At 38.6% G+C, this 244,194-nt stretch overlaps 3 protein-coding genes and 1 pseudogene across 4 annotated transcripts; 3 read left to right on the top strand and 1 right to left on the bottom strand.

Moving 5' to 3' along the window:
• The first annotated feature begins 8,046 nt into the window (after positions 1-8,046).
• On the top strand, positions 8,047-91,937 carry AXDND1 (axonemal dynein light chain domain containing 1). Its single transcript, XM_067017430.1, has 26 exons — positions 8,047-8,127; positions 8,481-8,670; positions 10,138-10,310; positions 10,730-10,833; positions 13,422-13,542; positions 14,578-14,663; positions 16,791-16,847; positions 18,349-18,451; positions 19,709-19,830; positions 43,303-43,443; positions 44,140-44,244; positions 48,030-48,150; positions 51,730-51,831; positions 52,992-53,155; positions 55,109-55,184; positions 57,744-57,978; positions 59,220-59,421; positions 60,267-60,360; positions 66,064-66,263; positions 67,129-67,225; positions 75,614-75,724; positions 80,669-80,785; positions 82,297-82,401; positions 87,795-87,877; positions 88,744-88,967; positions 91,796-91,937. The coding sequence occupies exons 2-26, from the start codon at positions 8,592-8,594 to the stop codon at positions 91,864-91,866; spliced, it is 3,093 nt and encodes a 1,030-aa protein (XP_066873531.1). The 5' UTR covers positions 8,047-8,127; positions 8,481-8,591; the 3' UTR covers positions 91,867-91,937.
• Positions 91,938-96,976: 5,039 nt separating this feature from the next.
• Positions 96,977-116,300, bottom strand: NPHS2 (NPHS2 stomatin family member, podocin). Its single transcript, XM_059056543.2, has 8 exons — positions 115,993-116,300; positions 112,004-112,107; positions 108,236-108,308; positions 106,542-106,624; positions 103,521-103,724; positions 100,737-100,792; positions 99,078-99,156; positions 96,977-97,906 (listed from the first exon to the last, which is right to left on the bottom strand). The coding sequence occupies exons 1-8, from the start codon at positions 116,264-116,266 to the stop codon at positions 97,628-97,630; spliced, it is 1,152 nt and encodes a 383-aa protein (XP_058912526.1). The 5' UTR covers positions 116,267-116,300; the 3' UTR covers positions 96,977-97,627.
• Positions 116,301-124,877: 8,577 nt separating this feature from the next.
• Positions 124,878-230,554, top strand: TDRD5 (tudor domain containing 5). Of its 2 annotated transcripts, XM_067030865.1 has the most exons (18): positions 124,949-125,113; positions 125,798-126,043; positions 126,650-127,057; positions 128,976-129,169; positions 155,089-155,172; positions 161,078-161,134; positions 176,132-176,285; positions 178,669-178,877; positions 180,594-180,814; positions 182,857-183,069; positions 190,389-190,455; positions 201,871-202,071; positions 202,799-202,957; positions 205,650-205,814; positions 215,384-215,566; positions 216,569-216,712; positions 222,806-223,016; positions 229,764-230,554. In XM_067030865.1, exons 2-18 carry the CDS (start codon positions 125,812-125,814, stop codon positions 230,009-230,011), a joined length of 3,150 nt encoding a protein of 1,049 aa, XP_066886966.1. In that variant the 5' UTR covers positions 124,949-125,113; positions 125,798-125,811; the 3' UTR covers positions 230,012-230,554. The 2 variants fall into 2 exon arrangements, with proteins under 2 accessions (XP_066886973.1, XP_066886966.1); XM_067030872.1 differs by lacking the exon at positions 205,650-205,814 and having other exon boundaries at positions 124,878-125,113.
• Positions 158,595-159,453, top strand: LOC131752316 (uncharacterized protein C1orf131-like; annotated as a pseudogene).
• Positions 230,555-244,194: the final 13,640 nt, after the last annotated feature.

Genomic DNA, 244,194 nt, shown 5'->3' with positions numbered 1-244,194 from the left:
CTTTTACCCCTCTCGGTAGCCACAACATTTGGAAGCAAAAAGAGTAGTGGAAATGTTTTTTCCATTTTCAGTAGTTACAAGGTGAAAGTGGATGATATTTGCAGGTTATGAAAGTACAGTGTGTAAAATAAGTATATTTGCATATACAGATTATGTTGTAGCAGTAATTCATTTAGTATAGGCAATTTTTATGATAGTTTAAAAATTACACTTACCTGAAAAATTGAATCCTGAAGTCTTTATAGGAAACCTAACAGAACATTTTATGTTTTAGAAGTTGGTCGTGTGGGGTACATAGCATGAATTGTTTAAGTCTTTTATGCAAAAATATTTTTGTTTTGTGCGGTCATAAGTAATTTTGAGTAAAGTTCATTGTTTTCTTTGGAGGAAAATAACGAAGATAAACTAACATAGCTGTAGTAAGCAGGTCGCCTGGTGTATAGTAATTTATACATGTTAGTTTTGAAACCTTTAAAAAACAATTGTTAGGCTTAAGCCCAGCATGTAAAACAGATAAAATATAGCTGCTTCTGGTTGAGACAGGGATGCAGGGCTGGAGCCCTTGTTTGATTATATCCATTTCCTCTTACCTCAAATACCCAGTTTGAAAACCACTGCTGTGGTGAAAAAAGTCCATGCACAGACTTGTGATTAAGATAGCCCCATACTTATTAGCAGTGGCACCCAAAGTTGCTTAATTTATCAGAGCCACAGTTTTCCTCATCTGTAAAATGGGGATTAATAACTACCTCATTCGGTTGCTGCAAACCACTAGCCCAGGCAGAAATAGGGCCTCGTTATTTTCTTACTCTCCATAAATTCCAAACCTAAATCCTTACTATTATTTCATTGGAATCCTTAAAAAAAGACCTGGGATTGGGCAGGGGCGGTGTTTCAAATGCTGCACACTCCCAAGAATATATACTTTTAAATAGACTCTCAGGCTGATGGTGAATTGGCTTTGCACCTTGATAGATACAGGCTCTCACATAATAGAATTGGTAAGAATTTAACAGGATTGCTAAAAGCATTCTTGTTTCCAGCTCCCCCAAATTACTGATAATCTCAGATTTATCTGTTTAGCATTAGGGTAGGGTGGCAAGCTTCTGAAAAGAAATGCATTTCTGCTTTTACCTAAGTATTAAATCAAGTGTTTAGAACTAGTGTGCATACTTTATACTTAAGTTTTAGAAATTATAGAGAGGAAGGAAACTAATGAGGCCTTACTTCTGCCAGTGTAAGGATGCTTCTAGTCTTGGAAGGCAGAATAAGTTTCTTAATGGAAGATAGTTCAATGACTTGCTTGCTGATGCAAAATTTCATGTAACTTATGTAGTTTCTATAATAGTTATATATGTGTGTGCGTATATATTTACTATCAAAGAAAGACCTGTCTTGGACATTCTCTCACATATCTCTAGGCTTTATGATTATGGCTCAGAAATGGAGGGAACTGGGACGTAAATGTTTTGAGGAATAAAATGAATATTGTTAGTGAAGCTTCCGTAAGTATTTGATTAGTTTCTAACATCACTAAAGTCTCTATCAGGTCATAGAGTGTTGGAACCCAGTTTATAAAGGAGGTAGAATACAGCTACTCTGGTTGCAGTGGAAAGGAGTCCTTACTTGGTCCACCCGTGCGTGCTCTTTCCCCCCCTGAGTTTAATGTCCAGTGTGAAAATCGGTAGATACTGATAAAATTCATATGCTTTAGGTTAGTAGGAAAGCTGTACAATCTGTAAAATCCTTAATAAAGTTTCCTTTTTTTCTTGTGAAGTATAAAGACTTTTAAATAGCTAATTTAGATTTGAGAAAAATAAAGGCTTAATTTCAGAAGTTATGCAGTTTTTAAAAAAAATCTAAAACTGTCTCTGTACTCTTTTTCTTTTTTTTTTTTTTTTTTTTTTTTTTTGTGGTACGCAGGCCTCTCACTGTTGTGACCTCTCCCGTTGGGAGCACAGGCTCCGGACGCACAGGCTCAGCGGCCATGGCTCATGGGCCCAGCCGCTCCGTGGCATGTGGGATCTTCCCGGACCAGGGCACGAACCCGTGTCCCCTGCATTGGCAGGCGGATTCTCAACCACTGCGCCACCAGGGAAGTCCTGTACTCTTTTTCTAAATGCTTTCTTCCTTCTGCGTTATTACATTCACATTTCTGCTGTCAATATGCCCTTCCCAACAGAATGCTCGCCTTTATGCTAGCAGATACTTGACCATGCTTTGTGATGTTCTTTTAGTTTGTCTTAATGAGATGGTAGGTGTATTTCTCTTCTCTTAGGGATACAATTTGAATTCCCATGTGCAAACCTGCCACTTGGGTGGGAAGAGGGCTGAAGCCCTAGCCAAGGCTCTGCCATTGGGGCCAGTAAGGCAACTTCATTCCTGTGTTTGTACGTTTCCAGCATGTACATTAAACCCACAGTGTTTTAAGAGCTGCAGAAAAGTCCCGGGAATCTTAAGTTGTTATAAGGGTTATTCTGTAATTAACGATGTTTTTTCTAATTCGTTCTTGTTTGCTCTTTTCCTGAATTACTATTCCTCCTCCCCCACTCCCTATATCTTTGTCTAATCACTGGTATCATCACTTTGTTTAGCACACATTGTATTAGAGTTAACATTTTTTAAACTTTAAAAAGAATACATACAACAGGGCAAAATAATTGCATATGTGAAGAATGTGGTAAATAAATTTGGGAAAAAAATGTCTCGTTTTGAAAGTAACTCAAGTTTGATATTAACCCTATATTAACTATGTATTTCATGTTCATAAATGGTTTTCACCTTAATATCACACAGGTTTATATGCTGAACATAGCCAATAATTTTTTATGAGGTTTTTTGTTTGTTTGTTTTGTTTTTTTGCGGTACGTGGGCCCCTCTCTGCTGTGGCCTCTCCCGTTGCCGAGCACAGGCTCCGTATGCGCAGGCCCAGCGGCCATGGCTCACGGGCCCAGCCGCTCCGCGGCACGCGGGATCCTCCCGGACGGGGGCACAAACCCGTGTCCCCTGCATCGGCAGGCGGACTCTCAACCACTGCACCACCAGGGAAGCCCTAGCCAATAATTTTTCTTGGAGTATAGTTGATTTACAATGTTGTTAAAATTTTCTTTTTCAGGATAATGGAGGGAGCCATGTTACAGATTACAAAGAAATAATGGGGCCCAGTTGTGATTTTGTATTTGCATCAAGGAAAGCAGTGACACTGGTTCTTGAGCCTCCTCTCTTTCTGTGGTCATTATTTGTTGCTTGACTTCTTTTCCTGTCGGCCTTTTAAAACTTGTGAATGGGTATTTCTAAAAGTGTACTGCCCACCCCCCTCCCCAGTGGGTAGAAATGGATTTAGGTTTCTAATGAAAAGAGAAAATCTGTTGACTGGAAAGTGTGCCTTTTCAAACAAGACTTGGGGAAAATAATTTTAAAGCAAGATAGGTTGCTTCCCTTCCCTCCAAAGAATCTCCTTATAATAGGAAACTACTATGAGTAGGATTTGACATCACAACATTCTATACATAGAAGCCATAGTAACAGCCAAGAAAAAAGTACTGAGTTAGCCTCCATGGTCTGGCTCTACCACCTGCCTCTGCAGTGCCAGAGGAGTGGGAAGCGGGAAGTTCCTTCAGAAATTAGATGTGCCCCTGATTCTTGGACCAGGTGACTATTCTTTGCCACTAGGGGGTGAAGCCACAGTGTGGCAATTTTCCTTGATGAATTTACTAAATTTTAGGATCTTGTCCTTATAGGCTCAGCTTGTGTTTGGACCCAAGTTAACTGCATTCATGAATCTGACTTATAGAACTGGAACACCAGTTTGTAAATGTAGCATGAGAAATTGCACATGGGGTGGCATACTCACGTTGGCCATGGTCACTGAATTTACTCTCTTGCAGAAGCCCAGCTTACTGTACAATGAGACAGATGAATTTTTTTGCCTAGATGGCATCAACACCATGTGATACGCACTGAAGATAGGCTGTGAACCAGACAAAAAGCCTATTTCTTCCTCAAGGCACAGCTATGTTACCGAAATGCAACTGTGTGCCCGACGCACAGTGAGGCCAAACACCACCAAAACGCTGGAGTTTGGGACAGAGAAAGGTTTATTGCAGGGCCATGCAGGGAGATGGGTGGCTCGTGCCTTTAAAAAAAACCCCAAACTCCCTGAAATCTTTCAGCAAAGCCCTTTTATAGGAAAGGTGAGGGAGGGGCATGGTTGTTGCAAACTTCTTGGTGTCAGATCCTTTGTTCTTGAGGTCTGGTCATGGTCAGGTCACGATGTTCCTGTAACATCATGGGACAACAGGGACAGGTTTACAGGGACATAACAAATAAACGTTATTCTTTGTTCTGACAGGAAAGGGCAAGGTTCCAAGGCTCAACTTTCGCCCTCCGAGGTCCAGGCCTGGTTAAGAAAAGGGAGTGAGTCCCTGCGAGGTGCGGCGCGGGGAGGGTGGGTGGTTACCGTGCCCCGGAGCGTTCGTCCAGCACCCAGTCTGGGTCCTCCCGCCAGTACCCAGGCCTGGCTAAAGAGGCAGATCTCAGTTGGTGGCTCCCTCAGGGCCAGGTCCCCAGACACTGCCCAGCTGTCATCACTGAGGGAGCCAGGCGCCTAGGACCCAGCTGGTCCTCGGGCTCCTCAGGCTGCCCAAACAGTGGGGCCGGGTGCCCCAGGCTGTGTCCCATGCAGACGGCCACTGCCATTAGGTTGCAGAGGCAAGGATGGGAGAAAGGTTCACCGCCGCCTCAGGGCCTGGGCCCGGCCAGTGGGCGGTCCTGGTGAGGCCTCTGGAACCTGAGGCTGGGTGAGCTGGCAGCCCCAGGGAGAAGGCTGGGATCTGCCTCTTACTCTCCACCTGACGACCACCACTCTGCCAGCCCCTCTAAGGGTCACCCATTGACGCTGGCTCGCTTGGGGGAGGGGCCCACTGCGGCACCGACCAATGGCTGAAGGGGGCCCCCTGTGGCGCCGACCAGTAGCTGAGCAGGAACCTCTATCGCTGGTCTAACCGTCCCACATTAATAGTCTCTGTATTATAAGGTGAAATCCGAAGGAGGGTACTTGGGTGAATTGAATGACATAAAAACTAAGACAGACTGAAGCATCATTTCAGTTTTACAGATGCCATTGTTTTATGGAAGCAATACTCTTCCATACTACTCTTCCCCTGGGAGGTGTTTGCTGAGCAGTGTGCAGGTTTATTTCTCAGTGTTTCCTTTTAAACATTTGTGATTGATACCTTCATTTTTCTGTTATGTTAAATACAGATACTGGTCTACTTCCCACTCAGACTCCAGGGAGCTTTGCGTGCTGTATTTAAGCGCCCATGGATGTGTGTGTATCACCCTTGTTCACACTTAGGAAATGAGTTGGTAAAAAGATTGGTGCATAAGCACATGCTGTGTCTGTTTGGTCCTAGTTCAGGTTATGTTTGGTGATTTCACTGACTGGCCCTCTTCCGAGATATTGTTTTGTCCATCTGAAGCCCTGGAAGACCCTGCTGCTGAGTGGGTATAAAGCAGCCACAGAAGTCAGCCAACATCAAGAAGCACAGTTAGCCCTGTTTATAACTGTGTCACTTTTACTATGTCTTGAAATTTTCTATTTAGGAACATTATTATCTGCTTGCATTTTGCTATGGTATTTTCCATCAAAGACCTCAGTAAAACTTTATCTTAACAACATTTTAGCATTCATCATTGTGTATAATTCACAATGATGAGAGGAGTTTCCCAAGAGTAGCAGTTGTATTCTTCAATAGTTATGGTTTTATTGTAATGTTCTTATGTTATCTTTTCTCATACTTATATTTCATATACTTCTACACCTTTAACCCAGACCTTTGGTCAGGAACTGGTATGTGTAATCACCACACCATTGCACAGGATAGAAAATGAGAAGTAACATTTGATGTCTTTTTCTTCACACCATAGATCCAATCACTTCCCAAATCCTACAGACTTTACTTTCTATGTATCTCTTGAATCTGTTCACTTATCCCCATCTTATCAATGCCCTACTTTAGATTTTTTAAAACTTAAGAATGTGAAAGATTAATTACTTTGTTCTTCCAATACCTAAAAGCTTGATAAACCATGTATAAACTGATGCTGGAGTTTTGGGACCTCTGAAGTTCAGTATCCTGGTTATGGTTCCAAACTCTAATGTAGAGTCAGGACACCAGTGAGGAGGGAGGAAGACAAACTTTGGAGGAAAACTACCTTCCACCTGCTTGTGCATTGCTTCTGCCCCTCACCTGTTTTGATGGTTGCCAGTCCTTAAGGTGAAATATGTGTGTGCTATGTGTATTTTAATTCTTGGAAAATCTAGAAAAAACCTAGGATGATGGGAGATGGGGCTAAAGGCTAAAATGTTTAGATACCGAAGGTGTTTAGAAGAATTAAAAGGGACATAGAGACTGTACTGTTTTTGTTTTCAACACTTCGCTCATATTTCTATGAGCTATTATGAGTCTCCCAAAACCCAGAGACTTAAGCATATAAACACAGAAGCATTAGAACTGTCCAGCTGATTTTCAAACATCATGTATTGAAGGTGTTTGTGCCAGGCACTATGCTTGCTTGGTACTAAGGAATATGATCACTGAACAAGAGAAGTTTTCTTCCCTCCTGCAACTTATCTTTCAGACTAGAGGCATCTAGATGCTGGGAATCCACGAGCATTACTTGGCATTAAGGTTTCATCCTAATACAAAATGATCCTGAAACCAAGCAGCAGGACCCTGTGAAGCCTTGCGGGGGGGAAAGACACCGCCCCACACCCCTATCCCCTGCTTCTTGTTTGCAGAAAAGCTTCAGCCTCCTAGGCCTTCCCCAAGTTCCAAAGAGCAAATTCAGAGAAGTGAGAAAATGCAGAAAGAAAGGAAAACAGTCAAGTAAAATAACAGTTTAGCTATAAAGCAAAAGTCAAGGACCCTTGGTTCCTACCCAAGGGCTATAGATAATATTCTAAGCCATATCCTTGAGTTTTTTACATATACTAACTCCCCCACCAGATGGAAGAAGTTGACTGCATGCTAACAAAAGCACATAGAGCCCAGACCGTTTGGAACCATAAGGCTGATGATGTTGCCTCCCGAAATACCACCTGGTTACCTTCCCACCAACCAGAAATCAATCAGAAAAATGTCCACAAGCTGATCAGGCACCTGCGACTCTCTCCTTTAAAAACCCTTCCCTGAAAGCCACTGGGGAGTTGAGGTCTTTTGAGCCTATCCTCCTTGCTTAGCACCTTGCAATAAACTCTGTATTTTCCTTCATCACAACCAGGCTATGCTTTGGGCGAGCAGACCCAAGTTTGGTTGGCTAATTCTGGTGGTGTTAAGAGGCGGGTTCTCAGCTCCTCCGTTCTAATGTGTTTATCCCATTACTTCCTGAGAACAGGTTTTTAAGCAATAAGACCCAACGATTTGACTTGGGTTGGCTCTGCCTGAAGTGCAGTCTCTTTACCTGCCTCCAGCCAAAAAAAGTCTGGACCTAGGAAATGCCTTCCGCCTGCACGGAAAGGGAAGAGTAGGATGGGGAGGGGGGCGCGGGCGGTGTTTAAAAATCCAAGGAAGACTCGATGGAAATGCCAAGGACAGGAGCAGCTTCTGCAATAATTGCCTCAACTGATGGGAACACAGAGTTTTTGTTTACCCAATTTCCCCCTGAATGTGGCTTTTAGAAAAACAGAGGAAACAACAAAAAAGTGGGATAGAGTGACGCGAGAAACTTGCTCAAGTCCTACCCCGCCTTTGGTCACAAGCCTGAGAAGTCTTCCCGGGGCAGGGGAAGAGCGACCGCCTGCCGCGGAAGGGCCTGCATCCAGACACTTTCTGACTCCGTGAGAACGGCCCGATTAAACATTTTTATTCTTCATTGCTGTTGAATCTATGTTGAGATTTAAAACACACTGGATCCCCGAGAGACTGTTTCTTAGCCGACTCAGTCCTCCGCCGGCACCGCCGAAGGCAGCCGCCATTGAGGGTTGCTAAGGCCCGGGGTCCTGGGTTTCTATGACGACACGCAGGTGTTTGGGAAAAGGTGCGGCTACAAGAAGTCTGGCGGGAAGCACAGTTTACCCGTACGGGCTGCAAGTGTCGGTTTCCCATCGCTTCGGATGCAGAAACGGTGCGAACTCTGCCCGACCGCGAGTCGGTGGGGCTGCGTGCGCCAGGCGCTGCCTGTGGGGAGGCCGGGACCTCGAGCGAGGGGCGCCTTCAGGTGGTGCCGGTGGTCGGAGGGGTGGGCCGACCGTTTACTTCCCGACCTGGGCCCAGACTCTGATCCACTCACAGGCTTCTTAGTCGCATCAGAGGACTTTAGAGCCCGGAAGTCTCCCCAAAGAAAACGCATGCTAGATGAATTGTAAACTCCAATTTTAACATAAACAGTTAACGGGTCTCTCTCTCTCTCTCTCTCTCTCTCTCTCTCTCTCTCTCTCTCTCTCTTTCTCTTTCTTTCTTTCTCTCTCTTTCCTGCAGGTCAATGTGACAGCCCTGCCAAATCCCAGTAATGCCGCTGATTTGTTTCTAGGTTAGCTTCCTGGAGGGGTATTTCAAATTACTAGAGAGTGATAGGAGGCATTGCTTACTATGTCGCTCCCGAAAACGCCCTCAACGTCAACAACTGAGGGCAAAAATTTGAAAATCTCTGCATCCAAGGAAGAGACAGGTAAAGTTCTCCAAGGCATAAATAATCATGGCCATAGTCAGAAATCACAATACGTGCACTATTTTCCTTAATCTGAGATTTCAGGATACTTTAATTAGTTTCGTTTTAACAATACACTTGTTTCAATAAAATCAAAAGCCATTCCTTTTATAGTATTTTTCACTACTCTGCGTAAGGACTGTGTTTGTAATTTTTTTCAAATGCTAATGAGTTTTATATTGTTCTAAATTCAACCTATTTTAAATACCAATGGTTGTATGAAACAGTACTTTTTTGGGGTATTTGGTAAGGAACCAGTTTGTATCAGGTTTTAGTAATTATTCTGAATGAAAGTAATTATTTGTATAAGATTTTCATTCATTTATAGCTAAATGCAGATCTGTACTGGAATAAGAATCTGCTAGTGACTTCCCTGGCGGTCCAGTGGTTAAGACTCCGCGCTTCCATTTCAAGGGGCTCGGGTTCGATCCCTGGTCTGGGAACTAAGATCCTACATGCCCCAAAAAAAGAAAAGAAAAAAGAGTCTGCTAGACTCATTCCTACCCCTCATTATGTTAAAGCTTCCTCCAACTCACCTACATCTTGTTTTTAGGGGGGAGATTCTGCTAAAGTCCCACCTAACTTTTTTTTTTTCCTTATTTCCTTTGATATTCTGACTCCATCCCAAACTTTCAAGAGATAGACTTTTGGTAATGTAACTTCAGAGGTTTTGATGGTGATCAAAGCATGATACATCCTTACAGAAATTTACATAAACCATTCTACGTGAGGGGCATAGATTAGTTGAGAGTTCTTTAAGAAGATTGACAACCTAACCCTCCTTGCTGACTGCATAGGAGACCTTTTCCTATATTAGGCCTACTCCCCTACCTTTATAACTCCTCTGCCCTAGTCAGGCTGAGTAGAACACTCTTTATACTGAGTCTTACTCCGCTAATTTGCTCAGATTATTCTACTCTCTTCATTTCTAAGGATCCCAATTCTACATTTAAATCTAACTCAGATAGCTTTCACTCTATAAATATTCCAATTTAATTTTCACCTTTGAACTTATATATAAAAAATTACTAAATAATTTGACAGTTTTGAGGAGAGGAGATTTCTTTTGTCATTTTCACATCAAAGGAAAAATAGACATTCCCGTCATCTTCATGCTTATCTCGGTTAGTTGATCAAGTGAAGTGAGTTTAATTTTCAACTTCGAATTTGGAATAATGGAGGTTCATCTTTGTACCTGAGTTTTTGAGCTCATGTCTGATGTAAGTGTGACTAGGGCAGATAATATGAGTTTCTTTTTCTTGACTAGTTGATTTTCAGTGTTTTAAATATTGCCGCTATTCTTAGCAACCAGAAGCAATGTTTCTCTATGTTAGCAACATATATATGGTATTGGTGAGGTAGCCTGAGAATCTCTAATTAACTCTCAAAAAAACTACAGTAAACTTTTCTTTCCCATTATTTTCTTAGGACTTCCTAAACTAAGGGAGAAAAAAAGTCTGTTGGATCCATCAAAACCCCTTCCTACTTCCCTTCAGAATGAGTTAATCCCTCAGGAAGTTCTACTTTCTCTGACCTATACAGCCAATGCTGGTCCTTGTCCTGAAAACTTACTGCCTCCTAAGAAAATTAAAACCCCAAAGGTGTGTATATACATATATAGTACTTGGGAACATTTATCTTTTGGTATTCAGTTCATTAAGTATTTATTTAGCATATGTTATGTATTCCAGATTGTCTTAAGAATATTTTAAAATTAATTTCCTAGATTGAAAACTAAACTCTTTTGCATATTTTCAAGGAAACACTTGAGTATTTCCATTAACCTGTTTTTATGTGATTTACCTAAATGATCATTACTACTCTTAGTCTTGATATTTTTCTTTCACTATTGAATTGTCCTAGTTTCAGTCTTTCTCCTTGGTATTAAATAAGAATTCTGCTCTCTCTTTTTCCATAGAATATTCAAATGCCTTTAAGTAAATACTCAAAAGTGATTAAGAATAGATTTCACTTGACTAGAGCACCCTCTGCTGTGTATTCATGTTTTTCTTTTTCCCAGGGTACTCTTCCACGCCCTGTTGACCACGTCTGGCATAACCCTATTCGAAGAAATAAGTTCAAATATCTGATTGACCATCCCGTTTCCCTAACGGGAGCTGGAAGGTAAAGAAGGAAGATAGTTGGGTAGATGCAGATGAATAGAATATTATCTCATTTTGTATGATTTCCTTGGGAGCAGCAGAGTTGGAAAAATTGTAAAATCATAGAATCATTGATTTTAAATCAGAGAATAAAATCATAGAATCAAGATTTCAAAGCTTGAAGTAGCTTTTTTTAAAAAAATACATTTATTTATTTATTTTTGGCTGCATTGGGTCTCCGTTGCTGTGCACAGGCTTTCTCTAGTTATGGCAAGTGGGGGCAACTCTTCGTTGTGGTGCGCGGGCTTCTCATTGCCGTGGCTTCTCTTGTTGCGGGCTCTAGGCGCACGGGCTTCAGTAGCTGTGGCACATGGGCTCAGTAGTTGTGGCTTGTGGGCTCTAGAGCACAGGCTCAGTAGTTGTGGCGCACAGGCTTAGTTGCTCCACAGCATGTGGTATCTTCCCAGACCAGGGCTTGAACTGTTGTCCCCTGCTTTGGCAAGCAGATTCTTAACCACTGCCACCAGGGAAGCCTGTTTGAAGTATCTTTAATGAACCAGAATACAATCTGAAGAGGACATGAGTCTACCTTTTTGTGTATGATTATTATCAAGAGGATGGCAATAGGTGCTGGCTCTGTTGACTTTTCACTTGTTTTAAATTTGCTTTTGCATGCCTTCATGTACTTGTCCCCTTTCTCTCCTATTACTTGTAGTACCCTAGTAGAAGGGAAAATATCAGGCAGAATGCCTTTAGGGCCTCTTTTATTTGCACATCTGAGAAGAGCTAGGTAACATAGCTTCATGACCTGCAAAACATTGAAAAACAAGTGCTTAATCCCTGCTTTTCCTCAAAGCGAACCCTTAACCTTTACACTGTTTTAGATCAGATCAGCAAATTATATTTGTTGTTTTTATATCATTCCTAAAAATATCCAAAATGTCAACATTTTCCCTGTGAAGATTATAATCTGCTAATTTACTGTATATGGTTAATTTATCAATTTACTCCCTCCAAAAAAAAATTTACTCCCTCCATGCTTCTCAATGAAATATCACTTAATAGTAAGTTTACAGTTACTAATACTTGGGTAGGTTATTTAGTCTTTCTGAGTTCCATTTTCTCACTTGTAAAAAGGGAATAATAGACTTGCTCCATTTTGTGTACCTTCCAGGGATACAGAAAGCAGAAACGAGATAATGAATGCAAGAGTACTTGTAAAACTATACACTGCTATGTAAATATAAGGTGTTACTACTCAGCTATGTCTCAGTGCTAGAAAAAGTGGCAGAAATTTAGGCTATTCACTTCTGTGTCCTGGGTCTTTGGTGTCATAAGTATTGGTACTTTATTTTATGCCATCAGACCATGGCTATAATTATTATTATATAATAATTAGTAGTTATGAGATGTTTGAAGTACTTTGAAAAAATAATTAGCTATATCTGAATGCAGCAATAAACTGACATTAAAGTTTTAATGTCAAATGACATCTGAGTTGGAATATTTTTAAATGTGAAGATCTATAGTGTGATAGACAGGATAATGACCTCCCTGAAGTGTCCTCACTGCAGTCCTTGGAACCTGTGGATACATACCTTACATGGCAAAAGTTACCTTGATTTGGCATTGGCAAGAGACAAGAGGAGGGTTACTGTAAAATTAATAAGTGTTAGTGATAGATATTGAGGACAAAGGATGGGATGGAATCAATTATGGATGCTGAGATTTTTGATGAGGAGAGTGGTGGTGCTAACTGACAGTGAATATAGAAAGGTGAAAAGTGAGAATGAAGGAGAATTATTCAGTCATATCTAGAGATAACAAATATGATAAGGTGAGATTTGATAGCATTGCCAAGGGAGAAAGTATAGGGAGAGCACAGAGGGATGAGGACAGGACGTTCTGGAGCATTTCCATTTGGTAGGCAGGAGGTCACGGAGATGTTCAAGAAGGGGTAGGTAGGATGAAAGAACCAGGAGAGTCCAGTCATACAGAGGATAGAGGAGAGGAGAGTGTTTTTAAGAAGAGAGGTGATCAACCCTGGAAAATATTCCAGGAAAATAGTGGAAGATGAGAACTGATGACTTAGCTGTAGAAAGTCATCCTCAGCTTTCTGGAAAATGATTTCCTGACTGCAGGGAAATTTTAAGAAGTCTGATGTTTAGCAGAAAGTGAGAGATAGATCAAGGTAACTTGACAACAATGTATGGTCAAGGGAAGATTTTTAGAAGTGGAGAAGACTTGAGTTATAGACCAGGGGGAATGTTCCAAGAGAGAAGGAAATACACAGAAATTAGGATTGAGAATGAGGTCCCCAAGGATGTGGGCAAAGATGAAATGAAGGACTTAAGTGGAGGAAATAATCCTAGGGAAGAGAATACATCTTAACATGAGGCTGAAGGAAAGGCGAATGAGAAATTTGAGATGGAGAAGAGGAAGAGTGTAGGGGAAAACCCTAATGCCTCAGCCTTCTTAGTAAAATATGAGGTAAGGAGACCAGTTTTGTGTCCCTTTGTATCCACTAGAAGGATGTGTGTGGACTTTACCCACTCTTATCCAGTAGCGAGACAAAATTTATTTTGTAAATATATTTTTCTTATCTTTTAGGGATATTTCTTTTCTGTACAATGTTAAATATGTTAAAGGAGAGACTAGGGAGAGCGCAGTTTGTCCCCCACAAATGGACCGTTCATTACAGTCACGTGATGGTGTCCTTGTGCCTCATAAGGTAAATAAAGTATTTGACAAAGAATTTTCTCTCCCTCTCTCTACTTAAAAAAAAAAATTCCCCCAAATATAAAGCCATGTCATACTATAACAACCTGCATTGTTTATGTTTTCATAGCACTTTCTAATTATTTCTAGAAAAGGGCAGTTAGTGGGAGATGATCAAACATATCTTATTTTAAGCCATTTTCCAAACTACAGTTATTTACTTTAATCTAGATAATACAGTGTAGGAGACTAGATTTTTTTTAAAAAAGAAACCAACAGTTTAAAGTTGTAGAATTCTTGAAAGTAACACAACATTGTAAGTCAACTGTACTTCAATTTTAAAAAAAGGCAGGAAAAATAATTGTAGAATTCTTATTTTTGGCTTGTTGCTAAGGTAAATTTTAAATTCCTATTGAATTTTAAAGTCGATAGATTTTTTTGTAATTAATACTAAAACCACAATTGTTCTTTAATTTGTGGCTAATTTTTAATTTCATTTATTTATTTATTTTTAACATTTATTTATTAATTTTTGGTTACGTTGGGACTTCGTTGCTGTGCCTGGGCTTTCTCTAGTTACTGCGAGCGGGTGCCACTCTTTGTTGCGGTGCATGGGCTTCTTATTGAGGTAGCTTCTCTTGTTGTGGAGCACGGACTCTAGGTGCACGGGCTTCAGCAGTCATGGCACATGGGCTCAGTATTTGTGGCTTGTGGGCTCTAGAGCGCAGGCTCAGTAGTTGTGGTGCACGAGCTTAGCTGCTCCGTGGCATGTGGGATCTTCCCGGACCAGGGGTCGAACCCACGTCCCCTGCATTGGCAGGCGGATTCTTAACCACTGAGCCACAAGGGAAGCCCCTTGGCTAATTTTTTAATTTGTGCTCTGCTAAAAGTTTATTACTCCTTGCCATGACCCATATTACTAATATTGTTATTTCTCTAATCAAAATCTCTTAATAAATAGTATCCCTTTGGTATAGGAATTAGGATTTGTGAAACTCAGTTTTTTTCATCTGCTTGTTTTTATTCTTGTTCTTTCTTTCTTTTTAAGCCAAAGAAACTAACAGATACTTTGATTCCTGAAGAATTTCATATTGTGTCAAATACAGGAGTTTCAGGTTTGGAGTGTTATGATGAGTGAGTACTGTTGTATATACTGAATATCTGACAAGTTGAACTGTTTCCTACTTCCCAGACATAGAGGAACCTGAGCAGTTCACTCATGTTCCCAAGCAATATCTACACTGAAGTGAGTAAACATCTGGCTTACCATCCTAATACAATTTAAGAAAGGTATCAAAAACTAATGAAAAAAGTCTTACTTAAAAGAGTTTGAAGCAACAAGAATTTACTGTATAGCACAGGGAACTGTGCTATTACAAGATATTGAATATCTTGTAATAACCTATAATGGAAAAAAATCTGAAAAATATATATAACTGAATCATTTTGCTGTATACCTAAAACTAACATAATATTGTAGATCAATTATATTTCAATTTTAAAAAAGAGTTTGAGATTTTAGTTTAGATTAAATCACTCTCTGTCTTTTCCTACTGTTTAATTTTGAATTAAAAAAAAATAGATCTTTGTTCTGAATGCTTGCTGTGCCTCTTTGGGAATGGTTTTGAGCAATGACAAAGGAAAATAGCCCTCTAAGTTGGAATCTCATAATGCGCACTCTAGGGCTTAGCTCCAGACTTCAGACTAGTCATTTCAAGTTTTCTTTGATTCCTGCTAATGGGATTGAAAATGGGATCTTGCTTTTATTTTCTGAAACAACACTTGAATGTTTCATAGTTTTAAAAACTAGAACTTTGGATTAGGTTTTATAGTAAAATATCCAGAAGCTGTCACTCTTTTTACCTTATCCAATACATATGTTAAATGGCATTTCCTTATGATGGTGGGTTTCAGGACAATATTTTGCCAAAGGGAACTAAATGGAACTCATTTTTTGGGTAACTTTTAATTTTATATAATTTCAAAATTATAAAAAAGTTACAAAAATGGGACGGGGAACTCCTGTATACCCTCTATGCTGACTCACTGAGTGTTTACATTTTGCCTCATTTGCTTTAATGCAAACACACACACACTTAAACTATTCAAGAGTAGGTTGGAGGCCCTCATGACCCTTTGCCACCAAATACTTTAGTGTGTATTTCCTTGTAACCCACTACTTACAGATCTTTTTGATGACTTTTTTAGCTCCATCATTCTTGTATATGTTAGTTGCCATTTTACAATATAGACTCATAGATTTCTGTTTCTTTCAGTGAGTTATAATTCTTTGCTATTGTTGATGTTCAAATTTTTCCTGATTTTGCTAATGCCAGATCCTTTGAGTTGGCTCTTGTGTTCTTTAGGCATGTCCCCATCATTCTTTGAATGTTCTCTTATTTTCCGGCTCAGTAAGATTTTCAGGTTCATCTTGTATTTCCCAACTCCAGCTTTGGAGTGAGCTATGAGTCACTTCTCCATGGAGTACTGTTTTCCTTTTAGTGGAGAAGAGTTCTTAGAAACCAAGATCTGGATGCTAGGTGTACTTATTGCTCCTGGGGTATCATTGCTTTAGTCCCTCTCACATACTCATTTTTGAAACTTTTTTGAGTCTTTATATTCCCTGGATATTCTTCACTAATCAAAATTCTGAAAGTGGACCTTATTAACCAACTGTGTTCCAGGGAACAGAACCAAAGGAAGTGTTTTTTAACTAGGGGAAGAAAAAATATATATAAATAATAATGAATTTGAAGAATTACCATGAGATTCTCATTGTGATACCCATTTATCATGGGTATATATCATTATACGCATTTAGGTATAAGCAAGTACTTCCAGAGGACAGATATATATGCTGGGCATCAGGAAGATTGGCTTCTAGTTTCAGCTCTGCTTATTAATTTTATAACCTGTTTAGTCACTTAACTTTGTTGACTTCAGTGTTCTTAAAACATTCTTCCACCTTTGAAATGTCATTTTTCTTAATGAATCAAAGAAATTTTTGTATTGTGATACGTTGAAGAATGTGATTAAAGCTCTTTTACTTAAAATTTTTTAAAATATTGTAAGTATCATTATATCTGTGTCTGTAGAGTCTAAGGCTATTTAAGTATCCTCTTGTGTGTAAAACAATGGACCTTTCTGATTGTCTCCAAGCTTCTCAATTCTGTGAGGTCTTAAGTTTTTCATGTCTTGTTATGTGATAAATAGGCCAGACAGTTTTCTTACAATAATATTTACCTGTCTTATTTATTGCAGCAAATATACTACTCTCCTCACAGATAGTGAAAATAGACTATTGCTCTTCCCATCCATGTAAGTACAGCTTATTTTTGAGAGTGTTTCTAAGAAGGAATAACTATATACACATATTTTCCTTTTTATTGGTACTTTATTACACAAAAATATTAAAATTACCACAGAAAGCCAAGATAATAATTGCCTACAATTCTATCATTTAATCAGTGTTTTCATTTGTCCAACTGCATATTGATTTTTTACATATTTATAATAATATCAAATTGCTAAAACCACTTTTTTTTTACCATTTTAAATGGGTTTTTTTGGTTTGTTTTTAAATTTTATTTTATTGTGGTAAGAATACTTAACATGAGATCTACCCTCTTAATAAAATTTTAAGTGTGCAATACAATACTGTAACTATAGGCACAGTGTTTGTACAGCAGAACTGTAGAACCTTGGGTAAATGAAATATTATGCCCATTGATGAGCAACTTTCCATTTCCTTCTCCCCTCAGCCCCTGCAAACCACCATTCCACTTTCTGATGCTATGAGTTTGACTATTTTAGATACCCCATGTAAGTGGAATCACACAGTATTTGTTTTTCTGTGACTGGCTTATTTCACTTAGCATAATGTCCTCTAGGGACATTCATGTTGTTGCATATTATAGAATTTCCTTCTTTTTTTAAAGCTGAACAATATTCCAGTATGTGTGTATGTATGTGTGTGTGTGTGTGTGTGTGTGTATACGTATATATATATATATATATATATATATATATATATATATATATATATATATATACGTATACACACACACACACACACACACACACACTACATTTTCTTTATCCATTCATCGATGGACATTTAGGTTGTTTCCACATCTTGGCTATTGTGAATAGTGCTTCAGTGAACATGGGAGTGTTAATGTCTCTTCAAGATCCTTTTTTTTTTTTTTTCTTTTGGCCACACCATGCGGCATGCAGTATCATAGACCCCTGCAGGGATCAGATCCGTGCCCCCTGCAGTGGAAGCATGGATTCTTAACCCCTGGACTGCCGGGGAAGTCCCTCTCTTCGAGACCCTGATTTCAAGTGGGATTGCTGGATCATATATAAAATACTTTTATATTCTAAATTTAACCATTAGTGTTTCTCCATTTTGCTGTAGGCTTTTTTTCTTATCTATCCCTTGTCCCTTTTCTTTTATATTGTGAAGTAGCAGATCTTAGCAGCTTGGTGTTTATTACTCCACATTTTTCTGTGTTCTTACAATCTTACACAATAAGGGTATAGAGTTTTTTTGGGAGGTGGAACATTATTTTCTTTTATGAAAAAGAGGATCATACTATTTGCATTTTCATTGGTTTTTGTTTTGTTTTTGTATTTTGTTTTACTGTATTACTGATATCCCACTAGATTAGTATTGTACATATAGGTGTAACACTTTAAAATACCATTAATATTCCATAGTATGTACATTTTCTTTATACATATTATGTTCCTTTTGCCATCTGAGCATGGCCTACTGTAACACTAGTTATATATGTCTGCCATCTTAATCTTTTAGGAAACCTAATAAGAGAGTAGAAGTGGTCCAGCTGAATGATGTGATGGATACTATGCTAGAGAGGGCTGGTGTGGAAAATCAGGCATATACAGGGCCAACCAAGGTAATTACAAAGATCAATGTAAACCAGTGGTTAAGAGCATGCACTCTGGAGGTAGAATGCCTGGATTGGACTCCTGACCCTGCCATTTATTAGCTGATGACCTTGGGCCGGTCATTTAATGTATTCGTAGCTTGATTTCCTCATCTATAAATTACAGATAATAATATTATTTACCTCATTAGGGTTGTTGTAGAGATTAAATGACATAATGAATGTAGATTGCTTAGGACAGTGCTTGGCATGTGGTAAACATTGTATAATTAATTTTTAGTCATTATTATTGTATTTAATTGAATATAAGGCACCACTGATTATAAGACCCTTATTATTTTATGTACCACTAAAAACACTGCCAATTAAACCATGCTTTCTTCTCACTTATAATTTTTATTTTGCACCTAATGAAAGAGCTCTTTCAGTCTTACATAGATACAGATGTTTTTCTTTATGGGCTATTTCTCTTTTGTTTTATAAATTTTTATTTTTATAGAATTTGAAACTTATAGACAAGTTCAATATAAGGCACTCCTATGTAACCTTTACCCAGGTTTGGTAATTGTTTACACTGTGCGCTATTGGCTTTGTCATTCTCTTTCCCTCTCCATGTATCTCTATGTGTATGGTTTTTTTCTGAACCATTTTAGAGTAAGCTGGCAACCTCATGCCTCTTTATCACCAAACATTTTAGGGTATATTTCCTATAAATAAGGACAATCTCTTATATATCCATAATATAGTTATCAAAATCAGGAAATTTAGCATTGATATGATAGTATTAATCTAATATAGTTCATATTCAAGTTTCAAATTTTATTAATTGTCCCTGTAATGGCTTTTATAGCTATTTTCCCCTCCATTTCAGGATCCCAGGATCACACAGTGCTTTTAGTTGTCATGTTCCTTTAGACAGCTATAACCTGAAACTGTTCTTTGTTTTTCTTGACCTCAATATCTATAGAATGTTCCTTAATTTTGGTTTGTCTGATGTGTACTTATTCAATTCAGGTTTTGTATTTTTGGCAGGGTTAACAGTGGTGATATTGTGACTTTCTCAGTGCATCATATAAAGAGGTGCATGATTAGACATAGATTTGTTTTAATATATCATTTTTTATATATGTTTATAAAGGAAAATGTAAGTGAACAAATTAATCAAGAAGTTTCTAAAACTTATTCACATTGAGTGCTTACCTCCTAAGATGTTTTTTACTGGCAAGACTGTAATAAATACTGATTATCTTACTTATCTTTTGCCAGATGCACAAGCTACTTCATATATTGAAGAAGGAACAGACCATTTATAATATAGTATTTCATGAACTTATTCGACAAGTCAGTGTGGACTGTGCAGATAGAGGAGAACTACTATCCAAAATCAGGTTAGAGCTGTTATTGGAGTACCCCAGTTTCCTCCTGAATTTTATATTAGAATTGTATTTATATCTGCTTTTAAGAAAATCACAAAAGTAACTTCTCTACTCTATTGATAATAAGGGACCTAAGTGCATTTCTATTATATTTTCTATAGTAAAAATATATTAGTTGAGAACTTCCTTAAGGTGATTTCTGTTGGGATGTTTGACACCATATTCTTTTATGATTCGGAGTGAAGTGCTACGTGAGAAAGTAGAAAAAGTATAGATTCTGGAGACAAACCAGTCTGATTTTAAATCATCATCTAGGTGTGTGACCTTGGTAAAAGTCTACCCCTTAGTTTGCTTATTTGTAAATGAAGACAGTAACTATGTGAAAATTTTTGTTTTTTTAAATTAATTAATTAATTAATTAATTTTTTGCCACGTCGGGTCTTCATTGCTGCACGCGGGCTTTTTCTCTAGTTGTGGTGAGCGGGGCCTACTCTTCATTGTGATGCGCAGGCTTCTCACTGCGGTGGCTTCTCTTGTTGTGTAGCACGGGCTCTAAGCATGCGGGCTTCAGTAGTTGCGGCACGTGGGCTCTAGAGCGCAGGCTCAGTAGTTGTGGCGCACGGGCTTAGCTGCTCAGTGGCATGTGGGATCTTCCCGGACCAGGGGTTCAACCCGCGTCCCCTGCATTGGCAGGAGGATTCTTAACCACTGCGCCACCAGGGAAGTCCCACTATGTGAAAATTTTTCATTCTTGAATGATATTTACTGAGTTTCTACTCTGTGTCAGGCATTAAGATGCTTCATAGACTAATGCAAGCACAGAAGTAGGTGCTCAATACAAATGATTATTATAGATGATGATGATAACTATTATTACTATAATTCTTCTTCTTATGACTATGGCACTTTCCAAAGCAGAAAGGAATAGTAGAATTAGAATACTGGGTTCAAATTATACATCTGCAGCTTCCTTGCCATGAAACCATAGGCAAATTATTAGATTTCTCTGAATATCTGTTTCTCCTGAATGGGAATTAATAATATAAACTTGCCCTATTTGCCACTATCTGATTTGTGGAAACAGAGTCTGCCTATCTGACGGTGCTGAGAAACTAGGAGCAAAGCCATTAGTAGGAGACTGGTCAAGAATAGATACTAAGGAGTAAGTTGTTGGAACACCATCAAGAGCTGCAGAATGCCCAATTAGAATGAGGATAGGGACAACTAAAGGCTCAGCTGTCACTCTAAAAACAAAGCCAGGAGAGATAGATGAGGATTCATTGCAGAGGAAGTAGATAACTAACTATGTATCCAAACCTTCCTTTAATGAGGAATTGGTGTGAGTGGGACTCTTCCAGCTGATTTCAGGAGTTAGTTTCTAGGGGCCAAAATAGGGTGGGGCCCTATTCCAGGAAGTCTAGACAGAAAGAGATAGATAGGCAAGTCAAAGCCGAATTTCTTTAAGAAAAATTGAGCCAGACACTAGGGAGACAAAAATACTGACTCCAAAGTGCCAGAGTTAGAATCAGAATGGGGTTTCAAAGCTAAGGTTTTTGAATGGGGTAGAGTTGGAGTTTAAGAATACAGAGTACGTGGGGATAAGCAATGAGGTTTCAGGGTGGTTTCTGCAAACATTCTTGTGTTTGTGAAATGGTGAATCATTCAGTAGGTCCACTAGAATGATCTAGTGTCTGGCATTTTGTTGTGTTAGGAGCTCTTTGAAGGTCTAGGGCCTACCTTCAATGAGGAAGACTTCTGTTGTCCTGAGCCTGGTATCTTATAGAGTCCTCCCTGTTTCACAAGATTGTTGTGAGGATCCAGTAGATGTCCCCAGTAAATGGTAATACCACGCATGCCCTGGAAATACTCTATATCAGCCCCATTTGCTTGTCACTATAGTTTTCTGCTCTGTGTCTTTTTTTTTTCTTCTCTGGCTGCATTGGGTCTTTGTTGCTGTGCCCGGGCTTTCTCTAGTTGCAGAGAGCAAGGGCTACTCTTTGTTTTGGTACACAGGCTTCTCATTGTGGTAGCTTCTCTTGTTGCAGAGCACAGGCTCTAGGCATGCAGGCTTCAGTAGTTGTGGCTCTCACGCTCTACAATGCAGGCTCAGTAGTTGTGGCACATGGGCTTTGTTGCTCCATGACATGTGGGATCTTCCTGGACCAGGGATTGAACACATGTCCCCTGCATTGGCAGGCAGATTCTTATCCACTGCACCACTAGGGAAGTCCCTGCCCTGTGTCTTTCTGATAAGCTTGTGTGTGTCTCTGCTTTTCATGCAACTGTCTCTTAGGCCTGTTACTGTAGAAGGAGGGTTTTGTATGAAACAGAGATTCATAATAACCATTTTTTATAGAGGGAAGAATGACAGATTGGTTATAAGCTGAATAAGACTCAGATTACACAGAAATAGGACTACTGCAGTAATTATTTTTGGTTGACACTATAAATATCTTTGCATGTAGGCATCTGACATTTTTCAGTTATTGTTATTTTTATTTTTTCCAATATTTTATTAAGGGAATTTCCAAATACCCATATAAAAATTGAAAGAATTTTACTGTAAGCACACATATATCTAGATTCTGCCGTTAACATTATACTGTTCTCGCGTTATTGCTTGTCTGTCCATCTAGCCATGCTTCTATTTATCCACCAACTTGATGTACTTCAAAGTAAAATGCAGACATCAGTGTATTTCTCTCAAATACTTCAGCATGTCTATCATTAATCAGAGTTCATTATTTATTTGCCTTTTTTTTCCTTTTTAAGTAAAATTTACATATAATAAAATGAACAAATCTTGTCTGCATTTATTGACTTTTGACAGATACATACACTTAAATAACCCAAACCCTTATCAAGATATAGGGTATTACGGTCACCTCACAAAGTTCCTTAATGCTCTTTCCCTGGAAATGCCCACCCCTCCTTCTCCAGAAGTTCTGACTTATTTGAATCTTAGATTAGTTTTGCCTATTTAGGAACTTCATACAAATGGGATCATACAGTATATACTCTTTTATGTAAGGCTTCTTTCACATAGCATGTTTTTGCAATTCATCCACATTGTGCATATATGGGCAGTTTGTTCTTTTTTATTGCTGAGTGGTATTCCATTGTATGAATGGAACAAAAAGCAGTTTATCTGTTTTCCTATTGATGGGCACTGTTTCCAGTTTGGGGCTATTATGAATAAAGCTACTGTGAACATTCTTGTAAGAATCTTTCTGTGAACATGTGCTTTCATTTCTTGGGTAAATATGTAGGAATGGGATTGGTAGTTCATAAGTTTGTTTTTTTAATTTTTTTTCAAAAATTGTTTATTTTTACACAAATTTTAAAGATTACGTTCCATTTACACTTATTAAAAAATATTGGCTATATTCCCCATGTTGTACAAAACATCATAAAGTAAGTTTAAGTTTATCTATTTATTTATTTATTGTCCATGCCTCACGGCATGCGGGATCTTAATTCCCCATCCAGGGATCAGACCTGTGCCCCCTGCAGTGGAAGCACGGAGTCTACCACTGTACCGCCAGGGAAGTCCCAGTTTAAGTTTATTCTTATAAGAAATTATCAAGGGTTGGAGTCAAGATGGTAGTGTGGGAAGATGTGGAGTTAGCATCTCCCCACAACTAGGGTGCCTGCCACTGGTGGGGGGACTCTGACACCCAAGGAGATGGGAGAAACCCCAAAGTGAACCGGTAGGACATAGGGGGACTGAGGGGGGAGGAGAACTGGAGGCCAAACAGGATCGGTGACCCTGAGGCAGGGGAGATCAGGAGAGGCAGGTAGGAGGGGCCCTCCAGGAGGAGCGAGAGAGGAGTGGAGGGCATTTTCCCTGCCCATTCAGGCCTGGGGAGGCTGCTTAGCTCCCAGGCGGGTCCCCTGCCCTCCAAGGCTCCCCCCTCCGCCCCCACAAGCCGCATTGGTCCTGGAGGTACAGGAAGGAGGCCAGGGAGATCAGGAGAGGCAGGCAGGAGGGGCCCTCATAGACTGGAGGAGCAGGAGAGGAGAGGAGGGCGTTTGCCTCGCCCAGTCGAGCCCAGGAAGCCTGCTGGGCTCCCAGATGAGGTCCACTGCCCTCTGAGACCCGGGATGGGGGGCATACCTGGGACGCTTCTGTTCTGTGAGCCTAAGCCCCACCCCCACAGCCCCCAGGGCCTTTTTCAGCCCTGTGGGTCCTGAGCATTGGCCCCGCCCACCACCCAAACTTCACCGTTGCTTAGGCCCCGCCCTCCACAGCCAAGGCTTTCCCCACCCTTTTTTTTTTTTTTTTCCTTTTCCCTCCTCCCCTTTTTTACTATTGTGGTACTGATGTACCTTCTGGTTGTTGATTCACCTATATTTTAATTGTTATATTCTTTCTAGCATATCTGTTAGTTTCCTAGTCTAATTTTATTTTATTTTATTTTATTTATTTATTTATTTTTTTAAATTTTAATTTTGGCTGCGTTGGGTCTTCGTTTCTGTGCGAGGGCTTTCTCTAGTTGCGGCGAGCGGGGGCCACTCTTCATCACAGTGCGCGGGCCTCTCACTGTCACAGCCTCTCTTGTTGCGGAGCACAGGCTCCAGACGCGCAGGCTCAGTAGTTGTGGCTCACGGGCCCAGCTGCTCCGCGGCATGTGGGATCCTCCCAGACCAGGGCTCGAACCCGTGTCCCCTGCATCGGCATGCAGACTCTCAACCACTGCGCCACCAGGGAAGCCCTAATTTTATTTTATACTTTGTTATTGTTTGGTTTTTTTTGCTGCCCCATGCGGCTTGAGGGATCTTGGTTCATGAGCCAGAAGTTGGGCTGAAGCTCCTACGGTGGGAACTCCAAGTCCGAACCACTGGACTAACAGAGAACCTCAGACCCCAGGGAATATTCATTGGAGCGAGGTCTCATGGAGTTCCTCATCTCAGCACCAAGACACAGCTCTACCCAATAGCCTACAAACTCCAGTGTTGGAAGCCTCGGGCCAAACAACCAGTAAGACAGGAACACAATCCCACTCAAAAAAAAAAAAAAAAAAAATGAGATGGCAAAAAAATACGTCACAGATGAAGGAGCAAGGTAAAAACCTACAAGACCAAATAAATGAAGAGGAAATAGGCTATCTACCTGAAAAAGAATTCAGAGTAATGAAAGTAAAGATGATCCAGAATCTTGGAAATAGAATGGAGGCATGGATTGAGAAAATAAGGTATTTAACAAAGAACTAGAAGAACTAAAGAACAAAGAAAGATGAACAACACAATAACTGAAATGAAAAATACACTAGAAGAAATCAATAACAGAATAACTGAGGCAGAAGAACGAATAAGTGAGCTGGAAGACCAAATGATGGAACTAACTACTGAGGAGCAGAATAAAGAAAAAAGAATGAAAAGAATTGAAGACAATCTGAGAGACCACTGGGACAACACTAAACGCACCAACATTCAAATTATAGGGGTCCAGAAGAAGAGAAAAAGAAAGTATCTGAGAAAATATTTGAAAAGATTATAGTTGAAAACTGCCCTAATATGGGAAAGGAAATAGTCACCCAGGTCCAGGAAGCACAGAGAGTCCCATACAGGATAAACTCTAGGAAAAACACACCAAGACACATATTAATCAAAGTAACAAAAATTAAATTCAAAGAAAAAATATTAAAAGCAGCAAGGGAAAAACAAAAAATAACATACAATGGAATCCCCATAAGGTTATCAGCTGATTTTTCAGTGAAACTCTGCAGGCCAGAAGGGAGTGGCAGGATATACTTAAATTGATGAAAGAGAAAAACCTACAACCAAGTTTACTCTACCCAGCAAGGATCTCATTCAGATTTGATGGAGAAGTCAAAAGCTTTTCAGACAAGCAAAGGCTAAGAGAATTCAGCACCACTGAACCAGTTTTAAAACAAATGCTAAAGAAACTTCTTCTCTAGGCAGGAAACACAAGAGAAGAAAAAGACCCACACAAAAAAACCCAAAACAATTAAGAAAATTGTAATGGGAACATACATATCGATAATTACCTTGAATGTAAATGGATTAAATGCTCCATCCAAAAGACACAGACTGGCTGAATAGATACAAAAACCAGAGCCATATATATGCTGTCTACAAGAGACCCACTTCAGACCTAGGGACACATACAGACTGAAAGTGAAGGGATGGAAAAAGATATTCCATGCAAATGGAAATCATAAGAAAGCTGGAGTAGCAATACTCATATCAGGTAAAATAGACTTTAAAGACTGTTACAAGAGACAAGGAGGGACACTACATAATGATCAAAGGATAAATCCAAGAAGATATAACAATTATCAATGTTTATGCACCCAACATGGGAGCACCTCAATACATAAGGCAAATGCTAACAACCATGAAAGGAGAAATCGACAGTAACACAATAATAGTAGGGGACTTTAACACCCAACTTACACCAATGGACAGATCATCCAAGCAGAAAATAAATAAGGAAACACAAGCTTTAAATAACACAATAGTTCAGATAGATTTAATTGATATTTATAGAACATTCCACCCAAAAGTGGCAGAGTACACTTTCTTCTCAAGTGCACATGGAACATTCTCCAGGATAGATCACATCTTCAGACACAAATCACACCTTGGAAAATTTGAGAAAATTGAAATAGTATCAAGCATCTTTTCTGACCACAGCATTATGAGATTGGAAATCAATTACGGGAAAGAAACTGTAAAAAACACAAATACATGGAGGCTAAACAGTGAGCTACTAAATAACCAAGAGATCACTGAAGAAATCAAAGAAGAAATTTAAAAATACATAGAAACAAATGACAACGAAAATATAACAACCCAAAACCTATGGGATGCAGCAGAAGCAGTTCTAAGAGGGAAGAATCAATCTCACCTCAAGAAACAAGAAAAATCTCAAGTAATCAATCTAACCCTACCCTTAAAACAACTAGAGAGAGAAGAACAAAGAAAACCCAAAGTCAGTAGAAGGAAAGGAATCATAAAGATCAGAGCAGGGCTTCCCTGGTGGCACAGTGGTTGAGAGTCCACCTGCCGATGCAGGGGACACAGGTTTGTGCCCTGGTCTGGGAGGATCCCACATGCCGCAGAGCGTCTAGGCCTGTGAGCCATGGCCGCTGAGCCTGCGTATCCGGAGCCTGTGCTCCGCAACAGGAGAGGCCACAACAGTGAGAGGCCTGTGTACCGCCAAAAAAAAAAGAGCAGAAATAAATGAAATAGAAATGAAGAAAACAATAGTAAAGAGCAATAAAACTAAAAGCTGGTTATTTGAGAAGATAAACAAAATTGATAAACCCTTAGCCAGACTCATCAAGAAAAAAAGGAAGAGGACACAAATCAATAATATTAGAAATGAAAAAAGAGAAATCACAACTGACACTGCAGAAATAAAGGATTATAAGAGACCAAACAACTGTATGCCAATAAAATGGACAACCTGGAAGAAATGGACAAAGTCCTGGAAGGGTACAATTTTCCAAGACTGAACCAGGAAGAATTAGAAAATATAAACAGGCCTATCACAACTAATGAAACTGAAACCATAATTTAAAATCTTCCAACAAACAAAAGTCCAGGACCAGTTGGCTTCACAGGTGAATTCTATCAAACATTTAGAGAAAAGCTAACACTGATCCTTCTCAAACTTTTCCAAAAAATTGCAGAAGGAGAAACACTCCCAAATTTATTCTACGAAGCCACCATCACCCTGATACCAAAACCAGACAAAGATACCACAAAAAAAGAAAATTATAGACCAATATCACTGATGAACATAGATGCAAAAATCCTGAACAAAATACTAGCAAACAGAACCCAACAGCACATTAAAAGGATCATATACCATGATCAATTAAGATTTATCCCAGGGACGTAAGGATTCTTCAATATACGCAAATCAATCAATGTGATACACCACATTAACAAATTAAGGGATAAAAACCATATGATCCTCTCACTAGATGCAGAAAAAGCTTCTGACAAAATTCAACACCTGGACTTCCCTGGTGGCTCAGTGGTTAAGAATCCGCCTGCCAGTGCAGGGGACACGGGTTCGAGCCCTGGTCTGGGAAGATTCCACATGCCGCGGTGCAACTAAGTTCATGAGCCACAACTGCTGAGCCCGCGTGCCAAAAAAGAAAAAAAAAAAAAAATTCAACACCCATTTGTGATAAAAATTCTCCAGAAAATGGGCATAGAGGGAAACTACCTCAACATAATAAAGGCCATATATGAGAAACCCACAGCAAGCATCATACGCAATGGTGAAAAACTGAAAGCATCTCCACTAAGATCAAGAACAAGACAAGGATGACCACTCTCTCCACTCTCATTCAACTTAGTTTTGGAAGTCCTAGCCATAGCAATCAGAGAAGAAAAAGAAGTAAAAGAAATACAAATGGGAAAAGAAGAAGTAAAACTGTCACTCTTTGCTGATGACATGATACTATACGTAGAAAATCATAAAGATACCACCAGAAAACTACTAGAACTAATCAGTGAATTTGGTAAAGTTGCAGGATACAAAATTAATGCACGGAAATCTCTGGCTTTCCTATACACCAACGACAAAAAAATCAGAAAGAGAAATTAAGGAAACACTCCCATTTACCACTGCAATGAAAAGACTAAAGTACCTAGGAATAAACCTCCCTAACGTGGAGAAACACTTGTATTCAGAAAACTATAAAACTCCGATGAAAGAAATCGAAGATGACATAAACAGATGGAGAAATATACTATGTTCTTGGATTGGAAGAATCAATACTGTGAAAATGACTGTACTACCCAAAGCAATCTACAGATTCAGTGCAGTCCCTATCAAACTACCAATGGCATTCTTCACAGAATTAGAACAAAAATATCTTACAATTTGTATAGAAACACAAAAGACCCCGAACAGCCAAGGCAGTCTTGGGAAAGAAAAACGGAGTTGGAGGAATCAAGCTCCCCAATTTCAAACTATACCACAAAGCTACAGTAGACAAGACAGTGTGGTACTGGCACAAAAACAGAAATATAGATCAATGGTACAGGATAGAATGCCCAGAGATAAACCCACACATATATGGGCACCTAGTTTATGACAAAGGAGGCAAGAAATTACAATGGAGAAAAGACAGCCTCTTCAATAAGTGGTGCTGGGAAAACTGGACAGCTACATGTAAAAGAATGAAATTAGAACACTACCTAACACCATACACAAAAATAAACTCCAAATGGATTAAAGACTTAAATGTAAGATCAGACAATGTAAAACTCTTAGAGGAAAGCATAGGAAAAACACTCTTTGACATAAACCACAGCAAGATCTTTTTTGACCCACCTCTTAGAGTAATGGAAATAAAAACAAAAATAAACAAATGGCACTTAATTACACTTAAAAGTTTTGCACAGCAAAGGAAACCATAAGCAAGACAAAAAGATGACCCTCAGAATGGGAGAAAATATTTGCAAATGAAACAACAGACAAAGGATTAATCTCCAAAATATACAAACAGCTCATGGAGCTCAATATAAAAAAAACAAACAATTCAGTTAAAAAATGGATGGAAGATCTAAATAGAAATTTCACCAAGGAAGACATACAGATGGCCAAGAGGCACATGAAAAGATGCTCAGCATCACTAATTATTAGAGAAATGCAAATCAAAACTACAATGAGGTATCACCTTGCACCTGTCAGAATGACCATTATCAAAAAATCTAGAAACAATAAATGCTGGAAAGGGTGTGGTGAAAAGGGAACCCTCCTGTACTGTTGGTGGGAATGTGAATTGATACAACCACTATGGAAAACAGTATGGAGGTTCCTTAAAAAACTAAAAATAGAACTACCATATGACCCAGCAATCCCACTAGTGGGCATATACCCTGAGAAAACCATAATTCAAAAAGAGACATGTACCACAATGTTCATTGCATCACTATTCACAATAGCCAGGACATGGAACCAACCGAAATGTCTATCGACAGATGAATGGATAAAGAAGATGTGGCACATATATACAATGGAATATTACTCAGCCATTAAAAGAAATGAAATTGAGTTATTTGTAGTCAGGTGGATGGACCTAGAGTCTCTTGCATAGAGTGAAGTAAGTCAGAAAGTGAAAAACAAATACCGTACACTAACGCATATATATGGAGTCTAAAGAAAAAGTACTGATGAACCTAGTTGCAGGGCAGGAATAAAGAGGTAGACATAGAGAATGGACTTGAGGACATGGGGTGGGAGGGTGAAGCTGGGACGAAGTGAGAGTAGCATTGATATATATACACTACCAAATGTAAAATAGTTGACTGGTGGGAAGCAGCAGCACAGCACAGGGAGATCAGCTCCGTGCTTTGCGATGACCTAGAGGAGTGGGATAGGGAGGATAGGACGGAGGCTCAAGAGGGAGGGCATATGGGGACATGTTTATGCATATGGCTGATTCACTTTGTTGTGTAACAGAAACTAACACAGTATCGTGAAGCAGTTATACTCCAATAAAGATCTATTAGAAATATATGTATATGAAAAAAAAAGGGGGATAATCATACTTTTACCTAAAGTGTTTGTACCATTATATACTCCTGCTAACAGTGTGTGAGAGTTCTGGTTGCTCCATATTTTTGCCAACATTTAGTTATGTAGTTCTTTTTAATTTTGGACATTATGGTGGATGTATAATGCTTTTAACCTACATTTCCCTGACAACTCTTTTTTTTTTTTCTTTTAAGATTTATTTATTTTTGGCTGTGTCAGGTCTTAGTTGCAGCACATGGGATCTTTTTTGTTGAGGCATGTGGATCTTTTGTTGCGGTGCATGGACTCTTTGTTGTGATGCACGGGCTTCTCTCTAGTTGTGACATGCAGGTTTATTTTTTTTCTCTTCTTTAGTTGTGGTGTGCCGGCTCCAGGGCAGGTGGGCTCTGTAGTGGTGGCACGGGTTCCAGAACACATGGGCTCTGTAATCTGTGGCATGCAGGCTCTCTAGTTGAGGCATGTAAGCTCAGTAGTTGTGGCACACAGGCTTAGTTGCCCTGTGGCATATGGCCTCTTAGTTCCCTGACCAGGGATTGAACCCACGTTCCCTGCATAGCAAGGTGGATTCTTTACTACTGGACCATCAGGGAAGTCCCTCCCTGCCAACTCTTGATGTTGAACACTTTTTCATGAGCTTATTGACCATATATTCTTTTTGTGAAATGTCTGTGCAAATCTTTTGCCTAGTTTTATTTTATTTATTTATTTATTTATTTATTTTTTATTATTTTTTGTGGTACACAGGCCTCTCACTGTTGTGGCCTCTCCCGTCGCGGAGCACAGTCTCCGGATGTGCAGTCTCAGTGGCCATGGCTCACGGGCCCAGCCACTCCACGGCATGTGGGATCTTCCGGGACCGGGGCACGAACCTGCGTCCCCTGCATCGGCAGGCGACTCCCAACCACTGCGCCACCAGGGAAGCCCTTGCCTAGTTTTAAATCAGGTTGTTTGTCTTTTTATTATTGAGCTTTAGGAGTTCTTTATATATCTCAGAAACTAGTCTTTCGTTATATATATAATTTTATATTTACATATATTTTAATGTATTTTAAAACATACATACAGCTTACCCTTGAACAACGTGAGTTTAAACTGCATGGGCCTACTTAAGCATGGATTTTTTTTTTTCTAATAAATGCAGTACTACATGATCCATGGTTGGTGGATTTGAAACCATAGATACAGAGGGCTAACTATGGGACTTGAGCATCGTTGGATTTTGGAGTCCACAGTGGGTCCTGGAACCAATCCCCCACAGATACCAAGGGATGACTGTCCACAGATTTTCAACTGCAGAGGAGTGGGCGCCCCAACCCCTGCAGTGTTCAAGGATTGACTATACGTAATAGTTTCTCCCAGCTTGTTACTTACCTATTCATTTTTTAAAAAATGTGCTCACCTTACTTTCTTTTAAAAAATAAAAAGTTTAAAAAAAAAAAAAAAAGTTTTAGGACTTCCCTGGTGGTGCAGTGGTTAAGAATCCGCCTGCCAATGAAGGGGACACGGGTTCGAGCCCTGGTCCGGGAAGATCCCACATGCCATGGAGCAGCTAAGCCCATGTGCCACAACTACTGAAGCCTACATGCCTAGAGCCTGTGCTCCTCAACAAGAGACACCACCATAATGAGGAGCCCACACACTGCAACCAAGAGTAGCCCCTGCTCGCCGCAACTAGAGAAAGCCCACGTGCAGCAACAAAGACCCAATGCAGCCAAAAATAAATAAATAAAATAAATAAATTTATTTAAAAAATAGTTTTAGATCTACAGAAGAATTGAACATATAATATAGAGAGTGTCCATATACCCCTCCGTGCTCTGTATACAGTTTCTCTCATTATTAACATCTTGTGTTAATGTAGTATATTTGTTATAATTAATGAACCAATATATCGATATTATTGACTAAAGTTCATAGTTTACATTAAGGTTTATTCTTTTGTTATACAGTTCTATGGATTTTGACAAATGCATATTTTTCAACCATAGAAAGGAATGAAATACTGATACATGATTTACCATGGATGAACCATTATGCTAGATGAAAGAAGCTAGTCACAAAAGATCACATATTGTATGATTCAGTTTATATGAAATGTCCAGAAGAGGCAAATCTAGACAAAGTAGATTAGTAGTTGCTAGGAAATGAGAAAGAGGAATGGAGAGTGACTGCTAACGGGTACCATTAAGAGGTGTTTGAGGATGATGAAAATACTCCAGAATTAGATAGGTTGAGGGTTTCACAACTTTGTGAATATACTAAACACATTATCATACACTTTTAAAGGGTGAATTTTATAGCATGTAAATTATATCTCAATAAAAATTACGAAGTGTTCCTCAGTAGTCCTCTCATCATTGTGATTCCTCATTTACATTGCCCATATTACTTTGTGTATCAAATTTCACATAAGAAAAAATTTAAATACCTCCTTTATATAAGTGTAATCTACCTTCCTATAACTTCTACCTGCTAATCCTAATTTTGTACTCTGAAAATCCTCAAAAGAAGTCCATTCTTTCTTTCATCTTATGGCTCTTTAAATATCTGAAAACAGCCATTTTGTCTTTCCTCTTATGCATTCTTTTACTTACGCTAAACATCCCCAGTTCTTTCAAGTTGTCTTAGTGAAATATACTACACATGGAGAGCACAGTAATTTGTCCATGTTGATTTCAAAATATGTTATCAGTCAGTATCACAACATAACAGTATCATACAGAATAGTTTCATGGTCCTAAAAACCCTTGTGCATCACCTATTTATCCCTCCTCCCTTCCCATACCCCCTCACCCTGAACCCTCAGTAACCACTGATCTTTTTACTGTCCCTATCCTTTTTCTCTTTTCTAGAACATCATACAGTTGAGGTAATATGTTATTTGGTCTTTCCCGACTGGTTTCTTTACTCTCACTTGAATTTTAATCTGATGAAAACTTTCCTGACCATTATTTTGTGGAATTCATTAAATTCTGGGCACCATATCCTTGCTTTGGAACAATTTGACTATGATGTGTGTTGGTGTAGTTTTCTTCATGGTTTTTTTTTTTTTTTTTTTTTTTTTTTTGCGTTATGCGGGCCTCTCACTGCCACGGCCTCTCCCGTTGCGGAGCACAGGCTCCGGTCGCACAGGCCCAGCGGCCATGGCTCACGGGCTCAGTTGCTCCACGGCATGTGGGATCCTCCCGGACCAGGGCACGAACCCGTGTCTCCTGCATCGGCAGGCGGACTCCCAACCACTGCGCCACCAGGGAAGCCCTCTTCATGTTTCTTATGCTTGGTATTCATTGAGCCTTTTTTTTTTTAACATCTTTTTTTTTTTCTTTAAACATCTTTATTGGAGTATAACTGATTTACAATAGTGTGTTAGTTTCTCCTTTACATCAAAGTGAATCAGTTATACATATACATATGTTCCCATATCTCTTCCCTCTTGCGTCACCCTCTCTCCCACCCTCCCTATCCCACCCCTCTAGGTAGTCACAAAGCACAGAGGTGATCTCCCTGTGCTATGTGGCAGCTTCCCACTAGCTATCTAATTTACATTTGGTAGTGTATATATGTCCCATCCCCTCTCTCACTTTGTCACAACTTACCCTTCCCCCTCCCCATATCCTCAAGTCCATGCTCTAGTAGGTCTGTGTTTTATTCCCATCCTACCACTAATCTCTTCATGACATTTTTTTTTCTTAGAGTCCATATGTATGTGTTAGCATATGGTATTTGTTTTTCTCCTTCTGACTTACTTCACTCTGTATGACAGACTCCAGGTCTATCCACCTCATTACAAATAACTCAGTTTCATTTCTTTTTATGGCTGGGTAATATTCCATTGTATATATGTGCCACATCTTCTTTATCCATTCATCTGTTGATGGACACTTAGGTTGCTTCCATGTCCTGGCTATTGTAAATAGAGCTGCAAAGAACATTTTGGTACATGAGTCTTTCTGAATTATGGTTTTCTCAGGGTATATGCCCAGTAGTGGGATTGCTGGGTCGTATGGTAGTTCTATTTTAGTTTTGTAAGGAACCTCCATACTGTTCTCCATAGTGGCTGTATCAATTTACATTCCCACCAGCAGTGCAAGAGTGTTCCCTTTTCTCCACACCCTCTCCAGCATTTATTGTTTCTAGAGTTTTTGATGATGGCCAATCTGACCGGTGTGAGATGATATCTCATTGTAGTTTTGATTTGCATTTCTCTAATGATTAATGATGTTGAGCATTCTTTCATGTGTTTGTTGGCAATCTGTATATCTTCTTTGGGGAAATGTCTATTTAGTTCTTCTGCCCATTTTTGGATTGGCTTCTTTGTTTTTTTGTTATTGAGCTGCATGAGTTGCTTATAAATTTTGGATATTAATCCTTTGTCAGTTGCTTCATTTGCAAATATTTTCTCCCATTCTGAGGATTGTCTTTTGGTGTTGTTTATGGTATCCTTTGCTGTGCAAAAGCTTTTAAGTTTCATTGGGTCCCATTGGTTTATTTTTGTTTTTATTTCCATTTCTGTAGGAGGTGTGTCAAAAAGGATCTTGCTGTGATTTATGTCATAGAGTGTTCTGCCTATGTTTTCCTCTAAGAGTTTGATAGTGTCTGGCCTTACATTTAGGTCTTTAACCCATTTTGAGTTTATTTTTGTGTGTGGTGTAAGGGAGTGTTCTAATTTCATACTTTTACATGTTCCTGTCCAGTTTTCCCAGCACCACTTATTGAAGAGGCTGTCTTTTCTCCACTGTATATCCTTCCCTCCTTTATCAAAGATAAGGTGACCATATGTGTGGGGGTTTATCTCTGGGCTTTCTATGCTGTTCCATTGATCTATATTTCTGTTTTTTGCCAGTACCATACTGTCTTGATTACTGTAGTCTTGTAGTATAGTCTGAAGTCAGGGACCTGATTCCTCCAGCTCCACTTTTCGTTCTCAAGATTGCTTTGGCTATTCGGGGTCTTTTGTGTTTCCATACAAGTTGTGAAATTTTTTGTTCTAGTTCTGTAAAAAATGCCAGTGGTAATTTGATAGGGATTGCATTGAACCTGTAGATTGCTTTGGGTAGTAGTCATTTTCACAATGTTGATTCTTCCAATCCAAGAACATGGTATATTTCTCCACCTATTTGTATCATCTTTAATTTCTTTCATCAGTGTCTTATAGTTTTCTGCATACAAGTCTTTGGTCTCCTTAGGTAGGTTTATTCCTAGATATTTTCGTCTTTTTGTTGCAGTGGTAAATGGGAGTATTTTCTTAATTTTACTCGCAAATTTTTCATCATTAGTGTATAAGAATGCCAGAGATTTCTGTGCATTAATTTTGTATCCTGCAACTTTACCAAATTCATTGATTAGCTCTAGTAGTTTTCTGGTAGCATCCTTAGGATTCTCTATGTATAGTATCATGTCATCTGCAAACAGTGACAGCTTTACTTCTTCTTTTCCTATTTGGATTCCTTTTATTTCTTTTTTTTCTCTGATTGCTGTGGCTAGAACTTCCAAAACTATGTTGAATAAGAGTGGTGAGTGTGGGCAACCTTGTTTTGTTCCTGATCTTGGTGGAAATGGTTTCAGTTTTTCACCATTGAGAACGATGCTGGCTGTGGGTTTTTCATATATGGCCTTTATTATGTTGAGGAAAGTTCGCTCTATGCCTACTTTCTGCAGGGTTTTTATCATAAATGTGTGTTGAATTTTGTCAAAAGCTTTCTCTGCATCTATTGAGATGGTCATATGTTTTTTTTCCTTCAGTTTGTTGATATGGTGTATCACGTTGATTGATTTGCATATATTGAAGAATCCTTGCATTCCTGGAATAAACCCCACTTGATCATGGTGTATGATCCTTTAAATGTGCTGTTGGATTCTGTTTGCTAGTATTTTGTTGACGATTTTTGCATCTATGTTCATCAGTGATATTGGCCTGTAGTTTTCTTTCTTTGTGACGTCTTTGTCTGGTTTTGGTATCAGGGTTATGGTGGCCTCATAGAATGAGTTTGGGAGTGTTCCTCCCTCTGCTATGTTTTGGAAGACTTTGAGAAGTATAGGTGTTAGCTCTTCTCTAAATGTTTGATAGAATTCGCCTGTGAAGCCATCTGGTCCTGGGCTTTTGTTTGTTGGAAGATTTTGAATCACAGTTTCAATGTCAGTGCTTGTGATTGGTCTGTTCATATTTTCTCTTTCTTCCTGGTTCAGTCTCAGCAGCTTGTGCATTTCTAAGATTTTATCCATTTCTTCCACGTTGTCCATTTTATTGGCATACAGTTGCTTGTAGTAATCTCTAATTTTTCTATTTCTGCAGTGTCAGTTGTTGCATCTCCTTTTTCATTTCTAATTCTATTGATTTGAGTCTTCTCCCTTTTATTCTTGGTGAGTCTGGCTGATGGTTTATCAATTTTATTTATCTTCTCAAAGAACCAGCTTTTAGTTCTATTGATCTTTGCCATCATTTCCTTCATTTCTTTTTCATTTATTTCTGATCTGATCTTTATGATTTCTTTCCTTCTGCTAAATTTGGGGGTTTTTGTTCTTCTTTCTCTAATTGCTTTAGGTGCAAAGTTAGGTTGTTTATTTGAGATGTTTCCTGTTTCTTAAGGTACGATTGTATTGCTATAAACTTCCCTCTTAGAACTGCTTTTGCTGCATCCATAGGTTTTGGGTCGTCGTGTCTCCATTGTCATTTGTTTCTAAGTATTTTTTGATTTCCACTTTGATTTCTTCAATGATCACTTCGTTATTAAGTACTGTATTGTTTAGCCTCCATGTGTTTGTATTTTTTACAGATCTTTTCCTGTAATTGATATCTAGTCTCATAGCATTGTGGTCAGAAAAGATACTTGATACGATTTCAATTTTCTTAAATTTACCAAGGCTAGATTTGTGACCCAAGATATGATCTATCCTGGAGAATGTTCCATGAGCACTTGAGAAAAATGTGTATTCTGTTGTTTTTGGATGGAATGTCCTATAAATATCAATTAAGTCCATCTTGTGTAATGTATCATTTAAAGCTTGTGCTTCCGTATTTATTTTCATTGTGGATGATCTGTCCATTGGTGAAAGTGGAGTGTTAAAGTCCCCTACTGTGATTGTGTTACTGTCGATTTCCCCTTTTATGGCTGTTAGTATTTGCCTTATGTATTGAGGTGCTCCTATGTTGGGTGCATAAATATTTACAATTGTTATATCTTCTTCATGGATCAATCCCTTGATCATTATGTAGTGTCCTTCTTTGTCTCTTGTAATAGTTTTTATTTTAAAGTCTATTTTGTCTGATATGAGAATTGCTACTCCAGCTTTCTTCTGATTTCCATTTGTATGGAATATCTTTTTCCATCCCCTTACTTTCAGTCTGTATGTGTCCCTAGGTCTGAAGTGGGTCTCTTATAGACAGCATATATATGGGTCTTGTTTTTGTTTCCATTCAGCCAGTCTGTATCTTTTGGTGGGACCATTTAATCCATTTACATTTAAGGTAATTATCAATATGTATGTTCCTATTACCATTTACTTAATTGTTTCAGGTTGTTCTTGTAGGTCTTTTCCTTCTCTTGTGTTTCCTGGCTAGAGAAGTTCCTTTAGCATTTGTTGTAGAGCTGGTTTGGTGGTGCTGAACTCTCTCAGCTTTTGCTTGTCTGTAAAGGTTTTAAATTCTCCATCAAATCTGAATGAGATCCATGCTGGGTAGAGTAATCTTGGTTGTAGGTTTTTTTCCTTCATCACTTTAAATATGTCCTGCCACTCCCTTCTGGCTTGTAGAGTTTCTGCTGAAAGATCAGATGTTAACCTTATGGGGATTCCCTTGTGTGTTATTTGTTGTTTTTCCCTTGCTGCTTTTAATATGTTTTCTTTGTATTTAATTTTTGACAGATTGATTATCATGTGTCTTGGCGTGTTTATCCTTGGGTTTATCCTGTATGGGACTCTCTGTGCTTCCTGGACTTGATTGGCTATTTCCTTTCCTGTATTAGGGAAGTTTTCAACTATAATCTCTTCAAATATTTTCTCAGTCCCTTTCTTTTTCTCTTCTTCTTCTGGGACCCCTATAATTCGAATGTTGGTGCGTTTAATGTTGTCCCAGAGGTCTCTGAGACTGTCCTCAGTTCTTTTCACTCTTCTTTCTTTCTTCTGTTCTGCAGTAGTTATTTCCACTATTTTATCTTCCAGGTCACTTATCCATCCTTCTGCCTCAGTTATTCTGCTATTGATCCCATCAAGAGTATTTTTCATTTCATTTATTGTGTTGCTCATCGTTGCTTGCTTCCTCTTTATTTCTTCTAGGTCCTTGTTAACTGTTTCTTGCAATTTGTCTATTCTATTTCCAAGATTTTGAATCATCTTTACTATCATTATTCTGAATTCTTTTTCAGGTAGACTGCCTATTTCCTCTTCATTTGTTAGGTCTGGTGTGTTTTTATCTTGCTCCTTCATCTGCTGTGTGTTTTTCTGTCTTCTCATTTCACTTATCTTACTGTGTTTGGGGTCTCCTTTTTGCACGCTGCAGGTTCGTAGTTCCTGTTGTTTTTGGTGGCTGTCCCCAGTGGCTAAGGTTGGTTCAGTGGGTTGAGTAGGTTCCCTGGTTGGGGGGACTAGTGCCTCTGTTCTGGTGGATGAGGCTGGATCTTGTCTTTCTGGTGGGCAGGTCCACGTCTGGTGGTGTGTTTGGGGATTTTGGTAGCCTTATTATGATTTTAGGCAGCCTCTCTGCTAATGGATGGGGCTGTAGACCTGTCTTGCTCTTTGTTGGGGATAGGGTGTCCAGCACTGTTTGTTGCTGGTCCTTGAGTGAAGCTGGGTCTTGGTGTTGAGATGGAGATCTCTGGGAGATTTTTGCCGTTTAATATTGCGTGGAGCTGGGAGGTCTCTTGTGGACCAGTGTCCTGAGGTTGGTTCTTCCACCTCAGAGACACAGCCCTGATGCCTGGCTGGAGCGCCAAGAGCCTTTAATCCACATGGCTCAAAATAAAGGGGAGAAAAAATAGAAAGGAAAGAAAAGGAAGGAAGGAAGAAAGAGGGAGGGAGGGGGGGAGGGAAGGAAGGGAGGAAGGACGGAAGGAAGAAAGGAAGGAAGCAAGAGAGGAAGGAAGGAAGGAGGAGAGGAAGAAAGGGAGGAAGGAAGAGAGGAAGGAAGGGAAGAGAGGAAGGAAGGGAAGAAAGAAGGGAGGAAGGAGGGAAGAAAGGAAGAAAGAAAGGGAGAAGACAAAATAAAGTGGGATAAAGTATAGTTATTAAAATAAAAAATAATTATCAAGAAGAAAAATTTCTATTAAAAAAAAAGGGTCGATCTAACCCTAGGACAAATGGTGAAAGCAAAGCTATACAGACAAAATCTCACACAGCAGCACACACATACACACTCACAAAAAGAAAAAAGGGGAAAATAATAATATATCTTGCTCCCAAAGTCCACCTCCTTAACTTGGGATATTTTGCTGTCTATTCAGGTTTTCCACAGATGCAGGGCACTTCAAGTTGATTGTGGAGCTTTAATCCGCTGCTTCTGAGGCTACTGGGAGAGAACTCCCCCTCTCCTCTTTGTTCGCATATCTCTTGGGGTTCAGCTCATTGAGCTTTTTGGATCTGTGAATTTATATTTTTCAACAAATGTGGAAATTTTTTGGCTCATTTTTCTTCAAGTATTTTTTCTGCCCTCCCCCTCTTCAGGGGAGTCTATTTACACATATATTAGGCCACTAATAATGAAATTATCCCACAGGTCACTGATGTTTTGAAATCTTTAAATTATTTTTTTCTCTTTTTCTGTTCATTTTGGATAGCTTCTATTGCTGTATCTTCAAATTCACTAATCTTTTCTTCTGCAGTATATAATCTGCTTTTAATCCCACCCAGTGATATTTTCTTCTGAGACACTGTAGTTTTCATTTCTAGAAGCTCAATTAGGGTCTTTAAAAAAATACTATCCATGTCTCATTAACTTTTTAAACATATGGAATATAGTTATGATAACTTTTAATGTCCTTGTCTGTTAATTCTAACACTTATGCCATTTCTGGCTTAGTTTTGATTGATTTTTCACCTCATGGCTGTGTTTTCCTACTTCTTTGCATGCTTGGTAATTTTGATTGAATGGCAGACATTGTGAATTTTACCTTATTGGACGCTATGTATTTTTGTACTCTTAAAAATATTATTGAGCTTTATTCTGGGACACAACTGTTACTTGAAAACAGTTTGACCTTTTGGGACCTTTAGGCAGGACCAGAACAGTGCTCAATTTAGGGCTAATTATTCCTGAATACTGACACTAGACTTTTCTTTGTATTCTATCCACTGCCCCCTGAATCATGAATTTTTCCAGTTTAGCTAGGTGGAACAGGCATGATTTTGAGCCATGTGTGAGTGCCAGGCACTCTTACCTTTGATCCTTTCAGATGGTTCTTTCCCTGGTCTCAGGTAGTTTCTTCACATTTATGCCCTGCTCATTACTTAGCTGAATACTTGAGGGGGACCCTCTGTAGGTGGGTCTCTGCACAGAGGTCTCTCTGTGCAGCTCTTTTCTCCCTGGTAGCTTGTCCTCTGAACTCTAGCCACTTTCATCTCTCTAGACTCTTAGCTTTGTCTCCTTAAATTAGGGAGTCCAGTGGGGTCCTCATGGGTTCCATCTCCTTATTGCATGGCCTGAAAACTCTCTCAGGCCAGCAAGTTGGAGCAATCATAGTGCTTACCTTATTTATTTCTGGTGTCTCAGGAATCACTTTCTTTCATTGCTTGATACCCAGTGTCTCAAAAATTGTTTCACAAACTGTGTCTTTTTTTGTTGTTGTCATTGTTATTTTAGGAAGAAGCGTGTATTTGGTTCCTCTGGATTTCTTTTTTTATTTCTTGTACCTATATCTGTACCACAATCCTATGTATAAATTAATGTCCTTCATAAGTTTTGGAGAAATATCAGTGATGATCTCTTTGATGAATGTCTGTTCTCTATTCTTTCTGTTTTCTCTTTCTGGAACTCTGATTAGACTTATATTAGATCTTCTCATTCTATGCTCTTTGTCTATCTCTATTTCATAATTTCCACCTCCTTGTCTCTGTGCTGCGTTCTGGGTATTTTTTCCAGGGCACTAATACCCTCTTTAACTACATCTATTCTGCTGTAACTCATCTATTGAGTTTTACAGTTTGATAATTACATTTTCCCTGTGAGAGTTCTGTTGGTTTGTGTCCATAGCTGTCTCATCATATTTGATAAGTTTTTTGTTGCTTATTCATGTTTAAATTCCATCTTTTATTTCTCAGACATTTCATGCATAGTTTTGTATTCTAAATCTGATAATTCTAATATATGAAGACCATTGGTATCTAAATCTACTGTGTGTTGTTTCTTCTGCATCTCATTCATGATGGTTTATTTACATGAGTATTTTGCAGTCTTTGCTTGTGTGACTAATATTTGGCTAATCTTAATCATGAAATCCTCAGGGTATAAATCATGGTTGCTTCCTGAAGAGATGATTTGTATATTTTCTTTTCTGGAATCCTGGCTTCATACAATAGTCCTACTCCCAGGTTGCCCACTTTGAAGAAAGCCCAAGACTTAGTCTCTGGAACCCAGTGTTGGTATTTTTACTGGGCCACTTCTGACCTTGGGTTTTCCTAGTGAATACTGGTTACTACCTCCCCCTCCATTGTTAGATTACCGTATTTAGTTTCTTGTTGTTTTTTCATCCCTAGAGACTTCTGTTTCTTTCTGCGAGCCCAGTAATGCTTCAAGAAGTATGCTTTGGACTTGAGGATATGGGGAGGGGGAAGGGTAAGTTGTGACGAAGTGAGAGAGGGGCTGGGACATATACACACTACCAAATGTAAATTAGATAGCTAGTGGGAAGCTGCAGCATAGCACAGGGAGTTCACCTCTGTGCTTTGTGACCACCTAGAGGGGTGGGATAGGGAGGGTGGGAGGGAGGGTGACACAAGAGGGAAGAGTTATGGGAACATATGTATATGTATAACTGATTCACTTTGTTGTAAAGGAGAAACTAACACTATTGTAAAACAGTTATACTCAAATAAAGATGTTAAAAAAAAAAAAGAAGAAGTATGCTTTATCATGGATATAGTTGTGTTGTAATGGGAAGGCCCTTCAGAATATTTTGACCCTATTTTGCTATGAGGGAGTGTCCTAAAGAAGTTGTTTTAAAAATTGATACATCCCAATGTATGAGCTGCACATTGAGCTGATAAACTCCCTATCACTTTAAGTGTTTAAGCAAGGGCTGGATAATTCTTTTTGTCATTGGGTGAGAGATCAAGCTAAATGATTATTTCAACTCAAAGATATTAAAATTCTAGGGTCTCAGGCTTAGAATACAATACCTAGATCACTTTTAAAATAAATGAAGACTGCTCAGTTATGGTATTTATAATTTATCATCTGTGATCATTTCCAAATATTTTGTTTGGTTTTATTCAGAAGCAAGAGAAATTACTTCTTAGTACTTAAAGACTTCTTTGTCTTTGTTTATTTTTAAACACTTGGTGTCTTTTTACATTTTGGTCAGTTTGAGAAAGTGGTTTTATTCATGAATTCAACTATTTACAAAAAAAACTATTTAGAAAAATTCCACTATATTCAAGGCACTCTGTTAGATGTTGTAAATGTGTAAATACGTAAGACATAGTTTTTATCCTGATAGAGTTTATAATTTAGAAGAAGAAATTTAAAAGTCCTTATTTTGTTTTACATCTCAGACATTATGTTCCAAATAATTATGACTCTGATTAAAATTCTCCACTGTTCATTCACTTGGAATGCTCATTCATTCATGAGCATGGCAGGAATTCACAGCCTAGATCCTTTTCTTTTTCTGTCTTTTTCTCCCCACATATCTTTTGTGAGTATCTGTTCACTATTTCTTTCCCTAACATTACTTTCTCTCTCACATATTTTCTGGCTCATTTTTCCTTTTCTTCTGCATGATGTCTTGTTTTCCTTCTTTCTCATACAGGGAGCGGTATGTACAAATGCTTGACCAAATTGCCTGGCATATGACTGACTTCTACAAAGACATGGTAACTCAGCAAGTGATGGACCAGTGCATTTTAGAAGAACTGTACAATTTTAAGAATATTATTGAGGAACTGACCAGGTAAAAACTGTGCTTATCAAAGCCCTATCTCTAAAGAGAGTAAAAAATACTCAGGGAAAGTAGAATGATTAAAGGTGAGGACTCTCTGATTCTCTTTTTGTGTTTTGCAAGAGAACAGAAAGACCTGGATATAACTGTAGAGACATGGGTTACACAGGTTAACACAAAACTAGGGGTCTGTTGTATGTTTGATAGGGAAAAGACTCTTGTTCTTCCTTCCAAAATAGAGATGCTTATCTTAGTTTGGTTTACAGAGCAGTGCCGTGATTATGGATGTTAAGGTTCAAATCCCAAAGAGAATAAGCATTATATATAATAGCAATCACATTTAGTGATCAACCAACCTTGTGGCAAGATGATTAGTGGCAAGAATGAAGAGGATAGGATAGGCATGTCAGAGGGTAGGATAGAGCAGCCTTAAGGCCTTGCCTGCCAGCATCTGCCTTCACTCCATTCTAGAGAATCCTCCCCATCTTCTTTCTGCCTTTTCTAGCCAGTCTGATTCCATTGCCAAACCTGGTAAGAGTCCACCTGAATCAACACTAGATTTCTTGATTTGGTTTATAAGGTAGAAAAACTAGGAAGAGATGTACACATGATAACTGAGAAGATTCCTGAGTATAAATCTGATTTCCTAGGTAGAAACGTTTTCAAAATCTTCAACTATGAATACAAAACTTGCTTGCTTTATTTCAGGGAGCTGTGTTTGGTTCTGGCACATGATATGAAATTAACAAAAGAAGCAGAAAAGGCCCACAGAGCTTTGGCACAAGCTCTTTTAGACGCTGAAAAGAATGCCAGGTGAGTTACCAAATATTAGCCATTATGTCATACTTGCTTCACACCTTATTTCAAGGAATAAAATTTTTTTAGAAGCATTTGAAGATTTTTGAATTACAACAGTGCTTGAAGGAGTTAATATATGTTAAGTTTCATTGTATATATTAACTCTTCCACACACTGTTGTAATACACATTTTGTGTCTCCTTGTATGAGAATTTTCCAGGGGGGTAAACCTAGAAGTGGAATTACTGGGTCATAGGATATGCATAGACTTGTCTTGCTGGATGTTACCAGATACTCCACAAAGTGGTTGTACCAGTATATCCTCTAAACAGTGTATGAGATTTCCCTTTTGCTCATATCTTTTATCAGTCTGATAGATATGAAATGTACCTAGTTTTTGTTTGCATTTTCCTAGTTAGTAGTGTGAGTCTAGTTCTTTTTTAGATTTTAGTGACTCTACTATGGTCCCAATGTTTTTATTCTATTTCAGGGGTTAGCAGACTTTTTCTGTAAAGGGCCAGATGGGAGATATGGTTTCTGATGCAACTACTCAATCAACTCTTCCTTTGTAATGTGTGCCACTGTAGTACAAAAGCAGCCAAGGACAATACCAGAACATGATTGTGTTCCAATAAAACTTTATTTATTGACACTGAAATCTGAATTTATAATATTCCCATGTGTTACAGAATATTATTCTATTGTTTTTTAACCATTAAAAAAATATAAAAAGTAAATCAAATATATAAAAAATAAAAAAAGTAAAATTCTTAGCTCATGTGCTATATAAAAACAAGTGGTGGGCCAGGTTTGACCCACAGGCTGTAGTTTGCAAATCTCTATTCTATTTCATTTTCATATTCTATTTTGTTTTCTGTTAGAGTTCTGATTTCTAGGAAGCTCTTGGGTATGTGTCAAAAGATATATTTGATTGCATTTTAATTTTTTATTTAGTTGACTTAAAATATTATTATATTATCATAGAAGCAGTACATGTGCCTTATAAGAAAATTAGAAAACACAGACAAGCAAAAATAAATTTAAAAAATCACAATTTCGGGACTTCCCTGGTGGTCCAGTGGTTAAGACTTTGCTTTCACAATGCAGAGGACCTGAGTTCAATCCCTGGTGAGGGAACTAGATCCTGCATGCCTCAACTAAAGATCCCACATGTCTCAATGAAGATCCCACACACGACAATGAAGATCCCGTGTGCCACAACTGAGACCCGATGGAGCTAAAAATAAAATAAAAATAAAAAATAAATAAATTAGAATTTCTTTTGTGCTAATGTCAATTATCAGAACAAAACATCTTCTAAAATCAGAGAGAAGGGAAGAAAAGAGAGAAAAAAAAATCTCATTTTCTTTAAACATTGATGGTTCTGAAGTAGGATGGTTCATTTTGTGTGTGTGTGATTAGATATTGCAGGTAATATTTTTTTCTTATAATGACTAATTATTTTGTTGAAAATTTGGAAAATACAGAGACACATAAATAAGAAAATTAAAAATATTCACAATTCTCTTACAGTTAACTACTATTGATAATACAATATATTTTTCTTTTTTCTATATATTTTTTATAAAAATGATATGAACTGAATAGGTACCATTATCATTTGGGTTTTCTTGTTTTATGTTGTACACAAAAATTTTTCCTACGTACCAGAGTATTAAGAACATGACCTTTGGGGCTTCCCTGGTGGCGCAGTGGTTGGGAGTCCACCTGCCGATGCGGGAGATACGGGTGAGTGCCCTGGTCCGGGAAGATCCCACATGCGGCAGAGCGGCTAGGCCCGTGAGCCATGGCCACTGAGCCTGTGCATCTGGAGCCTGTTCTCCGCAACGGGGGAGGCCACAACAGTGAGAGACCTGTGTACCGCAAAAAAACAAAAACCAAAAAAAACCCATGACCTTTATTTTTTAAATAAATAAATAATTTATTTATTTTTGGCTGCGTTGGGTCTTCATTGCTGCACAAGGGCTTTCTCTGGTTGCGGTGAGCCAGGGCTACTCTTCGTTGAGATGTGCAGGGTTCTCATTGCAATGGCTTTTCTTGTTGCGGAGCATGGGCTCTAGGAGTGCGTGCTTCAGTAGTTGTGGCACTTGGGCTCTAGAGCGTAGGCTCAGTAGTTGTGGCTCATGGGCTTAGTTGCTCCGTGGCATGTGGGATCTTCCCGGACCAGGGCTCGAACCCATGTCCCCGGCATTGACAGGCAGATTCTTAACCACTACACCACCAGGGAAGTCCTAAGAACATGATCTTTAATTAGCTAGAGTATTTTCATCATAGAGCTGCATTATATATTTTATTTGGTCAGTCCCTTGTTGTTGGACATTAAGGTTGTTTCTGAATTTTTTCTTTGGCTGTTATAAGTAGGAGTCATTCACATATACACTACCAAATGTAAAATGGGTGGCTAGTGGGAAGCTGCTGCATAGCACGGGGAGATCAGCTTGATGCTTTGTGACAACCTAGAGGAGTGGGATAGGGAGGGTGGGAGGGAGGCTCAAGAGGGAGGGAATATGGGGATATATGTTTACATATAGCTGATTTACTTTGCTGTACAGCAGAAACTAACACAACATTGTAAAGCAATTATACTCCAATAAAGATATTTTAAAAAGATAAATAAAGGTCATTAATTCCCTTTTTAAAATTGAGGTCTTTTAGGTAGTAAAGTGCATAACTCTTAAGGTTATTGCTTGTTGAATTTTTATATGTATATTCATCTGTGTGCCACCTACAGTGATTAATTTTTTCTCAGTTTGAACAAGTGGACGCCTCCAAATAGAAGGAGGCTTTAGGAACTGATGTTGGCGGTTAATTGCTTTCAACAAAATTAGAAGAATTTTGTGTCACTGACCTTTTATTCTTACAGGAAAGTTAATATTCCTTAGGGGGAAGTGTTTCAAAAGGTTTGTGAAAGGCTACCAATCGCTTTACAACTTCTGTGTTTGTATTTACTCTCAGAAGGGATTTTAATTCTAAAAGAAGCTTCATTGTAAGTTAGAAGGAAAAGGTAGGGCTTCCCTGGTGGCGCAGTGGTTGAGAGTCCGCCTGCCGATGCAGGGGACACGGGTTCGTGCCCCGGTCCGGGAAGATCCCACATGCCGCGGAGTGGCTGGGCCCGTGAGCCATGGCCCCTGAGCCTGTGCGTGTGGAGCCTGTGCTCCGCAACGGGAGAGGCCACAACAGTGAGAGGCCCGCGTACCGCAAAAAAAGAAAAAAAAAAGAAGGAAAAGGTATATTCTGGTAAACAAGAAGAAGAAAGATTTAAGAAAAATGTACTTAATTATACTTAAGCTTTTGCTTGATTGGTAGAGAATTTCTTTAAATCTTATCTAATTCTATATAATTTTAAAAGGTAGCTCACAATTATTAGGCTCTGTGCCTTTGTATCTTCTTAATAAAGAATCCTAAATTCTGTGAGAAAAAAAAATGAAAAACAGCTATATTACTACTACTTGTATTCAGAATTTTTCATTAGATATAGTGTTGTTATACCACTGGAGTACCATGGTGTGAAAATTCTAGTGAATAAAGAAAAATATGATGAAAAATGTTTAGAGCAGGGAGTAATATATTGAACTTTTTACTTTAGTACCTTTGTAAGATTTATTCATGAAATGTGAGTATTTTTTCTTCTATTTCACTGTATATTAATGTTACTAATATATCCAGAAGTTATACCATAATTACCTTGTGATGAGTTTTAAAGGAACAAATTGCCTACTTTAGAACAGTTATTTTTTAAAATATGTATTTATATAGCTGTTTTTAAATTTTTCTTTTAGAATTGTAGAAGAATATCATGACTTATATACGTTACAAAGAGAAAGGATGGAGAGTGATATTAAACAGTTAATGGCAGAAAGAGATATCTGGAGCTCAGCCACATATGAATTGTCTGTAAAGGTTGGTTCATCTGAAATCGTAACTTATTTTTGGCTGGATAAAGTTTCATTTTACAGTTTTCAATAATCTAGACAAAATTTTAATTAATTTATTTTTTACTTTTTTGGGGGGCTGCATTGGGTCTTTGTTGCTGCATGTGGGCTTTCTCTAGTTGCAATGAGCAGGGGCTACTCTTTGTTGCAGTGTGCAGGCTTCTCATTGTGGTGGCTTCTCTTGTTGCAGAGCATGGGCTCTAGGTACATGGGCTTCAGTAGTTGCAGCACATTGGCTCAGTAGTTGCAGCATGCGGGCCCTAGAGTGCATGGGCTTCAGTAGTTGCAGTGCATGGGCTCTAGGGTGCACAGGCTTCAGTAGTTGTGCCCCGCGGGCTTTAGAGTGTAGGCTCAGTAGTTGTGGCGCATGGGCTTAATTGCTTTGCGGCATGTGGGAATCTTCCTGGACCAGGGCTTGAACCCATGTTCCCTCCATTGGCAGGTGGATTCTTGACCACTGTGCCACCAGGGAAGTCCCCAAAATTTTATTTTATTTTTAAATTTGTATTGAAGTACAGTTGATTTACAATGCTGTGTTTAATTTCTGCTGTATAGCAAAGTGACTCAGTTATATATGTGTGTGTGTGTGTGTGTGTGTGTGTGTGTGTGTGTGTGTGTGTGTGTGTGTGTGTATACATTGTTTTTCATATTTTCCATTGTGGTTTATCAGAGGATATTGAATATAGTTCCTGTGCTATACAGTAGGACCTTGTTGTTTATTTGTCCTATATATAATAGCTTGCATCTGCTAATCCCAAACTCCCAATCATTCCCTCCCCAACCCCCCTTACCCTTTGGCAACCACAAGGCTGTTCTCTATATCTGTGAGTATGTTTTTGTTTTGTAGATATGTTCATTTGTGTCATTTTAGATTCCACTTGTAAGTGATATCATGTGTTATTTGTCTTTGTTTCTGACTTACTTCACTTAGTATGATAATCTCTAGGTCCATCCATGTTACTGCAAATGGCATTATTTCATTCTTTTTAATGGCTGAGTAATATTTCATTGTGTGTGTGTGTATATATATATCTTTAAAAATTTTTTTTAATTTTTTATTTTTTAATTAATTTTTTATTGGCATATAGTTGATTTACAATGTTGTATTAGTTTCTGCTGTACAGCAAAGTGAATCAGTTATACATATACATATATCCACTCTTTTTTAGATTCTGTTCCCATATAGGTCATTACAGAGTACTGAATAGAGTTCCCTGTGCTATACAGTAGGTTCTTATTCATTATCTGTTTTATATATAGTAGTGTGTATATGTTAATCCCAATCCCCCAATTTATCCTTCCCACCCCCTCTTTCCCCCTTGGTAACCATGTTTGTTTTCTAAATCTTTGACTCTTTCTGTTTTATAAATAGGTTCATTTGTACTGTTTTTTTAGGTTCCACATGTAAGTGATGTCATATGATATTTGTCTTTCTCTGTCTGACTTACTTCACATGGTCTCTAGGTCCATCCATGTTGCTGCAAATGGCATTATTTTGTTCTTTTTAATGGCTGAGTGATATTCCATTGTGTATGTGTGTGTGTGTGTGTGTGTGTGTGTGTGTGTGTGTGTGTGTGTGTGTGTGTGTGTGTCTACCACATCTTCTTTATCCATTCATCTGCTGATGGACATTTAGGTTGTTTCCATGTAGACAAAATTTTTAAAAAATGAATATGTATATCTAATTGTTGAATAATGCAGCTATTCTATTATGGGCCTTGAAAAGGAAAAGTTACATTGTTTTCTTTTGTTTATTCTCTATTGGATAGCTGGCTATTGTCCAGTTAAGGGCTCTTTTTTCCACCAGAACCTATGAGTATAGCCAGAATTCTATTTCTTTTGTTTGCGAACATGTTAAAACTTTCTACTTTAATTATACACTAATAGACTAGGGAAAGTGGTTCTTATTTTTTTTACATAATGTAACTGTATTATGATCACTTGATAACTCGCTTTGGTTCTATTACCTTGGTACCCAAGAAGACAACTGACTTGAAATATGGCAGCCTGTGGACAATTATAGTGATGCTTTAGGAAAGTAGTAATGTCCCACAATACAGTGTTCTATTTTTCTAAAATGTTTGCTGGTTGGTTGCCTAATTTCACATCTGGAAATTATAATATTAACAATAAATTATGACCCTCAACAGATTCAAATTTTTATCCCATTTTCCTCTTTAATAGTAAGACCTCATCTACGACATGGATGTTCCATTTTGATGCAAAACTTTAAAAGGGACATTGACATGTCCAGAGAAAACAATTGTGAAAGTAAATATATAACATAAGAAACAAACCTGGAAAAGAAACAGACTCACAGATACAGAGAACAAACTAGTAGTTACCAGTGGGGAGAGGGAAAAGGGGAGGGGCAAGATAGGGTAGAGGACTGAGGTATGAACTACTATGTATAAAATAAATTAGCTACAAGGATACATTGTACAGCACAGGGAGTATAGCCAATATTTTATAATAACTATAAATGGAATATAACCTTTAAAAATTGTCACTATGTTGTATACCTGAAACTTATATGATATTGCACATCAACTATACCTCAGTTTAAAAGAAAAAAGAAACAAATCTGGGAGCTAGCATGTTCAGTAGGAGAAAAACAGATGACAAGTGAGTTCCCTCACTCTAGAAGTATTTAAGCAGTAGAGAACTAACTGACCAGTGGTAAGAGATTTCTGTAGAAGAATACCTTGAATTAATGGTGCTTTGTGTTGGATCATCCCTAATAGGAAATAACAGCTATAATGTCAGCTCCCTGAAAATAAGGACTTTGTTCACCAATATACACACAGGGTCTTGAACAGTCATTCACTGAATGACTATATAATTGATTCAGTATATCAGTAGTTCTCAAAGTATGGTCCAGGGACCCCCTTGAAGGTCCGTAAAACTCTTCATGAGGTGAAAACTAGTGTCATTGTAACACTGAGTTATCATCTGCCTTTTTCATTCCCATTCTGATATGATTTTTCTTGAAGCTACATGGTATGGGATATTGCAACAGATTGAATTCAAAAGCAAATGAAAATCCAGCTCTATTCTATTAAAGCAAACATTAAAGAGATTTGTAAAAATGTGAAACTGCGTGTTCTTTTCACTAATTCTTTTTGTTTTAGAAAATATAGTTATTTTTCAGAGAAACTATGTTAAATATATAATGAGCTTATTAATGTTTAAGTGAATTAACAAATACATATTTTAAATAATTTCAGTTTTCCAATGCAATAAATAACAATAGATATAATCCATATAAACAAAAGCTCTTCGGAGTTCTCAATAATTTTTAAGAGTATAAAGGGGTTTTGAGGTAAAATTGAGAACCTCTGCTATATACTATGTTCAATTTGGTTCCAGTTCAGTAGTTTTAGAAAACATGAATTTATGATTCAAGTTAGTTCATGATTTAAATAAGAAATTGTGATTGAATTAATGGTTCAGTGAAAAATTGGTGTGTGAAATTGGTTTGGGTTTAATAAATTACAATGGTTTGTTAATGTTTTAGGTTCCTAATTTTAGTACTTTCTAAAAATAGGTAATTGAAAGAAATAAAGTCATGTTGGCTAAAAGACTTTACCTCAATGAAAAAGGCTGGAATAAGTATACTAAACATTTCATCATACTGCTGTCAACTAAGGTAAAAAGCTCAATTCACTTAAGTCATGGGAAAAAGACTCCAACTGTTGAGGGTTGAGGCTACAAGAAGCCTTTGTTAATTTATAGATGTTTTAAATTTTTAATTAATTTATTTATTTATTTGTGGCTGTGTTGGGTCTTCGTTGCTGCACACAGGCTTCCTCTAGCTGCGGCCAGCAGGGGCTACTCTTCTTTGCCGTGCGTGGGCTTCTCACTGCTGTGGCTTCTCTTGTGGAGCATGGGCTCTGGAGCACAGGCTCAGTAGTTGTGGCTCACGGGCTTAGTTGCTCTGCGGCATGTGAGATCTTCCCCCCTGAACCCGTGTCCCCTGCATTGACAGGTGGATTCTTAACCACTGCGCTACCAGGGAAGTCCCTAATTTATAGATTAAATTTTAAATGTAGTTTTATATTTGTGCTTTATTGGTGGCAAAATGAAAAATCTAAGGAAAAGTGAATAAAGGCCCTTCTTTACATTTGTCTTCTATAATAATTAGAGCAATTTAAGCAATTTGTCTAAGTTAATAACACTGCAGATGTTACTTATAGAGTTATAGTGCTTAAACAAAAATGTAACTCTGTTCATTGAAATAATTGCATTATTGATGCATTCTGTGCAATATTATGGGACAATTCAGTGAGTACACTAGGTTGAAAAGGAAGGAAGTGGCATTTAGTATGTTTCTAGAGCCAAACCATTTACACTACTCATTTCATTTAATTCTTATAACAGTCCTGTGAGATATATATTAGGGTCTTTATTTTATAGATAAGAAAAGTTAATCTCAAGTTAAATAATATCCCCCAAGATTATACAGCCAGTCAATGGCTAGGATTTACATTTGGTTCTGTTTGGCTTTGAAATTCCTGTTCTTTCCAGTGTACTGCACTGCCTGCCAAATCCTATGAGGAAACTGGGCTCATGTTGCAAAGGAAAAAATCTTGTTCCTAATGCTTTTTTTATTGTGGAAAAATTCACTACCAAAGGGACTGTGTAATAATGTCACTGATATTTTGAAAGAGGAATATCTTTTCAATTTTTGGATCCATTTTCTACATATGACTCTAGTATTGCAATATTAATAATGGCCTGGTGTATGCCAATAAGTATTTGTTACATGAATAAATGAATAAATGGTTTAATTCCATGCATTTTATCTAGGACACTGAAGACCTTGCACTTTTGCAGAAGTTGACGGAGAAATGGAGAAACTTAGTGAATAAATTTAAACAGGAAGTGGAACAAAATGAAGAGTCTACAAGAGAAAAATTGCAAAGTGTTAAAGATGGCCTTGTCAAATGGCAGCAGTTCTTCAGAAATAATACGTGGGTCTCCAAGAATCTTGTTTTTCTGATTATATGACATCGTGTTTGATAACTCTGTCCAATTCTTCCTCTCTTTTTATCTTGTTTCTCTTTTACCTTGTAATTACTCTAACATAGATTTTGGTGAGGTAACCAGCTGCCCTTACATGGGCACAATCCTGCTAGGAGCTTGAATGGTCTTGCAGTTTCTAGTGCTAATCATCTCTGATCATCTTGATCCCTGTACCCAACTGCTGCTGCTTCCACTTAAGTCCAACTCTTTTTCTTTTCTTTACTCTCTCTCTTTTTTTTGCGGTACACGGGCCTCTCACTGTTGTGGCCTCTCCCATTGCGGAGCACAGGCTCTGGATGCGCAGGCTCAGCGGCCATGGCTCACGGGCCCAGCCGCTCCGCGGCATGTGGGATCTTCCTGGACCGGGGCACGAACCCGTGTCCCCTGCATCGACAGGCAGACTCTCAACCACTGCGCCACCAGGGAAGCCTTTACTCTCTTTTTATTGTTTGTTTTTGTTTTGTTTTTTGCGGTACGCGGACCTCTCACTGTTGTGGCCTTTCCCGTTGCGGAGCACAGGCTCCGGACGTGCAGGCCCAGCGGCCATGGCTCACGGGCCCAGCTGCTCTACGTCATGTGGGATCTTCCCGGACCGGGGCACGAACCCATTTCCCCTGCATCGGCAGGCGGACTCTCAACCACTGCGCCACCAGGGAAGCCCTACTCTCTTTTTAAAATGAAGTCAACTTATGTGATTACTCTTGGCAAACTTGAATATCTGGATCCATCTGCAAATTCTGTAGCATAGTGCATGTGCCAAGAAGTGGAATCAATGACTGGCAGTTATAAGGAGGTTGATTCTGATTGGATATCATATCTTGTAACAATTAGAGAAATTTGACAATGGAAGAAGCTGCCTTCCTTTGTTAATTAACAAAGTAGTTAATTGGAGGCTGGATGACTACATCATAGCCAAGCTTAGTGGGAATCCATACTTTGAATGCAGGCTGGACTCAGTGATTTCTAAAGATCTTTTTTGTTTTTTAAACTTTAAGATGCTTCGTCTGTTGAGGAAACACATTTAGGTACCATTTCCATTTCAAATAGAGAAGAGTGGTTTCAGTTTTTCATATCCTCTAAGACAGCTGTCCGCAACCTTTTTGGCACCAGGGACCGGTTTCGTGGAAGACAGTTTTTCCACGGACTGGTTGAGAGGGATGATTTCGGGATGATTCAAGAGCATTACATTTATTGTGCACTTTATTTCTATTATTATTACATCCGCTCCAGCTGAGATCATCAGGCATTAGATCCTGGAGACTGGGATCTAAACCCAACCTGCCTGGATCTAAACCTGCTCTAAGAGGTTTCCCAGTGAGTAGATTTGGAAGTTGTGGAAGCTGAAGCTGGTACATATCCAAGCTGGTTGCTGCTGCCATTGCCTGCTTCTACTGTGTGTTGACACTCAGCTGAGAGAGGAGCCCAGTGGTTCCCATCTCCCTTTCTCCTCAGGAACTTCTTTATCAAGAGCTTTATCCTTGTGAGGCTTCAAAAGATATTAAAGGAAACTCTTAACAGAACTTGGGGCTCCTGACCTAAATGTTGAGTTTTAACTGCTCTTTAGGCTTCCTTTCTATTTATATATTGTTTTGGCTGCTGTTTTCAGCAGGAATCATTCTTATAATGACCTAATTTTGGGTGCTGAGGACCCAGAGACCACATACTGTCATGGCCTCTGACCCTGTAACTTGCTTACTCAGGTCTGATTAGGGTCTGAATTTATATTTATATTTGTAAATTTAAAAATAAATGCGTATGAGGGAGAGGCTGAACCTGAAAGGCATTTGGGAAAATCATCAGGGAGAAACATATTATTAATTGTTATAAATGTGTGGATTCATGATTTTCTTTGTTTAGATCTTGTTATGAGACCATGCTCTTGCTCTTTTTCCTTCTTTCAGTGGAAAAGACATTTTATCCCCTAGTAAAGAAAATAGATTTGAATCAGTTGTTCCAGACTTCAAGCAGTGGCAAAAGGTAAGACTTTCTAATGAACAGCTTGGTAATCAAAATGCTGTTTGTAAACTTGTCACTTTTCACTTACAACTGAGTCACATCTCATCCTTTAAAAATGCCATACTAGTTTTTACGAAAGATAAGGAAAGCATCGAAACTACAGGGGCTTTTAAAAATACTCTCTAAGATTCTATTTTCAGTTCTATTTTAGATTTTCGAGTCAAAGTTAGGCTGCCAGAAAAAAATTGGGAAAAGATACTTGGGTGGCAGTTCGGGTAGTTCTGATTCTCTCATCTAATTGTCGGACGTAAGTAACATCTGTGCCTCTCACGTACCTGGCTTTTATCTTTCTTTTTTTAAAATAAATAAATTTATTTATTTATTTTATTTTTGGCTGCTTTGGGTCTTCGTTGCTGCATGCAGGCTTCCTCTAGTTGTAGTGAGCAGGGGTTACTCTTTCTTGCAGTGCATGGGCTTCTCATTGCAGTGGCTTCTCTTGTTGTGGAGCACAGGCTCTAGGCACAAGGGCTTAAGTAGTTGTGGCTCACGGGCTCTAGAGCACAGACTCTGGAGTTGTGGCACATGGGCTTAGTTGCTCCACGGCATGTGGGATCTTTCCGGACCAGGGATTGAACCCGTGACCCATGCATTGGCAGGCGGATTCCCTGCCACCAGGAAAGTCCCTACCTGGCTTTTTTCTTAAGGACAAATTGGACTTTTAAAATTAATAACATCTTTTTAAAGAATTATAGAATATACATAACATAAAATTTACCATTTTAATCATTTTTAAGTGTACAGCTCAGTGGCATTAAGTACATTCACATTGTTGTGCAACCATCACCACCATTCATGTCCAGAACTTTTTAATCTTCCTGAACTGAAACTGTACCCATTAAACAAACAATAACTCCCCATTTCCTCCTCCTCCAAGCCCCTGGAAACCACAATTCTACTTTCTGTCTTTATAAATTTGACTACTCTAGGCACCTCATATGAATGAAAACATATAGAATTAGTCCTTTTGTGACTGACTTGTTCCCTTCAGAATAATATCCATAAGTTTCATCCATGTTGCAGCGTATATCGGAATTTCTTTCCTTCTGAAGGTCTAATCATATTCCACTGTATGTATATATCACACTTTGTTTATTAATAAAATCTTTTTAAAAGGGTTCAAACTTTGAAAATAGGTTTCATTAATCAAATTACTATCATGTTATAGTAGTCTGACAAGGGAAAATATATGATATTGAAATCACCCAATGTGAACATCAAACTCATGACCTAATGAAATCTCATCCAGATCCCAGGAAACCATTTTCTTTTCTTTTAAAATGATTTGAGCAGAATACTCTAAGAATTGAAGATGTTTGTTGTCATATATACAAAATAGCTAGTTAGTGACTTTTTTTAACTGTTTATCTGTTTGACATTGCATAGATAAAATTGAAAAAACTCATGCTTCTTTTTTTAGTAGGAATAATAATAATTCTCATTCATTAACTTGTCAGGCTGAAGGTGCTTTCCACATGTTGCTTTACTTATTCTTCATAGCATCCACATGATACAGGTTTTATAATCCCCATCTCACAGATGTGGAAATTGAAGGTTAGAAATGTTAAGTAACTTGCCTTAGTTATCTGTAAATGGCAAATGGCTGAGTCACAATTTGAGTCCATGTCTCTCCAATTCCAAAATTCTTACCCTTAATTGCTCTGCTACAGTGCTTCCCTATACTGATTACTGATAAGTGTGGGTGATTTGTTTCCATTATCTGAGTCACAAATAATGGCAAGCTTTATATATAGGTTGCACTTTATTTTTTCCACAAATATTTATTGATATGTCAGATATAGCACTTGGACTTGGGATTAAACAGATAAATGGAAACCTATACATTCTATGAACTTTCCCAGTTTAGTGGGTATCATGTAAACAGAAATATTACATCCTTACCAAAGCAAATAGTAATTAAAAATGCTCAGCTCTCTGAGACTTAATTGCCTATCACTAATTTTTTTTACCTATATAGGATTTAAATTTATTTATTTTAGGCTGTGTTGGGTCTTTGTTGCTGCGCCCGGGCTTTCTCTAGTTGTGGCGAGCCGGGCTACTCTTCGTTGTGGTGCGTGGGCCTCTCATTGCGGTGGCCTCTCTTGCTGTGGAGCAAGGGCTCTAGGCACGCAAGCTTCAGTAGTTGGGGCACACGGGCTCAGTAGTTGTGGCTGACGGGCTTAGATGCTCCGTGGCATGTGGGATCTTCCCAGACCAGGGCTCGAACCCGTGTCCCCTGCATTGGCAGGCAGACTCTTAACCACTGCACCGACAGGGAAGCCCCCCTATATAGGATTTAATATAATTATTTTCATCCCTGGTAAACTATGGGTTATCTTACAGAGTATCAAAAATTGATTAAAATTCACTTTAACTTTGAAAATAAAATATATGTCATTTGAAGAAATGGTATGACAAATAATAATGATATGTAATTCCAAAATATTTAGGAGTCACCTGAGTAGACTTTGATGAAATCAGTGAATAATGTGCTAATTTCCTCATCCCCCTTTCACTCTCTAGATGTTGACTGAAGACAAAGACAAATATTCTGGGGATCTTCTAGTGTCAAAGTATGATTCTCTCAAGATTATTAAACATTTACAGGAAAGCTGGGCAGATATTGGGTTTGGGATATTTAGTCGCCATAAAAGTATGGAGGGAAAGATACCACCAGAGCACAAGCACATGGAGGAAATTGTGAAAAGTACAGGAAGACTCTACAAAGAATTTGAAATAAGAATAAATGGGAATAATGGTAAGGAAAAAAAGCAATGATAATGATAATTAGATGGCTTGACAATAGAAAGCATTTTAATAGTAATTATTTTCAATACAATTAATATTTTAAAAAATAATACATATAGTTTTAAAAATCAAGGAAAATAAAGCATGGAGCATCACTTTATTGAGATATAAGTCATATACAGTACAATTTATCTATTTAAAGTATACAATTTGATGATTTTTAGTATATTCACAGACATATGCAACCAGGTGGTAAATGATTTAAAATAAAAGAGGAAGTCAAAATGATGAATGAGAGTGAAATTAACAAATCATTTTGAATACTCCTAAAAGATTGAAGTTTACTGATGAAGGCAGTGAGAATATTTTCATCAAGGACAAGAAAAAGTTTGTTTTTAAATTATTTCTCTTTATATATCTCTGAGATGGGAGCATTTTCATTTCTTATTTTGCAAATGAGTTTAGACAAAAGTATAGAGAGGGTATTTTGCCATGATCTCACAGTGAATCAGTCAAAAATTAGAATCCAAACTTGATACTTATTCAGACCAAAACTATAAACTTCATGTAAACCTGAGCAATGACCTAAAAAATGACTCAAGAACTGTATCTATTCTAGTTTCTGTTATTAACTATCTTATAATCATGAAGAAGCTGTTTTTCATCATTGTCTTCTTAACAGGATAACTCAGTGAATTAATACCTTTAACAGAAACTGCAGTTCATGGTTTCTGGGTTTAATGCATTTCATTCTCAGCTGAGAAGAGAAGACAGTAAAACCTGTTATCAACGAAATAGTCCATCAGTCAGAAAAGCACTGTTTACATAGTTTTTATTCACTAAATATTTATTTAGGAACTACTCTTTGCAAGATTCTCTGCTAGGCAAGCTGTAGGATAATAAGAAAATGGAAAAAGATATGCCCCTGCCCATTAGAATTTCATAATTTATTATTATTTTGTTTGTTTGTTTGTTTGTTTTTTGTTTTTTGCAGTACACAGGCCTCTCAATGTTATGGCCTCTCCTGTTGCGGAGCACAGGCTCCGGACGCGCAGGCTCAGCGGCCATGGCTCACGGGCCCAGCCGCTCCGTGGCATGTGGGATCTTCCCGGACTGGGGCACGAACCTGTGTACCCTGCATTGGCAGGCGGATTCTCAACCACTGTGCCACCAGGGAAGCCCCCCATAATTTATTATTGATAGTAGACTTACAAATACTTCTAAAAGTTAATGCTTTTCTCACTTTTCCAGGTATCTCTAAAATTCTTCCAAGTTTGGTTAGTTCTCTTGAATTCTGTTCTTTCAAGTTGGAAAGCCTGCTGGAGTTTCCTGAACTGCTTCTTGAAGAATGGGAGGGACTTAATGAAAAAATTAATGAAATGAAATCTCAGCTGGATGCATTGTTAAACATTATTGGTACTGTTCCACAGTACGTAGATGAGGATTCTGGCTCGTAAGTTCCCATAGCTCTCTGCTGGGTAGAAGGGAATCCCCACTTCTCAACTGCATTTTCTCAGTACTTCGCCTCAGCAATGGGTATTTGGGGTCAGATAAAAAACTTTGACATCCTCTTCCTCCGAGTAAGAAAGCCATCTGACTGGGAGGTGGAGGGTGAGGGAGTCCTGGGTTCTTAACTACAGCAGTCTAGGGTGGAGTTTCTGCCTCACTGAGCTGAGAAGGGGAAGAGCAGGAGTAGTTTCGGTTCAAATACCATAGACTCTTGCCTTTCCTACTGAATCTTCATAAATTGTCTTGAATAAGTTTCTTCAAGACAATTTATAAGTTTCTTCAGTTGCTGTTTGTCCTTAGAACCATTTCCAGAAGCTTTCTCAATGGTTTTTGTTTTGTTTTAGTAATTTTCACTAATTTCACTGGAGAGTGGGTCACCTTTTCTCCTCCCACTGTCATGTTGGAAGTTGATCTCTTGAGAGGATTTTAAAACTCATTCTTCTCATTTTGTGGCCTCAGTGGTCTAGAAGTAAATGGAAAGGGAGTGAGTGTAAGTCTTTACAGTAGAGGTCTAACACTGAAAGTAAGGTCTACATTGTCCAGAGTGCATTACACCTAACCTACGTGAGGTTAGGAAGGCTCTCAGTGAGTACCCATTCTACCAGATAATTCAAGGATTTTTTCTTTTAATTCAAGCATTTGATATTCACCTTTCTCTGAGTTCTCAAACAGTTGTACACACTGAAGTTTACTAGGCCCAGCCAAATAAAACCCTTTCTTTTATCGGATAGTTACTTTCATACTCTTAAGTAAGTCACTTATCTTTATTTTACTTGCTTTTTCCTTCAGGGTACTCCAAGCACATATATTTAACATGATTCAACAATGGCTTTTGAAGATAGGCAATGAGGTTAACAATGGTAACATGGAACTTCAGTGCCAAGTATGTACTTGTAGGAATTTGTTAGATTATTTTTTGCCTTGGCTGGGAGTTTTCTTCAAGGAAAAACTAAGTCATGCCTATCCAATTGAAGCAGGAGGTTGGGAGGGCAAAATGGGAACTTATATAATATAATTACTGAAATGATTTTCAGTGGATTTTTAAATGTGGTATGTTCCTGCCTTTGGAATGAAGTTTCACAGATGATCAAAAGTTTTTGAGATCTAATTATTATCTTTACTCTTTACTCAGTATACCGAAAAAATTTTCCCTCAATAGCATTAATCATTTTAAGAATTTATGTTGGTGCCCTTGACTCGCTGAAGGGATGACGGAAACATGTTTCTAAGAAGAAAGACAAGATGCTACAATACTATTGGTCTACAGTTATTTGAACAAATTAGGGAATTGTCCTGCAGTTCTGAAGAACTAAACCTGTGGAATTCTTAACTAGCACAACATGAAATAATAATTTCCAAAGGATGTCTTAGTTTTTTACGTTAACTCCAACTTCCTAGTCTTAATTATAATCTAAATTTATACAGGAATCTCTTATTATAAGTAAACTTAATATGCAAATATTTGACCTTACAAAATTGATAAAATGAATTTAATTAATTTTAATATTGCTTAAATTGGGAATTTGAAAGGCAGAGATCAGCATGTTGTATGGGAATACTACTTATGAAGCATTATATCACAGTCTATGAGCACGTTGTGAACATAGAGACATCAAGAGTTGAGGAGCAAATATGTTAAGACTGGAAGTATGGATCCAGGGGATCCCCAGCCTTGGGAGAAATTTTTATGACTTAGAACACAACCAAAATTAAGAAGAAAAAGGGTAGGAGAGTGCCTGTCACATAGTGGAACTCAATAAATATTTCTCGAATGAAGTAACAAAGAACATTCCAGCATTGTTGATGTTTTATGGTGTTGCTATGTTAACCTCTTCTTCGGTAAGTTTACCAGTGGATACTCAGTTTACCACTGGGAATTATCCCTGGGGAATCATATTCTCAATTTTTAATATTGTGGAATTCAATTTTTATAATATAGGATTATTTAGAAAGTACCTTTATATACTTCTCTTTTTTTTTTTTTTTTTTTTGCGGTACTCGGGCCTCTCACAGTTGTGGCCTCTCCCATTGCAGAGCACAGGCTCCGGATGCGCGGGCTCAGCGGCCATGGCTCACAGGCCTAGCCGCTCCACGGCATGTGGGATCTTCCCGGACCGGGGCACGAACCCATGTCCCCTGCATCGGCAGGCAGACTCTCAACCACTGCACCACCAGGGAAGCCCTATACTTCTCATTTTTATATTTTATATACTTCTCTATTTTAACACTACAGCATTATAATATAGTTAAGCTGCCTAGAAAACTTGCAAGATTATACATTCCTTGAGGAACTGTGTGTATCCATATTAACTGGTGTAAGTATTTAAAAATGGAAAAATTTATCTTTTTTTAACCCACCATTCATCTTCCTTTCTGATCCATTTTCTTCCAGATTTTTTGGTTTTGTTTTGTTTTTTTCTTTATACCTTTACTCCATGTAATCTGTGCTGCTTGGCAGTCTAAAACAGTGATCTTCAAATATTTTTTTATCATGTATCTCTATCAGCAAAAAATCTTTTAACAAGTTATTTCTAACTTACTATTTCTAACTTACTTATTAGAATTTCTCTGTTAACCTTTTTGGTACATTATAAAATATAAACAAATAGTCAAAAGAATAATATTTTAAAATAATTTTTAGTAATGGTTTTTAAAAAACTGATGTGATTTAACAGGCTTCATAATTTTTTTACAATCACAGGTTAATACTTAGTGATAAAGCCATTTGAAGGTCTGCTCCTAAGTTCAGTTTACTTTGTTACTTGTTTTTTTTTTTTTTTTGGTATGCGGGCCTCTCACTGTTGTGGCCTCTCTCGTTGCGGAGCACAGGCTCCGGACGCGCAGGCTCAGCGGCCACAGCTCACGGGCCCAGCCGCTGCACGAACCCACGTCCCCTGCATCAGCAGGCGGACTCTCAAACACTGCGCCACCAGGGAAGCCCACGTTACTTGTTTGTAAGGACTGTCATTGCTGAAATAATAGCTCACAAAAGAACAGTGCAAATTGAAGAAGTGCATTATGAGCTGTATTTGTTAAATAATGCTCATTTTTCAATTCCATCAATCAGTTATGTAAAGACTAAAAAAAAAATTGATTAGTAAAATTTTCCATCTACCATAATGTCAATCAGTTGTTCTTATAAACATTAGGCAATGTAGCATTTCTTTTTCTAACAAAAGATCCTCAACCAATTGATACACTTTATTTGTAAGATTTTAAAAGAATTAGCAACATATTTCCAGATTTTCAAGTATATAAATTTCAGTTTTTTTAAGTGAGCTATATATATCATTTTCAGCAACAAAATCATACCAAGATGGAAATCCTTCCAATTCTCCATTTTCAAAATGACTGCTCCATAATGTAAATTTCTTTTACTCATTGTTAGATATCAGTTGTATTTTGAAGGAACAAATTAAGTGTGATTTTTTTTTTTTATATCAGCTAGGAGATGGCTGTGTTGCCACTTGCCATCCCTGAAAAGATTAGTAAATTTGAAACAAGCTGTTTTATAAAAAAAAACACTTCGTCTTAAAGTTTCTCTTAAGAATTTTAAATCAGAATCACAGTAAATCTCTGGTTTATTATAAAAATTATCATTTTCACTCTCCATCTAATTAAAGAGAATGATTACATATCTTAGTGAAAGTGTGTTTATTTTTATTCTAATTTTAAATTCACCTATGATCTATTGCATGACCTTGATTCTACCATTTAATCTCTCTAATATAACTATGAAATGAAGATAACACATATTTGTGTTTATTTCACAGGGGTGGTTTAAGGATTTATTAATATTTTTTGTAAGCAAAAATGAATTATTTCAATGACAGTATCATCCAGGCCATTGGTATATGAAAGAACCGTTTAGAGAATTAATTAATTCTCTAAGAAGAATTAATGTAATTGAGTAGCAGCAGGGGCTTAATGGGGAAAATATCTTTGGCTTGTGGAAAGAAGGTAGTAGTATTTTAAACTCTTTCTCAGGAAGAGTTGCCCTTTTCCTGACGTGTTAATTCAGGTGTAATAATACACTAATCAAGATTACTTTAGGGACTTTCCTGGTGGCACAGTGGTTAAGAATCCACCTGCCAGGGCTTCCCTGGTGGCGCAGTGGTTGAGAATCCGCCTGCCGATGCAGGAGACACGGGTTCGTGCCCTGGTCCGGGAAGATCCCACATGCCGTGGAGCAACTAAGCCCGTGAGCCATGGCCGCTAGGCCTGCGCGTCCGGAGCCTGTGCTCCGCAATGGGAGAGGCCACAACAGTGAGAGGCCCGCATACCGCAAAAAATAAAAAAAAATAAAAAAATAAATAAATAAAAAAAAGAATCCACCTGCCAATGCAGAGGACATGAATTCGATCCCTGGGCTGGGAAGATCCCACATGCCAAAGAGCAACTAAGCCCATGAGCCACAACTACTGAGCCCGCATGCCACAACTACTGAAACTTGCACACCTAGAGCCCGTGCTCTGCAACGAGAGAAGCCGCTGCAATGAGAAGCCTGCGCAACGTTGCGAAGAGTAGCCCCCGCTTTCTGCAACTGGAGAAAGCCCGTGAACAGCAATGAAGACCCAACACAGCCAAAACTAAATAAATAAAATAAAATAAATTAATTTTTTTTTTAAAAAAGATTGCTTTAGGTCGTTTATGGCCTTTTCTTTTGAGGCAGGAAGTTTGGGTTTTAGTACAAGGATAGACTACTAAGCTTCATTTTTATTCATTAATTTAACAAACATTTATTAAGCACTTACTCCCTGCTAAGTACTGTGTGTGGTATTGAGGGATAAAATGATGGTCCATGCCTTAAAAAGACTCAGACTAAATGAGGAGACAGATATGCAAACAATTATAACAGAGATATGTACAAAGTACTATAGCAACATAGGATAAGGAGCAAATTAATTCCAGTGAAAGTTAAAAAGTCTTCTCAAAGTAGATTATATTTAAGCCAAGAAAAACACTTAGAAACTCACCAGAGAAAGGGACTACATAGGGCATTGAAGAGAATGGTTGATGTTTGCATTTCATAAAGTTTTTTCCATCTTATTTCTGGGACCCAGCCTCAGCAAACGCCATTTGTGAAGGTTCCCAAACTTTCTCTCTTCTCAGTGCCTAAGGGTGCCCCAGTATTTTCACACTCCTAAGCCAAAAAAATTACCACACAGTCCAATTTATTATTACATAGAGAGGTTCAAACAGCTTACTAAATATTTATGTCCTAAATATTAGTATAACTTTTGGAAAAATATTATAATACGTCTTAAAATAGTTAAACAAGGAGACCATTGGACTGTAGCTTTAGTGCTTTTAGTAGCCTGTGTAAACAAACCAAAGCCAGAGTCGATGCACTTGAATCCAAGAAAACGAAACTCAAAAACAACTAATTCTAAAACAGTCAACTAGATCTTCTCGAATATGAAAAAATGAAACTCAAGAACAACTCTCATAACAGCCAGATAACTAAATTTTCGTAAATAAGGCAAACATTGAAGTTACAGCCAATTAAATAATTGCTTTGCTTTGCTTAGTGTCTTCTCTGTAGAAATCTCTGTCCTAGCTCCCACCTACAGAGTGCCTCTAACCATTTTTGGGGTTTGGCACTGCCTGATTGGAATTGTTGTTTGCCCAAAGATACTTTGTAAAATTTAATGTGTCTCAGTTTAACTTCATTGAAAGAAAAATCCCTTTTATTAATTAATTAATCTTTAATTGAGGTATATTGACTTAAAATATTAGTTTCAGGTGTACAACATAGTGATTCGATATTTTTATACATTATAAAATATTCACCATGATAAATTCAGTTACCATTTGTCACCATACAAAGTATTATAATATTATTGACTATATTCTCTATGCTACACATTACATCCCCGTGACTTATTTATTTCTTGACTGTAAGGTTTTTTTTTTTTTTTTTTGGAAGTTTTTACTTCTTAATCTTCCTCACCTATTTCACTCATTTCCCCACCTCTACTTAAAAAATCCTTTTATTTTATTCTCATTTAATCAAAATAACTTACTAATGGAATGTATACATTTTTGCATTGTAAAACCTCTCTAACCTTGAAATCAGATTGTACATTGCCATCCTCACTTCCTGTCCCACCTTGATTTTAACACAGTAATTGTTTTTAATCACACAACCACCAATAAAACCAGCTTTCAAAGATATGGTGTCATCAAAAGTGATATAGTGTATCTAAGGTTGAAACTGTGAATCATGTCAAATCCATGCTATGTCTGACAGGTGTCACATATCATTATTATCTCCTTCAGGAATTTAAAATCCCATGGCATCCTTGAGAGCTCACTGTGATGCCCTGGGATGCCTTGGTGCACACTGGTGGGAACTGTGGCCTTAACTGGTTAATATGCTTGAACAAGCTAAAGAAGAGGGTAGTTTAATGCAGTATAGTGAGCAAAAGAAAGTAAGGTTACAGTAGTTGAGTAGTGATGGTTTCATTAAGAGTAGTAGTGTTGAAAATTGGACACAGGTATGATCAGTTCTATTTTTATATGGTTTTTACTGTTCAATTTATTTTAAATGGGTCATTTGTATTATAATCATTTTTTTAAACAGATGGATAAATTGCATATACCCATGATTCAATGGATGGTAAATTTGCTGATTTTAATGGTACCTGACTTTCCTGATCCAGATACTCTCATAAAGTTGGAGGAGGAAAGTGCTGAAAAACGTGACCTAGGAATTGCCAAGTTGGAGCTAGATGCGATTGCCCTGGCAAAAATGTTGTCCCAATATTCCATCTATTTGAGCAGGTGAAACTATCTGGTTATTTTATTACTTCCCTTTTGAAGATTAAATGTGACATAAAACAGAGGAGAAACTAATGCAACATTGTAAATCAACTATACTCTAATAAAAATTAAGAAAAAAATAAAAGCAGAGGAAAGAAGGTCAGTTAAGTAGCAGCAATAAAAGATTGTTTTAAAACCTTGAAAGAAATGCTAGTTTGGTTTTTAAACTAGCTTCAACACTGCCATGTTGGAATATGAGATTTTGGTGTTTTCTTAATGGCTTGAGAATTCCTTTGAAAACAATGTTAGCAAAGGCAGGATGGGAAGTGTATATGTATGTGGGAGTGAGAATTAGTAAAAACAAAACAAAACAAATAATTTACTTGCATAAATAAGTTGCATCTTGCATTTTTGGACCTACTGTGGGGGAGTAGGTATAACTTGCATGTGTAATTCCATGCAAAGCTGCAGTTATACTTTTATATATTTCACTAAACACCAACCAAAACATCTCTTAAAAAAACAAAAAGTGAAAAAAAGCCTTATATCTGAAAAGCTAGAAGATTCCTGTCAAATAAAGAAGATGTCTATAAAAACTGTAATTCATTAACTAGGAAGCATACTGTCACTATGATTACTTCAAATATGGGAAGTATCTTTTACAGTCTAGCCAGTTCCCCCTTCATTTCCATTCAGTGTTACCAGTGGTCAAGAGTGAGGGGAGGGGAGGAAGAGGATAAGAGTGAGAAACTGAGCAAGAAACAAATTATTCTCTGGTCAGTCAATAGCTTAATTATTGTGGTAAACTTCCACTGTATCTGGACTTAGGAGAGGAACCAACAATAAAAAGGTCATGGTCTGTATGTGTGCTCTTTTTTTTTTCCAGTTGTTGCAAAGAGATGGTAACAGCTATGTCTCTGAGTAAAACAGGTCACTTAGAAAAGAATCCTACTAAGGAACTTAATGAACTGGATAAGATGAAGGTAATAACTCTGTATTCCCCTTACTTTTGTTTGTTTTAAGTAGACTTTTTAGGTTTAATTGATTTATAACAAACTGCACGTATTTAAATGTGCATTTTGATAATTTCTAAAATGTACATATACCTGTAAAATAATCACTATGATTAAAAAAGGTACATATCCAACAAACTCAAAGTTTCCTTGTACCCCTTTTTAATCTCCCCTTGCAGCCTCGTCCTGTCCCGAGGCAATGTCTGATCCACTTTCTAACACCAAAGATTAGTTTTCATTTTATAAATGGAATCATATGGAATGTACACTTTATTTGTCTGACTTCTTTGACTAAGCATAATTATTTTGAGATTCATACATATTGTTGCTTTTATCAAAAGTTCATGCTTTTTAGTGCTGAGCAGTATTTCATTCTACAGATATACACAGTTTATTTATCAACCATTCTCTGTTGATGAACGTTTGAATTGTTTCCATTTTTTTATTATTACAAGCAAAGCTTCAATGCTTGTCCTTGTACATATGCATTGCTTTCATTTGTCTTAAATAAGTATCTAGAAATGGAATGGCTAAGTCATATGGCATGTATTTTTAGCTTCTTAAGAAACTCAAATTGTCTTCCAAAGTGGTTAAACCATTTTACATTCCTGCCAGCAGTGTATGAGAGTTCCAGTTGCTTCACATACTCACCAACACTTGATATGGTCAGTGATTTCAATTTTAGACATTCCAATAAGTGGGTAGTGGTATGCCATTGTGGTTTTAATTTGCATTTCCTTCATGATCAATGATGTTAAACATCTTTTCATGGGCTTGTTTGTCATTACATCTCCTGTGGTGAAAGTTATATTTGAAAGTTGCTAAGAGGGTAGATCTTAAAAGTTCTCATCACAAGGAAAAAAACTAACTATGTGAGGTAATGGATGTTACCACAACAACTGAATTTTTTGTGGTAATCATTTTGCAATACGTACATATATCAAATCATTATGTTGTACATCTTAAACTTATGCAATGTTATACATCAATAATATTGCAATAAAAGTGGAAAAAATGCTAAAAAAAGAAACGCAATTGTTTTATAATTTGGGTAGTGGATAATTGAGATATTTAAACCATTACAAGTGAAATAAAAGTAACAAACTGTTTATGGAAAAAAAGGTGAAATGTCTGCTCAAATCTTCGGCCGTTTATTATTGCTTTGCTTGTTTTCTTATTGAATTTGAGAGTTCTTTATATATTCTTGTTACAAGTCCTTTATCAGATATGTGATTTAGAAATATTTTCTCTCAGTCTGTGACTTGCCTTTTCTTCTCTTAACGTCTTTCAAAGAGGGGAACTTCTTAACTCTGATGAAGTTCAATCTATCATTTTTTTTCTTTTATGGGTCTTGCTTCTGATGTTGTAGCTAAGAAAAATTTTGTATAGTAACATCATGAAGATTTTCTCCTAGAAGTATTACAGTTTTAGGTTTTGTATATTCAGATCTGTAACCCATTTTGAGTGACCCACTTTTTTTCTTATCGTGACAGGTATGGGTTGAAGTTCAGTTTTTGGCATTTGGATATCCAATTGTTTTAGCACCGTTTGTTGAAAAGACTATCCTTTCTCTATTAATATGTCTTTTCATCTTTGTTGAAAATCTATTGACCCTATACATGTGCATATTATTCTGGATGTTCTATTATGTTCTGTTGATCTTTGTGTCGACATTGTCATCATTATCAAACTGTCTTGATTACTGTAGTTTTAAAATAAGTTTTGAGATTAGGTAATGTAAATCCTCCAAATTTGTTCTTTTTCAAGTTTGACCAGGCTATTCTAGGTCCTTTCCTTTCCATATTTAAAGTTTTTAGAATTAGCTTATCAATTTTTCCAAAAAAGCCTATTGGGATTTTTATTATGATTACATTTTATCTATTGATCAATTTGTGGAGAATTGACATCTTAACAGTATTGAGTCTTTGGGTCTGCGAATATGGTATATTTCTTCATTTACTTAAGTCCTTCTTTATTTCTTTCAACAAAATTTTGTAGTTTCAATGTACAGATCTTACATATCTTTTGTAAGATTTGTCCCTATGTATTTCATATTTTGGTACTGTTACAAATTATATTCTTCTGTAATTTCAATTTCTGAATATTCTTTGCTAACACAGAATTATCATTGATTTTTAGAACATTTTAATTTTATTGGAGTATAGTTGATTTACAATGTTGTGTTAGTTTCAGGTGTACAGCAAAGTGATTCAGTTATACATATATATGTATTCATTCCTTTTTAGATTCTTTTTTCTTATAGGTTATCACAGCATATTGAGTAGAGTTCTCAGTGCTATATAGCATGTTCTTGTTGGTTATCTATCTGGTATAAAGTAGTTTGTGTATGTTCATCCCAATCTCCTGATTTATCCTTCCCCCCAAATTTCCCCTTTGGTAACCATAAGTTTGTTTTTGATATCTGTAAGACTGTTTCTGTTTTGTAAATAAGTTCATTTGTATCATTTTTTAGAAATCAGATTCCACATATGAGTGATATCATATGATGTTTGTCTTTCTGTCTGACTTACTTCACTTAGTATGATACTAGGTCCATCCATGTTCCTGCAAATGGCATTATTTTATGCTTTTTTATGGCCAAGTAATCTTCCATTGTACATATGTACCACATCTTCTTTATCCATTCCTGTGTCGATGAACATTTAGGTTGCTTCCATGTCTTGGCTATTGTAAATAGTGCTGCAATGAACGTTGTATCACTGACTTTTAAAATATATTTTTTCATATCTTGTGACCTTACTGAACTCACTTATTCCTGCTAAGAAGTTTTTTTTTTTCAGATTCCTTAGAATTTTCTGTGTGCATAATTATGTTATCTGCAGATAGGGACAGTTTTATTTCTTCCTTTTTAATCTACATGCCTTTAATTTCTTTTTCTTACCTTATTGTATTAACTAGACTCTCCAGTACCAGACTGAGTAAAAGTGATGAGAACATACATCCTTACCTTGTTATGTCTTAGGGCAAAAGTATTTATTCTGTCATCTTTAAGTATAATGGGTGGTATAGGCTTTTCATAGATGCCCTTTATCATATTAAAGAAGTTTTATTTTTATTCCATGTTTGCTGAAAAACTTTTTATAGTCAAGAATGAATGTTGGGTTTTATCAAATCCTTTTCCTGCATCTACTGAGATGTTCAATAAGTTGTCTTTTCTAGTCTTTTAATATGACCACTTACATTGATTGATTTTTGAATTAAATGTTAAACCAACCTTGCATTCCGGGTATAAACCCCACTTGATCATGATGTACTATCTTTTTATACATTACTAAATTCAGTTGGTTGAAGTTCTTTGTAGAATTTTTACATTGATTTTCATGAAGGATATTGATTATGTAGTTTTGTTTTGTTTTCGAATATCAGTGTTTGGTTTTGATATTAGGGTAATGTTGTCCTCTTAGAATGAGTTGGGAAGTGTTTTTTACTCATCTATTTTATAGAGCAGTTTGTTTAGAATTATATATTATTTCTTCCTTAAATGTTTGGTAGAATTCACCAGTGAAGCCATTTAGGTTTGTAGGAAAGTTTTAAATTACAAAGATAGAGCTATTCAGATATAAGGCTATCCAGTTTCTCTAATGGAGTTAAGGAAATTTCTTTATTAGATATAGGGCTATTATCTCTTCTTTTCTTATGTTTATTTTTTTCTTATTAGTCATCCATTTTATACACATCAGTGTATACATGTCAATCCCAATCTCCCAATTAATCACACCACAACCCCCACCCCCCGCCTCTTTCCCCGCTTGGTGTCCATACGTTTTTTTTCTCTACTTCTGTGTCTCAATTTCTGTTCTGCAAACAGGCTCATCTGTACCATTTTCTAGGTTCCACATATATGCATTAATATACAATATTTGTTTTTCTTTTTCTGACTTACTTCACTCTGTATGACAGTCTCTAGATGCATCCACGTGTCTACAAATGACCCAAGTTCATTCCTTATTATGGATGAGTAATATTCCATTGTATATATGTACCACAACTTCTTTATGCATTCTTCTGTTGATGGGCATTTAGGTTGCTTCCATGATGTGGCTATTGTAAATAGTGCTGCAGTGAACATTGGGGTGCATGTGTCTTTTTGAATTATGGTTTTTTCTGGGTATGTGCCCAGTAGTGGGATTGCTGGGTCATACAGTAATTCTATTTTTAGTTTTTTAAGGAACCTCCATACTGTTCTCCATAGTGGCTGTATCGATTTACATTCCCACCAACAGTGCAAGAGGGTTCCCTTTTCTCCACACCCTCTCCAGCATTTGTTGTTTGTAGATTTTCTGATGATGCCCATTCTAACTGGTGTGAGGTGATACCTCATTGTAGTTTTGATTTGCATTTCTCTAATAACTAGTGATGTTGAGCAGCTTTTCATGTGCTTCTCAGCCAGCTGTATGTCCTCTTTGGAGAAATGCCTATTTAGGTCTTCTGCCCATTTTTTGATTGGGTTGTTTCTTTTTTTAATATTGAGCTGCATGAGCTGTTTATATATTTTGGAGATTAAACCTTTGCTCGTTGATTCGTTTGCAAATATTTTTTCCCATTCTGAGGGTTGTCTTTTCATCTTCTTTATAGTTTCCTTTGCTTTGCAAAACCTTTTAAGTTTCATTAGGTCCCATTTGTTTATTTTTGTTTTTATTTCCATTTCTCTAGGAGATGGGTCAAAAAGGATCTTGCTGTGATTTATGTTGTAGAGTGTTCTGCCTATGTTTTCCTCTAAGAGTTTGATAGTGTCTGGCCTTACATTTAGGTCTTTAACCCATTTTGAGTTTATTTTTGTGTGTGGTGTTAGGGATTGTTCTAATTTCATTCTTTTACATGTTCCTGTCCAGTTTTCCCAGCACCACTTATTGAAGAGACTGTCTTTTCTCCATTGTATATCCTTGCCTCCTTTGTCATAGATTAGTTGACCATAGGTGCGTGGGCTTATCTCTGGGCTTTCTATCCTGTTCTATTGATCTATATTTCTTTTTTTGTGCAAGTACAATACTGTCTTGATTACTGTAGCTTTGTAGTATAGTCTGAACTCTGGGAGCATGACTCCTCCCGCTCCGTTTTTCTTTCTCAAGACTGCTTTGGCTATTTGGGGTCTTTGTGTCTCCATATAAATTTTAAGATTTTTTTGTTCTAGTTCTGTTAAAAATGCCATTGGTAATTTGATAGAGATTGCATTGAATCTGTAGATTGCTTTGGGTAGTATAGTCATTTTCACAATATGGATTTTTCCAATCAAAGTACGTGGTATCTCTCCATTTGTTGGTATCATCTTTAATTTCCTCTTTAATCTATCAAGACCCTGCCATCCACCTTGGGCTACAGTAACCTCCTTTATGTTGCCCAAGATACTACTGCCAGTTTCAGGATTTGGCCCTCCAGCAGGAGTATGACTTTGAAGAGTGGTGCTGGGAAGTTGCCTCTTGCAGTGTTCCAGCAGGTAAACTCAGGGATCTCAGCTTTCCTGCCCTTTTGGGGGGACCTGGAGATGATGGATTCTTTTTTTTTTTTTTTTTTTTTTTTGATGTGGACCATTTTTAGACAGTTTTTAAAAAATTTATTTGTTTGTTTATTTATTTATCTATCCATCTATCTTGGCTGCACTGGGTCTTAGTTGTGGCATACAGTATCTTTAGTTGCAACATGTGGGATCTTTTCTCAGTTGCAGCATGTGGACTTCTTAGTTGTGGCATGTGAACTCTTAGTTGCGGCATGCATGCAGGATCTAGTTCCCCAACCAGGGATCGGACCCAGGCCCCCTGCATTGGGAGCTTGGAGTCTTACCTGCAGGACCACCAGAGAAGTCCTGATGGATTCTTAATAACTACATTACCACCGTAGTCTCATCACTTATAAAAGACTACCCCTGTAGCCTTTTGTTCTCCTGTTTTTGATCCACTACAATAGGCTTAACATTTAGGACCATCCCTTCTTAAATCCTCCTTCACCCCAGACATGAATTTTAGTCTTTTTACTTCACACAGGAAGCATTTATTAACACAGCCCTGAATCAGACATTATCAGAATTAGAGTATTGATGGAATGAGATCCACGTGTATTGATTGGCAACCAAGCTATCCTCGTCTATAGCTGGTCAAAGGTGATGTTGAACGTTTTGAAGGAAAACTTGCTTACCTCTATGGAAAACCTGCTTGACTCTATAGATTACCATGAAACTTTTATCAAAAGATTCCCACTGATATTTTCCCTATCAGAAGACCTATGGTAGTATTTTCAATGTCTCAGAAGTTTATAAGAAAATGACTAGGATCTGCTTCATAGAATGCAAATACAGCTGAGAGTAGTTTAATTATTTCTTATGGATGGTGAGTTAACTCTGAAGAACTAAGATTTTTTAAATGTAATTACTATTTGCAAAATTAACAAATGCTTTTGTTCTAGGTACGATAAAGTTATCCTTCCAAATTTTGTAGTTGGAAGGATCTTTAGGAGCAGTGGTATGATGCAGGCTCATGCTGGCTCACAAGAGCTGACCTTGCAGACCTCTTCCCAACTCCACATTCAGTGATAACATACTGAATTAATGAATACCATTGAAATTACCATAGTGGGAGTATATACTATGGAAATCAACAAATGCTACAAATTAGGGAATCCCCCCACTACCAGTGAATGTTTTTACCAGCTCCCTAGTGCATAGGGGTCATCTAGAGTAAACCAACAACCTCATTTGTTTTTAATAGCTAAAGACTATTAAGAGTTTACTCAAGAAGTCACAACCAATTAGGTGAACTTAGGACTAGACCCTAATACTTTCATCTCCCTTGTTTGACCCTCTTTTCTGATATGCAGTAAGACATCAACCTAACCCTTTGAATGCAGAATTTAAACTTAACAGTGAGATTAACAGAGCTGTGGTAAACTTATTTTACCTATAGAGGCTTCCATTCCTTATCCATAACACGAGGGTTTGGATTTGATTTTTTAAATTTTTTGGCTCTGACATTTCACAATAATTCCACAATTAAAAATATGTCTAGGGTTTCCCTGGTGGTGCAGTGGTTGGGAGTCCACCTGCCAATGCAGGGGACACGGGTTCGGGCCCTGGCCTGGGAGGGTCCACATGCAGCAGAGCAACCAGGCCCATGAGCCATGGCTGCTGAGCCTGTGCTCTGGAGCCCATGAGCCACAAATTCTGAGCCCGCATGCCACAACTACTGAAGCCTGTGTGCTTAGAGCCCATGCTCCACAACAAGGGAGGCCGCTGCAATGAGAGGCCTGCGCACCGCAATGAGGAGTAGCCTCTACTCTCCGCAACTAGAGAAAGCCGACGCGCAGCAACAAAGACCCAAACACAGCCAAGAATAAATCAATAAAATAAATAAATTTTAAAAAATAAAATAAAAAATAAGTCTAATCATGGGAAAAATGTGAGACGTATTACTGCTTTTTATGGGTTATTTCAAGGACCTAAAGTGGGTGATTATTTCACCACATGGTACAGTTTTTTTGATGGTGTGAGTGAACAGATCACCTTCCCCAGAGGAAATAATGTTTCCTAGTTCCCTCTGCTTTTTCTCACTAATAAGGAATAATGCATCTTTTAAACATTGAAACCAGATCTTAGCTGTTAGAAGATCTTGGTAAAGTAAATGTAGTTTTTCTATTCTCTTTGCAAGGATGAGACTTGCTATGGTGAAATCCTGTATCTCAATAGATAAGGGGGGCGCACGTTTTCCAAAAAAGTGCTTCAGCTCTTTACTCATTCACTTTATTGGGGGCAGGGGAAATAATATTTTTGTAGTGGTTAAGAGCCCTGGCCACCTGGATTAGAATTGAAGCACAGTACATAAATGTAATATATGTGACCTTGAGTGAGATATTTAACTGCTCTATTCCTCAGTTTCCTCATCTTGAAAAATGAGGATAGTAATAGTCTCATAATGAGGATCAAATGAGTTGATAATGCACAATACTTAGAACAGAGTCTGGCATATAATTAGGTGCCATGTAAGTGTTTGCTGTTGTTATTGTTATACAATTATAGTTGACCCTGGTCAGTTGCATAACATTTATTGAGACAAACCATTAGGCCTTAGTAAATCCAACAATCTTTCTGCATCTAGTTTTATAGCACTTCACTACTTGTCCCATTTCAACCCAGATCCCAAACCCTGTCAATAAGAGATGATATGATTTAGGTCTATATTAATAGAAAATCACTTCTGCACAAATCTTTGAACTGAACTGATACAAAGTTAATTGAATGGAGTTATATTTAGAGGAATTGTTCTTAGCAGTTCCTCAGTAGGAGTGAGTGAATAAATGAGTTGGTGTAATCTGATTTTTTCTGCTTAGTGATTATCTTTTATCTCTTTTCAGAGAGAATGTTATGAGTGGATCACCACATGCTCTCACCTCCTTTCTGGTCTCAAAGGCAGGAAAATAAAGTTACTGACACGTGAAGAAAAATGGCACCTACTTGGAGAAGAGGTATTTGCCATGTGTTAGCAATGGTCATTCATGCTCTTTCTGTATTTCAATAGATAAGGGTACTGCGACTTTTTCCAGTCAATGTTTTGAATCCTCATTCATTTGCTCTGTCAGAAGAGAATTTTGGTTGTGACCAAGAGCATTGGCAACTCTTTTCCCTTCTAAAGGAGAGAATCATCACCCAAACATCTCTCCTCACTTTCTTGGAGGGTGATTTTGCCTCCTACTTTATGAGGAAAGGATGGCTTTCAGAGGGGAGTTACCTGCCACTTCCTGAGTCATAGCCTCAGACTTCTCTGCTTCTGCCTGCACCCTCCCTCCTCTCTTCCCAATGAAGTCTCAGTCTTCCCATCCAAGGTTATTTCTTCCTTTGAGTACTTAATCCCACGCACATTGTCTTCTTTCTTTTGAATCTTTAATTCCTTCCTCTCTATAAACATGGTCTCTCTCCCATCTGAAAAAATATGCCCCTTGATTTTGTCTCCTTTACTACTTCTTTCCCTCCTTCCTATCACAATCACTTTTCTTAAAACTCTAAAACTACTATAAAGTCCCTAATGACCTTATTGCCAGATCTAAGTGTCTCCAATCCCACATTTAACCTGACTTCTCTGTAGCATTTGATCCTGTTAACCATTCACTTTTTTGGTAATCTCTCCTTGCAAGACCAAAATTCCATCTTTCTCCTACTTCTTTATTTCTTTTCATACTCCTTTTAGTCTTTGACCTCTGCCTGCCTCTTAAATGTTGATATTCTGTCCTTGGCTTGTTTTCCCTTTTCATTCTACACTCTCCATATTACTATGTTAATCCTGTAGTTTTAACAACCTGTTTACTGAGGACCCCAAGTCAATGAATATCATGTACTTAATGGCAGTCACAAATCTTTATTTTTACTTCAGTCTCTTTGAGGAAGTTCACCTCCAGCAAAGTCTGAAGAAGCTCCCATTGCTATCAGAGACATAAACTATACAGGTATGATCTGATGGCATATATGTCAGTGCTCTTGGGTCTAAGAAGGAAGGTTCTATCTACACACTTGCAGCACTTTTATTTTACATTTATTTATTTATTTATTTATTTAAAAAAAATTTTTTTAAAAATTTTGGCCGCACTGCATGGCTTGTGAGAGTTCCCCGACGAGGGATTGAACCCGGGCCATACAGTGAAAGCTCCGTATCCTAACCACTAGACCACCAGGAACTCCCTTATTTTACATTTAAACACTGAAGAAACACCACCCTTGTAAATTATACACCTTTAACAAATTCTTATTTTTCTTTGCTGCCCACGTCTTGGCCAGAATTATTTTGAATTAACCACTGAATGATCTCAACAACATTATACATCTTAATTACAGTACAGTTTTAGAAACTTAGTGAAGTACCATAGACATGATCTTGGCTGCACATCAGATCTAGGAAAAAATTCAAGACCTATACAGAATCACAGAGACTTAAGAACAAAAAGGATTTTAAAGGTGGTTGAATTCAACCAACCATCTGATGCATCAATCTTAGTATAACACCTATGCTTGATCATTATGCCTATGTTTGAGTATCTCAAGTGATGGAGATCTACTTTCAGAGTTAGTCCCTTCGTTTTTGGTGAACAGTGACTATTAGAACATTATTCTTTTATTGAACTAAATGATACCTGTTTCCCTGTAGCTTTTTTTCTACCTACTGGTCCTCGTTCAGTCTTTTGGGTTGATATGAAAGGGCTGATTTATCTCCCACATTATAGTATTTCCATCTATTCTGTTACAGTATTTCTAATATTTGAAAATAGCTATATTCAACCTAAGTCTATTCCTGGGTTTTCTATTATTTTATATTAATTTGTCTATTCACAAGTCATCACCACAATCTTTTAATTATTAAGGCTTTATGATACATTTTTAGATCTGGTAGGGCCAGCCCTTCCTTGCTGATCTTTTTCAGGTGTTTTATGGCTATTCTCTCTTACTTATTCTTCTATATAATCTACCTCTAGAAAATATATGATTCTTAAAAACTGGGGTGATATTAAATTTATATTTTAACTTAGAACAGACATGTTTATGCTGTTGAGTTGTTCTATGAAGAATATGAGATATAGGATGTCTACTTTTATGCCTTTCAGTACTGTTTTATAGTTTGCTCATTTTGCACTATAAGGTAGGCCTGAGTATTTTATTTTATTTTTTGGTATTTTAAATGAGATCTTCTTTTCCATTATATCTTCTAGTTGGTAACTGTGTATATACTACTGATTCTTGTATTTTAATTTTATGTATGGTGACTCTACTAAATTATTTTATTGTTTCAGTAGTTTTTCAATAGATTCTTTTGGGTTCTCCAGATATTCAATCAAATCACCTACAAATAGAGATAGTTTTACCTCTTTCTTTCAATTATTATGCCTTTAATTGCTTTTTCTTGTCTAATTGCATTGAATAATTCTCCTCTTTCATTCTGCCTTAACCTTTAGAGTTTTCATGAGTGAGGATCTGTTGGAGGCAAACTCAATTGTTGTTTGTCTGAAAATATCTTTATTTGACCCTCACTCTTAATTTTTCTGGATATACAATTCTAGGATGATTTTTCTCTCAGCATATATTATGATTCTATTTCCACTGTTTTCTGGATTTTATTGTTACCAAATTGACAATTGAAAATCCAGCTGTCAGTTCTTTTGAAGTTAATCCATCTCTTCTCTCTGGCTACTTTTAAGATATTCTTTTTGTCTTTGGCATTTTGTAGTTTCACTCTGATACATGTGGGTGAAGATTTTCTTTTCAAAGTTTGCTTGGGATTCTCTTGGTTTTCTGACTCTTTGGCTGGGTATCTTTCATTAGATTTGGAAAATTTTCAGTCATCATCTCTTCAATTATTGTCTCTACTATATTTGCTCTCTCCTTTCTTTCTGGAACTTTGATTGGATATATATTGGAATCTGTCCCCCATGTCTTTTAACCTTCTTTCATATTTTCTATCTCCTTGTCTCTCTGCATTGCATCCTGAATGATTTCTTCTGACTTACTTTCCAATTTACTAATTTGCTCTTCAGCTGAGTTTAATCTGCTCTTAAAGCTCTGTTGAGTTTTAAATTTAATTGTTGAAGTTCTGTTTGGTTCTTTTTCAAGTCTGATTATTTTTGTAATCTTTCACAGTTTCGATCTCTTATTTCTTTAAAAGTGTAAATATAACTATGTAGTCTATCTGATAATTCTAACATATATCTGTATAAGAATATTAATTACAACATTATTTATAATTGCAAAATACCAGAAACAATATAAATATTGAACAATAGGGAATTGGTTTCATAAATTATGGTACATTCAAATAATAGGATTCTGTACAGATAAAATAGATGATTATGTAGTGAAATAAGAATCACCCATGATATGTTATTGAGAAAAGCAGATTAGGGAACATAACATATATTATTATTTCATTTGTATGAACATGTTTATATGTGTATAAAGCAGACTAGAAGAATATTCAGCAAAGTGATAGTTGTTACCTCTGAGGGTTCAGATTATTAATTTCTCTGTAGCTTTCAAATATTTTACATCAGTAGTGTGTTATCATAAAAAAAGGTATTTTCACTTTGGAAAAATATCCTAATATATTGTGAATATTTTTCTATACCATGTACATAATTTCTATAGCATAATTTTAAATTGCTATAAAATAACTTCTTGTATGGTTTATACCATAATTTTTAAGCGCATTTTCCTATCGTGGGCATTGAGTTTATATCTAGCTTTGTTTTATAAACATCGCTGCAATAAACTTCTGTAGGACAGTCTTCAGTCAATATTTGTGCAGACTCCATTGAGATATTCAACACTGTTTACTCCTTCTCTCTTCTCTTTTGGCTTTCCTGGTGGCCCTCTCACACTTCTGAGGCAACTTTTACCCTGCTTTGCAGGCTCCTCTTTCTTCCCTGACCCTTTATGTGACTAGGTTCCTGTCCTAAGGCCTCATCCTCTAGTCATTTCACAAGTTCTCCTTTGGCGATATAATTTATTTTTTTTGGCTTTAACTAAATGTAGATAACTGTTAAATCTTTACCTTTAGCCAAAATCCCTCCAATCTAAACTTCAGATCCACAAATTCAGCTACTTACTTATTTCTGCTTGGCAATCTTAGTGGTGCCTCAAACTCACACAGCCTTAACTGAATTCATCTATGTTCCCAAACCTGCTTATCCAACTTTGTTCACTATCTCTGTGAATGGCATTATCATCTATGCAGTGGCCTATGTAGTGGTATATAGTGTATATACCAGGTGACATTCAAGATGCTTCCTTTCCCTAACCATCCCATATCCATTCAATCAATTAATCACTCCACCTTCCCTTCCTTCCTCCTCTTTAAATCTACTCGCCTGTTGCTAGAGTGATTGTTTTAAAATGCAAAACAGGTCAGTTGATTTATAAGTACCTCACTGCCTTCAGGATAAAATCCAATCTCCCTGGCGTAATATTCTAGCCCTTCCTCTGTTATTGTGCCCCTGTCCATCTGCCTCTAAGTTTCTGTCCTCTTGAACTGCTTTTGTTCTCAGAGCCAATCATGTGCAAATAACATTCTCTGCCTGGAACTCCCTTGTGCCATCTTTTTTCTCCTCACTCATCCTTCAAGAAGAAACTCAGACATTATGTCCTCCAGGAAACCTTCCTGATTAAACCTCTCTTTCACCCCTGCCCAATACCAGGTCTGGATGAAGTGCTCCTACTCTGTGACTATATGTAGCCATAGCATTTTCTTGTCCACTGAATTGTAAGCTGCTTAAGGGCAGTGATTATTATTAACCTTTGTATCCTTATCACTAGCACAGTGCCCAGTTGCAAAATTAATGCTCATTAAATATTTTTGAATGAAAATATTGCTAGTATTCTGCTAAAATATTTATATCCACTAAGCTATAATATAATATTGTTTTGTCTCACAGGATACTGTAAAAGAATTAACTATGCCTGAAGCAGACAAGCTTCTTAAAGAAGATGAAGAAGAAAATATGGAGGATAAGAAACTTGAGGAGGAAAAGGAAGAAGAGAAAGCAGAAGAGGTAAGATTAGTATTTTTTTCCTTTTCCTTTATATTTTTAAAGAATGAATATATAATGAATATATATATATATATATATATATATATATATATATATACCATTGAAAATAGAAAGAGAGCATCTGGAGTGAACTCTTCAACTTCTTTCCTTTCCTTATATAGGTTTAATCATACCTGCAGACATACTTATCTCTTTATTTTCCAAGGATAGTGTGTTCCTCTTCCTTTCTAAATTCAGCCATTTCTCAGTAGCCTCATTCACCTATACTACTGTTAACTACACAATCTACCTCTCACCCTGATGCTGTTTCTTTATCCCTTCATTGCCATATTTTTCAAATAGTTGTTTAAACTCCTTGTCTCCACTTCTTCAGCTCCCATTCTGAGCTGCCTTTTCTCACTGCCCCCAGGCCATCCACACCTCTCTTCTCCTTATCCTGTCTCCAGCCCTGCTGCGGCATTACTAGTAAAAACAACCCTTCTTGGGGCATCTGTAATAATAATAGTAATGAAAATACAATGGTAACTACAGATGATTGTGTGCCTACCATGACCTATATGCTTTGCACATGTTAACTCTTATCTATACAACACAACCTCAAGGTAAATATTATTGCCCCCATTTTACAGATAAGAAAACTGAAGCTCAGAAAGGTTGACTGACTTACTGAAAATCATATAGCTATAAATGGCAGAACCAGCATTCAAACCTAGTTTAGTCTGGCATAAGAGCCCTCGCTAATTCCTGGGTGGGCTACTATTGTCTTTAGCTTTCAGAACTCATGATCACTCTCCATTTTGTCTTAACTTACTTCCCTGGGGTGTTTCTTCTGTGAATAGTTTACATGTTGGCATGACCCCAGGCTGTGACATAGATCCTCTACTCACTCTACATGCAGAACAACAGAACAAAAATATTATATAACACAGAAGCCTCTTTTCACTAGCATTTTCTGTTTTACTTCTGGTACAATGCTTGGCATATAAAAGGCAAAGTAAATGGAAAACATTATTTTTTGGCCACTAAATCTATCATACCTTTTAAATCCCCTCCTTCCCTTCTTCTGTGGCCTTAGTTCAGGCCCTTTTCTCTCTATTTTACAAACTCCTATTCAGCTTTCAAATATCATTTTCTCTGTAAAAAAATCCCTGAGTGTCTAGACAGAATACAGGGCCCTTTTCTGGGTGCACATAGCTCTCAGAACATACCTCTATGCTAAAAGTAATCATGTAGACCATAATTATTTTATTGCTTATCTCTCCCACTGTTCTGTGAGTGCCTGAGGTCTGGAAGAAATCCTCTTTGTTTTTCTCACAGTTATCTCCCCTTGTCCCCACTTCCCCATCCCCACTAATTTCTCCCACAGTGTTTCCTGTAAGTCTTCAAAAATGCTTGTTGAATGATTAAAGCAAATGGAAAACTAAAGCTTCAGACATGGTGCCAGGCAACTTGCCAGGCCACTGTGTCACACAGCAGCTCACTAACACGTCCGTGGTATTTCTGTGCCCTAGAAACCTTCAACATCTACAGAGAAGGAAAAACTCATTCGAGTCATTGGAGTAGATGAAAATGTCCATTCCCAACCTCTGTTTGGAACAGATGTATTGTCTTCTTGGGTATGTAGCTGAAACTCAACTAGGAAATTCAAAACTAGAGAAAAAAAGAACTAGGAAATTTAACATTTGTAAAAATGGTATGGATCTAACATAACTTTTAGCTTTTCCAAGAGAACTCCTAAGTAATATATTTTCCAGATATTTTTTTCTCCCAGCATCATCCTTGGAAAAACTCGTTTGTTCACCTTAGCTTTATAAAAACTTTTCATTCTCTTCTTTAAACCTCATTTTATTTTATTTAATTTAAAAAATTATTTATATATTTATTTATTTGGGGCTGTGTTGGGTCTTCATTTCTGCTCACAGACTTTCTCTAGTTGCGGTGAGCCAGGGCCTACTCCTCCTTGCGGTGCGTGGGCTTCTCATTGTGGTGGCTTCTCTTGTTGCAGAGCACGGGTTCTAGGTGCATGGGCTTCAGTAGTTGTGGCTCGTGGGCTCTAGAGCGCCAGCTCAGTAGCTGTGACGCTCGGGCTTAGTTGCTCCACGGCATGTGGGATCTTCTAGGACCAGGGCTCAAACCCATGTCCCCTGCATTGGCAGGTGGATTCTTAACCACTGTGTCATCGGGGAAGTCCTAAACCTCATTTTAAAATCAGCATTTCATCCCTTTCCTTAACTTAACAATGTCTTGGTCAATATTTGACCAAGTTTTAAATATATTCATTCAGCAAACTCTATTGATAACTGTGATGAGAAGATACCACAAGAATTATTGGGAAATTGGAAACCTTTAGACAGTAGCTATGGAAACTCAGTAGGAAAGCAGATTTAAAATTTCTTCACAAATGTTCTAAGACCAATCACACTTAAGTCAGCTCTAGATTGGTATCTCTCTGTACAGGATGCCATGACTTTAGGAGTCTCTAGGTGGGCTTCATCCCACTAATCCCCTGAAATGGTATGCACCATTTTGTATGTGTTTTCATACTGTGCATTTTCTTGGGGAAGGGGGTATGTGCCGGAAATCCATAGACATCATCAAATTTCTCAACCCCAAAGTTAAGAACCATTTCATTGCTAGGAGTCTGACACATCTGAATAGGCACTGGTACATGTAGAGGTGAGGAGCTGTGGTGAGGGTCCTGGTGGATGGCAGCTAGATCACTAAAGTGGCAGCATGGTCCAAAGTAGAGGCAGATTGCAGGGATGTATGTCCAGGGAGGTTGTAGGAAATAGGCTCCAACTCTGGGAGGAAGAACTGGGAGATACCATGTGGAGAGTCAGGCAGGAGCTGGCAAAATTGGAGTTAGAGTGGTACATGGGAGTGGGGGGAGGCTGCGATCACATTCTCCAAAAGTAATGCCTTTTCAACAAGTTTCTATAATTAACAAAATTATATGTTAATATGTCAGTCATTAAGACTGTGAGGCAAAGAGGTAAGGTTAAGCAATGCAAACGCAATGTCATGAGACATATTAAAAAAAAGGCAGGTAAAGCGTAGCACTTTACTATTTGAGAACCCCCAGGAGTCCCACCCAAAGCCCTCCTGCAGCAGATTTGCTCCCCTGAGGTGAAAACCCTGCTATGCTATCCTGGCAAGGCATCAGGGTCAGGTCCAGAGTGAGTCAGGAAGTCGACAGGAAAATAGGAACCTGTAGCCTGGGGCAAAACGGAGGGTGTGGGGCTTGTCTTTGGTGGTGTGGGGCTCCTGCTCCAGGATGCCAGAATTCCATCTGGGACAGTGTGGTGCTATGTGGCTAGCTCACCTGAGGACGATGTGGCCCAGAAAGTCTATCTCTAGGCTTTGAAAAGTTGTAAATGTTCTACTATAGATCACTGAAGACCAAACTGTCCAGGTTCTCATTGACCATAAGGCCTGGGGAGTAGACTAAGATGTCATCCAGATGTACTTGCAAGTTCCTGGAGGTAAAGAAGAATCACATTCATCCTATGGGATGGTGGCCGAACCACTGGACAGGTAGAAAGGGGTCACGAGGTACTCAAACAGAGGGGCCCTAACTGTGCTACGCAAGTGAAGACACAGTTGATCTTTGGAGACGTTGGTACCCAGAGAATGAAAAGTCCTTGACCTGGCTTGTGAGGTCATAGATTTGGGGCAGGAAGTAGAGCTGGGGGAAGTGCTATCTTGATTTGGACTGCACTGCAGGCTCCATGGGGCAGGAAGGCCCTTGGCTCTGTGCTCCTTCCATTCACAAAGACATTGGGGCTCCCTGAGGGCAGTTTAAAGTTTCACTGTAAAATTTTCTTTTGCTTTTGTTTGCTTGTTTGTTTTTCCTTTATTAAAAAAAATTTTTTTTAATTAATTTTTTGACAGACACTAAGCCTCTGGCCCTAAGAACATAAGCAACCATTTAGCAAAGGATACAGATCCAAGGCACCAGTCCTACTGGACAGTGGCACTCTCTCTTTCCAGTCTGAAAACAACTCCCAAGAGGCAGTATGTTTGATTGACACTGGGGAAGGAAAGAGAAAAGGAAGGAAGGGATAGGGAAGCAGAAACCTTGTGGTTTGCAGGTATAACTTGTCTTGCCTCTGGGAGCTGAGTTATAGAGCAGGAGAGCGCCAAGAGATAGCTGTGTCCTGGGTTTCCAGTGAGAAGTAGCTCCAGGCCACTGGGAGGCTAGGGACCTGAGCACGGAGAATTCCAGTTGCTCCTCGTATCTCCTCCTTCAAATGACTCCAGCACAGGATTTTCTGGGGGTTGAGATATGAGTGATAACAGGAGTAGTGGTGGTAAGTCACCACCAGCTTGGACAGGCTAATTGCTTGGCCTTCTAAACCAAGGCCTCATTCATATCGTTACCTGATGCCCTAGTGTCCACCATAACTAGGAGGAGAAGAGGTGAACTATCAATTATTCCAAACTCTCCTCAATTAGCTGGAAATTAGGACTTTGTGGGAATTCCTGAAGACCATACTCAAAGCAGGAACCATGTACAAAGCTTGGCCTGCTGTGCCTGTTTCAGGCAATACCCAATTTGGCACTTGCCTGATTCACTGGTGAATCAAGTGACCCCAGTAAGCAGCATTGACTCTGCCTCTGCTCATCCCGGGGAAAGGCTGCTCTGCCTTCAGGTGCAGCCCAGTTTAATCAGGTCTGAGATCCTGTTGCAGGGCACCCCTTGTGGCCCTCTCTGAACTGGACTCATTCCAAAGTTGTCCCTGGAGGAGAAGCAGCCTGAGCTCTAACATTGCAACTGAATGGGGGAGATATGGGATGACTAAATTCATCAGGCTCTCCCTGAGGCTACGCAAAGCACTCAGAGCTACAGTGGACCCTAAGCACTGCCGCCTGGCTGCATGAGTTTGGTTGCCTACAGCTCAGCTACTTTAACAAGCAAGATGTTAGAAACCATCTCTTTTAGGCCTATCTTCAAACCATAGGTCCTGGCTATCTATAAAGAGTTGTAAGTATGAGGAAAATGGGAGATTTTGCTGGATCACCTATGAACTCCTTTGGAAAGGAAAGTAGGGGCCAGACTTGGGGGATCAGCACTATTTTTTCACCAAGCTGAAGGAGGCCCTTAGAAGCATGTGTTTTCCTCCCACAATACCATGTACCCCAGGCATAGGTATTAAGAGCAGTAACTAACTTACCCATCTTATAACAGCAACAGGGAAGAGTCCTTGGAATTGGTGGTTCCAGAAAATATGTCCAAAGATGACAGGGGCACTGTGGCTGGCTAGGAGTTCAGTACTGAGTGTTAGATTCCAAGGAACTGGGTCTAGAGCCGGATCCTCCCTGCGATAGGCTCAAGCCAGAGGTATTAGTCCAATCTAAAGTCCATTAGTAGAGTCAAACCTCAGGAAGACCAAGCCAAAAAGGCCAAAGGCATAACTGGAGTCAGAGAGAGAGACTACCTCAAAGCTACAGCAGGTTGGCACGGACAAGAAAGGTCTAATGCGATTGCTTCCAAGAGCCATGCAGCCCACGTTTGTCTCTATTATACAGCAGATAAAAGCATAAAAGCCAGAGGAAGCTTCAAAATATGAGAAGAGGGCCCAAGGCAGTATCTGTGATAAGCCTTGAGGCGTCTGTGTCAGCACATGGGTGACGCAGGGAAGGTTGTCACCTGGCGTACATGGAGGAGGACATAATTCTAGAAGCCCAACGTCCAGCATTTTGGACCATGGGAATTTCCTGCTGAAGGGTTTGAACTGGACCACAAGCCATTAATCTGTACTTGCTGGTGTCAAAACACATTGTAACTAAATATCTATCTGTTGAATTAATAGAGAGTCGGAAGGCTCAAATGTATACAGTTAGCAGAGTACAGTCCTGGTTTACTTTGGTTTCCACCTACAGTTAAAACTGTTTCATGCAGCTATATAAATCATGTGTGGAACTGCATTTCCAGATGCCTCTGCTCTGAAAGCCTTTCTTTTGGATTCAAAAAACAAATAAATTAGTAGTATGCGCTGTATAGGCACAGCCACATCACAGGTTGCTAGTCCAGACTGAACAATGACAGCATTTGCTTCCCAAACAAACTGCCCAAAGGGGAAGCAAAACAGAAAGAGGAAAATATGTGACTGGGAAAATAAGAAGAGAGTAAAAGAGCTAGAGTAAAAGTGAAAATGTTTGATATAGTTTCTTTTTGCTGGTTTGCTTTTAGAAAAAGCGACCATAGTGCAATGGAATATGTGATTGAGGATGGAGAGGCCTAGATGAGGATTTTGCTTTAACCCGCTAGATCATTCTGTGATTATGGCAGGCTGCCTATCCTCTTAGGTCTCCCTTTCCATCTGTAAGGTGGGGTTTAACTTTTACTTGCCTCTGTTTGGGAAACATGAATAAATGAGATTTTTTAAAGTACACAGTTTTAGGAAAATGTCTCATAATATTCATTTAAAAATATGCTTATAGTTTTTGTCTTCTAAATTTTCTCTTTTATCTTCCTCTTATTTTGTTTTCTGGAATATAGAGTCAAAATAAGTAAAAGAGATTTTATTTTGTTTTTTTCATATTTTCTCTGCCTTGATATTTATGAGGTTCCCTAAGGAACTGAAAGATCTTATTGAATTTTGCAATTTGCAATTTGTTATGTGCTTAATGAAGTAAATTATTAATAAGATAAATATAGTTAATTTCCTTGATCTTTAACTTAATTAAAGAAACATGTTTACCCTTCTCTTTATTTTTTAAACCTTTTCTTCTTTCTCTGCTTCTTTTTGTTGATCTTGTTCTTCCTGCTTCTTCTTTACAACGCTAATCAAATTTATGTCCACCAGAGTGTGAATAATTTGCAAGCTGGTATGGTAATTGGCCACAGGAAATCCCTATTCTTCTTTGGTATTAAGAGTGTGCTTAATCATCTGCTATATAAACATGAATAGTAGAAAAAGAAGGCTTGGTCCAGAACATACTGAAGAAAGAGGCTATTTATCTTTGGGACTCTCAGTTCATTCATAGTACATACTTTCTTTGTCAGAGAGAATCAGCTAATGAAGGTACATTGGCCCCAAAGTATCTTGAAGCAATGGCTATAATTGAATACATGCAGGAGAAGTTAATGTAAGTATGAGACACCACAATGGTAAGAAGACAAAGATTGCTGACCAGGAGGTCTAGCTGAGAAATGCATGCTTCTTGGCTTATCTTTGGTTCTCCTGCCTCCTTTTTCCTTACAAGTGGGATGGGTATCTTCAAATCTTCTGCTAGAAGCAGTGAACTACACTGCTTCAGGAGGGACATCTGTCCTCAGCCACAGTGAAGATGGAGGAAGTCAAGTGTGTATGTGTATATCTGGGGTGGGAGTAGAGTGTTAGGAGGGATCCAACGCAGTATGTTTCTAAGAGATGAACTAGAGAAATAAATGGAACTGAGAGAAGCTATTGTGTGCAGGAAAGAAGGCTACATAACCCAAATAATAGGAATGACAAGAGAGTTAAATAGCTAAGAATGCTATGAGAAGAGAATATAGACATATAACATGTGCCCTAGTAATTAAGAAACACACTTCTAACTGGTTATCTTGATGGTAAGATCTGGTTTTAAAGGTGCTGGAAAAGAAGGGTCACTATTTTATTTGTTTGTTGGATCACGTCAATAAAGAGAAGCCAAGATTAACCACTGAAAAGGGGTTCCTTGGCTATTGATGGAGAATTCCAAATACCCAAAAGTCAGATTTCACTAAGAAATGATAAATATATTGTATTCTTAAATCACACCATGACTGCACTCTGACATTACCATCCAGAGTAGCTCCTAGGCCCCCAATTCTTGGCTAAATATTGATGCTGCTGCTTCCCTTATTTGTACTGTTCAGATATATTCTTCTAATCCCGCTGCCTTTTTTGGATAATGAGGTTCTAGACATGAAAGACACTTTTCCAAACCTTTCCATTTTATTGTGTTTCTCTGGATTTTGTCCACATCAGAGAGGTGGAAAGCAGAGCCAGACAAGCAGAGGAGAAGTTTGATGATGCAAATGAAAAACTTCATTATACCCTTATAAGAAATAAAGAACTGGAGGAAGAACTAGAGGAAATACTGATGAAGTATAAAGAGAAGGAATCTGAAGGAGAAGAAGAAGAAAATGAAGGAGAAAGAGAAGAAAAAGAAATCAGGCCAGTAGAAAGAGCCTCAAAATCGCCAAAGAAAGGTGAGGATTGCTTTCTCATTTTGCTTTATTTAGGTTGTATTTATGAGCAAAAATTTGATTGGGTCATGAATATTTTAGAAGACTATCCATATCTTTAGTGGTGATCTACTAGTTCGTACTTCTCCTAGGAATGCGCACACATATAATTATATAATTATCTTTTTCAGACAAGTCACAAAAAGGAAAAACAAATGACTAACAATGGTAACTAATAAACTAATGTGAGATACAATTTTTACTTATAAAACTGGCAAAGCTTTTTAAAAGCAAAGAATACAATGCTGGCCAGAGGGGGCAAAGTAATTAGTTTTACAAATAATACTTGTAGGTGGACAGACAGATATAGCTCTTTCAGAAAATAATTTGAGTGTATGCATGGATATGCCTTAAAAATACACATATACTTTGACTTAATAATTTCACTCTTGAGAATCTAGTCTAAGGAAATAATCCTAAATACAGAAACAAAAATTAATGCACAAAGATGTTCAGTGTATCATTGTATCTAAGAAGAAAAAATGAAAACAACCTACCTTTCCAATCATGGAAGAAAGATTAAATAAATTATGCTACATTAAAATACTTGAATATTATACAACCATTAAAATGGTATTTACAAAGAATTTGTAATGACATGAGAAATTCTTATGTTAAAATATCAGGGCTTCCCTGGTGGCACAGTGGTTGAGAATCCGCCTGCCAATGCAGGGGACACGGGTTCGTGCCCCAGTCCGGGAAGATCCCACATGCCGCAGAGCGGCTGGGCCCATGAGCCATGGCCGCTGACTCTGTGCGTCCGGAGCCTGTGCTTCGCAACGGGAGAGGCCACAACAATGAGAGGCCCGCGTATCAAAAAAAAAATCAAATGCAGGAAACAGAATATGACACAACATTTTAAAGCTAGAAAAAAGACAGAACAAAATATGCCCAAACATTGGTATATATTGTCTCTGGTTGATGGAGGTTTATGGGGAATTTTGTCTTTGGTTTTTAGTACGTAGTGGATTGTCTATGATGAAAATAATCTTCTTTATTCTATAGGAAAAGGAATTTAACTCTTCATTTTCTTATCTGTAATTAATCTATAATCTGCCCTCAAACAGTTCTTAATATTCCCAATATTGGAGGCTATTTTTTGATTTTTGCTTTCATCTTCAACCTGTGTTCCTAGGACAAGTCCTGGTGCCAAGGGTAGTACTGGGCAGATATCTACTTTCTGTTTTCTCTGTCACCCCTGTCTCTACCTATGCCCCCCTAGCAAAAGCAGTAAGTTAGCCAATCCCTCACAGTCTCTGGCCCAGCTATGGTATATCATATCAATGTTGGAGGAGGAGTGTGAGCCCATTTTCTCCCCTTCTGTTAACTCTGAACTGGTAAAATGTTAATCATTACAGGTGTGAAAATCCTTTAGCTTTAGGTCTGAATATATGTGAGGGAGTTTTCATGAATTAAAAAAATACTGTATCTTCTCCTATTGTGGTGTAATTTTATCCTGATAATCTGGAAACTAGACTTTTTCCAGATTACAGAAAAGTAAATACTGTATGCAAACCACACAAAAGGTCTATGTGTTAAACTGGAGCAGTTACCTCAACATGGAATGAGTGACTTTAGTTTTGTCCATTTCCATAAAAGTCTTGGGGATTAGTTTAAATCCAGAGTTAAAAGGTTTTAATAATTTTAGGTAGAGGATAACGATATACAGTTAGGCCCCAACCTGCAAGCAATAACCTACACAAGGTTAGGTTACTGCCACTCTTCCCCCTCCTCCACACCCTCATCAAAGTCATTGCCATGGGCTCAAAAGTAGAGGATGAGAGAAGGCTTGCAAAGCTTAGGGGAACTGGCTGCTAAGCAAGGCATTCCCCATACCATGCGGTGACCTGAACATTTCTCCGAAAAACCCACACGTTAGACATTTCTTAGAATTAGCAGGCAGCTCCTTTAAAAAATGCAGACACCTCTGGAGCAATCTGACATGCATATGGCGTATACTGGGTCATATTTATATTAGTTAGTGCAGGGAGATCACTTCTCTCCTGATAGTTATGCAGTGAAGGAATGGAAAATCATATGGCAAAGGTAGGAGCCTTGTGAATGCTGAGTAAAGAGAAGATTTGGATAGAGTAGGAAGACATTTATTTTTGTTCTATGTCATTTTTAAAAATTAGCAAATTACTGTGTTCTGAGTTATTAATGAAGAAAGGAATCAAGAGGGGAGTTTACAAAGAAGAATATGGCTTAGTCTCTGATCAAAGTGAGGCTTATGATTAGGAATGGGGACAAGACAGGGAGTGAACAAGGTGAAAGTCAAATGTGGGATGAAGGTGGCAGCAGCCAGTTGGAAGGATTCCATTTGAGAACCTGGGCATCATGGAGCAGCTACAGAGAGCAGGCTTGACAGCAGAAGTCCTCCTGCACCCATCCCGAGGGTGGGGCTTGTGTAGGGTCTGTGCATGGGAGACTGGAGGGAGGGACCAGGAGATAGAAAAGGGGTACAGTGATGGATTAGGAGGATTCTGGATACTAGCTCTATTTGAATTTTTTTTCCCACCAAGCTTGGGGTATGTACTGGAAGGAAGAAATATTCTTCTTTCTTTTCTCTCCTTGACCACATACTACTCTTTTCCAGGACCCACTAACTGACTACACTGAAACTTTGAGAAAATGCATTCTCAATCCCGATAACCAATGTAGAGTCAAGTTTTGGGCAAATAGTTTGTAGCTTGGGGCTTACTCATGCAGAACAGAATTTTTAAAATGCTTTGTAAAGTTAAAAGTTCTTAGTAAATATATTGTTACTACAATAATTGTTTTTGTCTTTTCAGAGGTACAGCACAAGGAGGGTTCTAAATCCAGAACTTGGACTAAAACCACTTACAGGATGAAATCCAAATAACAACCGTAGGACACTAGGCTTCACCATGGCTTCTGTCACTGTACCCACCCCAGATATCTCTGCACTTTTGAGCTGACATTGTGGCTTGATTGAAGGGACTCCCTTTGCAATATCTACCAGAAAAGCCATGACAGACAACTCAGGGACATCTTCTCTTTAAAAGTCAGTGATGGCTGTAAGGAATGGGTGTATTCGTTTATTTCCAAGATTAAAAATAGGCTGTGCAAAGGTTTTCTAGCCTCTTCTTCAATTGATTTCCCAGCAGAAGTCTATGAAAAGTGTCAGTTTCTGTCAAGAAAATAATGCTTTTTGAGGACTTTGAACTCTGCAGAGAAGAGTGGCAAATAAAAAGCATTATTTTTTCAATTTAAAGAGAGGATCCTGGGCTTCCCTGTTGGCGCAGTGGTTAGGAGTCCGCCTGCCCAGTGCCAGAGACACGGGTTCGAGGTCTGGTCCGGGAAGATCCCACATGCCATGGAGCAACTGGGCCTGTGCGCCACAACTACTGAGCCTATGCTCTAGAGCCAGCGAGGCACAACTACTGAGCCCGCGTTCTATAATTACTGAAGCCCGCGTGCCTAGAGCCCGTGCTCCGCAATGAAGAGAGTAGCCCCTGCTTGCCGCAACTAGAGAAAGCCCATGTGCAGCAATGAAGACCTAATGCAGCCAAAAATAAATAGATAAAGTAAATAAACTAAAAAAAAAAAAGAGAGAGAGAGAGGATCCTGATAATGCTCTTAGGTTTCTGCAGCGTTTTCAGATTTCTTATTTCAGGCATTCTTAAGATTTATCTGGTCTTCACAATAACCCTGCGAAGTAGGTGGAGGAGACACTGTTATCCCCGTTTCTCAGAATGAAATAGAGGCCCCAAATGGGTATAAGACTCCCCAGGGTCACAGAGCTGATTGGTGCCAGAGCCCCCAGCTTGCTGGACCTGTGTCTGGATTGTTTGACAGTGGCGATGGGCCACCAGGCCATTGCTCAGATGGCTTCCTTCACAGGGGCTAGTGTTGCTGAAGATTCACCCAGAATCTCCATTTTTAACTTTTATTGCCTCATTTATCTGCTCTGTTCGTGACCCTGGGTGCATCTAGGCTTAGAGATGGACTAAGCTGCAAAAATATGTTGCAAATGACAAATGGACTTCTGGGCAGTCGCTCAGCAGGGGTCCCTCCTACTTCACTGCTCCTGGCTCACTTGCATTTGCTTTATCTCTCCCTGGCTCCAAACACCTCCGAGATTTCTGCACCTGCTTTGGCTCTGCATATTTGGTGTTCCTTTGGATTTATCTCCTGGAATTGTAGGCCTTTGCCTGCTCCTTAAACCTCAGAAACCCTCTGACTCCAGAGTCCTCAGCCCTAGTTAAGCCCAACCACTGGTCAGGCCTGCCTTTGCCCACACATATCAAAGTGTTTGGAGGTGGGTCTCAAAAATGTTTGGGGTCAGTCTAAGCCTACTGGATGGCTTCTTAATTCTGGGGAAAGAAAACATGAAATTCTTCAGACAGTTGACAGGGCTCATGGCCCAACTGAAAGCCACAGCTTAGGTGACTGGCTCATGCTTCCAGTTACCACTTGCTGGGGCAGAGCCAGCCCTACCCTTTTCACTTTCCTGAAGAGATTCTTGAATGATTCTAGCAAATTTGGGGCTTTTTAGTGGGATTTCAGCCTACTTTCTAAAAAATTAATTTCCTACTTTATAGGAATGAGTCATAATTTCCATACAAATCAGCAGCCCCCATCCCTGAACATGAGAGTTTTGCCCCTCAGAATGTGTCCGCTTCATCGGGTGGAAGGCTGTCTTAAAGGTCAGGGTTATGCCTGGTGCCACTACGATTAGAATGAGATGTTTGGTACCATAGACCTAGTTGGGGTGGTTTGGTTGTGAGCCACAAAAAGCCATTCTTACAAACCACAAGCGAAAGGATAATTTATTGAAAGCATGTTGGGGAGCTCAGGAGATTGAAGGAAAGTCTTAAAGAACCAGGCTAGGAACAGATAGGATGAGGTAGTTTTAGATTTCAGAAGCAAGAATTGCTTCACCATCTCACCCAGTTGCTACCACCAAATGAATGCCAGTCATTTCTTCCATCCTTACATTATTCTTAAAGTCCCATGAGGGAGAAAGGCTACCTCATAGTCACAGACCACCCCATGGATGTACCAGGGATGGTGAGAAGATTTCAGGGATCTCTTTAGCTTCCTTAAAGGGAAGCAAGGACACCTTGCTCTGCTGTTCCACCAAGACAGAACACAGTATGGGAAAAGGAAATGACCAAAGAGAATCAGGATGCTGGTAGGAAGGCATAATGAATGTTAGGTGGTTAAAAAAAAAAAAAAGTACGCTACAGAGAAGGCCTCTGCACTGCTGCTCCCTGAAAGTTATCATGGGCAGCTCCACTTTCCCAAGTAGCTGATGTGTGGGAAGTTTTAGATAGTCCTTGAGTCCTGCCACACCTTCTCAAGATCACCCTGAGGTGGTCTCCTGAGCAGAGTGGAGAGAGGAGCTCTTGCTACAACTTCTCTGTCAGTGGGGCTGCCAGGTGAGGCTGTTGTGCTTGTGTTAAAGGAGACCAGCCACTCTGTGTTCCGATGTCCAGACAGCCGTGCTGACTGGAGGTTCCTCATCACACTCCACTGGGTCCCAGTCCCCAGTTTCAGTGGTGATGTGGTCCACGTCCCTGGGAAGTCGAGGTGGTAGTGTCTTAGGAAACCTAGAACTTGGAGCAAGTCCCCAATCCACCAGGCCTGGTTCTTCATCACACACCCAGACCAACTCCATGCATGTGGGCACTGTGTGATTCTCTCCCAAGAGTTCTGGTCCTATGCTATGGTCCTACTGACTTGTCTGTGGTCAGGTCACTTGTCAGGTGCTTTCTGGCACACATTGACTGGGCTTTCCTCTTGTTCTTGGCCTTTCCTAGCTGGAGATCAGTGACTCTGATATTGCCTGGGGAACCTACATTTTGCATTTCACTTTCAAAGACTGCTGAGAATTCTGCTTGTAGGCCCCAAATCTCTAGAGCACTATTTGCCCACTTCTGGAATTTCAAGTAAGTGGGCCACCTACCAGCAAGCATTTTCCTACAGGAAGCAGAGGAGCTGCTCTAAAATTAGGAGTCTAACTGCTATAGCCCTGTTGCCTAGGGCCTGCATACCTCCAAAACAGGAGTGCTTGCTATCTGTGCCTGAGGCTGAGGTCCTCTGTAGCCATATTGATGGGAAGCAGTGTCTAGAATTCATCAGGACTTCTGCCTCTGCCTCAGGAGAATGGAGTGTTCATTCCAGCCAGGTCTGCCACAGCCTCAAGACAATCTCCTATTCAGGACTGTTGAGCAAGTCCACCAGTCCCCCTGACCTCAAAGATGGGCTCTGCCACGTACAGCTTTTCAGAAAGCAGGACTTCTTAGATGGTGCATCTGAGAGCAAGACCAGTGAAGGCAGCCTTCCAGACGCTCCCTAGACAATCCCAGTACACAGCAATGTCATTTGACCTGGGCAGTGTTCCTGTTGTTCTGGAATGGCTGATGAAAGGACTCCTGCATGCCTTTCTGGATTGCAGTGGCTTTTGTTTGGAGGGCATCCTCTTGTACTTGCAGGGGTTGGGTTCCATGAGCCCCTGATCTGACAGAGGCATACTTCAGGCTATCTGTAGGCCAGCTGTGAGAAACGATTTTGAAAGTCTGAAGATAAGATTAACAGTTCCCATCATCTGTCTCACCGAGGCAAACTGCTTTTTGGCAGATAAGATATTTCCATCCCAGATGTCCAGCAGATCCTGAAGTTCACAAGGTACAGCTGGTAATCCATTCCCATTTTCCACTCTGACCACCCAAATAGTCAAACCCAGGTAAGAAAGAAGAGTGTATCTGATTTCTGGTCAGAACTATTGCTCATCAAGAGAAGAAACTCCTCTCTTTTGTCTAGATTTTGCTTTACTATCATGCTAAAGAGCTCTACACCTTTGAAACAAATGCTTGAAATATTGCAGGGAGGATTCTAATACAAGAGACCTCATATACAACTTCTTAAGCTGGTTCTGTCCAAGAACAAGCACCCTGGGGAGAGGAGCTCCTAGCCATTGGGGCTACCTTTGAAGCATGGGGACAACAACCTGTATACAAGACCAAGCTCCCATTTGGATGAGCCCAATTACTGTCATTTAGAGCTACTGGGCTAAAACCAGAAATATAGTAATAGTCATGATTTATTGAGCATTTATCTCATGTAAGCACTGTGCTAAGCACTTCACATGTATTATTGCATTTAGTCACAACAACTCTGTTAACTCTGTTAATGTTAAATTTCCAGCGAAAAACTGTATGTATCCTAGATTTGGATTATACTGTTCAGCTTGTCCTCTACCTATCATTTCAAGATCAGTAACCAGTTGGAATACAGCACCTGGGTCTCAAGAGAAGATTTCTGCTTCTGGGACCTCGTGGACAACACTATCAGCTCACCTCACTGGTCTCTGAAGAATTTGCCTTTGACTATTCATTATACCCTTTCACCTAGCACACAGTTTCATAGCAGCTTATCCCCATTATTCTCTTCCATTAAGTCCTCCTACCTTAACAGCTGGGAAGTACCTAAAGATACCATAGATTACTCAAGCAGATCTGGAAGGTGCCTCTGCAAGGTAATGAGCAATTTAAATGTTGACTAGAGACAGACATCAGAGGAGACCAACCAATGGGTGATACCACAGACACTCCTCAGATATATAGGCAAATCTGCCTTGCTATAAGGAATTATTAAGGGTCATAAAGGCCATTGTTGCATTACTACCCTGGCATTCCACTTATTGTGCTGTTCCTGCCTCTGGTTATGCCTGAACCAGCATGGCCCTACCTCCTCCTTCATTGCTCTTGCCCAACATTTGCCAACCTGAAATCAGGATCAATCCATGTGGGGGTGAGAAGTGACCAGCAGCCCTTGATGCCACCTTAACTCCAATAACCAGTACACTGGGATGGGTATGGGCCAACCCTGAAAATACATCAGCCCCATATTTATAGTGATGCTTCCTCAGATTTTAAGCCACATGTACCAGATAAATGTTTTTGTCCTTTTATTTCTCTATTTTAAAAAAGAGTCTCTATAAAAATAATTCCTTTTAAGTTCTTTAATTAGTGTAAATTTTATATCCAGCCCAAGTACATCTCTTTTTCTTTCATTCACTCAGAAACACAGTAGTGTCACTTGCGCATGGAGCAACTATCAAAGTTAGGTGCAAATAACCTGGGGTGGAGCACACAAGCTTGAGTGTGGTGGAGGAGGGGAATGATTAAGACATGCCTCTGGGGAGTTCACAGTATAGGTGGAGAGAAGCCTGCATCTCAAGATTACAACAGAGTGTGATAAGCATAATGATAGGGACATGTAGAGAGGGCTGTGGGAGCAACAAAGAGACCTTGCCAAAGGGGCCAGAGGGCATACAGCGAAAAGGACATTTGAACTACATCAGAAGTCAAAATTTCGCCACATATAGACTCAGACTTCTTTCCAAAGTAGAATGCTGGCTAAAGCTCTTTCCCATAATTACTCTGATTAGATGATCTCCCTAAGCATGTTATATGGCTTCTCTGTCATTACATGATTTCACTGTCTTCTCGTGTGTTGCTGCATTGTGACTTCATACATTCCAAGGGCATTCCACATGGCAACCCAAGAGCAAGAAGTGAGGACAGAGGGCCTTGCTCAGGGCTGTAGCTGTTATATGGCAGCCCTCTTTGCAGTCATGTTATCCTTGTTTCCTCCTATAACATGGGAGAGTCTTTCCTTTTAGGGTTCAGTGGCTCAACAGGTTTGGAAGGATTTGGTAAAGGGATGCTTCCTTGCGTTCTACTGCTTGGAGAAGACAGGAAATTTAGCAAGTCAAATGGCAAAGGTAAAACCACTGTGGAAGGTTTCTCTGTGGACAAGGATTGCAGGGTGTGGAGGTACCGAAGCTGAACAGCAGCTGGCGTGCCTGATAGAATCTCGGCTGCCATCCTCAGGGACTCGGATGCAGCCTTCTCCCCTTCCGCAGCGATCATCTAGACAAGGGATGTGAAGAAAAGCAAAGTGATTTTTCTTCTTCGCTCCATGAAGGTTTTAATCCTACTTAGTGTGACTCAACAAACAAGCACTAGTATCTACTGTGTGACAGGTGTTGCTAAGCACAGGGGAGCAGACTATCTTTTGTTCTCAAGGATCTTGATCTAGGCGGAGAGATTACACTGTTAATTGTAATTTAGGGTAGAATTTTTTAAGGGGGACACCACAAGTATAGAGGAAGTGTTAGGGGGGTTATTATGTCTGGTGGGCCTTGGAAGAGTAGTAGGATTTTGCCATTTAGAGGAAAGGTTGGCCAGCATTCCAGGCAAAGACATGGAATCCTGAAAGAATGACTCCCAATTCAGGTTAGCATTTCAGAAGAGAAAGCATGAAGCTCACCACCCAAATGTCACCTGAAAGTGGGCAAAGGGCACTGGACTCAGCGATCTAGAAGCAACTCTGCCCAGAGGGCTGCCTTCCTCCTCCACCAAAGCTCCAAAGTTATCCACCCTCTTACATAGTTAGGGGTTTTTCTTCACCTACGTTCTGTTCTTTAAGGGAAATCCACCTCCCCTCCAGTCCTCATTTTCTCTTCTCAACACCCTTCCCGCCCACACCTCAATCCTCAGGAGCTGCCGGCAGCCGCATCTTCTCCCTGGCACGCCTGAGTAGAGGCTATGAGTAGCACAGCCTTCTCTCAGCTCTGGCATTGAGGGAATGGGGCCCTGATCATGACTGTCCCTCCAGAGCTTGTGCAGAGCTAGGGATACAGGTCGGGGTGTCATTAACCTAGAGGTGACAGGTGACTGATATTACCCAGGGAAAGATGCCAGTGCTAGAGAAGAGGGATGGAGCACGGGGAGCTGCCTTTAGGGAGAGAGGGAGAAGGCAAGATTCAAGGAGGAGAAGGTCACTGTTACCAATAACTTCAGAGAGAGAGAGTAACAGGAAAAGAGACCTTACATTGGTCAGTTAGGAGGCTGTTAACACACTTGAGGAGAGCAATTTTAACAGAGTGGTGTGGGCACAAGCCAGATTCCCCCCAGCGCCTGGATGAATAGGTGAGGAGCGAAGGGGAAATGCTCTCCTTGAGGACGCCTTCTTTTGGATTCTCTGGTGATCCTCAAAGAGCAGCTGTGAAGGAGGACGGCCTGCTCAGGGCTGGCTCACCCGCACTTTGGCCTGTCTCTGTGCTTCGGCTTCCACCGCCAGCGAGTGCTGCAGCCCGGCTGGCAGCCTCACATCCTTACTGAAAGAGAAAGGGCATGGGTAGGTAGGTGTGCAGCACTGCTTTTAGCAGCCGGAGCTTTCATACAGACCTGCCACCTTCTCTGCTGTCATTTCATGACGCACAGCGAATTCTGATTTAGCAGCGTGTGTGGCCCCAGACCTCTGCACAGACAGTGGGCAGGGAAGAGCAACTTCAGGGCAGTGCCTCAAATGCTGATTTTCCTTCTCACTGATGCTATAGTAGAGTTATGGTTTTCTCTTTACAAGTGAAACAAATTTTGTGTTGATATACTACGAACATTTTCCCACTTAAAGTTTAATCTAAATCCCGGCTGTTAAATTTCAATAATGAAGAACAGCCTTGAAGAGCCATACTATTAATAATGAGGGAAGTCATCTGAGTTTATAAAAGAGAGCTGATTTTGAAAAGGGTAGAACTGACCAAATAAGAATACTTAATGTATTGCATGAAAGATACAAAATTGTATTTTTCCCCTGATTGTAACTATAAAAAAATACATAGATAGAAAAATTGGCAGTTCCTCAGAAAGTTAAATATGGAGTTACCATATGATCCAGTAATTCCACGCCTAGGTATATACCCAAGGGAAGTGAAAACATCTTCACACAAAAACTTGCACATGAATGTTCATTGCAGCATGATTCATAATGGTCCCAAAGTGGAAACAACCCAAATGTCCATCAACTGATGAGTAGATAAACAAAATGTGGTACAGCCAGCTGCACAATAGAATGGTATTCGACCATAGAAAGGAATGAAGTACTGATTCATGCTACACCATGGTTGGATGCTGAAAACATTAAGGTAAGTGAAGGAAGCCAGACTCAAAAGGCCATGGATTGTGTGATTATAATATTTATATTAAATTCCTGGAGGGCTTCCCTGGTGGCGCAGTGGTTGAGAATCCGCCTGCCGATGCAGGGGACACGGGTTCGTGCCCTGGTCCGGGAAGATCCCACATGCCGCGGAGCAACTAAGCCCGTGAGCCATGGCCGCTGGGCCTGCGCGTCCGGAGCCTGTGCTCCGCAATGGGAGAGGCCACAGCAGTGAGAGGCCCGCGTACCGCAAAAATAAATAAATAAATAAATAAATAAATAAATAAATAAATTCCTGGAATAGCCAAATTCAGAGAGACAGAGAGTAGATTAGAGGTTGTCAGGGGCTAGGGGTTGAGGAGGCAATGAAGAATTCCTGCTTAGTGGATGCAGACTTACTTTTGGAGATGATAAAAATATTCTGAAATTAGGTGATAGTGGTGGTTGCATCACTCTGTGAATATACTAAAAACCACGGAGTTCTAATTTAAAATGGTTAAAAATGGTGAGTTTTATGTTATGTGAATTTTATCTTTAAAAAATGTTTAAATCCATAGAAATATGAAAGTAATTTGCCCAGATGTTACAGTGGTTATGTTATGGCTATGAGATAATAGGTAAATTTTTTTCTTTCTTCCAAATTTATGCTAATATGGCTACAGTACTCATTCAATGAAAATAATTTTTCAAATAGAAGTTTTAAAATACAACCAAAATATCTCCCTTTATCATATTGTTCTTCCTGGTTAATTTCCTACCCACATTTCTGTTCTCTCCACTTTGATTCCCCAAATACAGGTCACTGCATCCAAGGCAACCTGTGGAGGGAAGAATTGAGATGTCAGTAAGAACCTCCGGGTGGGAGGAGAGCATCCCTATGCACCGATGACCGTTGCACTGAGAAAGCACATTTCTTCTGAAAGGACATTATGTACTTCCCTGTTTTGTTTTAACATTATAGGGCCTTGCAAAAGTTGTTTAACTTGCACAGTGCCACTCAACAAATATTTGTGGAATTAAAGATGGTGTGGTAGGCTGACTAATGGCTCCTAAAGACATCCATGCGCTAATCCCTGGAACTGTGTTACCCCCAAAGAGACTTTGCAGATGCAAATAAGTTCCAGGCTCTTAAAATGGGGAGTTTATCCTGGATCTTGCTGGTGGGCCCTAAAAGCAACTGCAAGTGTCCTTATAAGAGGGAAGCGGAGGGACATCTGGCTACAGAAGAGGAGAAGGTGGTGTGATGATGGAGGCAGAGGTTGGAGTGCTGTGCTTTTAAGATGGAGGAAGGGGCCATGATCTAAAGAATGCAGGTGGCCACCTGAAGCTGAAAAAGGCAAGGAAATGAATTCTCCTCTCAAAACCTCCAGAAGGAACCAGTCCTGCTGACTGACACCTTGACTCTGGCCCAGTAAAACTTCTTTTGGACTTCTGATCTTCAAAACTGTAAGGTTGGGACTTCCCTCGTTGTCCAGTGGTAAAGAATCTGCCTTCCAATGCAGGGGACCTGGGTTCGATCCCTGGTCAGGGTACTAGGATCCCATGTGCCGCAGGGCAACTAAGCCCGTGTGCCACAACCAAGAGCCTGCACACCGCTACTAAGACCTGACACCGCCAATAAATAAATAGATAGATATTAAAAAAAAACAAACTGAAAGGTTAAATTGGTGGTGGTTTAAGCCATCAAGTTTGTGGTAATTTGTTACAGAAGCAATAGGAAATAATAGAGATGATATATTTGTTAAATTTGTTCTAAAATGCATTTATTAGAGAACCAAAATCTTTAGTCTCTCTCTCATATAATATTTATTTACAGGTGCTTTCACTTCCTGTTGGTGGCACACATCTCCCCCACCTCCCCATCCCAGGAGTGGGAAGAAAATGAACTGTGTGTTCTGGAAAAGGGGGGCAGGGCATGGAGCAATATGCGGGCCCTACTCTTTTTCCTTTTTAACTTATTTCTGATTTCTTGGTGGCTAGATAAATAGTTAGCTTAGTGCACTGGGAACCCTGAGAAGACTAATTTAGGGGTTTGATGGGAGGAAGGGATGTTGAAAAAGACTTCATAGAGGAGGTGACATCTTAAAGAACAATATGATTTTGCCTGTGGGGAAAAGGGAAATATTTGGTACAGAGGAACAGCCTAAGAGCAGGCATGGAAGCATAGACACACTGAACACCAGAGAAACACTAAGTCGGCTGGAGGATTAGATACACTGGGGGAAGGACAGCAAGAGGTGAGGCTACAACAGTTGGGTCATTTATCCACTCATCCGAAAACCCAGTATCTGGCTGCTGTGTAACAGCCCCATGCCAGGTACTGAGGACAAAAGATGAATAAAATATGACCCCTGACATTGTGGAGTTCATGGTATGGGAAGACAAATGTGTAAATACATAAATTATAATTCAACATAACAAGGGCAAGCTTGAATGTCAAGTGTCTGGACCTTATCCTTTATCCTTTGGAGGGGAGGAATGAACAGGAAGAGAGGCTGAAGGGAGGGCAAAGGGGAGCAACGTGAGTGGTTTTTAAATTCCAGAGCAGCAACTCCCCTGTGTCTTCTTGTTCTAACTTTTTCTCCCTTCAGCTTCTCTTATTTCCTGAATTCTTCCTTTTTCCACTAGGATGCTAATCCCAGTTTTATCAGTGATGAATTGGACATGTCATGAACATTTGGATACTTCAGTTTCTCAGCTGTGTCTGCTCAGGCCCCATCAGGCACAATCATTATCAATGCCTTCGATCCTTAGTTCCTTCTATTGAGGTCTTCCTTCAGCTAGACTCGATTCATAGCCTCTGAACTCAGTTCTGGGCTTGGGTGCCTCATGGCCTCAATGACAGGCTCCATCACTGGTGGTAATTGCCACCCGACTGGCCAGCTGCCTAGAATGCTGCTTTGTTCTCATCTCTCTTCTGAATACCTTTGCCAACTTGTCTTGGTAAGAAGTGAAGATGCCTACCCTGTTTGTGGGCAAGGTTGCTGAGCTTGCTGCCTGCGGCCTAGACGCTGCTGCTTGTGAGGCAGCTCTTGCTTTTCTCTCCCTCCTATCATTCCAACTCAGTCAAATCTATGATGGATTGGGTAATTAATCACATAAGGGTCTGTGACATCTTACCTCTTTTCATCTGAAAGTCTTATTTGAACTTATCATTATCTAACTTTGCTTGTTTCCCCAACTAGACTGTAAGGTCCCAAGATGCATTCCTTATCATCTCTGTGTCCCACCAACGCACCCTGTCCAGCCCCACCACCCCTGCCAGCTCCCACCCCCACCACCTTGTGCTATGTGGGCACTTTACAATGTGTCTAAAGCCACTTTTTGTTTTGAGAACAAAAACTGTGGTAATGACTGACTAATCAGCACAGATGGGTGACTATGACTGGCTCAGGGTCAATTTGGCAACCTCTTAACTGCCAGCTTCTTACAGGACGGTACCTTTGAATGCATGGCACATGCAAGATTCCGTAAATGGCCAATGAAGAAAGGAATAAAAGATAAAGGGATACTTCAGCATACTTGGTGTTAAATTAATCTAAGTACCTTTACATCTTGTGCAATGCTCTTCCTCTCTAGAAGAATTTCAGTGAGGGATCGATGTGCTAGGAGACGCTTCATGGTGGTTTGCACAAGGAATTGGACCGCTTTGGACACATGAGCAAGACTGCTTAGGAGAAGAGAGGCATTTTCCATTCGGTAGTAGCAGATGGCATCTATCTCCATTACAAACATGTCTTTGGTTACAACCTAGGCAGAAAACAAATTTGGATGACAACCCTGATTCTTGGGTTCCTGTCCCACATGAGGATAGAGGAGGTAGATATGTTCAAAGGGTATTTCCTGGGCTTCCCTGGTGGTGCAGTTGTTGAGAATCCACCTGCCAATGCAGAGGACACGGGTTCGTGCCCCGGTCCGGGAAGATCCCACATGCCGCGGAGTGGCTGGGCCCGTGAGCCATGGCCGCTGAGCCTGCGTGTCCGAAGCCTGTGCTCCACAATGGGAGAGGCCACAACAGTGAGAAGCCCGTGTACCACAAAAAAAAGAAAAAAAACAAAACAAAAACACAAAGGGTATTTTCTCAGAGTAAGATGATGATAAGAAGAAAGGGTAGTTGGCTCGCCCTTTAATCAAAATAGACGGTTTTTTAAAAAAAATTATGGAGTTTGTATTAAATACACTAAAGAACTCACAATTTAAAGGAATTTTGCTGTAAATCCTTTTATAAAAAAAAAAATCAGGACTAATTTTCTTACATGAAAACATTCAGTTGATTGTTGTATATCAGGTCTTTTTAAACCGATGCCAAAAAAATCTCCTAAAAGAGCAACATGTTCTGGGAAACAAGCACTCAAATGTACTGAGTGTGCATTTAGAGGGCAGTTTGGTGATACATATCAAAAGCCCTAAAAGATGTATGTGCACAACATTTCCATTTTTAGACATTAATCACAAGTATATATTTCAAGGGTTTAGCTGCATGGATATGATTCATAGTATTGTTTATTGTAATAAAAAAAGTAGAAATAATATCAACAATAGGGAATTAGTTGAGTAAATTCCAGTTATTCAATTAGTTAAGTAAAATCCATACAGTGAAATGCTGTGTGTCTGTTTAAAACAAAGAGGTAGAAACATAGGTAATATATGAAAAGGTGATAACAATAGATTGTTGAGTGAAAAAAGACATGTTGCAAAATAGTATGTATGGTGTGATATATATATATATATATATATATATATATATATATATATACAAACAAACACACACACACACATATATATGTCTGAAACTACTACCACATATATAGAAAACTCTGAAAGGATACATTCTAAAATATCAACTCTATGGGTGATAGGATTAGGTATAAGTTTTACTCCTTTTTATATTTTATTATATAAAATAAGCCTTTTAAAAGTATATTATTTTTATTCACATTTCCATTTACCAAAAGAAAGAATGAGAAAGAACCTCAGACTGAAAGTGGGAGACAGTTTAGAAAAGGCTTATAAATCTGAATCAGTAACAGGAAAGTCTAGATATTATCTCTACATGTGGCCTCTCCCGTTGCGGAGCACAGTCTCCTGACGCGCAGGCTCAGCGGCCATGGCTCACGGGCCCAGCTGCTCCGCGGCATGTGGGATCTTCCCGGACCGGGGCACGAACCCGTGTCCCCTGCATCGGCAGGCAGACTCTCAACCACTGTGCCACCAGGGAAGCCCCAACATTTAACTTTTAAATGTGGTAAAATACACAAAACATCAAATTCACCATCTTAACCATTTTTAAGTGCACAATTCAGTAGTGTTAAGTACATTCACATTGTTGGGCAACCAGTGTCCAGAACTTTTTACATCTTGCAAAACTGAAACCTGATGAACAATTCCCCGTTTTCTCCTCCCAACAGTCCCCGCAACCATCATTCACTTTCTGTTGCTCTGAATTTCACTACTGTATGTTCCTCATATAAATGGACTCATACAGTATTTGTCTTTTTGTGACTGGCTTATTTCACTTAGCATACTTTTCTCAAGGTTCAGCCATGTTGTAGTATATGCCGGAATTTTTTTTCTTTTTAAGGCTGATTATTATTCCATTGTCAGCATATACATTTTCTTTATCTATTCAGCCATTAGTGGGCATGTGGATTGCTTCCACCTTTTGGCCATTGTGAAAAAAAATGATGCTATGAACATAGGTATACAAACGTCTCTTCAGTACCCTGCTTTCAATTCTTTGGCATCTATACCCAAAAGTAGAATTGGTGGATTATATGGTAATTCTATTTTTAATTTTTTGAGGAACTGTCATACTGTTTTCTATAGTAGCTGCACTATTTTACATTCCCACCTGCAGTATACAATGGTTCCAATTTCTCTACATCTTTGCTAACACTTATTATTTTCTGTTTTTTTCTTAATAAGAGCCATCCTGATAGATGTGAGGTGGTATCTCATTGTGGTTTTGATTTGCATTTCTCTGATGATTAGTGATGTGGAGCATCTTTTCATGTGTTTTTTGGCCATTTGTATATCTGCTTTGGAGAAATGTCTATTCAAGTTCTGTATTGAAATGTCTATTCAAGTCAAGTATATATACTATCTACCATATATGGAGGGCAATCTGCTTTACTCAAAGTCATCTGATTTAAATATTAATCTTATCTAAAAAAATACCTTAACAGCAACATCTAGATGTATTTGACCAAATATCTGGGTACCATGGCTTAGCCAGGTTGACACATAAAATTAACCATCACAGAGGCCTTTGTCCATTTTTAATTGGATTGTTTGCTTTCTTGTTGTTGAGTTATAAGATTTTATATATTATGGATATTAACCTCTTATCAGATATAGTATTTGCAGTTTTTTTTTCCCATTCTGTAAGTTGCCTTTTCATTCTGTTGATTGTGTCCTTTGTTATAAAGGAGTTTTAAATTTTGATGTAGCCCATATCTCTTTTTCTTTTCTACTTTTGAGCAAAAATAGTCATTTTCCTCTGGGCCAGAAGTGGTAGCTCGGCCAGGGAAAATGTAGAAAGAAAGCAAAATCCACCACTTGGCTTACCTCGTGAAAGGGTATCTCCAAGGTTTGGAGGCGAAGGTCAACCTTGTGGTAGGTATCCAGGCAGGGCAAAAAGAAGAAAAGGCCTAGAAGAGGGGGCAGAGGAAGTGACAGGTGAATGGCTAGCATGGAGGCCGTTTGGGGTTCACTCTTTTGGCGTCAAGTTGCATGTTGCATTGCTTTTCTTAGCCTCCAACTGCCCATAGACCTCTCCACATCCCACCTCCACCCATGCTGTGTTTGTTGTTACTAAGGTTACCAAATAATTTGTTGTTCAAGCTGGGACACTTTTGAGGGTAAAAGGAGAGCACTATTATGACTTACACCAGGACAACAGACATAAACAGGGCTTATCCCCAGCAAAATGGGCTGTATGGTCACCCTGGTCATGGTGCTGACCTGTCCAGATATTGGGTTACACATCTGTCTCCTTCACTAGATTTAAACTCTATAACAAGAGCATCTTTTGCATTCCTGTTAGCCTTAGTGCCTAACTTAGTGCCTTTTAGGTGCTCTGTAAAACTATTTCTTGAATCCATGTGTGTAAGAACTTTAGAGCCAGCAACCTCCATGTGGTATTTCTTAAAATGTGAGCCCCAAAGGAAACAGAATAGCAACATCATGATACCAGCCTTCTGGTTGGCTAGTTAGTCCTCACCCACCCAATATAATGTATAGGGTCAATGTGCAATCAATGTTTTAGATTGATTTATTGAGATTTTCTGAGAGACCATTGGACACTGTAGGCTTGTACAAGAGCCAAAGCTTTGTTGGAATCAGCAGTACCTCACAGCACCCATGATCTCTCTGAGGAGCCACCCAGCTACTAGCCCTTCTCAGACCCAATCGAGAAGGATGCCAAAAACTAGAACCAGAACAAGGCAGTCTCTGTTCTGGAACTACAGGGTCTGGTTCTATTTTTGTGTGAACCAATCTGTTGGTTCTGAATCTTCAAAGTGATTTGTGTCTCCTAGTCTGGTCTCTATTCTCTATCTGTTGTTTCTGTAGAGCTGGCTTGGAACTTGGACCCTTTCCAATCTATGCACAGTGAGACTTTGCTTCTTCTCATGTCTTCCTGGCTTAGCTCTTCAAATCCCAACTATTAGACTTTTCAGACTGACGATACTTCTGTCTGTGCCCCATAATCAGCTTGGACTTCTGGATACAAACTCTGTAAGACTTTAAGGTCCTAGAGACTAGAGACCATGTCTAATTCATCCATCTTCATATCCTTTGTAGTTAAACAATGAAACACGGGAAGTGCTTAATCTATGTTTCTTAAATTTCATGAACTGAAGGCCAATTTGTTACTTGGATGCTGAACTTTGCCTATCTCGCCTGGTTTGATTCCCTGGATCCTGAACTAGCTCAGTTTTGCTCTGAGAATTCACAGGACTCAGACCACTTACATGTTCTACTCAAACCAGTGCCTGGTCATAGGTCCTAGCCTACTTGCTACTCCAGCCAGCCTGGCCCTGGCATTCAGCTTTTTGCATCCACTCTCTCTTTTGGTCACTGTGACCTGGTAGTAATGGTCTCTGAAGAATTTCTTAATAACCTGTGTTACAAGTAACAGATTGAAAAATGAAGATATCATGAATCAAGTTACTTCATGTAATTTGAGGGCTGTATTTACAAATATGCATGGATTGAAGAAATTGGCAAGTCTCTGGGGGGTAAAAAAAGGTCATTCTTACCAGGGCCTTTGGCTCTTCCAGGAAGCAGATGTCCCAATCGGAATATAATTACTCTCTCATACTCCTGTATAACCTAAAGGAAAATTTAATACTTTTGAATCACTCCAAGATATTAAAATGAAGTCTTCAAAAGACCCTAGTGTGAGAGTAATCCTAGGTATCAGAAATCTTTTGCTTTGAGAACCAAGAAAAAATTTCTGTTAATACTTACATTTCTAAAATATATACTTAGTAAATGAAGAATTTCAGAAACCAGTGAAAAAGTATAATTTTTGAGACTGTGGACAGAATTTTGATTAGAGAGTCATGGTTATCTAAAAAATAATTGGTTCCACCAAATCAAAGTAGTCACAGCGTATTTAATCTTGTATATTGCTGTGATTGATGCATTATGAGCTTTTACATGTATCACTCATTAGCTATTTACAGACCTTACAGCAGCCATGCAGGTGCTCAGATCACCCTTCAGGAAGAGGCTGTAGCCAACTATATGTTGTCTGTAGGAGATATACTTTCTATTTAAATATACAAATAGGTTGAAAGTAAAACGATAGAAAAAAATATACCACACAAAGAGTAACCAAAAGAGAGTAGGAGTGACTATACCGATATCAGACAAAATGAAGTTTAAAACAAACACGAAAAAATGTTACTAGTGATAAAGAGGGACATTGTGTAATGATAAAATGGCCAATATGTTAGGAAAGTATAACAATGGTAAACATATATGTACCTAAAGACAGAGTTCCAACATATATAAAACAAAAACCAAAAGAACTGAAGGTAGATATAGACAATTCAATAATAAAAGTTGGAGACTTTACTATCCCACTTTCAATCATGATAAAACAACTAGACAGAAGGTCAACAAGGAAAGGAAAGACTTGAACAACACTATAAACAAACTAAACCTAACAGATAGCTATGCATAACTCCACCCAATAATAGCAGAATACATATTCTTCTCAAGCACACATGAAACATCTCCAGGATAGACCATATACTGGGCCATAAAAAAAACTCAATAAATTTAAAAGGATTGAAACCACACTAAGTATATTCTCTGATTACAATGGAATGAAATTAGAAATTGATAACAGAAGGAAATTTGGGAAATTCACATATATATGGAAATTAAACCACACACTCTAAAATAACTGATAGGTCAAAGAAGATATCACAAAAGAAATTAAAAAACACTTTGAGGGACTTCGCTGGTGGCGCAGTGGTCAAGAATCCACCTGCCAATGCAGGGGACGTGGGTTCGAGCCCTGGTCCAGGAAGATCCCACATGCCGTGGAGCAACTAAGCCTGTGCACCACAACTACTGAGCCTGCGCCCTAGAGCCTGCGAGCCACAACTATTGAAGCCTGCGTGCCTAGAGCCTATGCTCCACAGCAAGAGAAGCTACCACAATGAGAAGCCTGTGCACCGCAACAAAGAGTAGCCCCTGCTCGCCGCAACTACAGAAAGCCACACGTAGCAACAAAGACCCAATGCAGCCAAAAATAAATAAAATAAAAAATAAATAAATTTTTAAAATGCTGTAAATTCAGAACACAATGATAAAAAAAGTTTATTAAAAAATCAAAACACTTTGAGATGAATGAAAACAAAACCTCAAGATACCAAAACATATGGGATGCAACTATAGTGCTTAAAGGAAAATTTATAACTGTAAATGCCTATAACAAAAGAGAAGAAATATCTCAAAATAATACCCTAATTTTCTACCTTAATATACTGGAAATAGAAGCACAAACTAAACCCAAAGTAAGCAGGAAGAAGAAAATAAAGATTAGAGTGGAAATAAATGCAATAGAAAATAGAAAAGCATCAGAGAAAATCAACTGAACCAAAAGTTGGTTCTTTGACAAGATCAACAAAATTGACAAATACTTAGCGAGACTGACCAAGAGAAGAGAGAGGAGATTCAAATTGCTGAATCAGGAGTCAAAGAGGAATGACAGAGACATCACTACTGTCCTTACAGAAATAAAAAAGATTATAAAACAAAATATTATGAACAATTATATACCAACAAATTAGATAACAGGTGAAATGGACAAATTCCTACAGTCATAAACTATCAAAACTGACTCGAGAAGAAAAAGAAAAATGAAAAAGACCCAGAATTAAAAGATTGAATTAGTAGTTTAAAAATTTCCCACAAAGAGAAGTCCAGGACCAGATGGCTTCACTGGTAAATTCTGCCAAACATTTAAAGAGGAATTAATACCAGTTCTTCACAAATTCTCCCAAATAATAGAAGAGGAGGGAAATCTTTCCAACTCATTCTCTGAGGCCAGTATTACCCTGATACCAAAATAAGACAGTGGGGCTTCCCTGGTGGCGCAGTGGTTGAGAGTCCGCCTGCCGATGCAGGGGACACGGGTTCGTGCCCTGGTCCGGGAAGATCCCACATGCCGCGGAGCGGCTGGGCCCGTGAGCCATAGCCGCTGAGCCTGCGCGTCCGGAGCCTGTGCTCCGCAACGGGAGAGGCCACGACAGTGAGAGGCCCGCGTACCGCCAAAAAAACCCCACAAAAAACAACAAAAAAAGACAGTGATACCACAAGACGAGAAAACTACAGACCAGTAGCTCTCATGAATATAAATGCAAAAATCCTCAACAAACAACCAGCAACTTGACTCCAGTAACATATAAAAAGGATTATACTTCATAACCAAGTGGGACTTATTCTAGGAATACACAGTTGATTTAACATCCAAAATTCAATGAATGTGATACACCATATTAACAGAATGAAGGGCAAATACCATGTAATCATCTCAGTGGGGGAAGAAAAGGCACTTGACAAAATCCAACACCCTTTCACAAAGACGAAGAAGAAGAGGAAGGAGAGCTTGCGTGAGGAGTGAAGTTGGCCACAGCCCCAGCAGCATCTGTAGCGTTCCAGCCAAGGACATGCTCTTCCCTGACAGCTCTGGCCAATGACTAAGAATGGCAGGGATACAGGGCTTGGCCATTTCTGCCCATTGTGAGACTCATCTATGAGGCAAACTTTGCTCTGGAGTTCCCTTTCAGTCTGGCCAAGATATCTCGGAGAAATCCCACAGTCTGAGGCACTCTCTGTCCAATCCTTCCTTCCCCTTCTCATATCACAGGTGTCAGATATGCATCATCCTCTGAAGGTTTTCCCTGCCTACTCTTACTCTCTCTCCCCTTAATCTTTCACAGACAATGCCACCCCATAAATCCCTTGCACTTCTAATTCCATCTTGGTATGTGCTTCCCAAACTGACACAGGTCTTCATCTACTTCAGGGACAGCCATGTGTAACCACGTGTGGGCCCAAGATAATTATCATTTGTGGTCTATAGAAGCTGCCTGAGAAGTTTCCTAGAGGTGTCAGGAGTAGGCAGCATGACCTCTTCTGGGCTGGTCTTTGTGTTACAGAGCGTAGATGAACTAGACATAGCTCCTGTCCTGAAGGGGCTCTCAGTCTAATGGCAGAGATTGTATATCCACAAATATTATACATGTGGTAATTGCTAGAATTGATGTGAAAGGAGGATGACACGAGAGCACAAGGAAGGGTATGACAGTCTGGAGGAGTCGAGGAAGGCTTCACAGGTATCTCTGAGCAGGTATAAAGGAGTAAGAGCTCTCCTGGAAGGTGAGTGGGAGTGAGGGCATTCCATGCAGAGCAGACAGAATGTACCAAAACACAGAAATGAGAGTGGACATGGTGTGGTCAGTGAGAGGCACCAGGAAATTACTTATTGGGTCCTCATGGAATCTCACCTTTATGCAGAACCAGATAGAAAAAGGGAAGGTCACAATGATGAAGAGCAGGGATGTGAGGACAAGAAGCCACTCACAAGCCCCTAAACTGGAAGACTTGGTACCTTAAAAAAAAAAAAAAAAGCAAAAGAATAATTATATTGGAACTTCACCATATTCACTGACTAGCACCTCTAGTCCAGTATTTGGTATTAGGGTCAGAGCAGTTTGCCGACTTTGCTGGAAATAGTGGAATGAGCTGGATATCAGCGTGGCCAGTTCCCAGAGCCTGGGGCGCGGTCTGTGTGAAGGGCTCTGTGGGCAGATGAAAGGTGGCGCAGGCTCCTGGAAAGGCCGTGGAGGGTACACTGGAACAAGCACAGAATCTGGGCAGAAGGTCTGGGTTCTGGTTCTGGCCCCACCATTTTCTGTCCAAATGGCCTTAAGCAAAGTACACAACCTCTCAGTTTCCTCATCTATTCAAGGAAATGCTATTGCATAACTATTTCATAATAACTATCTCATGGAATAGCTCATATCTCTGGCATAAGAATGAAATGACATATAAACATAAAAGCACTGAACTGTGTTTTTTTACATGTCTGGTGTTGTCATTTAAAACTCATGTTTACCTAGTGGTAACTGCTACAAAAGTACTTTTTCTATCTGAGCCCCTCTTAAATAGGTACCTTAAAAATGCATGATCAATGAAATTGCTAAAAAATAGATTTATGTTCCAAAGGCTCTTAGCATTACAAAGGTTCCATTTAAGTCTTTATTTTTCAATGTGAAAAGCAGATTGCTGTTAACTTTGTTAGACATGATTGGCTTTACTTTTGAGCTCTCCATTTCCAACTAGAGGACAGAAGCTGTGCTCCTTTTATATGCATGTGCCAAAAAGGCATACACACACAGACACAGCCATACTTAGATGTTATTTCCTTAGTATCCTCTAGAAGTATAATTTTGAGAAAAAACAGGACCCTTTGTCCCTCTCTGCATAGTTTCTTCTATTTGAAGTGGTTCAAACCACATGTGTCCAGAGAGTCATCTTCCCTGAAATTAAAGCTCCATCTACCACTTGCCCCAATGTCTGAAATTCCTCCATGAGAGCCCCTTCTTTGGCTTTAGGTGTGGATATTTAGACAGCCTTTGAAAATCACCTATATGGGGTAATATTAGCCCATTTGTGCCTATAAAAAAGTGGTAAGGAACTGGAGCACAGGCCATCCAGGTTGCTTGGGTGATAAATGAAATGGTATCAGGGAAAATTCAGTCTCAAGAACATAAGCTTCTTGGGGCCTTGTCTTGTTTAAACCATGTCCCAGGACTGGAATGGTGCCTGACACATACAGGTGCTCAATAAATACTTGTTGAATGTAGGAAGGAAGGAGAAGTGGATAGTGAAAATGATTTAAATGTAATGGTTATAGAAATCTCAAGAATTTTAATCCACCGGTACTAGAAAACTGGCCAAAGGGATACTATTTGTCAGTTTAAAAATCTTATAGAGGAATAGAAGGTGACAAAAGATTAGAAATGGTGAAAAGTCTATTTTTAAGGGATGGGAAGGAAATGGATAACTAATTAGTAGGCCTGAAAATTTGATTTCCGTGCTTGCAAAATAACTGGAAAGGTCATCACCAAATTGATGTGCAGATTACTCGAAGAGGGCAGATATACAAGCTGCGCCAGCACGAAACCAAACTCAGTGCTAAATGCCAATGTATGGCAGTTCCCAAATGGTGTCCCACGGAACACTAATCCTCCAGGGTGCTCCACAAAGCAAGTGTTTCTGGAGCAAACAAGTTTCGGAAATATTGTGTACTGTATCCCACTCCTGGAGCTTCCCAACAGTTACTGGCATATTGAAGCTAGGAGAATCCCTGCAGCAAAGAAGCATTCTTAGCTTTGTTTAACCTAGTATTTCCCAGACATTTGACCAGGCGATGTCTTCTCCAAGCAAATTCATGTTCTATGGAATTTATTTCTCATGCAACCTACTCTGGGAGATGCAGTTTGGGGAGAGGTGTTTCTATCAACATCGTATTAGTTTTTGCAATATTCTTCCCTAAGAGCAATAACAGTGTTATCGCCATGTTTACTAGTTTATAAATATATTTCATTTGCCAGTGGTAACCATGGTAAGTAAAAAAAATAAATGCACATACTGACAAAAATTTATATTTTATAAGTGAAGAAAGTCCTCAAAATTCCTTCATACTATAGTTAAGGATGTGAACAGAAAACTAATATGTATACCCAAATCTAACTTGAAGCTTTACTCACAAAATATGATTCTCTTAGAATGAGCTCCTTGAATATCCAATTTGTTTAGTGTAAGTGAATAGTGAAACACTACATGTTAAAGCAGGAAGCACCTTGAGATACGACAGTCTGAGAATCCTCAACATTTCAGTAAAGTGAAGCTTCTCTTAGTTTCTCCCAAATCTTAGGTAGCCTGGCTGTGGGAGTGTGGTACTAGTGAGGAGGAGAGGGGATGTTGATGTGTCTGCTCCCCTTTCCTCTGGGAGCCACACAAACCTCCCAGACAAGGGCTCAGCAAGGGTGTCTCGTCCTTAATGGGCTCATCCATTGCTTGGGGGGGCCTGAAGCTCTAGTCACTTTATAGCTGAACAGACTGAGTGAGGCCCACAAGGGTGAACCTACTAGCCCAAGGCCACAGCTAGTTGGTGGCAGTGCTGGAACCATGACCAGAAATCAGGGACAGCACCCTGCAAGGATGGGCTTTTCAATAAGACTGTTTTATTCTGGAATGCTGGCTTCTCCACTTCCCACCTGTAGGTCTTGGGCAAGTTACTTAATTTCTCAGCATTTTTTCTCATCTGTGCCACGGGAATGATAATACTCAGTAAAACACCTAGCTTGTGCCTGGCACGTAGTAGGAGCTCCAAAAATGGGGCTCCCTTCCTTCCCTACGCCACTGATGTGGTCTGAAGCACAATACTTACAGACCTCTAACCTCAGCACTACTGTAGCAGTGAATCCAATAACCCTTTAATGACCAGAAGTTTCTGACCCATGAAAGGGCATCAGTTAGGCAAAACAGCATTAACATGGTCAACATAAACTACATCCCAATTGCTGGAACCTTTCTCAAGTCATAGCTTTCAGTGCTACAGCATATAGGGCAGTGCTGGTAGCCAGGAAATGTTAAAATTTCACAGTCAGCAGAAAGTAGTATAACACACTATTCCTTATTTACCTTCTTTTAAACCTCCCTCACCCTGAAATTAAGGTGTAATGAGTTTTTTCTTCCATTCATTATAGAAAGGATTGGAAGCAGATAAATTTGTTTCTAAGAGTTGCTTCACCTGCAGAAGCCAAAGAGACACCTTTCCCTGTGGTTCCCTCCCTTTGGTCTAACTTGCCTCTTTTAGCTTGCAAGGATGTTTTTTTTCTTTCCCTCCAGGCTTTGCCCAAGATAAGTGCTTTGAGTGTCTTATCTCATTTTATCCTCACAATTACCCTCTGAGGTAGGTACTATTGCTGTCCCCATTTGATACATGGTTAAGTCCCTGACTATGATTAAATAGTTAGCTGAGATGCAAACTGAGATCTAGCATTTCTCTACTTGGCTCTGCTGCCTCTACTTTTTAGAAAGTATGATCACTGCAAAGTGTAAAATACTTTTAGGAAAGTCTGATGAGGAGAGGAAAATAAGCTACATAGTTGCCCTGAACCATGTAGATTGGTCCCCAACCTGGATCACACTCCCTCCCACCTTCCATCCATGGCTGACCCCTGAGAGCAGCGGTATTTAGCTGATGTTATTTGTATTTCTTCTGATGCATTTTGGTCTCCACCACTGAGGGGTCGGTGGGTTCTATCTCTCGTCTTTCATTTCCTGGGAAGCTGAGCAGGTCCAGCAGGCTGCTCTGGCCTCGGAAGCTCTCAGTGCTGTGCCTCATTGCACCTTAATTGACATCCCCTGGGTACCACTTGGAAAGGCCGCACCCCCTCCCAGGGCCTCAGCCTGACCGCTGTACCTTCCTCGGGCCGCTCGCTCTCCAGCAGCGCCACCACCTCGGTACCCTCCTCGCCAGAGCCCCGGACCTCATCCACGTCCACCACGGTGGCTGCAGGCGCTCGGGGCTCACTCGGGCTCCCTGCCCGCCCGAGGGCCGGCTGCTCCGGCCCGGCGGCCCGGCGCCCGCGGCCTCTGCCGCCCCTCTCGGCCTTCGCCCTCTTGTTCTCTTTGTGGACGGACCCAATGCCTCTCCCGTGGGCCTCTCTGGAGGAGCTCCGAGCCCTTTTCTCCATCCTCAGAGCGACCGAATCCAGGAGCGCGGTTCCTGCAAAGTCTCTGGCAGTGATGCGGAACGCGTCCCGGGGGGGGGACTATAATGACCTTGGGCGGGGGCGGGACCTGGGCGGGGCTCTGTTCGGGGTGAAACCCGAGAGCTGTTTCTCAGGGGAGCTGTGGACAGGGCGCGCCACTCCTGAGACTTGGTGCCACCTTCAACACTGAGTTTTTGTGAAAACCCATGTGCCAGTTTATGGCGTTTTAAAATGTGTTTCTAGAGACGAAAATTTGAGCTGAAATACTACGGAGGCCCGCAAACCGCTGAAGGTGTGATGGCACTTTGCTTTATGATTTGTAAATATCGTTTAGAATGGGGTATGTGGTCCTCGCTTAAGACTAAAGAGCTTACGGGAAAGAAAAGGTCGTCCAGTTAGGGTAACTTTAAGGTAAAATTAGAAACTTCTCTCCAAGCAACCCCGTCTTCCCCCTTAAGATCTTCCCAAGGTTACCTTTCCTCTTTCTCCTAATTTATTTATTTATTTTTTAAAACATCTTTATTGGAGTATAATTGCTTTACAAGTGTGTGTTAGTTTCTGCTTTACAACAAAGCGAATCAGTTATACATATCCTAATTTACTTTATATCCTGGCCCTACTCTTTCTGCTGAGATTTTCACTGGTAAAGGTGTCGACTGACTACTCCTGGGAACATTTACATTTTAAAAGGGGGAAGGAGAGGAAAATTCTCCCAGAACTCTTTCTCTCTCTCTCTCTCCAGACTTCTTCTCTCTCTCTTATGTATATTTCTTTAATTTTAGTAATTTATTATTATTTTTACTAATGCTTAAGCCTTTTGATGATGTTACTTCTTGAAGAATCAGAAGGGAAGGGATCTGATTTAACTTCTGTTTTAGGAAAGGAACACTTTTGTCCTTGGCTAGGCCCTGTTCCCATGCTTCTTTGATGAAGGCAGGAGTTTTGCTTTTTTAAGGTTCACTGGCCATGCTCCATCCAGCAGCAAACTGGGGTAGCTGCCCCACCTGCATCTGAGGAAATTGAAACATTGAATAGATTTATTTCTTTTTTATTCTCTATTAGTGATTTCTCACTGAATGCTAGGTTGGTCTAGACAACCATTCAAACTAGAGATTTATGACTCTACTCAGATAGCTCAGATCACATTATTGTATTGTTCACTTACTTTAAATTTTTCAGTATTTATTGAGTTCACATAGTGATAGCTTTTTCTCCTCTCAAAAAGTTTTATTAAAGAATGAGGACCTGGGTTTCCCTGCTGGCGTAGTGGTTGAGAGTCCGCCTGCTGATGCAGAGGACATGGGTTCGTGCCCCGGTCTGGAAGGATGCCACATGCCGCGGAGCGGCTGGGCCCGTGAGCCATGGCCGCTGAGCCTGCGCGACCGGAGCCTGTGCTCTGCGACGGGAGAGGCCACAAAAGTGAGAGGCCCCACATACCGCAAAAAAAAAAAAAAAAAAAAAAATGAGGACCTGAAGTCACTCAAATTGGCTCTGGAAAAACCATTTCACTACTTTCTTCCATATATGCCATGCTAGGCCCCTGGGAATAAAGTAATTAAAAGATTAGTAATAAAGTAACTTAAATAGATTTGTTTTTTACTCTCTAAACCTGATTATTGTGTGGGCTACATAGGGAGAACAAATGTTTCCTCTCAAGTGCCTGACTCAGTTAATAGTTCCTGCCCAGAACACTACACTGAAAAAATTTCTGAAGCTGCATTTGGCCCATAGGGGGAAAAGTATCATGATTATTTAGTATTCACTCAAAATTAATAGTTGATATTTAACATAATTAGTTTTTTAATCATCCTGAAAAGATTTCTCTATTTGGAAAAGCATGAAACTGTAGCATTTACTGATTTTTTTTCTCAGCCTTTGATTCTGTTATGAATTAATTTGATCTAGAGTCCTAGCTATAAACTCTTATTAAACTAAAATTGTACCTCAATTTTTGATCCAAGAATTGGCAGAATAGTTGGCCAAATGACATTCTCAAAGCTGTACCCTGTCTCCCAATAAGATAGAGGGATTTCTTGTAGGAAAAAAATTGATGAGAAAAAGCCATACTTGGTGTTGGAGCCCATGCTGGGTACTTGTTCTCAGTGTCCTTTGCTGTTATATCATCACTACTTCATTTTCTATATCCATTTATAACAGTAACACAAGCACTTGCTTATAACACAAGTCTGTTGGGATTATGAATGATAATGACAATATCTGAGAATATGTGTAACATTCCATGTTAAAAAAGTCAATACAGCATCTTGAAGGTGGAGGAGTTGGGGAGTGCTGAGGCAGCAGCATGAGTCTCTAGCTGGCTGGCCTCATCTACTCTTAAAATGATGTTGCTGTTTTCTTTTAGATTCCTTTTTAATTGAAAGTGTTGGTCATCCCTTTGCTGAAAATATTAGTGTACACATCTTTAAACTCTTAACACTTTAGTCCTTGTTTGGGTTTGTTATGAGGCTGACATCTGTGGGAACAGAGTTACTAGGAGAGGGGGAGGACCAATTAAAGTTGCTGGCTATGAGTTTGTTTCTAAAACAAAGGTCATGAAAGATTTCAAGGCTTTCTAAATTAATATACTTATTCTCATTTAGTGGTTTGAAACTTTATATCCATAATGAAGAGTGAATATTGATTTATATGACTTATGTAATGGAAAAACTGGAATCCATTATCACTAGATGAAATTGCAAATCTTATCATTTTAAAGCTGGAAGAAACTACAGGGAGTTAAATTTGACTTTCTCAATTTGTAGATGGCAGAGAAACCAACCAGGAGGGCACAGCAGTGGTCTAGGAAAGTGATGCTGATGAGAGCTGACTTTGGCAATGGGGATGGGTTAGATTCAGGAAATATTTCTGAGGTAGAATATCAGCAGAATTTGGTGACCACATGGGGTTATGAAGGGGGGGAGAGGATGGTGAGGGGATAGAAGACTTAAGAGATTTTGACCTTTAGAGGTTGAGCAGTTGGTCATAACTGCAGGCATCTCTGTCAGACCCACTTCCCCTAATTATACTGCTCTCAAGCATTTTATGATCTGGCCTTCTTTGCCTGGAGATGCAGTTGTCCACTTGTTAGGTGCAGATAAGACTGACTTGACTCCTCTCTCATTAATTGATTCCACAGATACATAGTGAGCACCTACTATACGTTTAGCACTGCTCACCTCTGAGGATGTAAAGGTGAGACATGCCCTTGAGGAACTTAGAGTCTAACAGGAAGAAACAGATATGTAAACACATAGATGTGATAAAGTGTATGTTATGACAGAAGGATCTATAGCAGGGTCTCTCCACTTCAGCACCGTTGACATTTAGGACCAGATAATTCTTTACTGTAGGCGGCTTTCCTATGTATTGTAAGATCTTTAGCAGCATCCCTGGCCTCTACCAACTACTAGATGCCGGTAGCACCTCCCCAACAGCTGCAGTGACCAAAAGTGTCTCCAGACATTGCCAGGTGTCCCATGGGGGCAAAACTGCTCTGGGCTGAGAACCACAGATCTTCATGTTACCACGAGGACACAGAGGAGGGTAATTCTACCTGGGTGGAGTCAGAGGACACCCAGTTTGAGCCATATTAAGAGGTAGCCAGGTGATCCTCAGATGGGCTTCAAGAACTAGGCCTTCCATCAGATCAAACACCTACACGAAATTTCTAATCAAGGCTTTTTGATAAGCTTTCAATATTTTTGTTACCGTGGATGAGAAACGTGTTCACACACTTTTGTTTTAAATTTACTTATTTAGTCATTGATTTTCCAGCTTTATCGCAGTAAAAATTGTACATATTTAAGGTGTGTATATATATACTGTGAAATGATTAAAAACTTTAAAAAACCATTTTTACAACAATTTACACCAGTGGAACAAAGAATTGAATATCTTTTCTTTCATCAACAAATGTAATTTTGGTATTGCCTTTGATGGTACAAGTGGATTTCGAATCCAGTCAAACTTTTTCCTAACGAGTATTTCAAAATAACGATGAAACTTCAGGTACAGAAGCGGCTGTAGGCGCCGGAAGCACGCCGCGCAGGAACCCGGCTCCCTCCCCCGCCCTCCCTGGGCCTCGCCTTCGGCTGCGCAGCCTCCGTGCGCACCCAGACGGGAACTTCCCCCAGGATTCGAAGGGGCGGTCCCGGAGGCAGAAGTAGATGCCTGGCAGCGCCTAGCTTTCCGCAGCAAATTCAGTGAGTATCAAATGGCTCGCTGGAGGCCCGTGGGCATGCCAGCTGACCCCACTTGGTTGCCTTCTGAAAAGTGTGGGTGGAGGTTACTTTTGACTGGAGGGTCCCCAGCACCTCCTTTTCCCCGAACCCTCAAGCTACCCTTATGGGCTGAGAAAAATCACTCCGCACGTGTAATCTATTCATGGTACAGGAAGCAGGAGGAGCTCCGATTCTCAACGTTAGAGGGCATCAAAATCACCTGGAGGGCTTATTAAAACATATTGCTGGGCTCCTTCTACCCGCTGCCTCCCAGGTTCTGCTTGAGCAAGTCTGGCATGGGGTCTGATAATTGGTAGTCGAGAATCACTCTCATAGAGGTTAAACAGAGTGTTTTCTAAATCCTCCATTTAAAGCAGCTCCTTCTCGCTGCCTCTCAGCCTGGTTTATTTTCCTGGAGAGCAGTTATCATTACTTGACATTATATATATTTATCTGCTTTTTGTTTGTCCTTAGTAAGGTCCAGGAGAACAGAAACTGTGTTCTGCTCTTGTAGTTCCATATTCTAGAACAGTGCCTGGCACATAGTGGGAACTAAAAGATATTTGTTGCTTGAAAGAACATGTGTTTTGGAAGGCATCAGACAAAGCTGAAGCCATGAGAGTGAAAAAGCTCGCTCAGGAAGAGGGGAAAGAGTAAAAAGGAGAAGGGCCAAGGACAGACCTTGGTGTGCATGGACATTTAATGGAATAACAGAAATAGGAAATAAGAGCAGAAAGGTAGGTGCCAAGCTCAGTGCAGCAGCATCCGAGATACCCCACAGAGGAGAGATTTTCAGAAAGGGAGGGGACGCCAAGAGTAAACAGCAGAAATCATCTAAGATGAAAAGACTGAAAAGTCTTTAAGATTTGTCAGATTTGTCGTTGATGATTTTGGTAAAACTAACTTAAGATGTTCAGGGTAGTAGGCTGATTGCTTTGGATTGAGTAGGGAATGGTGGATGAAAAAGTGGGAAAAAAATGAGTGTGGACAGTTTATTCAAGGATTTGGCCATGAAGGAATGGCTGAAAGAAAGTATTTCTCTGTCTCTCTCCCTTTCTCTTTCTGTGTGTCTCTGGGAGTCGGAGCAAAGTCACTTTCTAGTGGTGAGGCAGGAGTGTGTAAAAAGTTTAATAAGGGACCTCCCTGGTGGCACAGTGGTTAAGAATCCGCCTGCCAATGCAGGAGACACGGGTACGAGCCCTGGTCCAGGAAGATCCCACAGGCTGCGGAGCAACTAAGCCTGTGTGCCACAACTACTGAGCCTGCGTGCCTAGAGCCCGTGCTCCGCAACAAGAGAAGCCACTGCAATGAGAAGCCCGCGCACTGCAATGTAGAGGAGCCCCCACTGGCCACAACTATAGAAAAGCCGGCATGCAGCAATGAAGACCCAACCCAGCCAAAAATAAATAAATTTTTAAAAATAGTTTAATAGGGATGGCAAAGGCTTAGAGTAATTGCTGTGGGAAATTGAATTGAACGGTGACATCAAATGGCCCCAAATTGGGCATAATGTTAAAAAACTGTGGGAGGTAGAAATGCTGTATAAGTTCTATCAGGAGCTTCTAACTCACCTACTCCTTCGCTGTGTTTTCAACAGATGCTCTCATACTTGTCATGAGGCATATATTAAAGCTTCAGAAGCTTAAAACACACACACAACACAGAAACTCGTTACTGGCTGTTTTCTAAGGCAGGAATGCTGGTAGCAGCAGCTGCGGTGGAAATATACTCCCAGATACAAGCAGGGATGGGAGGAGACCAGATGGAGACAGTTAATTACCAGAAGAAAAGTGGGCTCTGGTCATCATAATAGGCTGCAGGATGGCAAACACATTGGCCTGACTCACAGAGCTCTCTGATTGTGGTAATTAATTGTAGGATCCCAGGGAATGAACTCAACAAAGGACTCACTAAGTCTTCTTGATTTGTGTAACTACAAAAGCAAGCAAACCAACAAAACACAATTCTCGGTCTTTGTGAACAGAGGCCTCTCATGAGTGAGCGACATGACTTGTCAGTCCTATTCCAAGAACTAAATCAGATCCCAGACCCAGAGCATCTTGAGTGTAGCCTAAATATTCTTAAAGAAGGATGCTGCTGAAACACTGTACCTAAGAACTGCAAACCTTTTCTCCAGCCTTTCCCCGAAGGTCTTGCAGTCCCTTATGGATAACTGTTCTGGAGAAAAGGAGGAACCAAACTTTTCAGTAACTGTCACTAATTTCAAACAAACACAAACGTCACTGTTTGCTGTCAGCATTCTGAGCTTATAGGGGTTAGGTGATAAATGAATTAAATTCTGGTCCAAGTTCACCTTTGGGCAGGGCTAGTGGGACTGTGAATTCATCCTGTGGTTTGTATGCTACTTGCCAAGTGAATAGCTGGAATAGGTAACCTTAGCAACGGACAGAATTCCTACATGGGCACATTCACTCATTGAGTAAGGGCTATTCTGGAAGAAAATGCCAAGTGGAGTGCCAAAATAGTAGATCAAAAGCATTACCACATACCTGGAGAATTCCAGAGGTGAGTGTCACCATCAAAGGCGTGAAAGATGCTAGGGTGATGGTTCCCACCTCATTCCCATTCACTTCCCAGTTTAGCCATCACAGAAGTCTGACAAGGTCTCAGGGAATGATAGTGCATTATTGTAAACCCAAGCAAGTGATGATTCCAGTTGTAGCTACTCTTCCACATGGGGTGTCCTTATTGAAGAAACTCAGCCCCTGACACTCAGCAGTTATTGATCTTCGATTTAGCTCCAGAATATCTTTGTAAAAAATCTTTTTTTTAAGAAAATTACTCACCAATAACTTTCTATATTCAATCAAAAGTTTTGTTTTTATTGCCTATCACTCTTATATCCTTGTTCATTTCTATCAGTTTCTTCACTTTAAAGTGGGGATCATAACTGTACCTTTCTCAGAGTAATCGGGAAGAAAATTTGATAATCTATGCAAAGAGCACGTAGTAAGTGCTCCATAGGTGTTACCTATTATCTTAGATAACTGGGGATGAGAATCTGGGATGTCGTTTTTCAATTCATTGTTCATTTTGCTGGAGTCATTCTCCAGTTGTTTAGCGAGATGATAAACTTTCAGAATTTTTGCGTGTCTGAAATGTCTTTTCCTCCACTTAAATGCTGATTTGGCTGGTAAAGAATTCCAGTTTCAGCTTTGAAGATATTGTGCCACTGAGAAATCCAATGGCAGTCTAATTTCCATTGCTTTATAGGTAACCTATTTCTATATAAAAGCTCTTCTTTTTCAACTAGGTTTTGTCTAGGATGGGATCTTAGTTTCATTAGTTATCCTAAGGACTCAGAGGGCCCATTTAATCTGAAAATTTGTGTTTTTCTTTAAATCTGAGACATTTTCTTCTTTTTAAACGTCCAACCCTCACCACTATTCTGTTGTTTCTGTAACATCTGTCATTCAGATGTTGCAACGTCTGGCTGGATCCATTTTTCATGTCTCATCATTTTCCTTTTTGTTAATTTGTGCTATTTAGCCCTGTCCGTTCTGCTATAAACCAGCCCATAAATCTTTTCTGTCTTTCAGAGATTACAAAATATTCCTGGTTCATTGATGGAACATTTTGTTCCTTAGAGGTTTTGTTTTGTTTTGTTTTGTTTGTTTTTTTTGAATGTCATGGGATTTTAGATGGAAGATAAAGTAGCTGTGTGTGCTCTGATTTCCTTCTTGATTCGAATTCTTTGATTATCTTTTGGTTTGTCTTGTTCCTTTTATTAGATTGTATATTTTAAGGTAAAAGTCTTCATACTATGCCTCTCTAGTCTACACCTCTTATATACTGTTTTCTGGTTTTCTAGCACCTTATAAATCTGGCTCTTTCCACCTATCCAATAAATACTCCCCCAGGTTGTTTGCTCAAATACATCCTCTTCTTTAGTTTCCCAGCAATTTCATCTCCAGGGACACCGGGAATGTTCTCCAGTCATTCAAGAAGCCCTCCTCTCCTCACCCATTCCTCTCTTCCGGGAGCCTAAGTTGCATCTATCTAGCTCAGCAGTGATTCTCCACCAAGCACCAGCATTGCCTAAAATTTCCCCCAATAGATCTAGACCTGCTGAATCAGAATTTCTGCTGATCAGACCTGAGCATCATTTTTCTTCCTTAAATAAGCTCCACGGATGAATGAGAGGCACACCGAGGCTAAGAACCTCACATTTTCCTTCTCGGGCTGCCCGTCTGTAGGGCGGGACTGACCCTCCCTGACCCTGGCCGGGAGGTCGTTGGAGGGGTTCTTGGCGCGCTGCCGCACCGCGTGTCTTCCAAGCACGTCTTAAGAGGCAGGCGCCGGCCATCCCAGAAGGCCATCTACGCTGCCTGGGAGCCCGGCCAAGCGTCCCCAGGACTGGGGCGGAACCCAAGCTAGACTCCGAAGCAGCCAGGACCTGCCCGACAGTCCCACCTGCCGCGCGCCCTCGGGGCCGGAACGCGGCGCCTTGGGAGCATCAAACTTGGCCCTCCGGCACCGGTGCGCAGGCGCGCAAACCGCTTCGCAGCTCCTCTTCCGTGGCCGCCAGTTAGGGGAACGCCTTTGACTTCGCGAGGCCCACAACGGCAGCGCCGGCGCCAGCTCCAGGGTGAGGGGCGCTTCGCCTGCTTCCCTCCGGCCTGCCTCTTTTACCCTGGGTCGTGGGCAGCCCCCGGGGCAGGCGGAAGGACAAGTCCCCATTTTGCCGGCGTCCTTGAGAGACGTTGGGGGCGGGGGCGGGGACCCCCACCTCCCTCGCCCGAGCGAAGTAGGGAGTGGGTGGACAACGGTGAGGTCGTTGACTTGGAAGGGGGCGCGGGGATCCTCCGCATAGGTTTGGGGTGGAGAAAGTATGCCGGCGCGAGCGTCTTTACGCGGAGCCCTGTCTTCGCGCTGGGAAAGGGGTGTTGCGTTTGCTTCCTTCCCAGCCCTGGTTCCCAAAGAGTGGACGAAAGATTTATCTGATACGAAGTTTGCAGTGTAGAGTGAGACCCCGAGCAATCCGAGTTGACGCTTCACCGAAAACCGAGCCGGGAACTCGGACTTCTCACACACTAGGCCGTGGCAGGGATTTCTTGGCGGTGCACACAGGTTGGGATAAAGACTGAATTGTATGGGGGCTTTGCTAAACAAAGTTTCAGAGCACCCTCGTGGTACTGTTTCTGCCTCATCACCTGTAGAAGTCGCATCTCAGTTGTTTGTATATTCCACTATTGGCCATTTTAGACTTCTTATTTATTTTTCCATCTTGGGTTTGCCTGCTTTTCCTCACGAGCAGTGTTTCTGTCTTAAGTTTTGTAGGGTGCAATGTCTGAACAAGAGCGTATACAGGAATGCCTGAGGAAGGAAATAAGGTCACTTCTCATTTCCACCAAAAATGGTTTGACCCCACAGCAGTTGGAAAAGGAGTACCTTTTGATGGTTGGCAACCACTTACCACTCCGAATCCTTGGGTATCGGTCCACCATGGAGCTGGTGTTGGATATGCCTGATGTTGTCAGTGTCTGCCCCTGTGGGGACGGGACTGTAATACTGAAAGGTAGGTTTAAGATTTGAAGGTCTATGAACTTTGCAGTATAATCACTTAGTAAAGAATTGTTCTGGCTCTGCAATTATCCTGCATCCCCGGCAGGGGATTTTACTTTTGTGAGGGACAAGAGGGATCATAGGCACCTTAGAGGTTGTGGACCAGAGTTAGAGCTTTAGCACAACCAAGAAACCTTCCCCAGAATACTGTGCATTCACAAAAACTACATTGTGCATGTGATTTAATATTATTGCACCTTAAGTCAGGAGACACTTAACAATGGGACTTCAAATTATGAAATCACATTTAAAATTTCATGAAGCACAGAAACACAATTGTAGGGAAGTTTGTTGTTCATCTCCAGGGTTTCAGATTTTTCAGGAGTTAATTAGCAGCAGTGATAATAAATTGGGTTTCACTGTTTTCCATTCTGTAGTAGAGAAGCTAGCAAGCTGTTGTCTAAAATGCAAGAAAAGGAGCAACCAAGGGTTTGTGTTTATCATGTCACCGATATACACAGCTCCTTGGAGAGTTAAAAACTATATACCACAGATGCAAAGAATGAAGAAGGAAGTAAGTTTTCACCTAAATATGATTTCTTTTTTCACACCTCCTTAGCCATTCCAGATGAATCCACCAAAGGAATAGCAAGTTTAGTTGCAAAACAGAGGGTCCGCCATAAGGTTCGAAACTCCGTGCAGAAGGGAAGGGCCAGTGTTTGCTTTAGGCCCAGCTCTCAACGGCGAGTACCTTACCGAGGAAGAGTGCCCCCTATTCTTCCAGCTGTCGTGAAGAATGAGTTGAAAGACCTCTTGACATTATCTCCTGTTCTCCTTTCTGATTTTGAAAATGCATTTGCCAAGCGATTTGGACGATCATTCCAGTATGTGCAGTATGGCTTCTTCTCTATGTTTGAAGTGCTGAATGCCGCTGCAGATGTCATTTCTGTAGAACAGACCAGAGCAGGTTCTTTGTTGATGCTGAAGAAGAGCCTATCCGAGAAAAAGCAGAGAGGATGGCCAGCAGGTAAGCATATTAGCACTGGTAACTATTGCAGATCAGCAGACTTTGGAGCAGTTGTAGTACATATGTACGTATGTATGTAATGGCTAAGCTCCAACAATTTGTTGAAGTTGCATCCTGGCTCTACCACTTACTAGCTGTGTGATCTCAGGTGAGTTACTTAAAATGTCTAAGCCTTAGTTCCCTCATCTCTAGAATAGGAATAATAACCTCTTGGAGTCAGGCTGAGGGTTAAATGAGATGGGGGTCTGTAAAGTGCCTGGCATTTAGTAAGCTCATAGTAAGTGGTAGCTATTATTATTGAAAACACAAGATCAGCTCTCTCTACAGTGCTGTAAATGAACATTAGTTATATGTGTTCAGGTAAAGAAGATATAACATGGAAAATGAAAATTTTTAAAAATAATACTGGTTTGTAGCATTTGCCATCTGATCTTTGCTAACACTGATCTTTGATATCCTAGCAGGCATTGTAGTAATTGATGTAGTGTAATGATAACCACCTTATTTGTATAGCAATTTACCTTGGATTCTCATACCATAGACACGTTGGGTGAGTAACCCAATCTTATCCTTATAGATAAGGAAGCCAAAGCTCAAGAAAGTTAAATGACTTTCTGAAAATTTCATGACTTGAAAAGTGGTACAGCTAGAGTTAGATACTGAACTCTTATTACTGCTCATTCAGTGCTTTTCCTACCCAATCACTGTCTCTCTTAAAGGTTCAGAAAACTGATGTGATCATTTGTATAGTGTCCCTCTAGACCCTTCACAATATAGAATCTATACACTGTCTATTTGGGGAATTCTATGCCCGTTTCAATGATTTTTCTTTTCAAAATTTGTGTTTAGATTAATATAGGTGAACCATGAGAATATCATGAATTTACAAACCAATACTTAAATTGTGGTGGGAAGTGTAATTTGACAAGAATATGCTAGGGGGTTTACAGGCTCTGGTCAGGGAAGGCTATAGGGGCCACTGAGTGTTTTGAGTCTAAACCTCAACTGTATCAGTATTTGTTTTAAAAATTAAAAAAAAAATTTTTTGGCCCTGCTGCACGACTTGTGGGATCTCAGTTCTCTGACCCCCAGGGGTTGAACCGAGGCCACGGACGTGAAAGCCCGGAATCCTAATCACTAGACCACCTGGGAACTCCCTGTATCAGTATTCTTGTGCTGCTCAAACTTTGGGAGAGTAACTCATGCTATTAAACTTACATGAGATTGAGTTGTATAAAGCAGTTTGCCAACTTATTGACTTGTGAGGGGTGGATATTCCTTCCCAGTGATTGAATTGTTCATTTTTCCCGTACATGGTACCTTATTCCTCATCAGGATATCTTGGAAGTAATTGTTTGTGTGTGTGAGCTTGATTTTAGGGTAAAGAAAGAGCTAGGCCATGGTGGGGTCCCGTGATCTGTCTTCATGTTGTATAACAGAATACACCTCTCCTGTAGTATTCCCCTCCCTACAAATCTTGAAGAAAAAAAATCTGTAGTCTAGAAGAATATCCTTTATTCTGTAGCTTTTCATTCCCCACCCCTCCCCCCATACCACTAGATGGTTATCTAGTTTGAAAAGCATAATTCAAGCAGATTCCTTATTTGAAGACTTTTTGGTCTCCTAAACAGGATCCAGGTTTTTAGGTTTATACCTATTGAATCCTGCCTCTTTGTAATTATATTCAGGTGTCCTTAAGTGGAGTTTTAGATAGCCCCAACCTTTCAGCAACACACTTGGTTTTCTTCTGTAGGTGACTAATCATTCCCTTGTATGTAAATTTTACTGGCTTAATATAAAAATATAAGCTTACTTAATTTTTAGTTCTAAGTTGAGGGCCTGGCCTCTATATATAAACACTAGAAAACTAGAAATTGTTAGTGATAATTTTTCTCTCCTCTTCTTTTATTTGCAAAAGGTAAAAGTTTTAGCCAGCCTTTTAGAAGCAAGCAACAAGGGTCATATCCCACAGGCTCCCCAGTAGCAATGGCACGCTTTTCACAACCCACTTCAAACAGGGAACCACCGAAGCAAATACTGGACGTGGAGAATACTTCTAGGTCAAATGTGGTAGAGACTTCAAGGCTGAATCACACTGAAAAATTAAACCAGGTGAGATATCCGACTTTGGAGTTATAAGTACACCAAAAATGTGTTTAAATTCAGTGGCTATTACTTAGCTCTCTTGCAAAAGCTGACCTTTTAAAATTCAAGTCATTCACTTATTTCACATTTCACTTAAGCATTTTCTATGGTTCTGTGGATTAGTAAGAAGTGAGAGGCAGCAGTGAGAAAAGAGTACAATTTTATCAGCTCCATGGTTTCAACTATTTTCTGCAGATGACTCCCAAATTTGTATCTCTAGTTCCAGCTTCTCACCAAAGTTATAGAAGCATATTTGCAATGTAACTCATGAATATCTTCACCTGAATGGCTGGCCCTGAGCACTGCAATCCTGGTATTTTTCTGTGACTATAATGCTGAAGGACTTTGAGTAAAACCTACTAGAATAAAGCCAACAAAAGCCTGATTAAGTTAGCAAGATAGCAACCTAAGTAGAGCTCAAAATAAGCACATAGAAATTAAAGACATAAAAGCGCTTCATTTCTGTAACTTAAAAAAATTAGCTTTAGTAAAAAAAAAAAAAAAAATTAGCTTTAGTAACATAATTTACATATAGTAAAATTTGCCCGTTGAGAATGTGCAGTTTGAGTTTTAACATATGTATCTAGTTGTATAATCACTATCAAAATCAAGAAACAGCATTTCCATCATCTCCCCAAAGTTCTTTCATGCCACTTTGTAGTTGATCTCTTTCCCCAGCTACAGTTACAGACAACCACTGCTTTCTATAAGTATAATTTTGACTTTCCAAGAGTTTCATATAAGTGGGATTAAATAATGCTTAGCTTTTTGTGTCTAGCTTCTTTAACAGGATGCTTTTGAGATTCATCCAGTATGTATCAGTGGTTTGTTCCTTTTTCTTGTTGAGTATCATTCCACTGTACTGATATACCTCAATTTGTTATCCATTCACCATTAGATAATATTTGGGTTGTTTCCTATTTGGGGTATTATGAATAAAGCTGCTATGAACATTTGCATACACTTTGTATGAACATTGACTTCATTTCTCTTGGGTCAATACCTAGGAGTAGGATTGTTGGGTCAGACAGTAAGTTTAACTTTTTTTTTTAAGTTTAACTTTTTAAGAAATTGCCAAACTGTTTCCAAAGTGGCTATACAATTTTACTTTCTCATGAGCTATGTATAAGAGTTCTACTTGCATCTTTGTTAACATTTGATGTTATCAATTTAAAAAACAGCCATTTGAGTGCGTGTATAGTAGTATCTCATTATGACTTTAACTGAAGTTTCTCTAATGATGAATAATATTGGGTATCCTTTCGTAAGTATATTTGCCATTTGTATATCTTCTTTGAAGTGTCTAATAATATCTTTTGCTCATTATTAAAATTCGAGTTTTCTTTGTATTGAGTTGGAAGAGTTATTTATGTATGCTGGTTACAAGTCCTTTATTGAGACAAGTTTTGCAAATATTTTCTTCCTGTCTGTGCTTACCTCATCATTTCCTGAATCCTGTCTTCTGTGGGGAAGCCTTTAATTTTGACGAAATCTAATTTATTTTTTTCTTTTGGTTCTTGCCTACCTTATAGATTTTTGGTTAATCCAGAGTCACAAAAATATTTTCCTATGTTTTCTTCTAGAAGTTTTTTAATTTTAGTTCTTAAGTCTATTTCAAGTTAATTTTTATGTAAGGTACCAGGTATGGATCAAGGTTTTCTGCATATGGATAGCCAATTATTCCAGCACTATTTTAAAAATTTTTATTATTTTTAAGTTTTATTTTATTTATTTATTTTTTGGCCATGGGGTATGGCACATGAGAGCTTAGTTCCCCAACCAGGGATCCAGCATGCACCTCCTGCATTGGAAGCTTAGAGTCTTCACCACTGGACTGCCAGGGAAGTCCCCAGCACTTTTTTTTTTTTTTTTTGCGGTACACGGGCCTCTCACTGTTGTGGCCTTTCCCATTGCGGAGCACAGGCTCTGGATGCGCAGGCTCAGCGGCCATGGCTCACGGGCCCAGCCGCTCCGCGGCATGTGGGATCTTCCTGGACCGGGGCACGAACCCGTGTCCCCTGCATCGACAGGCGGACTCTCAACCACTGCGCCACCAGGGAAGCCCCCCAGCACTATTTTTTTTTTTTTTTTTTTTTTTTTTTTTTTTTTTTTTTTTTTTTTTTTTTTATTTATTTATTTTGCGGTACGCGGGCCTCTCACTGCTGTGGCCTCTCCCGTTGCGGAGCACAGGCTCCGGACGCGCAGGCCCAGCGGCCATGGCTCACGGGCTTAGTTGCTCCGCGGCATGTGGGATCTTCCCGGACCGGGGCACGAACCCGTGTCCCCTGCATCGGCAGGCGGATTCTCAACCACTGCGCCACCAGGGAAGCCCCTCCCCAGCACTATTTTTGAGGAACACTCTTTCCTCACTGGACTACCTTATTACTTTTGCACTTCTGTAAAATCTGTTGACCTCATGTATGTGTAGGTCTCTTTCAGGACTCTCTGTCTCTCTCTCTATTCTGGTCCATTGATCTACATTGATCTGTCTTTTTGCAAGTATCACACTGTCTTGATGACTGTAGTTTTATAATATGTTGAAATTATATGGTTAGGTCCTATAGCTTTGTTCTTTTAAAAATTGCTTTGACTACTCTAGGTTCTTTGAATTTCCATATAAACTTAATTTGATATAAATCAGCTTGTCAATTTCTACCAAAAATAATTATGCTCTCTGCGATTTTGATGAGAATTGCATTGGATCTATAGATAAGTTTGGGTGGAATTGACATCTTGACAATATTGAATCTGCTGATTCCTGAGCACAGTATAGCTCTTCATTTATTTAGGTCTGTAAATTCTCTCAGCACTGTTTTACAGTTTTCATTACACAAGGCTTGCATATATTTTGTTAAACTTACAGCTACATTTTTCATATTTTTGATACTATTATAAAGGGTATTGTCAATTAATTTTTTAATTAATTATTGCTAGTATGTAGAAAATCAGTTTTTTTGTATATTGACCTTGTATCCTGTGACCTTGAATCAAGGTACTCGATAAACTCAACTCTAGTTTATACTGGGAGTAAAGACAGTTTTACTTTCATTTCAATCTATATGACTTTTTTTTCTTACCTTATGACAAAGGCTAGTTTCTCTAATTTAATAATGAATAGAAGTGGTGAGAGTAAAAATTCTTGCCTGGTTCCTAACTATAGGGGAAAAGCATTCATTCTTTCATCATTAACTATTATGTTAACTGTAACATTTTTATAAATGCCCTATATTAGATTGAGGAAATAGTCTTCTATTCCTAGATTCTGAGAATTTTTTCCATGAATGTATATTGAATTTTTCTCCATCCATTGAGATGATTATAGGATGTGATACTATGATTTATAATAAGAAATATATATTTGGTCTTCATCCTTTCCTGGCATGGAGCTCCTAAAAGCTATGGAAATTCCTAAGTAGAGAGAGCAATAAAGGTATCTTTTGTTATTTTAATGAGGTAACCTTTGGAAAGCACCTAAGGATGGGTTGCTTTTGGAGCCAGCCATGTAATTAGAGGGTTGGAGATTAAGTTCAGTCATAGCCAATGATTAATCAGTCATGCTGATGTAACGACACCTCCATAAAAGCCCCAAAAGACTGGGTTTAGAGAGCTACCAGGTTGGTGAACACCTAGAGATTTGGGGAGAATGGCCTGCCAGGAGAAGGCATGGAAGTTCTTTGCCCCATCCCATATACCTTGCCCTATGTATCTCTTCCATTTGACTTTTCCTGAGTTATATCTTTTTTTAAAAAAAAATTTTTCATTCATTAAAAAAATCGAGATATAATTGACATATAACATTATATTAGTTTCAGTATAACAGGATTACAACAGAATTAGATATATGTATGTATTGTGAAATGATCACCACAGTAAGTGTAGTTAATATCCATCACCACACATAGTTACAAATTGTTTTTCTTGTCATGAGAACTTTTTAGATTTACTCTCTTAGCAACTTTTAATTATAGAATACATATTATTATTAACATAGAATATATATTATTATTAATATACAATTAATATGTATATAAATAATAATTGCCATGCTGTACATTATATCCCCAGGACTGATTATAACTGGATGTTTGTACTTTTTGACCACCTTTAGCCATTTTGCCCACCCCCAGCAGGCTGCCTCTGGCAACCACCCATCTGTTCTCTGTTTCTAAGAGTTTGGGTTTTTGTTGTAGTTATTTTTGTTTAACAGATTTTGCATGTAAGGGAGATCATACAGTATTTGTCTGTCTGACTATTTTACTTAGCATAATGCCCTCAAGGTTCATCCTTTGTTATTACAAATTGTGGGATTTCCTTCTGGTTTTATGGCTGATACATATTCCACAACTTCTTTATCCATTTATCCTTTGATGGACAATTAGGTTGTTTCCATGTCTTGGCTATTGTAAATAATGCTGCAGTCAACATGGGAATGCAGATATCTTTTTGAGTTAGTGTTTTTGTTTCCTTTCTATAAATACCCAGTGGTGGAGTTGCTGGATGATATGGTGTTTCTATGTGCTGTTCCCCATAGTAGCTGCACCGATTTATATTCCCCCCAACGGTGCACAAGGGTTCCCTTTTCTCCACACCTTCGCCACCATTTGTTATTTCTAGTCTTTTTGATAATAGTCATTCTAACAGGTGTTAGGTGATATTTCATTGTGGTTTGGTTTGCACTTCCCTGATGATTACTGATATCAAGCCACTTTTCATTTACCTATTGGCCATCTGTATGTTTTTGGGAAAATGTTCAGATCCTCTGCTCATATATATATTTTAAATTAATTAATTAATTAATTAATTTTTGGCTGTGTTGGGTCTTGTTTCTGTGCGAGGGCTTCCTCTAGTTGCGGCGAGCTGGGGCCACTCTTCATCGCGATGCACGGGCCTCTCACTGTTGCGGCCTCTCTTGTTGAGGAGCACAGGCTCCAGACACGCAGGCTCAGTAGTTGTGGGCCACGGGCCCAGTTGCTTCGCAGCTTGTGGGATCTTCCCAGACCAGGACTCAAGCCGATGTCCCCTGCATTGGCAGGCAGATTCTCAACCACTGCGCCACCAGGGAAGCTCTCTGCTCATTTTTTTTTTTTTTTCGCAGTACGTGGGCCTCTCACTGTTGTGGCCTCTCCCATTGCAGAGCACAGGCTCTGGATGCGCAGGCTCAGCGGCCATGGCTCACGGGCCTAGCCACTCTGCGGCATGTGGGGTCTTCCCGGACTGGGACACGAACCCATATCCCCTGGATTGGCAGGTGGACTCTCAACCACTGCACCACCAGGGAAGCCCGCTCATTTTTTAATTGAATTATTTAGTTTTTTTTGACGTTGAGTTGTGAGAGTTCTTTATATATTTTGGATATTAACCCCTTATCAAATATAAAATTTGCAAATATTTTCTCCCATTCATTTTATCGAGGTCTTCTTTTCTGTGCCGTAGATTTTTAGTTTGATGTAGTCCTACTTGTTTATTTTTGCTTTTGCTGCCTTTACTTTCAGTGTCAAATTCAAAATATCATTTCCAAGACGAGGTCAAGGAGCTCACCATCTAAGTTTTCTTCTAGGATTTTTATGTTTTCTGGTCTTACATTCAGGTTTTTAATCCATTTTGAGTTACTTTTTGTGTATGGTGTAGAGTTATATCCTTTTATGATAAACCCGTAATTAAAATTTTTCTCTGAGTTGTTTGAGCCATTATAGCAAATTAAATTGAACCCAAGGAGAGGGTTGTGGAAACCTGATTTGTAGCCACTGGATCAGAAACTCAGGTAACAACCTGGACTTGCAATTGTCATCTGAAGTCAGAGGATGGGGTGGGGGTTCAGTCTTGTAGAACTTGGCCCTTAACCTTGGAATCTGAATGCAATCTCCAATGTCAGAATTGAGTTGAATTGTAGGACACCCAGCTTGTGTTGAAGAATTGCTTGGATATGGGGAAACACCCTCACACACATTGTAATTGGAGTCAGAATTCTATAGAGCTTTTTCTTTTTTAATCTCTTTATATGCTAAATTACATTTTTGTTTTTTAGTGTTAAAGCAACCTTATGTTGCTGAATGAATCCAGCATGTTGATCATCATGTATTAGCCTTTTTATATATTGCTGGATGTGCTTTGCTGTTTTCTTGTTAAGCACATTAGTGTTAATGTTCATAAGGTATATTGTTCTGTAGTTTTCTTATAATGTTTTATCTGGTTTTGGAATCATGGTAATACAGGCCTTTTGAACTGAGGTGAGACGTTTTCCTTCTTTTTTTGGCAAGAGTTTGTATTAGGTTTCCCTAAATATTTCACTGAATTCATCAGTGAAGCAGTCTGGGCCTGGGAATTTTTGGGGTAATGATTTTAAATTACAGACTCAGTCTCTTTAACAAATAAAGAGCTATTAAGATTATCCATTTCTTTTTTTAAAAAAATGAATTTATTTATTTATTGATTTATTTTTGGCTGCGTTCTGTCTTCCTTGCTGCTCACGGGCTTTCTCTAGTTGCAGCAAGTGGGGGATACTCTTCATTGTGGTGCGCGGGGTTCTCATTGCAGTGGCTTCTCTTTGTTGCGGAGCATGGGCTGTAGGTGTGTGCAGTATTCAGTAGTTGTGGCATGCAGGCTCAGTAGTTGTGGCACATGGACTTAGTTGCTCCGTGGCATGTGGGATATTCCTGGACCAGGGCTCGAACCCATGTCCCCTGTATTGGCAGGCGGATTCTCAACCACTGTGCCACCAGGGAAGTCCCAGATTATCCATTTCTTTTTGAATGAGCTTTGATACTTTGTCTTTCAAGAAGATGTCCATTTCATCTCAGTTGTCAAATTGGTTGAAATAAATTTGTTTATAATATTCACTCATTGTCTTTTTAAGATCTGTAGGATCTGTGGTGAAGCTCCTTCTTTCATTCCTAATATTGATAATTTCTCTTTTTTTCATGATCATCTGGCTAAAGTTTTATCCAGTGATTTTTTCAAAGAACCAGCTTTTGGTTTTATTGATTTTTTCCCCCCCGTTTTCTATTTCATTTATTTCTGTACTTATCTTTATTATTTCCTTCTTTCTGTTTATTTTGGGTTAATATTTACCTTAAGAGCAAGAAAAGAAAATTTGGTCATTGATTTTGGTCCTTCTTTTCTAATATAAACATTTAAGGCTATGGATTTTCTCTAAGTACTACTTTAGCTGTATCTCACAAATTTTGATGTGATGTATTTTCATTTAGTTCAAAATATTTTCTAATTTCCTTTGTGATTTCTTTTGTCTTATGGGTTATTTAACAGCATGTTGTTTAATTTCCAATACTTGGGGACTTTTCAGAGATGTTGTTGAGTTATAATTTAATTTGATTGTGTTAAGAAAGCATAGTCTGATTTCATTCCTTGTAAATATATTGAGACTTATGTGGCCCAAAATATATTTATGTGGGTGAATGTTTCATATCTACTTTGAAGGAATGTTTGGGTAGAGTGTTCTGTAAATGTCAGTTAGTGAAGTTGGTTATAGTGTCATTCAGGAATTCTATATTTTTACTGATGTTTTCCTACTTTTTTCATTAATTACTGCAGGATCAATGTTGAAATCTTCAAATATAATTGTGAATTTGTCTATTTTACCTTTCAGCTTCAGATATTATAAATCTCTGTTGGGTGCATACATATTTAGGATTGATGTGTGTTCCTGATGAATTGACCTATTTATCATTATGAAATGTCCCTCTTTATGGCTCATAATGTTCCTTGTTTTGGAGTCTACTTTGTTTGATATTACCATAGTGATGCTAGCTTTCTTTAGATGTTAGCACTGTGTATCTTTTTATATACTTTTATTTTTAACATACCTGTTTTATATTTAAAATGTGTTTCCTTTAGACAGTATATGGTTGTCTTGCTTTATTTAATCTGTCAGTCTCTGTCATTTAATGGGGGTGTTTATACCATTTATATTTAGTGTAATTACTGGTATGGTTTGATTTAAATCTGATTTTTGTGGGTTTTTTTCCTATTTTTTTCTTTTGGATTAATTTTTTTTTTTTTTTTTTTTTTTTTTTGTCGTACGTGGGCCTCTCACTGTTGTGGCCTCTCCCATTGTGGAGCACAGGCTCTGGATGCGCGGGCTCAGTGGCCATGGCTCATGGGCCTATCCGCTCCGTGGCATGTGGAATCTTCCTGGACCAGGGCACGAACCCGTGTCCCCTGCATTGGCAGGCGGACTCTCAACCACTGCACCATCAGGGAAGCCCTGAACATCTTTTAATAGGCTTACTTTGCTGTCTGTATATCTTCTTTGGTGAGATGTCTGTTCAGATCTTTTGCCCAGTTTTTAATTAGGTTGTTTGTTTTCTTACTGTTGAGTTTTATGGGTTCTTTGCATATTTTGTATGACAACTGTTTATCAGATATGTCTTTTGCAATTTTTTTTTGGCAGTTTGTGGCTTGTCTTTTCATTCTCTTGACATTGTCTTTCACAGAGCAGAAGTTTTTAATTTTAATGAAGTCCTGCTTGTCACTTATTTCTTTTATGGATCATATCTTTGGTGTTGTATTTAAAATGTCATCACCATACCCAAGGTCATCTATGTGTTCTCCTATGTTGTCTTCTAGGAGTTTTAATAGTCTGTATTTTACACTTAGGTCGGTAATCCGTGTTAAGTTAATTTTTGTGAAGGGTGTAAGGTCTGTGTCTAGATTCAGTGTTTTGCACGTGGATGTCTAGTTTTTCCAGCACCATTGTTGAAGATGCTCTTCTCTCCATTGTATTGCCTTTTCTCTTTGTCAAAGATCAGTTGGCTATATTTTTGTGGATCTATATCAGCATTCTTTGTTCTGTTCCATTGGTCTATTTGTCTATTCTTTTGCCAATACCACACTGCCTTGATTACTGTAGCTTTATATTGATAGTAAATCTTGAAGTTGGATGGTGTCAGTCCTCCAAATTTGTTCTTCTCTTTCAATATTGAGGTAGCTATTCTGGGTCTTTTGTCTCTCCATATAAACTTTAGAATCGATTTGTTGATATCCCCCAAAAAAAACTTGCTGGGATTTTGACTGGGATTGGAATTGAATCTGTAGATCAAGTTGGGAAGAACTGACATCTTGACAGTATTGAGTCTTCCTGTCTGTGAACATGGAATATCTCTCCATTTATTTAGTAGTAGTTCTTTGATATCTTTCATCAGTGTTTTGTATTGTTCCTCATATAGATTTTGTACCTATTTTGTTAGATTTATTTCTAAGTGTTTCATTTTGGGGACACTAGTGTAAATGGCTATGTGTTTTTCCTTTAGAATTCCACTTGTTCCTTGCTGGTATGTAGGAAAGTGATTGGCTTTTGTATTATTAACTTTGTATTCTCCAACGTTGCTATAATTGCATATTCATTCCAGTTTTTTGGTTGATTCTTTGGGATCTCTGTATAGACAAATGTGTCATCTTCAAGCAAAGATAGTTGTATTTCTTCCTTCTGAATCGTTCTACAATTGACCCTTGAATACTGCAGGGGTTAGGGGTGCCCACCCCTTGCACAGTCAAAAATCTGCATATATGTTTTGACTCCCCCCAAACAACTACTGATAACCTACTGTTGACCAGAGCCTTACTGATAACATAAACATTTGATTAACATGTTTTATATATTATACGTTAGTATATACTGTATTCTTATAATACAGGAAGCTAGAGAAAAAATGTTAAGAAAACCATAAGAAAAATACATTTACAGAACTCTACTGTATTTATCAATAGAATACGTTTATATTGTCTCTTTACAAGATGAATCATCTGTCAGTACTTATATCAATATTGTTTTACATGATACAAAACACTGTATATATTATACATATTACTAACACTAGACATCAGAAATTAAAAGGTAATGTGAAACAGAAAATAATATTAGTTACAGGTACAGTGATACATGCATTGATGTTGTAGAAGCAGCAATGTGATTGCTTTATGATAGCCTAAAGTAATCGATACGATTGCTTCATGGTAGCCTAGCCTGTACACTAGTGAATGACTTATAAAATTTTTATGACATTCAGTATTATATTCATAATACAGTATTGGAAGCATTGTTTCATTTTTTTAAAAAACCACTTACCTGTGATGATAAGCTGATGAGCAGTTTCTCCAATTATGAGAGACATACTGTACAGTAATATAATTCTTTGAAAGCACAGTTATAAAACAGTAAGAAAATGAAGACATTATTTTTATATTAAATATCACTCATCTTATGCCTATGTAAGGATAGACCAGTATTTACATGTATTTTATGCATTCATAACATACCTTTAAAAATTTTTTTGAATATTTCTAGGCTATGCGGTTCACCTACAAGTTTATTCAACTTGTCATAAACCTCCAAAACTTTAAAATATATTTACTGAAACACATCTGTGTGTAAGTGGATCTGTACAGTTCAAATCCATGTTGTTCAACAGTCAGCTGTGCTTTCTATTTCCTTTTTTTTTTTTTTTTTTTTTTTTTTCAGTACGTGGGCCTCTCACTGTTGTGGCCTCTTCCGTTGCAGAGCATAGGCTCCAGACGTGCAGGCTCAGTGGCCATGGCTCACGGGATCCTCCCAGACTGGGGCACGAACCCATGTCCCCTGCATCAGCAGGCGGACTCTCAACCACTGCGCCACCAGGGAAGCCCTCCTTTTCTTATCTTATTGAATTATCTAGGACTCCTAGAACAGTATTGAAAAGCAGTGGTGAGAGGGGACATCCTTACCTTACTCCTGATTAAGTATTTTTTATGATTCTGTTTTGTTGCTGTTATTTGTTTATTAGTTATAACTCTTTCAAAATATTTTTAGTGGATGCCTTAGGGTTCTCACCATATGTTTTTAATTTATCACAGTTGATCCTCATGTAATATACTATTTCATGTAGATTAAGAACTTTTGAATAATAGATTTACATTTCTCTCTTCCCATCCTTTGTGCCATTGTTGTGATACATTTTAATTGTGTATGTTATATGCTCCTTACTGCATTTTTATTTTTGCTTTAAAGTATTTATTTTGAATAAGCAACATTTAAGTAATAAAAATGTTAAAATAAATTACCTATTTATTTTTAAAAGTCTCCAATCCTTTGCACCCAAATTTCCCTTCAGTAGAATGTTCCTTCTGCCTGGAAAATTTTAACGTTTCCTATAACATAGATATGTTGGCAATGAATATTCTCAGCTTTTGTCTTTCTGAAAAAGTCTTTGTCTTCATTTTTGAATGATACTTTTTCTGGGTATAGAATTCTGGGGTGATAGTTCTTTTTCTTTTAGAACTTCAGAGACAATTTCATTGCTGTCTGGTCTGCATAGTTTCTGACAATAAATCTATAGTCATCTTTGTTCTTCTGTACATAACGTGGTTTTTTTTTTTTTTTCCCCTTTGATGCTTTCAAGATTTTCTCTTTATCATTGTTTTTCTGCAGTTTCATTCTGGTGTCCCTTGGTAGAGTTTTCTTTATTTGTTCTGGTTGAGATTTACTGAACTTTTTGCATATGGGTTTTATAATTTTCATGAGATCTGGAAATTTATTTCTAATTAAAAATCTTTATTGAGATATGATTAACATACAAAAAGCTGTATATGTTTAATGTATACAACTTGATGAGTTTGGAGGTAATTATATACCTCTGAAACCATCACCACAGCCAATACGATAAACATATTCATCACCTGCCCTCTTTATTTTAATTTAATTTTATTTATCTTATATATTTATTTATTTTGGCCATGCCACGTGGCTTGTAGTATTTTAGTTCCTCAACCAGGGATCAAACCCAGGCCCTTGGCAGTGAGCACGCAGAACCCTAACCATTGGACCACCAGGGAATTCCCTATTTTTATTTATTTTTAAATTTTTGTGATAAGAACACTTAACATAAGATCTACCCTCCTATAAAATTTGGAGAATTTTTGTCTTCAAATATTTTTTCCCCTTTCCTCTTGTTCTAGGATGCCTATATTAGACTGCTTGTTATTTCCTTGTGGATTGTTGGGGCTCTGTTCTTTTTTTTCTCTGAGTCTCTTCCCCTCTACCTCCCCACTGTGTGCTTCATTTTAGGTACTTTCTCTTGCTGTCTTCAAATTCAGTGATCTTCTATTGCATTTAATCCCATCCAAATCATTTTTCATTTTAGATATTATATTTTTAAGTTCTACATATTCCACTTGGATCTTTTTTATGTCCTTTATTTCTTTATTTTGTTCATACTTTCTTTATATACATAAGCATATTTATAAGATTTATAATAACTTTTAATGATCTTAACTGCTAATTTTATCATCTCTCTCATTTCTGGGTTTTGAATTTATTTTCCTTCTTTTTTTTTTTTTTTGACTGCACCACAGCATGCGGCATCTTAGTTCCCCAACCAGGGATCAAACCTGCGCCCCCTGCAGTGGAAGCACAGAGCCCTAACCACTGGACCACCTGGGAATTCCCTATTTTCCTTCTTGATGTGGTCACATTCTCCTACCTCTTTGCATGGCTGGTAACTAATTAGCTGCTAGACATTATGAATTGTTGAGCTTCACTCAGTTAATTTACTTGGAATCAATCATTTTGAGTTTTGCTTTTAAGATTTGTTAGGGTGGGTACTATCAATTGAATTGTGTTCCTTTAAAATTCATATGTTGAAGCCCTAACCCCCAATGTGATAGTATTTGGAGGTGGGGCCTTTGGGAAGTAGAGTTCGATGAAGTTGTGAGGGTGGAGCCCTCGTGATGGGATTAGTGCCCTTATAAAAAGAGAAACCAGAGAGCTTGCTCCCCTCCATGTGCCTACACCAAGGAAAGGCCGTGAGAGCACACAGCAAGAAGGCAGCCATCTGCAAGTCAGAAAGAGAATCCTCACCAGGATCCAATTGTGCTGTGTCAACTGAAAAAAATTGCACAACCTATAAGTAGAGAGTTATGTTTTATTCAGCAGACATTCTTAGTACTTCAAGCCTGGGAGACAGCCTCTCAGATAAACGCTGAGAAAACTGTTCTGAAGAGGAAGGCGGGGAAACCAGGATATACAGGAGTTTTTTATAACAATACAAGGTAGTTGGAACAAAAGACTACTGTTAATAAAAGAAAACTAGATATCTCAAGTTATGGAATTTAGTTAGCACTTTTTTATATAGGGGAAGATGCAAGAGTCTGGGTTCACTGAAATAATTCCTTTGATATGCATCTCAGCTATCTGGGGCCAGTATCCTATGATTTCCCATCCTGAGTTTCCTCAGGCTGCACCGTTGGGCGTAGCTGCAGTCTGATGGCTGCTAGATGGTGGGCATTCCTTGTTTTTATCCTGAGTTCCATCAGGGCTCACCGTCTGGGGTAGCTACAATTGCTGATGACTTCGACATCCTTTATTTACTGATATGGCAAGCAATGTTTTATTTCTTAGCTGGAACCCTGATCTCGGGCTTCCAGCCTCCAGAACTGTGAGAAAATACATTTCTGTTGTTTAAAGCTACCTAATCTAAGTTATTTTGCTATAGAACTCTTAGCAGGCCAAGACTGCTAGTCCAGAGAAACCTTCAGTCTAGGGCTAATTTGGCTCCACCATTGAGGCATTACCTTTCTGAGAATTCACCTGGATGTGTTAAGAGGTCCTTTTCCATTCTGCCTTAGTGCGAACACTTAACTTTTCTCAGCTCTATGTGAGCTCTGGGTATTGTTTGGCCTGTTGTTTCTTATTGTTTGTTTCCCCAGCCTCAGAGAACATCCTCTTCCCCCAACTTATGCACACACTAGCACTCATCCAGAAACTTGAGGGGTCCCTCTGCAGACCTCCAGAGCTATATCTCTGTGCCAATCCCTACTCTCCATACCTACCTGTATATTAGCATACTTTTCCTCCCCAAACTGGAATCTGTCTCCTCAGTTCATCTGTTTCTATTACCTCTTTCTGTGCTACAGACTGAACTCTCCAGGCTGTCAGGTGAGGCAGTTTAGGAGTCATCCCTCAGTTGTGCACTGTTATTTAACAGCTGTAACTCATTATTTTCCACCTGTTTATGGCAGGAGGGTGGGAGCCATAACTTTGTTTTGAATGATGAGGTTTTCTTAATACAGAAAACTCAGCCTAAGAAAGTTATTCACAGTCCTGCTGCCAAAAGATAGTTTTCACTCCTGTTCCTTTCATAGTGATTTCCCAGTTTTTAAAATTTCTTTTATTTTTCCTGACATTTCCTGTGCTGGAGAGACCTGACACCAGCATGGTCATCTTCCTTGGTAGATAAACTGACTGTATGTTTGTCAATTCCTGTCTTTATCTTTGAAATTCGGAAGGTTACAGTGAACTAACTGTTGGACTCTTTTTCATTAATTTTATCAAAAAATATTTTCATTTTAAATGATTTTTTTCCAAACTGATATCCAGAAAAGTACCAGTATGTTCTACAACAAATGGTATCTTAGTGTCTGTTTTCTCCATACCTTTTGGTTATATAACCCTTGGGATTTCATGTGGTTGTTAAAAACTCAAATGTTAATTCTTGAAACATGGTTCAGTACAAAAATATTTTCTCTGACCGAAAGCTACACATAGTCTAATTGTTTCATATCCATTTTTGGTTACTGACAAAGTTGAACTTTTAAAATTGTTTATTAGCCACTTTAATTTATTTTGATGAATTATCTGTTCTCTTCCTTTGCCTATTTTTCTCTTGAGATATGCTCATCTTAATGAGTGGAAGAAGGTTTGCTTAGTCAGTTTTTACTTAGCGAAGTTAAGGAATTTTGGCTGTCATAGGCTAGAAATGTATTTTTCTAAATTGTCATTTTCCTTTTTTGAAATAGAAGTTCACAAGTTAGGAATATCAAATCTATTAGTCTTTTTCTTTTACTTCTGCCTCTGATCTCATACCTACAAAGCTTTTCCCCACTTGAAGATTTAAAATTGGTTTCTCACTCATTATAATCTGCAATATATTATAGACAAACAGGGAACTGGTATTTGTTTGAGAGACCATGATATGCCCTGCACTTTCTTATATTGTCTCATTTTAAGTTATCATAAAACAGGATATCTGGGATATTAGACTTACAATTCCTGTTTTACAGAGAAAGCAACTGAGGCGTGAGAGGTTAAATAATTTCTTAATTAGAAAGTTTCACTGCCAGAACTTAAACTCAGATTTGTCCGTTCGCATTGTTCTTCAAGGTTCTGCATATGCATAAGCATCTAGAGGGAGACAACTCATATCTTTTTCAGCTTAAATAACCTACTATGCTAAGGAGATGCTCAATAAGTCTTAGAAAATTAACTCTAGTGTACACATAGCAACTAGGTGTGTCATTTTTCCAGCTGAAGACTCAAGTAATAGCCTTTAGAAGCTTTATTCAAATTGCAATGCAGCAATGAACTTTAAATTAGGATCAGCTCACTTTTTTTTTTGTATAGAAAAAATTCTGAAAGTTCACAAGAGAAATAATTATTCAGAATAGGCATTATCTGTTTTCTAGTCATTCCGATGAGTTTTGAAATATTTATCTGTCTCAAATTCCCTTCATCTAAGACCCTAACAGCAGTGGAATGCCTAACATTTCCACTGTTGGTGCTAATGCCTTACACAAAATTATAGTCATCCAAAGACTTTAATTAAACTGCTCATCTGCACTAAGAATAAATAAAACATAAATCTCCATTTTATAGTAACACACACATATACACAAATCAAAAGATTAATTTACCCTAAAGAAGATCCAAGGATCATGGGAACTCTACATGCAGATTTGGAGGGGAGAGAAGTGACAGGGTTAGACACCAAAGAGAAACTTGCCAAGCTCGTGATGTTGCCCAAGGCGAAATTCTGAATTACAAGTACATTTACCATGTCTGAATGATGTAACTAAGTAGAATCTAAATCAATGTGACTTTAATATAAATGGTGTTCTGTGCCTCCTGTGTAATGCTGTCAGAGTGCTAGGCCAGGCAAGTCTCTGGGGCCAGAAGACCTGTTGGGTTCCTGAGTCATCTTTGGGCTGGGGGTCCATTGGGAAATAAAGCTTTGGAGTTTAATAAAGACTGGGACCCTGAATATTTCAGTATTCAGCAAGTCTGCTTAGCAACCAATGTCCTAGCAAAGGTCATAAGCAAAGAAAAATTGTGAAAGCTGTGAGAGAAAAAAGGAAGAGACAAGAATTGCCTTGAATTTGAGACATAATCTAATTAGGTACAGACTGAGAGAGAAAGAGAATGAGAGGCATGAAAAATATTGGGACAGTGCCTTAAAATTACAAAGTTCTTTTATGTTTCTTTATTGGACCTTCATGAGAACTTCAAGAGAAAAATATTGTTATGGAAGAAAACTAGACCCAGAGAAGTTAAGTTGACCCAAGACAAACAGCTAGAACAGGGCAGCCCCAAATAACATTTTCCACCCCTGGGTCCACATCTCATGTTTTCTGGTGGCTTATGCTTTCTGCTGCATAGGAATGAAGAATATAGAACATTCTGTAATGTAGGTGCTAATTCTGTCATGTGGGATATAGAAAGGACTAAAGTAGTCAAGACTGTCTTCCAGGGGAAAGTGAGATTTGAGTTAACCTGTGTGGGAATTGATGGGGGGGAATGATTGAGAGTGAGGTTTTGAACTAGATTGACTGAGTCGAACTTCACCACTGCCACTTTTCAGCCATGTAAACTTGGCAAATTGATTAACTTCTTTGTAACTCAGATTTCTGATCTGTGAAGTGTGGATGACTTTTGTATCATAAACGGGTTAAGATGTGTAAAGTGTCTAGAATAGTTTTTGACAGTTGTACACCCTCAATAAATGATAGCATCATAGTTGATCTCTAAAAAAATATTGGTTTCTCTTTGATTCATGGCTAAAAAGAAAACTTAAAGTTTTAATCTAGCTGGATTATAATTTGGGGTGTATAATTTGTGTTTCTGTGCCAGTTCTACACTGTGTCAACTGAAAAAACCTGCACAACCTAAAAGTTGTGTGTGAGTTATGTTTTATTTGGGGACCTTACTGAGGACTATAGCCCGGGAGACAGCCTCTCAAATAACTGAGGAAGTGTTTGGAAAAGTTTAGGGAGGAGCTAGGAAGGGGGTAGAGGGGGAGAGTGGGAACATGTAGCCAAACATAAAAAGATTACTGATAATCACAAAGAACAACCACCTCAAGTAAATGATTTCAGTGCTTTTCTGTGTATGGGAAGATGCAGGAGTCTAGGCTTATTGAAATTATTCCTTAGATATGCATCTTAACTCTCTAGGGCCAGTATCCTGTTTTTCTCTATCCTGAATTCCCCTCAGGGTGTACCATCAGGATGGCAGTGGGGTGGAGAGGTGTTGCTTGATAGCCAGCAATATTCATTGTTTACTGGAATGGCAGGCAGCATTTTTCTTGTCAGCAACTGTTTCAGTTTTGGTACTTTAAAATTCACCTTAGTGTTTGTTAAGGCAAGTCTCCCTTAATTAGTCTGTTTTCAGACGTTATTCTGTTTTTTCCAGGAAGTTTAGAATTACTTTTGTAAGTTCTAAAATTTCAATGAGATTTCTCTTAGAATTAAGTTTTAAAACAGTTGAAGACTTCACACATTACATTAAGTGTATTCATTCAATAACATTGCAGTATTTATTCAGTATTCTGCTCTTCAGTTACATACTTTTCTTTGTTAGAGTTTGGCACAGTTCTTATGTTTTCTTAGGTACCGTATAGGGTAATACTTTTCTTGCCAGTGAGAATGGGATTCTAACTGCTTATGGCTTATGAGGAAAGAAACAGATTTTTAAAGACATTGTTTTGAAACCGGTCACCTCACTGAACTTGCTTTAATAACATTCTCATAGGTTTTCCAAATAGATCATGATAATGTTTATGAATAAGTTAATGTTTATAAATAATGTTTGCTTTGTTTTTTTTCCAATATTTAAAGTTTTTATTTCCATTTTCTAAATTTATTGTATTGACTAAAAACTCCAGAAAAAAATATTAAAGAATGATAGTACATATTTCTTTTTTGGAGACCTCAAACTCTATAGAATTAATTGGGAACACTCGGCCTTTAACTGTCAGAACCAGGCAATAACACATGCCAAGTTTAGGACATTTGCTCCTGGCATGGCTCCAAGGAGAGGGCTGAGAGCGATAGAGATACTTTTTCTATATTTATTTTCCTTTGAGTTTCATCCTATGTTTTGCAGTCCCAAGAATTCCTCATAGATGCAACCTAATAACCACATTTCACTTCCAGCTGAAGTTTTTGCCACCAGAACCATTTAAATCTTGTTCTAAGGTGTGGGCTTTAATTTCTAAATTGCATATTTTAATTTCCTAGTGGGACAGACTCTACATAATTATCAGATCCCACATAATTCTATTTTTAAAAAGTACAACTTTCTATTACTTAAAATTATAGATCTGTCAGTTTGCTGGGTGTTCCCTCAAAACTCTACAAGTATATGTATATGTTTTTATATTTACAGAAAAATAATAGGTAAATTTATAACAATATTAAATTTAAATTGTAAATTTAGACAAATTTCTTTGATCATCTGTATTTTATGTTTTTTTGCAGTGAACATATATTATTTTTGTCATAGAAAAAACATTTAAAAAAAAATCAGTTTCTCCTTTGTAAACTGAGGACTGGAGTTTCTTTTTCACCTGCAAGAGGAACAGGCAGGCTTGTTCATTAGTGTCCTACCTTTTCCCATTTTCTTGCTTTTTTTCACAAAAGCAAATGGTTAGAAAAATTTAAACCCTGTTTTTGCAAGACATCAATAATCTATTTACCACATTCCTCTTCAGAGGAACTTTAGATGAGGGATGAAAATGTGAATGGGCAAGTATAGATTAGCTGTTGTCATTCTAATGAATGAAGCCTCAGACACTGTCCAGCCCAGCTCTTCAGAATTCTCTGCCTTAGTGTATAGACCTAGACTACAGCTAACAGTGATGTTACTTCACTTCCCATTAACAGGTTATTGCCCATAAGACTGTTTGGTCAAAGTAACAGGGATCTGGCATTCCTTTGATCTCCAGCCTTACAACTAAGAGTACTGTCAATGAAAAAAAATTAATCAATAGTCGATCTAAGAAAGAAATGGGGAATTTTATTTGAGCCAGCCTGAGAATTATAACCCAGGAGGCAGTCTTTCAGAAAGCTCTGAAAACTGTTCCACCTGTTAGAGGTCAAGGCACAGTTACATCAGTGTTTGAGACAAAGGTTTATACATCAAAGTAACATACTGACAGTTTACATAGTTCAACAAGGCAATTAGTAGGTTTTGTGACCCCCCCCTACAGGATTGAGAAAGGAATTTTATCTCCTAAGGAGTTACTTTGCTGGAGCCAGGAGGAACTTGTTTTTTTGCTTTTATTTTTGTTTTTTGGCAAGTAGGCATTCCTGTGTCTTTTAAGGGGATCTAGTTAATGTATAATGCAGATGTACAATACATAGTAAAGCAGGTAGCGGCTCAAATGCGCAGAGAGAGAATTTTATGTTTAATTTTTCTTGTCCTGTCTTAACATAATTTTATTTCATCAGTACCCCATCCTACCCTACTTTTAGAAAATTTATTGTAATATTCAGCATGAGATTTAAAGTAGGTAAACCTGGAATTATAAAAGAAGTTCTGGTCTTAAATGAATTAAAAATCAGGGCTGGGTCTTAGTTTGCAACTAACTTTTTCACTCAAATAATTGATAGCTTTTACGTGAATTAGATGCTGTGATTGGTATTAATATAAGAAAAGAAGGATTTTAAATTTCACGTGATGACCTGGCTCCAGTGTCTATTAAGAGTATCCTCAAAAAATAACTGGATCTATTAAACAATTACTGTCAAAAGGAGCCCTTCAGTAGTTCTTTAGTGCACTTCTCTGGAAGTTGCATTCTCTGGCCAACTTAGAGTAGCTGTTCCCTGCCTATTTTCCCATGAGTTCAGATGAATTTTTTAGTTTGGCAAGTCAAATTTCATACTGCCTAGTTTTTAGTCAAATGAGATACTTAGCAAATATTTGAGCAGTTGAAAGCATCACTTCTGTATGTGTGTCTGTGCCAGTTTTGTGATCTTTATCAGAAATGTATTAATGTTTTACCATATGGCCAAAAGGTCTGCTGTATATTCCTCTAAGATGTAACGTCTGTTCCTTTCTGCTTTTAGCTTCATGTATCTTCCTTCCAAAATACTTCCACCCTCATGTTTCTAAATATCACCCAGGTGTCTATGTTTTTAAAATTTTTCTCTTATTACAAAAGTAATACAGATAGATTGCAAAAGATTTGAAATACAGGAAATCACAGAAGAAAATTAAAACCACATATTCTTTTATCACCCAGAAAAGTTGACTTTTTCTTTTTTAAAAAAATAAAATTTAGCGTCATTCTGGTTCAGGTTTGTGACTTGCTTTTTTTAGTCAGAATTATGAATTATGAACATCCCACATTGTTAAATATTGTAATGCAACATAATTTTTAATGGCACTATGGATATGCCATAATTTTTTAACTTGGGGATTTTTTTTTTTTTTTTTTTGCTGTACGCGGGCCTCTCACTGCTGTGGCCTCTCCCGTTGCGGAGCACAGGCTCCGGACGCGCAGGCTCAGCGGCCATGGCTCACGGGCCCAGCCGCTCCGCGGCATGTGGGATCTTCCCGGACCGGGGCATGAACCCGTGTCCCCTGCATCGGCAGGCGGACTCTCAACCACTGCGCCACCAGGGAAGCCCTAACTTGGGGATTTTTAAAAATGTTTTTTTAATTGGGGTATAGTTGTTCTACAATGTTGTGTTGGTTTCTACTGCATAGCCAAGTAGAAACCCTATGCTATACAGCAGGTTGTCATTAGTTATCTATTTTATACATATTAGTGTATATATGTCAATCCCAATCTCCCAATTCATTCCACCCCCTCTTTCCCCCCTTGGTGTCCATATGTTTGTTCTCTATGTCTGTGTCTCTGTTTCTGCCTTGCAAATTGGTTCATCTGTACCATTTTTCTAGATTCCATATAAACTTGGGGATTTAGGCTGTTGCTATTTTTGCAATTAAACATAACCTTATTGATGAAAATCTTGCTCAAATTTGCAGATATCTCTGTTACTCCACAGGATAAAATTCTAGAGGAGCAATCACTACATCTAAAGGAACGTGTACTTTTATAGCTTATCATGTATGTAGTTAGGTTGTCCTCCCTAAAAGTTGTTTCAGTTAACACTCACATAAGATGCATGTGTATGTGCTTCTTTCCTTGCACCTTTGCTAGTACTCAGTATAAATGGACACTTCTTCAGAACACCCTCCCCTGACCTCTCCCTCCTCACCAACCCTAGTCTAAGTTAGATCTCACATTGCTTTCCTAACACTTTCAGGCATAACATTCTATCATGACACTCTGTGGGTTTTTCATAATATTTATCATAATTGTTATTATGTAGTTATATGACTGTCTCATGTTGGTCTCCCATCACTAGACTGAAAGTTCCATGAGGGCAGTGATCATACCTAGTTTACTTACCCCTGTATTTTCAGTGCTGAGTACAATGTGAAGCACATAGTTTGTGTTCAGTACATATTTGTTAAATGAATAAATGAGCATTATTGTAAAAATAATATTCCAATTTGATAGGCAAATAACTATATCTGACTATTAATGTCTATTTATTAGAGGTTGAACTTTATGCTTTTATTGGCTAGCTAGTGTTAATTTTTAATCAATTGCCTATTCATATCTTCATCCATTTTTCTGAGGAGTATATCTTTTTGATTCAAACCTCTTCTCTGCCCCTTCTCTGGTTCTGTAGGCTCCTATCTGAATATGGCATATATATATAGTGGGTTACTTTCCATCTTTATTTATACCCCTATTTATGATCTTTTGTTCAATTGATTTATTGTCCATTTTTTCTGTTTGGTGTGTAGGCATCTGACACTAAAGCATTGTTGAAATCAGGGTGTCCTCTTGATTACTTTCTTCATGTCAATCACTGATTATCTCCCACTCCTACTTTCCCCCCAACATTATAACTTTTACCCTCTACTTATCTACGTATCTAGATAATCACAGTATTACTTGGACTTTAAAAAATCTCCCTCACCGCATTCAGTTTAACGTCAGCTTGATTTACTCTTCTAGCTTGAGGCAAAAACCATTTTTTTCTAATCTTCTTGAGATGCATTCTGTTCCTAGCTAAGAGCCTATCATTTTGACATCTTAACCCAGGCTTGGCAAATATTGGGTTGGCTAAAAAGTTCGTTCGTTTTTTTCCATAAGATGGTTCTAGTAGCACCTAGTTGTCTTTAGCTTCAGTTGAAACAATTTTGTTAGATTGTATTGTGACAGCTGTCATATCAACGTGCATTAAAAAAAGAAAACTTAACAAAATTGGTGAATTTTTGTGTAGCTGTGAAAAGTGACCCTTTTTTTGTCCCCTGAAACACCTAGCACAGTGGTAATTTACAGTAAGCCCCCTACATACAGACCTTCAAGTTGTGAACTTTCAAAGATGCGAACGTGCGTTCCATCAGCGTCCGGTGTGAGTGAAATTGTAGCTTGCCCTCCGTCTCCTGTTGCTTATGATCCTTCGGTTCTACCGTCTCCCACCTCTCCTCCCTCCTCCAGTCAGTAACTCTTCTTGCCTGTTCACTCTATGCCAGCCCCTGTATGCCAGCTGTTGTACTGTACTACTGTACTTTTCAAGGTACTGTACTGTAAGATTAAAAATGTTTTCTTTATTTTTTTGTGTTTGTTTTTTATGTATTATTTGTGTGAAAAGTATTAAAAACCTATTACAGTGCAGTACTACATAGTACCTAGGCTAACTCTGTTGGACTTACGAACAACTTGGACTTATAAATGTGCTCTTGGAACGGAACTCATTTGTATGTAGGGGACTTACTATAATAAGTTGTTGTATTGAATCTTCAAATGGTGGGAACATGTTGGGATGTGAAAAATCAATTATCTTTAGGTTCTCCCATTGTTCACTGGGAGAGCTTTAGGGAATTATCTCATGACAGATCCAGAAGAGATGTAGAGAACCTAAGACCAAGGGTTGGGGCATTTTGTGAAAGTTAGTGATATAATCTTAGGAATCTAATTCCCCCTTCTCAGATCCTACTTTCATGTCAGCCTTAGGAGATAATGAGATTGTCTTCATTTTTCAGATGAAGAAACTGAAACCTAAAAGGTCACACAGTTTGTAAGTAATGACAGGCCAAGTGGTAATATGAAGGAATATTAAAAAATAAAAAGTTTAGAAGGAATAAATTAATAGTGATTATGTCTATGTGATAGGATTTTAGGTGATTGGTGTTTTTCTTTATGTCTTTGTGTTTTTTCTACTGTATATTTTTTACATTTACTTATCAGCTCTAAGTATAACTCCATGATCTTTCATTCTGCTTTTTATAATTTTAAAAATATCCTGGGGCTTCCCTGGTGGTGCAGTGGTTGAGAATCCGCCTGCCGATGCAGGGAACACAGGTTCATGCCCTGGTCCGGGAAGATCCCACATGCCGCGGAGCGGCTGGGCCCGTGAGCCATGCCCGCTGAGCCTGTGCGTCCGGAGCCTGTGCTCCGCAACGGGAGAAGCCCCAACAGTGAGAGACCCGTGTACCACCAAAAAAAAAAAAAAAAATCCTGAATTTTATTATTTGCTTTCCTGTTAAATTTTGTTCACGTGTTTGTTTTTTTAACATCTTTATTGGAGCATAATTGCTTTACAATGGTGTGTTAGTTTCTGCTTTATAACAAAGTGAATCAGCTATATATATACATATATCCCCATATCTCCTCCCTCTTGTGTCTCCCTCCCACCCTTTCATTCTACTTTAGGTTTCCACTCCGTGGCTCTTCACTGGACCTTGGTGTCTGGATATGTTCCATGATACTCTCTACTCCTAACCTTCTGTGTTTCCAGCTTGTTTTTTTCAGTTATTCCCATGCATCATCTTTTTTACCATAATGGGACCTCTCTATGCCATTGGCTTCTCTCTACTAAAATCCTCTGACCCCTGCTATCTTAACTCAGGCCTCACCTATCTTTACTGCCTACCTGTTGAGTTTAGATAATCATCCATTTTTCTCCTCAACTTTATTTTTCCACTTTCTCAGCTGTGTGAGCTCTCTTTCCTTTCCTGCTTTTCTCAGGAATGGGCCTTGCTTCTGAACTCACAGAGAGAATACTGAAGCTATCAGATAGTAACTCTCTCCACCTGCTGACCCCACATTTACAGAGCCTTTCTGTATCCCTACTGGTCCTTCTTCATTTCTACTGCAACAGCAGAGTTCTCCTTCCTGTCTCTTTAAGGCAAGACATTCCACCGGTGCCCTGGCTCACTCTCATTTCTGGCTCCCAGGGACCTTCCACCATCCCATCTCTAACCTGCATTAAATAATGTGTTTAATAAACATTCAATAATTTTATAAACAGAAGAAAATTAGTAATAAAGATCTTTACTGGGTAAAAGTATGGGATTTGGGGGCTTCCCTGGTGGCGCCATGGTTAAGAATCCACCTGCCAGTGCAAGGGACACGGGTTCGAGTCCTGGTCCTGGAAGATCCCACATGCCGTGGGGCAACTAAGGCCGTGCGCCACAACTATTGAGCCTGCGCTGTAGAGCCTGTGAGCCACAACTGCTGAAGCCCGCATGCCTAGAGCCTGTGTTCCACAACAAGAGAAGCCACCACATAAGCCCGTGCTCTGCAATGAAGAGTAGCCCCCACTCACCACAGGTAGAGAGAGCCCGCGTGCAACAGTGAAGACCCAATGCAATAAAAAATAAATAAAAGCATAAAAGAAAAAGAGTATGGGATTTTGTAATTGAAGACTCAATCTAATTGTTATAGAGAATGTTAATTATTCTGGAAATTTTCAGTGTTTAGCTTATTTATTTATTTATTTTTGCGGGGACTCTGCCGTTGCGGAGCACAGGCTCCGGACGCACAGGCTCAGCGAACATGGCTCACGGGCCCAGCCGCTCCACGGCATGCGGGATCTTCCCAGACCGGGGCACCCCGGCATCGGCAGGCGGACTCTCAACCACTGTGCCACCAGGGAAGCCCCAGTGTTTAGTTTTATAAAGAGTCCAACTACATAAAAAAGGACGAGGGAATTCCCTGGTGGTCCAGTGGTTAAGACTCCCCTGTTTCACTGCTAAGAGCCCAGAATCGATCCCTGGTCAGGCAACTAAGATCTCACAAGCTGCGTGGGCAAAAAACAAAAACCAAACCAACCAAACAAAAAACCCTCAAACTTTTCTACATTAAAAAGTCTATATGTTAAAAAAAAGAGAGAATGAAATAATTCCATTTGCAGCAACATGTATGGACCTAGAGATTGTTATACTGAGTGAGGTAAGTCAGATAGAAAAGGACAAATATCATATGATATTGCTTATATGTGGAATCTAAAAAAATAGTACAAATGAACTTATTTACAAAACTGAAATAGAGTTACAGATGTAGAAAACAATCTTATGGTTACCAGGGGGGAAGTGGGTAAGGGATAAATGGGAGATTGGGATTGACATATACACACTACTCTATAATAGATAACAAATAAGGGCCTACTGTATAGCACAGGGAACTCTACTCAGTACTCTGTAATGACCTATATGGGCAAAGACTCTAAAAAAGAATGGATATATGTATATTTATAACTGACTCACTTTGCTGTACAGCAGAAAAGTAACACAACATTGTAAATCAACTATAGCCCAATAAAAATTTTAAAAAATATATTAAAAAATAAAGAGTCCGTCAACTCTAAATGTATTTTATAGGGTATGAAATGTTACAGTACCTCTTAGGAACACTATTCTTCCATTTGATTGATGTACGTTTCCTTTGATAGACGTTTCCTTTAATACTGTTCAGATTTATCTTTTGACTATTTTTTTTTGACTGTAACTTGAACATTTTTTCCCCTTTTTTTCATAGTTGGAGAATACCTTCAAGTCAGTTATTGCACAAACTGGACCTGGAGGGACTATCAGTCCACAGCTAAAACATAAGATAAAATTTGTAAGTGTTTGCTGTTTCTGGGAAATGGATGAGAATAATTGATTATACATTTGGGTATCATTTGTGGTTAATTTTAATTTGCCTACAGATATTTTAGTTTTATATTTATTCCTGATCTTTTCTAATATATTAAAAATGGAGTGGCTAATCTTTTAAGATTAGAAAAAAATAAATTTCATACTCCTAAACTTTTTTTTTTTTGGCGGTATGCAGGCCTCTCACTGTTGTGGCCTCTCCCTTTGCGGAGCACAGGCTCAGTGGCCATGGCTCACGGGTCCAGCCGCTCCGTGGCATGTGGGATCTTCCCAGGCCGGGGCACGAACCCATGTCCCCTGCATTGGCAGGCGGACTCTCAACCACTGCATCACCAAGGAAGCCCCTAAACATTTTTAATGTTCTCAAAATTATTTAGAAAATGTAAGTTACTCCAAAAATTCTCTTTTCTTCCCCTCACCCTAATAAATCATTGTTAAAAGTTAAAGATCTTTCCAATACCAGTTTTATATGTATGTATGTCAAGTATTATTCTAAACAGTGCATGGTATCCCATTGTGTTGGTATACCGTATTTCATTTATGAGATCCGTTATTAACATTTGGGTTATTTCTAGCCTTGGCTATTAAAAAATGCTGCAGTTAATGTCCTTGAACATTTATCTAGAAGTAGAGTTGCCAAAGGTATTGAATATTTTTGTTTTGATAGATATTACTAAATTGCCCTCTAAAAGGTTTGAGCAAATTTACACTCCCACTGACAATGAAATGTCACTATCCAGTCATGTTGTTTTAACTTATACCTCTTGATTTTTTACACTGAGCATCTTTTCATATGCTTAATAGCCATTTTCATGTCCTTGGCCTTTATTGTTTCTCCTCATTAATTTGTGAAAGCTCTTTGGCTGTTTTGTTTTGGGCCAAAGGGTATGTATGCTTAAAATTTTGGTGGGAGCTGTTAATTCTGATTTGAATGGTCAAGAGTATCGTTACAACTCTTACTGCCTTATTTTATTCTGTTTCAGCTGTTGTGGTTTTACTGGGAGAAATGCAAAAACCTTGGTGCATTCATGCCCTGTTGTTTTGCTTGGACATTTGACTAAATGTTCAACAATTATTTACTTATTAACAATTATTTATTTATTTAAGGATGTTCAATATGACTTTTTTTTTTTTTTTTTTTTTTTTTTTTGTGGTACGTGGGCCTCTCACTGTTGTGGCCTCTCCCGTTGCGGAGCACAGGCTCTGGAAGCGCAGGCTCAGCGGCCATGGCTCATGGGCCTATCCGCTCTGCGGCATGTGGGATCTTCCCAGACTGGGGCACGAACCCGTGTCCCCTGCATCGGCAGGCGGATTCTCAACCACTGCGCCACCAGGGAAGCCCAATATGACTTTTTTATGGTAACAAAAAATTAGACAAAAATTAAGCATTCATTGAAAAAAGAATTGCTTACATTATCCACCCAAACTAGGGAGTATCATGTGGTTCATAAGAAGGTTTAGGTGTATCTCGATTAATTTACATGGAAGTATCTTCTTGGTATATTGTTGGACTTTAGAAACAAGTTTTATAGAATAGCACGTTCAGTATTGTCCTTTCATGTAAAAACTGTAATGTGAGTATGTATGTGTGTGCATAAAAAGGTTTCTGAAAGGATTTTTTTTTTTTTTTTTTTTTTGCGGTACGTGGGCCTCTCACTGTTGTGGCCTCTCCCATTGCGGAGCGCTGGCTCAGCAGCCATGGCTCATGGGCCCAGCTGCTCCACGGCATGTGGGATCTTCCTGGACTGGGGCACGAACCCGCGTCCCCTGCATCGTCAGGTGGACTCTCAACCACTGCGCCACCAGGGAAGCCCTGAAAGGATGTTTTCTGAAATGCAGCAACAACTGTCTCTGGGTCATAGGATTTTGGAATAATTTTTACTTTATGTTTTTCTGAAGCTTGAATTAGAATTTTTAATAAGATATAATATCTGGAAAGGTCTAGGAAAACACAAAGCTTTTTATACCTTATTGGGATAGAACAAGTCCACTTCTAGGAATTTATCCTAAAAATATTTGCACAAGTGTGCAAAATGCAAGTATGAAGATAATTGTTGCAATATTTGTGATGATGAGAAATAGGAAACAGCCATAAATAATTAAATAAATAAATTTTATTATATTGACTATTTGAAGAAACTATAGCTAATGATACTGAAAGCCCAACCTCTGTACTCCTGTGTCAAATTGAATCTCGGAGACATAGAGTTTTGGGTGAAGTAGAAAAGAATAGCTTTATTGCTTTGCTAGGCAAGGGGGGACACAGCAGGCTTATGCCTTGAAAACTGTGTGTCCCAACCCAGGGGAGTTTGGTGAGGAGTTTTATGGCAACAGTTCAAGGGTGGGGTTGCTGATAAGATTAGGGTGTGTGCAGGGTCTGCATTCCTTTAATCTCATCTCAGGTAATCTTCTTGATGAGCTTTTCTGGTTCCTTTAGTCTGGCCTCAGGTTGTCTTCTCTGGTATGAAGAATGCTGACATCTTCCATTTGTTATGTTTTAATTCTATGAAGAGCTTAAAGACATTGTTATGTATATCCCTTGAGGCAGAACCAGGACCCTGTTCCAAGGCTGCACTGTTTTTTCTTGGCTGTTTCTCCCTTGACTCTGCATCCCTTCCCTTCCCGGATTAGCAGCTGTTCATATCAGCCCTTTGGAACTCAGTACGGTCATGGAGGCTGAAGTCTGTTCCCTACAAGCAATGGGGGACATGGAAAGGCTTCTGTGCCTAGGAGCCCAACAGGGTCCTGCTCAGTTTCACTAGGAAACATGTTGATCTATATTGGCTGATACGGAAAGAGGTCTGTGATATGATACTAAAAAGCTGGAGAAGTAATGACCTTATTTTCATATTCAGTAAAGGTATTTTTATGCGCATATGGACAACAATGGCTACTATCTTTGCTTAACTATGTTTTCCACCATTTTCCATAGTGTGCATTGTATTTCTTTTCTGCCATTTAGAATGCTTGAAATTATGCCATAGAATATTTTATGTGCGCTAAAGCTAATTATGTCAGCTGAGCTAAAGAACTTTGTATAGGAATTTCTGGGGAGTTGTGGCATTGCAGTATTATGCAAGAATGATTTCTCAGGTCTGGAAATGTTGGAATTCACTGCCTTCTTTGGTTGTTATAACTTTTTTTAAAACTGGAAACTGGGACTTCCCTGGTGGTCCAGTGGTTAAGACTTTGCGCTCCCAATGTAGGGGGCTTGAGTTCAGTCCCTGGTCAGAGAACTAGATCCTGCATGGCACAACTAAAAGCCCACATGCCACAACTAAAAGATCCCACATGCCACATCTAAAGATCCCTCAGGGGAAGTGGGCACCATGCACCCGGAGTCCCGCGTGCTCCCCGCTGTCCCGCCATGCCCGGCCGGGCCCCACGATGGTGCAGGAGCCCAGGCTAGCCACCTCCGCGCCTCCCGGTTCTCAGACCCTTCTGGACGTTCTGCTCCAGAACCTCTATAACTTTGGAGAGACAGAAGATGAAGCAGAGCAGAAAAGGATCAGAAAGAAAAGAGAGAAGAAAAGAGATATGGGGACCCCAGCGGCCTTGGTAGCAGAGCCATATCTCCAACCTGTATCTCTTGTCAGAGGCCAGAGGAAGAGTGCTTCCAGCTTCTTCCAGGAACTCCAGGAAGAGCTGCAGGGTGTTGCTGCCGTGACCCCTGGTGGTTTCCCTTCAGGACCTGTAGTCTCTAGTGCTGCAGTAGCCCTCTCTCCCCTGAGGAATGACAGGGAACCAGTAGAAGTGGTGGAATTTCACAGCAGAAGTAGAAAAAGAAAACAGAAGCCTGATCAAGATGAGAACACAAAGACCAAAACTAGTATCCTCGAGAAAGATGTGGATATACAAGAATTTAACTTAGAAAAGGCTCGTTTGGAAGTGTACCAGTTTGGGACCACAGGTTATGGAAAAGGAAAGGAGGGAATCCTGGAGCAGGGATGTGCCATTATGCTGGGCACTAAGCCTCCCAAAAATAGTTATGTGAATTACAAGATTTTGCAGGAGCAAATCAAAAAAAGTCAGCAAAGGAAAAAGAAAAGAGAACAGCCCAGGACACAGATAATTTCAAGAAAAAGAAGAGGAAAGGACAGGAAGGCAGGAAATCCAAAAAGAAGAAATCAGCTCCCAGTATTTTGTCAAGTGGATGGATTGGACAGGTTGGAAAATTCAAAAATGGGACACTGATTCTGAGCCAAGTTGATATCAAAAAATAAATTCTTCCAGAGTGGCTAAATGAAGTACTTTATAAAATAAAGAGAGAAATGGGAAAGTGCCAATGTACTGAAACTGGACCCCTACAAGACTTCCAGATTATTCTTATTTATTTCATATTTCATAGACTGCTCTTTTATTTTAGGGAACAAAATCAAATTGAAATAATAAAATTTCTATCTGCTGAAGTGTCTGATTTTTCTTTTTTTTGGTGATAACCATGTTGGGGCAACTGCGATGTGAATCTGAAGTAAAACTGAAACTGTGTGACTCAAATTGGGACTTGAACCCATGGTCTTTTAACTGAGATCACACACCTGGTCTCAAGACTTCATGAAGCTCAGGTTCTTGATGTCTCATCACAGAAAGAATTCAGTGAGAGACAAAGTGATAGGTAAGAAGTGGATTTATTTAGAGAGAAACACACTCCACAGACAGAGTGTGGGCCATCTCAGAAGGCAAGAGTGGCACCAGGGTTTGGAGTTGTCCATTTTTATAGAGGTGGGTAATTTCACAGGCTAATGAGTGGGAAGAGTATTCCAGCTATTTTGGGGAAGGGGGTGGGGATTTCCAGGAATTGGGCCGCCGCCCTCTTTTTGACCCTTGTGGTCGCTCTTGGAACTGTCATGGCACCTGTGGGTGTGTCATTTAGCTTGCTGATGTGTTACTGTGAGCATATACTGAGGCTCAAGGTCTAGTGGAAGTCGACTCTTTTGCCATCTTGGACCCATTTGATTCTAATCAGTTTATATCGTGTCCTCGGGCTATGTCATTCTTTCAAAGATTGTGCCCTGCCCGCTTCCCTCCTGTTTCAAAACTATTGAGAAGAATGTTTTAATATTCTCCATCAAGGTTCACTCGAGTTTCACTTTCACTGGTGTTTTGTACATTTGCTTGTAGATATTTCATAATTTTATGGATTTGTAGATGCTAATAATTAGCTTAAAATTGCTTTTTAATTTTCTAAAAATGATTTAATGTTACTATATCATGAAAGAACTAAAAATGTGATCATTTGTCAGTTGTTTTGTGGGAAAAGCATTTTCGATTTTTAGCCAAAGTGTATAAAATCTACTTTGTAAGAACTTGTATAAATAAAATACAACTTTTGTGGTAATAAATAAATAAAGATGACTCATGACTCAACTAAAAAGATCCTGCATGCCACAACTAAAGATCCCACACGCCGCATCAAAGATCCCGCATGCCGCAACTAAGACCCAGTGCAGCCAAATAAATAAATAGTTTTTTAAAAAACCTGGAAACTGGGCTTCCCTGGTGGCGCAGTTGTTGAGAATCCGCCTGCCGATGCAGGGGACACGGGTTCGTGCCCCGGTCCGGGAAGATCCCACATGCCGCGGAGCGGCTGGGCCCGTGAGCCGTGGCCGCTGAGCCTGCGCGTCCGGAGCCTGTGCTCCGCAACGGGAGAGGCCACAACAGTGAGAGGGCCGCATACCACAAAAAAAAAAAAAAAAAAAAAAAACCTGGAAACTGATTTTTAAAACAATACTGTGACTTTAATTCATTCACTCAATACTGTTATTTTTGCCTTGTTACTATTTAAATTTATACTTTCTTATTTTGATATTTTGTCACCCAGCATTCCAGTGGTGTCTATTTATATTGCATTTCAATTTTCTATTTATTAGGTTGTATCCAAGTTTCCAGAGGGTTTACTTATTTCTAAACTTCTTGGAGAGTTTGAGGTGAGTGTTTTCTTTTTCACCAACCATGTTTTTTTATGGCTTGCTTATGTTTCTCATGATTGATAGAAATTTTGTTGCTATTCCTTGGATCCTCCAAGTCTATGCTCTAGAACTTAAACATCTTGCTTTGCATTTTGGCGGCCTCTTCTTTACTAAAAGAGTTAAGAATCTGATTCTTAATAAATACTTCATTATGCATAGGAAGAATATTTTTACCACTATTGTTATATTAAAGTTATTAAAGAATAAAAGTTATTTTTCGGGCTTCCCTGGTGGCACAGTGGTTGAGAGTCTGCCTGCCGATGCAGGGGACACGGGTTCGTGCCCCGGTCGGGGAGGATCCTACATGCCGCGGAGAGGCTGGGCCCGTGAGCCATGGCCGCTGAGCCTGTGCGTCCAGAGCCTGTGCTCCGCAACGGGAGAGGCCACAACAGTGAGAGGCCTGTGTACCACACACACACACACACACACACACACACACACACACACACAAATTATTTTTCATGTCTGATAATACTAAGTGTCAGTGGGGATGTGGAGAAGCAGAATAACTCATACACTGCTTGTAGGACAAAACCCCTTTGGAGAGCATTTTGGCAATATCACTTTACTTGAGGATATGCACCCCTGATGATTCAGGAGTTCTATTAATACTTCTACAGATACACTTTAGAGAAACTCCTAAACGTGCACATGAAGACATACATATGACACGCACATTGCAGCATAGTAAAAAACTGGAAACAAATTAAATGGCTATCAGTAGGAGAATGGATAAATAAATTGAGATTTGCATTTATACAATGGAGTAATATGTAACAGATAAAATAAATGAACTAGATTTCATCCATGCAACATGAATCATTTTTGGAACAATTATGTTTTAGTGAAAAAAATCACATTGCAGAATGATAATTCAGATACTGCTCTATACCCAATTTTTAAAAATGGTTAGGTGTGCCAGTCTCTATTTGGAATGCCTTTCTTATAGCAGTTCATTTGTTTTCACAACAGAGTGAGGCACAGAAAAGTAGGGTCAGGTAGCCAATAATGGGTGGAACCAGGATTTGAAACCCTGGCAGTCTGGCTTCACATTCTAACTCTTTAACTACTATGTCATGAACACTATCACATATTTATACATATGAACACGGATGTTGTGAGATACTACATAGCATAATGGTTAAGATATATCACCTCTATGTGCTATTTCATAGATGATATGTAAAGTCAGAATAATATTACCTACTTTATAGAGTTTTGTCAAGTTTAAATGGCTTAAAATAAAGTAATTAGAATAGTTCCTGCCACATAGTAATTGTTCGATAACTGTTCAAACTCATAGTAGAATAAAAAAAAAGAAAACATAGAAAAGATGTATATCATCCCTCAGTGATGGAGAAAACTTAATTTCACATTGTGAATTTAAAGAAATGAATCTTTTAGAGCCAAAAAGTTTATTTCAAATAGGCCCATGAGAGAAAGCTAAAACAAAGAGTCTTGATGTTTTTTGGATTAACAAGTCAAGTCACTTACCTAAAAATGAAATTACAGAATAAAGTATAAGGACTTCCCTGGCGGCTCAGTGGTTAAGAATCTGCCTGACAATTCAGGGGACATGGGTTCGAGCCCTGGGCCGGGAAGATCCCACATGCCTCGGAGCAACTAAGCCCATGCGCCACAGCTACTGAGCCTGTGCTCTAGAGCTCGCGAGCCACAACTACTGAGCATGTGTGCCACAACTACTGAAGCCTCTGCACCTAGAGCCCATGCAGTGCAACAAGAGAAGCCACCACAATGAGAAGACCGCATACCACAGTGAAGAGTAGCTCCCACTTGCCACAACTAGAGAAAGCCCACACGCAGCGATGAAGACCCAACACAGCCAAAAATAAATAAAGAGTGTAAAATAGAGTAATAAAGTAATAGAATATGACTTAATTGTCACAAAATTTATGTGTAAAAATGAACTTCCTATGCCAGATTCACAACTCAAAGTGAATAGTTTTCTACAACTAACATTTTAGCAAAAATAGCTTCCTGCAATAAAAATTCATGGAGTTAAGATTAAAAGTCAACACTCTTGGAGAAATTAAACCTTTTTTAAAAAATAGGATTTGTTTTTATGTTGGAGTATAGTTGATTAACAGTGTTGTGTTAGTTTCCAATGTACAGCAATGTGATTCAGTTATATGTATACATGTATCTATTCTTTTTCAAATTCTTTTCCCATTTAGGTTATTACAGAATATTGAGCAGAGTTCCCTGTGCTATACAGTAGGTCCTTGTTGGTTATCTGTTTTGAATATAGCAGTGTGTACACGTCAGTCCCAAACTCCCAATCTGTCCTTCCCCCACCCTGCCTTCCCCCTTGCTAACCATAAGTTCATTCTCTAAGTCTGTGAGTCTGTAAAACAAACCTTTTAATGTTACAGGGAAGTTTTTTGCCCTTCTTAGTAAAAAGACTTTGGCAGAAATTCAACATTATTATAAGAAATATATAATATGTATAGTTTTAATTTAACCTTTATTGTAACTTGTAGTAACACTTAGTAACCCTTTATTTATCCAACATGTTATAAAAGCTACCTGTATGATTTGTCCTTTTGAAATACCTGGGCACCAGTCTGCCATTCTTTCAAGATCCTTTGTTAAATTGCTAATTGAAGGGAAGATAGTGCAGTGGCAGCATAGTTTTTGGATCTCCCTGAAGTGCCATGTAACAATAGTCAGAGAAACTAGATAGCAAAACAAAAAATCCACAGATAATATTTATAACAAAATTGGGTAATATATCTCCCATGAATAATTGCTGGTGAGTAATCAGCAGCAGCCACAAGAGCCTCATAATATCAATGTCTGTGCCAGGAGAAAACAGGGAAGCAAGAGAACCAATGTCTGATGGACCTAGGGACAAAAGAATTGCAAAATAGCCATCAGGTATTCACTAGAATGTACAGCAAGCCATTTTGAAAACAGCAGCTGAAACTGGATGATATTTTGACTTATCTAATAGCAGAGAATGTTTCATGGTAAGAGTTGAATAGGGCTGGAGCACCATAGCTCCTGTGAATTCTTGAAACTGACCAGCCAGAGCTCCCTACAGACACTAATGAAAAATTGAGCAGGTTATGGACAGTAGAAAGAGAAGTCTTAGATGTAAGTAGTATTAAGGGAAAAGAGCCAGGAAATTTCAAAATTAACCTACTGTATTTTTAAACAGTATATGAAAACAATGGAAGGAGGAGCTCTGTGAAGCAGAAAGCAATCCAGAATGATGTCCTGTAAGTCAGGAAAATGAATTTCACAATTCAGTGAAATTCAACAGAAGAGGATCAGGGTCAAATTGCATCATTGTCTTAAGAAAAAAAAGAGATTAGGAGCAGAATAACATATCTACTGAAAATAAAAGCATGTCAGAAAGACATGTCCCTAATAAAGATCAAAACTGAAACCTACTTTTTCAAAAATATATATTAAGAAAGTGATACAAAACATGAAAGAACAACATAAATCTGAATTACACGAATTTGGAAATAAGGTGAACAGTACTCAGGGAAGAATTATAAATAAAAGGAAAAATCATTTCAGAAATGAAGATTAAACTTCAAAGATTACAAGAGCAAAAAATATAACAGCTAATGCCCTAAGAAAAACAGTAGGTAAAAATGAGGAACATTTTGAAAGTCAAAATAAATGAGGGAGGCACTGGGGATCCAGGCATAAAAGGCTCTGTCACTAAGGTTTTTGAAATCTAGTGAGAAACTCAGGCATGCAAATAAATTAAGGTAATACTATGTCTGAGTAGCCTATATTGGAACAATCCTGAAAATAATTATTATAAGTTCTGGACAAAATATGCATATCACTCTCTGAAGTTACTAGAAATTGTCCAAAAACAGGCAGAAACTGTAAAGGAGTCAGCACCTGGAGGAGGGAATGGCACCTTTTTGTTTGCCTGGATTTTGGCCTGATGGCAGGCCCCATACATTGTTTGGAATTGGAGATTGGATAGAAATCAGAAGTTTTACTGGCTTCTGATTTGGAGCTACATAAGCAGCTGAAAAATGAGGGGAGAAATCATAGAATGGAGAGAGCTACAGAGAGGGAGCATCAAATTCTGCACATAAATTCTGCTCAAATCTCTGACTGTTGAACTACACATGCCTGAGGCAGACTCAAAGCAGCCTAGTAAGGCTAAGAGAACTGTATCTATTTCAGCTGTTGCCCACCACAGGGAGTCAGAATTTAAGATTAGTCACGTTAACTCCCAGCTAAAACTAAGCAAAAAGCGGTACTCTTAAAAGGACTGTAAAAGATTCCAGTCTCTACAGCTTATCTATTATGATGTCCAGGATAGAAACCAAAATTACTGGATAAATTAAGAAACAAGAAAATGTGACCCTTGGTGAAGAGAAAAAATAATCAATGGAAACTGATCCTGAGATGATGCAGATGTTGAAGTTAGCAAAAAGGTTTTAAAGAATTCTTAAAACCACATTAAAAAGAGTGTAAAGCAATATATGTTCACACTAAATGAACAGATAAGAAACTTCAGTGGAGGAAAAGAAATTATAAAGTCAAATGATTTTCTAGAGTTGAAAATAAAATATCTGAAGTAAATTCACTGCAGTGTCTTAAGAACAAATTGGAAGTGGCAGAAGAAAGCATCAGTGAACCCCAGAACAGATTGGTAGAAATGATCCAATCTGAAGAACAGAGAGAGAAAATAAATGAAAAAAAAATTTTTTTAAAGCAGAATCTGGGAGTTCCCTGGTGGTATAATGGTTAGGATTCGGTGCTTTCACTGCTGTGGCCCAGGTTCAGTCCCTGGTTGGGGAACTGAGAGGTACTGTGAGCCATGTGGCGTGGCCAAAAAACAAAAAAAAACCATAAAACAGAATCTGAGAGACCTGTGGGATGATACCAAGTGGCCTAACATGTGTCATTGTGATGAGAGAAAGATGGTAAGGAGAAAAAATGAAAAGAGAAAAAATTCTTGAGAAAATAATGGTTGAAAATTTTGTAAATTTTATGAAAGAGTTTACATATTTCAGAAGCCCAGAAAAGCCCACAAAATGAATACAAAGAAAATCTTACATAGGCACCTCGTAGTCAAGCTGCAGAAAACTCAAAGTAATTAGAAAATCATGCAACTAAAGAAAAATGACACATTGCCATAGAGGGGAACAATGTTAAATATGACAGCTGACCTCTCATTAGGAGCAGGAAAGGCTAGAAGACAGTGGAATGACATCTTTAAAGTTTTCAAAAAAATGCCACTCTTTGCCCAATTTTTTATTTCCAGTAGTATAGTATCCTGGTAGTATCTTTCAAGAACTTTGAAGAATGAAGGTAAAGTAGAGGTATTTTCAGATAATCAAAAATGGGTAATTAATTGTAAGCAGCCCTGCATTATAGGAAATTCTAAAGAATATTCTTCAGGCTGAAGGAAATGATGCCAGATTGTACTTGAATCTATAGGAAGGATTGAAGAGCACAGGAAGTGGTAAATGTGTGGGTATATATCAAAGACTTTTAAAAAATCAATTAAGTATATGACTGTTTAAAGCAAAAATTATAACACTGTATAATTGGGTTTGTAACATGTAGATGTAATATTTGTGAAAACCATAGCATAATGAGTGGAGGGGTAGTACATGGAACTATAGTTTGCAAGGTTCTTGTGTTTTATGTGAAGTAGTATAGTAAGACTGAAAAGTTAAGGATGTATAGAACAATAAATAATGCAGAGTTATAGCTATAAAGCCAGTAATAAATTAAAATGGAATTGTATAAAAATACTCAGTGAACTCAAAGGAAGACGGGGTTTACTGTTCAGCTGTTTTGCTTGAAGGACAACAAAGGAACAGAGTTTGAGAGAAACAAAATACAAATGGGATTAGCAGAAATTAAATAGCAAAAATGTTAGCTGTATAGGAGAAAATATTTGCAAACAATGTGAACAGCAAGAGCTCAGTTTCCAAAATATACAAACAGCTCATACAGCTCATTATTAAAAAAACAAACAACCCAATCAAAAAATAGGCAGAAAACCTAAATAGACATTTCTCCAAAGAAGACATACAGAGGGCCAACAGACACATGAAAAGATGCTCAACATCGCTAATTATTAGAGAAATGCAAATGCAATAAGGGATCACCTCACACCAGTCAGAATGGTGATCATCAAAAAGTCTACAAATAATAAATGCTGGAGAGAGTGTGGAGAAAAGGTAACACTCCTGCACTGTTGGTGGGAATGTAAATTGGTGCAGCCACTGTTGAGAAACAGTATGGAGGTTCCTTAAAAAACTAAAAATGGAGCTGCCATATGACCCAGCAGTCCCACTCCTGGGCATATATCTGGAGAAAATCATAATTCAAAAAGATAGATGAACCCCAGTGTTCATTGTAGTGCTGTTTACAATAGCCAGGACATGGAAACAACCTAAGTGTCCATCAACAGATGAATAAAGAAGATGTGGTATATATATATACAATGGAATATTACTCAGCCATAAAAAAGAACAAAATAATGCCATTTGCAGTAACATGGATGGACCTGGAGGTTATCATACCTAGTGAAGTAAGTCAGAGAAAGACAAATATCATATGATAACACTTATATGTGGAATCTAAAGAATGATACTAATGAACTTATTTACAAATCAGAAACAGACTCACAGACATAGAAAACAAACTATGGTTACAAAAGGGGAAAGGGAGGGAGGGATAAATTAGGGGTTTGGGATTAAGAGACACACATTAATATATATAAAAGGTAAACAACAAGGACCTACTGTATAGCACAGGAAACTATATTCAATATCTTGTAATAACCTATAAGGAAAAGGATCTGAAAAAAAATTATATATATAAACTGAATCATTTTGCTGTACACCTGAAACTAACAAAACATTGTAAACCAACTATACTTCAATTTAAAAAATGGTACCTGTAAGTCCAATTATATTAATAATTTCACGAATGTAGTGGAGTATATATTACAATTAATGAAGTTACGAGATGGAATGAAAAAGAAAGATGCAACTAAATGCTGTCCACATGAAATACATTGTTAGTAAAAAGATACAGATTGGTTGAAAGTAAAAGATGAAAAAGATATACATACAGTAAGCATAAAAGAATCAAAGTGACTAAAAAAAATCAGGTAAAGTCAGAATTCTAGGCAATGTGTATTATCAGAGATAGAGGGACATTTCATAAGGATAAATGGTTAATTAGGAACACACAATGGTCAAATGTGTATTCACCTAATAATGCTTTAAGATAAATGATCTAAAAGTTGACAGAATTAATTATGAGTTAACTCCACAATTATAGGGGTTTTCTCTTTCTGGCATTTAATAAAATAGTCAAAAAATGAATAAGGACATAGAAAATCTGAACCACACTCTCTACCATCATGATCTGTTTGACTTTTATAGAACACTGTACCCAACAACTGCAGAATACATATTCTGTTCAGGTACACATGGAACATTTGCCAAGACGGACCATGTAGTTGGCCATGGAATAGGTTTCAACAAATTTCAAAATACTGAAATCTTACAGAGTATGTTCTTTAAGATGGAATTAAATTACAAATCAATACAATGAATTACCTAAGAATTAACCCTCCAGATAATTTGGAAGTTAAACAGTTCTCTTCTAAATAACATATTTTTAAAAATTGAAGTATAGTTGATTTACAATGTTGTATTAGTGTCTGGGTGTACAGCAAAGTCATTCAGTTATACATATATATGTGTACTTCTTCATACTCTTTTGCATTATGGTATATTACAGGATATTGAATGTAGCTGAATAACTTATTAAAGACAGAATCACAAGGGAAATTTGAAAACATTTCCAATTGAAAATGAAAATATAACATGTCAAATATTGTGAGATGCAGCTAAAACAGTGCTCAAAGAGAAATTTATAGCTCTAAAATGCCTAAATTAGAAGAAAAGAAAGGTATAAAAATCATCATTGACCTGAAGGTCTACCTTAAGAAGTCTAGAAAAAGGAGGAGTGAAATAAAGTCAAAATAGTAGCGGAAAAAAATAATAAAATCAAGAATAGACATTAATAAAATAACAACAATTAACAAAGCCAAATATTGATTCTTTGTAAGATCACCAAAATTGATAAACCATTAACTGGTTAAATTAGAAAAAAAAGAGAGGACACAAACACCAATATCAGGAAAGAGATTATATCATTATAAATTCTACAGATATTAAAAGGACAATAAGGAAATATTATGAACAACTGTGCCTATCATTTGACAACTTAGATGGAATGGACAAATTCCTCAAAAGACACCAATTACCCAACTGAGGCAAGATGAAATAGAAAATCTGAATATCCCTGTAAGTATCAAGAAATGGATTTTTGTTATTAAAAAAAAAAAAAAAGAAAGCAAAACACCTCTCCACAAAAGAAGGGAAAAGAAGAAAAAACTCCAGGCCCATACGGTTTTATTGGTGAATTCTGTCAAACTTTTAAGGAGGAAATTATATTAATCATACATTGTTTCTTTCATAAAATAGAATGAGTTGGGGAGTATTTTCTATGAATACATTATCATGCTACCAAAACTTGACATAGACATTACAAAAAACCCCAATTAGATCATGTTTATCATAACATAGGATAAAAAATTTTACAAAATAATAGTAAATTGAATCCAGCAGTATGTGAACAAGAGGGTATTTTCCCCCAGCAATACAAGGTTGGAGTGACATTTCAAAAGGAATTAACATAATTCACCATGTTAACAGAATAAGGAAGAAAAACCATATGATCATTTTAGTAGATGCAGAAAAAGAATTACCAAAATGTAATACCCATTTGTAATCAAAACTCTCAGAAAAATAGGAATAGAATAGAACTTCCTCAACCTGGTAAAGGATAGCTATGAAAAACCTATACTTGTCATACTTAATAGTAAAACACTGGACACTTTCCTCCTAAAGTCAGGGCTACTGTGTCCATTCGCACGGCTTTAATTCAGTGTTGTACTGGAGGTCCTAGACAGTGTAATAAAATAAGAAAAAAATAGGCACAAAAACTTGAATTAGTGAAACTATCATTATTTGTAGAAAACATGATTGTCTACATAGAATGTACTAAGGAATCCATGAAAAGCTATTAGAACTAATAAGTGAATTTATTAAGGCCAAAGTTAAGAATATTAAAAAGTTATATATTAATTATATAGATTAATAATAAAAATAACAATATAGATTAATATAAAAATCTGTTATATTTCCATATGGAGGCAACAAACAATTGGAAAATGAAATTTTTAAAATTCTATTTACAATAGTGTCAAATTACTTGAAAATAAGTCTAACAAAGAAACATAAGACATCTGTACTGAAAAATACTAACATTGCTGAGAGAAATTAAAGAAGACTAAATGGAGAGCTGTAACATTCATGGGTAAGAAGCTTAGTATTGTTATTAATCTATAGATTCAGTGTTGTCCCTTTCACAATTCTTGTAGGCTATTTGTAAATACTGACGAATCCATAAGTTTGTCATAGAGTACATAAGGAGTTCAGTTCTTATGCACTCGAGTGACTTTTGATGGAGATGCCAAAGGAATTCAATGGGGACAGGAAAATCTTTTCAACAAATGATGCTGGAACAACTACTTATGTGGGAAAAAAAATGAATCCCAACCCCAACCTCACACCATCTACAAAAACTAGAGATATATCATAGACATAAATGGGAAAAATTCAAAATTAAAGCTTCTAGAAGAAAACTTTATTTACAATCTGGGGATATTTAAGAGTTTCTTAGGACACAGAAAGCAATAATCATTTAAAAGAAAATTGATAATGAGACTTTATCAAAATTTTACTATTTAGGAGACTCCATTTAAAAATTAAAAGGCAGACCACAGACTGGGAAGAAATATTTACAATCATACATCTGAAAAAGGACTCATATCCAGAATACATAGAGAACCTTCTATATCTCCATTACAGAAAGCCAAACAACTCCATTAAAAAAAGGTTTGAACAGACACTTCACAAGTGTAGATGTATGAGTGATTAATAAACACAAATGCTAGTAAACTCATACACTTTTGGTTCAAGTATAAAATGTTACTACTTTGGAAAATGTTCTGACAGTTTGTTATAAAATAAATGTATATTTACTCTTTGATCCAGAATTATACTCTTTGATCCAGAATTATTTATTCAAGAGAAATCAAAGCCTATGTCCCCCCAAAAGACTTGTACAATAATATTTGTAACAGCTTTATGCTTAATAGCCACAACTGGAGACAACTCTATTATTTATTAATATGAAAATGAATAAAGAAATTGTGCTATATTCTTACAATGAAATACTATTCAGCATTAAAAATAAATCAACTACTGATAAATGAACCAACATGGATGAATTTGAGAAACGCTTGCTGCTGAACAGAAGACTATACAGTGTAGGATACCTTCTATTTGAATTGCTAGGATAGCCAAAGCTAATTTATGGTGGAAAAAGAGAGTTGTTTTTCTCTGGGAAAGAAAGAACTTGCTGAGTGATGGAAATGTTTTATATCTTAAATATGAGTTTGTGGCACACTGTGCATTTATCAAAGCTAATTGAATGATACACTTAAGTTTTATACATTTCAGTGTATGTAAATTTTATGTTAAAAAAAACTAACAGATATTGAACTCAGTTAATTATGTGCATACTGACATATTTTGGGGAAAAGGGTACTGATGTCTGCAGCTCGTGTTGAAATGCATAAAAAAGGTAAGATGGTTTGGTAGGTAGATGGCTATCTAGATGATAAAGGAAATATAGTAGAATACTAATAATTATATAATCTAGGTGGCAGGTGTTCACTGCCCAAGTCTTTCACCTTTTCCTGTGTTTAAAAATTTTCATAAGAAAATACTAGGAAAAAATGAACAAGAAAGATTGAAGCGAAAGTAACAGGCATTGAAAACAGGCAGAGAAGAGCCAACGTATGAAGTAAAACCAATGATGGAACAGAACAAATATTGAAAACTATAATTTGAGTGAACTTTACTGAAATGGAAGACTTGAAATTATATATTGAAAGAACACACTGCATACCTGAGAATATCAACCCAGAATGACAAACACCAAATTATTGGATTTAAAGAAAAAAATAATCCTTTGAACAAATGAACAAGTGACTTATAAAGGAGACAAAATTAGGTTATAGAACATTTTCAGTGTTCTTCTAAACATTCTTATGTTTAGAAGAAAAGGGATTTAAAAAATAACTTTTATTTTATTTTTTTAAAAACCTACATTTTATTTTATTTATTTATTTTTTAATTTTTTTTGCGGTACGCGGGCCTCTCACTGCTGTGGCCTCTCCCGTTGCAGAGCACAGGCTCCGGACGCGCAGGCTCAGCGGCCATGGCTCACGGGCCCAGCTGCTCCGCGGCACGTGGGATCTTCCCGGGCCAGGGCACGAACCCATGTCCCCTGCATCGGCAGGCGAACTCTCAACCACTGCGCCACCGGGGAAGCCCAAAAAAATAACATATTTTAAACACTCAAGGAAAAAAAAAAAAAAAAGCCAAGGATTTTATGGCTAGCAAAATTGACTTTCAACTATACAGAACTAGACAAGCTATTGCCGCCATGCAAGAATTCAAGAACCATTGTTCCCATGAAACCTCAAGGAGTCTACTGAAGAATGAACTTCAGGTAACCAAAATCACTTGAGGGACAGCAACAAAAGAACTGAAATGAGCGCCACTTATAAAACTAAGACCAAATGAGGGTTAGAAAGAAGAGAATATAGTATATAATGGCTATATACTCTGACAATATGAAGGATAATTACACAAAATGGTATAAAGAGAAGGGGTGAGCATAGGAAAAAAATGTAAACTGCTTTTATTAATTATACTGTTAATGGTAATGTGAGTACTGTTTTTCTGAGACTATTGAGTAATGTGATATAGAGCAGCAGTCTCCAACCTTTTCGGCACTAAGGACCAGTTTTGTGGAAGACAGTTTTTCCACAGATGGGGGGTGGGCATGGTTAAGGCAGTAATGCGAGCAGTGGGGAGCAGCAGATGAAGCTTCGCTCGCTCCCCCGCCACTAACCTCCGCTGTGCGGCCCTGTTCCTAACAGGCCACGGACCAGTACCAGTATACCACCTGGGGGTTGGGCACCCCTGATATAGAGCATATTAATAATTATGGGATATATGGGGGTAATTATGAGGTAATTTTAATTGTATGTACAAGGATTTCTAATTGCATAAATTGAACCTGGAACATCTTACCATTCCAGACCAGCAAGGGCTATTAAAGACTAGGTTCACATTAGAAGGGCTTAGGAATCCATGTGAAGTGTTATTTCAGGTTTCAATAAGGATAATAATTTCAGTGGTTTGAAGCCCATCAAATATGTTTAATTCTATGAGTTCATATGATATTAAAAACTAATTGGTGGGCTTCCCTGGTGGCACAGTGGTTAAGAATCCACCTGCCAATGCAGGGGACATGGGTTCGAGCCCTGGTCTGGGAAGATCCCACATGCTGTGGAGCAACTAAGCCTGTGTGCCACAACTACTGAGCCTGCGCTCTAGAGCCTATGAGCCACAACTACTGAGCCCACGTGCGGCAACTGCTGGGCCCGCACGCCTAGAGCCCGTGCTCTGCAACAAGAGAAGCCACCGCAATGAGAAGCCCACACACCGCAACAAAGAGTAGCCCCTGCTAAATAAATAAATTAATTAAAAAAAAACACTAATTGGTTATCATGGAGGATGATAGGGAACCAATTCATTACCTTAGAAAATGGTAAATAAAGAGAAAGAGCCAGTCACTTACCTCACTTTCCTGAATGAACTGGTTAACCAAATAGCAGATGAGGGGAGCATATTTCTATAAAATATTCCAACTAAATAACAAAAAAGAATTTATAGAATTAGAATATCACTATGTTAAGCCTCTCAATAAAATAGTAGATCAGGCATTGACCAGTAATGGCTCCTAACAACATCAAGAAAAAAAAAAAAAGACAACCAGACATTATATGTGCCTCTTTTTAGAACATGGCATCACCAATAGTCTTGTCATAGGGGTGGAGCATGAGTCTGATCAAGCCGCTGGGTCCAGCTGCCAGTTTGCAGAAAATAAAGTGTTTGCACTACGAGTGTATCATCTACAAAATCTACTCCATGAGGAAATGAAATCATGTAATAGGATATATACATACATTTGAAGGCATAAATATATTAAACTCTAAGGAAAAAATAAAACAACCAAAATGGATTGGAGATGGAAGAGAAGTAAGAGAGTGGGAGTAGAAATACACCAATTACTTTCTTGCTTATGGTTGGGAGTATATAAAGAAGGTAGCATAACAAAGGACCTAGGGCAGTGTCTCTGACATATCAATGGATGGACCAAACTAACTTACTAAAAGAAACTGCTTCTGAGATAGGATTACTCAACTGTGTTTCATATAAGGATTTGGAATTACCTCCGTATTAACTCATAAAAAATACAACAGGTGTAATCTATTATGTTGAAGCATGATGCATGTTCAAGTTTTGACAGTTTCTGGAAAGTTTCACAAGAATCTGCTGGTGATGGTTTGCACAAGAAACTAGTAGTAATGGTTACCTCCAAGGAGGTGATCTCCTGATCAACTGAGGGATGGGAGTGGGCTGGAGACTTAGTTTTTGCTGTGTACCTTTTTAAAACTTCTGAATATCACTTATTCAAAAAATTGATAACTTATATTAAAAAGAATCCTTCCCAACCTAGTTGTGTGTTCAGCTGAATTGCATATTCATAGTACTGGGCACTTACCGAGAAGGTAAAGAAACCGTTAGAGACTAATGAACATAAAAAGAAAAGAAGCCATAATGTGTAATGTACAAAGAAGTAAGTAGAAGTACCAAATCTAATTCACCACCACCCTTCTTCTGTCCTCTACCAGTTCTTTCTCTCTTGGGATATCTGTGATTGGCTATAGATGTGATACTAATGACCCTTTTAAACTGTGACTTGACTGACGCTGGGCCCCATTTTTACAAGTGTCCTGGGAGAAGTCAATAAAGAGTTGAGTTTGGTCTCAGAGCATTACACCAACAAGAAAGAAGTATGCACTGCAGAAATCCCACCCTTTGTCAAGGGTCAATCCTTTAGAACTGTTTGCCCTCTGTGTTCCTGTTGATCTTCCCCAAGGTGATTAAGTCAGACAGGGATTTATTTCCTACTAACACCTAGTCAAGAGGAAGAGAGCAAGAACTATGGTTAGCTCAACTGCTTTACCTTGGTTATGGAGACAAAAGTTTAAGAGTTCAGACATTTTAATGGGACGTCTTTATTAACAAGGGCAAACTTACCAATTCACTGTGCAGTTTAAACCAAACATATTTGTTATCTATCTTATATATATTCTCTTCTATCTGTATTTGGTATAGTTCTTCTTCTTTTCCAAGGCAAGAAAATCAGACAGTTATAGGAAATACATTGACACCTGCCTATTTATCCCAACTTCCAGGGTGAAATAATAAACAAAATTTTTAAGGAAATGTTTAAAAATAGTATTTTATTGCATGTGGAAAGTAGTAGTGAATACTCTTTCTCTGAAAATAGAGAAATATCAAGTTTTATTATGATTTTTGTATTTTGTGTGTTCCCCTCTTTTTCAAAAAAGACTTTTTGCTTTATAATCAGACATTGTGAAAAATGAGAGGTAAAAATGTCCCCTAATTTTCTTTTCAATTTAACATATGCTCTAAAAGGAACTTGAAGTTGGCCTAGAAGTTTATAGTGAGGGATTATAGGTCTCTTGGTTTGTATTATACTTTCATGGAAGCAAGGGTTTGTTGTAATGCCTGAGTTAACTCACCCTTACAAATTTAGTTTGGCTAAGTCCAAATTAAAGCATTGTCCATGGGCATCTGTATATGTTATATTCTTGTTTTGTTTTGTTTGGATTTGTTTTGGTGACAGGTAATTTTTAAAGAGCAACTTTCACCCAAAAAACTGGGCTTCTCAAATGTGACCGAGCTTGTTGGAGCTCTTAGTGACATTCTCCATGTTGAGTTCAGGGAAGGAGAACAAGGCTTGCTGGTGTTTGATGCTGATATGAAGCCTCTACCACCTGGTGAGTTGAATTACAATATGATGCAAACCTGATTTTTAATTGTCTCTGTAAGAACAAGGAAAAAGAAAGCACTGGTTATGTAAATAGGCGTTATTGTAACCACATCAACCAAACAGATCACACATTAGCCTTGAAAATGTTTTGTATATAATGACCTCCTTTCTGATGATATGTGTTGCAATGAGTTTACTGTATTAAAATCTGAGTTTTTTGATTTTTGTTTTTTTTGTGGTACGCGGGCCTCTCACTGTTGTGGCCTCTCCCGTTGCGGAGCACAGGCTCCAGACACGCAGGCTGAGCGGCCATGGCTCACGGGTCCAGCCGCTCCGCGGCATGTGGGATCTTCCCAGACCGGGGCATGAACCCGTGTCCCCTGCATCGGCAGGTGGACTCTCAACCACTGCGCCACCAGGGAAGCCCCAAAATCTGAGTTTTTAAAGTTTACTTTCTTCATTGTCCAGATTTTTTAATAATTCTGAAGAAATAAATATTCTGAAATGGTGTTCTGAGGGGGAAGCACTAGATAGTTCAGTGGTTCTTAACTCTGTTTAGAAATATATGGAGGTTCAGAATAAATAGGTGTGCATTGAGACTTAGCAGCTGTAATTTAAAAAAAGTAACATTTTATTTTGAGATAATTTTAGGTTTATAGAAAAGTTGCAGAGATAGTACAGAGTTCTCATATGCCCTTCATCCAGTTTCCCCCTAATTTTAACATCTTACATTACCATGATATATTTATCAAAACTAAGAAATTAACATTGGTACATTGCTATTTACTAAACTCCAGATTCTATTCCGATTTTATCAGTTTTGTTCTTTTTCTGTCTCTGGATCTACTCCAGGATATCACATTGCATTTAGGGTACTTGACTTTTGTTTTTGTTTGGCTTAGTGGGTTTTTTCTTTTGAAATTTTTATTGAGGTTATTGTAGGTTCACTTGCAGTTATTAAGAATGAATACAGGGGGCTTCCCTGGTGGCGCAGTGGTTGAGAATCCGCCTGCCGATGCAGGGGACACGGGTTTGTGCCCAGGTCCGGGAAGATCCCACATGCTGCAGAGCGGCTGGGCCCGTGAGCCATGGCCGCTGGGCCTGCGCTCCGCAATGGGAGAGGCCACAACAGTGAGAGGCCCGCGTACCACCAAAAAAAAAAAAAAAGAATGAATACAGAGAGATCCCATTTACTCTTTCCTCAGTTCCCTTAATGGTAATGTCTTGCCATCTATAGTACAGTATGATACTTACATTTTTATAAGTTTCTACAAGTGGCTAAAGTGAACAGCTGTGGGTTTTTTTTTTACAAGATGTAAATGTATCTTTGTTGATTTTTCTGATTAAAATAACTTGCATTCATTCTAAAAAATTCAGATAGCACAGATGAGTAAAAAGTTGAAAGTGAATATTTCTCTACATTTTACTCCCACAAAAAATGCCATTAGAATTTTTATATAGCCTTCCAGACCTTTAAAAATGTATATGTGAGCCTAGCTGCACTTAGAAAAAAATTACAAAGCAGTATTTGCTTGTTTAAACAATTCCAGCAATGCAGAGGTAGTAACTAGTAGTAATAGTTTTAGTGGGTTTTTTTTGGACCTCTTCTCTATAATTATTTATCATATGTATAATTTTCTTCCAGAAAACAATATTGTATTAAACATTATATAAGTCCTTGCTTTTTATACTTCATAGAGGTAATTTTCTATAACAGCATATACAAGTTTATTTCTTCCTTTTTGACTACATATAATTATTTTATGTAACTGTATTATAGTTTATTTAACCAGTCTCCTGTCAATGGATATGTAGAGAGTATCCATTTTTTTATCATTATAGAAAATACAGTGATAAATATTCTTGTACCTACATCTTTGTACAGTTACTAGTTTATTTCTTTAGGAGCCACTATGGTTTTATGTCTATCTGGGATCTGTTTTAGTGTGTCAGCCTCCTATAATCATCATACACATGTAAATTTGTATGATTGTATGGTCAAAATATGTGATTGGTTTGGGAATTCCCTAAAAATTAAGGCATTGTATTATGGACTATTAAGTAGTCACATACGTTGTACATTAAGCAACAATGAATGTTCACAGCTAAAGCTGAACAAGAAATAAATTGAAATCAGAATGTTGTAAGATAAAACCTTTCACCAAAGTTAAAAAAACCTTATCAGACTTGCCCCCCCAACATAAATAACATAAGATTTGTTCCCATCTGGAACTTCCCTTACATCTCTCCATACTGAAAGGTCTGCAAAGACAGGTTCATATCTCTCATCTATCATTATCTGCCCAGTGCCTGGAACATAGAATGTGCTTAGTAACAGTTTCCAAATTATTTTAATAGATATACATAGGCTCCTCTATTGGTCATTTCAGATGGAGCTGTGTCATCAGTCAGAAATTCATGTTTAGTTCAATCAGATAAGAAAATAGAAGCCAAAGCTTGTGTGTCCAGTTCCCCTAGAAATTCACTGTCTACTACTGTTATCAAGGAGACTACATGGGATTGCCCTTCAAAAAACCACAAAGAGCCAGAACAGAAGATTTGCAAGAGGCCTAATCTGGTGGTAAAGCCTTTACAGCTGGTGAGTAAGGTTTGATGGCTTTGTGCCCTGGAGATTCAGCATTATGGAAAGTAACTGAATATTTCTTTAGACAAAAATTCTGTTTGAGAAACGTCTTATTTCTAGATGTATGATTTCTTAGGCTAGACCAGAACTTTGGTCTGAAGTCACGTTATGCAGCATTTATTCTGGTTTTCAGCCTTTTGTATAACTAGCTTTCCTTGAGTCTCATTTCAGGCTTTTCAGTTGGCCTCGAAGATTTGACAGTTGTTTCAGGATAACATTGCTGATTCTCTGTCCATGTGTTTCAGTAGGCTTCACAACCCTCCAGGGCTTTTAAGGGAAGAATTGAGGAGAGCTCTGTTTTAGCTGTATGCCTCAGCACTGCTGCAGGTTGCCCCTGCACCTAGCCTCAGAGAGTGCTTTTATTGTTTTCCTCCTTTATTCTATCTCCACACACACTTCTCCCTTTTTGTATTCTCATCTCCTATTACTTATTTTGTAGTTACTAAGGAATTAATTGCTTACTCTTCTTGCCTTCTGCCCTTTACACCTGGCTTCTTTCACGGAAGGAAAACATTTTGTTTGGAGAGACTGCTATATTTTCTAGAGGACAATAGAAAGGCCTGAAGGAAAATAATATATTTGAGAATGAGAGTGTTTGAGAAACCATATTTTTGATTGGAAGACTAGTCTGAAATTTAATCCATTCTTTTTTAAAATAAATTTATTTATTTTTGGCTGTGTAGGGTCTTCATCACTGCGTGCGGGCTTTCTCTAGTTGCAGCAAGCAGGGGCGACTTTTCGTTGCCGTGCGCGGGCTTCTCCTTGCAGTGGCTTTTCTTGTTGCGGAGCATGGGCTCTAGGCATGCAGGCTTCAGTAGTTGTGGCTCACAGGCTCTAGAGCGCAGGCTTCAGTAGTTGTGACTCACAGGCTCTAGAGCACAGGCTCAGTATTAAGCCTTAAAAGTATTAAGTACTGGGCTTCCCTGGTGGCGCAGTGGTTGAGAATCCGCCTGCCGATGCAGGGGACACGGGTTCGTGCCCCGGTCCGGGAAGATCCCACATGCCGCGGAGCTGCTGGGCCCGTGAGCCATGGCCACTGAGCCTGCGCGTCCGGAGCCTGTGCTCCGCAACGGGAGAGGCCACAACAGTGAGAGGCCCGCGTAGCACAAAAAAAAAAAAAAAAAAAGCATTAAGTACTTAAAAGTATTAAGTATTAGTTGTGGCACAAGGGCTTAGTTGCTCCGCGTCATGTTAGATCTTCCCGGACCAGGGCTCGAACCCGTGTCCCCTGCAATGGCAGGCAAATTCTTAAACACTGTGCCACCAGGGAAGCCTTGAAATTTAATCCATTCTTTCAAGTTGCCTTTGTTGGTAGAATTGGGTAGGATGAGACTCTTAGTTCAGCCTAAGTATTTGAAGTATGATGTTTTCAATTTTATATAGGGCAGTTGTGTGACACACTTTTCACTCTTTACCTAATATCGTAAGACAGTACTTTTAATATTTTAATGTAGGTAAGGATCACCTAGGGACTTTTTTAAAGGCATAATTGTGGACCTCACTTCTAGTGAGTGAGTCTGGGCTAAAGCCTAAGAATTTTCATTTTTATAATTTGCCAGGTGATTCTGATAAAGGTGACTCATGAAATATATTTTGAGAAATGTTGTCATAGCGTTTGAAATGTTACCCAAAGATTTATAGTGGTTTCTTTGATTTTTTTTAAACTTGTAGCAAGTAGAAATTAACAAATCACAGCTCAACTTGGCAATGGCAAATCATGATATCCCACCTGATGCTGTACAAGACAAGAAGTTATGCCAACTACCCCCATTAGGTACCAGTACCCTCGTGGGGGTCTTTGTGGAGTGTATCATCTCTCCTAGTCAATTCTACATCCGAATCTATAGCAGGGATTCATCAGAGTTATTAGAAGACATGATGATTGAAATGCGGTAGGAATCTGTTGTTTTCAATGTATTTTTCATGTATCTCATTCTAAGTCAGTTCTCAAACATTTTGGTCTCAGGGCTCTTAAAAATTAAGGACCCAAGAGAACTTTTGTTTATCAATATTTATCATATAGAAATTAAAACTGTAAAAAATTTAAAATATTGTTTAAAAATAATACATTCATTTTTCTGAATATAAATAACATTTTATGAAAAATAACTTTTATGAAAATTAGAAGAGTGCACTGTTTTACATTTTTGCAGATCTCTAATATCTGGCTTACTAGAAGAAAGTTGGATTTCAGTATCTGCTTCTGTTTTTAATTTCTTGAAATACATTATTTTGGTGGAAGTACATGAAAACATCTGGCCTCTGACAGATACATAATTGGGAAAAGGAGTATTTTAATAGCCTTTTCAGAAAATTGCAAATACTCTTTGATAGTATACTGAAACTTGACAAGTGGTAGTTTCTTGAAGTTAGTTTCAGTGTGGAATTTGAACTTTTCAAACTCTACTATGTTAAAATACATTTTCTGCCTTTGCACTTTGAATGGATCCAGCACTAGCTATGTAATGGCAGGCTCCAGTGCAAAATTAAAATATAAGACTCCTTATTTAAAAAGTATTAAGAATTTCAAGACAGCAGTAGCTTAACATTAAAGTAAGCATAGGGACCTTCTCAGTGTGGACTCAATGGAACTGGCCCTGAATTTTACCACCATCTACGATTTTAAAACATCATGTATTGGTCTCTTGTAAAATACTGGTTCACTGAGTTACATAGATCTTCCAGATGTTAACATATTTGATCACACAATATATCTTTTAAAAATTCACATTCATTAGTATTATCACTGATTGCATCAGAAAAGTATTAAGTATTAGGAAGCTGTCATGTTTATGGTGGTGGATGCAGCATTGCCCAAATCCTAATTTTCATTTGAAAGCTTTTGAATTTTATCGTTGACAATAAATACTGTCAATGTTTTCCTTGAAGTGGCAAGCTTGCTTCATTTTTGAGAAAATGTGTGGCAAATACCCAAGTCTGAATAAACATAGTTTGTGAGTGACCTTTCAAGCAAAAATGGTGTTCCATGAAAATAGTGTCTAGTTCATCTTCCAAGTAAAAATAAATCTCCACACACACACAAAAAGCAGCTAATTCAGTTCACAACTGAAATGCAAAAGTGCTTTTCATTAAAACAACTTGGGAAGTATTTTATTGTACTTGCATTTTGTTATAGAGAATATTGAAAAGATAGTGGTTGAGCTTAAATAAACTTAATAATTTTTATTGCTTTATCAAGGACATTCTTAAGTGAAAGTAGCCTCTTTATTCATGGCAGTGAAAAATAAATGTTTACTAGTACAGTTGGATGCCACTGCCTTGATTTAGCAAAGGCACTGGGAATTTTACCTACCCTTGCTTTTACAGCATCAATGCAAATATTAACATAGTGAAAAGTGCAAATAACTATTTTCATAATAATACTAAAATATTAAAAGAGCTTTGATCTTAGGAACTTTTTGAAAGGGTATCAGGGTCCCAGGGATTTGTGAACTACACTTAGAGAGCTACTGCTCTAAATTATCTTTTCTCTAGTGGAAAATCATGTCCTTTGTTACTAAACACTATGTAAAATGTTTACATTTTCAGTTACTTTAGATTTATTCACGTACAACAAATGTCTGATTTTTACATTGGTGCCACATATAAGAATAATTTACTTTGTATCTCTCCAAAAGTTTTTTTCTAACTTTACCACATTATATACTCACCTCCCAGCCAAGAACACCTGGCATAATGTTACATAATAATCACTTAGTAAATTTCTATTGGAAGAAGTTTGTTGATAAGAGAAGGGATTTGGACAAGAAAAAGAAAATTAGTTGGTATTAATAATAAGCATTACCAAATCAGAAAAAGTGAGGATTTTTTTCTTTGCTTTTTGCCAAGACATTCCAGCTCGTGATACATCAATAAAAATGATCTTTAATTTTTTCTTCCCCTATGGGTTTCTGGGTATTACGGAATTCCGCAGGCGCTGTTATTCTAATCAGCTGGTTTCTGATCGGTATGCCATGCCAGAGTATTTTATCCAACCGGGACATCTCTGTTGTGTAAGACTTTCTGAGGATAATTGGTGGTATCGGGTCATTATCCATCGAATTCTTGGGAAACAGGAAGTTGAAGTGTTCTATCCAGACTTTGGAAATATTGAAGCTGTTCAGAAGTCCTCCCTGAGGTTCCTCAAGTGAGTAAATAAACTGAATAAGGACAACTTAAGTTGTTTTTTTTTTTAAACATCTTTATTGGAGTATAACTGTTTTACAATAGTGTGTTAGTTTTTCCTTTACAACAAAGTGAATCAGTTATACATATACATATGTTCCCATATCTCTTCCCTCTTGCATCACCCTCTCTCCCACCCTCCCTATCCCACCCCTCTAGGTGGTCACAAAGCACAGAGGTGATCTCCCTGTGCTATGCGGCAGCTTCCAACTAGCTATCTAATTTACATTTGATAGTGTATATATGTCCCTGCCACTCTCTCACTTTGTCACAGCTTACCCTTCCCCCTCCCCATAGCCTCAAGTCCATGCTCTAGTAGGTCTGTGTTTTATTCCCGTCCTACCACTAATCTCTTCATGACATTTTTTTCCCCTTAGAGTCCATATATATGTGTTAGCATACGGTATTTGTTTTTCTCCTTCTGACTTACTTCACTTTGTATGACAGACTCCAGGTCCATCCACCTCATTATAAATAACTCAGTTTCATTTCTTTTTATGGCTGGGTAATATTCCATTGTATATATGTGCCACATCTTCTTTATCCATTCATCTGTTGATGGACACTTAGGTTGCTTCCATGTCCTGGCTATTGTAAATAGAGCTGCAATGAACATTTTGGTACATGAGTCTTTCTGAATTATGGTTTTCTCAGGGTATATGCCCAGTAGTGGGATTGCTGGGTCGTATGGTAGTTCTATTTGTAGTTTTTTAAGGAACCTCCATACTGTTCTCCATAGTGGCTGTATCAATTTACATTCCCACCAGCAGTGCAAGAGGGTTCCCTTTTCTCCACACCCTCTCCAGCATTTATTGTTTCTAGAGTTTTTGATGATGGCCAATCTGACCAGTGTGAGATGATATCTCATTGTAGTTTTGATTTGCATTTCTCTAATGATTAATGATGTTGAGCATTCTTTCATGTGTTTGTTAGCAACCAGTATATCTTCTTGGGGAAATGTCTATTTAGTTCTTCTGCCCATTTTTGGATTGGCTTGTTTGTTTTTTTGTTATTGAGCTGCATGAGTTGCTTATAAATTTTGGATATTAATCCTTTGTCAGTTGCTTCATTTGCAAATATTTTCTCCCATTCTGAGGGTTGTCTTTTGGTGTTGTTTATGGTATCCTTTGCTGTGCAAAAGCTTTTAAGTTTCATTAGGTCCCATTTGTTTATTTTTGTTTTTATTTCCATTTCTCTAGGAGATGGGTCAAAAAGGATCTTGCTGTGATTTATGTTGTAGAGTGTTCTGCCTATGTTTTCCTCTAAGAGTTTGATAGTGTCTGGCCTTACATTTAGGTCTTTAACCCATTTTGAGTTTATTTTTGTGTGTGGTGTTAGGGAGTGTTCTAATTTCATACTTTTACATGTTCCTGTCCAGTTTTCCCAGCACCACTTATTGAAGAGGCTGTCTTTTCTCCACTGTATATCCTTCCCTCCTTTATCAAAGATAAGGTGACCATATGTGTGGGGGTTTATCTCTGGGCTTTCTATTCTGTTCCATTGATCTATATTTCTGTTTTTGTGCCAGTACCATACTGTCTTGATTACTGTAGCCTTGTAGTAGAGTCTGAAGTCAGGGAGCCTGATTCCTCCAGCTCCACTTTTCGTTCTCAAGATTGCTTTGGCTATTCAGGGTCTTTTGTGTTTCCATACAAATTGTGAAATTTTTTGTTCTAGTTCTGTAAAAAATGCCAGAGGTAATTTGATAGGGATTGCATTGAATCTGTAGATTGCTTTGGGTAGTAGAGTCATTTTCACAAAGTTGATTCTTCCAATCCAAGAACATGGTATATTTCTCCACCTATTTGTATCATCTTTAATTTCTTTCATCAGTGTCTTATAGTTTTCTGCATACAAGTCTTTGGTCTCCTTAGGTAGGTTTATTCCTAGATATTTTCTTCTTTTTGTTGCAATGGTAAATGGGAGTGTTTTCTTAATTTCACTCTCAGATTTTTCATCATTCGTGTATAAGAATGCCAGAGATTTCTGTGCATTAATTTTGTATCCTGCAACTTTACCAAATTCATTGATTAGCTCTAGTAGTTTTCTGGTAGCATCCTTAGGATTCTCTATGTATAGTATCATGTCATCTGCAAACAGTGACAGCTTTACTTCTTCTTTTCCTATTTGGATTCTTTTTATTTCTTTTTCTTCTCTGATTGCTGTGGCTAGAACTTCCAAAACTATGTTGAATAAGAGTGGTGAGAGTGGGCAACGTTGTCATGTTCCTGATCTTAGTGGAAATGGTTTCAGTTTTTCACCATTGAGAACGATGCTGGCTGTGGGTTTGTCATATATGGCCTTTATTATGTTGAGGAAAGTTCCCTGTATGCCTACTTTCTGCAGGGTTTTTATCATAAATGAGTGTTGAATTTTGTCAAAAGCTTTCTCTGCATCTATTGAGATGATCATATGGTTTTTCTCCTTCAGTTTGTTGATATGGTGTATCACGTTGATTGATTTGCATATATTGAAGAATTCTTGCATTCCTGGAATAAACCCCACTTGATCATGGTGTATGATCCTTTTAATGTGCTGTTGGATTCTGTTTGCTAGTATTTTGTTGAGGATTTTTGCATCTATGTTCATCAGTGATATTGGCCTGTAGTTTTCTTTCTTTGTGACGTCTTTGTCTGGTTTTGGTATCAGGGTGATGGTGGCCTCATAGAATGAGTTTGGGAGTGTTCCTCCCTCTGCTATGTTTTGGAAGAGTTTGAGAAGGATAGGTGTTAGCTCTTCTCTAAATGTTTGATAGAATTCGCCTGTGAAGCCATCTGGTCCTGGGCTTTTGTTTGTTGGAAGATTTTGAATCACAGTTTCAATTTCAGTGCTTGTGATTGGTCTGTTCATATTTTCTATTTCTTCCTGGTTCAGTCTTGGCAGGTTGTGCATTTCTAAGAATTTGTCCATTTCTTCCAAGTTGTCCATTTTATTGGCATACAGTTGCTTGTATTAATCTCTAATAATCTTTTGTATTTCTACAGTGTCAGTTGTTACACCTCCTTTTTCATTTCTAATTCTATTGATTTGAGTCTTCTCCCTTTTATTCTTGATGAGTCTGGCTAATGGTTTATCAAGTTTATTTATCTTCTCAAAGAACCAGCTTTTAGTTTTATTGATCATTGCTATTGTTTCCTTCACTTCTTTTTCATTTATTTCTGATCTGATCTTTATGATTTCTTTCCTTCTGCTAAATTTGGGGTTTTTTGTTATTCTTTCTCTAATTGCTTTAAGTGCAAAGTTAGGTTGTTTATTCGAGATGTTTCCTGTTTCTTAAGGTATGATTGTATTGCTATAAACTTCCCTCTTAGAACTGCTTTTGCTGCATCCCATAGGTTTTGGGTCGTCATGTCTCCATTGTCATTTGTTTCTAAGTATTTTTTGATTTCCTCTTTGATTTCTTCAGTGATCACTTCGTTATTAAGTAGTGTATTGTTTAGCCTCCATGTGTTTGTATTTTTTACAGATCTTTTCCTGTAATTGCTATCTAGTCTCATAGCGTTGTGGTCGGAAAAGATACTTGATACGATTTCAATTTTCTTAAATTTACCAAGGCTAGATTTGTGACCCAAGATATGATCTATCCTGGAGAATGTTCCATGAGCACTTGAGAAAAATGTGTATTCTGTTGTTTTTGGATGGAATGTCCTATAAATATCAATTAAGTCCATCTTATCTAATGTATCATTTAAAGCTTGTGTTTCCTTATTTATTTTCATTTTGGATGATCTGTCCATTGGTGAAAGTGGGGTTTTAAAGTCCCCTACTATAATTGTGTTACTGTCGATTTCCCCTTTTATGGCTGTTAGTATTTGCCTTATGTATTGAGGTGCTCCTATGTTGGGTGCATAAATATTTACAATTGTTATATTTTCTTCATGGATTGATCCCTTGATCATTATGTAGTGTCCTTCTTTGTCTCTTGTAATAGTCTTTATTTTAAAGTCTATTTTGTCTGATATGAGAATTGCTACTCCAGCTTTCTTCTGATTTCCATTTGCATGGAATATCTTTTTCCATCCCCTTACTTTCAGTTTGTATGTGTCCCTAGGTTTGACGTGGGTCTCTTGTAGACAGCATATATATGGGTCTTGCTTTGTATCCATTCAGCCAGTCTGTGTCTTTTGGTGGGAGCATTTAATCCATTTACATTTAAGGTAATTATCGATATGTATGTTCCGATTACCATTTACTTAATTGTTTCGGGTTGTTCTTGTAGGTCTTTTCCTTCTCTTATGTTTCTTGCCTAGAGAAGTTCCTTTAGGATTTGTTGTAGAGCTGGTTTGGTGGTGCTGAACTCTCTCAGCTTTTGCTTGTCTGTAAAGGTTTTAATTTCCCCATCAAATCTGAATGAGATCCATGCTGGGTAGAGTAATCTTGGTTGTAGGTGTTTTTCCTTCATCACTTTAAATATGTCCTGCCACTCCCTTCTGGCTTGTAGAGTTTCTGCTGAAAGATCAGCTGTTAACCTTATGGGGATTCCCTTGTGTGTTATTTGTTGTTTTTCCCTTGCTGCTTTTAATATGTTTTCTTTGTATTTAATTTTTGACAGTTTGATTATTATGTGTCTTGGCGTGTTTCTCTTTGGGTTTATCCTGTCTGGGACTCTCTGTGCTTCCTGGACTTGATTGGCTATTTCCTTTCCTGTATTAGGGAAGTTTTCAACTATAATCTCTTCAAATATTTTCTCAGTCCCTTTCTTTTTCTCTTCTTCTTCTGGGACCCCTATAATTCGAATGTTGGTGCGTTTAATGTTGTCCCAGAGGTCTCTGAGACTGTCCTCAGTTCTTTTCATTCTTTTTTCTTTCTTCTGCTCTGCAGTAGTTATTTCCACTATTTTATCTTCCAGGTCATTTATCCATCCTTCTGCCTCAGTTATTCTGTTATTGATCCCATCTAGAGTATTTTTCATTTCATTGATTGTGTTGCTCATCATTGCTTGCTTCCTCTTTATTTCTTCTAGGTCCTTGTTAACTGTTTCTTGCAATTTGTCTATTCTATTTCCAAGATTTTGAATCATCTTTACTATCATTATTCTGAATTCTTTTTCAGGTAGACTGCCTATTTCCGCTTCATTTGTTAGGTCTGGTGTGTTTTTATCTTGCTCCTTCATCTGCTGTGTGTTTTTCTGTCTTCTCATTTCACTTATCTTACTGTGTTTGGGGTCTCCTTTTTGCACGCTGCAGGTTCGTAGTTCCTGTTGTTTTTGGTGGCTGTCCCCAGTGGCTAAGGTTGGTTCAGTGGGTTGAGTAGGTTCCCTGGTTGGGGGGACTAGTGCCTCTGTTCTGGTGGATGAGGCTGGATCTTGTCTTTCTGGTGGGCAGGTCCACGTCTGGTGGTGTGTTTGGGGATTTTGGTAGCCTTATTATGATTTTAGGCAGCCTCTCTGCTAATGGATGGGGCTGTAGACCTGTCTTGCTCTTTGTTGGGGATAGGGTATCCAGCACTGTTCGTTGCTGGTCCTTGAGTGAAGCTGGGTCTTGGTGTTGAGATGGAGCTCTCTGGGAGATTTTCACCGTCTGATATTACGTGGAGCTGGGAGGTCTCTTGTGGACTAATGTCTTGAGGTTGGTTCTCCCACCTCAGAGACACCGCCCTGGTGCCTGGCTGGGGCACCAAGAGCCTTTAATCGACACGGCTCAAAATAAAAGGGAGAAAAAATAGAAAGGAAAGAAAAGGAAGGAAGGAAGGAGGGCGGGAAGGAAGGAAGAAAGGAAGGAAGAAATGAAGGAAGGAAGAAAGCAAGAAAGGAAGGAAGGTGGAGAGGAAGAAAGGGAGGAAGGAAGAGAGGAAGGGAGGAAGGAAGGGAGGAAAGAAGGGGGAAGGAAGGAAGAAAGGAGGGAAGGAGGGAAGAAAGGAAGGAAGAAAGAAAGAAAGAAAGGGAGAAGACAGAGTAGGATAAAGTATAGTTATTAAAATAAACAATAATTATTAAGAAGAAAAATTTCCTTTAAAAAAAAAAAACAGAAAAACGGGTCGGTCTAACCCTAGGACAAATGGTGAAAGCAAAGCTATACAGACAAAATCTCACACAGCAGCACACACATACACACTCACAAAAAGAAAAAAAGGGGAAAATAATAGTATATCTTGCTCCCAAAGTCCACCTCCTCAACTTGGGATGATTCGTTGTCTATTCAGGTTTTCAACAGCTGCAGGGCACTTAAAGTTGATTGTGGAGCTTTAATCCGCCACTTCTGAGGCTGCTGGGAGAGACCTCCCCCTCTCCTCTCTGTTCGCACAGCTACTGGGGTTCAGCTTTGGACTTGGTCCCGCCTCTGCGTGTAGGTTGTCCGAGGGCATCTGCTCTTCGCTCAGACAGGACGATGTTAAAGGAGCAGTTGATTCGGCGGCTCCGGCTCACTCAGGCCGGGGGGGTGGGGGGGTGGGGAGGGAGGGGCACGGAGGCGGGGCGAGTCCGCGGCGGCAGAGGCCGACATGACGCTGCACAGGCAGGCCCAAGGTGCGCCGCGCGCTCTCCCGGGGAAGCTGTCCCTGAATCCCGGGACCCCGGCAGTGGCGGGCTGCACGGGCTCCCGGGAGGGCTGGTGTGGAGAGTGACCTGTGCTCACACACAGGCCTCTTGATGGTGGCAGCAGCAACCTTAGCGTCCCACACCCGTCTCTACTGTCTATGCCGACAGCCATGGCTCACGCCCGTTTCTGGAGCTCCTCTACGCGGTGCTCTTAATCCCCTCACCTCACACCTGAGCACAACTTAAGTTTTGAGCTGTAATGCTGAAGCTCTGTGAGCTTAGGATCTCTCTTCCTTTCCTCCTACCTCTCTCCCTCCATCCTACCCTCCATTCCACCCCCTTTCATCTGAGTGCAGGTTTGGCAAATGGTCATTTGGTCATTATAATCACAGTTGGGTTATAATCTCTCACGTCTTCTTTCACATGATCGTGAATCTGAATGAACCATGAGACGAAATTTCAATCTTATGTTAAGAAAATCATTCTTTGGGTCATGCTAAGAGTTGCATTTATATAGCATAAAGGTTGAACTGTTCCTACCTATATATTATTTATTTATTTATTTTCAGTTATATAGGATATATACATATCCTACCTATATTTTAATTGCATGGTTTTCAAAGACTATTATGTTTTTACAAGTGTATTTCTTAGGTTACTTTAAAGTGTAAGACATTAATTTTAAAATGCATGAGTAAAATACTCTGAAATGGTGTGAAAAGCTTAAATCGAGGAATGGATAAGAGATTCCATAAAATGCAGTTTTGAAATGATTAAATATTCATATATTTGATTATCTGTTGCAGGTGCTGCTACACCAGGCTTCCAGCTCAGGCTATCCCCTGTTCTTTGGCTTGGGTGAGACCAGTAGAGGTATGTTTGCTTGTTTCCTGTTTAATCAGCAAACATTTGATGCCAAGAACAATTCTAGGTTCTCAGAATACAAAAATAAAACATGGAATGAGCCCTCAAAGAAATCATTGTAGACAGTATGAAAGATAGGCATGTAGACAAAAATAATTGTGCTGTGTCATATTTGCTAGAAAATTTTGCAGCATGTGGTAGAGATGCAAAAGGAAGAGCACTCATCTCTGTTCGGGGTAATCAGAGAAGGCCCCATGATAGAGGTGGCATTTGCATGAAACTTTGAAGGAAGATTAGTTCTCTAACTGGACAAACAAGAAAAGAAAGACATTTCAGGCAAAGGGAGAGCAGCATGAAATATCTCAAATATGAGGAATTTTAAGTGGTTCTGTTTGGCTACCTAATAGAGGATGTGCTAGAATTGGTGCATGGCAAATGATGTCAGAGAAGTAGACAGTAAAGTAAGGTGGAGACCCATAGCCATGTGCAGGAGTCTGGACACAATATCCAGACTCGGGAGCAACTAAAGGGAACTGCCACAATCAGATATATGTTTTTTAAAGAATTCTCTAGTGGTGGGAGGCGATTGGAGTGGGATGGAGCAGGAGGCATTTTCATCCATATAGATACATTTGTTTATGTAGCTATAATTATGCACCTAATTTTATGTTTTTTCCCTCAGAACTCTTAATTATACATGCCATACACATTTATTACACCATGTTTGTCTGTTTAACCTAAATAACTTATCAGTTGCTAACATATACGTGGATTATTCCATACTATTTTTTATCTGAAAAACACAATAAAGAGAAAAGAAAAAGATAAAACATTATCTGTACTTCCACCATTCAAATGCATTCAATTTAGAAATTTGATATGAGTTTCTTTCAGTTTAGTTTATTGGATGTTGGGGATGAGGGTTTTGTGGCATTTTTAGGCTTATATAAAATAGTAATCATTTTATATTCCATTTTTCCACTCAACATTATAGCGTAAATACATTTACATGTTATAGTTCTCAATTTTAATAGGTACATAAGTAATCTGTTAGCTAAACATGCATTGTAGCCTGTTTAACTGTCCCTTTATTGTTAGACTAATTCAATCCATTACTGATTTTTGAGTATTATAAATATGCAAAGTGTGTTTTTTGTGCGAGTCACTACTCAGCATTGTTTTCTAGGGTGCATTTTAGCCCTGGCTCCTTTCTTTTTAGTACTTCCATCAGGGAGGTCAGGGCTAAATTTGTGACCAATAGCCAATGTCCATTACTCTCATATCAGCCAGGTGGCTTCCAGTTTTCATTTTCTTTATAATTTCCTTCCTAAACTGCTTCTGGCCTTAGGACTTCTGCCCATGCTGGTCACTGAAATAGCTTGTTCAAAGAATTCTCATGGTTGGCTCCTTCTTGTCGTTCAGATTTAAGCCCAAATGTTACTTCCCCAAGAAGGACTTCCTTGACCAGTCAATTTAAAGTGCACTCTTCCTCTTCAGTCATTCATCATCATTTTGTTTTATCTTTAAAAAGAAATTTATTTATTTTAATTGGAGTATAATTGCTTTACAGTGTTGTGCTAGTTTCTGTTGCACAGTGAAGTGAATCAGCCATAAGCATACACACATCCCCTCCCTCGTAGACCTCCCTCCCCCACCCATCCCACCCACCTAGGCCATCACAGAGCAGTGGGCTGAGCTCCCTCTGCTATACAGCAGGTTCCCACTAGCTATCTATTTTACACATAGTAGTATATTTATGTCAAAATTAATATCCCAATTCATCCCACCCTCCCCTTCGCCCACTGTGTCCACCTGTGCATTCTCTATGTCTGCTCTGCAAATGGGTTCATCTGTACCATTAATATTTATTTATTTATTTATTTATTTATTGGCTGCATCGGGTCTTAGTTGTGGCATGCGCGATCTTTATTGAGGCACATGGGCTCTTTGTTGCAGTGTGCGGGCTTCTCTCTAGTTGTGGCGTGCAGGCTCCAGAGTGTGCAGGCTCATTAGTTGCAGCACGCGGGCTCTCTAGTTGTGGTGCATGGGCTCCAGAGTGTGTGGGCTCAGTAGTTGTGGCACTTGGGCTCTCTAGTTTTGGCTCATGGACTCCAGAGCACATGGGCTCAGTAGTTGTGGTGCATGGGCTTTCTGCCCCATGGCATGTGGGATCTTAGTTCCCCAACCAGGGATCGAACTGGCATCCCCTGCATTGCAAGACAGATTCTTAACCACTAGACCACCAGGGAAGTCCCTTGTTTTATCTTTATAACACTATCTGGTATTATTTTGTTTGTTCACATACAACATTGTAATTCCTGAGATCAGGGATATTGTCTGTCATATTTACCACTGTATCTCCAGTGCCTAGATCAATGTTTGGTGTATGGTAGGTGCTCAATAAATTTTTTTAACTGAATGTATCTCATTCATATCTTTATTTCTATATCTTTTTTCTGGTTTGGTGAGCTAATACTTTCATATACAAAATCTAAAGCAAGTAGAAAAGTAGAAGTCTACCCTTGGAAGTCAAACCGCAATAGGTAAGATCAGGAATTTTTCAGCTTCTTTCCTGAGGTCACTCCCCAGTCTACAGCCTTGCTGGCTTGCAGGATTAGAGGACATTGTTTGGGAATAGCAGAACAGCTAGAAGTTAGGGTGTAATACTTAAAGGGAGGGAGCCATAGAATGGGTGCGTTCCAAAATCATTGTACGGATATAAAATCCGCCCAAATCCTTAGATGACAACTAAACTTTGCAAGCACTGGACAGAACCCAGTGGCCCTAGTGAAAAGTCACTGGCTTACCTATTCTTTTTCTCACCTTGTATGCCTTGTTTTGAAGATGTTTTTAAATCATTCACTATGTTATTTCAGTGATTACTCTAGGAAGTACAGCATATGTGTGTAGCAATGCAAGGACATTAGAACACGAATTTCTTTAACGTCCTCTTCTGATCTGTTTTTGTTTTGTAATTAACGTTATTGTTTGTAACCCCTCAAGAAAATAACTGCATATAATAATAATAATGTCCATTTAGATTTAGTCACGTATTTCTCAGTTTCTTAGCTCTTCAGTCTTGCTGCTCAAACCCTCTGGGAACATTTTCTTTCTGTTAGAACTGTATCTTTTAGGATTTCATTTTGTAAGGGTTTATTGATGGCAAACTCAGCTATGTTCACCTGAAAATATCATTTTGTGCTTATTCTTGAAAGAGATGTTCAGTAGGTATAGAATTCTAGGTTGGCAGTTACTATCTTCAGCACATGGAAGGTATCATTACACTGGCTTCTGGTTTCCCTTATGATATTTAAGCCAGCTGTCCATCTAATGGATGTTCCTTTGAAGGCAATATCCTTTTTGTCTGTAGCTGTTTTTAAGATTTTGTATTTGTTACTTGTGTTCTTCAGCTTTTTTAAAAAGCAGTATAGATTTTTATTTTATAGATATTTGCTATCTGTATAGAAGAAAGACCTTCTCAATAATCCAGGATATTTCTTCTTTCTTTCTTTTTTATAAATTTATATATTTATTTATTTATTTTTGGCTGCTTTGGGTCTTCGTTGCTGTGCATGGGCTTTCTCTAGCTGCGGCAAGCAGGAGCTGCTCTTTGTTGTGGTGCACAGGCCTCTCACTGTGGTGGCTTCTCTTGTTGCAGAGCATAGGCTCTAGGCGTGCGGGCTTCAGTAGCTGTGGCACGCAACCTCAGTAGTTGTGGCTCACGGGCTCTCAAGAGCAGGCTCAGTAGTTGTGGCACACAAGCTTAGTTGCTCCACGGCATGTGGGATCTTCCTGGACCTGGGCTTGAACCCGTGTCCTCTGCATTGGCAGGCATATTCTTAACCACTGGGCCACTGGGGAAGCCCTAGGATATTTTTTCAAAGGATACTATGATTTTAACAATTTCAGGATGGCATTAAAAATATCTGCTAATGAGGGCTTCCCTGGTGGCGCAGTGGTTAAGAATCCGCCTGCCAATGCAGGGGACACGGGTTCGAGCCCTGGTCCGGGAAGATCCCACATGCCGGGGGGCAACTGGGCCCGTGAGCCACAATTACTGAGCCTGTGCATTTGGAGCCTGTGCTCCACAACAAGAGAGGCCACGACAGTGAGAGGCCCGTGCACTGCGATGAAGAGTGGCCCCCACTCGCCGCAACTAGAGAAAGCCCTTGCACAGAAAGGAAGACCCAACGCAGCCAAAAATAAATAAATAAATATTTATATCAAAAAATATCTGCTAATGAAATTGAAACTTGTAAATTTACTCTTTAGGAAACAAAATTATTTATTTGTAATTGAGGTAATGTTGATTTATAACATTATATAAGTTTCATGTGTACAACATTATATTTCTACTTCTTGATACCCTGCCACATGTTCACTACCAAAAATTTATTTTCCATCTGTAACCATAGTTGGCCTGACCCCCTTTACCCATTTTGCCCTCCCCCCTTCCCCTTCCCCTCTGGTAATCACTACTCTGTTCTCCATATATATGTATTAGTTTTTGTTTGGTTTGTACGTTATTTTATTTTTGTTTGTTTATTCGTATTTTTTTAATACTCCACATCAGTGAAATCATGTAATTCTCTTTCTGACTTATTTTACTTAGCATAAAATGCTCAAGTTCCATCCATGTTGTTGCAAATGGCAAGACATTTATCTTTTTTTTAAAGCTGAGCAGTATTCCGTTATGTACATATATACCACATCTTCTTTACCATTCATCTGTTGATGGGCACTTCAGTTGTTTCCATATCTTGGCTACTGTAAATAATGCCAAAGAACATGGGGGTTGAGATACCTTTTCAGATTAGTGTTTTCATATTCTTTGAATAAATACCCAGAAGTGGGATAGCTGGATCATATGATAGTTCTAATCTTAATTTTTTGAGGACTCTCCATACTGTCTTCTATAGTGGAGGCACCAATTTACATTCCCACCAACAGGTTTCCCTTTTTCTCCACATCCTTGCCACCACTTATTTCTTGCCTTTTTGATAATAGCTGTTCTGACAGGTGTGAGGTGCTATCTTATTATGGTCTTGTTTTGCATTTCCATAGTAATTAATGATGTTGAGCATCTTTTCATGTACCTGTTGACCATATGTATGTCTTCTTTGGAAAAATGTCTATTCTGTTCCTCTGCCCATTTTTAAATCAGGTTGTTTGTTTTTATTGTTTTGAGTTGTATGAGTTCTCTTTTTTTTGAATTTATTTATTTTATTTTTGGCTGCGTTGGGTCTTTGTTGCTGCGCACAGGCTTTTCTCTAGTTGAGGTGTGTGGGGGCTACTCTGCGTTGTGGTGCATGGACTGCTCGTTGCAGTGGCTTCTCTTGTTGTGGAGCATGGGCTGTAGGCACACGGGCTTCAGTAATTGTGGCTCATGGGCTCTAGAGTGCAGGCTCAGTAGTTGTGGCGCACGGGCTTAGTTGCTCTATGGCATGTGGGATCTTCCTGGACCAGGGATCGAACCTGTGTCCCCTGCATTGGCAGGTGGATTCTTTACCACTGCACCACCAGGGAAGTCCCTATAGATTTCAATATACAGATATTGCGCCTCTTTGGTTAAATTTATTCCTAAACGTTTTATTTTGTTGCAATTGCAAATGAGATTTTTTCTTAATTTCTCTTTCTGCTAGGTCATTGTTAGCATATAGAAATGCAACAGATTTTTTGTATATTGATTTTGTATCCTGTTACTTTACTCATTTATTATTTCTAAGAGTTTTTTGATGGAGTCTTTAGGGTTTTCTATATATAAAATCATGTCATCTGCAAATAGTGACAGTTTTACTCCTTCCTTTCCAATTTGGATGCTTTTTATTTCTTTTTCTTGCCTGATTGCTCTGGCTAGGACTTCCAATACTGTGTTGAATAAAAGTGGCGAGAACGGGCATCCTGGTCTTGTTCCTTATCTTAGGGGGATAGCTTTCAATTTTTTTCCTTTGAGTGTGATGTTAGCTGGGGGTTTGTTATATGTGGGCTTACTATGTTGAGGATATGTCCCTTCTGTATCCTCTTTATTGAGAGTTTTTATCATAAATGGGCTTTGAATCTTGTCGAGTGCCTTTTCTGCATCCAGTGAGATGATCATATGGCTTTTATCCTTCATTTTGTTAATGTGGTATATCACATTGATTGATTTGTGAATATTGAACCATTGTTGTGTGGAATAAATCCCACTTAATCATGGAGTATGATCTTTTTGATGTACTGTTGAATTCAGTTTGCTAATATTTTGTTGAGGATTTTGCATCTATGTTCATTAGAGATAGTGGCCCGAATTTTCTTTTTTTTGTGTTGTCTTTATCTGCTTTTGGTATCAGGGTGCTGTTGACCTCTTAAAACGAGTTAGGAAATGTTCCCTTCTCTTCAGTTTTATAGAATAGTTTGAAAAGGATAGGTATTAAATCTTCTTTGACTGTTTGGTAGAATTCACCTGTGGAGTTGTCTGGTCCTGGACTTTTGTTTTTTTGGGAGCTTTTGATTACTGTTTCAGTCTCTGTGCTAGTGATCAGTCTATTCAGATTTTCTATTTCTTCCTGATTCAGTCTTGGAAGTTTGTATGATTCTAAGAATTTATTCATTTCTTCTAGGCTGTCTAATTTGTTGGTATATAGCTGTTCATAATATTCTTTTATAATCTTTATTTATGTGATATCTGTTGTTATTTCTGCCTTTTGTTTGATTTTATTTATCAGGACCTTCTCTCTTTTTTCTTAGTCTAGCTAACGGTTTGTCAAATTTTGTTCATGTTTTTGAAGAACTGGCACTTAGTTCATTGATCTTTTCTACTGTCCTTTTACTCTCTATTTTATGTATTTCTGCTCTGATCTTTATTATTTCCTTCATTCTAGTAACTTTGCCCTTTGTTTTTCTTTTTTTAGTTTCTTTAGCTGTAAGGTTAGATTATTTGAGATTTTTCTTGTTTCTTAAGAATAGGCCTATATTGCTATAAACTTCCCTCCTTGTAATGTTTTTGCTGCATCCCATAGATTTTTGTATGTTGTATTTTCATTTTCATTTGTCTTCAGGTAATTTTTTATTTCTTCTTTGATTCCTTCATTGACCCAATAATAGTTGTTCAGTAGCATGTTGCTTAGTTTCCATATATTTGTGACTTTTCTAGTTTTCTTCTTGTAGTTGATTTCTAGTTTCATTCCATTGTGATCAGAGAAGATACTTGATATGATTTCAATCTTCTTCAATTTAGGGAGACTTGTTTTGCATCCCAACATACGGTCTGTCCTTGAGAAAGTTTCATGTGCACTTGAGAAGAATGTATATAGTCTGCTGCATTTGGGTGGAATTAATGTTCTGTACAAATCTATCAAATTCATCTTGTCTGTTGTTTCATTTAAGGCCAGTGTTTCCTTGTTGACTTTCTGTCTGAATGATCTATCTATAGATGTAAGTGGGGTGTTATTAAAGTCCTCTACTATTACATGTTGCTGCCAATTTCTCTCTTTAGGTCTGTCAATAATTGTTTTATATATTTTGGTGCTCCTATATTAGGTGCAAATATATTAATCGCTGTTACATCTCCTTGATGTGTTTTCCCCTTTATTATACTGTCCATTTTTGTCTCTTGTTACTTTTTCTGACTTGAAGTTTATTTTGCCTGATATGAATATGGCTATATCTACTTCCTTTTGGCTGCTGTTTTCTTGGAGAATCATCTTCCATCCCTTCACTTTGAGCCTATGTTTGTATTTAGAGCTGAGATGAGTCTCCTGGAGGGAACATTTAGTTGGATCTTGCTTTGTAATCCATCCAGCCACTCTGTCTTTTGATTGGTGAATTTAGTCTATTTACATTTAGGGCAATTATTGATAGTTGGATGTTGGCTTTTTAGCTTTTGTTTTCTGGTTGCTTTAAATCTCCCATTGTTTCTTTTTTCCCCCCCATTGTTTATTTTTCCTTGTGTTTGTCTGCCATTTTAGTTTGGTGGTTTTCTAAGATATTTTTCTTAGCTTCCTCTTTTGCTGTTTTTTTGTGTCTCTGCTCTATTTTTATGTTCTGTGTTTAACCTGAAGTTTGTATAAGACATCTCAATTAAAATAGTCCATTTTCTGCTGATAGCATCTTATATTCATTTACCTATATACAATTTCTGTCCTTTTCCTCTTCCCCTATAAAATGTGTTTTTGTTGTCTTAAATTACCCCTTTTTATGTTGTGAGTTATCAAACTAAGAGAGCTGTATTTGTTTTTCTGCTTTATTTTTTCTCCCTTTAGATTTTATACTATTTATTAATAAAGTGTTTAAAAATCTATTCTGATAGAGAGTTGCAGTTTTCCAGTTCTGTCTTTTTATTACTTTGCTCAAGGTTTTGTGTATTTTTGCCATTTTTTTTTCTGGTTGAAGAGCTCCTTTCAACATGTTTTGTAAGGCAGGTCTAGTGTTGATGAACTCCTTCAGCTTGTGTTGGTCTGGGAAAGTCTTTGTTTCTCCTTCATATCTGAATGATAACCTTGCTGAAATAGGGTATTCATGGCTGACAGTTTTTATCTTTTAGTATTTTTAGAATGTCATTCCACTCCCTCCTGGCCTGTAGGGTTTCTGCTGAGAATCTACTGTTAGCCTAATGGGGGCTCCTTTTAGGTCACCATCCTTTTTTCCCTGGCTGCCTTTAAAATTCTTTGTCATTGACTTTTGACAATTTTAATATTATGTCTTGGAGGAGGTCTTTTTGCATAGAGGTAATTAGAGATTCTCTTAGCTTCATGGCTTGTATATCCAGTTTCTTCCTCAGGTTTGTATTATTTCTTTAAATAATCTCTCTGCTGTCTTTTCCCTCTGTTCTCCTTCTGGGATACTCATTATCCTAATGTTGCCTGTCCTTAAAGAGTTGGAGAGCTCTTGTAGGATTTCCTCATTTTAAATATCTCCCCTTTCCTCTTCTACTTGCATCATTTCTAGATTTCTGTCTTCAAGCTCACTAATTTTCTCTTCCATATGGTCTGCTCTAGTTCCAGTCTAATGCATTCTTCGTCTCATTTATTGAGGTCTTCAGCTCCAGAATTTCTGTTTAGTTCTTTTTTAAAGTTTCAGTCTCTTCGGTAAAGTATTCATTCTGTTCATTCATTTTATTCCTGAACTCATTAAACTGCCTTTATGAGTTTCCTTTCAGCTCATTGAATTTCTTCACAACAGCTATTTTGAATTCTCTATCAGTTAAATTGGAACATTCCATAACTTTGGTTTCTGGAGAATTGTCATTGTCTTTTTGTGGTACCGTGTCATTGTGGCTCCTCATGTTGATGAAGTGTTCTTGAGCCAGTGCATTTAGTATTAAATGACAGGTTAGGAGTTAGATTCCCTCTGGTAGGTGGCGCCATCACACAAGTTTTCGGTTTCTCTTCCTTGAGCGGCCTCTGGTCGTATTTGAGAGTTAGCACTTTTCAGCCTGCACCTACTCCATAATAGGTGTGGCTCCATGCCGCCTTTGTTGCTTTTTGTGTCACCAGGGTCGTTGCTGCCAAGCTTCTGTCAGAGCTGCTGTCGTCACCAGGATGCTTGGCTCTTTCCTTGTGTCTGGGATCCCTTGAGACACAGGATCTTCTGTGGGGGAAGGGGTATGGGAGGAGGGGTCATGGGCGCCTCAGATGCTGGAGGGACAGGGTCGCGGGCCCCACTGCCGCTGCTACCCACTTGCCTGTGGTCATGGGTGCGGGGAGTGGTCAGGTGGCCACAGTGCACTACCTTCCCTGCTTCTACTGGGTTCTCTGAAGCTGTGGGCTCTGCTGCCTCAGTTGGAGGGCCAGGATTGCAGGCACGGGCTCTGAGGTTCCCTCGCCCCCACTGTGCGTTCCAGTACACCCAGCTTTGGGTGTGCAGATGTGTGAAATTCTCCAGTGCCCTATTGTGTTGGGCGGAGGTACCTTTGTTGAGTTGTGGATGTTTCACTGGATGTAGATTGAAAGGGGGAGACAAAGGTAGTTTTTCCACTCTAACATGTTTCTGAAGTCTGAAAACCATGTTCTTCAGTTTTAATATGTTTATGTGTGGATTTATTCTTATTTATCCTGCTTTGTGGTTCATTGGACTTTTTATTTGTACGTTGTTACTTTTCATTAAATCTGGCTAATTCCCAGCCATCATCTCTTCGATTATTGTCATTTCCCCGTATTCATATTTATATTCCCCCTCTCTCTCTGTTTCTGCCTCCCTTTTTCTAGAACGATAATTAAAAGTATGTTAAACCTTCTCAATTTACCTTCCATATCTTTTAACCTCTCTTCTGTATGTTACATATTTCTGTCTTCTGTGCTGCATTCTGGGTAACTTTTCCAAATCACCTTGTACTTTACTGATATACTCTTTAATTCTACCTAATCTGCTATTGAATAAACCTATTAAGTTTTAAATTTTGGTTATTATATTATTACTTTCTAAAAGTTTTCTTGGTTCTTTAATTCTGCTAGATCAATTTTTAATAGATTGCAGGTCTCTGCAGAAGCTTTCAAATTTTGTTTTTTTGTTTTTATTTTAAGCATAGTATGTTAGTTCTTTTATAATTCATCTGGAAATTCAAATAGCTAAAGTTTTTGAGGTTTTGTATTAGTTATGTTGTTTCTCTGTGTTCTTCCTTGTGATTCATTGTCTCTTTATATGCTTTTTATCTTTGTCTGTGTACTGCTCATTGACTTTTAAAAATTTTTGTAAGAATGGTTGAATACAGATTGAGATTGCCTACCTCCAGAGAGATTTACATTCGCTTCTGCCAGGTATCTAGCAGTATGACCAGCCTGGAACCATGTTAATTTAAATGAACAACCTGAGGATTTGTGTACCACAAGTTGATGTGAAAATTGAGCTGCAAATCCTTGTGAAGGCTAGTTTCTTTTCCTCCTTATCCTGACCATGAACCCCTAGGGACTCAGCTTAATAAAGGAAAGTCCTCCTCTCCACTCCCTACTCTGGGTGGATACTGGCTTTGATTTCTGTCCTCTTTGACCTGTGAGACCATCAGAACCAAAGTGAAGATTTGCCTGGATTAGCACATACCTTGAGGGCAAAAATGGTTCCCACTTTCCCTTTAATTTTGGCCTGATAATTTGTTACACTTTTGTCAGTTCTTTGATGCTTTGGGGACATATTTTAAAAATATTTTATCTAGAATATTTAGTTTCTGTGGGACGGTTGGTCCAATAGTCTAACTCAAACATTTCCAAACATGAAAGTTTTTCATCACATTAAAATAAATTTTTCCCCATATCCCATTTTCATCATTATTCCTTTATTCTGACTTTTCTCATCCACAAATCATAAATATCCTCAAATGTGTTATTTTAGTATTTTCATGCTTTGATTTTCCCACTAAAATCTCTAGTTCATTAGGAATTCATTTTTGTATATGGTTTTTATAATTCATGTTTGAATCTGTCATCTGAATCTCATATCTTATTTGTGTTTCAGGAACATTGGACATCCAGAGCTATTTTGCAGTTCCAGAAGTTGTGTGGTTTGAAGCCATTAGTGGGGGTAGTGGATGAATATGTAGATGGAGTCCTTAACATTTTTCTGTGTGATACATCCACACATGAAGACATCTATTTCCATCATGTCTTGAGAACAGAGGGCCATGCTATTGTATGCCAAGAAAATGTCCCTTCTAAGGTGGAGCAGTCTGGAAGTATTTTGTAATGTATTGTATTTAATCTCAACAGTTTAAGGTATAAGAGAATTTAATACTGAAGGTTATTTGACTTATTCTTTAGCGATATCTGTGAGATTCCTGCCTTTTGTGTGTGTGTGTGTGTGTGTGTGTGTGTGTGTGTGTGTGTGTGTGTGTGTGTGTGTGGTACGCAGGCCTGTCACTGTTGTGGCCTCTCCCGTTGCGGAGCACATGGCTCACCGGCCCAGCCGCTCCCCGGCATGTGGGATCTTCCCAGACCGGGGCACGAACCCGTGTCCCCTGCATCGGCAGGCGGATTCTCAACCACTGCGCCACCAAGGAAGCCCCTGCCTTCTTAATGCAGAGCACTTTCTTAATTTTCACATGATCACAAAAAACTACATTTGGCTTATTGTCCTTTAGAATATACTTTTATTTTAAATAATTGATTGAGGATTCTGTCTTACCCCCAATTATTTAATTTTCTGAAGTTTTCTTAGAGAAGAGCAACACTCTCTTATTTTGTAATTATTGATAGCAGTGTCTACATTGCCATTAATGTTGATGTTGATAATTTTTGTGGCTAGCAAATCTATCACTATGGAAAAAAATCTGACTATTAAATTTTAGAAGATAAGGCATTTCCACAACATTTGAAAATGATGACGTGCTAACTTTTTCACTTTTTCTCTGAGAAACTAAACTTCCTTCGTATTTTTTTAATCCTAGGGTTTCAGAGACCTCAACCCTTTAACTTTATACACTAAATCCAGTACAGGGCCAGAGGACCTTGTCCTGACAGAACTGGGTTATCCTTTCCAGCAGCACTATTTTAATGAAGATCGAGAGAAAAGTCCACAATCAAAAGAGAGAGAATTATATACCCTGGTAAGAGGTTTTTGCAAACATCATCATATTCTTTTTATTATTGTTAATACGTAGAGTACTAACTATATGCCAAACACTATAAAAGGCACTTTAAATATGTATTTAATACTTATAATATCCCTGTGATGTAGTGACCATAATTAACCTATTTTACTGATGGCAAAACTGAAGCATTCATAACCTAGGAAAGTTTGGAAACTATGCAGTAATCTTAACAGTTATCTTGTCTCTCATCATTTGCTGGTTTAAACCTTTACTTCAGCCATGCTTTTCCTGATTTTCCTGATTTCTCTCATACACTGAATTCCACTGCTGCCTTGCTGCAGTTGTGACCTCACCTACACTGACCCAAATGCTGTTCTTCCCTCTACATTCCTTAGATTCTTCTTGAAGTATTCTCATTTCTTACTTTCTCTGTAAACCTTGTGGCAACTCCTACCCACAGTAATAATAATATTATGTATTATTCCATCCCGCAGTACCAATAATAAAAAAATAATAACCAACACTTATTGAACTCATACTGCATGGCAGGCACTGTTCTAAGTACTTGCATATACTAGTTAATTTAATCTTCACAACCACTTTACCAGATTGGTGCTTTAAGATCCCCATTTTAGATATAAGTAAAGTGAAGCACATTAGTAAGTAATAAGTTAAATGATTTTTCAACAAGTGAACAGATAAATAGAGATGTCCTCTGAGTCTCGTATTCCTCATGGCAACAAATACTGGGCTAAGAATATAGATTGGGTTCAGTTTGAGAGCCCAAAATTTATTTTTTTGGACACAGCAAAGCTTTTTGCTTTGAATAAAATATGAAAATATTATTTTGTGTAAGTATGTTTTATATATCTGACTTTTTAAATTATAGGGATGATGTCATTTTTTTAGTGGACTTTTACTATTAGAGAAGATAAAAAGGAAAGGCTACTTTGCTGTACACCTGAAACTAACACAACATTGTAAATCAACTATATTTCAATAAAAAATTTTTTTAAAAGGCCATTTGATTACTGAGAGATTAACCTACTCTGAAAAATATGTATGAATGTTTACTGCTGCATGTTTAAAATGATGTCAACATTTTAGATTTCATTTTAGTTTAAAATTAGTGGACTTCCCTGGTGGCACAGTGGTTAGGAATCCAACTGCCAATGCAGGGGACATGGGTTCGAGCCCTGGTCTGGGAAGATCCCACATGCCACAAAGCAACTAAGCCCATGTGCCACAACTACTGAGCCTGCGCTCTAGAGCCCACGAGCCACAACTACCGAGCCCATGTGCAACAACTACTGAAGCCCGTGCGCCTGGAGCCCGTGCTCCACAACAAGAGAAGCCACCGCAATGAGGAGCCCACACACTGCTACGAACAATAGCCCCCACTCACCGCAACTAGAGAAAGCTCATGCACAGCAGCGAAGACCCAATGCAGCCAAAAATAAATAAATAAATTTATTTAAAAAATAATAATAGGGCTTCCCTGGTGGCGCAGTGGTTGAGAGTCCGCCTGCCAATGCAGGGGACACGGGTTTGTGCCCCGGTCTGGGAAGATCCCACATGCCGGGGAGTGGCTGGGCCAGTGAGCCATGGCCGCTGAGCCTGTGCATCCAGAGCCTGTGCTCCGCAACGGGAGAGGCCACAGCAGTGAGAAGCCCATGTACCGCAAAAATAAAAAAATAATAAATAAAAAAAATAAATAAAATAAGTTAAAATTAATTGGGCTTGTTTGGCATGTTTGGCTTTCTGAAACCTGACTTTTTGCTAGTTGTTATTACTTGATTAGAACAGTTGTATTTCCTGATTCTTTTTTTTTGCGGTACACGGGCCTCTCACTGTTGTGGCCTCTCCCATTGCGGAGCACAGGCTCCAGATGTGCAGGCTCAGTGGCCATGGCTCACGGGCCCAGCCGCTCCGCGGCATGTGGGATCTTCCTGGACTGGGGCACGAACCCGTGTCCCCTGCATCAGCAGGTGGACTCTCAACCACTGCGCTGGTGCACCAGGGAAGCCCTTCCTGATTCTTAAATAGTGAGTTGAATTCAACCTTAAAAGTTTTTAGAATATCTTATCACTGTGTTGATGTCTTTAAATAATCATAGTTCAGTCCTGAAAATGAAATAAGGCCATCTTTTCTGCAAAAAAGAAAAGGTCCAAAGCTCCTCTATCCTATCCCAGCCTATATTTTAACATATCAAGACTCCCATATGCTACGCACACAGATATACACACATACACCTACCTCTACACACCGAGTTCCCTGTAATTCCTACTCTTCTTTTAGGCATCCTAACAATTTGTGTTATCTCCTTTATTGCATGTTCTCAGATATCCTTCTTCCTCAGTGATATTTTGGTCATATCTCTGTGTTGGCTCTACACTGAAGGTTGTGCTGTGATTATCTGATTGTGTGTCTTCATGCTATATTTTGAGTTCCTTTAGAGCTGGGACCTGTTGCATTCATCTTTATATCCACAGAGCTACCCTGTACACACTACATAATATGTACTCCATACATGTTTTTTGGCCCGAACTAGTTTAGTAGGATGGGAAGAGCTAGGGCCATGCATAAAGTTAGAAAATAATATGGCATATGCATGAACCATAGCAAAAAATTCCCCTCAGAATTTATAGGCAAGTAGATTTTGGAAATAGTATAGAAAATAAAATAATTTCTCTTTCATATCTACTAGCGAGATACTAATGATGAAAAGGCTTTCCGTCACCTTAAGTCAGTCACCTCAAAGGAGCCGTTAAAGGATTCTGAATTCAGTTCTTTGAGAACCCAAGAGAAGAGCTGTGAAGATGATCCAGAGTGTTCCATCTCTGAGCTAAAAGATCTGAAGGAAGAAAATGAGGTAGGAGAAGGGAAGATAGTTTTTTTAAATGTAATTAATGTAATATAATTAATTCATAAATGAAGGGTACTGGAATAACATAGCTCTTTAAACCCTACTGCTCCAGTGCCATCAGAGCATCTCCCACAAATGAATTACAAATTCTTCAACAGTCACCAAGACCAAAGTTGCAGCAATATAGCCATGATCACAAAAAATGAAACGACATTATTTGACTTTGATGTGTTTTACTATCCCATAGCTCTGGACAGTCTTCAAGAATTATGCAGTGAATGGAAACTAGTATTGAGAAACGGTATTAAGAAAACCCATCAGGAAAAATGTTGACAACTTTTTTGAAGGATATACTTTATTTTTATTTTAATCAAATGTTTATGTATTCACAGCTTTAAAAAAAACAAACAAATGTTTGTGTACACACAGCTTAGAGTTCCCTATAACCCCTTCCCCTACATTTCCTATTTCACCAAGCAACCATTTTCATCTCTTTTAGCTGCTTTTTTTAGAATTTACCTCGATTTCTTTCATTAAATAACATGCTTATGTTATTTCCTGATTCTTCAGTTTTAAGTATGTATGCCCTTCTTACTACTAGAGATGAGGGTTTAGTTCTCTTTCAGCCCTTCTCCCCCACCACAGACAAAAATATCCTTTCTGTTCCCCCACCATCCTCTTACTAATATAGTTACATCAAACTTTCCATGAGATCACCATTCAATATTTTATTGCTATGACTCTGTAAATGCTATTTACAGCCAAGTAGTATGTTTTGGCAAGTTTTCCTTTCCTGCCTAACTTTTATTTTCTCTGATGTTAATATTTCTTTCTCTTTAAATCAACATACAGTACACAGTTGACTTTGTATTCAGAGTACGGTCCTATCAATACATGTATAGATTTATGTAACCACCCCCACAATCAGGATGCAGAATGATTCCATCATCTGAAAAAGCTCCCTGGTGCTACCCCTTTATAATTACATCTCCCCAAATCCCTAACCCCCTAGCAACCATTTATGTTTTCTGTCACTGTAGTTTTACCTTTTCAGAACTATCATATAAGTGGAATCATACAGTATGTAACTTCCCAATAGGGGTTTCTTTGATTCAGCATAGTACCTTCATCCAAATTGTTGCATGTGTCATTAGTTCATTTCTTTTGATGATGAGTAGTATTTTAGTGTATGGATGTACCACTGTTTGTATATCCATTCATGCATTGAAGGACATTTTGGTTATTTCAGGTTTCGGTAATTATGAATAGAGTTTCTATAAATATTTGTGTACAGGTTAATCAAGAGTAGGATTGCTGGTTTATGTGGTCAAACTGTTTTCCAGACTGGGTATACCGTTTTGCATTCCCACCAGCAGTGTGTGAGTTCCAGTTGCTCCATATCTTATCAGCACTTGATATTGTCAGTAATTATCATTTTTAGCCATTCTCATAGGTGTGTAGTAGTATCACAGTGTGGTTTTACTCTGCATTTTCCTAATGACTATGATGCTGACCATCTTATCAAGTGCTTATTTGCCATCCACATGCCCATTTTTTGATTGTTTTTTTTTTCTTTCTTACTGTTGTTTTTTTGTTCTGGATATGTTCTGGATAGCCCTTTGTCAGTTTTGCAGTTTTCAAATATTTTCTCCCACTTGTAGCTTCATTCTCTTAATGGTGTCTTTCATACAGGAAAGGTTTTTAATTTTGAGAAAGTTCAGTTTATCAGGTTTTTTTTCTTTTATGTACAGTGTTTTCAGTGTCAAGACATCTTGACTTAATTTTACTATAAAGTGTGAGATTCAGGTTAAATTTCATTTTATTGCATATGGATGTCCAGTTGTTCTAGTGCTATTTGTTGAGAAGACTGTGCTTTCTCCATTGAATTGCCTTTGTAGACCTTCCAAAAATCAAATGTCCATATTTGAGTGAGACTATTCCTAGACTTTATTTTGCTCCATTGATCTGTCTTTTCCTTTACCAGTAGCATACTGTCTTGATTACTGTAGATTTATACCTCCTAAAATTAGGTAGTATGATTCCTCCTACTTTACTTTTTTCAAAATTATTTTTAATATTATGGTTCCTTTTCCTTTCCATTTAAATTTTAGAATCAACTTATCTGTATCTGGGATTTTTATTGGAATTGCATTAAATCTGTAGATAAATTTGAGGAGAATTAACATCTTTAATCTGTGAGCACAGTATATATATTTATTTAGGTTTTCTTTTATTCCTTCATCAATGTGTTATAGTTTTTAATATACAGAACATGTTTTGTTTAGGTATTTAAAGCTAACAAAGATTAAGCTAACTTAGGTAATACTTATCTAATTATTTAATTTACTTTGGGAGCAATTATAAATGATATCTTTTTATTTCAGTTTCTATATTTTCATTGTTAGTATGTAGAAATTGATTTTTGTGTTTTAACTTTGTATAGTGTGAACTAGCTAAATTCATTTATTAGTTCTAGGAGGTGTTTTGTAGATTTCTTTGGGATTTTCTACATAGACAATAGTGTTGTCTGCTAATTGGGACAGCTTTATTTTTTCCTTTCCAATCTGTGTGTCTTTATCTTCCTTCCTGCCTTATTATTGCACTGGCTAGAATTTCAGACACGATGTTGAACAGGAGTTTTGAGAGAGGATGTCTTTGTTATCCTGATGAAAAGTTTTATCAGGCATGCATGGATGTGAATTTTGTTAAATGATTTTTTTGCATATATTGATATCATGTTTTCTCCTTTATTGTATTAATATGGTATATTACATTAATTGATCTTTAAATATTGGATTAAACTGGCTTTCCTTGTATAAACCCCATTTGGTCATGGTGTATTATTCTTTTTATACACCATGGATTCCATTTGCTAATATTTTGTTGAATATTGTTATGTCTATTTCCATGAAGGATATTGGTCTGTAGTTTTCTTGCACTATCTTTGCATGGTTTTAGTACCAGGGTAATGCTGGCCTCATAAAATGAGTCTAGAGGCATTTCTTCCTTTTCTGTTTTCTGGAAAAGATAATGTTGAAGTAGTTTTATTTACTTTTTATTTTTTAATTGACATTTTTATTTTGGTAACTAAAAGATTCATGTGTAGCTATAAGGAATAATGCACATAGATCTCATGTAATCTTTACCCACTTCCCCCAGTGGTCACATTTTACAAAAAACTGTAGTACAGTGTCACAATCAGGATATTGACAATGATGCAATCCACCAATCTTGTTCAGATTTCTCCAGTTTTACTTGTACTTATTTGTGTGTATGTGTGTGTGTGTGTGTGTGTGTGTGTGTGTGTGTGTGTGTGTATTTAGTTCTCTACAGTATTAACAAATGCAGGTTCATGTATCCAACAGCACAGTCAAGATACTGACAATTCTGTAATCTTGAGGGTCCCTGTGTTGCCCCTTTTATATCCATCCACCCACTCCCTCCCACCACCCCTCTTCCCACTAATTGGTTCTCCATTTATAAAATTTTGTCATTTAAAAATGCTATGTAAAATCATATAGTATGTAACCCTTTGAAATTAGCTTTTTTCACTCAGTATAATTTAAGTCATTGCATGTATCAATAGTTAGATCTTTTCATTGTTGAGTAGTATTCCATAGCATGTATGTGTCATAGTTTGTTTCATCATTGACCTGTTGAAGGACATTTGGGCTATTTCTAGTTTTTAGCTATTACAGGTGAAGCTGCTATGAATGTCTGTACACAGGTTGTTGTGTGAACATAAGTTCTCTGGAATAATGTCCAGGAGTGCAATTGTTGAGTTGTATGGTAATTACAAGTTTAGTTCTTCATCAGTGATATTGGCCTGTGATTTTATTTTTTTGTGGTGTCTTTGTCTGGTTTTGGTATCAGGGTGATGCTGACCTCATAGAAGGAATTCAGAAGCATTCCTTCCTCTTCAATTTTTTGGAATAATTTGAGAAGGATAGGTTTTAATTCTTCTTTAAATGTTTGGTAAAATTCACCTGTGAAGCCATCTGGTCCTGGATTTTTATTTGTTGGGAGTTTTTTTAGATTACCAAGTCAAGTTCATTACTAGTAATAGGTCTGTTGAGATTTTCTATTTCTTCCTGATTCAGTCTTAGAAGATTGCATGTTTCTAGGAATTTATCCATTTCTTCTTGGTTGTCCAATTTGTTGGTGTATAATTGTTCTTAGTAGTCTTGTATGATTGTATTTCTGGGGTATCAGTTGTAACTTCTCCTTTTTCATTTCTGATTCTATTTATTTGGGCCCACTCTTTTTCTTGATGAGTCTGGCTAAAGGTTTATCAATTTTGTTTATCTTTTCCAAGAACCAGCTCTTAGTTTCATTGATCTTTTCTATTGTTGTTTTAGTCTCTCTTTCATTTATTTCTACAATATTTTGATCTTTATTATTTCCTTCCTTCTACTAACTTTGGGTTTTGTTTGTTTCTCTTTTTCTAGTTCCTGTAGATATAAGGTTAGATTGTATATTTGAGATTTTTCTTGTTTCCTTGTTTGTAGCTTGTATTGTTATAAACTTCCCTCTTAGAACTGCTTTTGCTGCATCCCATAGATTTTTTAGATCATTGTGTTTCCATTTTCATTTGTCTCCAGGTATTTTTAAAATTTCCTCATTGATTTCTTCAGTGACCCATTTTTGATTAGTAGCATATTGTTTAGCCTCCATGTGTTGGTGTTTTTTTGCAGCTTTTCTTGTAGTTGACTTCTGTAGTCTCATACCATTGTGGTCAGAAAATGCTTAAAATGATGTCAGTCTTCTTAAATTTATTGAGACTTGTTTTGTGGCCTAGCATGTGATCCATCCTGCAGAATGTTCCATGTGCACATCCAAAGAATGTGATTTTGCTGCTTTTGGATGAAATATTCTCTATATCTCTGTTAAGTCCAATTGGTCTGTGTCATCTAAGGCCAGTGTTTCCTCATTAATTTTTCTATCTGGATGATGTCCATTGATGTAAGTGGAGTGTTAAAGTCCCCTGCTATTATTGTTTATAATAAAATCCATTATGTTTATTAATATTTGCTTTATGTATTTATGTGCTCCAATGTTGGGTGCGTATATATTTACAATTGTAACATCATCTTGTTAGATTAATCTCTTTATCATTATGTAATATCCTTCTTTGTCTCTTGTTACAGTCTTGTTTTAAGTCTATTTTGTCTGATATAAGTATTGCTAACCTAGCTTTCTTTTCATTTCCATTTGCATGGAATATCTTTTTTCCATCCCCTCCCTTTCAGTCTGTGTGTGTCTTTAGATCTGATGTGAGTCTTTTGTAGGCAGCATTTAGATGGGTCTTTTTTTTTTTTTAGAATCCATTCAGCCACTCTGTGTCTTTTGATTGGAGCATTTAGTCCATTTACATTTAAAGCGGTAATTGATAGATATATACTTATTGCCATTTTGTTGATTGGTTCTGGTAGTTCTTTTTGTTCCTTTCTTCTTTTGCTCATTTCCCTTGTGATTTGATGACTATCTTTAGTGTTATGTTTGGATTCATTTCTCTTTGTGTATATCTATTATAGAGTTTTGGTTTGGGGTTACCATGAGGTTTATATATAACTAACTCTCCCCCTTTTCCTCCCTCCCTCTCCCTCTCTTTGTGTGTGTGTGTGTGTGTGTGTGTGTGTGTGTGTGTATATATATATATATATATATATATATATATATATACACACACACACACACATATATGTAAAGTTTTAAAAGCACATATATATATATATATATATATATAGTTATTTTAAGTTGCTGATCTCAAGTTCAAACACACTGTAACAACCCTGCAGTTTTACTCCCTCCCCTTACCTCACATATAATGGTTTTGTTTTGGGGTTTTTTTTTTGCGGTACGCGGGCCTCTCACTGTTGTGGCCCCTCCCTTCGCGGAGCACAGGCTCCGGACGCACAGGCCCAGCGGCCATGGCTCACGGGCCCGGCCGCTCCACGGCATGTGGGATCTTCCCAGACCGGGGCACGAGCCCGTGTCCCCTGCATCGGCAGGTGGACCCTCAACCACTGCGCCACCAGGGAAGCCCACATATAGTGTTTTTTGACATCATATTTTACATCTTTTTGTTTTATGTATCTCTTAACTACTTATTATGGTTATAGATTATTTTACTACTTTTATCTTTTAACCTTCCTATTAGCTTTATAAGTAGTTGATCTACTACCTTTACTGTATGTTTGCTTTTACCAATGAGATTTTCTTTTTATAATTTTTATGTGTCTAGTTGTGGTCTTTTCTGCTTAGAGAAGTCCCTTTAACATTTCTTGTAAAACTGATGCTGAACTCTTTTGGCTTTTGCTTGTCTTTAAAACTCTTTATCTCTCCTTCAAATCTGAATTATAGCCTTACTGGATAGAATATTCTTGGTTATAGACATATATCATGCCACTCCCTTCTGGCCTGCAAAGTTTCTGCTGAGAAGTCAGCTGGTAGTCTTATGGGAGTTCTCGTATATATAACTAGTTGCTTTTTCTCTCTCTGTTTTTAAAGTTCTCTCTTTATCTTTAATTTCTATCATTTTAATTATAATGTGTCTTGGTGTGAACCTCTAGGTTCATCTTGTTTGGGACTCTTTGTGATTCCTGGACCTGGATATCTGTTTCCTTTCCCAAATTAGGGAAGTTTTCAGCTATTTATATCTTCAGGTAAGCTCTCTGCCCATTTCTCTCTGTTTCTTCTCTTTCCAGGACCCCTGTATAATGTGAATGTTAGCATGCTTGATGTCCCAGATGTCTCTTATTAAACTATCCTCATTTTTAAAAATTATTTTTTCTGTTCAGTTTGGGTAATTTCCACTACTCTGTCTTCCAGTTTGCTGATATGTTCCTCTGTATCATATAATCTACCATTGATATTCTAGTGTATTTTTTATTTCCATTATTGTATTCTTCAGCTCTGTTTGGGTCTTCTTTATATTTTATAATTCTTTGTTAAACTTGTCACTGTGTTCATCCATTCTTCTTCTGCATTTGTTGAGCATACTTATGATCATTACCTTAAACTCTTTATTAGGTAAATTGCTTATATCCACTTCCCTTAGTTCCTTTCCTAGGGTTTTGTTTTATTCCTTCATGTGGACCATATTCCTCTTTTTCATTTTGCCTAATTCTCTGTGTTTATATCTAAGTATTGGGTTAGTTTGTTCCATATCCTACTCTTGGAAAGTGGCCTTATATAGGAGACATCATGTGGGGTCCAGCAGCACACTCCCCTTTGGTCACCAGAGCTATATTCTATAGGGATGCCCCCAAGTGGGCTGCATGGGCCCTTCTGTTGTGACTGGGCCCACTACTGTGGGTGCACTGGTAGGTAAGGCTGGCTCTCAGCCTGGTTGGTTGCCAGGCCCTGCCTTGTGTGGTGGCTTGGGCCAGGTTCTGGGTCGGCTGGTTCTGCGGTGCCAGTCTGCTGGTGGTGGAGCTGGTTTCCAGCACAGCTGGCTGCATGGTTCTGGGTGTCCCAGGGCTGGTTCCAGCCTGCAGGTGGGACGGGTTAGGTCCAGGCATAACAATCTGAATTTTAATTAGTATGTTTAGTCCATTCACATTTAATAGAATTATCAATATGTTTTGATTTTAGGTCTACCATTTTATTATTTTTCTATTCATTTCCCCAGCTTTTCATTCCTTTGCTCTTCCTTTCTTCTTTTAGTATTACTGGTTTTTGGTAGTATTCTTTTATTATTTAGTATTCTTCTTTAGTAGCCTATTTTAATTTACTTATTACATTTTCATTGTATATGTATAGTTTTGTGCTGATTACTCTAGGAAGTACAATATACACCTTTGGCTTTTCACAGTGGACTTAATCAATATTTACCACTTCAAGTGGAATGTAGGTATCTTACTACCATATAGGTCTTTACTCCTTCCCACTTCCTTTATTTTCTACTATGTATAATAACTATGTATATTGAGAATTTATAATGTTATATTGTTTGCTTTCCATCTTCAAACATTCTGAAAAATTCAGGAGGGGAATAGTCTATTATATTTACCCAGATATCTACTTTTTCTGTTGCTCTTCCTTTATTTCTGATATTCCAGGTTTCCTTCTGGTATCACCTCCCTTCTATTCAAAGAACTCCTTTAGTGATTCTTTTAGGTCAAGTCTGTGGAAAACAAATTATTTTTGTTTTCTTCATTGAGAATGTATTTATTTCATCTTCATTCTTAAAGCATGCTTTTGCTGGATGTAGAATTCTAGGTTGCCAGTTCTTTTCTTTCAGCCCTTTAAAAATTCCATTTCACTTCCTTCTAGCTTTCATGTTTTCTGATACAAGATGTGCAGCGTTGAAATAGATCCACTATAATAATGTGTAATTTTTCTTTGGCTTCATTCAAGATATTTGTTTGTCTTTAGTTTTCACCATGTTGATCGTAATCTATGTAGGCATGAATTTCTTTGAGTTTATCCTGTTTGAGTTTTGCTAAGCTTTTCGAATCTGTAGGTCTATGTCTTCCCAAACCAAATTTGAAAAGTTTTCGGACATATTTCTTCAAATAACTTTTCTGCACTGCATTCTTTCTCTTCTTCTTGGACTTTGACAACACAAATGTTAAACCTTTTGGTATTGTTCCATAGTTCCCTGAGGCTCTATTTTTGTATGTATGTTTGTTTGTTTTCCCAATTTTTTTCTCAGTTGTTCACACTGGATAATCAGATTGGATCTATTGTCAAGTTTGTGCATTCTTTACTCTCACCTCTGTCCTGCTATCAAAAAGAGAGTGACAGAGCTCTATATTCAGTATAAGACAATCCTTCATTTAATTCTACTGTTTTTTTTTTTTTTTTTTTTTTTGTGGTATGCGGGCCTCACTGTTGTGGCCTCTCCCATTGCGGAGCACAGGCTCCGGACGCGCAGGCTCAGCGGCCATGGCTCACGGGCCCAGCCGCTCCGCGGCATGTGGGATCCTCCCGGACCAGGGCACGAACCCGTGTCCCCTGCATCGGCAGGCGGATTCTCAACCACTGCGCCACCAGGGAAGCCCTAATTCTACTGTTTTTATTATATACTTACACCGTCCTCAGCTTTACCCTCCAGAAGACCTCTAGTCTTCCAGCAGGAGGAAGAGGTGTAGATTCCTGGGTTTTTTAAATAGGGGAGGGTACCTGGAGATCTAACTCCTTCTTACACAGACTTTTAACAAGAGCTCTTGTTTTCATTCCCACTTTACACCCTCAATTCCAAAAAGTCTGTAGGAGCAATTCCTGAACTTTTGCAGTATTTATGGTATAAATTTGCGTTGACTCTCAGTTTTTCCTGCTCCAAGCTCAGGTTTCCACTTTCTCAGGACTGCTTAATAAGTTGTCAGTTGTCTGATTTCCTGTATCCAGAACATAGGTGATGTTTTCTCCTTTTACATTCTCTTTGACCATAAGTTTATACCTTAAATTATTTTATTTTGGTGATGTGTCAGGAGAGGGAGAGAGTAATAAATTACGTACTCGAACTGCCATCTTTACCTGGAGTTAGGAAAAATTGTAAACCTAAATTTCAAAATGTATCAATACAAGAACCATAAATTAAAGTATTTTTGTCACCTGATACATTCTAGGATGAGATTCCCACTGAAATGCCATGCCTGGAGTCAGTAACCATAGGTGATGATATATGGGATGAGGAATGGATACCTTTGCAGGCTGGAATGGGAGAAGGAAGTGATGCTGCCTCCCATTTACCTACCTCAAGCCTTGGTGGAAAGAAACCACATTCATCATGTAAAGAAATGCCACAGAAGGTTAGATCCTTGGGAAAACATAAAGCAAATCACTACTGCAAAAGGAAATATTAATGTAATTGTCCAAGCCTCATAAAAGCTATGCATTCTGCATTTCATAGGGATTAATCAGACAATAATTCAGAAGAATGTATTCCCATCCCACCCCCCAACCAAAGATGGTAATGTTAGGGATGGGGGCAGGATGAAGCAAGGGATAGTAAACCATGGACTTCTTGTGGCTATCTATCCTATCAATCATTATGATTTTTGTTTTACCATTGGCACCTAGTCAAAGCCTTTAAGATCTAGAAATAAACAGTTTTCCCTAATTTAATTTTTATTGCATTGCCTTGTAGTATTATGTCTGGATCTCTGCAGTGAGTATATTTACTAATATTGGGCCCTATATATTTAAATTTTAATTTATTTTCCACCAGCTCTTAGAAAGAAGAAATATCAACACTTAAGTTGCCCCTTGTTATTTGTGCCATTTAAATACTGGATGATCATGAAAATCATCTAACCATGAAAACAGTATTGAAGAAAATACTACAAATAGAGTTGTGGGGTTTTTTTATGTGATCTGTGTATTCAGAGGAATTCAGTGTATTGGGCATGGACCAGTGAAGCAAGGGGGAAAACTCACACTGATATAGAAAGTTAATAAATATCTTTTCTTGGGCTTCCCTGGTGGCGCAGTGGTTGAGAGTCCGCCTGCCGATGCAGGGGACACGGGTTCGTGCCCCGGTCTGGGAAGATCCCACATGCCGCGGAGCGGCTGGGCCCGTGAGCCGTGGCCGCTGAGCCTGTGCGTCCGGGGCCTGCGCTCCGCAATGGGAGAGGCCACAACAGTGAGAGGCCCGCGTACCACAAAAAAAAAAAAAAAAAAAAAAAAAAAAAAAAATATCTTTTCTTGTTTAGTATGCATTGCTTCTTTGCCTTTACCTTGCCCAAGTTATCCTCCATTTGGATCATATGGCACTATATCTCAGTTTATGGTTGCAATTTTTTTCTCTATAGGATTGGTGTTTTTCTACACCCAAAGATATATGGGATGATTCATGGCATCCTTCAGGCCTTGTGAGTGGAAAGAAAGTAGAAGTTCAAAAACCAGAAGGACTGGGTGCTCAAGAAAAAAATACTGGCACAACCAGAATTCAAAAGGTAAATGTCTAATGAATGTTATTGTGACAAGTTTTCATGAGGAAGTACTTTCTTTTTTAGAAAGTAAAATTCTGGTTAATGATCCCTCTCTTAGCATTTGGTACAATACATATACATAAAAATGTATGTTTATTTAAAAATAAATTTCAGTTAACTTACTGTAGTTATTCATCTCTCCAGAAAAAAATTCTGAGACTAGAATTAAAAGATTGATTAAGCCTCTACATTAGGGATAGAGAAAACAGGTATTTTCACTTAACCATACATTTTAAGTTCTGTATCTGTCCTATCATCTAGGCCAGTTTTTTTCTTTTTGTTGCTTTGGCAGAAAACACTAACCCTGGAACAAAATCCGTTTGTTTTGTGTTTCTCCATCCTGAAAACAGCAGGACTATTTGTGTGAATCATGAAATTTGGCTAACAGTCTCTGTACTTTTGTGCATTACATTGAAAATGAAGGACTCAAGTCTAGGAGAATTGTTGAAAAGCAGATTTGTGGAAGATGAACCTTCTGAGTGATATATTTTCTACAGAATATGGTTAGTTTGCATGAGATCATTGATAAAAGTATGCTGCATTGTAATGCAGGAGACCTACAGTCTGTTCCAGAAATGTAGGTTACTTAAAGCACAGATTTAGCTTTGGGATAAAATAAACTTTTATATATTTTGTTTCTCAGGTAGTTTTTTTTAAAGATATAATAGCTTTATTGAACTATAACTCACATACCATGTAATTCACTTAAAGTATGCAATTCAAATAACTTTTAGTATACACAGACTTGTGCAACCACCCATATAATCCATTTTAGAACATTTTCATCACCCCTTCAGAAAAAAACCACTATCCCTGTGATATCTGGGTAATGCTGGCCTTGTAAAATGAGTTTGGGAATGTTCAGTTTTTTGGAGACTTTGAGAAGAATTGGTATTAATTATTCTTTAAATGTTTGGTAGAATTTTACCAGTGAAGCCATCTTATCTTGTGTTTTTGTTTGTTGGGAGGTTTTTGATTACTGATTCTATTTCATTACTAGTAATCTGTCTGTTCAGATTTTCTATTTCTTCCTAATTCAGTCTTGCAAGACTGTATGTTTCTAAGAATTTATCCATTTCTTTCAGGTTATCCAGTTTGTTTGTGTACAGTTGTTTGTAATCGTCTCTTAAAATCCTTTTCAATTCTGTGGCATTAGTTGTAATGTTTTTTCTTTTCTGATATCATTTGAGTCTTTTTTTTTCTTCATTAGTCTAACTAAAGGTTTCTCAGTTTTGTTTATATTTTCAATATATAAAACAACTCTTAGTTTCATTGATTTTTTTCTTTTCTCTATTTCATTTATTTCTGCTCTAATTTTTACTATTTCCTTCTGCTAACTTTGGTCTTAGTTTGTTCTTCTTTTCTTAGTTCCTTAAGGTGTAAAATTGAGTTGTTTGAGATCTTTCTTCCTTTTTTAATGTGTTTTTAATGTTTTATTGCTAGAAACATCCCTCTTAATTCTTCCTTTGCTGCATCCCATAAATTTTGGTATACTGTGTGTTTTCATTTTTGTCTCTCTCAGAATATTTTCTAATTACCTTTGATCTTTTTTGACGCATTGGTTGTTCGGGAGTATGATGTTTAATTTCCCATATTTCTGACTTTAATCTTCCTTTTTGATGGATATTCTCCATGAGTTTTGAATTATAGGTTGGCACTGTTTTCTTTCAGTACTTTGAAGATGTCATTCCTTTATGTTCTGGCTTCTGTTGAATTGCCAGCTGTCAGTTACCACTGTTCCTTTGAAGGTATGTCTTTTTTTTCCCCCCTCTGGCTTTTTTTTTTTTTTTTTTTTTTTCGGTACACGGGCCTCTCACCGCCGTGGCCCCTCCCGTTGAGGATCACAGGCTCCGGACGCGCAGGCCCAGCGGCCATGGCTCACAGGCCTAGCCACTCCGCAGCATCTTCCTGGACCGGGGCACGAACCTGTGTCCCCTGCATCGGCAGGCGGACTCTCAACCACTGCACCACCAGGGAAGCTCCCCGCTCTGGCTTCTTTTAAGATTTTTCTGTCTTTTGCTTTCAGCATTTTGATAATTATATATCTAGATGTGATTTCCTTTGGATTTATTCTGCATATGTATCACTGAGCTTATTAAATCAGGAGTTTGATACTGTTCATCAGTTTTAGAAAATTCTGGTCCATTTATCTAATCAAACACTGCTTCTGCCTCATTATCTCTCTCCTTTCCTGCTGGCATTTCAGTTCTATATATGTTAGAGCTTTTGGCTGAGTCCCACTTGGGCTCTGTTTTCTTGTTCACTCTCTTTTTTTCTTTTGCAGTGCCTCTGTTTGGAGGTTTTATATTGATTCTTCCAGTGCACTAGTCTTGTCTTCTACAGGATCCAGTCTGCTGTTAAACCCACATGTTGAGCTCTTAATTTCAAACATATTATTTTCCAGTTCTAGAATGTCCATTTGATTCTTTTTTTTATTTTCTAGATTCCAGTTCTCTGTTTAAATTCTCCATATTTTCCTCGATTTTATCTGTAACTTCCATTTTCTTAAACATTTTAATCATAGTTATTTTAAAGTTTTTCGCAGATAATTTCAGTATCCGAATTACCTTTGAGTGTGTTCTTACTGTCTTTTTTCTCTGTTTAATCTTGTCATTTGATCCTGTTTTGGGCATTCAGGGGAGGGGAAAGACAGGCGGAGCATACCTCATGGTTCTTTTTAATTGAGTGTTGAACATTATGGGTAAAAAATTAGAGAGGCTCTGGATGAGATAGCTTCCTCCAAAGCGGGTTCAGTTGTCTAGTGGCTGGCAGATACCAGCCAGTCACCTTCACACATATTGAGGCTTAGTTTAGGTTTGGTGAGGACTGCTGTATTTCACTTTTGTCCTTACTCCTTGGATGTGGCTCTTACTCCTAAAGCATGATTCTTTGGAGATCTCAGCTGAAAGCCTGAGGAGTTTGTCAAAGCTCCTCTGCCTTCTTGGGGCTCAGACTCCATCCTCTGTCTCCTCAGCTTAATTGAGATATAATATACATACCATACTGTTCACCCATTTAAAGTGTACAATTCAATGGCTTTTAGTATATTCACTAGTTTACTAGCATATTGTGCCTCCATCACCATAAGAATTTAAGAACATTTTCATTATCTCAAAAAGAAATCCTGCATTCTTCAGCTGTCACCCCCACCCAATCTCCCCAACCCTCTTCCCCACAGGCAACCACTAATCTTACTTTCTCTAATGATTTACTTATTCTTCAGGACATTTCATATAATTGGAATCAATACGGTGTGTGGCCTTTTGTGTCTGGCTTCTTAGCGTAATGTTCTCAAGGTTCATCATGTTGTATCATGTATCAGTACTTTACTTCTTTTTATGGCTGAATAATCCATTGTATGGATAGACCACGTTTTGTTTATCCATGTATCAGCTGATGGACATTTGAGTTGTTTCTGTTTTTCTCCTATTGTGAATAATGCTGCTGTGACATTTGTGTATGTGTTTTTATGTGGACATATGTTTTCAGTTTTCTTAGGTATATACCTAAGAGTTGAATGGCTGGGTCCTATGGTAACTCTGTGTTTAGTGTTTTTTTTTTTTTTTTTTTTTTTTTTTTGCGGTATGCGGGCCTCTCACTGTTGTGGCCTCTCCCATTGCGGAGCACAGGCTGCGGACGCGCAGGCTCAGCGGCCATGGTTCACAGGCCCAGCCGCTCAGCGGCATGTGGGATCTTCCCGGACCAGGGCACGAACCCGTGTCTCCTGCATCGGCAGGCGGATTCTCAACCACTGCGCCACCAGGGAAGCCCTGTGTTTAGTGTTTTGAGGAATTGCCAGACTTTTCCAAGCAGTTGTACCATTTTACATTCCCACCAGCAATATAAGAGGGTTCCAGTTTGTCCACATCTTTGCCAACACTTGCTATTATCTAGTTTAAAAAATTATAACCAGCCTAGTGGGCATGAAGTTGTATGTTATTGTGGTTTGGGGCTATGCTTTTGATTGTGTAAGTTAATGTTTCAGAAATCATGAACTTGTTTCTTGAAAATCTGCCACTAACCTCTAGTTCCATAAAGGTATATTTTCAGACAACTACGAGGGAGTCAGTAGTTGATAACTACAGAGGGATAAATCTGGTAGAGCAATGCTTCTCAAACTATAATGTTCATACAGATCACCTGAGAATCTTGTGAAAATGTAGATTCTGATTGAGCAGATCTGGTATGGGGACTGAGGTTCTCCATGTCTTACAAGCTTCCAGATGTTGCTGAAGCCACTTGATGGTGAATCACATTTTGAGCAGCAGCACTCTAAACCACTGTTTAGAGGAAGAGACTCTTACTTTTCAATTAAGTGCTTAAGTTGACCACAGACACTTGCTTTCAGTACTGGCATACAAAGTTAGAAGGCATTCAGCTATGTTCTTTTTTTCCTGTGTGAAAAGCTGTCAGAATGCATTTAAACATGTTTTAGCAATTTGTCTTTCTTCAAAATCATATTTATCAGGAAAGAAAAAAAGATACAGCTTTTAAAAAACTGTTTCTGATTTTTATTGTTGTTAAACTACTGAAAATAGGCAGCATGGCTTAGTGTAAAAAACACCTGTCTGGGAGTTCTGTAATCTATGGCTTAGTCTTTACCACAGGTTTGAACAAGTTGGCTTTTGGGGCCTTAGTTTATCCATCTGCAAGGACTGATTTGGACTAATGATCTTTCCAGCTCTAAAAGTTTGCCGTGTTAATATTTACTTACTTAATTATCACTGAAGCTTTATTGAAAGAACCTCATTTTCAGTGAGAATAAACTTAAAGGGTAGCTAAAGCACATACATGAAGTTGCATAAATTAAGCAAAAATTTGAATCCAGCTCTTTGCTCTTCTGAAGTAGCATATTGTATGGCAGGATAGCTATGTGGACTTTTAAACTTTTCATTTTTGCTGCCAAATAAAGGGGCACAGCCATTTGTATATGACATAATTATATATCAGTCACATCCATGCCAGCCATGTTTGAAAATGAACAAGGTGTTTCGTAATGGAAGAAAAAAGGAATGCCAGCTGATATTAAATGTCTACTCTACAGCCTAAAGAACACACAAAGCTACATTTTCTGTTTGTATAAATTTTGTTTCCGTTTACCCTGGACAGATCCCAGTCTGTAAGCCACTTATGTTGGTTCATTACGGCCTGGTCCTGATGGGGCCCACTTAATCGTCAGTGCCAGTTAGCATCACAGAAGACAAATTCTCGAAGTCACCGTAAACTGTAGCTATTTCAGCAGCGACCCTGTGGTAGGATATAGGATCTGTTGATTAAAATTGGCACTTCATTCACTTTAGCCCAAATCGAGGCTTTGTTTGGGAAGTTCATCTTTTCCTCTCAAACCCTGATTCTTAGTACTCTATTTTGTCACTTCTTCTGAGGAGTCTTCCTTTAAGTCCTTTGTGTTCTCTTAGCATGTTGATGCTGCGGAATGCAGTTAATGCCTTCTTCGTGGCCACCTGCAGCCCGTGTACTGTTTCCCTAGCCGAGGACTGTGAGCTCCTTAGGGACAGGAATCGTATTTACTGGGAGGCGGTGTGATGGAGCAGAAAGAACATAGGCTAGCCTGAGTTCATCTCTCTGCCTTGTTGCTTACTGGTTGACATTGGATAACTTGGTAAGCCTCTTGTAAAAAAGCATTATGCTAAGTAAAGGAAGCGGTAATAAAGAAGATGTAACAACACCTAACCTAGAAAAACGTTCTGATGTTTCATTGAAGAAACACATGCCAAGAACCTAGCATTGTGCCTGACAATGAGTGCTCAGTGAATGTTATTTCTCTCATTTCCTGCCGTTCTTCCTTGGCAGCCCTCAGTACCATGTTTGCTCATAATGTGCGTTCAATAAATGCTTCTTGAATTAATGGTCAGTAAGTTAGAGAAGGACTTGTTTTCCAGAGAGTATCTAGATTTTTTAAAGTGGGGAGTTTTATTTATTGATTATGATATGAAAATATTCTTTTGTATATAAGTAAGGAAACAAAATAGACTTAATTCTAACTGTTGAACTAACAGTTACTTTTCATGTTTTTGCCCCATTTTCCCCATTCTGTAGCAACCAAACTTAAAGAGTTCCTCAGATTCTCCCACGTTGCCCGAACTGGAGGAGTTCTACATCTCTCTTATCCAGTCACAGCAGTCAGCAGAAGGTGGCCAGTTTGAGCCTAGCAGCATTGAGACTCCGCCAAAGCAAATTCAGCTGTCCACAGCAGTGCTCAGCTCAACTCCTGCAGTGGTCGATTCCCCACAAAAACACTTTGGTTCAGGTAGGTTGACATACAGTTGACAAATGCAATGGTTTGCCCTGTTGTTAAAAACCTTCATTTATCTTTTCAGAACATGACTTGAAAAGTTGCTGATGTTAGCATTTGTCTGAACTCCTCCAATTGTTCCCTTTCACTTTGCCACTCTTTTTTTTCTGCAATTTGGGGGGTGGTGGGGTCAGGTTTACACAGTAAAATTTGCCAGTTTTTAAGTGTACAATGCTATGAGTTCTGACAAATGTATACAGTCTTGTAATAAGCACCAGTCATTATAATAGAATATTTCCATCAGTCTAAAAGACTTCCTCATATCCCTTTGCAGTCATTCCCTCCCCCTACTTTCTGGCTCTGGCATGTTACTTTTCCTTTTCTAGAATTTCATATAAAGGGAGTCATACAGTATGTAGTTTTTATGTCTGATTTCTTTCATTTAGCGTGATTTTTAGAGATTCATTTATGTTGTTGCTGGTGTCTAAAGTTTGTTCCTATTCATTGTTGAGTAGTACCCAGTTGTATGGAAATACCACAGTTTGCTTATCTGTTCACCAGATGACAGACACCTGGATTGTTTCCAGATTTGGGCCATTATGAATAAAGCTGCTGTGAGTGTTCACATACAGCTCTTTGTGTAGACATGTTTTTTATTTCTATTCAGCAAGTACCTTGGAGTGGAATTGCTGGGTCATATGCTAACTGCATGTTTAACTTTTTTTTTTTTTTAATAAATCTATTTATTTATTTTTGGCTGCGTTGGGTCTTTGTTGCTGCGCATAGGCTTTCTCTACTTGCAGCGAGTGGGGGCTACTCTTTGTTGCGGTGCACAGGCTTCTCAGTGCAGTGGCTTCTCTTATTGCGGAGCATGGTCTGTAAGCATGCGGGCTTCAGTAGTTGTGGCACACGGGCTCAGTAGTTGTGGCTCGCAGGCTCTTGAGCTCAGGCTTAGTAGTTGTGGCGCATGGGCTTAGTTACTCCGCGGCATGTTGGATTTTCCCGGACCAGGGATGGAACCTGTGTCCCCTGCATTGGCAGGTGGATTCTTAACCACTGCACCACCAGGGAAGCCCCTGTTTAACTTTTTGAGGACTGCGGAAATGTTTTCCAAAGTGGCTGAACCATTTGGTAATTCACACCAGCGACATACGTAAGTTCTGATTGCTTCATCTTCTTGGCAACATATTATATTGCCAGTCTTTAAAAATTTTACTATTCTAGTGGGTGTGTGGTGGTATCTTATTGTGGTTTTAATTTACATTTCCCTATTTGCCAGTGATGTTGACTATGTTTTCATGTGTTTATGTACCATCTGTATATCTTCTTTAGTGAATTGCCTGTTCAAGTATTTGTGCATTTTTATTGGATTATCTTCTTTTTATTGATTTGTAAAAATTCTTTATTCTGGATACAAAACCTTTGTCAGATACATCTGTTGCAAATATTTCAGGTATGTGGCTTGCCTTTTCATTTCCTTAACAGTATCCTTGGAAGAGCAAACGTTTTCCTTTTGATGAAATCAGATTTGTTGATTTTTTTTTTTCCTTTATAGTTTGAACATTTTGTGTCCTATTTAGAAATCTTTCCTAACTCAAGTAACTAAAACTTTCTCTTATATTTTCTTATAAAAGTTCTATAGTTTTAGGTCCTGCATTAGGTCTTTGATCCAGTTTGTTTATTTTTGTGTATGGTGTGATGTAAGGATCAATGTTTATTTGATTACATATAAATATTCAGCTGTTTCAGCATGATTTATTGAAAAGACTGTCCTTTCTCCATTAAACTGCCTCGATGTCTTTGTCAAAAGCCAGTTAAGTTGTATATGTGAGGGTCTATTTCTGGGCTTTCATTCTGTTCTATTACTATTATGTCTGCCTTTATACCACTGTCTTGATTTTTGTGGCTTTATAATAAGTCTCAAAATCATATAAATTTGTTCTTCATTTTCAAATTGTTTTGGCTATTCTAGGTCATATTCCATATGAATTGTAGGATTAATTTAATTTCTACCGAAAGCCTGCTAAAAGTTTTATTGGGATTTTTTTTTAATCTCTAGATCAAGATGGGGAGAAGTGACATGTTAATAATTTTGAGTCTCCTGATCTATGAGCATAATATAACCTTTTCTTGTTCAGTGTTTAATATGTTCTTTTCCCATCCAGTATATTTTTCATCTCAGAAGTTCAATTTATATAATATCTAGGGTTTGGTTTGGGTCTTTTTTATATCTTCCATCTTTCTCTTCAGCATACTTATCATTCACTTCTTGAATACTTGGAGTGTTCTTATGACAGCTATTTTTTTTTTAACATCTTTATTGGAGTATAACTGTTTTACAATAGTGTGTTAGTTTCTCCTTTACAACAAAATGAATCAGTTATACATATACATATGTTCCCATATCTCTTCCCTCTTGCGTCACCTTCCCTATCCCACCCTTCTAGGTGGTCACAAAGCACAGAGGTGATCTCCCTGTGCTATGCGGCTGCTTCCCACTAGCTATCTAATTTACATTTGATAGTGTATATATGTCCATGCCACTCTCTCACTTTGTCACATCTTACCCTTCCCCCTCCCCATATCCTCAAGTCCATGCTCTAGTAGGTCTGTGTTTTATTCCCGTCCTACCCCTAGTCTCTTCATGACATTTTTTTTCTTAGATTCCATATATATGTGTTAGCATACGGTATTTGTTTTTCTCCTTCTGACTTACTTCACTCTGTATGACAGACTCCAGGTCTATCCACCTCATTACAAATAACTCAGTTTCATTTCTTTTATGGCTGAGTAATATTCCATTGTATATATGTGCCACATCTTCTTTATCCATTCATCTGTTGATGGACACTTAGGTTGCTTCCATGTCCTGGCTATCGTAAATAGAGCTGCAATGAACATTTTGGTACATGACTCTTTTTGAATTATGGTTTTCTCACGGTATATGCCCAGTAGTGGGATTGCTGGGTCATATGGTAGTTCTATTTGTAGTTTTTTAAGGAACCTCCATACTGTTCTCCATAGTGGCCGTATCAATTTACATTCTCACCAACAGTGCAAGAGTATTCCCTTTTCTCCACATCCTCTCCAGCATTTATTGTTTCTAGAGTTTTTGTTGATGGCCAGTCTGACCGGTGTGAGATGATATCTCATTATAGTTTTGATTTGCATTTCTCTAATGATTAATGATGTTGAGCATTCTTTCATGTGTTTGTTGGCAATCTGTATATCTTCTTTGGAGAAATGTCTCTTTAGTTCTTCTGCCCATTTTTGGATTGGCTTGTTTGTTTTTTTGTTATTGAGCTGCATGAGTTGCTTATAAATTTTGGATATTAATCCTTTGTCAGTTGCTTCATTTGCAAATATTTTCTCACATTCTGAGGGTTGTCTTTTGGTGTTGTTTATGGTATCCTTTGCTGTGCAAAAGCTTTTAAGTTTCATTAGGTCCCATTTGTTTATTTTTGTTTTTTTTCCATTTCTCTAGGGGGTGGGTCAAAAAGGATCTTGCTGTGATTTATGTCATAGAGTGTTCTGCCTATGTTTTCCTCTAAGAGTTTGATAGTGTCTGGCCTTACATGTAGGTCTTTAACCCATTTTGAGTTTATTTTTGTGTGTGGTGTTAGGGAGTGTTCTAATTTCATACTTTTACATGTTCCTGTCCAGTTTTCCCAGCACCACTTATTGAAGAGGCTGTCTTTTCTCCACTGTATATCCTTCCCTCCTTTATCAAAGATAAGGTGACCATGTGTGTGTGGGTTTATCTCTGGGCTTTCTATCTTGTTCCATTGATCTATATTTCTGTTTTTGTGCCAGTACCATACTGTCTTGATTACTGTAGCCTTGTAGTAGAGTCTGAAGTCAGGGAGCCTGATTCCTCCAGCTCCACTTTTCGTTCTCAAGATTGCTTTGGCTATTCAGGGTCTTTTGTGTTTCCATACAAATTGTGAAATTTTTTGTTCTAGTTCTGTAAAAAATGCCAGAGGTAATTTGATAGGGATTGCATTGAACCTGTAGATTGCTTTGGGTAGTAGAGTCATTTTCACAATGTTGATTCTTCCAGTCCAAGAACATGGTATATTTCTCCACCTATTTGTATCATCTTTAATTTCTTTCATCAGTATCTTATAGTTTTCTGCATACAAGTCTTTTGTCTCCTTAGGTAGGTTTATTCTTAGATATTTTATTCTTTTTGTTGCAATGGTAAATGGGAATGTTTTCTTAATTTCACTCTCAGATTTTTCATCATTCGTGTATAAGAATGCCAGAGATTTCTGTGCATTAATTTTGTACCCTGCTACTTTACCAAATTCATTGATTAGCTCTAGTAGTTTTCTGGTAGCATCCTTAGGATTCTCTATGTATAGTATCATGTCATCTGCAAACAGTGACAGCTTTACTTCTTCTTTTCCTATTTGGATTCCTTTTTTTTCTCTGATTGCTGTGGCTAGAACTTCTAAAACTATGTTGAATAAGAGTGGTGAGAGTGGGCAACCTTGTCTTGTTCCTGATCTTAGTGGAAATGGTTTCAGTTTTTCACCATTGAGAATGATGCTGGCTGTGGGTTTGTCATATATGGCCTTTATTATGTTGAGGAAAGTTTCCTCTGTGCCTACTTTCTGCAGGGTTTTTATCATAAATGGGTGTCGTTATGACAGCTATTTTAATACACTTGTCTTGAGATTCTAGCATATGTATCATTTCTGCATTCTGTCATCTGTCATTTCTGAATTGACTTCTACTTATTGGTTTTTCTCCTAGTTACAAGTCATATTTTTCTGCTTCTTTGTATATCTGGTAATTTTTTATTGGATGGCAGATGCTGGATTATATATTGTTGGCTGAATCTCTTTTTCTTCCTTCTCTCCTTCCCTGCTGTCTATGTATAATTTATTGGGGGTGGGGGGTAGGAATGTAATTAAATTACCTGAAATTGGTTTGATTATTTCTATGTTTATTTTCGGTTTCATTAGACTGATTTAGAAAAGCCTTAAGTCTGTTGGCCCTGCTAGGCAGTACCTTTCTGAGGGTATTGATGGGACTTGATGTCCTATGTGTTAGGATGTCTTTACACTGTATGGTGGGAACACAAACTATTTTGCCCCAGTATAAAATGCCTAGTGACTGTTCTTCCTACTCCTTTCAGGTAGGTTTTCTCCCTGGCCTTGGTGGTCCCCTCACGTATGTGAGCCAGATCACTACCCAGCCTAAGACTCAAAGCGACCTCTGCAGGTCTCCAGCTTCTTCTCTCTCTGCAGCTGCCTCTTCACTTGTACTTTTCCCCCATGAATTCCAGACACCTGGCCTCCATGAATTCCAAACTCTGTCTTCTCAGCACAGTGAGACCTCCAGGCTCAATGTGGACTCTCCCTCCCTGTACTGCAGCCTGGGCTTTATTTTGACAGTGAGCTCAGGCACTTGTAGGGCTCACTTTGTTTCCCGTCTCTCAGGGAGCACTGTCCTCTGAGCTTGTTGTTCAGTGTCTGAAAGCTGTTGTTTTATATACTTTGTCCAGTTTTTCAGTTGTTTAAAGCAGGAGAGATTATTTTTCAATCCCTGTTTAATTAGCAACCTGTCTGGAAGCAGAAGTTTTGCTACTCTTTTAAATTCTTTCATCGTGTGTCCCTGCTTTCATGTTTTTATACCTTTTAAAATCTGAGCTCACCAATGATTTCCTGTAAAGCCCCATTATTTCACTAGAACTCACTGTCTCTTTTCCACTCTAGTGGGCATTAATTATAGTCTCGTAGTCAGAGTTTCACTTTTTAGAATACCCTATAAATTCTCCTTAATTTATCATAAATGTATGGCACATGTACCACATGCTACTGCTGCTAGATGCTAAAGATGCAAAGATGAATAAGATATTGGATTATGCCTGATTTTTTTCTGAATTTTTGAAATCTGTAATTTTAAGGCCTAGAGCGGTGCTTTTCAGAATGTAGTCAGCATACCGGTACTAGTCTGTGAAGCATTTGTGATGATGGACAACACAATAGCACATTGTTTAGCTCCCCTAGATTTTTTTTTCCCTAAAGGAGGACTTTCTTGAAGGAAGCAGTGTGTTGGCTTAGATGTTGGCAAAAGCTCCTTCTCTCATTGTAGGCAGGTTCAAACAATTCATAGACCAGCTCCTTCAGTAGCCCTGGTCTAGAGTACACATGTGAGGATGCTAGTGTCCACTTCCGTGGCTATTAAGAACTCTCAGCATGGAGTTCCCAGCAGTTTATTCCATTGAAAAGATTATTTTTTCTTAGTTAAACTAATTCCCAAGGAATTCTTTTTGTGGCTGATAATTGGCTTTTGGAATTTCTTAGCAAACACAGTCTTGGTCAGTTTTGTTTTTATGCTGGCAGACTTGGAATTGGAACCGCTTTTGCAATAGAGAAGGCCTGTGGGACACCATTTTGCTCACTGCTGAGAGGAGAAAGTGAGGGAGCTTAAGGATTCTTCCCTGGAGTTGGAATTATATCCAATTTATTTTTTTGATGTCCTAGAAAGAGATCTTCCCTTCCTTATTCACAAGTACATATTTTTTCCTCTCTTCTTTGCCCTCATCCTGACAAGATTTATTTTATCTCAGTGCATGATCCCCCATCTTCATCTCCTTTCTATTTTTTGACTGGTTTCTGAGTCTTTTTCTCTCTGATTTGCCATTGGTAATTGGCACCACCTAACCAGAAGATGGTTGTAACACATGTTACTGAAGATCTAGAATGGGAGAGTGTGAGAACCTCTTGAAAAGACCTGTGTTTTCTTTTTCAGTGGAAAGCTCTCCAGAGAGCCTAGAGAATGAAGATTTTTCTAGTAGCCATGATATTACAGTGTTCAAAGATAAGAGTCAGGGAGCCATGGACCAGCTGTCTTGGATTTTGTCTCCTGAGCACCAGATTTCTCAGAAGCTCTACATTCCTCGAAGCACAGTCGCTGCTGCCTTAGGAGCTGCTGCACGGCTAGCCACATCCAGGAGCCTCCTGCACTGGTACCCCATTGTGAAAAGGATGGAAGCATGAGAGAGCAGGGAGGAAAAAATAAACTAGATGCTTAGGGCCTGGTGAACTCCCAGGCCAAAAGAAGAAGGAGCTATTGAGACAAAGTAGTATTTTGATAGTTGATGCTTTTGTCTTTCTGTGTGACTCTTCGTTAGCTTTGTTATGCTAACAGTCCACTTTGTTATGTAAGTATTGATGTTTAATGTTAATTTTCATTTTTATGGCTGTTTCTTTTTCTGTATGGTTTTGTTCACCTTTGTTCAATGTAGTAGTTTAAAGGAGTTTTTGTGTTTCTATAAATGCTTTTCTTGTATATATCATGACTGATAAATGTAAACTGAAAAACTAATGTTTTGTGATCCATATGTAGTAAGACAAAAATTCTCACATCCCTATCTCCAGAAAAAGAATGTCTGAATTTTCAGGCTGCCTTTTCTCATTTGAAAACTTCTATATCATAGAGAGAATCTAGGGCTCCAATCTTTACCATCATTATTTCTTTGAAATACTAGGATCAGTAAGAAAATCCACATCATGAAGCTTTGGTCATGTGAACCCTTTTACATTAAAAAAAAAATTAAGCTATCTTTCAGTATAGGAAATTTCTTGAAGACTAACAACAAAATTATAGAGACCAATTGTTGAAACTTAGCTGAGCCATCTCTAAGTCATCATAGTTCCCTAGAGCCTTAATGTAACAGTAGTTAAACAGTGGTATTGTTTAAGCATTTATATAACATGATGTTCTCTGAAGTCCAATTTATTATGTGACATTCTGTTTAGCTCATAGTGTAAACCATCAGGAGAAAAGACTGAAAGGTGAAATTAAAGAATGTGAGTGATACAAATTTCTTTGTGATAAAATACCAGACTTATACCCAAATGTAAAAAATCCAATACAGAAGCATTTCTTAGTGGTAAAATCAGAGAACGAGGTGTGAATTACTGGCAAGCTGCCTATGGTTCTTACCCTTCTAGCCCCGCTTCTAAGGCCTCCTGTTTTGGTGTTAAATGGCAGAGCTGGCCCCTAGTTCCTTTCTCTCTTTCTACAATAAGGAATGTCTCCTCTTTCCTTCTCAGTTACTTAATCAGCAAAATGTCCACTGAGGAAGGGAGTGAAATGAGAGTAAATATCAGAGTGCATTTAAATGTAGAGTATTACTGGTTGAAACTTCTTTCTTAGAATGAAGTGATCATGAAACAAAGTTTAACCCAAAGTCTCTAACTACTGAGTGTTTTGGTTTAAAAACCTTAGATAAAACATGTTAAATGTAGTAAAATTTTAAAATCCAGATTTACCTTTAATTCCAATATATCTATAAGAATGATGGTATACTAATTGACCAAAAAACTGTAGTCTGGAAACATCAGTGATAGTTGACCCGGAAAGAACAGGTTTCCCATTTGGGTTTTTGTGATTTTCCATCAGACATCTTTATTGGAGAAGACAGTTGAAGAGTTATATGGAGGGTCAATGAACAGTTAAATATCACATGACAGTTAAATTTCGTATGTGATACTCAACCGTGATATGAACTGGAAAAGCTGTTTTTCATATCAGTTTATATAATTATCCACAATTTGTTTCTAAAGAAGAAAATTCATTTTGGATGATGCTTCTTAGAATTCATTCTTTAGAGAAGAAACCCAGAATATTGAGTTATATTCATCACTTCTCCAGATGGACAATTATTGGGTTTCCGGCAGGGTGAATCTGGTAGAAGCAGTATTTACATATTTAGTAGGTCAAACTGTAACCCTCTCTGTAACGGAATGGAATCACTGTGCTAATAAGGCTCTTTCAGAATCCTGTCCATTTTGCAAATGGCCAGATATAGAATCATTTAGACAGACCCGTGTCAAACTAATGAGTGTCAACACACTTTGACAGAAACCTATTTAGTAATGAATAGTTAAGATCCTATTTGAATTAGCAGAGTGAAGAATGAACCTTTGGAGCCTCATACATTTTGACTACTTGACTTTGACTAGGACAGCCATTCTGCCGATATGTTTCCCTACCTTCTCCCAAAAGGTGCGCTTTGTTTGGTAGTTAACTGAAATAGCTCAAAGAATCAAACAAATTTAATAGATCATTTGAAAATGAATAAATAGGTTTCTGTATATGGGCAGGAATAGCAATAAATGTTCAAAAGGTCGGGAGATGCTCGTGGTTTAGGGTTAATTATATTTTATTGTCAAAAGATAGGTTGATATCCACTATACTTAGAATAGGCCCCCCCCCCGTATTTTTGGTGTTAAGGATCTATTAGAAGTAGTGACGGTCCCCAAGAAATGTTGACTGGGAAGTGGGGGGGCCTGAGGTGTGTGTTGAGGGAATGGGGGTGAGAACACACAGGAGAATCCTGGTTGTAAACTCCTTAGGGGTGGAAGAGAGAGTGGCTTTACTATTAGCCACTCAGGTTTTAACTTCAGTGGCTTGTGCCAGTACCCCTCTCCCATCCAAAAACACACCATGGGATATCAAAAGAGGGCCACTCCAGCTGGGTGAGCCATGCCTTTTCCCTCTCACTGTCACACATTTGAGATGCCAGTTGTCCATTTCAAGGTATGGGGTAACTAGAGACTTCTGCCTGTAGTCAGACTATGTCTAACCTAAAGACTTAGAATTGTAGAATTTTGGTGTAGAAGGGACCTCAGATGAGGAAATTGTGAAACCTAGAAAGACTGACTTGCCTATGGTCACACAGCTTAAATTCCCATTTCTGCTGACTCCTAGCTCCTCAGGGCCCTTTCCACAGGAAAATATTGCAACACCATCTTGTGTTGTATAAACGATTTGATGCCAGAAGACACAGTTTGGGCATAAGTCCAAAAGAATGGTGGTTCTGATAGATAGCTGAGTAACCCATGGTATTGGTGGGGAGACGGATTGATTTACAAAGATCTCATATTTTTGAATGTGGATAGATTAAATAACAGTGGGCCAGTTATACAGCTGAAGAATCTGAATGGGGGGGCTTCTTTGGGGGTGAGAAACTAAAATCTTACAGAGCAGTCCTTCTGAGGCTTCCTGTTAACATTTATACTAGGTAGCAAGACCTTTCTAACAAACTTTTGGTATCTTTTCAGAATTAAATTCATTTTACTTATGTATACAGTGCCACATTATTCATAATTTTGCAGGAGCCATCACTAAGGCATTTAAAAGATTTCCTTTCTGATAGCTCATTCAGATCTTGACGTTTTCCAAGATGCCAACCGAGGCACCTGTCAACTAAATTTGTCCGTGTGCTTTGAACGCAGCCCTGTTCCTAACAGGTGTCATTTGTCTCATTTAGTCAGTCACCAGTTGGTCTAGTAAGTTCTTGGTGTCATTAGCCTTTTGGAACCAGAATGCTTTAAACTCTGCCATTCTTAACCACGTAGACAGAAATTGTTTTAACTTCTCAGGCAAGGACTTCTCTAACTTTAGAATTATCATTGTGTGCCACTTTTCACATGAAATTGAGTGTTTGACATACCCCAAAACTGAGTAGAGAATTTATTCATAGCTAAATTTTCTCGGTTATAAGCATAGATTTTAAGAAATTCTTTTATCTTTCTATTTGGTGTAAACTTTGTTTTATATTTCTGTTAATTTTTTTTTTTTTTTTTTTTTAACAGGGCGCGGGCCTCTCACTGCTGTGGCTTCTCCTGTTGTGGAGCACAGGCTCCGGACGCGCAGGCTCAGTGGCCATGGCTCACGGGCCCAGCCGCTCCGCGGCATGTGGGATCTTCCTGGACTGGGGCATGAACCCGTGTCCCCTGCATCGGTAGGCAGACTCTCAACCACTGCGCCACCAGGGAAGCCCTGTTAAATTTTTAAAATGTTTTTTAGTTTATGGATAAATGGTTATATAGGAAACAATGTTTACTTGATTATTGCTTCTTGGTGCAATTTAGATAAATAATTTGATGAGGAAACCAAAACATTTCTATTTCTGCCTTCTAAACTAATGTTATGGAACTAATGGGAAGTTATTGGGTTCAAAAAATTACGATTAGCCTAATCTTTGGAGTTTGTAATAGCGTTTTGTTTGATTTATTTAAATATTTATGAAGTTGGCATCTGTTTTGTCAGAAATGTCTAGGTTGTTTTTTTATAGCTTTTGTTGTGATAATTCTGCAGGAACGAAAATTTCACTTAAATATGTGACCTAAAGAGCTTAGTTGAGTAAAATATAAAATCTCCTTGTGTAGTTGTGAAAACAAATATTTGACATTCTTCTTCTTTTTTTTTTTTTTTTCTTTTTTTTTTTTGCTGTACGCGGGCCTCTCACTGCTGTGGCCTCTCTCGTTGCGGAGCACAGGCTCCGGACGCACAGGCTCAGTGGCCATGGCTCACGGGCCCAGCCGCTCTGCAGCACGTGGGATCCTCCCAGACTGGGGCACGAACCCGCGTCCCCTGCATCGGCAGGAGGACTCTCAACCACTGCGCCACCAGGGAAGCCCTTGACATTCTTCTTGACCAAAATATATGTCTTCATTTTTGGCATGACCTGTTTATTCTTCAAGTACTTTGGCCTTTGTAAACCTTTGCTGTATTTGTAAATACTTTTATTCCATGAAATTGGAGATTCATTCACACTGGAGCCTTTTCTTAAGTACCCGGCAGCCACATTTCAAAGACTTGTTTTCTTTCTCTCCTTCATAGCAACGGATCAAACCCTTCTAAGCCATCTTCCAGTTTCTGAAATTCTCTTTTGAGACTATTCCACACATAAATTCCAAACCTAGTCCCATCTTGCTGTGACTGTAATTCAGTGCTCTTTTGGTTACTTCTTTGATTTCCTGGTTCCACATTCAGAGTCTGCTGCAGTAGCTCTTCTGCCTCGAGCAGAGTATTTCCAGGTGGTTCTCAACTCCATTTAAGTGATGTTTGGTACAAACTCTTCCTTAATCTGTCATTCCACAGGACCACAGGTAGAAACCAAAGACTGAGCTCAGTTCATTTCTTACTACAACAAATGACTCCTTGACAGAAGCATCCTGTTACTACAGTGTTGTTACTCATATGTTCTGATGAAAAAATCTCTTCTCATACCATGTATATGACAATACCTGTCAATTAAATAAGACTATGTATGAACCATTTAGAATACTATTAGGCAAAATATATCCCCACAGGATGTTCCATATTTCCTCCTCACAGTACCTTCCTCCTTAACAGATACTGGTCTTTCCTTTTGCTTAGAAGGATGAAACTTAAGTAGACATACATGATATGGGCCAGAGCCACAAGTTTATCCTTTCTTTTCTGAATTTTAAAAGTAATAACATTGGGCGTCCCTGGTGGCACAGTGGTTGAGAGTCCGCCTGCTGATGCAGGGGACATGGGTTTGTGCCTCGGGAGAGGTCACAATAGGGAGAGGACTGCGTACCGCAAAACAAAACAAAACAAAACAAAAAAACAGTAATAACATTCCTGTACTCATCTGGAGTGGGGCAGAGGGCTGTCAAATTCTACCTCCTAAATGTCTCATTAGTCCACCTATTTCTCTGTAGAGCTGCTGTCACCACCTTAATCGAATTGAGAGGAGAGGGGTAGAACATTTGGCTATAGTTAAGTGATAACATCCTTCTTACATCTCACATTTTAGGCAGTGGAACAACTGTTTATGATCAGGTAGACTGTGTTTTTCAACAACTTTTTCTGCAGTTGATACAGATTTATCTTTGCTAAACTGTTTGGATTCAAAATATAACTCCACAAAAACTTTTCGGTCTTTATTTGGTTTCTACATGACCCAACAGTTGACTTTACTCAGATTGATGAGGCTCAGCAAAGTTGCCTCAAAACTTGCATTAAGAGAAAAATGGTGAGTTTTACAATAAAAGCCAAATCAGTTCTAGCAAACATGGAATTATCAATAAACCCGCATTCTGTACTGGCTTTGCTTAGAATCTTTTCAGATTTACAGTCATTCAACTTATTGTAGAAATTAGTATTTGATATAAATTCTAGAGTTCTGCAGAATTTTTATCAAGTCTCTTGGCTAAGTTGAATGAAATTAACGCTCACTGGTGCTGCCTTGTTCTTGTACCAGATCATAAGCATAGAATACTCTTGAGACATAGTCTTATTAAAGACCATTTGCTTGGACTTCCCTGGTGGTGCAGTGGTTACGAATCCGCCTGCCAATGCAGGGGACACGGGTTCGATCCCTGCTTCGGGAAGATCCCACGTGCCGTGGAGCAGCTAAGCCAGTGCGCCACAGCTACTGAGCCTGCACTCTAGAGCCCGTGCTCCGCAACAAGAGAAGCTATCGCAATGAGAATCCCCACACCACAACGAAGGGTAGCCCCCACTTGCTGCAACTAGAGAAAGTCCGTGTGCAGCAGTGAAGACCCAACACAGCCAAAACATTTAAAAAAAATTTTTTTAAGTATTCCGTCATTACCAAGAATGTGATTGTGGCACATGAGAAGATTTACATTTAAAAAAAAAAAAAAGACCATTTGCTTGAACAACTTGGCAGAACCATCTGTTTGACGTGAATGTAATGTTTAAGAATTTCCAAGTTCTATATGCTATGCATCAATGATCCCTAACCATTTATAGGGTCATTGAATTTATTTTAAATAAATGTCAAACACTGAGGACTGTCTCCCCAGAAAGTGTGTGTTCCTACAAAATTGTTCCCTATTTTTTAGGAGTCTGTGACTGAAACCCTCCCTACGCATTCTTGAACAGGAAAATTGCCCTCCTCCCCATCCCCCCACTTCCACCCCTGGTGTCCCTGCCACCATCCCCTAGTTGCCTCAGATATGAACCTAGGAGTAGAATCATTCTTGACTGCTCCCTGCCCTTCATCTCGCATCCAGCCCGTCATAAAGGGCTGTCAAATTCTACCCCTAAATATCTCACCAGTCCTTCTATTTCTCTGTGAAGCTACTGCCACCACCTTAGGCCAAGCGACCTTCGTGTCTTTTCTGGCAGGTGGTAGATGTTCAGTACATTTTATTGAGTGAATGAATAAGTAAACAGGACAGAGAATAAGATATAATTAAGGTCAATTGAAATCGTGATCTCTTTTCTACAAGGTTATGTTCTGAATGTCTATTAAACAGAAGGCATTACTGGGAAGAGTCTAATCAAATATGAGCAAACAGCCCATTTAAATTTTGCATTTCAAATTGAATAAAGAGCACATCCTTCAAAGTGAGAGAGTGGCATGGACATATATACACTACCAAACGCAAAATCGGTAGCTAGTGGGAAGCAGCCGCATAGCACAGGGAGATCAGCTCGGTGCTTTGTGACCACCTAGAGGGGTGGGATAGGGAGGGTGGGAGGGAGACACAAGAGGGAGGGGGATATGGGGATATATGTATATGTATAGCTGATTCACTTTGTTATACAGCAGAAACTAACCATTGCAAAGCAATTATACTCCAATAAAGATGTTAAAAAAAAAAAAAGCACATCCTTCAGGTAAGACAACTGAGTAGTAGAAGGACCAGAGATATTTTGTCCAGGTCACTCTTCTGAACAAACCGTATTTGGTTATTTTCCTGGTTTGGCTTATGAAAGAAAGTGCCAAAAAAAAAAAAAAATTTTTAAGTTCAACATTTGCAGCTTCTCAGCAACCAGCCTCTTAGCTGTCTCTCAGAAAAATTTGATTTACCAAATTGGCTCCTTTTAGTTTATCGGTCTTTATTCTTGGAACCTCACCTCTGACTTCCCATCTTATTTTCCAGAAAATTCTTTCAGCACCACAGACTCCAGTTCAGTATTCAAACAAAAGAAATTGATTTAAAAGTGTTCTTTAGGGTTAATATATTAATTTGGACATAAACTGCTTTTGTGGACTTTCTGGTGGCCTCTCAGTTGGGGCTAAATTGAGTTGTGTAATGAGAGGGAGAGAGGGGGGCAGGCTAGTGACAGCACTATGTATGGTGCCAAATAATGGCCTTCAGGGGCAAAAGCAAAATGAAAGACACCAGAGAATCTACTCTTCTTACCAAGAACCTCCTTTTTAGTTTTTGGTGACCTTTATGCCATTAATACTTTTTAAGAATATATTGACTTGGAAGATTAATATTGTGAGGTTTTCCTGTTTTGAATTCAGTGTAGTGATTTGCAACTAAAGAAATGAGCAGGGAAACTGCCACCAGCTTTAAACTTGTTAGATGGCAAACGTTAAATTAAAGATTCAGGGGCTTCCCTGGTGGCGCAGTGGTTGAGAGTCCGCCTGCCGATGCAGGGGACGTGGGTTCATGCCCGGGTCCAGGAGGATCCCACATGCCGCGGAGCGGCTGGGCCTGTGAGCCATGGCCGCTGAGCCTGCGCGTCCGGAGCCTGTGCTCCACAACGGGAGAGGCCACAGCAGTGAGAGGCCCGCGTACCGCAAAAAAAAAAAAAAAAAAAAAAAAAAAAAAAAAAAAAAAACACCCCAAAAACCTAAATGTAAGGCCGGACACTATAAAACTCTCAGAGGAAAACATAGGCAGACACTCCATACCATAAATCACAGCAAGATCCTTTTTGACCCACCTCCTATGGGTGAAGGAAATGGAAATAAAAACAAATATAAACAAATGGGACCTAATGAAACTTAAAAGCTTTTGCACAGTAAAGGAAACTATAAGCAAGATGAAAAGACAACCCTCAGAATGGGAGAAAATATTTGCAAACGAAGCAACTGACAAAGGATTAATCTCCAAAATATACAAGCAGCTCTTGCAGCTCAATATTAAAAAAACAAACAACCCAAACCAAAAGGGGACAGACGACCTAAATAGACTTTTCTCCAAGGAAGATAATACAGATTGCCAACAAACAGGTGAAAGGATGCTCAACATCACTAATCATCAGAGAAATGCAAATCAAAACTACAATGAGGTATCACCTCACACCAGTCAGAATGGCCATCATCAAAAAATCTACAAACAATAAATGCTGGAGAGGGTGTGGAGAAAAGGGAACACTCTTGCACTGTTGGTGGGAATGTAAATTGATACAGCCACTATGGAGAACAGTATGGAGGTTCCTTAAAAAACTACAAATAGAACTACCATATGACCCAGCAATCCCACTACTGGGCATATACCCTGAGAAAACCATAATTCAAAAAGACACATGCACCCCAATGTTCATTGCATCATTATTTACAATAGCCAGGACATAGAAGCAGCCTAAGTGTCCATCAACAGATGAATGGATAAAGAAGATGTGGCACATATATACAATGAAATATTACTCAGCCATAAAAACAAACGAAATTAAGTTGTTTGTAGTGAGGTGGATGGACCTAGAGTCTGTCATACAGAGTGAAGTAAGTCAGAAAGAGAAAAACAAATACCGTATGCTAACACATGCATATGGAATCTAAAAAAAAAATGTTCTGAAGAACCTAGGGGCAGGACAGGAATAAAGACGCAGACGTAGAGAATGCACTTGAGGACACGGAGAGGGGGAAGGATAAGCTGAGATGAAGTGAGAGAGTGGCATGGACATATATACACTACCAAACGTAAAATCGGTAGCTAATGAGAAGCAGTCGCATAGCACAGGGAGATCAGCTTGGTGCTTTGTGACCACCTAGAGCGGTGGGATAGGGAGGGTGGGAGGGAGACGCAAGAGGGAGGGGATATGGGGATATATGTATACGTAGAGCTGATTTACTTTGTTATACAGCAGCAACTAACACAACAATGTAAAGCAATTACACTCCAATAAAGATGTTTAAAAAAATTAATGTGGGTGGTGTTATATGCTTGAGTTGTGGTGGCTTTTCTCTCCTCTCTCAAAAAGGACCAAGTATTACGGCAACATGACAAGTGTGGGAAGGACATGACCAACCATGAAGTCAGCAGTAACTCTTTTCTTTTATTCTTTGTTAACCAGTTGATGCAACAAGATAAACGGGTACAATTGGAAACTTGATATGAAACGTTAAGGAAATTGAATTTCCTGCTGTCTTTGGAAGGAATCTTTAGGAGTGTTGGGGTGGTCTGGCGTCACAAAGGGCGTTAGCTGAGGGTTTGTTGGTGATACTTCCTGGGCTTTTCTTCAAGACCAGACACAGCTGAGCTTTGAGGAGCAGCTGCTAAGACGGGACAGACAGCAAGAGTGAAAGTAGTGTGTGAAAACCTCGTGGGAGGTTTTGTTTTTGTTTTTTCTTTTCGGTACGCGGGCCTCTCACTGTTGCGGCTTCTCCCGTTGCGGAGCACAGGCTCCGGACGCGCAGGCTCAGCGGCCATGGCTCACGGGCCCAGCCGCTCCGCGGCATGTGGGATCTTCCCGGACCGGGGCACGAACCCGTGTCCCCTGCATCGGCAGGCGGACTCTCAACCACTGCGCCCAGGGAAGCCCCCTCGTGGGAGTTTTAAATTGGGGATTATAAGCCCAGACTTTCTCTACCTGAATTACCTCTCAGAGTACATTTGGTGAAAGGAATATTTCAACAAAGCTGCATTTAAAAAAATCTGCTGTGTTCTAAATTAATTGAAGTACGTGGTTCTTCCGAGATTGGGTTTTGCTTTCTCCTCACTGCTAGGTGGCGCTCTAGGACAGGAATTCCGTTGCCAAGCCTGGTGCTAAAAATCTTCTTTGAAATACTTTGTTTCACAGCTCTGTAGAGTTTCAGTGGTGGAAATGGATGGATCCTGGAGCTCACTTCATCCAACCTCTCTTTTTACTTGAAAAAAACAAATAAAGTGACATAGTGACTTATTTGGGAAGTAAGGGTCTTGGAGTAATTCTCATAGGATGCTCTTACCACGCTTTAAAATTTCTTCTAATTTGACCCTACAAGAAGCTGCCACAGAGCTCTCTCTTTACATAACTTAGACTTTAACACTGTATGTCCATCTTTAGTACGTGAAGGTGGAGGGGAAACACCAACATAACCATATTTGGAAGCTACAACTACTAATGCTACCTTGCTCCCTTGAAAAAGTTCTAAGGAAAAAAAAGTCACCTTTCCATCTTTATTTTGGACTTTCCAAGCAGATATGTTTTTACCCTCTTTTATAAATTTCTGTTGAAAAAATGCAAAATTCTTACAATTTAAGCACATTTTGAGCCTTTAAAAGGATTTTCTTATCCCAGGGCATTAAATTGTGTGTGTTTGTATTTTCTTGAGGGAAGGTCCGTGGCTTCCTTGGATCTTCAAGAATGATTAAGAATGCCTTCAGGAATCTTGCAGCCTGTGTTAAAAGACCATAGAGGAGATGGAAATCAACTGTTAACCCTTGTGACTTCACTCTCTGGTGAAGGCAAGCAACTTCTATGGTGCAGAGAATGGGTTTGACTCACAAGGAGATCTTAAATCAGTTCTAATAACCGTCAATTCATAGGGCTGTACACATCACAAAGCAGCAGAGACAGCTGCCATCAAAAGCTAATGAGTTTGGGTCACATTAGCACATGAATCGTGTATAAGTTCAGCACCCTGTTCACTTCTGGGCAACACAGCATTTACAGAAGAGGTAGACCATCATTCCCAAGAGTATTGCTTGAATAATAAGAGCTTTATTGAGTTTATGTAAGGTGCCACAAGCTGCTTGTTACAGATTATCTGCTTTATACAGATTATCTCATTTAATCCTTTCAGCACCACTATGGAGTAGGTACTATTACTCCTGTTTTACAGATAAGAAAATTGAGGCACAGAAAGGTTAAGTATCTTGCCCACTGACAGAAGTTAACATTGTGTCATAAGAGTGTTAATATTAACTAAGTACTTATTATATGCTATACCTTCTACATATTTTATTTAATTTTCACAGCAACCTTATTACTATTCCTGTTTTACAAGAGGAGAAACCTGAGGCTCAGAAAATTAATTTACCCAAAGTCACATCTAGTAAGTGGCAGGAACTAAATGTCTGACTCCTTCAAAGAGTTGTCTACGTTGTCTCACACCATGCTTCTTCTATTCCCTCTTAAACCCCCTCCACTTCCACCCACACCACTGTATCAAAAGTGCTCCTGTAGAGGTCACCGGTAACCTCCACATTGCTGATTCTAAGAGTCAGCCCTCAGTCCTCATCTTGCCTGACCCATCGGTAGCATTTGACACCCTTTCTCTCCTTCAGGATGCCACATTCTCTAGGGTTCCCTCCTACTTGTTGGTTAATGCTTGGCATCTCCTTTCCCAGCTCCTCCTATTTCCCCCTGACCTCTTAATGCTGGAGGACACCAGTCTTCACTTTCTTGGTGAGTTCCTCCAGTCCCATGGCTTTTAATTATCATCTATATGTTCCCACATATTACTCTCCAGCCCAGACATCTCTCCTGAACTATATACTCAAATGGCCGCTTGACCTCTACACTCAGATACCCAAACAACATCTGAAACTTAGCAGGTCCAAAATGGAACTCACGGTCTTTGCCCTGTCTGCAACCAAAACCATGCCTTGTACAGAGTCTTTTGTAACCCACGTGACTGCAACTCCCTTCATCTAACTACGCAGGCCAAAACCCTGGGACTTATCACCAACTCTCCTCTTTCTCTCACATCCTGCACCCAATCAGCGGGGGAGTCCTACCGGCTTTACCTTCAAAATGTATCTGCAATCCGACCCCTTCCCCACCACGCCTACTCCTACCCCCTGGTCTGAATCACGGTGTGTAGCCCAGGTTACTTCAGCAGCCTCCTCATCTGGCTTCCCTGCGTCCTGTGTTGCTCTTTCACTCTGTTCTCCACAAAGCAGTCAGAGAGAAACTTTCAAACCATAAGTTGCAAGGAATCTGTCCTCTGCTTGGGACCCTCCAAGGGCTCACCAGTTCTACTCAGAGTCCTTGCAGTGGCCCTCAGTGGCATAGCCAGATAAAATGCAGGATGCCCAGTTAAACTTGGATTTCAGATAAGCAGCAAATAATTTTTTAGTGTAAGTATGACTCATGCAATACTTGGGACATTGTTATACTTAAAAATATTCATTGTTTATCTGAAATTCAAATGTAACTGGAATCCACATTTTTATTTGCTAACTCTGCCAACCCTACCTGCAAGGCCCTAGCTGACGTGTGCCCCCCATTACCTTCTGCCCTCGTCCCCACAACCTCCCCTTGCTCACTCCATTCCTCCCACACTGACCTTGCTTTCCTCGAGTAAAACAGGCAGCTCCCACCATTGGCTTTGCCTTGGCTCTTCTCCCTCTAGTATCTGCATCTTCTCAAAGAGGTCATATTGAAAATGACTACTTGACCCCGCACTCCCAATGCCTCCTACCCTGCCCTACTTTCTTCCATAGCACCTAACATCTAATGTATGATGTAACTTCTTATTGTGTATTGTCTGTCTCCAGCAACCAGAGTATGAACTCCACAAGCAGGTATTTTTACCTATTTTGTTCACGATTATATCCCAAGGGGCTAAAACAATAGCACATAAGTACCTGATAAATATTTGTTGAATGAATGAATGATTTCAAAAGACTACGCTCCTTTCCGTTGCGTTATATCCCCTCTGTTTCAACTTGTCTTATGAAAAATATTTGAAGAACCGGAGAATGTGTGTGGTTTGGAGAGGAGGTTATTGGCTGAGGTGGGGATTGCACGTATATCCCAGCTGGGATGGTCCTTCTGTCCTGGGACATTCTGGGTCAAGGCATGGGGACTGTCCATGTCTCTCTGCCCAGGCAATCACGATGTCCCTCAGCACCCTATTTAACAAAAAGTTGTTTATTTTCTATCTGCCGGGCCCCATGCTAAACTCCAAGGATATGAGAGTAAACAAGATACTTCCTACCTAGAAGGACCTTCTAGTGGGGTTGAGGTTCCTGCCTGTCTGATAAGACAAAATTGGGAATTGGGCCTGACTGGCCACATTTGCCCCCTTTCCAAAGAAAGCACCACAGCTTCCAAACACCCTCCATATCCAATTATCTCCCCCCAGGTTTTTTCCTACTCTGGTAATCCCCAGAGAAAAAACAAAGTGAATATTGAGCAGCAGCAGTGAGAAGAACATCTGCTCTAACCTCACCGTGACCCCGATGTACTGGGCAGAGATAAATTAAAGCAAGCGCAGGAAGCCTGTTGGCGTCAGTCTCGAATGACGCCAACAGGAAGGTGGAATGGGAGAGAGGGAGGATGAGAGAGTGCACACATGGGCCCCGAGAAGCAGATTTGCTGCTGAAAATCATTTCCTCCTAGAATGTCCCAGTAGGCAAAATAATCCTTAACAACTAGAATAACAATGTTTACTCAATAACTTTGTGTAAATTTGCAACCCACCTTATTTCTGCAC

This window comes from Kogia breviceps, chromosome 1, assembly GCF_026419965.1.
Source record: "Kogia breviceps isolate mKogBre1 chromosome 1, mKogBre1 haplotype 1, whole genome shotgun sequence".
Classification (NCBI taxonomy): Eukaryota; Metazoa; Chordata; class Mammalia; order Artiodactyla; family Physeteridae; genus Kogia; species Kogia breviceps.
This window is presented reverse-complemented; position numbering and strand designations above follow the sequence as displayed.

Excerpts from the sequence above, each read along its gene's own strand:
- TDRD5 (XM_067030865.1), top strand. The coding sequence starts at position 125,812 with ATGTCTGAACAAGAGCGTATACAGGAATGCCTGAGGAAGGAAATAAGG. Across the intron at positions 180,815-182,856 it reads GACATGATGATTGAAATGCG|GCGCTGTTATTCTAATCAGC; the intron begins GTAGGAATCTGT and ends GGAATTCCGCAG. Across the intron at positions 202,072-202,798 it reads AAGAAAATGTCCCTTCTAAG|GGTTTCAGAGACCTCAACCC; the intron begins GTGGAGCAGTCT and ends TTTTAATCCTAG.
- NPHS2 (XM_059056543.2), bottom strand. The coding sequence starts at position 116,266 with ATGGAGAAAAGGGCTCGGAGCTCCTCCAGAGAGGCCCACGGGAGAGGC. Across the intron at positions 106,625-108,235 it reads TGGAAGAGCCAAAGGCCCTG|GCCTTTTCTTCTTTTTGCCC; the intron begins GTAAGAATGACC and ends CCCCTCTTCTAG. Across the intron at positions 103,725-106,541 it reads TGGAGATACCCTTTCACGAG|GTTGTAACCAAAGACATGTT; the intron begins GTAAGCCAAGTG and ends TTTTCTGCCTAG.
- AXDND1 (XM_067017430.1), top strand. The coding sequence starts at position 8,592 with ATGTCGCTCCCGAAAACGCCCTCAACGTCAACAACTGAGGGCAAAAAT. Across the intron at positions 51,832-52,991 it reads TCATACTGCTGTCAACTAAG|GACACTGAAGACCTTGCACT; the intron begins GTAAAAAGCTCA and ends CATTTTATCTAG. Across the intron at positions 88,968-91,795 it reads CTCAAAATCGCCAAAGAAAG|AGGTACAGCACAAGGAGGGT; the intron begins GTGAGGATTGCT and ends TTGTCTTTTCAG.